Source organism: Astyanax mexicanus, chromosome 12, assembly GCF_023375975.1.
Source record: "Astyanax mexicanus isolate ESR-SI-001 chromosome 12, AstMex3_surface, whole genome shotgun sequence".
In the NCBI taxonomy this organism is placed as follows: Eukaryota; Metazoa; Chordata; class Actinopteri; order Characiformes; family Acestrorhamphidae; genus Astyanax; species Astyanax mexicanus.
In genome coordinates this window covers 26233257-26477049 of record NC_064419.1, presented here as the reverse complement: position 1 = coordinate 26477049, position 243793 = coordinate 26233257, and the positions used below count along the sequence as shown (strand labels likewise).

The following is a 243793-nucleotide window of genomic DNA, read 5'->3' as shown; positions in this document are numbered from 1 at the left end:
ATGTGTGGGCCTGAAATCCACAGAGTTGGCCAAAACCAAACCCTTTTTCTTCTTCTTCTTCTTTAACAGCAGCAGCAGCAGCAGCAACGCTGACCTCAGGGCAGCCTGTCTGCTGCTTTCTGAACTCGACTAGAGGAGACAGGAATGCGGCGCTGCAGTGGTTTTTAAGTGAGAGGTGGATTATGTAAGAGTAGTTTTTAAAAGAGTAGTGGCCACAGCGTGCATGGAATCAGTAGTCATTCGCAGTGAGTGTTTGTGTATCTGTGTGCAACTACTCACCTCTTACATCATTAATGCATGCTAAAAAGCATTAAATATACCAACTCAGACTTCTGCATAAATACATGTTGTGGTCTGGTAGTTTCCGTATTTTTTTATTATTGTCCCTTGAGGCCTAATAATATTTTAGAACCCTATTACTCACTTGCAGAGGAAGTGATGAAAGCACAGGCTAAGTTTTGCCAGTGTGCCTTAAATACATGGGAGGAAAACAAGAATCCAACTATACAAATACACGACTTTCATAACACTAAAATACATTTTAGTCATACTAGGCATTATTAGAATATTATTAGACAGGTTAAATGTTAATCAAACAGCCAATATAAACTAAAAGTACTGTAGAACGGAAATGTAAATATAAAAACGTGTAAGTATACTATGTATCATTTAAAATTATAATTTGAATGAGTCTTCCTATATTGTGTAGCAAACGAAAAAAAAACAAAGAGTACAATATTGGAACAGGTATAACAGTGGTCAGAGGTGAAAAAGAAAAGCCAGTGAGAGTTCATCTAATCCTTATGGTTTTGGGTAAGGAACTGTAGGGAAGCCACAGGACCATCACATCCAAACTTCTGCACAAAAGCTTGTGGGTCCCAGTTCCCTAAAAAGACAAAAAAAAATAGTAAAAACTTTTTACACTAGAAATATCTGTATACACATAAAACATATATGCTTCCACAATTTTCACATCAATTTATGTTTATATTATATAAATTACATTTATAGGGTTTACAATTTTTATTTACCTCAGATGTTCATTCTATTTAAATGCATTTTGATGTGTGCAGAGAAAACTATTTGTAACATTCAAATGAATGTTAAAACTAGCCTCCTGATCTGTTGCAAGTAGCCCAACCTATCTAACATTTACATTCATTCCGATAGTAGCTTAGAAGGAATTTACATTTTATTTGTAGCAGAAATGCATTGGTTACCTGTGGATAAAAACAGTGTATTAATAAATAAATAAATAAATATATAAAAAAATACTTATATAAATATAACTAAGTTGGAAAGTAACTGAACTCTAAGACTTCACACTCAACACCTACATAAATGTTTTACAGGTTCTTTTATATTAATTCTTTTTTTTTTTAAAGATAGTAATCTACATTTACCATTATTTTACTGATTTAACCCTTTGTCAAATTTAACTTGGAATTAATTAAAAAGTTTTACTTCAGTTATTACTGACAACTGAAGATAACAAAAATGGCATGTAATATTTTTCAGACATTTTCTTTTATCAGGGTGATAGCATGTAAAATAAGTACTTGCTTCACCACTGCACATTTATGCATGACTTCTGAAAGTACCATGTGCGTCTGTGAAACCACTGTGGTGTCTATCAGATCAGACTATCAGAGAAAAATCCTTAAGATAGCAATAATTTATTTGATAAATCAATGACCAGGCCTTTGTAAAGACGTTTCTTTTTTTTTTCTTCGGAAAATTGTGTCCTAACCTGAGTTGAAGAATGCAGCATTCTCAATCTAGTGTACACAACTAGTGTATATCAAGGTCAGTATCCACATTATATATGAAGAGTGTATACTGTAGAGTGATAATGCCTGCTTTGCAATGGGGCACTCTTTGACTGCCCATCTTGATAAGTAAGGCCGTTCAAATGTTCACTTTTCACAAGTGGGAGTGTGAAAAAACTTAATCTCTTTGGTTGCAGCTGACCTAGCTTCACAAACAATACGTGTGAATTCACTTTGCATCTCTAGAATCAAAAATAAAATGCCTAATTACATTTTTTTAAATACCAAATACAATATGACCTGATATGAAGCTTGAATACATGTTTCTTGATATGAGCACGCTTATAAGGCAATGCAACATTTTGGGCCCTATTTTAGTGATCTATGGCCTACCAGTCAATTGCAGATAGATTTAGGGCGAGTCAGCCATTTTGCTCTACAGTTCACTGCTCACTTCTTCTGCTAATCAGTAAATGTTGGACGTTGGGTTTCCTGATAATAGTGTTTGTGAAAATGACAGAGAGCTGTTTCATTTGCAGTGTATTGTTGAGCTTCTCTGGGCTGCAAAACACTGTGAGGACATTGTGTCTAAATAAAACACACAGGCTGTTGCAGTGCTGGAGGTGGCAACAGGAGAACGAGGGCTTTTTGGCAAGGCAAGCGGGTAAATACCAGTCACAGCTCCGGCTGCTATGACAATATCTGATTCCCATCACCCCGCTCTACTGTGTCTAACTACATTAACACAGAAGTACACTTGGAACCCAACAGTGCACTGGCAGACCTTTGGAGATTTACAATTAAATATTTACAAATTCATTTGGAGGCAAAAGACCTTACAGCAGGGGATAACAAATACTGAAACTAACCTTATCATACAGCCAGTATGTGAAAATGAAGCATGAAAGAGTTACATCACTTCTGAGAACTGAGAACTGCCAAAATGGTGACTATAACTGATATGGACAAATAATAAACCATTAAACTAAAGCAGATTTAGGAACATGGGAACTTAATGGCATTGACTATATCATTTGTGCTTTTTTTTTTTTTTTTTAAGTTTTTAGAAAAAGGTTAGTTCACGAGTTGGCCATTTTTGCCACAGCAGTGGGCAGTTATCTAGGGTCATCCAAGCTAACAATTTTTGGTTAGTAGAACATTTTTTAAATAGTTGTTAACATTCTCAGGATGATCAATCTTTTTCTGGATGTTCCTAAAACATTTTAATATTATTTGTTTGTAGAATTTCCATGAAAAACTATATGTAGCTTGGTTTGGCTAACGCGCTTGAGCAGCTCACTGTTTTTTTATCCGTAAACAGACTCTGGGTTGAGTGTTACAAGAACTCTTATTTATATTTCAGCCACTGGTTGGTCTTCTCTTTGATAATGTCTCTGTTTTTATTTAATAACTGAAGCAGGAAAACCTTACTTGGGTGCCATACAGGTTGGTTTATGTGCTCAGAAATATAATCAAATATGCACATGAAATGTCCATTTAGCTGAACAAAACATCAGTGTAAGTAAGGCCAGTCTCAGCTTTCCAGAAAAAAATACATCACTTACTGTGTGTTACATTTTTAAGTGTCCCCAGAAATCATTTACAATTGTCACAATTTTGTAAAAATTGTTGTCAATAAAAACTAAATAAAAATTTTTGTGAACAAGAAAAGTAGTGGTTTAGAATGACTACTACTACTACTAATTCAATCTTTTACTGTCTTAAACACTCACACACACACACACACAGATTCTGAAAAGACACATTAGACGGAAATGCAGCAGTGGTGAAAAGGGAAACCCCGTCAGCATACACACAGCACAACACACCACATCCTGGAACGAACAAGGGTGTCTGTGTACGTGCGGTCATTTGTGTATGTTTGTAGGCAAATAGATGTGGGAGAGTGTGTGAATCTAAAAGAAGAAAGGTCACTGAAACTCTCCACTGTAGGCCAGCATTAACAGAGCAGTGATCAAATTTAGTGTTACTCTGTGACCAGTAATGTTATTGTCTTATAGACATCCTGCACAGAAGCACACAGACACCATACTTATATGGGGGTTATATTGGCTCAGTTTGTTTCTGAGTGGGTTTGTACATGTATTGTTCCTGGGACCCAATTAGGCTCCCAACATGGACCCCTTCATTACAGCCAACTTTGTTCTCACATGAGTCCAATCTAGGCCCCTTATGCAGTAAGTATATAACCCAGATAAGATTTGTGTTTAAACCCCTCTGGTCCCGTCCCTGACCCTGCTGGAGTCTATCACTGACATCCATATGAGGGCAGAGCCCACATAACCACAGAAAACAAATCTGGTTCTCAGTTTGGCTGAACTTACAGGCATTACATGGGCATGATATTTGTAGAGGAGCTTTTAAAAGTTGAACCATCTTTAAATGACACTAACCTGAGTATATCATGGATCTTTGATCCTCATCTGTAATGTATGGTCGTAGTATGAAAAGACAGGTTGAGGGAGGTGTGGAAACTTGCTAACCCAATACGCCACTGATGCACAGGGAATTATTTTTCTTCCACACTTTAGTTATTTAATAAAACTCACAGCAAATGTGTTTTGATTACACAATACAGACTGTTTAATTTATATAATGGTGAAAAAAAAGCTAAAAATGATTCAGTGCATCAATTATGAAAAGAATTATGTACAACAATAACAAAATTGATCACAATATGAAAAAAAATATTGTGTTGCCCAGCTGTCATTTTAAGCTGTATATACCTTATAGTATTAGTGTACAATTGGGACACAGCCTATATATTAACAAATAGCTGAATAAATATGGGCCCATTACAAATATATACAAATATTGTCCTTATGTTCCTTTTTTAATAGTTTATTTCTGAAACATTGAAATTGATCTAAAAAACTGTGGTTTTTAATTTTACACTACTGTTTTTGTTATTTTGTTTTATTGATCCATATTTTATTTCAGAAGTTTCTTCAAATATCATGTAAGGTCTTTTGGGTAAGGTAAGTGTATGCGATGAGTGTGTGTGCAGGTCTTCTGTGATTAAGTGTGTGAGATTGAGTAAAGGGATCTGGCATTATGAGGTCAAGTGACCTTCAGGCCTCCGGGTCAGAAGAAAGAAGGAGATAATGTCCCGCCTCTGCACATCCCTATCTGCACCTGACCCTACTTGAGTTGGGGCTCACACACACACACACACACACACCTTCCATGGCTCCACCATACATTCACCAGTGGGGAACACAGACCCCAGAAAGAGGCTTGTATTTGTCTCTAAATTCATTAGATTCAGGTTTTAGTAATCAGTTAATAGAAGAACAAGATTCTGCTGAAGTTTCCAGCTGCAGTGCTGAATCACAATCAATGTGTCAGGACTAAGCTATGCCTGGGTTTAGACTCTGTGACGTCAGCTAAATACAGAGCTAACACTGAGGGGATGAGAGCGTGGGGAGTCTGGAAAGGCTTTCATGCTGTTCATTAGCCAGACATGAACCTATTCTTAACTGTACAGTTGTAGAACAGAGAATAATATTCACACAATAATACCAAATGTACAGTGGTGTGAAAAAGTGTTTGCCTCCTTCATAAATTCATACTTTTTTTGCATGTTGGTCGCTCTTAAATGTTTTGAGTCATCAAACTTTGAATATTAGTAAGAAACAACACAAAGTAAGTACAAAGTAAGCACAAAATGCAGTGTTTATATGAAGGTTTTTATTATTAAGGGAGAAAAAATCCAAACCTACATGGCCTTGTGTTAAAAAGTGTCGGAATTACAATTACAACAGTTCTGCAAAGATGAGTGGAGCCAAAAATCCTCCACAGTGCTGTGAAAGACTAACAGCATTGTTCCTGCTGGTGGAACAACCAGTTATTAGGTTTAGGCGTCAAACACCTTTTTACACAGGGCCATGTAGGTTTGGACTTTTTTCTCCCTTAATCATAAAAAAATATTATTTAAAAACTGCATTTTGTGTTTAATTGTGTTGTATTTGACTAATATTTAAATTAGTTTGATGATCTGAAACATTTAATAGTGACTCTTTTTCACACCACTGTATCTGAACAGACAAGATACACACAGCATGGTTAGTTAACTTTACCTGAGAACCACAAAAGGTGCTTAGGTAGTGATGTGGGATGAAGCCTGGTAATCAGCATGGCAATGCGTTGAAGGTCGGGCATGTTAAAGCTGTGTAATGTATTAACTGCGCTATACGTCCAAATGTTTATGGACACCCCTTCCAATGAAGGCCTTTATCTACTTTAAGTTGCACCCATTGCTGATACACACAGCTTGTCTTCTCCCTGTAGGGAGGTACTGCCATTCTAATAAAAACGACTCTCTGGAGAAGTTAAAATAAACTTATTGGCACCATGCATAATGCCAGATGTGAGCTACAGGAGCATAAAGCTGCCAGATTTGAGCTGTAGAGCAGTGGAACTGTGAAACAATGTTATCTGGAATAATGGTTTTTATTCCAGCACTTCTGGGAGAGTTGGGAAAGAGGTGGGGTGTTGATCATTCAACATCCTGACCTTACAAAAGCTCTTGCTTTATCGCTGAATCGAAATCCTCTTAACAATGCTCCACAATCTAGTAGAAAGTCTTTTCTGGACAATAGAGACAGTTCTAAATTCTGTTTAAAATGCCAGACGAATGGTTTTATATTAAAAAAATGAGTGAGCGGATTACTTTTGAGAATATTTTTGTCCATATAGTGTATATTAATTCACCCGCACAGACAACAACCAACAGACCTAAAAAAAACAACCAATAGACTTCAAATTGATGTTGACACACATTCAAGACACACGAGGCAATAAGTAATATTATCAATTTTAAGCGCAAATTGCCTTTCATTTTGTAGTTTTTTTTTACTTTTTGACATTATTTTAGTCACAAAATCTGCCAGATGTTCTTTACATTTTCTCAGGGCCAATGGAAATGGTCCAAAATGACCTGCCATGAAATCTTTTTACATTGATTTTTAAAGATACAAGATTTTTGTGTTAATATGTATAAATAAATAACAATACAGTTAATGTCCACTGTTTAGGGCCAGTACCTCTTTATTTAAAATCCTGTGGAGGGAAAGCCCCAGAGGTTTAATATGGAAATCATTCACTAGATTAACCTTTATTCTCATGAATGATTTGTAGCCGGCTGGTGACACTCACTTGTCACTGACCACAATAACGATGTCATCATGGAGTCCGAGGGGTGGAGTGGCAGCTAACACCCAGATTTACACACGACTCTAAAAATAGTGTCGGTAGTTTGTGTTTGGGCTAATTTCAGCACAGACAGACACACACTTTCCACTTCCCCGATCTGTCGAGTCATGGAACAGAGCGAGATAGGAAGTGGCTAGTGATGTAGCGCTTTCTTCCTCTCTTCTTCACCGCTAAACCCTCCCTCCCTCTCTCTCTCTTTCTTGCTTCTCAATGCAGGAAGTGACATGCTTGCCTAGATGACAATATGACTTACAAGGTAAAACAGGGTTGAGTGAGGTCACAGGTCTTAGAATGTGTGTACTTAAGCAGGGAATGAGCTTTTATGGTATGAAATCACTATTTGATGCAGATCCTGTTTTTTTTTTGACAATGTATAGACAACTTTAGTCATATGACACATTTTGATGTAAATGTACAGTGTTGTGAAGAAAGCCTGGACATGTAAATATATTACATAAAAGTATTTATCTCAGCAGTAAGAGAGTTTTAGTGTGAAATAAACACAGATACTGGTAAACATAAATAAATAAATACAGTAAATAGTTTTCCTCACTTTGAAAAAAGTATTATTTTGATATTGTAGATATTGTGAACTAGTTTAAAGAACAAAGCTTGGTCTGGATTTCCCCTGAATATCCCCATAGCCAGCATGTGTGTGTTCAATTCTACCACCAGCTCACCACCACCAACGATTTAACATTATTAAGCACTGATTTACCAAACTAGAAATAAACTATGTTGATAACTATAAATAATACTCAGAACTTTGAAACTGTTTTGGAACTGACATATTTTAATGAACACAGCGGTGTAAGATTACTAGTTTATGTATGAATATTTGCTTTCGAATATTATTGTTTTACTAAGTAAGCAAAACCTTAAGACCTGTTTCAAACTTTTCCACAAAATTAACATATTAAATTCACCAGGGGTATCAAATTATATTTGAATTGTGTTGTATGTATGAAATACATAAAACACAATAGTATAATAATAATTATTATTATAAGAAATTAAGAGTTAAATACAATCTAAAAACTTTTAGGAAACATGTAAAGTTCAGCAGAGCCCTAGGCAGTATTTTCTTACTAGAACTGTGTGGTATATCATGGAAATTTTTGTGGGTGTGGCCACTGACTCCACCACCACAAACAAAGCAATGCCCAAAGAAGGAATAAAACCGGGGGTAAATATGGAAGTGAGTTCAACAGTTGGAGAAGACTCAAAGTGACTACAAGACAGACACTGAGCTGCTATTTTTTTTCTGAACAGGTAGATAAGCCAGGTCATTTATCACAATCATTATGTTTGCTTACTAGGGACAGGAATTTTAATTCATTCAAAATTTCAGTGTTCGTATATATTTAACTTCACTTGTATCTGTAAAGTAGAAATTCCAACTCCAGTGCATTTTCGGAGCAGTGGGCTTTTTTTTTTAGTATAACAGACTTGCTTTAGGCTAATGTAGTGAACCGTGCATAAGGCTAACTAGCGAACTGCGGATAAAGTTATATAAAACCTACATGAGCTGGTTCATAACACTGCTTGTCCTGGTAAAAATAATTTAACTCATCTTGCATTCATTCGTGTAGGTTCTCCATTTTTTATTTGACTGCTGTAGCCCTCTTACACATTTGTTCTCATTTCCTACTGATTGCTCTTTTTTTTTTATAATTTTATTTAACATTTTTCTCCATTTTCTCCCAATTTAGCACAGCCAATTACACAAGCCACTCATTTGGACTTCCCCTATCGCTAGTGATGCCCCAACACACCAGGAGGGTGAAGAATAACACATTATTCCTCCGATACATGTGAAATCAGCCACCGCTTCTTTTCTAGGCAGCGCATTTGGAGGAAAGCGCAGCGGCTCGGTTACGATACATCAGCTCACAGACACCCTGTGCTGTGGACATCACCCTATGAGTGATGTGGGGAGAGAGCGCCATCTACCCACCTGGAGGGGGCAGGGCCAATTTTGCTCCCTCTGAACACTGGAAGCTTGATGGCAAAGCTGCATGAGAGGGGGTTCAAACCTGCGACCTCCTGCTTATAGTGGCAACGTTTTAGACCGCTGGACCACTCTACGTCACCGATTGCTCTAATAATAATACCATAATTATTATAAAAAATAATACCACAGGTGATTAAAACTCTTGATTGGAAGTGTAAACAGGGCTGGAAAAATCCATTGATGGAATAACCTGGTCTATATTCAGTATATTCAAGTAGTCAGCTGACCTCATTCTTTCAGCACATACTGTTGCTGAACCTAAACCTGACCAACAGTTAGTGCTTCAGCAGCCGTTCTGTTGGATCAGACCAGACAAGCTAGCCAGCGATACCAACTTGCATCAGGAAACCTTGGGTGCTCAAGAACACCCAAGAAAAACATGATCTGCCTCATGTTTTCTGACCTTATTTGTCTGGTATTAACATTCTGGTTCTTGTCAAAGTGTCTCAGATCTTTATATGACCATTTTTCCTGCTCTCAATACATCAACTTCAAGAACTAAGTGCTCTCTTGCTGCCTAATATGTAGATCCCACGTCAGAGAGGGATATCTCACAGTGAATATTATTCACTTCACCTCATAGTAGGTTTAATGTTCTGGATGATAGGTCTACATACTGGACTCTAGTGTGTGGATATTTCCATGGTAAATGTGTACATATGTTCTATAAGTGGGTGTGGGTTTATGTGCCAGATCACCTGTTGAAATCCTGAAGCACTGCTCTCTCATCCTTCTTGTGTGAAGATGACCTAGTTTGCACCCTGTATGGTAAAGTAACCTTTGTGGGAGGTGTGTATGTGTGTGAGAGAGAAAGCATTCAGGGGTTTTTCAGATGCTAATATAGACCCAGTATGACTCATCAAAACATGGCGGACCACAGTGGCACGCTGCTTTTGCTGCCTACACACTGCTTCCATTCACTTCAGTGAACAGCTTCAACACAAGAGCACAGCTGCTCTTTCAACAATGCCATTAATACTGCAGACGTAGCCTGTATGTCTATCATATGGACTCGTTTAGCAATGGTGTGGAAAAGACACTTGGGTTTAGGACTCAGAAAAAAAGAAAAAAGAATAGCCATAAGAATGCATATTACAGAAAATGAGCATGGCAGAAAATGACATATTCTATTCTTTATTACACTTAGACTTGTGTACTACATTTTAAAAGTTTATAGTATAGTTTAAAGCCTTATATTAGCAGCAGCTGAGGTATGCTACACATTTTGGCTGCTATGTCACTAAAGGATCCTTCATATACAACCAACATTTGTAGAGATTTCAAGGACACAAAACTAATGCAAATGAAAACCAGAAAACATCACCACAAAAACAGAGCGAAAATGGCACAAAGTTTCTGCAACAGAGTTTGTTAAAATGTTAGTTTTATGATAACGATGTGTTAATGTGCAGAAATATGTGATGTTCACTTTTGGCATCACCACAAAGCCTCCTTAGACTGTTCCAAATATGTGACCTATTATTACCATCCACCATTCTGTCCACTGTGGGTAGTAATGCCCTTTTTTGATGTGTTCCCAGGACACACGTGACACTGTGAATCAAGGAATGTGAAATGCCCAATACTAATAATAATAACCATGCCTATAAAAAATGTATATGCTGCTATCCCATGACTTTTGTCACCAAATTCTTGTTTTTGTTCTTTTAAAGATTCAATATTGTACAGCAATTCAGCTTTATAAAAAAAGTTGGTGCCATGACATTCATGCTTGTGTACGATATTGGCCAAAACTGACATTGCAATACTTTGTCTTTTTGCAATATATATTGCATCATCAAAAAATAATTAATTATTAGAAAAAAAAAAGAAATTAAATTGAGTAGGAATGCAAAAAATGTAACATTTTTGTCTGAAATGGACCAAAATTAAACATTTGTTAAAAGGATGGATATGTTATTGTTTGTCTTTCTTTTCATTTGGTTTTAATATATTTACTATTATATTTTGGCCCATCCCTAATTAATGCATACGATCTTCTCTGTTAGTAAAATTTGAACAGTTTTGTTTTGTATTGAGCAGCAAAAAAGTTTTTTTTTACAGTAGGTTAAAAATGATGTCCTAATCCCAGTTATATCAGAGGCATAAAACAAAATTTTAAAGGACAATAGTATTGTTTATTGAAATTATTTCCGAAACAATATATTGTCCAAACAAAAACAGTTATCGTGGCATGCCCACCTGTCAGACAATAGTTATTTGAAACCACGATAGTGCAAGTATGAGGATTGGATAAGTGGGCGCGTTTGCGGCAGTGGGCTGTGCCATTTTCTTGGCATGATGCTACAGAGAGCAACATATCACAGAGCAAATTCTTAGATGGTAGACACAATAACAAGTTATTTAAGTTTTTGAATCCTTTACATTTTTAACTCCTGAATTTACTTACAGAATGTGAGTCAACTGAATGCAAATGTTACTTTAAAAACAAACTGGAACTTCATTGGTACTGTGAGATTAAACATCTTGCCATGTCCAGACGACAACTCAGCCTCAACAGCTGCTTTAACTATGACAGAAATTTCAACCAGACAGGACCCTCCCTTTCCCCAACATAAGGCAATTAGTCAACGAGACCACAGAAGCAGCAAAGGCACAGAGTACATGAGCTCCGGGTGGAGTATTGGGATGAGGCCGCTGGGCTGTGTGATAGAGCCAGGTTTGGCCCTGGCTGCAGTGCTTTTGATTAATGGCTGAATCAGTGGGTGGGAGGGAGTCTCCGATCTGCCCATTACCACACTGCACTGCTGCTAATAGCTTCAATTACAGCATAGTCCCTGCTGCTGAGCTCGCAGGACCAGTGTGCTGTGGATGTGGAGTAGGAAAGGAGTACAGATGTCTGAGGCTCAGAGTGAAACTACTGGAACTTGAATGAACTGGTGGCACATAAAATACTTTGGGCCAATTAAGGCTTCTGAAAAATATCATATGAGTGCGAGAATATGACGATTGTATTTTTTTTTTTTGCCAATGATCTCAGGAATTTTTGAATACATTTAGAGTTTACATGACAAATTTCCATGACATTAACAAGTGCCATTTATCTCTTGTACACAAATCAGTAGACTCTTTGTTGAGTATTCTTAATCATTTAATATGTGCACAGCTGAAATATCTTACCATGCATTTAGTTCTCACTGAGAAATGACTCATTCTGAACAGACTACAGCTCCTGAACTAATGACGTCTCTGGGATTCTCTGCTCCTAAAGTGGAAAAGTGCTGACTTTGAGATGTGCAAGTCTGATTATGGGCTAAACGCCTCCTTTTGAAGTGCTTACACTTCAAAGACCCGCATTATTTCAACATTTGACTCTGACAACATCTAACAGCGGCTCAGCTGCAAGCTCAGAGCTGCAGTGCAAATGCTGTGGGTTCATCAAGGCAATGTACAGGCTGTGTTCGTTTCACCTACAGACTGAAAACAGTTTCACTTGCTTAAAAACTGAAACAAATATTATTCAGCTCTGGAAAAAAATTAAAGATCACTTAAAAATGACAAGTTTCTTTGATTTTTCTTATTAAAAACCTCTGGAATATAATCAAGAGGAAGATGGATGATCACAAGCCATCAAACTAAGCTGAACTGCTTTCATTTTTGCACCAGGAGTGGCATAAAGTTATTCAAAAGCAGTGTGTAAGACTGGTGGAGGAAAACAGGCCAAGATGCAGGAAAACTGTGAGTAAAAACCAGGGTTAATCCACCAAATATTGATTTCTGAACTAAAAAACTTTATGAATATGAACTTGTTTTCTTTGCATTATTTGAGGTCTGAAAGCTCTGCGTCTTTTTTGTTATTTCAACCATTTCTTATTTTCTGCAAATAAATGCTCTAAATTACAATATTTTTATTTAGAATTTGGGAGAAATGTTGTCCATAGTTTATAAAATAAAACAAAAATGTTAATTTTACTCAAATATATACCTATAAATAGCAAAATCAGAGAAACTGATTTAGAAACTGAAATGGTCTCCTTTTTTCAGAGCTATATAAGAAGAATAAACACGGTAAAATGTTATGGCAAACTTTTAATTAAAAATGTATTACATGCTGATCCAGACAGTTTATAAAAATTACTGAGTATATTCTTCTCATGGTAAAAATGTTCCGAGGTTGTGAATAGATTAAGCTTACTACGCATATACAGAGTCACATCAGAATATTATGACCTCCTATTTCTACACCCCCTGTCCATCTCATCATCTCCACGGATTATAGAAACACCCTGTAGTACTAAAACTACAGACATTACACTCACCACCTATTTTAATAACCACATTAAAAAATAATTATAAAATAATTTAAAAACATTATAAAATAAAGTAATTGATGGCAAAAGATGACATTGTAGTTCTACAACTGCAGGCAGTAGTCCTTCTGTTTCTCAGCACACTTTACTCTTCATATAGCTTATTTTACTGTTCTTCCATTCTGTTCTTTAGTGTTCAGACACCCAAAGAGCAGGTATTATTTAGGAAGTGGGTCATTTTTAGCACAGCAGTGACTTAAATTCGTTAAGTCACTAGTCGTTAGTTAAATTCTTGAAAAAAGTTTGTGAAATGACTACATGACAACATTGAAACAAATGAGACATTGCTAGCAAAATGTTGTTGCCAAAAGATCAGCAATTAACAAATTCTCTGGTGAATAAACCATTTCCTCAAGCTGTGCAAGTATGTGTGTGTGTTTTAGCTGAGGAATTTAATTTGGGGTCATATCCTGCACTTGTTTATTTGGAGCTATTAACAGTAGAACAGTAGAGAGAATTTTTGGCCATTGGTCCTTCCTAAATCAAAGGTATTAAAAAGTCTTTATCCTACTATTTAACCTTTAAGAAAGACTTTCTTCTAGATTTTGGATCATTGCCGTAAAGATTTGATTGCATTCATGTAATTGTCAGGATTTTTAATGATCTTCACAGCACCTGTGAATACCATCTGCCCAATTCTTCCCAAAAGTAATGAATGCATCTTGATAAAAATAATTCCACTGCTTTACAACTTAGTGTTGGAGGTCATTATAAGAGTAGGATCATTAGTTTATTAGGATTATTAGAGTAGGGTGAGGGCACATGCAACATTAATCTTTCCAGGCAAACTTAGCAATGCATCATCATGCAGTGCTTCTGTATGTGCCGTGCCTTCTCTCACGATGAAATGCACTTTTCTTTTGCTTCCATTTGTGCTTTCCGACAGCTGCTGCTGTACATTTGGCTGTGGTTAAATATGTTCAGCACTGTTTACTGTTATAAATGGTTACAGACGTTTGTTAGCTCTGCTGTGTTGCTGTGCTAAAAGCTACTCACTATAAATCTTTGGCTGAAAGATGCACTTTCAAGGGGGGGGGGGGGGGGGATATCTGGTTAGTCTCATACATTCTACAAATACATAGAGCTTAAACCAAACCTAGCTTGTGCACACAATGAAGGGAACAACACTGGCTGCAGCCATGGACCAGCTCTGTAGTTATATCTATCGGTTAATCAAGGAACTGTAGCTTCACCTTGTCCAAGAAGTAGCTACAGTAAGCCTTACACAAAGCTGCTGTAATCCATAACTTTTAAAAAGTTTTGACTGCCTCTCAAAATTATCTCCATCGATTTGCATATTTTGTATGAAATACATATAAATAGCCAATTGATCTTTTTTATTCGGCGCTTGGCTTTGAGCATGGTGTCAATAGGTTCATATCAGAATTATTTGCACCAGAGAGTCTTATTCTATTAGCAATACTTCTATACAAGAACAAGACAAGATGTGCATGTGTATTTGCACATCTGTGTCAGAAATGTGTCAGAATGCATTTTAGAATGGGTGTCCAAAAAGATTTGGACACAGTGTACATAGAGAGAACGAGAAAAACAGAGAGAGACAGAGACACAGAAAGAGAGAGAGAGAGAGATGGGCTGTAAGACACAGTTCCAGCTGGCTTCAAAGAGGACACGGGCCTTCGTGTTCTTTTTGCCACCTCCGCCCGCCCATGCCCACGGCCTGTGGAACCCCTGGCACTGAGACAGACGCTAACGCACTCGCGATAGAGGCACTGTGGAGGAGTGGAGGGATTCCCCACCAACACGTCCTCTCGTGTCTACTGAACACGGCCCGCCTCCGTGCCCCCCACTGGCACTTACGTAACCACCAGCTGTCACTGTCCATCCACTGACCCACATTTCACTTCCTACGTCCACATGCACACTCACAGACACTGCCCTGTAGTCTGGGCGCCAGGCCTGTACTTCACCTCTCGGCGTCTGTGTGGACGGCAGATCAAAGCTAGGAGCGCGTCAGTGCTGGAGCTGAAATTGAGTTGAGGGGAAATGGAAATTGACCATTATGTCCGAAACAGACATTAAATACACACACAGTGACCGGGACAGAGACAGAGTGTGTGTTGAAGTCAGCATTGGGGAAGTGGAACATGATCATTAGAAGACTCCACACCCACAGCTGAAGGCTCCAAACGCTCCAATCAGATCAATTAAACAATTAATGTCAAAGCAACATAAAAGATGTGTGGTCACTGACCACACGCAGATGACAAGCACTAATCTCCATATATACTCATTACATGACAGGACTTCCACAACTGCGTATGTCTTAGTTACGGCCTGGAGAAGATAAACCAATTGTGTTTGATCCAAGAGTCGGAAGACAAGCCACAATGATGACACTCACCTGAGCAGCTGCAAAGAAAAAGGCTTATTTTGTTGGACATTTATATTTCAGTATGTAAGATTACTCCAATGACAATAATGGTTCAACTTGAAGCTTTGAGAAATCTGAGGTTTATCACATTTCCTGAAAAGTCCTGCTGATCGCTGACATTCAAATAATATGTTTTGGCCACAATTAGTAAATGAATGTTTGAAGAAATGAGAAGGCAGAATTTACTCTCTACACCTGTTCATGCTTTAGGGTTTTGTTGCAGTCGGTGGTGTTGGCAACATTTTAATGGTGGAGGATTTTTTTTTATTTATTTAAATACCAGCAAATTCTGAAAGCAAATATCACATTTCATACAACAAAGCAGAATATAGAAGGAAAATTGTGTCTCTACAGGCAGAATAAAATCAAGATGGTTTCACCATGGCCCTTATTTAACCCAAATATCATTGAAAGTTTGTGGATAGACAATTGTTTGAAGTATAGCTAATAGTTAAAGTGAAACACGACCACTACCATGTGCACAGAACAAAGAAAAAACTCACTTATTGCTAATATAAAAGAGATTAATTCTCCATCCATGTTGCAAAGTACTTAGTGGCCTCACAGGCCCCTAGCATTTAAACTGATGCCTCTTTTATTTCTTAAATTTTTTTTGTAATAATACTGTATTGTCATTAGCGGTGGAGTAACAAGGCCAGGTCCCCAGCACTGTCCTGAGCAGACGCCTGGGCAGCAAGAGCTACCAGGCACAATGTCCATCCAGTGTGGTGTTTGTCCATGTCACACCAACTTATAGTCCTTTATTTATTTTGTAGGGTTTTTTTTGTCTTAGTGTTAGTAAAGGTGGACCACACTCCTAAGATTATTTTTAAATACTGTCAGATACTAACTAATGTTCTAATATCCCCAATGGAGAACCCTAGGACCTTCAAAGGTTTTCAGAGAAGGCCCAATATTCTCTCACTTTATTATGTTTTGAATAAAAAGAAAATTATTACAATTAGGGCTGTAAAATTGTTTCTTTGTCTTAGTTATTTCAGTTCGTTTTTGTTTTGTAATGGCTACAAATAAAAAGACTGCCTTGCATTTGCATCCTGCCTCTGAATTGTTAGAAATGCATTAATTTTTAGACTGATGTTTTTTTTTACATTACATTTGGCAGACACTTTTGTCCAAAGCGATTTACAATAGTCAAGTACAAAAGTAATAGAAGTTAAACATAGTAAAACATCTTTAGATAGGGCTTAAAGGAGGTCGAATGGAAATAGTGGGATAGAGGAGTGAAGGAGGGGAAGAAGGAGATGAGGTTAGAAGTAGTTAGTGTGTTAGAGGTGTTAGGAGAGTAAATGCTCTTTGAAGGGCTCTGTCTTCAGGAGTTTATTAAAGATAGCGAGAGATTCTCCTGATCTGGTAGTGGAAGGTAGTTTGTTCCACCATTGGGGAACTCTGTATGAGAACAGTCTGGATTGCTTTGTGTGGATTGTGTTTGGTAAAGCGAGGCGATGTTCATTGGAGGAGCGCAGCGGCCGGGAGGTAGTGTAAGCCTTCAGGAGCGAGTGCAGGTAGGAAGGAGCCTGTACTGTCATCACCTTGTAGGCGATTGTAAGAGTTTTGAATTTGATGCGAGCATCAACTGGTAGCCAATGGAGCTCAATAAGCAGTGAACAGACGTGCTGCTGCATTCTGATGTACACATCTTACACTTGAAACTGTTTTAAGTTGATTCGCGAGTACTGTAGAAATATTTCTGGAGCAACAAGAATGTGTCTACATGTGTTTTGGGAATGTCCTGCTATGAATAACTCGTCAAATGTAGCAAGTGCAGTATCTGATGCCATGGGCATTTTTCTCAATGCATGCTACATCCTGCTGCCTTAAAATGAGGACTTTCTGCTTAGTAGAACATCATGCTTTTCATGTCTGAGGAAACAAAGATCAAAGTGTGTGTGTGTTTCAACTTATCAATGTATTCAATGTCAATGATTACAGATTTGTATAACATGAGTCAATGCGCTGCAAAGATGGCCTCATCCACTGAGAACAGGGGGTGTGTACCAAACCACACAGTTCTGCACTAAACAGGGTGTTTAAAAAGATTAACACCAAAAGAAGTGAGAAGTGCATTCAATAATATAGTAATTAAAGTGTAAATATGTGTAATTTGGGATTCAGGTGAGGATTTCTGCATAGAGCAAGTTGAAATAAGAGATAGATTAATCAGTAAAAAATAACTGGTAGGTGCAACCCTAATCGATAATATTTGTTCAGCAACATTTTGTAACTTCTATGAACACGGCCCAATGTTAGGGAAAATGCAAATAAATATTAATAGTTAAAATATATCATGACAAAAATGATCCTAACGTCTTTGCATCCTGGAAATAACATATATCTTGTATGTTTATTTCATTATTAGCACACATTTTTTTAATAACAGTTTAATTATTTAAACTACGATTTAAATGAAAACTACAAATAGGTGTACACTTTTATTTCTAAAGTAAGTTCGTAGTTGGAATTTATTTTTTTCAGGCATACACATTATTTTCTTTCTTCTTACTTTGCATTAAAAGAAAATCCCAAAATAAACTTTGTACAGTATACATGTACACTTTCCCTTATTTTTTCCACTTATTTTTGGATGTCTTTGGGGCTATCAAGGACATCAGATCATTTCCTTCTTTTCTTCAATTGACAAAAATGATCAAATTAACAGTGACTATCTCAGTGGATTAAAAAAAAACTTTAATTTAATTTCCTGACAAGTGAGCGAGAGAGGAAGAGGAAGAGTTTGGCAAAACGTCTGGGTGTTCACCATAAAGCCAAAGGTCACTGGAGGGTGGAGGAGTATTATGAGTGCTAATCAAACTTTTTCTATAGATATAAAAGAAACAACAATAAAACGAAGTCCAGGGGTAAACCTACATTTTTAGAAATGGAACAGATGTTGATATATGTTGTGGGTTTATGTATTTTTGCAATAGTATTTCCCAAGCTTTGGACAGGAAAAGGAGTACAGTTTACATTAGAAGCTGGAAAAAGAAAACAATTACGAAATTAGAATAGATTACAGCTGACAATGTACCCCAATGTGTGCATATGCACTAGCACAGATAGTGACCAGACATGGACATTTCTGTTCAATTCAAATTTGTTAAAGTGGAGCACAGTGGATAAAACTTCAATCACACTTACAGAAGACCAGGACTCACAAACAGGATTTCTTCCTTGGGCAGTTTAGTTAAGTTCAAGCTTTTTATAATTCCCACAATTTCCACAATTCCCATCCACTAGGTACAATTCTTCCTATCATTTAATGCCTTATCTGGAGAGTCAATGTTAGTATATGTTTACTTCTGGTCACATAGCCACATGTTTCAACTTCCACTAAAGCAACATCATTGAACATCTCAACATGCTTGGAGGAGAGCACTAATTACCACCCAGCCATCATTCCCATGTGAGGCATTGTTAGGTGGTTTTAAGGTGGGCATTGGCTCTGATTGGGCTTCCCAAATGGGCTCCATAATTACAGCCCACCTTAAATCTTACATAACTCAATAGGCTACCCATATAGGCTACCCATACAGCACCCAGGAGGCATACCTAAGCACCTAGAACATCCTAAAGAGACAAAAATATTATACATGGTAATTTATTTATTGAGGAAAATTATCCAATATTACATATTTGTAAGGGGCAAAAGTGTGTGAACCTCTAGCATTAGCAGTTAGTTTGAAGGTAAAATTAGAATAATTAGATAAAGCACAAACATCATCATGTACAAACAAAGGAGAGTTCTGAGAAGTTCAGAAAAAGAGCAGTGGAAGCACATCAGGCTTAAAAAGTTAACAAAACCATCTTTAAAGAGTTTGGACTCCACCAACCCACACTCAGACAGATTGTGTACAAATGAAGGAAATTTAAGACCATTGTCAAAAAAAGTTCACTCCAGGAGCATGGCGTGTAATAGGCAGCAAGGTCACAAAGGACCCCAGACTAACTTCTAAACAACTGAAGGCCTCTCTCACTTCGGCTAATGTTCATGAGTCCTGTTATTTATGCAGAAATAGACATTTCTAAAAGTTCTTAAACTTTCAAGCAGTGTAGTGTCACTACAGTGTTATTACCCAGTCTGGAAAGGGCCAACAGCAGTAGTCCACTAGCGAAATATTCAGATTAATGACAAAAAAAACTAATTTCCAAAAGGTTTATTGCAATAAAAATGTAAGCAAACAAACAAACAAAAAAAAAAAACGTGTCAAAGCACATTCTGCTTCCACACTTCTATCCTACATCAAACAGCCTTCACATTAATAGAGCAGGATTGTCTGCTGACAAGGCTGTCAGAACTTCATACAGAGTGTGGGGTGTGTCTGACAGTGGGCCTCCACTGGTGAATTAAGGACTCACTCAGATATCTGAAACAGTCAGTGGCAGCAGTGCTGAGTGGAACAGACAGGAGCATACACCCCTACTTCAGACTGGGCCACAGACCTCACACCGGGGGGGGGGGGGGGGGGGAGCATAAGGAGAGTGAGTGGAACAGGAAGTGAGAAAACAATCACACTTCAGTGGGATCTGGGAAGCTTTCATGTCGGAGCCTTGAGAGTATACTTTACTTTTTTTGATTAATACAACTCAACTCATCTCAAAAAGTATTAGATTGTCCTTCAGGCAACAAGCGTCCTGTGAGCACTGATGTAGCTGATGGATATAGCAAGTGGATGAGCAGCACTAACTGTGCAGCAGCAGATTCAGATTCATTCTGTCTTTGACTTTACTTTATCTACAAGATGGAACAGCTAGATAGCAGTTTCTAATAGAGTGGACAGTGAGTGAACACAGTGTTTAAAAACTCCAGCAGGTGGTCCTGTGGGGTCCTGACGATTGAAAAAGAGGATAATAAAGAAGGAAACAGAATGACTACAACCTGTAAGTTTAGAGCTGCAAAGTTCTCCTATATGGTAAGCAGAGATGAAAATGGACAATGAGTACAGAAACAAGGATATAATATTATTAATAATAATATTTTGACTTAACTATTATTATTGTGTAAGAGGAGGACTAGTAAAATATTCAACTTAAAATAGCTGATTTTATTCATTAGACGGAATGTCCACAAACATTTGGACACATAGCAATGTGTGTATGCAAGACACACCGCCGCTGTGCTAAAATCTCAGGTGCTCACTCTTCCTTTCTCTCTCATTCACTCGGTCTCTGTCTGTCCCTTTCTCTTACTCGCTCTGTCTGTCCCTCTCTCTCACTCTCTCTTTCTCTCTCATTCGCTCAGTCTCTGTCTGTCCCTCTCTCTCACTCACTCTGTATCTCACTCTCTCTTTTTCTCTCTCACTCACTCTGTATCTCACTCTCTCCCTTTCTCTCTCATTTGCTCGGTCTCTGTCTGTCCCTCTCTCTCACTCTCTCTTTCTCTCTCATTCGCTCAGTCTCTGTCTGTCCCTCTCTCTCACTCACTCTGTATCTCACTCTCTCTTTTTCTCTCTCACTCACTCTGTATCTCACTCTCTCCCTTTCTCTCTCATTTGCTCGGTCTCTGTCTGTCCCTCTCTCTCACTCTCTCTTTCTCTCTCATTCGCTCAGTCTCTGTCTGTCCCCTTCTCTCTCTCTCGCTCTGTCTGTATTATAATACAGTGAAAAGTATCTAGTCTACTTGACCTAACCCACACTACACCTTTCCACCTTTTCACCTCTCCACCCTTCAATAATACAGGAAACAAGCAGCATAATACATTTTAAGTGATTAACACTACTTATATAATTTACTTTAATTTTGTCAATGTAATGCTGACATTTTTCAAAAAGAACTCTTAAAACTGAAATGCATAAAGCAATATGCGTATTATATATAAATATTTGTATGTTTTGGTTACAATTTGGAAAAAAGGTATTGAAAAAAGAGAAAGAAATACAGAGATTTCTTATTGTTGGCAAAACCCAAAAACAAGCATACCTTTTTACTGTGTAGACAGGAATAGAATCAAATGGAAGATTGACTGATTGATTAATTACAGTTTATGTTCTCATTAAACATGTAGTCTTTGACTGTAAGTCAGTAATGGTGATTAGGTAATCAATTTAAAATAGTACACCACACACGATAAGTCACCTTTACAGCATATAATACTGTATGACACTGATATCATTTTCTGTCATCAGTTTCTTTGTATTATTTCTGACTTTATAATGGCTGATTAAATACTTGGTGAGTGTTTGCACATACAGTATAACGCACAGTACAGACTATCGCTGGATACTTTTGTTAGACTTTCAACTCTGTGTTTATTTCAATGTGATCAATCAATCAGGTATAAATGCTAAATTATAGTGTAATTATTTATAATAAGTGCGTGGTGGAAATGGCAGTGTCTAGCTCGGTGGTAGTTGGCATTGCATGTTGTACAGCTAATTACATGTTATGTTGAAAGGTAAGATGGAGATATTTTCAGGTCAATTTCAAACAGGTGGCTGTGTGTGTGTGTGTGTAAGAGAGAGAGAGAGAAAGCATTGTACAAAACTGTGTGAGTGTTTCGTGTTGTGAGCCACTCTATGTATATGGGCAACGCCATGAACACTAATATGGTCCTGAATTTTGACTTAATTTTTTGAAACTGAAACATATAAGAGATTAAAACTTATATATTATTATTATTTTTTTATATATATTATTTATATTTTATTTATAATTTAGTCATATTTAAATTGTGACAAAGCAGAGTTTCAGTGCTACACTCAATATTGGCTCCAAAGATTGAGATTTTTATGACACTTTAAATCAATAATGTTAATGTTTGCACAACTTAATAGCAGAAATGGAATGTCTGGTACATCTGGTAATCACTATCAGGTAGGGGTGCGCCATATTGTATTGTACGCAATAATATCGCCAACATTATTAAAGATCGTGAACGATATTGTACCTTAAAATATTGGGCCATATCACCCACCCTTCATTATCACATCAGGGTACAACTTTTTTGCTGTTTTTTAGAAAAAGAAATATTCCCACTGTTCTCATTTCCCATTATATATCTACTAGAGACAGACTTTATCTGTCCAGTATCATTTATTTTCCTTTAATCCTGGATATATGGAGATCTACAGAGTGCATTTTTAGTATGACATTCTGGATCACTGACTTCTGTTACAAATTTGATAAAATTCTTGTATTTTTTAATATCTCAGTTAGGTGTGTGCCATATATCGTATGCAATAAATTGTAATTTTCATTTTTTTTGCAGTAGTGTATTCTTGAAATCATTTTTTTAATTTAGTGTTTTGTAATATCGGCAAGAATATAGTTATCTCTAAAATACCATGAAATATTGTGATGTTTTTTAGGGCTATATCGCCCACCCCTACTATCAGGCCTCGCTCAAACTTTGATAATTCAAGTCGACTTGCCATGAGCACCCTGGTGAGTGTTAAACTGCACTTACAAGACATATACTAATGCATGTGTGAGCGTTCCCAGTCTATTCCTAGGGGGGTTACACTTCATGACCGATGTACATACTGCTATCCCATTTGGCATGTCACTGTATGTGTACCTTAGCCAGATTTTAAAATAAAAAAATCTTGTTGCAATCATTTTTTGCAATGTATTTTTATATAACACATATTTTTTTTACTACTCAAATCTATTGTGACTTCTGACCATACAATTTACCTGTGAGAGAGTTTGTCTTGGCCTTTTTACTTACCAAGTGACTTCTTCTCTTGCTCACTGAGAGTAAGGACCTGATCTGTGGGTTGTTCGTAGAGGAGGAACTGGTAGCGGTGGAACCCAGTGTGTTGGGGTGGTGTGGGACGAGTGTAATCTACAAACAGAAGAGAAAAAGTCCCAGACCTGCGTCACATGACATTAACCAGTAGGGGTGTAAATATCTGCCCTCACAAAGATTATAAATAAATGCCTTGGAAAATCAAGCATTTTTTAAATGTAGTTCAGCTTAATTTACCACATTCAGATTAAATATTTTATTTTAGGCTATGTTGACACAACAGGTGAAAGTAGCCCAAATTAAATTTGTAAAAACATTTTGCACTGTACACATGATGCTTCACGTGAAGATTCGGTTTCATTCTAGCCAGAATCACAGGCGCTACACAGAGTTCTAGGTTACTTTAAAAAGGGGATATATGTCACTCATGGACACTACTTTGATACATTTTAAGTTTTCGTTTTCCTCTGATTCTGTATCTGATTCTTAATTTCATTAAAAACACTAAGCAGTTGTTACAGGAGTATATCAATTTTACTGGAACAGAAACAATACCCCAAATAAACCCTTAATTACCACTGGTGTCCAATTTTTCTTCTCATCACAGCCTTCTTTTCCTTGCCATTGATGTAAAAGTCACATTAATTCTGATCTTCCTGTTAAGACAGAGTACATGCTGTAAACTGCATATGTAGCATATTGTTGTACATTGTAGAAATGGCACAAATCGTAATTTACACATTTACAACAAATCTGTGTCGGATTTGGGCCACTTTTACCTGCTGTGTGAATGTAGCTTTAGATGCACCTTTATGTATTTATGTTTTAACTCTAATTTTAACTAAGTGAGTCATTAAAAACTTATTCTCATTTACAATGGTGGTCAGGCAGCTCCAGAGGAAATTTTTTAAGAAAAGTGAGACATTTTTTATTTATTTTTTTTATTTATTATTAAATTAAATAATGTTATTAGATTAAAAAATAAAGCAAATCAAATAAAAAACGGCCCTATTAACCAGCCAGCATTGTTTTACAGACGTTTACTCTTAAGTCACTGTGAGTCCCATTTAACAACCTTATTCCCAGTGAATAGATTACAGGCTCAGTGTTAGATTCCAGCATCACTCACCAGACAGTACACTGCCTTTAACGTCTCCTGCCCTCAGCCCTTTGCCCTACAGATGCAGAGAGAGAGAGAGAGAGAGAATATATTAAGATAACCGTTCCACACAGCACATAATGCACAGAAGGTCTCATGTTCTACCACACTGAATTATAACAATGAGGGCCAGGGGAGCCATTGAAGCTCGCTCTCTCTCATTTGTCACCCAAGGGGCTCAAAAGCTCGGCTCACAGGAGCTCAGCCCCGGGCTCAAATTCAGCCGCCGTTTTCGCTTCTCAACCAAGCCAGGCTTAAACGTGTCAGCCCTGGCCCCGGCTGGGATCTGCAATATTTAATATCCTGAGACAAAGCCAATTCCCAGGCAAATTAAGCCAGTGATTGGATTTCAGAATGGCAAATTCCCATATTATTAATTGTATATTAACTTCCTGTTGCCTAGAAACAAGGATTCATGCAGCGCTCGCTAAGAGTTGAACAGTTTTTTACAGCCTCTTCCCCAAAGGGCACTCCTATATTTGTCATGGTTAAAACCCATATTCTTTGCAGCTCCCGCTCACCAGTGCCTCCCTGTAAATAGCCCAGTGGATGTTTGCTTAATGAGGCTGATTTCTCAGAGTAGGAGGTTCAAACCTGGAAGAAAAATGCTGCTGGACGGTTGCACTCAAAACCCAGTTAAAGTGGAGCCCGAACCCCAGGAACAGTGGGAAGTCCCCTGTGTTAAATACCATTCACATGGTTTTAGAGGGAGTTTCAGCACTCCGCTACGTTGATCACGCTGAGCCGAGTGGGACACCTTTGAGCTGTCCTAAACTCAGCACTTAGCACTGCCTCCTACAGGCTGCAACTAGTACTGCAGAGTAGGGGACAAAATAAATACTGGTCGTTCTAATACAGTTAAAGTCTGAAAATAATCACAGTATTTTTCCTCTGTGTTGTAAAGTAAGCTTGCTACAGCCAATCATAATGTGTGTAAATGTGACATATTCTTAAATGTTTGTTTAATGTTTTTTCAATACGTTACACCTTTCCTGATTTGTCTTACCTTTACACTGTAAATTAGTGCTCAAAAGTCTGGTACTGACATTCATTAATGTATTTATTCAAATAGTCATTAATTAATTTATGTATTCACCTACCTATCTATCTGTACAGTTTCTCTCCAATTTAGATTTACCAATTAACCATACCACTCACTCACTAGGACCTACCACCCCCTATCACACTAAGAAGCTGAGAACAAGATCATGCCTCTTCGGATACATGTGAAGTCAGCCACCACCTCTTTTCAAACTGCCGCCAATGTCGCATCACTAGACAGTGAACTCAATTAGAGGAAATCACCAGATCCCCAAGCTCCAATAAAGCAGCTATCAGACACCTGTGCCAGCCAGCATCACAGTGGGAGTGATGAGTGATGAGAGTGCCATTTTTTCACCCAGAGAGAAAATACCCACCAACTGTGCTCTCTTGTTTTGGTATACCCCCCCCCCCATATCAGGTCCTGGCGATTCATAGTTATATATATATGTCTCTAGTTTATAGAATAAAACAACAATGTAGTCAAACATATACCTATAAATAGCAGAATCAGAAAAAAGGATTCAGAAACTGAAGCTCTCTCTTAATTTTAACCAGAGCTGTATATGAACAGTATTTTAGTCAGTCATGCAATGATCAGTGCTTCAGTAACTGTCACTCTATAAACACAGAAAAAAATGTCTGTTTTATATGTGCAAATCTATATTTAATTTATATTTTGTTGACTTTAAAAGGGTATAATTGAATTGATTTAATTATTTTTGAGTACATTTAAAAGCATATAAAATTACAATATTTACAGTTTATCATAACATTTTCTGAAACAACATATTGTCCACAAAAAAATCTTATTGTGACAGGCCTAGTTAAATAATTTGCTGCACTAAAATGCCAGAGACAGAGACACACACACAGTGTACAACAAAGTGGACGGCGCAGTGGGTGGTAATAATAGTGACTGGAGCATCTGGCTTGAATATAATATGGTCCATATTAATAGATCACATAAACATTTAATTAACCCTTGTGTTCATATTTTTGTTACTTGTTATTGTTATTTTGTTTACTTTGTTACAAGCAAAATTAAGCAATTTTACATTTAAATGCTTTACACATGCTTGCTTCACCTAAATTGCAAGCAATATAAACAGCTTACATGGTTAATATTTGCCCTTTACCTTTCTTATGTTACATTTCTTTCAAAAAGTGCTACTCTTTTTTTTATTAGTTTTTTAATAAAATGTAAAAGAAAATGAATTAAACTCAAGATATGAGTAGAAAATTTGTTTAGTTTCAAATGTACAAATGAAGCAATGTTTATTAGCCCTTGGCCAAACATACTGTATGTAATATAAATGGTTGGTGGGGGGAGGGGGGGTGTACAGTGTGTGTTTATCGAAAATGTGTTTTGATATGTTTTTCACAAAAATTTAGCCAATGCCAATGGGTTTGAGTTAGAAAAAAACTTTTTTTGGTATCATTTGATGAAAAATGAAAACGGGTCCCACAGACCCGAACACCACACAAGGGTTAAAAAGGTCCTACATGCATATTCTGCAGGTCAATGCAGTGTTTCGTGAGACATGGAAAATTTCAGGGTACTACACCAGGGTTCTACTTTTTTACTGTTCAGCAAAAGAAAAAATCACACTGTTCTTATTTCCCATTATATATCTACTAGGGACAGATTATATCTGTGCAGCGTTATTCATTTTATTTTAATCCTGGATGTATGGAGATATATGAAGTGCATTATTAGTATAATGACATTCTGGATCATTTGACTTATGTTACAAATCTGATAAAATTCTTGTATTTTTTTATATCTCAGTTAGGGTTGTGCAATTTGTATGCAATAATAAAATGTAATTTTCATTTTGTTGCAAGAGTGTATTGTTATCGCAAAAATACCATGAAGTACCATGATATTAATTTAGGGCCATTTCGCCCACCCCTATGTGAGATAAGATAAAATAAAATAAAATAAAAATATACATAATAGTAAAACAGATAACAAGATAAATACACATAGTATGTGTACACATAATAGGTGTCAGTGCTGTTTTAAATATGAAAATGTCTTTATAAATTGACAGTGCAGTATGGTAGTGGCTAGGTGGAGTTTAAGAGTCTTACAGCTTCTGGAATGAAGCAGTTTCTCAGTCTCGTTGTTTTGCATTTGATGCTCCGCAGCCTCCTGCCTGAGGGGAGGGGAACAAAAAGTGAGTGTGCTGGGTGGGTGGGATCCTTCCTGATGCATGTGGTTCTTTTCCTGCACCTGGAGGTGTAGACGTCCGTCGTGCTGGGGAGGCTGACCCCAAGAATCATTTGTGCAGCCCATGCAGAGTAAATCGACATAACCATTCTGATCAAAATCAATCACTTTTAGATTGTTTGTAAAAAAAAATTAATGTAATGCATCAAAGAGATTTGTAAAGCAACGTGAACACAACTCAATAGATTATGAAACTGAAAATGGCAACGTTAGGAGAAAACAACAAATGTCTGCACAAAAAAAAAAAAAAACCCGGACAAGCCGAGACAAAAGAACAGTGTGCATAAAAGGAAATTTAAGCGTAACAGCTGGTGAGCGTATAAATATGTATAGATGCCGCTGTCTGTCAATGACTTTATTACTTTGCAGGAGTCAGATGTACGATAAAGTGGCCTTGAGGCAGACAGCCACAGTGCACAGCCTCTGTCAAAGTTGACGAGCGGCGAAGCATCCGCACTGCTTCATTTGCAACAATTACTCTCGAAAGTACGAGGAAGCTTTATTTAGAAAAGCCGAAGAGTTGCATAGCCTGCGGATTCCGGAGCTGCGTTGCCATGACAACAGGTAGTCAACAGTATTTGGAGAGCCGAGCGCGCTCTCCGCTTTCCCACTTGGTCTAGTTGCGTTATTCTTACTCACCCCCTTTCACAGAACGTTCCTCGCCCTTTTGCACTTGTGTATTTTAACATCGCGCAGCGCAGCAGCGAAAGGGCAGAGCCAAAAGGGTTTGGACAGAACAGCGCTGTTAGAGAATCACACAGTGTAAGGTCACGGAGCGGTACAGGTCAGAACGATGGTAATGTGGCTGTGAATACGGGAAGGCTGCAAAAGATGGCGCGTGGCTCTGTTGCTGCGTTTTTGCACACTTTAAAAGCATGGTGAAGACAGTAGAAGCACTCTGAAGCTTACTTTTTCATCAGTTTTGAACTGATGCTATGGAGATATTATAGCTAAAAAAAAGGAATGAAGTCTTGCTTATGTGGCTTCTGACACTGAAATACTGTTATCATGAGCAAAAACCAGGCTTTAAGATTACCTCTATGGTTTTTATTTTGTGGAATCTTTTTTTTTGATCAAATTAATTTTTATTTGGCTTGGACTTCTGGTTACAATACAGAAAGTTAAGGTAGGCTATCGTCATTAGTAATAAATAGAAGAAAAAAAGAAACCAGTGTTGTGCAAAAGCATGAAACACGGTTATATGGGCACAACATATTATTATTATTAAGGATGCTTGTATCTACTGTAACTGTAAATGAATGCTTGTTTATAAACATAAATTAAAGGAAGTTGGCAAGGAGGCAGCATTCTCCACAACACCTGAAAAGGCATCATACTGAACAAACCAATCAGTTTCAAGTATAGGAAGACACAACCAATGTAGATTATGATGAAAGCATTTAATGAAGTTTTTTGTGCGTGTTAAACCAAAATTCACCAAACCACAAATTTGGGCAAACCACAATTTGTGATTTCTGACTCAAGGCCTGAACACGGTAACTCCATCCTGGCTGGGCTCCCTATGCATCCTATCAGATACTTGCAACTGGTCTAGAAAGTGGTGGCAAGATTTGTCAATTGTCAATCATTAATAAATTCAGCCATATAAATACTCTGCTGCAGTTTCTTCACTGGCTTCCTGTAGCTGCCACCTATCAAATTCAGAATCCTGATACTGACCTACACACCTAAAAATGGCCCGGCATCTCCGTACATAAGGGGAATAGTTAAGCCTAAATCTGCACCATTACCAAAAAGCCCATCAAGCTTCAAATATGGCTCAGCTTCACCCATCATCTCTTAAGATGTATGGAAAGCAAGCAAATAACTTTTCATTCTCTGGAACAAATTACCCCTAGATGTCAGAAATAAGTGTCACATGCTGAATTCATCCTTAAATCAGCACTTCTTTCTTCTTACTCAAGAATTGCTTTTATTTTTTTTGACATTCAGGAGCAGTGTAGTGTTTGTATCTAGCTGTTAAGTATTGTCCATCTTTTGTATCTAGGCATCAGTACTGACTTCTGCATTTGGCCATATAAACCTGAGATTAATTTGGACTCCAGCCTATTTACACTAGCTATGAATATCTTCTGAGTAAAAAAAAAGATACTTTGGTAAGTCGACCTGGAAAAGCCTTATATCTGCCAAAAATGTATGTATAAACATAACTGAGTGAGTGTGCTGCACTGTTAAAATAGTGTTCACCAAGAGCATTACAAAGCAATGCTACACTTTCCTCAGAGGTAGAAAATAAATTTTGAGGCCTATAGTTCGACTGACTTTCTAAATTTAGAGGAAAACTTTGCCTTATTCTCTCTCTGGCACCAATTAGGAACTGGGTGGGCAACGGACATTCAGCCAAGAAGATCCCAGGGTGGGTCCCAGTGGTGAAAGTCACACCTATTTTCCACGACATTTACACCTGAAGGACTGGCATGCCTCAGGAGAAGGGGACATGTGGGTGTCACACAAATTGAGTTGCTCAAAAGGACGTGGATCGTTTCTCTAAGGGATTCATATCAACTACTCTGTCAACTGTTATTTAAACTCCAACAGTTCAGACCTGTCAACAGATGGGCACTGCTGAATTGAGTCAGGAAAGTGAACACAACTGTGTCTCTCAAGAGATACTGGAAGTAGAATACAGAGTGTAAAATGATTCATTTGGCAAAAGATATGTTTGTCAGAGAAGGGTAACACCTGTTATATTATATATGAACAGGGTAATAGTTTGGTAGCACAAAAAGAAGTTAAATATTTAACTGGACAGATGGTCAAGTTTGGAGTTAGATGTTGGCTGAGGCTGTAGCTGAAGTACGGCTCAAATTCTTGATCAATTATCGATCAAATATCAGTGTGGCTGTCTTGTCCCCATACATATCCGTAAGAAAATGTAAACCACTTCCAATATCTCAGCAGCATACTGTCATCAAAACCTGTCATTGACAGACCTGCTGTGCCAGTAGGGTTTTCTTAAGGCTAAGGGAGAAAGTCTTTGAGAACCAAGACCTCCAAGCAAAGTGCAAAATCCTGGCCTATAAAGCAGTGGTGCCTCCCACCCTTCTGTAGAAGCCTGACCACATACAGTAGGCATTTAAAAGCATCAAAGATGCCTCTTCAAATGCTGAAGATTTGCTGGGAGGACCAACGCACCAACAACAGCATCCTGGAGGAGGCAACAGCATTTCTACCATCAATGCCACCATTGCCCCAAACCAACTCAGGATTGGATTGGTCATGTTATTCGCATGCCTGTTTCTCGCCTTCCTATATAAGTACTTTACTTCCAGTTAGTGGAATAGAAATGTGCTCCTAATGGGCGCCGAGTGGTCCAGCGGTCTAAGGCGCTGCCACTATGAGCAGGAGGTCGCAGGTTCGAACCCCAGCTCATGCAGCTTTGCCATCAAGCTGCTGGCGTCAGAGGGAGCAAAATTGGCCCTGCTCCCTCTGGGTGGGTGGATGGCGCTCTCTCCCCACATCACTCCTAGGGTAATGTCTTCAGCACAGGGCGTCTGTGAGCTGATGTACCGGAGCCGAACCGCTGTGCTTTCCTCCAAGCGCGCTGGCTGCTCGGTAATGATGCATCAGCAGCAGCTCGAAAAGAGGCGGTGGCTGGCTTCACATGTATCGGAGGAAGCATGTGCTAGTCTTCACCCTCCTGGTGTGTTGGGGCATTACTAGTGATAGGGGGCGTCCTAATGAGTGGGTTGGGTAATTGGCTGTGTAAATTGGGGAGAAAATGGGAAAAAATTTGAAAAAAAAAAAAAAAAAAAAAAAAGAAATGTGCTCCTGGAGACCATAAGAAGATATTTAAGGATCATCAACATCAAAACAAACTTTAAAAAGTGTCACATAAAACCTTGTCCGAGAGATGTTGCACGGTATAACGATGATCTCTGCCAGGCTGCACAAGACAAGCACAGACTCAAAAAATAAGCAATGTCCAAACAGGTTAAAACCAAATCCACCACTCCCCTGTCCATACTGCGCAAAAATAATCAGGTCCAGACTCAGCCTCAACACCCATATAAAGACCCACAAGGACCGAGTCTACCAAGGGCTTACAACTACCGTTTTTTTGTGTTACAATATACTCGATAAAATCTGCTAACTTTACTAATTTAGGAAGCCATTCACATTATGGTCCTCACACAATGATTGAGCAGCTGAATAACAGAACAGCTTTCAGAGTTTATTCAGTCTGTTGAGGGTTATTCTCATAAGCCACGTGCTTCTGTTTCAAGAGCTCTTAAAATACTCCTCCTCAATAAAGTGCTCACCGATGCAACACAAACCAATAAACATCTAGAGAAACACACACCTGCCCCCACATAAACACACACATGCACAAACACACAGAGTGAGCAGATTTCTTGCGCTATTTCTTCCAGTTAAAAGTCCTAACCTTTTAACATCCATGAAGAGCTCGCCCCTGTGGATTAACAATAACACAAGTACGATCACACTGTGTGCACATCATGAGAGCGCACGGAATTCAAAAGCAGAGCCCTGAACTTGACACCAGCTCATTCGAAAGCTTCTGTTAGCGCTGGTGAAGTCCAAATTCCGACAGCAGAGCATGTACTCACTTCACGTGGGCCTTTGATTGTGTTGTGTAAGAGACGTGGTTAATCAGAACCCCCTCACTCTTTCTCTATATGCTAATAGACCGTTGCTGTGAGGCTGTGTGAGGAACCGGAATCCTCCACCAGACCTGAAAAAGGTGGGCGGACTGGGCTGTGGGAGGCCATCAGGGATGCCGGCGATGCCCACCCACCCCCAGTCCTCTTTCTCCCTTCTCTTCTCGTGTGGGAGAGCGAGAGCATCCCTCTCTTAGCCTGACTTACTCATTCATGCCTCCCTCTTTCATCCTTCTGTTTTTGGACCTCGTTTCTGCTGTTCTTGCTTGAGTTTCTCTTCCTGTGCCTCTTCCTTCATGCATGTAGCTCTCAGATAACTGTCAAACGTTACTTGTTTAGTAAAAGAACACTCCAAAATTAATGTATGAGCCTTGGAAAAAAAAACTTAAACTGACATATAATGTTCCCCTCCTCTACTCCTCTATCCCATTACTCCCTTTGACCTCCTTTAGGCCCTACCTAAAGATATTTTTTTTAACCTTTAACTTCTATTACCTTTGTACTTCACTATTGTGAGTCACTTTGGACAAAAGTGTCTGCCAAATGTAATGTGTAGATTTTGTGCTTATATTAACCCTTTAACCATATATGTACTATAGTTCCAACTGTATTCAGGTTCTCTGTCTCATTATAACCACTACTAACTATGTACATTAAAAGTTTCATAGGTCCTAAAAGATTTGATAGTAAGGTTAATACTTGAATAATTAACATACAGTTTAAGGCTTTAAAATCATAAAGTTTTATTTATAAGCATGTTTTAAAACCTGAACAGAATTGACAAAATGATAAAATGACTACCACCTGCTGTAAAAAAGATATGCAATACCAGTCAATACCAGTCTTTATTTTGTATTTAATTTGTATGTTTCTATATTGTAGATTAATATTAAAGACATCAAAACATTTAAGAGACACATATGGAATTATGTAGTAAACAAAGTGTAAAGAAGTGTTTGACCTCCACAATCCTCTGACCTAAACCTAACTGAGATGGTGATTTGAGGTGATTTGGGATGAGCTGGAGCTTCACAGCGTGAAGGAAAAGCAGCAGCTATTGTTCAGCACCTCCAGAAACTCCATTAAGATGCTGAAATATCTATTCCAGGTGATTCTACCTCATGAAGCCAATGAGAATAAAATACCAAGAGTGTGTAAATCTGTCATCAAAGCTAAATGTGGCAACTTACAAGAATCGAAAAATTATTGTTTGTTCTTTAATATTAAATTTACAATGTAAAAAAAACATAAAAAGAAAACAAAATGGAATGAGAAGAAGTGTGTCTAAACTTTTGACTGGTACCGTATGAGGTTTTTGAGAGAAAACAATAAATATACACAACTGTGTGGTTGCCATGTATTATGAATAAGTCTAGAGCTGACAGGTTTTCTGTGCTTATCCAATTATACATACTTTATTAGTTAATCACAATTAGTTGCAAAGTACTGAAGTATTTTTTTTTATAGAATTCATTCCTTCCACCCTGTTGCCATGTTCCTCACTCTCTTTGGCACTTTCTCTCTGTCCTTCATCCCTTGGTACAACACTGCCTTTGCTCCTCTCCTCACTGAGGCTGCTGTGTCTTCTCTTCGTTCCTCCAGCAGAGGGAAGAGAGGGGTCCCGCTTGAGCGACACCACAACAGACGGGCAGAAAGAGAGGAAGAGCGAGAACGGGAAACAGAGAATGGAAGAGAGAGAGAGAGGGAGAGGGGTAGGCAGAAAACAAGAACGACAGATGGTGTTCACAGCTCTATTTCTGAGGCTGGACCTCCACCATGAGCCTGGTCTCCCCCTCCCCCCTTCTCTCTTACACTTGCTCGCTCCTTCTAACCAAACCCTTCCTCTTTCTAAATGAACTGTTAACTGCTTCCACTCGTGCCCTTTCTCTATCTCGCTTCACATCTCCACACTCAGTCGCTGCTCCAAAATCCTTTAAACTGTACCACACTAACTCATTCAAAACCCACAGAGCGCTGCTCTTTCCAACTCTCACACGGCTCTCTCTCTAAACGACCCGTTCCAGCGAGCTGTCTGCTCCTCGTTCATCTCGCGATTTGCCACGCCGCTCGCTCGCCCGCTCGTCTGTGCGACAAAGTTTGTCATGTGATTAAATTACATAACCCAAAGCACATGCCAATTAGAATACCATCACTGGCAAGTCTTTGATTCTCATCTTAATGAGATTAGAAGCAACATGGCACAGTGTTAGCATGCCATCTTCTTACATTTCTTCTGTGATCTTTAATGGGTTTATTGGAGGATTAGCTAGCTGGTAGTGCAAGACAACATTCGCAAACTGACGCATTTCCAAAACGCATCAACGCACTCTAGCAAATCAAATTATTTCAAATACTGTCCTCACATTTCATTCCAGTAAATTCTACCTGCGCTGAAATCCGACAGGATTATGCGACCTCTCATAACCTGACTTCTGACAAGATTAGGAGCGTACCAGTGTGTGTATTTCGAACCATCATGGTATGCGGATCACAGTTTGAGGGTCAAGGTTTGGTGCAGGCAGCTGCATACATGGTACAAATTATTACGGTAAATATGGTAATTTCACAAGTGCTTGTGCCATCCATCAACCTTAAGCTGTAACCCATTATGTTCATATGGTTCATATAGTTCTGTGGGAACTATAGTGGTTTAGGAGTATTGAGCAGTGAGAGTATTGGAAACTGTAGCCTTGTTTGTCACCCCTCTTTTAGTATCTGTCTTTTTTCTTATCTATTACAAGATTAAACATGATTTAAAAAAATGGTACATAGATGTTTTGGTTTAACCTCTTATTTTAACTCATAAATCTCAAGAAAACATGTTGGATGGGACATGGATGATGTGTTGGCGTCTATTTTGTCGTCTACAGGCTGCAAATCAAGCTTAGCTATACAACACCAAATAGAACAAACTGTATCTTACACAATTATATGTTCAAAGTAAATGAGAAAAAAACCCTTAGTTTTATTTTTCCCCTGATGTACCGTAATAAGATCCAAAACCTTATACACCAACCAATTTATGCTTGGTGTCTGAAATTTGCTTCTTTAGTATGGCTAATTTGGCCAATCAAATGAAGAACAAATAATGGAAGTTAATACTCTTTATTCTCACAATTATTGTCTACATAAGAGTTTTTTTTTTTTTTTTGAAAAAATCATATAATATAATTAAAATTGATTTCTTAAGTACTCTCAAGTGGCTCTCAAGTGTTAAATAGCTGTCTGTACTTTTGTCCACATTTGTAGTAACAACATGACACTAAACAGTGACAAAACATTATTTCTTTATTTAATTAAAACTGTATTTCACATTATGAAACACCTTAATCAGCTTTAAGGCAGTTCTGCGATGCCTAAAAAGATGTTCAGATAATGATTTTTTTGATTGGTGTAATTTTGTACATTCAAATGACATTTGGCATGTAGGTAAACACGAAACCAACAAGACCAAAAAGCCATTAAACATTTCAGAAATGGCATATTCTGTACAAGCAGCAAAATGTGACTGTTAGACTTAGATCTTCAGTTTATGCTATAATTGTCATCCATCAATCAAGAAAGAGTAAGAATATTTCTATTTGCACTTTTTACAATAAGCATAATAAACACAGTATACAAAACATCTAAAATCCTTTCCATGTTTAATGTAAGTTTGTAACACACATTTTCCTTGAATTGTCTATGTTTTTTTTTCAGTAAAGAACCCTAATACGAAGCTGTCTGTGTTGTTGTTTCCTTAAAACTGTCTAGAGCAGGGGTCACCAACATGGTGCCCGCGGGCACCAGGTAGCCCGCAAGGACCTTATGAGTAGCCCGCAGGCCTGGTCTAAAAATAGCATTTTTGTTGCTATTCTTTTTTTTAAAAATCACAGTTGCATTGATGTAATTTTAGATTATATTACATTAATATTAGCTTAGAGATAGCCTATAGTTTATATATTATTATACAATATAATGTAATATAATATGTAATATTATATTAAAATATAATATAAAATGTAAACACTTGCAGAGATTTATAATAATAGTGTTGCCTATTGATATCTGTGTCTTCACATAGATGAATGTCATTAATTATTAATAATAACATATAATTAAAGGTAAATTGAGAAAATTTGTAATTTCACGAGTGTGTATCAAACTGGTAGCCCTTCGCATTAATTGGTACCCAAGAAGTAGCTCTCAGGTTCAAAAAGGTTGGTGACCCCTGGTCTAGAGCCTGGTTAGGTGTCAACTAGTATTCACAGTCAGTGACGTCACTAAAACTTCAATAATGTCTAAAGAAAAACAATTCAGCACAGAACACTTACAAAGTAGGCTGGGCCCAGTATTCTCAGCATAATTAGCTGATCGTACATGGGGGCCCACAAACCATTAGGTAGGAGGGATTGCTGTTAACTGTTGTGGAAGCTAACAGTTCTCCATTTTACATTATTTTATTTAGTGTGCTCTGTTTCACAATTTAGCATTCTACCTTGGCTAGGAATTAGGGCAGGAATGACAGACCGGACACATACAAGAATAGTAACTCAAAATTAACATGATCTCAAAAGTATGTTAAGGCAATGTGGTCCTGATTTAGCAAAACAGTAAAAAAATGGAAAAAGAAATGTTACCAGTCTAACTGGTCAGCATCAGCATGAAATGGTACAGCACAACCTTAGAAACCATTTGGCCATACAGTGGAAAAACAGACATTAATGAACTTACTGGACCTTTTTTGTTTTAACATTTAACAAATGTAATAATTTTTGTTGCCAAACGAATCTAACAAGACATGCATATTCATTGGTGTAAAGAACAGCTCTTCTGAGTTAAATGAGTGACTAAATAAAACACTTCACTTTAATAGTTAAGCTGTTTCTGATGTGTTGTTTTTGCGTTTTCTCTTCCCAAAAACGTTGATCGTTTTATCTGAAATGGGCAGTTAAAAAATGCTAATGTGCACGTTATCCTGGTCTTGCAGCTCAAAGTAAACTTCAGAAACCAAATATGTCTTGGCTGAACGCCTACATTTGTGCTACAGGGTAAACTGTAAATTTGATTTATCGCCAAACTATTGCTTTAAGTGCATAGCGTGACCCTTCACTCTGATACAGCTGTGATCCTCTAAATAACTCACCCAGCGAGACAAGCAACCGACTATTAACCTGACCATGCAACCTCAAGAACTGACATTCGGATACCGCACCAGTTGCCATGACGATATTCATTTCCACAATTACCTTATTACTCATATCAGTGGCCTTAGAAAATTACTCTAAAATCCTGACTCTGTGTACTGAGAGAGAAGTCTGAGGAGCGTATTAATCTGAACTGTTTTACTCAGACAGCATGCGGGGGACAGCGGGGGTGTCCACTTTTTGCTCCACTGACTTTTCACCTAAATGAACTCACCTAACGAGTACTCCAGTAGGCTAATCATTTGGCTGGAGGAAGGCAATTATCTCAGGTAATAGTTAGAGTTTGGTAGTACAAACAGTTCAGATCACAGAACAAAGTGGCAAGAATACAATTTAATCTGGCCCACACATCACCCTGGAAGCCCACACACACATACATACATACACACACCATGATCACCACCACCATCATCATCATCATCATCACAGGCTTGGGTGAGTCTTGTTATTAACTGTCGGGATACTTTATTACTCACACCACTGATTGAAGAAATTAGCCCCCTGTACACATTAGGCCAGTATTCAGTTTAACGTAAATGGTAAAGAATTAACTAGGTAAAGAAAGTGGACAGTGGATCAGCTTACAGTCCTCACTCTCTGGGCCTTTTACAGCATGGGTCTGAGACTGGCTGTATGAGGAGGCTAATTGGGGTGGGGGAGGGGCTGCCAGTGCAAAAATTCAATAAATGGTAATTAGGCCCTTGTGTTCCCTAAATTCAGCAGTAGGCTCTTAATTCTCTCACTGTTTGTCTCTTTGCTATCATATTCTTACATATTTAGACACATACATCCAAAAAACATCACTGAATTTATATTGAGATTTTTATTGGCTTAAATAGCATGTAGATGGAAGGAAAGTTTAGAGCAAAAAAACACAAAGACTGTAGACAATTATCTGGTAACAATTTATTTAAATTTAAGATGATGGTGAGTTCTAGAAATGGCAGTTGTATGTGACAATTACTTTTCTTGTGTCTACTTTTACTTACTTTAAGACTTTGAGGCTACATTTCAACTAAATGGATTGTAAAAATGTCTCTCTTTGTTTTGTCCTGATGGAGAATAACCACAACAAGTTTGTGGGTGGAGGCACATCAATAGTTTGTTGTTAGGTGTCATATATCCAGGTGTCACAGTGTGGGCTGCATTGTGCTTCTCACACAATTACATAAATAAGATCCTGCAAACAGTGGCTTTACCTTTTCTGAACGCACACTCTGGTTCGCAGTTCCAATAAGGAGATGCTCGTCCACACACTGCTACCATCTCAAGAGCTTGTTTTGAAGACACAGATGCTAGCCCTTTGCCAATCACATCACAAGAGAAATCCTCAATTGAAAATGTGTGGGAAGCTATTTGATATATATACACAGCTTTGAAAAAGAAAATAAGAGACAACTAAAAAAATATGAGTTTATTTGATTTTACCAAATTAAAAACCTCTGGAATATAATCAAGATGGAGGATCACAAGTCATCAAACAAAGCTGAACTGCTTGAATTTTTGCACCAGGAGTGGCATAAAGTTATTCAAAATTAGTGTGTAAGACTGGTGGAGAAGAACATGCCAAGATGCATGAAAACTGTGATTAAAAACCAGGGTTATTCCACCAAATATTGATTTCTGAACTATTAAAACTTTATGAATATGAACTTGTTTTCTTTGCATTATTTAAGGTCTAAAAGCTCTGCATCTTTTTTGTTATTTTAGCCATTTCTCATTTTCTGCAAATAAATGCCCTAAATGACAATATTTTTATTTGGAAGAAATGTTCTCTGTAGTTCATAGAATAAAACAATGCTCATTTTAGTAAAAAATATATCTATAAATAGCAAAATCAGAAAATCAATCTCTTAAATTGTTCCAGAGCTGCATCATACATTTTCGTGAAAAACTTTAATGACACAAAAGCACAAGAACAATAGATTCATTATGCTCAAAATTATACATTTTATACATTTATACATTTTATATAAAACAAATTTTATAAACAAACCACCAGAAATGTTGTGATTTCATTTTTTCTTCTATCACAATAAAAATGACAAAGGCCATGAACCTTAACTCGGCTCTTGAACCTATCTTTGAAATAGCTTTTAAAATAGTATTACTTTCTGTTCTCTTTTAATAATCACTCTTTAATAACTGTCTCCATTATCTCTTCATCAGCTCACTCTCCCATGTCAGTGTGTGAACAGGAGCCCAGTATGTGTGAGTGTAAAAGCTAAGGGAAGCCCCCCATTCTGAGTAACCTAGGTAACCCTGGAGAGAGTGGGCTGGAGAAGGGGGCCGACTGCTTGCCTGCCTGAGTCATTTGGAGGGAATCCTGAAACACGACTACTGCCCACTCCAAAACACCCCTGGCTTCATCAGCAAATAAACACACACATACACACACACACTGAACTGTACAGAGAATCAAACACTCAGGCTTAATCCACACACAGCAGCAGAACACTCTCCTACTCAAACATACATTGGCTTTTCATCCCCTAGGTAGCAGCAGGGGAAGCCCTGTTGTGTAAGAGTGTGTATCTGTGTGTTTTTGTGTTTATGTGTGTGTCTGAGTCATACCTGCACAGCTGATGACAGAGATTGAGTGAAACTGAGAGTGCAGAGGAGTGGCACTGATAAGCTTTGGCTGAGTAACAGCCAACATGAGCTGCAGATGGCTTTTCAGTGTATGATGACTTGACTGCTTTATGAAGCTCCAACAAACGTGGGATTTTATTTGAATGGGTAATAAACAGATTAATATGGATGGTCATCCATCCACTGGCCTGAAAACGAATGCTTTACACATTGATACTTACTCTTGCTGCAATTACATTCGCATTAGGTGATATATAATCCGTATTTTCTAAGTCTATTAATCTTTAAATGCCTAAAGTATATAATTACGTCTAATTAATCATAATGCTATTGGTTATAAATGCCAACCAAAAAGGGACAAGGATAGCCACTTTGATGAAGCGCATAATACTCTCATTTACAATTCCAACTCAGCTCTGGAGGAGGAAGATTAAGGCATAAGCAAAAAACTTACAACAGCACAAATATGCCAAGCACTATTAAAAGTCCATCAATGATTTGTTACAGAAGAAGTCCTGGAAGATTCTGGAGTGGCCATAACAGTCGACTAGGTGGGATCTGAAGAGCACAGTTGCAGCGTGTAAATACACAATAGTATACTAATGAACTGAAGGACACTGCTAAGATTGATGGTAACTGGTTTTGCATCATGTATGTAGCAGTAAATGGGTGCTCTGCTAAGTACCAAAAATACCGCAAACAGTTGGGCAAGTAAATATTGTGCTAGGAAATGTGATTGCCATGATGGTTAAAGAATGAAAATTGCCTTGAACATTAACTTCAGTTTTGGCTCTCAAACCTTCCTTCACTCCTAAGTGTTTTTGGTTATCTCTTCAGCAAGGCTATTAGTTAATTAATTATTAATACCACCCAAAAAAGTAGAAAGAATTGCCACTTCATTTGAGCACTTAACTCTGTTATTTATACATCCAAGTCAGCTAATCTAAGCAAGTGCATTCAACACACTGTCTGACTTGCTTCCTCTGAACTGATGGCTCTTTTTTGTGGGGGAGGATGAAGTTGCGTTTAAGAGAAGTTCATTTGGAGGCCCAGTCCAGCCAATTAAAATGAACAGCAATTAAAAGACCATTATGAGGACTCAACAGGCATGTAATGAACCTTAATTAGTTCAAGGTCAATCAACTTCTTAAGGAGTGGGAAAGGGCAGAAGGGGCAAACTTGACGAAGAAGGTCTTGGGGGTAGATGTAGACTAATGCCTGTTATTGCCATGGCAATAACCTCTGGGCACAGCTTGTGATATATAAGCACATAGTAAGTGAGTGACCAACAAGAAATGAGTGAATCTGGGAAGAAAAGACTTCAATAATATTTTACCTGATCTAATAATGTTGTATAGTGTTCGTAGTGTAACTGTAGCAGACAATATTATATTCTAAAGTGAATATACCACCATTACTACGGTATAATACTGTGTATCTGTTAGATCTCTCCAATTGCTTGTTTTGATTCCACTCTCATTCATTTTAGATTATACTACACAGCGTTTTTTGTAGTGGATGGAAATGTGACGTGCTTCACATTTTTGCACTTTATAATTCTTTTTAATCCCATTCCTGTCAGTAATCTGATCAATGTGTTAACATGAACTTGGGTAATCAGATATATCACAATATCGATATGAACAGTTTGAAAGCCAGCGCCTGTGGTGTATGTACTCATGCTCTGAGCAATCTGGGCAAAATCGTAAAAATATTTTATCACAAAATTGTAAGTTATTTTCACGATACACAATGTATCACAATATTTTGAAATTCTTACAAAATGCGTCAGTAGTGGCAGATTCTTAAAAACTGCTATTCCATCACTTTTTCATGCATAGCACAGTGATTTTTATTCAACTTTTGCTGCACATCATTCAATTAAATAGGATTAATTATGCTCTTTGTAAGGAAATGTACAGTTGGGTTAGTGTTCCTTAGGTGTTGATGATATCCTCAGTATGTACGTATATTAAAGCATATTGCCGATAGGATTAAAAAAAAAAACACAATAAAATGTACATATGTGATATGACAAAATATCTATATATTGTCCAGATCTAGTTAATGCTGTGTTAAACACTGATCCCTTATTTCCGTTACCATAGAGAGCTAAAATACAGCTCTCTTTACAGGATTTCATAATCATATTTTTAGACTTTACTTAAATCTAAGATATCCAGTTACATAACTACTTAAATAATCAGACATTGCAGTATTCTGTTTATAATTGGATTATGAAGTGTATGTAAACACAGTAATAAGACTCGAATCTTCGCTACTATCCAAATCCTTGCACAGAACTTCCTGTATGTTTCACTACGTCAGCAAAGTTACATTTATCCATTACAGCAGGCTAAAGTGTCAGTGCGACTATTTAATCATGCTTTCACAAAGCATCAGCTACATGACTGCTCATTTGAAACACAAAACATTGCAATATAGTATGCACTAAACTGTACTGCGGAGCGAGTTTTACTCAGTGTCTCTCTAGCTGAAGAGGCACGGAGAGGCACTACTGCCACGCTGCTACTGTCACTGTTTAATTCTTCTATTATAATTGAGATGGAAGCGGCTCAGAGGTTATAGAAACTGTTGGGGAACCGGGCCCACTTCACAGAAAGGTTAACGAACCCCACGGCCCTCTGGGAGATGGAGTATGCTATTAATTTGACGAACGTGGGAAATGAATGCTTTTATGCTTTTATTGACGGTGACCAGAAAACGGCCTTTGCAGGAATGAAAGGTTTTTAGTCTTGCCGGCTTTCTGCTCGCCACGGCAAAACAATGACGCCGAATGCATTTGTTGGAAGAAAACTAAGTACATAATTGTTTGAACGGTAATTACGGGGCCAAAATGTTTCTTCATTAATTCCCCTTTTTTCATGGAAATCACACAATGAAAACACACGTACACACATGTACATACACACACAAGCATGAGTGGCATAGGCAGGGTGTTAGATGTCCATGTTTTATGCAGTGAATGGGATGTTTTTAACTTTGATTCTTGTGTGATATGGCTGATAGTGCCACAAATGTAAATCTAGATAGGGTTATCATGGGTCAACATATTTCAGTCCTGCAGGGGCGAAAGGGTGGTATGGATTCTGGAGGCCTGAGGCAGCATCGTCTATTTGTGTTGTGCTAGCAGAAAGTGCAACTTCACTGATACTCCACTGAAAGTAGTATGATTAAAACTTTGTGCATATTTTAAAGAGTTTATTAAATGAATGCCCTTCTGTGCTCCAGGGGCAAAGGTGTGTTTATCTGGTGACAAATTCTGAATTTAAAAGCACAATTATACATTTGCAATGTTGTGAAAACTGACAGGTAGTTATGGTAGGCGTAGAGTTATGGTCACATCATTTTAACCCTCTGGGGTCTAATGGCTTTCTTTTTGGCACATTTCTAGATGTTTGCATATGTTCTTAAATTTCTGTTTTTATAACATCTACTATATGAAAATGTTTTGAACAATCTCTTTTCTGTCAGTAATGAAACCTGTCGTTACTCACATGGGCAAATTGTTTTGGTGTTTAAAATGGGTTTATGCGACTTAGCTTCACAACAGTAGCAGACCATGCACATAAAATAAAACTGTAAACACACTTGCCCATCTTCAAATTGGTCATTTAGTTAGATTTTTTTCTTCATTATATGATCCAGAGCCCACAGATACTTTAGACACTGTATATGTGTATGGCTTACAGTACAGTTATTGTGTAGGTCATTTCTAATAGTATTTGAGCTCAAAGTATCTAGAAGTTTAGCCGTATTGATATTAGCCTGAATGTGCAGACCTACTACAAAGTCACAAAAAAAGCACAAACACACACACACATATATATATATATATATATGTGTGTACAGCTCTGGACAAAAATAAAAGATCACTTAAATGATGAGTTTCTTTGATTTTACCAAATTGAAAACCTCTGGAATATTATCAAGAGAAAGATGGATGATCCCAAGCCATCAAACCAAGCTGAACTGCTTGAATATTTGCACCAGGTGTGGCATTGTGCCACAGCAGTGTGTAAGACTGGTGGAGGAGGACATGCCAAGATGCATGAAAAATGTGATTAAAAATGACAAAAATGTAGATGATACCTTGGCAATATGACACATATCACATACTGTGGTTACAACTCAATATATACATTAGTGCAAAGTTAGTTTAAATCAAATATTGTCAATAAGATTCAATAAAAAGTTTAATAACACAACCATATTTAAAAAATTGCATATATAAAACCCGTGACTGCCACCAATTTTTGTAAACTAATGAAAAGTAATATTTTTTTCTGTTTTAAAAACACATATTCAGACACAGTATTGCAAAAAATAACTCCATGATATGATACCAATATTTACTTACACCCCTAACATTTACAAGTCATAACCTTGAATATGAAAATAAAACATTCACTTAACCATGTTATTTTAGTAACTTATAAACTAATAAACCCGTCTGATCTAGTTTCTTGTCACAACTGTCTCAGACTTCTTCATCCCTAGAGGATGTAAACTATATGCTAAGCTATTTTGCACATGACGACTGTTAAACACTGTTTTCATGTCACATGTCATTACGCTTGAGGTTTCATACTGCAAATTTTGATGCCCTGGCAACAATCTCACAATGATGCTTCCTTTGTTTCCATTTAGTATTGTGAGAATGTTTTGGTTGTTGTTTCTCTTTTTTCTAAACTGTGGATCAATGCTGTACCCTAAGATCCGTCTTCAGCTTCACACAGCTGCTTTAACCTTTGTCTCTGTGTGCTATTCTTACCTGAGCGTTATCCTGTGGCTCAAGCTAACAAGTAATGTTTTTATAAATGAGTTACATCCTCCTTGCTTAGCCTTGAAAGCTGGTTGGTGTTTTTCAACTGTATGGGTTAGGGGGGGTAGCGATGAGGGAATGAGAGAGGGAGGTGTTTGTGTGTGTGTCTGTATGTGAGTGAGAGAGAGAGAGAGAGAGGGGTGTTTGAGAAAGAGGGAAGTGATTTAATCCCCCCCAAAGGAACTCCCCTCTGAACCCCGTATCGTGAACTCGCAGGCAAAACTCGTCGCCGTAGGCAACACCACACACAATGCGCTGTCTTTTTAATTTCATCAGCTGTGAGAAATCTATACAGAACCCCAGAATTCTAGCATAGCTGCACTCAGGCAATAGAGAGACAGAGAGAGAGAGAGACAGAGAGAGAGAAGGGAGGCTGAAGAGACAGAAATAAACTCAGGGTGAGAGAATAAGAAGGTAATCTCTTAGCTGTGGCGGTGATAGTCCAGATCACAGTACTGAAGCTGCGCTACATATATCTTTAACTGCAAATCATGCACTCAAATATTTGCTAACGTGTTGTGTGCTATAATTTGTTAAACATACAATCACATACAATTTTTGTACACTAGAGGCATAACGTACATAAAAGTCAGTGGTTCAGTTTGCACTGTGGTTTGGACCTCAGGTTTTTATTTTAATTTAATTTAAACAGACAATTGGGGAGTTTACTGCAAGTTTAGGTTTGTTTCATCTATTTGTGTAATTCTATCAAAATTGTTCTCCACAAAGTATTCAATGCAGCCTGTAGTATACCAATTGGATAGTACAGTGTAGGACCGCAAGGTATTGGAAAATATAGTAAACCTTACTTAATTCATTTTGCTGAATGAAAAAACAATGTATTACATGCCATCCATGTGTTGAGACAGTGTAATATGTGTGTTTTAACTAAAAATATGTAAATTTCAGGTATTTTAATATATTATGTAACATAATTTATTTGAGTAATATTGTATTAATTAAGTTATTGTAATTAGGTAATATTGTATGCAGCAATTAAGTAAAGGTTACTAAAAGAAAGGGCCGAATCTCTTAATAAATATACATGTCAGCTTAAAAAAATAAAGAAGTAAAGTAAATCTCCCATCAGCCCATGACAACGATACATAAGCTACCATTTTTAAACATACATTAAGAACAATAGGACATTTTTTGCAGGTTCAGGTTAAAGCACTCTTGCTCCTAGTAGTGTACCAAAGAGTACCAAAAGATGCCAAAAAGCATGTTTCCACTGTTGCCTGTTCAAAAGCCTTGATGTATTGTGTTTAAATCAGATGCACAGATGTGAACACACATAAGCGGTGCATTTCCTTCATGTCAGTATTCATGTATTGATTCATTTTTCACATTTTCACTTGCGTACATAGAAAAGCATTGCTGTCTGAGTGTAACCATTTACATATCAAGGGTGAAATGGCACCATTAGTGTTTGTTCATGATGCCACAGTGCACAAACAACTTAAGACTCGGATCACCTGTGGGGTTATATTAACATGTCAGACTACAGTTTTGTTTCATGAGCTGTGAGCCACCAGAAGTGCCTGCAGTTACACGCTGCCTGTCAAAAAGCCGACTACCTTTTCAAACTGTTCCTAATAAATGAGCAAATTCAGTTGTTTGTGAAAACTTTTTTTTCTGCAAAAGCAGCTAAATGAAGGTAAAAAACTGAAAATCAATCATTTCATGCACATTTCATGCTCTTATGATGTCAGCAGTCAAACTTCAGCATTTAAACCACCTTTGGGTCCACAGAATTTCAGCATATCCTTTAAGTATAATTTGGAATTACTGGAGATTTTGGAAATGATTTTTATTATCATTATCATTTCTGCATTGTGCTGAAATGTTTTGAAGACAGTGATGTTTGCCTATGGACAGAGTATTGTTACCTTTATTGTTTAAAACTGATACTTTTAGAAGAAGGCCCCAAAATATGTCATATATTGTCAAAAATTTGAAAATAGAACAGATTATAACCATTTTGAAAACTAAAACTGGTTAAGAGGTGTTGATGTTTGTGTTAAACAGACTAATAAAACTCAGCCCTTTTCCCCTACAGTTTGTTTATGTTTGCTTGACCCATCATGTGTACACTAAAAATATCCACTCTGAAGCTACAGCATGAATATTGGAAAACCTGCATATTCACTGTTTCAATCAAAATCCAGGTCATTAAAAAAAGCTTCTCTTTCCTTATTTGCAATAACTGATCCCAAAAGAATTGGATAGAGCACCATCATTCAAGGGAACACAGTTCCACTGCTTCCCTGCTTAGTGCTGGGAGCTTTTTATTCCTTTAGGCTACGCCTTGGTTTAGGCATGGTGCCAACTGTTTCATGCTTATCTGCTAAAGAGAGTCCTATTCTATGGGCAATACCTCTCTAGAGGGTAGACAAGCGGTGTGTGAGCATTTGTACATATGTGTGAACAGATGCAACCTGAAGTAGCTGAATGCATTCATTAGAAGAGGTGTCCATAAACACAGCAGCACATGTGTACCAGGAATATGTCATAAAAGGCATTACCGCACACAGTGGACAGCGCAGTGGCCAATGTTGTTGCCATTTAATCTGTTCCAACCTTACCATACCTGAGAAGCTGAGATGGAAAGCTTGATCGCCAAACTATGTGATTGCAGATTTCTGAGTTTCAGTCAGTTTCTGATTCTAACTTATATACTTGTAAGGAAAGACAATAAAACATTTGAACACCACTAACTGTGTACCACTCTGAAGAGAGCATCTTTTTATTAGCACATTTACACAAACAGAGCTAACAAACACCACTACAGTCCACTTTGCGTGCTGAAGTGCGTCTCTAAACGGAAATTTAAATGTGGTTGCTTCTAAAAAGTAATGTACATTTCGTATTAAATGATAGTGGTGTATGATATGGACAGGAAATGTGATGCGTGATAAAGCTGTTGGATATACCAAAAGCTTTGTGAAATGCAATAAATAAAAATTAGTGTTATCTTTTCCAAGGGTTCTCACCACTTGAATTGACTGCACTGATTTTTTTCAAGGCTAAGAAGTAGTTTGATGTGTGTGTTCAATGTGGATGTCCACCTCGCTTTGCCTCCAGTCTAGTTATGTCACATGATAATAGTCATCGATTTACAATCATACAATAAATGTGCATGACCTGAATAATATTTGAAAATCATCTATTGTGTTTATTTGTATGTTTTTAATATATATAAAAGTGTACAGTATTTTAGCCAGTCATGCAATGACCAATGCTTTGAAGACTGCGACTCCATACACACAGTTTCTTATTACATGTTTCTCATTAAAATAAAAATCAAGTTGTCTTTAAAAGGGTATACTTGCTTTGTTACACTATTCTATTATCACTATATTAGTGGCATTTATTTATCGCAATAATTCTTTCGGTCTTCCACAAAAATGTTTTATTATGACAGGCCTTGTCTCCAGCATGAAAAACTCCCTCTGTTGCAGCCAAGATGTAATACAGTTTAAGTTTGCTGTTATTCACAATGTTATCACAGCTTTTTCGGTGTGTGTAATTGAAAAAACAATATTGTACAGCCTTAGTGAAGGTGCATAGATCATTACAGAATTTGTGCATAAAAATGCATTACCAAGCTTACCTGGAAAAGTTAATGTGGCATCTAACCTTGCCCTAGATCAGTCATTTAAGCTGAAAGACATTCGGTAATCAGAACCAATCGCTGTTTGGTCCATGTCTAGCTAAAAAGCAGCCATACACTTTGTGTGGCTTCAAAAATTTGAGCATAATTTTTCGCCACACTGCTCACCCCAAGGGGCAGTGCCCCCCATGTTAGCAGGCCTGTCTGTAGCTGTTAGGTGAGAAGAGCAAGTGCACTGACTAATTTGCGAACAGACAGCCTGTAAGTGTGTGTGTGTGTGTGTTTGTGAGCTCTTTTAGCGACTAAAATCTACAGTACAAGCAGGCCAACCTGCTGCGAGTTCTGCTACACCTCTGACTCACAAGGCCATGTGATGTAAGCCCAGCATATCACTACTGAACAGATCCTGCAGTGTCTTAAGAACACACCGACATGTCTTTTGACTGAACTGAAGTGTAACTCAAACTAACAGGGATGCACACAGGCCGTGTACCAATTTGATGGCTGCCTGGTTTAAACGTTCGGTTCAATGACAGCCACGAAACGTAAATCAGTTAGCGCTGTCCTCCCCCTCTATTCTTCTGTGTAACTAGAGTTCCTCTGCTCCCCCTCAGTGGATGGTATTCCTCGACGGCCCTCGCACCTCTCTCTCTTTCTCTCTCCTCCACACACACCACATCCCTCCCTCTCTCTCTCTCTCTCTCTCCCTCCCTCCTCCAAAGTCAGCAGTCTGTTCATCCCTGCCAGGAATGACCAGCTTATGCAAGAGCAGGTAGGCAGCACCAGCCCACACTAGGCTCCTACTGAGAATCTCTCACTTTTGCTCCCCCTCTCTCCTCTCCTCTATTGCTTTCTCTTTTTCTTCTTTCTTTTATATCTTGCAGTTTATCACACTCTGACTCCCCGATATTTCCCACGCTGTCCACCATCTCTCTCTCTCTCTTTTTCTCTCTCTATCTGGCTCTCTGGTCTTGTGCTCTAATTCACGAGCATCTGATAAGTTCCTTCTTCCTCTTTCCCCTCTTTTTATCCCAGCATTCTCTGCACAATCTTCCTTATGTACAGAGATCATCCAGCTTTAGGGATGTGTGTGTGTTTGAGGAAGAGAGAGAGTAAGAGCGAGAGAAAGACAGAGAGAAAGAGAGAGAGGAAACAGAGAGACAAAAAAGACAGCTTGTGAGGGGGTTACATTGTCTGTGGCAACGTCTCAGAAAAATCTACTTGGGGCAGAACGGGATTTGGAGCACAATGGACTGTGGGGGTACAGAAAGAGGGCACGTTTTAGAGACGGGTCTTAACACATAAAGCTGAGGCACAAATGTGGACAGGCTCCAGTTAGCAGCTCTGATAGAACTGTCTGGGCTCCCAAAGAGGTTTTCATGATCCCTTTAGTCTTCCAAGAGAGGAGGTATATGGAGGATAATGACTGTTGTAATGGATGATACTTATGTTAAAATACCACAGGGATCATGCGCATTAGGAATTTCAGGCAAGTTTAGTCGTTTACTCCAATAATCTTGTTATGGTTGGCTTTAAACGTAACAAGTATTAAAACAGATGCTGAAAAGTAAAAAAGACTAGATATATAACTGAAAAACAAAACGATTAAGGTTACTAAACTTTTCTACAAAATCTAGAACCAGTGTTCCACTCCATTTGTCAAAGTAGCAAGATATCCTATTTAGATTTATACGTAGATTGTTATTCTAAGTAACATCACGTTTTATCTTCCCTTATCTTCAACTATACTCTTAAAAAAAAAAAAAAAACGAGTTTACATTTTGTGGTAAAACAAAAACACAAAGCACAGAACCAAAATAAATGTATGTTTAAAAACTCCAGCAGCACTGCTATGTCTAAAACACTTGTACCAGCCCAACACACAATACCACACCACCACCATGCCAGTGTCACTGTAGTGCTCAGAATGACCCACCACACAACCAAAATGTGCTATGTGGTGGTCCTGTGAGGTAAAAGAAGGATACTAATGTATGCAGAAACAGATATAGGAATTATAGGTAATTATAAAACTATAAAGTGCTCCCATATGATCAGTGGAGCTGAAATATTCACAGGCGTAGGAACAAGGAGGTAGTCATAATGTTTTGCTTGATCAGTATATATTGCAGAAATACTAAATAACGCAAGGTGTTTTTTCTTCAGTATCATGCAGACCTAAGGGAGTGATTTACAGAAATACAAAGGCATATTGAAAGACTAAGTGACCTCTAGCTATTTTTTATGCTAACATTCATGGCAACAATAAGGTTAATATCTTCTTTTATCTTTAAGATATTATGACTCAAAATTAATTGAGTTCTGTGTTTCCCAGAGGGCTTCCTATTCTCTAAAATTATAATCAAGTTTTAACTCTGCATTTGCACCTGCTTTGAAAAGACACTGACAGCCAAAAACTGAACCAGAAGGTGCACATATATTTTCTTATCATTAAGCAGGTATTTACGACAAAAGCTAATAAAAAATAAGTATTCAAAATACTGGTATACGTAACAAATTTAACACTGGGAGCTTTATGACTGCTGAATATCGAGCTTAAAAACACAGGCACACAATTAACATTTCTTGCGTCAGTCCAGAATCATGGCAATGCAAGACATACTCAAATGCAACTAAAGTACATAGAAACTGAACTCAGCAGGGCAATATGTAGCCATTTCATTGAAATGAACAAATAAATACATTTAAAATATATACATTACAAAAATGTATTATATATTTTTATCATTGTGTAATTAATGATTAATAAAGTAATTATTGAATCACGACTGGAACAGAATGCTCAATACAGGCCTCAATGTTCAAAGGTCTCATTCCCCTCCAGAGCACATCTTGCATTAGCATGGTGCCAATAGGTTCACGTTTATTTCCTCCAGAAAGTCAGTCCTACTCTACTGACAGTACATTTCTACTGGAACTAGACAAGCTGTGTGTGTGCTTCTGCAAATCTCTGTCAACATGTAATGTAACATTTGTTGAACGTATTAAACAGAAGGTGCTTCCACAAACATTTGGACAGTATATATACACAGAGAATATGCAGAAAATGTAAATCAAAAAATAAATCTACACAAAGTGATTACAAAGTTGAATAAAAAATAAAAATCACACCGAAAAAAACCCCACTAATTTCACATCCAAAAGCCAGTAAGTGTGAGATCTGCACACGCAGAATTACAGCACTGTGACGCTCTCTCTATCTCTGAAGTTGCTTTGGGTGGGGGTGGGTGAGGTGGGGAGGTGAGGGGGAAGCCAGACGAGCCTAATAGAACCTTCTCCCGTTACCTCGCTGTGACAACAGAATCCGAGCTCACTGCGAGAGAAGCAGTTGTTATAGTGATGGCACGGGGTTGGTAGGCTAAGTGAGGCGAGAGGATGGTGAATGCGTGGATGGAAGATACGGAGGAGGATTATTATATAAGAGAGAGTGAGAGAGAGAGAGAGAGAGAGAGAGAGATAAAGAGAGAGAGAAATAACACAGTAACTAAAACAGCCCACATTACAAAGAGAGAATCAGGGACAAGGGCAAGCTACACGTGGCAACTATCACAAGATTGTTGCCTTACTGTAAACTGAACATACACATGCAGAACACACACACAAACACGTACGCCCACAGAGACAAAGCTGCACCCACGAATATATATTAATAAATGTGTATTTAAAGAATTGTTTGGCCAAAAATTACATTACACAACACACAATTTGCTTCTGCAGATTTGCAGTGGTGCTACAATGCTAATTCATTAGCATCATGCTAACTTTACTGCTTCACATTACTAATACATGTTTGCACAGTACAGCAAATGCATGAAATTGCATAATCAGGTAATGCAAAAGCTATGACTTTTAATAAAGGTATTTCTGCTTTGCAACCAGACAATTAAACACAGAATAAGACATGAAATAATATAAATGTAAAACTTCATGCCACACATTTTTTGGTGCATGTGCAGGCAGAGGTGCTATAAATGATACAAACTGTTACTACTCTCATACCAAAAGTCATGGGGCATCAGTATGTAAACTAGGGCTGGACAATATTTCGATATCGGTATTTATCGCGATAAGAAATGTTTCAATAACGCTGATATCATTTTTGTATTATATATATGTATTATTCACAGACAGGCGTTTTTTAGCGGCGTCAGTTCACTGCAGCGCTGAATACAATCAGCCTCCGTAGCCGGTCTACGTCAGTGCGTGATGACGCAATCATACAGGCACGTAGCCAGATAAGCAGGCTAGGCTAGGCTAGACCTGGGTCGGCTCTGCTCCGGTCCGCACCTAAAATCTCCCGCGATAAAGCGAAACCAACCCTAACCGAGCGAATCTCAGCTCCGCTCCGCTCCTCTCCTGTCCGCACCTAAAATCCATCCGTGATGTAGCAAAACTCACCCTAACCGAGCGGATCTCGGCTGCGCTCCGCTCCGTACCTACAATCCACCCGCGATGAAGCGAAACCGACCCTAGCCCTAGCAGAATGCACCTGACGCTTCCACAAGTGATTAAACAGAATAAACAGTTGAGTTGCAGGTCTAATTCAGTGGTTCGGCGTTCAAAGGTCTGATAAACTTCAGGCTTTAGCTTGCTCCAAATTGTTCCGGAGAGCGGAGCCGACTAGCAACGGTAATACATCTGTTCCTCCACCTCAAGCAGTTTCACTACACACAATATCTTCCTTATTCTGGCTGAAACACGTTTGTAGTTTATGTTGTATCTAATCTAGTTACTTATAGTTGATAAAGCCTATAGGTTTGCTTATTATTAAGAAGCTCTGCCTCTGTTGTAATGTAAAGTTATTTATATTGGTAATATGTATATAGGTTATAGGTTTATGTTTGACAGGGATGTCATGTTTTTATTTTGCTACATGCAGCATTGATTTATTCTGACCATTTTTTATTTCTAAAGCTTTTGTGAGAGGAGGCTTTAAAGACTTAAATTAAAATTTCAGACAGTAGTGTACAGATTTCCATTGCAGGGATTCTTAGCAGTTTTTCTGAGGCCTTCAAAGTATTTATATCGATATCGAAATTATATCGTATCGACCGAAATTAAGGAATATATCGTGATATAAATTTTGGCCATATCGTCCAGCACTAATGTAAACTGATCATGAAGTATGACCTCATGGAGAGGCTTGGGGATGCTCTAACCTGCATAAGTTGTAAGGTGTTATATTTTAAGTGAAGTTGATCATGTGCCAGTGTGCTCATGGCAAGCCCACATGAACTATCAGAGTGAGTGCCAGATGGATGGCACATTCAAATTTTTGAATTTGTGCAGCTAATTAACATTCCTTGATCCACAGTGTTGTGTGTATGTGTGCACCAGGACTAAATCATAGAAGACACAGGAGCCACAGTGGACAAAACAATGGGTTGAATTGATCGTGACTGGATGCATCTGGCTAGAATTGTCTGTGTGAACAGAAATTATATTCAAATTCAATGCAGGAGGCCTCCGTTGTGACTGATCATGTTGTAGGGTGAAGGCACTCTGTGCCATGATAACGATATATATCATGATATATCACATTTAAGTATGTTTTCAGTTATTCTTCGAAAAATATGACAAATAATATAATTGCTTTTTTTCCCAAATTTATTTAAAAGTGACATTAAACCAAACTTCCACAAATGAGAATTACCACCGTTTAGTGCAGCAATATATATGTATCAAACGAAATCAGATGAGGTAGATGCAGTAGCTAATTTTTTCAAAAGAACAATGCGTCTCCATTGTTCAGCTCTAATGAGTTTAATAATAACGTAAAGCATGTCACAAACCGGCGTGTCCGTCAAATAACGTAAAGCAGCGCCATGTCGCAAAACCACATTATGAAGCTTTTTTTTGCGAAGATTACTTTATTATCACTTATATAAACCGAGTTTATGCAAAGTGATCATTCCAATACATTTCATCTAAGCCTACTTTATATATGTGCATAAATAATTGATGAAATGACTGTAAAAACGATAGGGATGATAGAAGGTAAGTAGCACGATAGACATTTTTCTATCGTCCCCACAATATTTATCGTCATATCACACAGCACTCTAGTATTGAATTTTTTTAGAAAGATGTCGGGCATGCAGCATGCTGTGTTTGCCTGCTATTGTGTTCCATACTTGGCAACCCGGTGGTGGAAATAGGACTGGGAAAACGGGCAGTGGGCAGGATCAGGGGCTACAAAACAAAAATCCTGCTCTGTAATAGACAGTTTGTTGAACATACTGGCTAAAACACTGCTGTCAGGAGTTAGCATGTTTTCGTAGTATCTAAAGACACTTGATGATCCTGGATTATATATTAGTACAGAAAATGAAATACATTTTGGTCCCTAAACAATGACATAATGACATAAACAATGTCAAGCATACACATACGTTTTACAAGAGTTTACAATAGAGATACACATGGGAAGACAGACAGACAGACAGACACACATCCACACACACACACACACACACACACATGTGCATCTTCAGATCGGCTGAAATCATTTCTCCGTATTCTTCTTGTCGGTCAGGACCTGTGCACATTTGACCCTCGTTTGCTGGTGTATGTGTGTGTGCGTGCACATGCATGTGAGTAGGCGTGCATATGGAAGGAGTGGCGGGTCAGTGAACTGTATATAGCAGCACCTCACGCTGCAGCGGGCCCAGCTGAGTTAGACTGAGAGAAACCCCCCTCAGACTGCTCAACAGCTCCAGATGGCCTTCCATGTTAAAGGCCCATTGTCAGCCGTGCTGGGCCAGCCATCAGGGATGAGCCTAAATAGAGACAGAACAGAGAACGAGCATAAGGGTGTGTGAGTGTGCGTGTGTGTGTGAGTTTAAGTAGTCCCCCTCCTCATCTAGCTCCACTTACACAAACAAGCAAAAATGTTCAGCTCCAGGTTAAACTCATTCACAAACAAAGGAGTGGCCTCCAGTTCTTCTGAATGAGAATACCACATACTTTCCACTGCTGCTATACATGTAGCGTGCACACAAGCACACAAACACACACACACACACCAGGGGTTTATTAGTACACAGAAGTCAATTCATTTTCAATCACAGTTTGGACTAGGGTTGAACAATACTGAAAAATGTGATGTGATCATTAATTTATATTTGATGTATTTCCATACACATGCTCAAAAAACTGTCCAACAACGTTGACAAAACTGACAACAAATTTCAAAGATTTACAAATACTTTGACTCCTCAAACACTGCCCCAAAAATCAGGACCCAATGGGCTCCTCTATGCAGCTGTCTCACACTCTGAATATAAAAAAGAACTGATGCCTATAAAGAAGAAAAATGCTATCTCTTTCTTCAGTTTGTAATGTAATAAAGACATTCCAGTTAACAGGAATAGTGCAGCTCAAAGTGAAGGTCTGGAAGACTAAGAGACCTGCTCTCAGAATTGCTTTTATTGATGGAAGGATTGATTGGCAGCGATCTGACCGTGTGCTATTGCAATTAATTGATCATTTTCCAGCTGATCCATACTGTGCAAGTGGCTGCAGCACTTTTTTAGGTCACATGACCCTGCAGTTCCCAATTACACTGATAGATGACAGTTCTAAACTTAAAAAAAATTAAAAGCCAGTGTAAAAATGTGCTCCTAGTGCTTATTTGCTTTTACAGTATCTGATTAAATTGTTCTGACATAAAACTATGACTGGACTACACCTTGTCCCTCCATGTTAATGTCAACTACAGGGGGGCTTTTCATGGAGTCTTTTCCAGCTCTGTCTGGTCCTTACTAGCAAACTCACAAATTTATATAATGTATAAACTACCATAAAGACTTCTAAGATATCCCTACTGGATACCCCTTTAGAAAAAACATCACTCAGCCCAGTACAGTGAGTATGATAATTGAGTAGAGTTAACAACAAAACTCCGAGCACCACAATCCAGTTTAGCAAGGGAATTCACATTCTCACCTAGTATTCAAATGTGATTGATTTCAAAAAGCATATATATATATAAGTATATTTCATCTCGAGAGGCAGCACTCAGAACGTCCTGTCCTTGATAGATATCAGTGATTGGTATCAGCCCAAAAAGGATGATCCACCTCCAATTTTAATAAAGGCAAAGTAAAACCCTTCACTGCAAAAGACTTAAAAGACTATCCAAGTACAATCCACTGTGAGGTGATGGATCTATAAGGACTATCAGCATTGAATGTTTTATTAGGGGAGGGTTATATTCTGCAATGATGATTTTTTTGTTGAATTGACAAAAAGGTTATTAAAAATTATGATAAGGTTTAATTAGCATAAATATAACATTCATAGAACAAAAAATCTACTTTAAAAACAGTAAAAGTAACAACAGTTCCAAAACTCTGTAATGTAGCAAACGTAATAAAAAAGTAAAATACCACCCAGTGCAGAATATTGAAACATATGAAATATAAAAAAAATACACAAGTTTTCGCAATAAATAGCAAAACAAATACAAAATAGACTACTTTCAATGCTGCTATTATCATGATATGGATTATTGTGTGTGTATGATACAGTACACCCTTAGCTCTCACACACATTAAAACTACAATTCTAAAATCTAATCTTTTCCTATAAGTACTTAGGCTGAGTGGTATGGAAGTAAAACAGTGTCACCAGATTTTGAATTTTAAAAGCACTTGAATATTTAGCACTGAATTATTTTACATTGAATTATTGCATGTGATTTTTTGCCTCTGAATTAAACACTTTAATTTTTCAGTATATCATTTTCACTTATTTTATTTGAATGTAAAAAAATTCAAAAGCAAAAATTCAAGTTTTAAAAATTCAATTAAAATAAATTCAGGTTGCTCAAATTCGACCTGTCAAATTCGACTGCTAAAATACAACGCTCAAAATTCGCTGTAAACATCCGGGACACACAGGATGAGCAATCGATTCAGTCTTCAATCGAGCCAACAACCAGCCAATCACATCACGCTCCGAAGATCACGTGACAGGTAGCGCCTCAGTACAGCAGAGCCGCTCAACGCGGCTCACAGCCCCCTCCGCTGCTGCTCTCGAGAAGGTGAGTGTAAAACAGCTGAAAACAGGGCATTTACCTCATCACTGTGGCCATGTAATATCACTTAAACGGTGTAGAAATCATCACTTTAACCAGGGTTTGCTCTGTGGTTTGTAAACATATTAAATTAAGATAGATATCCAGATATACCTTGTTAAACTAAATAAATAAATAAATAAAGCTCCTCTGTTCATTTCAGAAAGCACTTCAAACACGAACACTAGATCAATTATTTATAAATACAGCCAGACTGTGTGGAAGATAATTACTACTGTAGAATCTGAGATAGTAACTTAGTTTGCTAAATTATAGCTACCTATCTTGCTAGTTAGCTGTGGGACTGTGCGATTATAGACAAGATACTACCTAGTTAGCGGTTTGTTTAGCAATACCTTATTTACACTTTGCTGCAAAGTATGTTGCTTAGTGTACTGGCCACTGTCTAACTGGCCACCTCTCAGGCCGGTCCTCTCATTAAATAAAGGAGATTTATTAGAATTGCTTTTTGTCTCTTTACTAACTAATTTAACAGAGATAATTTAAGATATGACCAGTATTTATTTTATGATATTGATTTTAATGTTTATATTTAATATATATTTTATAAATTTGTTAACAATTCAACTCAGGCTTTAACTGAGGATATCAACAGTAAATAATAGTCCTAAAATGCTTGTGTAATTAAGATACAGCATGATTAGTCCTGTTTACTAGTGCATCTCAATAGTGAAAAATATATATGTGTTTAATATCGTTCAGTAAACGGTCACATTTAACTTTTTTTTATTTTAAGTTTAAACTACATATTCTAGTAAACTGGGTTAAGGTTAGGACAGTAATTCTGGTTTAATGAACTTTTAGCCAGGTAAAAATGATTTGGAATATGTCACTTTACATGTAGTGTAATGTATAATTTCTGTTAAATTATGATATTCTCATGATCTTCAGATTTTCTGAGATGCATTAGTAATTGGTTTGTGCCAAAACCAATGCAATAATAATTGCAAAAATGTTTTATATAAATGAAGTAAATACTGAATCCAAACAACACCAAGTTTAACACAGTCATACTTCTTGTCTTCATTTTCTTAAACAGGATATTTTCTCCCAGAAAAAGAAAGGATAATAAAAGGTAGGTAATGTTCTTAAAATGTTTAATTATATTCATGTATCAAATGCAGTAATTTTTCAAGTTTCTTTTGTATTCCACAGGTTTCCTTTCTCCAAACTTTTAAAGAACAAATAAAGAAATCCAATTTCATGCAGTCTGTGCTGTGTTTATTTGATTTATTTACATGTGCCATGTTCTGTTTTTCTTTAGTTGTTTACATGTGTTCTGTATTTTTTTTTGTATGTTTTAGGCAGCCTCCCTATATTCTGGCACATCATATCATGTTCATCTTGTTTGTATAAATAATAAAAGCTGTTGCAAATAATGTGGTTCCTATTCATAATCCAAATAATTCTGCATAAAATCTTCAAGTGGTGACTTCAGAATATGGACAGATCTTTGTATTCTTTGACTTCGTTCTTTTCGTGGTGAACTCTCCATAGCTGCAAGCTGAAACTTCTTCATCTTCTTTTCAACCTTAAATAAAAACAACAGATTCACTTTTAGCGACAGCATTTACAAAATGTGATAATTATTATTAACATAAAACATTTAATAAATATTACTAATTATACTCTCTCATGGGTTGCAATATTTGATTCTCATTTATTAACATGACCTAAATATAAATAAAAATGTATAAAAGACATCACTAATAAATATTGCACTGATTACAAATTAGATAATGCCCACACATACATCTAGACCTAGTTACCAGCCTGAGAGGTATATAGTAACTGTAATAAATCTCCTTTATTTAATGAGAGGACAGGCCTGAGAGGGGTATAGTAAGTGTAATATAGCTCAATATATTTATTTAGACAGTGGCCAGTACACTAAGCAACATACTTTGCAGCAAAGTGTAAATAAGGTATTGCTAAACAAACCGCTAACTAGGTAGTATCTTGTCTATAATCGCACAGTCCCACAGCTAACTAGCAAGATAGGTAGCTATAATTTAGCAAACTAAGTTACTATCTCAGATTCTACAGTAGTAATTATCTTCCACACAGTCTGGCTGTATTTATAAATAATTGATCTAGTGTTCGTGTTTGAAGTGCTTTCTGAAATGAACAGAGGAGCTTTATTTATTTATTTATTTATTTAGTTTAACAAGGTATATCTGGATATCTATCTTAATTTAATATGTTTACAAACCACAGAGCAAACCGTGGTTAAAGTGATGATTTCTACACCGTTTAAGTGATATTACATGGCCACAGTGATGAGGTAAATGCCCTGTTTTCAGCTGTTTTACACTCACCTTCTCGAGAGCAGCAGCGGAGGGGGCTGTGAGCCGCGTTGAGCAGCTCTGCTGTACTGAGGCGCTACCTGTCACGTGATCTTCGGAGCGTGATGTGATTGGCTGGTTGTTGGCTCGATTGAAGACTGAATCGATTGCTCATCCTGTGTGTCCCGGATGTTTACAGCGAATTTTGAGCGTTGTATTTTAGCAGTCGAATTTGACAGGTCGAATTTGAGCAACCTGAATTTATTTTAATTGAATTTTTAAAACTTGAATTTTTGCTTTTGAATTTTTTTACATTCAAATAAAATAAGTGAAAATGATATACTGAAAAATTAAAGTGTTTAATTCAGAGGCAAAAAATCACATGCAATAATTCAATGTAAAATAATTCAGTGCTAAATATTCAAGTGCTTTTAAAATTCAAAATCTGGTGACACTGTTTTACTTCCATAGAGTGGCATTCACGCATATACACACACACAAACAGCCACACAAATACATGTCACTCAACCTCGCGTTCCGTCTTTGTATTTAAAGTTTTTGCTTCATTTGATCAGTGTTATTACTGCCCCTGAGCTGTGTGTAGTGTATAATTTCCTTCAGCACAGCTCTTTTCCTCCTGCTTGATGGACACTCTCCCCTCAGGAAGGCCGTACTTACCTCCATATTTACTCTCTACAGGTCTTACTGCTTCAGGTAGGGAGAAAAAAAAAGTAGTTTCAGACTTGTTCCTGGATCGCACACTTCGACAACTGTTCTTTTTGTTTCCTTTGTCGTGCATGTGGTACAATCCCCCCTCGCAGTTGCACACACGCACACCTCAGCAGAGGAACATCTGTGTGTGTGTGTGTTGAGCTGCGGGTGCATATGGGCTGGAGGTAGAGGAGTGCGCTTTCAGGCCCGTTAATGATGAGCGCTGCTGCCCTCTCTGTTTCTCTGCCGCCACCCTTTCCGTTCACTTTTTCCCCGCTAACGTGCTAACGCCCAGCCTGACAGATTTACCGACATATGCAAAGATGTTGTTGTTATTGTTTAGGAAGAAAAAAAAATTCCAGCGGAACACGGCTAACCTCGAGAGCCACCTGTATCTTCAGCGAGAGAGGGTGGGCGCCGCACGCAAGCACAGCGAAGTCTGCTTCCCTTCATTTCTCATCTAATGCCGATTCAATTCCATTTTTAGGGGATCTGCAGACGTGTGTGAGGTCACGGTGTGTTTGCGAGGTTTTTTCACTCTCGCTTTGAAAGCAAAGTGTTTGTCGTGTGTCTAGATCCATCAACCCCTCCCCACACACACTCACTCTTAGCGGCGATGTCTTAATTGGGGAATTCATAGTTAGCTCAGTCCCATTCAGGATCTTTATAATGAAAATAATATTTATCTGATTAATGCCTCCTCCAGGGTTGAGCAGCTACCTGCAAAAAGTGCTTGAGTCAAGAACATTTACAATTATAAGTCTCTGTTTTATCACTTACAGTTTAATTCATCCATTCAATTTTAGCACTGCTGCAGTTTTAATGTGTGTATTTGTTGACATTACTGTATTTGTGAGGACTTTTGCTGAGTAAAAGGCCTATGATAATTATTTTTGTTTAGACAATATACTGAAGAATGATTGCTATAAATAATATTGATGTCATTTTAAGACTATTTTATGCCACTGATATAATGTTCAAACATTAGAATTAAAATATAAAAAATTTTAAGTAAATAAATAAAACATAACTAAAGAAAAACACTGTTTTAAATAGGAAAGCACAATCAACTGTTTTTTTAGACACATCTGATTTAGCCAATATTGCATATTGTAAAAACTTTTAAGTTTATACAGGGGTCTTTCTGTAAACTATAATTGTGTATATTGGTATCGATATTGGTAACAGTCAGATTTGCCATGTTAACATTAATACTCATTTGAGCTTAATTAAACATAGAAATGAATATAAAAATAAACACGTATATGTTTCCAAAGTAATTTCATTTTTGCCACTTGAATTTTCTCCTAAAGAAATTGTCTCTTAGAAAGGGCAGCCAAATGTTTTGACATGTACAACATCTTACTGCCTTCTCATCACCATGTGGATCTGCTATCATTGTGAACACAAAAAGCTAAACACACACATCCACAATTTTCAATGACCTACTATGCCAGCAAACACAATCACTGTAAACAGCACCTTGATGTTTTTATAATAAGCAACAGTACCAGTATCCAGCAAGACTTGGCATAACAAACTCCTACAGATTCTGTCCCTGTCAGTGACCTTACCGAGTAGGCCAAGTGTCACTTACAAAACTTAATAGCTTCTTCAGCAAACACACAGACAAACAAGCACACAGAAGAAAAGCACTGTGTTTGACATGCCGTTTTCCAGAGAAGCACAACCCTCAGAGAAAGAAAAACATAATCCAATCAGCAGTCAAAGGACAAGCAGCAGAGCTGCAACGGGTATCCCTGTAGGCACTCTTCAGAGTGTACTCAGAGACACAACGCGGCAGAGAGAAATAAACTGAACAACAAAAAAAAGAACAAACAAACAAACAAAATATAACAATAAACACACATATACACACAAACACAGGGCCCAACCAATATATCACTTCATAGTGAAGCACAGACAAAGTTCTGATAGCTGTGACATAGGGTACTTTAAATCACAACCAATCATTGCGTTGCATGGCCATAAGCTCCTTAATCAGTGAACTGATTGAAAGTTGATACTGTTAGCGTTTACAGTTTAAGTAAAGTTGCTTTCTCTAAAAAACTTAAGTGGAGTACATTTGTTAAGTATTATACTGAGTGTAGTTGTTTTATAAACTATATTGTAGTTGCTCTACACTGTAAAATCATATTTGTTTACTAATTAGTTTCTTTGTTTAGCGCGTTTTAGTTAATTTACCCAACCAAGGTCAAACTTAAGAACTGGAAACTGGATTCAAGGCCCATATTTGAAGACCTGTGAAAAATAATGCATTACACTTAAGCCAACTTAGCCAATTTAGTTCACTCAATCAATACACTGCCATGCCAAAAATCAAGGTTCATGGGAGCAGAATCGTGTCCCTTGACTTTTGCCATGTCCCACGTTAGCTAAAGGACACTGCACTTGTCTTGTTGAATATGTGTGTGGGGTGGATGTGATTTCTGCCAGAGCTGCTTGTCTATTTGCATGGACAATTCTAGCCAGATGCCACCGGTCACAATCCTTACCACCCACTGCGTTGTCTGCTTGGGGTGATAATGTCTTCTACGACACATTCCTGGAACATATGGATGCTGTGGATCAAAGAATGTTAAAGATCCACACAACTTATGAAACGGAACGTCTCATCCCTCTGGCACCCACTATCAGGCCTCACCTTAACTCATAAAATTTAAGTTGTCTTGCCAAGAGCAAGATAACACCACAGAGAAGTGGGCATTTCTAAGCCGTCCTCTGAGATTTCACATCGTAATCGGTTTACGTACTTACGTATCCCATGACTTTTGGCATGGCAGTGTATTTTAGTACCTATTATATCTCATGTGTATTACACACTCACAGCTGCTCCAGCACCAGACACAATACTTCCTCTGTGTGTTACTGAGTGTCCTGCAGATTGCACTGTCCTGTGAGCCAAGGCGGATGGACACTCTCCCTGAGGTGTGTGTGAATGTGTGTGTGAGTGTGTGGAATATGCTCAGGCACGGATGCATATGCACACAGACAATTTCACACACACCCTCCTTCCTCAAGAGTGTCGTAGTCTTCTGTCTGTTAGTGATTAGTGATTAACCCGCTGACAAAAAACTCCATCGTGACCCAAAGAGAGGAAGCGAAGAATGGCCGTACACTCACACACCCACCTGTCAATGAGCGATCTGTGAGGAGATGACTTGGTATGTTTGCCTGTGTATGAGGGTGGTGTGTACGTGGAGAGGGGGTTTGGGGGATGAGAGAGACAGAAGAGATATAGTATATGTCTTTAAAACTAGGTGTGGATGTCTGGAGCAACAAAGGTCAGGATACAGACAGGATTAATTATGTGTGTGAAATAAAATAGTTAATGGATATAATCAGTTAACCCTAGGGAAGAAATATAACAATTGCAAAATACCAACTCTAAAGAACTGTTCATCAGAAAATGTGTGTTTTTTGCTAACATCTGAAATCGTTTTTTTTTTTTTTTTGCACAAATTTGACAAGAAAAACTTTAATTTTTTATAATTAAAATCAGTTTGGTTAGTTTAAAGCAGGCCATCAACTTATGACTATGTGGGAATAGAAAGCTGACACCTAACTGGAACATCACTTCACTGCTCATAAAGCTGGTTACTGGTTTCTGCTTGCATTAAATTCAAAGCTCTTACAATCGCCTACAAGGTGATGACAGAACAGCTCCTTCCTACCTGCACCTGCTCCTAAAGGCTTACTCTACCTCCCGGCTGCTGCGCTCCTCCAGTGAACGTTGCCTAGCTTTACCAAACATTCACACTCAGCAATTCAGACTGTTTTGTATCTAGTTCCCTAATAATGGAACAAACTACCTTCTACTACCTGAACAGGAGCGTCCCTCACTACCTTTAAGAAACTCCTGAACACAGAGCTCTATAAAGAGCACTTACTCTGATCATCCTTATTTGTAAGTCGCTTTGTATAAAAGCGTCTGCCAAATGTAATGTAATGTAATGTGAATAGGCAGAATAGTAGCCATCAGTTTTTGTTGAAAAGATAGCTACTTCACACCAGAAGGCAGCAAAATGGTTAATTAAATTCCAATATCCATTAGCGCTCAAACTTAAGGTAAAAAATTACTGTAAGGACTGAAGTGATCAAAGAGCAGGAGAAGTCATTATAATCAGTTTAACAACTTTACCCACCACCGAACTTTTCAGGTTTCACATACTGTACAATTTCTGTGCAAGATTACTGTAAATGATTATTTAATTTAGGCCATTCTGCTGCTGAATGATTCAATATTGTGATCTGTGGGTGGACCATTAGGGTGAAAAAGTAAATAAGGATTTTTCACCTAGCGGTTTATTTACATAAGTATACTCCTCTCCATTGCTAATGACTGTTCCTCTTCATTACTGTCAACATGGAAAACAAGAACATCTGCATTCAGAGAGCGAGAGAGAGAAAGAGAGAGAGAGAGGTAACGCAGCAAGATGGAGAACAAGAGAGCGCAAGACAAAAAGAGAGACAGAGACAGGAGCACAGGGAGGAAGGGGGGAGGAGGAAGACAATCTGGAGGGAAAGTTAGTTAGAGGCAGAACAAGCTGTTTGGGGAGCGTTTTTGGTAATGGTCCATGATTGAAGTGAGAGAGCGTGAGAGCAAGAGGGAATTCTGAGCCTGAGCAGGTCAGGCACGCCGGGCGTTAAACTAGGAGGGCATTGCAGCTCCTAAAGCCTCCTCTTTTCATCACCATCTGCTCCACTGGAATTAATAACTTCATTATCAATTCCTGTTTCACTAAATAAAGAATCAACACGCAGGAGTTGTGCAAACATTGTGGACACTGAAGAAGAGATTTTTCAACCTAACTGAAGGGTTGGAAGGAAAAAAATATCTGGCTAGAGTTATGTGCTTTTGCTGCTTTCTTTTAAATAAATATATATATATATATTTTTATTCAAAGTGACATAAAATGCATTAAATTAATAAGAATAACTTGCAGTCCATGTTAAGAAGCAGAAAAGGAAGGAGAAAATGCTGAAAATGCTCCAAATACATACTCTAGACATTAATTAGAATTAATATTAAATAGAATATCTTGAATCAGGAGAAGGGAAAACAGTGCCAAAAACCCTCTCTGGGACTAAATAAAGAATTAACACACAGAGGGGACACAGGAAAAAAAACTCATTCAAGAGTCTGTGAAAGAAAGTGACAAGGTTTTACACATTTTTATGTATAATACTCAATGAACTGTCAAGAAATATATGGAAATATTCAAGTAGTTACAAGGCAAAAGCATTTGTTAATTCACATGTTAATTCAAAATATGTGAAGTGTAGTACCAGAACACCTTTCCTTACTTAGGAGTTTTGTAAAAATGCAGCATTTTATGAAAGTGCAATACATACCATTCAAACTACACAATTTGCTATTATCACTGTGCAACGAATTCCTTGTGTCATGGGCCTAAAAAGAGTATCTGTGAGCTAAATGCCGGTAAGTGAAAGAAAAAAAAAATTGTTCACATGATGGAGAAAAGAACGGCTGCGACCTCAGAGTTTTCTGAGCAGGTAAAAGCTCAAGCACCTGATCTATCAGTGGTTGCATGGTAACTGTAGTAGACGTACAATGCACAAAGAGCTGAAGAGCACGGCTTGATCGGCTAGTGAGGAAAAACACGCCACGAACAATGACACAGGAAATGTTTGGAGTGGGTTTTCTGACTGGTGATGAGTGCCAGAATTCTTGAGTGGTAGCTTGGGCTGGGAGCTGACTGTGAGTGGCGAGTTGGCAGGAGAGTGAGAGAAGGGTCCATCTGCACAAGAGCTGCCAAGCAGAGGAAATTGTTGAATATAGTATAAATACAGAGATGAAATCACCTCAGATAAGAGAAAAGGTCAATAATGATATAAAGAAACACTGAATAGAGTTTCTGAGGCAGCGATTGTAGAGTGAATAAATAAATGAATGAATAAATGAATGAATGAATGAATGAATGAATTAGAGGTGTCATAGGAACCAATACTTAGGTGCCAGTTCAAAGTCAAAACATGGTGAAACTTGTTTTATATGGTATCAAATGGAAACAAAACTATTGCAGCCATTAAAGATTTGCAAACTGTAAGACTATATTCAGATTCTCAATTCAGATTTGTTGAGATGATTGTCAGGACTGTAATTAGATTTGATCAGATTTGCCTGTGTGGACATCAAAACTCTGCATAGGTTGCATGGGAATCCCCGCACTTGTGTGACTCTTGTCACAGGCATCAGCAAACCAAATTGGTTTGTTGGGTGGTCAAAAAACTGCTAAGGAAACTGTTACTATTTATTGGTGCTATATTTGTATTTGCCCAGTGTTGGACTTTTTTATTAAGTGGCCTTCTTCCAATCAACAAGTTTATTTATGTGTCCAGTCTGGGATTAAATAGAATTTCTACATCATCATAGAGCTGATTTGGGCACAATGCTTTTTTTTTAAATGACAGATTTTTTTATTATTTGAAGAGAAGATAACACTCCACCTCACTCTTGCTGCTAGAATAAAAAACATAATTTTTAAAAATAAGAGTTGAATAAATATGTTTATTTAATTGGTTTACTGATGTTGTGGTACAGAGTTTTGTGTTGAGAGTAGTAACATTTTAATCATTTTTGTACTGACTACGAACTTCTGGGTGGTGTTGTGTCTTCACTAGTTCCTTAAAACTTTCCAACAGATCACATGTTAAAATACAGACGCATCAACAGAAAAAAACATTATGAGAGCAGAATGCCCGAGTCTACGTTTACTATATCCAATTAGAGTTCCAACCAGAATTGCTAACAGCTGCACAGCCACCCTATAACTTAACCCATAGCTTTCTCACAAAGAGGTTACTGCAGATGGAAAAAACAGCCAAGTTACTCATGTCATCAACAAATATAGTATCCCCAGCAGCAACAAAGTAAACACCTACGCATGCATTGTTTCTTGCCATTAATTACTTACAAGCAAGTGGTTGTCCTTTACTGAAAGACCACAATCAAAGAGAAAAGAAACAGACCAAATGTTACAGTGAATAAATACTGTCTTGGTAAGCATGACTTATCTACAGATACTGCTGCACTGCTTTTACAGCGTTTGTGTTCCAAGGCCTCTTTTGCTGCTGAGCCAAAACCAGCCTACTTGTTGCAACAATTCTTGATCAGGGATGTCAGCTGTGAGTTCACTTAAGAAAAAATATATTTATTCAGTGTCATTGTACATTTGCACTGCAATTAAAAATTCATAGAAAGTGCCAAAAAATAACAGAAGTAATTTTTTATTAAAAATGTATTCTGTAAAATTTACTTATTAGAACATAAACTTACATGTTTTAAGCTGACAAAAATGTGTTGGTCATTTCAATATCATTGCTTGGCAGAATTTAATACTGTTTTAATGTTTAAAAAATATATATTTTTAATTTTTAAATGAAATACCACTGAGTTCTATAAACTTAAAATCATTTTTTTTCATTTTTAAATGAAATATCGCTGAGCTCCATGAACATAAAATCTGTTTTTTTTTTCCATTTTTAAATGAAATATCGCTGAGCTCCATCAACATAAAATCAGTTAAATATGATAGTAAAAAAGAAAAGTATGTTGATGTAATAAATCAATGTGTCCTATCACCCCTTTCTGGAAAAAACAATGTAACCGCCTTAAGTAGCTTGTTGTTTTTTTGACACAACAGATCACATAGAAAAAAAACATTCATCCTTAATGAATGCCTGAATTAATGTCATGACATGTACCCTTATTATAAAGTGTTACCATTTATTCTAACTACTTTTAACCTTACATATTGACAGAAAAGTAGAGGTAATCCCGTTAATAAAGAATGTAAATATACTACAAATTAAATGAATGAGTTCATAAAAATGCCAGTCAGCCCTTTAGTATTACTATATTGAACCCATACCTACACCATTAATATACAGTAGGAGAAAATTAGTGTATAGAGGAAAAATTAGAGGCTTATTTAGAGTAAAACACAAATTATTATATCTTTAGAAATAAATAGACATATGTCAAAAGTTTGCAACAGATTATTATCAGCACAAACTGGGTAAACAGACACTTGCAGTTTGTCTAAAAGTGTTAATGGAAGCCTAATATAAATTGTACAGACTGGCAGCAGGTTATCTTTAGTGATGAGCCTGCTTTGGTCCAGTGAGTGGAGGCACTGGGGTCGGCACAGAGATAAAGGGATTGTTGTCACGTGTCACACATCCAGAAGACCTGGTGTCATGGCGTGGTGTTGCAGTTTTGCACAATATCAGATCTGAATTGTTCTCCATTACAGGCCCTTTGACAGCCCAACAATACAGTAATGACCTTCTCTGAATGCACACTCATATTTACATGATTTAAACATGGCCATCTGCAATGTAAGATATATATCAACACTCTACCCCCTACCACAAAATGAATATTTAAACTGCACTGGAAGGATTATCACAGAACACTGTTAGGAACCTCTACAACTCCATGCCGAGACATCTGGCATGTTTTATTCTACTTCTGTATGTGTAGCTCAAAAAAATGACCAAGAGCTGCCCACATGAATCTAATTTTTCAATCATTTATTGTTTCTTGTAACCTTTTCTTTTTCTTTTTTTTCTGAATAGCTTTGCAATCTAACACTTCCTTCAGTGAACAACTATTTTTGTAACCATTTGCCTCATCACAGATTCAAATGAAATATATAACTTCACCTGATAAATAAATACAATTCCAAGGGCAACTCAAACAGGAAAAAAACTCATAGAATTCAATGGATTTGACTCACACAGCATGTTTTGTAATTTCTCAGAGATCTACTATATAAGCACTTACTGTATCATAATAACTCTAAATGGTTCCTATAGTTAGTAATAGATTTTAAAGGTTAGACACACGTTAGTAAAAGGTCACTGACAGCATTTGCCAGTTCCACTTGTTCAGCCTCACAAAAGAAAGGCTGCATCTTAAAAATAGCGAGAAAAAAAATAGTGACCCAACCCAAGATCTTCATGTAAAGGGTTTTTTTTGGCAGTTCTAAATCTAGCAGCTCTAAATCAGAAAAGAAAGATTACATCATACAAAAATATATAAGCGAGCGATGACACCTAGTCACCACCTAAGCTTCTTTTAGCACTCAACATTTTTGCTCATAAGAAAGCCATATTTAAAAGCTAAAAATGATCAAAAGATGCATATACCAACACCTAACATAATCAGTCATTTAAAAACATCCAATATAATCATGGGCGTGGTAGTGGGGGGAAAAGTGGACCTGACTACCCAGGGGTAGTTTAGGGAGAGGGGCCCATGAAAATCCTGATTTGTTTTTTTTTTTGCTTACGTTTCTTATTTACTGGCATGGATAGGGACCCACTGACATGGAGAATGTACAGGGCCCAGAATTTGATGCTACGCCCCTGAATATAACTCCAGCACAAGAAAAAAGATATACTTTAACATGAAAACAATATGGTATCTTCTGGTACTAAATGTTTTTAATAGGTAAATGATTGAAACTGAACTTGACCTGCAGTATTCCATTAGGAAAAACATACTCTTCAAAATATTTGTTTCAGCAATTACTTAAAATATAACTTGGTTGTGCCACCCTTGGCGGGAAACAACTGCAATCAAGCATTTGCAATAACTGGCAATGAGTCTTTCGCATTTCTGTGGAGAAATTGTCAGACTCTTTTTTTTACAGAATTGTTTTAATTCACCCACAGTAGAGAGTTTTCAAACATGAACAGCCTGTTTTAGATCATGACACAGCATCTCAATCAGAAGTCCACCTTCTTTTTGTTTTTTTTTCAAGCCATACAGAGGTGGCTCTATATTGTTCTTGAGGATTTTCTGGTAGAGAGCAGAATTCAGTGTTTAATCAATTACAGCAAGTTGCCCAGGCCAATGAAGCAGTAAAAGCAGCCCCAGAACATCACACTACCACCACCATGTTTTATGTTCAGTATGATGTTCTTTTTCACAGGATTGTACGTCCATTCCTGCATCTCAGTCCTGCATATATATAAAAAGCTGTGCTGAGAACAATTTTGAGCTATCAATGTTTGTACAAAAAAGGAGCTAAAAAAAAAATTAAATGAAAAAAATTATAATAAATCTTCAAAGAATGACTGAAAAGGTTGTGCATAATACTCAGTCAATTGTTACACACAAACTGTACCTTACACTTTGTTGAAATGTCTTGATCAATAGACCCATAAGAATTCACCAAAATGACCTAAAATAAACTCCTTTTACATTGACTTTCATTGAAAGTTAAAAAGGTTTTATCTCTCCTGTAACGTTGTTGTTTTGGAGATAAATGTTGTTCACTGAACAGTGACAATATACTTGTATATCTTGTAATTGACAAATAAAAAGACTCAGACATCGCAAACAAAAGATGTTTTCAATATTTTCTAGCAGCCATACATTTAAGCAGATTATATTATCTTAACGAACAAACAGGAACATACGCCTGGCCTTGCTCCCTCAGTCTGCAGCTGGCGAAAGGCTCAACTGATTTACTGAAGATTAGCAAACTATATGATTTTGGCTTGAAACACAGTGTAGTTTATAATTTCACACAAAACCCATTTATTGCATACAATATGTGAGTGTTTTTGGTTCACGAGTCAAAAGTAAACCCAAATAAACTGCGTGATAAAGATAAAGTATATCGTGTTGTTAACGCAGTTCTTTCACACAATGCTCAGTGTAATATGTAAAAGCACAAGTTCATTACTATGGAACCAGAAAAAGTAAACATTAAAAACAATAAGTTTCGCTCTCCACATGCAATACACGGCAGACATTACATTTTCTTGTATGGGGGCGTAACAAGTCAAATCATAGTTGTAATTTAATTTCTAAAAAAAGGAATTACAGGGTAGATTTCTAAATAAGGTGTATGAGTGAGAGGGGAAGCGTTCATTTGTGTGGCACCTGAAGCCCAAGAGTATTCCAGGACAGCTAATTCCACACATTCACACGGGACGTTATTATAACTTCAGCGAGGTCAGAGGAAGTCACCGTAGCAATTACTCACCTCCCACCAGCCTCATTAAACCTATGACCAACCGTGGCCACTCATCACACACACAGCATAACCCGCCGGCCAATCAGGGAGCCGACAGGCGGCATGCTGCCGCCCACACAGTGACAGGGTATTGAGAAGTTGTCTGTCTGAGCACCTGAAATACATTTGTTTATTCACAATGTGTCGCCTGGCCAGACGGGGAGGAGACTGGTCTGTGTGTGAGGGAGAGAGAGAGAGAGAGAGAGTTTGTGTGTGTGAGAGAGAGAGCGCAGTGTGAGAATATCAGGCCACCGTGAAGAAGTAGTATCAGACACTGCATTTAGACTGGCTATTAGTATTTTACAGTACTTACAAAGAACCGAATGTGAACAACTGTCCACATATTTTTTACTCTCATACGAAAACCTTGTAACCTTGTACACCTGTACTGTTTTAAGGCAAAATTCACTGTATGTTGTGTTAACAACATATTGTAGGAAATAAATATTATTGGTTTAATCTAATGACTAATGTACTGACTGATCTAAGGTATGTGCACTATTCTTGACACACTTTTTGGTGTGATAGTGTGCAATGTGGTATATGTTGTTAGTGCGTGCGGTCATTTTTGTGACATGTCAACACATCTAATACAAATTCACAAATATTTTAGTAGTCAAGTGATCAGTAAAATCGGTACAGTAACTAATGTGTTATGCCTGCCCTAACACAATAATACAGAAAGTTTAAATGAAATACTGTATAATCTGTATATTTTTTGCTTGTTTAGGAAAATACTAAACCAGTTATTGATGGTTTTTGTGGTTTGTTTTTTAAACTAGAGTCTTTGAAGTCCACTACCAAATATTTGTGATAACACATAGTAAAATTTAGAACAAGTAATGATAATAAAACACATGTTGTATAAAGTACGTAATTTCATTAATCAAACTCTCTATTTACCTCAAATTATTATTTACTAAAAATTATATACTTCTTGTCAAAAATTCCACGAAAAAACAATTCACATATGTAGAGATTTATGGATGAGAACTGAAAAGATATACTACTGAAAAACAAAGACCTGGATTTTATGTCTGACAATTGATAGAGAAGGAGGAATGAATTGTGTTAAAATTTTTCATTAATATCATATAGTGATTCAAATGTGCTATACCAAATGATTGTGCAGAAGTTACACAGTTAAAAATTCATTTTTATATATGTTTTATAAGAAACAAAAGATTTAGGTAATTATACAACATGTAATGATCTATACAGTGCATTTATCAGAGTTAATTCAACCCTTTAGTTTAAAATGAACACTGAGTGCTAAAGGGCAACAAACTGTTTATTTACTAATTTAAGGCTGACAGAAGCTTTTAGATTTCCAGTCTTTTTATTATTTGGTAACTGTACGAAAAACTATGCAAACAAGAGTGAGGAAAAAAAAAGTCTGGATCTATTTCTGTTCATTTATCGTGTGAATTCAATAAATTCCAGTTGTCTATTCTGTTAATCAATTATTTGTTTCAACTGTCAGCAAAACAAATGGAAGAAACAAGTCATATGAGGCCACATAGGCCTCACACACATCCTTTCTTCTGCTTTGCTGTCTCGCTCACGCGCTCCACTCTTCCCCAGTGCTCGGTTCCCGAGAGCCGACGTGCAATTGTTGCTGTCATGAAGTAGAAACGTTCGCCCACTCATTTGTCACGAATGCTTATCATGAAAAATACTCAAGTATTACAAGAGGGGAAACGTTCCTCAGACTTCATTTTCTTCCACTTTTTGAAAGTGATAAGCGTTGGTTTGGGGACATTTTTTAATCTCTAGGCAAAGACATGAGGGAAGACACTGGGTTGTTCAGTGAATAAGGGATGCCTTAGAGGACCCCACAAAGAGAAGCAAGGGAGTAAGAGAGAGAGAGAGAGAGAGAGAGAGGGAAAACGAGAGTATACTGACTGAATGAGTATTTTAAAAGTGTCTTCCTGGGCAGCTTGAACAGTAGCATCCCAAATGCACACAGCCTGCCTGAATCTGACTCTACATACCAGCACAGCGAAGCGCTGATGACTAACGTGATATTTTTATTCAATCATTATGTAACGCATCGGAAACGCAGCGCAAGTGTGAAGCACATGGAAGGTGCAGATACAGTCCGCACGATCCAGGAATTGTTTGCCCACCAAAGTGTTTTTGACACCTTTTCCTTTGCACATTATGTCCAGGACTATACGTGCCAAGACATGCTTTAAACTGAATCTTTGTCTTTCGGTATGTAGGATTATTTATTTTTTCGTTGTTCATTATAAGTGCGATGACTGCCACTGAGCCCTGAAGGAACATTCAGTACTATTTTATTCTTATCTCATAGATAAGGGTGAACCTTCTGGGGTTGAAAGACAATACCAAAGACAAAGGTGTGTTTTTAAGGTAATGAAGCGTGCACGATACAATTGTAAACTTGGCAATAAAAGCATGCAAAAAACCTTTAATCATCTTAACAGAAGTAAGACCAGACATACAACATTCTAACATCATTTTAATAAAGTCAATAAAAAAAATAGTTAAACAAAAACAGCTGCCAAAATTAATTTATGACAAAATACTAAAAAAGGCCAGTATAGAGATCAGTGGTAATTGTGGTTTTAGTATGGTGGATTTGATATGGTTTTAGGCTTAACCCTCCTATTATGTTTATTTGTCAGAACCAGCAGTGGTGTTTCCGGGTCATATTGACCTGTCGTATGTTTAATTATCCAAAAGATATCTGAAAAAAAATTAAATAAATAAATAACAAGTGTGAATTGATAATTATTATTATTATAATTAATATTTAGTGCAATTGTGTTCCTTACCTCTAAAAGGTAAAGGTAATTCACTGGATTGTCATTAAAAAATCATGTTCAACCTTTTTTAATGTTTCTTTACTTTTGAAAGACCAATATATAAAACAGTAGTTTTACATAACATTGAAACATGACACTGCAATGTTGTTTTAGTTTAGTTTTTGCAGGGTTTGGTTGCAAATATGTGAGATGAACCATTTTCAAATTATATGTTGATTACACTAATTAAGACAAGCAGAAGATGTTTCATACTGCAAAAATACTTTTGACCATTTTTTTATCTTCAAATTTCAAGACTGGTCAATTTGACCCGTAACATAACAGAAAGGTTAAGGTCCTTTACACCAAATAGTTTTTTTTCGGACAAAACTGATGTGTTTTTTAACACAGTGGGAACATCACACCAAGTATGACAGAGGTTCTGCATTCTGTGCTCAAACACAGGGCTGGAAATCCATAGACTTTTGAATTTCCATTGTTTTTCTCTACACCTTTATCAATTTTGTACTTTTTTCTTAACCTAACTTCTTTTTTGATCTGCAACCATGAAACAAGTTTTTTTTTCCATTAAAATGGTTTATGAAAGGACCACTAGCTTTTAGAATAATGAAAATGTTTGTTTTAGTACATTTTATAGCTTAGTAATTGTTAGTTTTAGTTTAGCAATTCTTGTTATATAAATTAAATCCAATTTACTGAGCGAAATGGAAAGATCAAGCACTTTAACAAAAATAATGACAACAGTATATTCTTTGTTTAACCACGACTTAGAAAACCTAACTTTACAGATTTTAGGGTGTTCTTTGTAAAAAGAATACAGTATTGTTCCACTGTATTAAACTGATTAAAACTTGTATTGCATTTCCAGTCTTTCACACATTCATTGTGTGAAAAAAGTGTGTATATTTTACTCATTTTTATTAATGTTATGTGAACATTAAAGAGATAAATACGTAAAAATAAATGTTTTGCATGATAGTGACAATATGGAGATTCTACTAAATTTGAAGTAGTATCAAAACTAAGATGAAAGACTGGGGCTGGAATCTGCTCATTTATTTTTTTTACTGTATTTTTTAAGGATGAACCCTTGTTTGAGGATTCATTACTAGATTTAGTTTATTTAATTATTATTGACTCACTACTACAGATTACACTGTTAGAACTATGAACGTAATTAGTGTGGGCCCACAGGAGCTTTAAAAAATCAACAGTTTGAGTTTTGATAGATGCTAGCAAAATATAACCATCAAAAATAAATAAATAAATAATTAACCTACCTCAATGTCAACCACCACCCAGTGCCTCCAGTATGATCTAGTGGGGTTAGTTCGGCTTGGGGCATCAGGATCCACCATTATCAATGTGTATTTCTTCTTCTGTGAAGAGGGAGAATTTTTTAAGTACAAATAAAGAACTGAAATATTCAGCATGAGTAAATAAATAAGAGGCACAATAAGTGCTCTTAGACAATTGTTCATTCACATGTTTTCATTACATGGTACTAGTTAAACCTGTTTTACATCACCAGAAAACCCATCCACTTCTCTTTCCTTTGTTCCAAAGACAGTAATTTGCTTTGACCACCTGTTACGGAACTTGCGCTAGTTACATTTGCATCTTGGCCTCTTACGGGTCAGGTTTTAATCTTCTGCTTATTAAAACGAGAGGAGGAAAGAATAAGAAAAGCAAAAAGCACATGCAATTCAGCTTTTTGTAGAGAGCGAATAGGTTCACTGAGTTTTATTTTAACTAAAATCACATCAGCCAAGCCCCATCGCAGTGACAGATCAATGGCTCAAGTACAGCTTCCAGTGTCCTCGAGAAACTCATCTAAAATGTGTGATGTACGGTGGAAAAAATGCCTTAATTAGCTGCTGATATTTTCAGACCATCTTCCACTCCTCTCACATTCACTACATCTCAATCTGTCTGCAAGTTTTGTTTTTTCCTCTTCCTCTCCTTCTTTCTGTCTTTTTACAACAACACTTTCCCGTAAACAACCTGGCAGACATTTTGGGCGCTATACCACAACAACGACTGACCAGCTTAATTGCTCCAACTACTCAGCTTTTGCATGTCCCCTTAAAGTTGGAGAATTGTGGGAGCAGATTGAATTATTGCGTGAGCACATTTGTCATCCCTGGTGCTGAGCCCAAAATCTGCCAGACCATATGATGGCGTTATTATTATACGCCTCTCTCAGGCAAACAGGCCTGTCAATCATGCTCGTTACCATGCAACAGGAGCCCCTCCCCACAGTAAAGAAGAGACGAACATGACAATCATGAGCACAGCACACTGTAGTGGAAAAGGTTTAGTGAAGTAGGAGCTGAGAAAACTGAAAGTAGACTGTTTATATATATTTAACTGTTACATTTGGAGGTAAGCCCCATAAAAGCCAAATAAACGGCTATAATAAACCCAAAGAACAGCTTTCAGCTTAGCCTAGCCTTCAAATAGACCACGATAGTTTATTTCCCGAGCAAGAGATAAAGACAGTCACAGGAAATAATGCTTTTCCTAAGGAGGAACCTTGGCAAACCTTTTTTTTTTGTTAGCCTACTCTATCTTACACTGCCGAAATAACCCAGAGACTGCTTACGATGAATCATAATCTTGCAAATTAAAGCCACTAAAACATGAAAATAAAAAATCCCTTATTTCCCCTCGTCTCCAGAGCCCAAATCCGCTGCTCACCTGACACAAAGCAATAAACCGAAACAACCCTAAGCCTAATAATCGGATGATGTTTTAAGTTTTAGTGATAGTGCCTGCAGGTAATACCCAAACACACCACAACAATGGAGCCTCCTCCACAGCCTGTCACTGGAAGCCTTGACTGGAGCGTGCTGAGCTGCCACCCCCCATGGGCAGATTAAACACTGTTCTCAGACCTGTTGCCTTAGAGACAGCCAGAGCTCACCAGACTGAGCGGCAAATTGACTACAGTATGTTACACTTATAATTATAGGTGCATTAATTGCATGCAGTGGATCAGTGGACAATGCTTTCTACCTGAGTGCAGACAGTTTGAGTTTGTGATGCAAAGAGAATTTTACTATGGGAATAAGTTTGTTATTGAACGCGCTACAATCTCAGATGTAGTCAAGTGTCATTTGCATTTCATCTGTGACTTAAATGAAAATAAGCTAAATAGCAGTATGCATGTGTTTGTCCCTAGAATGCAACATGTATGTCTGTCTATGTGTGTGTGTGTGTGTGTGTATAATTAATGTGCATTTAGACAGATGGAGGAAGCAAATGTAAGAGAGGAAGAGTAGGGGAGGGGGTGCGAAGCCTACAGTCTCTCTTTCTCTCTCTCCCTCTGACACCAGCTGGACCAGTAACCACTTTAGGTACATTTCACAAAGGTGCATACAGGAATAACTACGCTTGACTCTGGCTTCAGTCATTAAAACTTATAATGAGGGTTTTATATAGAGCAAAGCCGAGAATGAGCAAAGTACAGTGAAGATACTCATTTCAGCCCTGTTTTGGTCAGTTTGTCTAAAAGCAAAAAGAAATCTCAATAATAAGCTTAAAAGCAACAAAAAATAAGCCTAAAAAATAAGTTAGATCAAAAAAATCCGGTGCAAATTGACACCTGTAAGGATGTAAGGAGGGCTATAGTTTCACAGCGCATGGCAAAGATACCTTAGGTTGTTCAAGTCCATAACAAACCTCAGATGTAATATGACTTTCAACACTCAATCCACACAAGGCACAATGCTTCTTGCAGCTTTGGCAATTTTGTGCATCATAGCCTGTATTCTATATATTTATAATGCACATGTAGCTGCTAATTTTCAAATGAAAATGTAATTATAACTATAAGCAGGTTATCATTACATGTTTTTAGAGGTAATGGCAGTATGCAAGTAGACACTCTTTTTTTAGTCGTTTACATTGAGATTTCTTATCTCGTGTCAGTTGGTTTTAAATTTTCCTGAAGTTGTGATTAAAAAATGATATTACTTCACCTCCCTAAGTAAAACTTATCCCAACCGAATAGGACTTGTTTTTGCTCATGTTAGAGACGTGTATTTAGTATGATATTAACAAGCAGAGACAAACCAATCTCACTGAGTTCTCTCGATATTCTGACAAAAGAGGTGGAGCCTTAACACAGGACAGTTTTACGGTCATAAGTCATACTCTCTCCATCAAACGAACCTACAGAACAGTGATGCGCCTCTGTATCTGCACATGCATGCTTTAGAGTCTGGGGTTGACTATTCTGAGATACAGATTTTGGCATTCCACCAGGGCACATCTTAAAATCTACATCAGGGGGTTTGATTGTGGCCTCAGGGCATCTTGGAAACTCCAACATGAGAGAATTATGTTTGGAGAGTGTGTGCCAGAAGCTCAGCTGTATGATTTAGCAACATACCAGGGTCTTTGTAGAATAAAGGCGTGTCAGTTCCAAGTATTAAAACATGGGAAGTTAAGTCTTATCCCTCTGTGACCTATAGCCACAGATATGCACAATGACAGAGATGTTACATTAGAGTTAAGTATAGTTCACATATTCAATGAGGGTGCCAATATTTTGTTCTGACATGCCAATGTGTATTGGCCCCATGGTGTAAATTCCACGTTACAAAAAAAAATCATGAAAAAATAAGATTTATGCAACGTTGAAAATAATATGTATATTACAGCATCGCAATGATTACCAAAAGACAGGAAATGTAATATAAAATTAAGAAGTGCACCTAACAAAAAATAAAAGAATACAAAAAAAATAATTATGAAAGAATGACAGAAAAAGAAATTAACAAGAGCACGATTATTTGTAGAAGTAAAACACAATAAAGAGAAGGGAGAAAAAGGAGGAGTGACATACAGAAGCAGAGAACATACAGATTTTAATAATAATAGATAAGAAAAAAATACAGATATAAGAGGCATAAAAGTAAAGAAATTAAGAAATAGAAAAAAGGAGGAAGGATAGGATGGCTATTCACAGAAGAAAGTGAAAATACAATAGAAAAAGGACATGTGAGGCAGAATGGAAAAAATACAGGATTGAGATGAAGAAGAATGAAATTCTATCCGAAAGAAAAAAAAGAGATGTAGAAGACATGCAGAGAGAATGAGAGAGAAAGAGAGAGAGAGAGAGAGAGAGAGAGAGAGAGAGAGAGAGAAGAGGTGGAGGGAAAGTAGAGAGGGAACGAGGCCCCTATGTGAGTTTATAAGTTCATGGTTTATCCCTGACCCGATACCAAATCGTGTCGTCCGTTCAAAAGCCTATAAATATCTCTCCTGCTTTATCCTTTTCTCTTCTTCTTGGTTCACACACACACACACACACACACACACACTCACAAAATCTGGTGGTAATGGTACGCAATCAATCCCAAATCCCTCTTTAAGCAGTGAAAACACTTGAACTGGTTGGGTAATTAACAGGTATCTATGTTGTGATTAAGATACAGAGTCGGCTTAAGAGCCATCGACTGTAGCTTAGCGCAAGGTTAGCTGATCGATGAGTAAATACTGAGGAAATCTCCCAGTTAAAAACACTGCAGTGCTGAGACGAATACTGATTTATTTCATGATGCAGAGGGATGGATTTGTCTCCAAAATTTAAACATCTAAAAAAGCTAAAATAACTCGCACAACAACCACTATAACCTAATGACAGCTAAAAGTATCATGTTAATTACGTATGTGGAGGCACACTTTAGTTGATTTATTTTATTACTAACATTAGTGTATAATAATATAGTACTTAATGAACAGTTCATAGTAATACTAGGTCTCAGGCTTAATAACTGAATAATAAAATGGGTTCAAGGGGCTAGCAGTGTAATGTATTTAAAAAAAAATGGGATTATAGGGGGAAAAACAGAAGATTAGCTATATCATTTGCAACCAAACGCAAATCTGATGACACACGCATAGGAGCACAAAAAAAAAACATTCTAGGGGTGAAAGAGAGGAGAAAATGGAGGAGGTGGAAGAAGGGAGAAAGTGTGGAGAAAAATAATTGCCATACAGTTAATACCCCCTTGAACATTATTACTGTTTTTAATCTTTACATTCCTTGTTCAAAAGTTTATTTTTTTGGAAGTAAGTCTTTTTAACGTTAATGTAAATCCATAACTGCATGTTAATTACATTGTGTTTTATGCATTTACATTTTTAAATGAAACAGTAATGTTTATTGATATGTTTATTGACAGGTTTTATACACAAGCTCCATTCATGCTGTTTATTCTGTATTTTTTCACTGGGGCTCTGAATCAAATTTAAGGAATTATTACTGTAAAAAATTAACAGCAGCAGTAAAACCCTTATGGATAAAAATGTTTAATTAAATCCATAAATCATATGTGTTCTAAACAGTTTCAAGTTAGCACAAGAAATTTGCCTGATCGCCAAAAAATCAACTATTAAAGGAGTTGTCATTTACATTTACAAAATTGTTAACAACATTTCTGGCCCAAACACTTTAATTTAAATTTAAGATGAACACAGATTAATGGAAAAAGAACAAGAAAAAAGAGGGAAAAAGTCAAAATGGTGAGAATAGCTGAAGACAGTTCGGGATGGTTGCTATCAGAGGGCATACGATGGGGTCAGTCCTGTAGGTCAGTGGGGTTAGAGGTCAAAGCAGGGGCAGTAATTGAATCCTGACTGAAGAGGAAAAAAGAAGAGTGCCGAAACAGAGATTAGAGAGACATATATCTCTCTCTCTCACTCGCACACACACATTCACTATTTCCTACTCTATTTCCCATAAACACATCACCATACACACTACATCACCAGGTCAGTGCTTTAGAAGAGGTGGAAGAAAGGGAAGTTTTTAGGGTTAGGAGAGGTGTTCTTTACTGTCTTTGCCATTATCATTAGTTCTACCTCTTGAAATGATGTCTCTCTCTCACACAAAAAACACGGCTAAATCTACCTACCTACCCAAATAAGTCTCAAGAAGTCTCAAACAGCTCTTAATAAAGAAAACTCTTTATTTAATAAATGTAGTTTCAGTACACACTTCATGACTACCTGTGTTTTAAATAGAGGTTTCACACTACACAACTGATCAATGAGGCAAGATCATAAATCGTTCTTCATTTGAATAATTTGAGTTATGTAAACCCAAGATCAATCCCTAGAATTAGCCCATTTTCCCCGTATATGTGTATAGTTTTAACGTCTCACGTTTTATCTCGTGAGACCATCCTTTTTTCGAGCACCGCCCTCTAACTGGAGGCTGGAGGCAGCATTTTGCAATTGGCCACCTTAAATACCTTTTCTCATGATTGGATACACATGGCTATGAAGTTCAAAGCTCAATGAGGTTACCAAACCAACTTTGTGCTTCAGTAAGTAAAATTTAGTTAGGAGTATTCAAATCAATAAAATGATAAGGGTGCCCATACTTTTGCACCAGTCAAATTTTGGTTTAATGCATATTGCACATTTTCTGTTAGTACAATAAACCTCATTTCAATCCTGAAATATTACTGTGTCCATCAGTTATTAGATATATCAAACTGAAATGGCTGTTGCAAACACCCAAATATTTAGAACTAAAAATGATTAAGATTAATAGGGGTGCCCAAATGTTTTCATATGACTGTATTTGTTCTCTAACAAACACTTTCTTTCACAAAAACATGCAAAAACTTGTGCAATGTTTGGCCTGACACATTCTGTTTTTGTGTATGTCCAAAAAAAAACAAAGTTGTCAAAAAAAAAAAACAGACGAAAAAAAAAAGAGAATATGGATGAGAAATAACTCCACACTTATTGGCTTTAGTTAGTCACTGCACGTCCCAGTCACAACACTTTTCACATTTTGCCGGCAGGTCCGGATATCTGCTAGATGTTTAGTGAGGGTTTGCAAGGCATCATTGAGCTCTCAAAGTGCTTCTTTCAGCAGCTCAAAAGTATTGACCAAGCCAGCAACCGAGCCAAAAACTGAGCCAGCAAATTTACGATGATATTCAAATGATTGTCTTTTGGCTTTCTGTGGTGTGCCACATTCATAAATGTTTTTTTTAGCAGTTAGAGTTCAGAAATCAGAACGTTTAGTTGTGACAAGCCTTAAATAAAATAAATGGCAATTTAGGTATGTGCAATTTGGTTTAGGTGATAAAAGCTATATGAGATTTCTGTAGTCTGCACTTTAGATTCAGAAAAACACATTTAATATACAGCATTTCCATGCACTAAGAGAGAGATATGTTTTATTAGAGAGAAATACAGTGAGGGAAAGAGAGTGAGAGAGAGAGAGAGCAGTGTGTGCCAATGTGTGTACAGCAGTAGTGTGTGGGAATACACATAACCATACCCTCATGACTGGAGTTCCCACAGCGCAGCTTCCCACTGTTATAACCTGAACTTAATCTCATCTCATAACGGCTGTACTTCAGCCCATAGAGAGGTGATTACAGTTATTATGGGATGGCTGGCGCTGGCACTCGTGCTGTTCGCTAACGTTCAGTGTCGCTGTGAGTGGCGTACCTCGAGTCATACTCCCGCTGGTAACGGACATGTTCCCTGCTACTCGTCTCTCACTAATACCAGCGCCTTGGTGCTTAAGGATTAAGAAACTAAATTCATTACAGTCATTACCAGAGAAAGTTAAAGCCACAAAGCCATGAAGGGTTTTTCAGTAGGGAGAGAGTAAATAGACTGTTTTTAATCCTTTAAATGCTCAGAACCCATCAATATGACCATATTCCCTTTCCTCACTCTTAGAGATATATAACTTATAAGCATGTTTCAGAATAAACAATGAATCTGTACTATATAATAAGCATTATGATTATAAACAGAATAATACGCTTGCCGTTTAAGCATTTCAAACATACCAAATTGAACAGAAGACACTATGGCAATTGTTAAAACAGTTCTGCAGAAAACAGACACCATCTGGACCAAAAATAATGTATTCAAAATAATAGAAAATACAGACCTTTTTATTACATAAGTGCATTAGTAAACCTAAATGCTATGTGCATGGTTATGAGATGGGCATGAACTAAAATCAGTCAATTATTTGTAAAAGAACCACAGATACAAAAACATGGAACACACAATTCACATTATACAGACAGTTTATAGTATATACAAACAGCAATGTGTAAATGTGCTCTCTGTCCAGACAAACTCTAGTAATGTGAAATTTAATTCACAAAGATTTTAGTTCAATAAGAAATGTGTTTTTGAACATTTACCAGAGAGGAATCTTCATGTTTTCTTTTGGGTATGAAGTATTGGGCGAATCCCTTTCCAGAAATAAGGTGAGCATGTCAAAAGTAGGAGGTCACAGTAATGCTACTAAATCAAAATTCTGCTTGCATTTGTAACATTTAATGGCACTGTAGAGCTCTGACATGTTGATTATTTGTGTACCACCTTTTTTATTATTTCCGTTTGCTCTCAAGCACAACAATACTTTATGGGTATCGTTTATTACCAGGCTTTTAAAGGGTTTATGAATAGTTTATAAAGGAGTTCATTAATGGTTATTAATTAGGTTTTAAATACTTAAAAACTTTAATACTAAGTTATAACACACAAATAGAGTTGCTGGGTACTTATCTCACTTTTCCATCAGTCAGCATTATCATATCTGATAAAATAATGCACAAAGTCAGTTTAGTCATTGAATATGTTAGTATACACCACATTGTCTATTTACAGAAAAGACAAAAGAGTTTTGATAAATGTAGAAATTTATGTGTAATTACTAATTGAGAAACGACAGGTCACTTTTGACCTTTCTATGTATATAATGAAACTGCATATTAATGTTTTTTTTTAAACAATCTAATTAATAACTAGTAATAAACTGTTATAAACTATGTATAAACTCTTTAGAAAGGTCCCTTATTTTAAGTACCACTTTATGACTTCCCCTTAATGTAGAGATTTGTGCAAGCGAAGTAGCCATAGCATGTGCATGAGTTTTTTTTTTTTTTATATATATTTTTAAAATGGTAATCTGACCTTTATTTTCTAGTATTTTTGTTTCTCTTAACATATACGAGGATTAGTGAACTTTTAATTGTTAGGGATATTTGAACATTGAAATTGAAACACTGAGGTCAGCAAAAATGATTGAGATCAAGTCCATATACATGTACAATAAGTCGATATTATAAATATCATGACAGGCCTATAACCAAGTATCATATCAACACATGGAAAACTATTATATCTCCAAAAATATATGTTTTATTAAAATAAAAAACGGTTGTTGTTTAAAGACCATGGAAGAATGTCAGAAAAGCAAACAAGCAAGCACCCAGTTAATGTGGCTATGATTTGCTTCAGATAGAACCACTTGAATAGTATGATGGGATAAATCTGGCATTCTAAAGTGTGTTACAAAAAGGCGCATGGCACAGATGGAGTGCTTTTCAGTGGTAGATTGAGATGCGACAACTTGGATAAACTGAATGATCGGCACAGGCAGATAATATATGTAAGAGAACAGAGACTCCCTGATAAGCATGCTAATCCGCAACACTGCCAAACACTCAGTGCCTGGACACTGCCAAGTATCTGTGATGAAGCACTACACACACACACACGCACACACACACACAGAAAACACTTCTGCACAAAAATGCACTTACAGGCAACCACACACTAACAGGAAAACACACACATACCACAGCTACAGAAAGAAACATTAAAGCAGCCCATTTTTCCATCACTTTCCAAAAGTCACAAAATTTGAAAAAAAAACAAAAAAAAATTCAAAGAGCCCCCCCCCCAAAAAAAAACAAAAAAACAATTAAAGCAGGTCTATCTGATATGCAGCCCCTTTTGAGAGAGATATTCTAAATATAAACACATATTGGAAACGGGATTTTGTTTGACTTCAGGCAGCTATATGTGTTTCCATGGCAACACTTTTTTGTTTTTGATAATCAGGGGGGCATATGGGATAAAAAAAAAACAATCAAACGGTAAATTCCCATTTACTAAGCCTGTACTGCAATATACACAATGTTGTCCTCACATCTTTACCTATCAAAGAATGCACTTTTTGCACATCTTATCTCTCTTTATCTGCTTGTTCTTTATAGTTTTGTCACCGCATTGTATTAATTGTTGGGTCTTAAAAAGGCACTACACCCTAAACCATATATTTTTTGCTAATAGCTGAAATGTGTTTTCTTAACCTTGTATTGCAGTCATTTCCACCTCTGTAGCTGTGAACTGACTGTACTATATTAGTGGTGTAGCAGACAATTATGTTCTTTTCTGAAAGCAGTTGTATTCCTGAGTTAAGAGGGGACAGAATTTCATTTAAATAATGTTGTCAATGTCCTGGAATGGTCAACCCTTTAATATATAATATTTATATTTTAAAACATGGTTTAAAATGTGGTTGGCTTGCTGGATGTAATTGCTCTATACATTTTGACAGCATTTAATAAATAAAGCTTCTCTCTAGGCATACTGAAGACCCAGGTCACTTTAACCAGGTTAACCTTTAGGTAGCTTAAAAACAAACCATAGCGTGTGTGGACGGTGGATAGCAGTGCAGTGGTTAGTAATGGTTATGGCCTAAAACACTTAGCTAGAATTGTCAGTGTGAGTAGACATGCGTCTCACATACATTAATGATTCTGATGTTCATCTGATTTCAAGGCTGATTTCTTCAACAGATGTTCTTTTTTTGGGGTCTTGCTAATCCTTTATTAGCTGTTAATAAAAAAAAACAGCGGGGGAAGACAAACTGTAATATTATATTGATATTGAGCTTTCTTTTCTTTTATTCAACTCACTTCACAAGAGCTAAGTCTCACATTTTCACAAATAACCAAATGGTAATTTAAGTCTTTTTTCTGTTAACATAGTTTAAAGCAACTTGCTGGTTCAAATTAAGTAAAATGAGGGTTAAGGCAGTAAACAACATTTAGCATATATTTCTATGTCTATTTCTATATGTTCTGAAAGTGGTACAAAGAAAAAGTTTACAAACTCTGGAATTGCACTGGACCACGCAGAGAATGAGCCTTATACATATGCAAGATGTTTATTCTGTATTAACAACAATGGCAGATGCAGAAACATAAAACCATTCCCTAGCTAATCATCTTCCACATGGTTGCTGTAATACCCTTTAATACCATTTACTGTTTTAATTCCAGCTGAAGCTCCTCTGTACTAATACTTGACAGCTTTCCTCCATAAGGAACTCTTGTTAGTGTTTAAGTAAATAATTAGGCACTTCATGCAAATCGTTCAGTCAAATGTCACATTAGTCCTTAAAATGTATGTATTTTTGTACTAAATTGAAGCATGTAAGTGTCACTCTCATTATATGGTAATTATGTCTTTGCTGCAGCTGTCTGTGCTAAAGTGTATATCCATTACAGAAAATAACCTGTTTTCCTTCAATTCTGCAGTCATATTATCCATATCTAGTTTCACAAATTTTACTATGGTTAAAGCACAGCTCACCAGATGTGTCCCATATGCTCCAAGCGCTGACCGTGTCAACTGCCCAGCTGTTTAAGTGAGAAAGTCGCAATGAGAGCGCTGTTAATGTCTCATTATTATGAACTAGGGCTGTGTATAGGCATTGTTTTTTGTTTTTTTTTATTCAAGTTTTTTACTATGCACTTCCATAATACAACATACACCAGACACAGGGCAAATCAACAGGTACAGGGCAGATGAATATTTGTCAATATATCCATGCAGTCTGGTGTGACAAGGAATTAAAAGATAATAAGAACAATAGCAAAACATAATAAGAAGAACAAAATAAATGAAAACAAGAAAAGTCTGTGCATAAAAAGGGATGTTTGTTTGTGTTACACTTGCAGCTTTTATTTTTATTTGCTGCCATAACTTTTGCCAGGCCATATTTCTAGTTGTGCCTTGTCCAACATTCTAGCTAACATGTTTCCATAAGACACAGTCTCTTACTGAATCTAAGACCTAATAAGCATAACTGGGGGCAGACTGGTAGCGTTTTTACCATCCAGTAATCCTGCACTTGCAAAATCCCCTTCCACAACGATGCTGTAACAAAGCACATTTCCACATGTAAACTTTCACTTAAAAATCAAAAGAAACAATACAGTATTGCCATAGTATCATGATACTTCAATATTTCAATATTTTATACAACCCTATTATGACTTGCATAGAGCCCACGTTTTTAAGCATTTAAGGGTGGACAACATTAATTAATCCATACACTCTCTGGTGTACCAACCTAGTATCACACATAAACGTCCATATATCAAAAGGTTACACAGTTCTTACAGTAGGAAAGCAGTTTCTTTGTGAAGGGGTAGTAAACACAGTAAACTTGTAATACGTGTGATAACTAACACTGAAGTCATTTTTTTGTTTTTAATTAATGCATGTAGAATTTGAACCTTCCGTTTATTATCTTTCTCTGCTGGCATTTTATATAGCAGCACTAGGATATGCAGGGCTACACTAATCATGTTCATCTGCCTGGTGGGGGTGTGGCGGTCTGGGAAGTGTGGGCCTGATGCTGCTGCTGCTTAAAAAAATCACACACACCTAGACGAAATACTGTAATTTAGTGACTGAATAAAGAACTGTATTTTAACAGTACAACAAAATGAACAGGATTGACTTAACCTGTAGACTATTATTTTATTGTAGATGTTCTTGTTTTATAACATTATTGTTATGCTGCATTATTATTAATAATAATAATGTTTTGGTTAATAATGACTCTTGGTTAATTATTTTTTACAAAATAAACAAACGTTTACAGTACCTGCTTTTTACAGTAGTTGTTTTTGCAGTAGTATATTAAAAAAAATTATTATACATTTCACAGTTTTTTTATAGCCCCAATTAAATCTTTATTGCAAAAAATGCCCTGAATTATTATATGAATCATTATATCATTGTAGGGTCAAATCTATCATATCTAATCTCTGTAAAATAATATTATTTGTTGCATTATAAAACAATAGTCACATAAGGTATCTAATTATAAAGGGCCCAAACATTCTTCAGTAATGTGCTCAGTCAACTGTATTTAACATCCCCAAATTAGACATTCATGCATACAGGAAGCACCTTAAATTTCCACATGAACTTCATTAAACTATTAGAAGCACCAAGCGCCATGTCTTGACCTGTTATTACCACAGCAAAAAACAATACCATCAGTCTTATTACATCGAGCCCTATAATCACATCTGGTCAAAGAAAGAGATACAAAACATGAAACATATCCAATAGCATGTGTTGAGCACACAGATTGTGGAGCGGAGAGAAAGTCTCCCAAACTGATTCTGACACCTCTCCTGCTAGCCCATCAGAGCCGCTAAAGCTAACGCTAGAATTCACAGGCACTGCATGTATCAGCGCGGAGCACATAGCTTCCACTCACTCCTCTCCAGCACGATTAATTATGGCTACTGACGGATGGTGTGTGAGAGAGCGAGTGTCATAAAAAAGAATTTGTCACTCATGGTTATGTCCTCTTTGCGCTCCTCTCTGTGTGGGAAGATGACATTGACGCCATGCGTGGACACAAAACAAAAATGCCCTGTCACTGACACGTTGGCCGGATCAAATCTTACTGAAAGGTCCAGCAGTGAAAAGTGATGGACAAACAGTGTTCGGTTTACCACACATTTAAAGTGAAGTAGGTTTAAAAGAATAATGGTGACACATTCTTAAAATAAAGGTGCAACAAAGCAGGGCTGAAAGATAAATCATATTTTTATCATAACCCTGATATGATTTTGTGAGGCAGAGTGAGTTGGCGTGAGATTTAGCAAGGTAGAGTGATGAGGCAGAGTGAGGTAGAGCAAAGTAAAGTAAGGTAGAATGAGACAGAGGGAGGTACGGTGTGGAACAGTGAGGCCAAAGAAGGCAGAGGGAGGTTGAGTGAGGTAGAGCAAGATGGAGTAAGAGTGGAGTGATGTAAAGTAAGTTAAAGTAAGATGGAGTTCAGTAGAGTGAGGTGAAGTGAGGACAGATATTGGGATACTTTAACAGTATTTTAGCACATACACCTCTAATACAAATAACCAATTTTGCTTCTATAAACCTAGTTTTTTTTTTATTATTTTACATTAAGTTAATTCTTGCAGTGAACAGAACACTGTTCACTTTTAATTGTTAACCTTCCAGAAATAAAATTTTTTTTCCAAAATGTACATTACAAGCCATGATTTTTTTGTCCATGCATATTGTGTCAATTTTTTCTTTCCCACACAAAGAGTTGCTAACTAAATAATTAGCAGTATCGTACATATCTCAATAAGATGTATGCATTTTTGTACTCTATACAAACCCACATAATTGTCACTTTGATATGATAGCCATGTCTTTATTGCAGTTGTACTTAAAAGTATATTAAATCGAGAAAACAACCTGTTTTCTGCCAATTATGTTAAAATTATATCATAATTTCTGGGATATAAGCCGCTACTTTTTTCACACGCTTTAAACACTGCAGCTTATATAATGGTGCGGCTAATATATGTTGTTATTTTTTAAGTGCTTTACTCACTCAAATACACTGTTTTGAATACATGTGTAGTATAATCCAGGGCTCGTCAGGACAACAAAGTGTTTGCAGCTACCTGAATCGTGCATTTAAGGTGGCGCCCCGAGCTGAGTTGAAGGCTTGGATGAAAAGCAGCGAGAAATAATTTACCAAAACTAAGAACAACTCTGTACAATAACTTTACGGCAACTGTGTAACTGAAGTGCATAAAATACTTTTAAATGAGAAAATACCAGAAATTAAGCACAGTACTGTTCAAAGGTTAGGGCACACCTTCTCATCTCACTGTTTTTATTGTTACAATGAATACTGAAGCCATCCAAGCTGGAATATATTAGGAGTCATTTATAAACTTAAAACCAAAACCAAAATACATTGTGATGCATTTAGGTGGGCCCTTATCCCAGGTGCTTTTGACTTGCGGTTTCTGAGGCTGGTAACTCTAATTACTGAGCTTATCTTGTGCAACAGAGGTAACTATTGCTCTTCCTTTAGTGGCAGTCCTGATAAGAGCCAGTTTCATACTAATACTAATTCAAAACTAATATACAATCTTAAAATATCTCGCCCCTTTACAAAGCACTTCCAATTTTAGTGGTTTAAATTAAACAAAGCATGACATTGTGACTGGAGCAATAAAAAACAGATAATACATCCAATTAAGTGTCTATATAATCCACAACAGACGTACCGTGACAAAACCACAACTCCCTGGAACGTCATTGAGACTAAGATAGCGTTAATGTTATTTCTTTTAACTGTAAACGTGGTACGATTCTTCCGTACCCCTGGGTAGCAGTTCACAATGTGCCTGGTCCAACTGTGTGTGGCAGAGGTTCCGCGGAGGCTTTTCGGCAGGCTCACTTTGACGTATCTGCAGAGCAGATGAGTGCCGTCTGTGTGCCGCTCGCACCAGCCCACCCGTCTGACAAACGGCACCTTACTGATCAGCGAGAGCTAGCGTCAGGGAGCCCTCGCGTCTCACCGAGAGCCGGCCTGAGTCAAGACGTCAGAAACACCAGCACCGGCACCATCATTCACAGTTTAGCTGAGCCAAGACCGAGGGGGGAACAGATGGAGGCTCACAGAACATATAATGCATACATTTATACCAGCCTGTGAAACATGTCTTACTGAGAGCATGAAAGGAAAGCACACTATTTAGAGGAACATGGTGTCCACTGTGTTGCATTTTAATTTAATGTGCTATTACTGCATTATGCCAGTCATAAAATCAGTGTGTTGTAGTACACATTAAGTGTACGTTATAGGCAAAATACTAATATGGCCATTTTCTTGCTTCATATTATGACTATGTAATTTATTGCGATAGATTTCAAAGATATTGGTGGATCACAAATGTGCTAGGTTGATTGGTCCACATTAACATAAATAATCTACATTTATTAAATTAACAACATTTTTTGTTTACTCATCACCCAGAAAAATGATGCATATAATGGATTATTGCAGAACACAATTCTATGATGAGGTTCCTAATAGTCCCAAATAGATTCTAAATCTTGTTCCTTTTAACCTTTAACTACGTTACAATCTGATACTTTCTTCTGAGTGTCACTATGTTTTGATCATTAGTGTATATTGAACTTTAAAAGCCAGAGTCAGTGTGACTTGAAGAGCCATGCTACAGCAACCTGGAATAGAGGGTTATAGGTCTTTATCAAAAGCTCAGATATATACGTATCCAACTCACAACCATGTTATCCACAATGCAGTGCTTTAACCCGAGAGGCAATCATGAACATCTTGTTTTTACAAAACATTCACTCAAACTCATTGCAACTTTAGGGAAGATGCCCTTAGCACACCCCTAGAACACAATAAACAATGAAGCTTATTTTTTGGAGCACTCATCTACTAATTGCACAGCTAGTAAGTAAGGCTATGTATGTGACAAATAAAATATAATTGTATTTGTATTGGAAGTAATATCAGCAGAATGATTAAAAAATATATATATTGTGCAACTTGGGTATAAACAATAAAAGCTGTATAAGAAGATTCATACCTAAGACACAAATGTGAGAAAGAGAGAAACAGATTGATAAAAATAGGACAAAGACAGAAAACACAGCAAGGTGAAGAAAGAAGAAAAAGTGTGAGCAGCAAAAGAAGTGGGTAGAAAGATATATGCTATATACAGTACCTGGCAAAAGTTTGGACGCTCCTCATTTCTTTCTTTTTAAGATTTTCTACATCATAAATGTAATATTAATACATAAAAGTAACACATGCTATATTATTTTGAAAACAAAACGTGTTAAAGTGTTAAATAAACCAGAATATGTTTTATACTTTTGATTCTGCTAAGTACCACATTTATCTTTGATGACAGATTTGCACTCTTGGTATTTTTATCTTTTATTTTAGTGTCTTTATGAGATGTACCATGAGTACCATGGAATAATTTTCTCAGCATGCTGTGCATCAGCTTATCGCAAATCACCATCTCAGTTGGGTTTAGGTCAAGATATTGTGTCAAACTCTCTCTTTGGATCATCGGTCAACTCATTGGTACCATGTTGCTTTCTTACCCTCTTATAGTTTTGCAATAAATTATATAACTTTAAATACTTTGTATTGCTTTGCATGTAATGCATTAACAGTAATCCATCTGTTAACTCTGGCCTCCTACCAAACAAATACTAAGGAATGTAATCAGTCCCATCACTGGTGTAGTACTTTGTAAAGCATTACCAACCATTCTGTTGTACATTACGTATGTTATATCTAATGTTTTTTCAGCTTGTTATCGATTTCTGCCTGTTTACCGTTTCTCCTCATTGTTTTCGCCCTATTTGGTTTAACTACTACTCTGGATTTGTTTATATATGTAGGCCTTTTTATCTGCTACATGTATTTTTAGGAGGAAGGAGTAAACCAGAAACCTGGAGTTACTCCACACAGACATGGGAAGACAGTTTTATTATTAAGGGAGAAAAAAATCTACATTGCCTTGTGTAAAAAAATGGGGATGTTTTGCTGCTTCAGGTCCTGAAAGACTTGCAGTGATAAATGCAACCATGAATTCGGGTGTCTACCAAAAAATCCTAAAGTAGAATGTCCAGCCATCTGTTTGTGACCTCAAGCTGAAACGAACTTGGGTTCTGAAGCAGGACAATGATCCAAAACACACCAGCAAGTCCACCTCAGAATGGCTGAAGACTTTGAAATGGCCTAGTCAAAGTTCTGACTTGAATCGTATTGAGATGCTGTGGTATTAACTTAAAAAAACTGTTTATGCTCGAAAAACCCTCCAATGTGGCGGAATTACAGGACAAGTGAATAAAATTTTCTCCACAGCGTTGTGAAAGGATGGCCCAACTAGTTATTAGATTTAGGGGCAAACACTCTTACACAGGGCCATGTGGGTATAAAAATAAAAATAGTAATAAAAACCTTCATTTAAAAACTGCATTTTTGTTTACTTCTGTTGTCTTCTGTTGACTAATATTTATATTTGTTTGATAATCTTCATTTAAACATGCAAAAAAAATCATGAAGGGGCAAACACTTTTTCCACACCATTGTATATCCATGGATTTTTCCCCCAGTGACACTGTAAGGTTAAGACATTTTTATGCACATATTTGTTAAGCATACCAACAATTTATGTACAACTATTAATTTATTGCTCAACTTTTTCTTAAGGTAAAAAAAAGAAGATCCAAGAAGCATTTTTGCTTAAAACTTTTTTTTGCTTACATACAGACAATAACAGTCTATTCAAATATGTTTACAAGATATGCCATATAATGGCATATTCCGGAGTCCAAATGGAATTTTGGACTCCGGAATTAAAATGACAAGAGGCAAAATAAACATGACATATGTTATGTCCCCTCTGGCATGACCCTCATCCATTATCCAACGCCACAACTCGACACACTCAGATTATTTTGCCTGTGGGGACCCTAAAGCTACAGGCAGATAACAGCTTAAGCAGGATTTACATAGACAAAAAAGGTCCATTAATCAAAATGACGGGTCTAGGGGAGGCCATACCTGTTGACAATACATTACTAAGGCTCAAGTCTCAATAGCTGTTTGTGTTTTAATGCAGTCCTATTAATTCATTAATATGGTTCTAAAACATATGAACCAGATTCAGTTCAATTAAATGATACATTAACTTAGACAACATTTCAAATTACAGGTGTCTGTTTCAACAGAGCCACCCTTTTTCACCCAATCGCATGGATTTCTTGTATCTCTCTCATGTCTCACTTTCCTTCTGAAGGTCTCAACAAATGCCTGAGGTCCCTAAACTCACCGCATTCTGTGGAACATCTGGGATCTGCTTCTCTGTCAAGGCAAGTTACGGGACAATAACCCTAGCCGGTTTTCTCAGGGTAAGAAAAAAAATGTGTTTTTAAAGGCAGAGATTGAATATGTTTCACACAAAAACAGCAGAGAGCCTGGGATCAGCCTAGCGGCAAACACAAGCACTCCGCGTCTCGTACTGTGAAAGGGTTACATCCGCATCTCGGGCTGAAAGAAAAAACGCTCAACATACACATGGAGAAGCACAAATCCTGTTGAGCTGAGCTGAGCTGAGATACCCTACATACTAGCAGCCCTTCAAGGCACAATTAGGATTTTACGGAAGAAATCCACATTCCTGCACACACAGAAAGTCTTCTTTTTATTCTTCCCCACCACCACTGTCAGCTCGCACTCTCTCTCTTCCTCTCAAGGAGGGACCTGAAGCAGCTCTAGATATGGCTTTGGACAAAGAAGCAAAAACAAAGCCAAAAAATTATAAATCAAACTGAGCTCCTGTTTTTGGCAGCAAAAGGATGACTGAGGGTTAAGGGGGGGAAAGGAAAGGTATTGCTCGTACGTTCAGCAGCAATCAGTTTATTCAATTTAAAGTGGTGTGAAAACGTAGCATCAGCGTTGGGTGATGGAGTTTGTTTTGAGTGCGTCAAGCAATGAAACAGTGAGTGAGATTAAGAAACACAACCGTAGTTAAGATGTTCTTGGCTGAGAGCTCTCTTCTACTGCTTTAGCTGAAAATGTGTGCCATTCCATCATAAGACCTTGTGAAAGCTTCAGGGATAAGAAATACCATTTACCAATAAGCTTCTGCCATCACATTTAGAGCAAACTTTCAACATGTTCCAAAATGTACGAAAACTTTACTGAAAAGAACTGTATCAAAAAAGTTGCAAAATGTGAAATGTGTTTGCAAAGTTTGCAAACTTAAAAAAAAGCAAACAAAAAACTGTTCATAAGGCACATAATTATAATTTAATATGAGTGTTCACCTAAGGCAGATATTGTGAGCTTTACAGAGTACAGAGTAACGGGTCACAATTATTGTAAGATGTGGGGAACAAGCTCGAACAAACTACACAATTCCAATGTGATTAAAGTATTTAAGCAAGAAGAATTAAGGGTGATTAGAATAGTTAGAACCAGTATAACATATTTCATATAAAACTTCATGCAATTTACAATTCAAACAGATAAATCTAAGAAGCAATTCTGGAGCTGTCATAAGGAACAAAAATCATATTAAAAGGATTAGCAATAAATATGTGACCACTATATTAAAATAACCCAGGACTGACAGCACCTTTCTATGTTTAATATTTAATACAGTAATTAACTCTAGACTAAGACCAATGTCCAAACAACATTATAATACACTTACTTTCTGTTTTGAGAAAGAACAACTGTTTTTTATGTGAAAGAATGTCCACAGGTTTACTGAGCAGGTGGTAAAACCATATGAGCAAACTCACTTAAATTCAGATATAAGATGAGTGCTGTAATTGTCTGTGTAACTTTGTTTCAGCATAAATTAAAAAAGGAAAATTACAGAACTGAAGAACTAAAGTAAAGAAGCATGCTGCAATTATTGAATTCACTGCATTCACTACTTTTAAACATTTATAAAAACAGACACATACACACGGAAGATAGCACTAAAATGACAAAAGATGAAACTTTGATAAAACATTGCAACTTCAGACAACAAGCTGAAATAACTTACAGTAGACAGTTTGAGCAGCTTCTATGTTTGACAATGCCATTTCAGCATCTGCATGGCATGCCCGCAGGACCTCTACAGCATATTTCTCCTGTCTCTGTACATTTTATGACTAGGCTTTTCTTTGTTTAACAGAAAAGGTTAAAACCATCCATGTCAAGTGAAATTGGTGCATAGTGTAAAGAACAGACAGTTAATTTAACAGAATTTAACAAAAATGTATTCTGCTAAAACAAATTTACAGACAATTAGAACAGAATCAGGCTTTGAGGAATGACTTTGTGCAAGCGCTGCCTGAGATATGGCTTCTTCAACTCAGAACATTATTAATAAATTACGATTAAGAATAGGACTGACCTAGACAATTAATAAAAAAAAACTGTTAATACTTTCTTTATCATTTGTGATTATGTATTATCCTCTTAAAAACAGTATACTGCATGTTATTAATACATTGTTACACTATATTCAGTCTGCAGCTTTAAAGCAATGGCAAAGGAGCAGAAATACAGGACTAAGCAACTGAACAACCTGTACCAAAGAAATATGCTGTCCTTCACTTATTAAAATAATCATGTTGAGGAAATATCACCCAGCACAAGATTATAATGCATTGTTAGTTAACAGATTCTGGATGAGCCAACATGTTTGAACTTTATTGTCACATCAAATCACTTTGATATTTATACTCAAAATTTCTGCTACATTTATATATAAAGAATTAGTACACACATCCTTACCTGCAATGAAAGACATGAAAAGACTGTGAATTATTGGGAATATGTCAATATGTTCGTATCCCTAATTCATTCAAAAATAAAATAAAATGACTATAAACATACTAAAATATAACACCTCTTCAATTTAAATGAGCCTTCATTCCTAGAAACGTTTTGGGATGCTTTTGCAAAGCAACCTTAAAGACAGACTATCGTGGAGAAAGCAATGAAGCAACAGTTGGAGTGCCACGTCAAAGACAATGCAGGAAAAGAAAGAAGAGAAAGAAAGAAAAGAAAATGCTCAGCAGGGTATGGCAAAATCTGTGCATGGGAAAGTGAGCTGACTTCTGCCCACTTGTCTTCTTTTCGCAGACACAAAATGTCCACATGGTGTTCCAAGTCCTTGTGTATTGTGGGGGAAGAGAAACAGTAAAGCACCTCAGTCACTTCAGGGTAATGCAAATGACTTTAATATGTTAAGAAGATTAAAGTGGATAAATGTCTAGATACATTTTTTTGAAAAGCCACATAAACCTCTAGTGTTTTTATTTTGGCGAGGGGAGGGGTGGATATACGTGAGTCAGTTTAGGATGATCAACACAAAACCCACTGAGACGCTATGCGATTGGCTGAGAGAAATTGGGCTTATTCGAGATTTTGCATTTTAAGCTTCTTGGATGTAAGACCATCCCACTTCTTTCTTCTTATTTTTTTTAACACCAACCCTTAGGACAACAAAAAAGCTACCGGCAGACATAGGTCACAATCTGCTATCTCCACACTTCCTTTCTGAATTAGCTATGGTTGTCTTCCTTAAAGTAGTCTTAAAGATGATAAGCTCAGGAATACTTTTGCCATTCTTTTTCCAAAGTGGAAAAAGCACTAGCAAGTGTGTGACCTGAAATCTTCAAATGGGTTATACCTGTTAGTTCACTGTAACTTTCTAGTCTTTAAGTATGATTACTTAAGTATGATTAATATCTACTACATTATCTTGCTTTACACACAGTTCTCTCAGTTGACTCAGTCTTAATTAAAGATACATTCAGCAAAGACTTGTTTGAAAGGGGTAGAACTCTCTGGAAATATGTGTGGCAATGGTGGAACATTGCTCAAAGATCTGCAGATGCTATGGCGGAAATCTGCAAGTGTGAAAAATGGAGAAGAGGAATGGAACAAAATAACGTAAAGGGATTAACAAATGATTTGCATAACATTTCCAATGCTTCCAAAGCACAGGATCAGAGGAATGACAAGGACACGATGACTGCTCAGTCTTATCATGAACCACATTCTCTTTGAGGAACAAAGCCAGTCGAGATCAATCACATTTAGTTGCAAAAACGACACATCGCCATGTGCATATCTTAACCATATAAAAAGAAAACTGATGAGTTTTGCAGTACCTCTCCATCCAAACATCTAAGTAACTTGTTGATGACGAATAAGCTACAGATTGTAAACAACCTGTTAGATAATTTGCCAACATGTTTTAAAAATGAATATGGAGAAAAACATAACATAAAAAAAAAAACATATATACAAACAAGCAACACTGAATTCATTACAAAATATATATAGAATTCAAAAGATGTGCTTTAAAAAACAGAGGACGGTTTATCAGATTAAAATCCATCCTAACTGGATGTAGATAAATCATGTGGTCTAGCAGTTTCATTACAAATTAAAACACATTGGGCTGTTAAAAAAATAGCAATAGGAAAGATAGAACCACTGGTTTCAGGACATAAAAAAAAATCATACATCCATTTTCTGTCTGCTGAAAGATTTCAATGTCAGGAATCATATGCTTCTTTATCCCATTTGGATGGCTCCTTTATTGTGACATCAAAATAAGGAAACCTGCACAACAAGGAGGCTCTGGCTCCACCCCTTACCCGTCAACATCCACCAGAGCCCCAACCACTATATCAATTGAAGATCTGCCATTTTGTATGAAGAACTTCATGACCATGTTTTGTATAGCCCTGACCTATTCTAACTTGTGTAAAAAGAGGTATAGTATGTGTCCCCATTAACATAAAATCGGACTATCAAAGTGAATTAATTTCCAGCAATAATGGTCAGTTATGGCACACTTCTCCAAGAACAACAAATTTAAGTGTAAAACTGCTTTATGAAAAAGATCATTCCCACAAACGCCCATGGATGACAATACACTGGCTTCTCTATGTGATTCCTTGAACAAATGGAAGACGGAGGAAATTCACCAAGTCTTTTCTGCATATGTGCTTTGACATTGTAGCAGATGTCAAAAACTCAAATGGAACTGCATGGTTAATCAGCAATAACTTGACTGTAGTGGTGGCAAATTATAAAATCAATATAAAAGCAAAAGATAGTTGGTTAAATGGTTCTTAAAAGATTCTTTAGTTAAGTCAGTGGTTCTCTGTTAAATTATAAGCTACAATTTTAAGGATTCATTAATGGTTATCTGCCTCATTAAGTGGTTCATTATATACAATTATAACCTTTGTAAGTGGTCCCTTATAAAATCCAAAAAGTGTTAATAAAGAGATTGTTGTCAAATAACTCTTCTTCAGTATGATAAAACTTTTTTTTATGTATCTGTTTGCCTAGGATGTAGTTACTACTGCTCTGTTTATATTTTTGTTTTCACTGTAAAACAATGTGTTTTTAAAGCTAAAAATTTCCCCAAGCTTTGCGCCTGGAACATGCAAAGCATCAAAGTGTCACAGAATGAAATGTCAGTCTCCAGATAACAGAGGCATCCACTCCGACAAAAAATTGGAACATCATCGCACTCCATTATCAGCACCCAAAGCACGTTAGAGACAGCAGCATGTTTAAGACACCCTTGCCTATACAGACAAGAAAACTCTTTGAAACTGGATTGGGCAGATCCCCCTAAACAGCTTGAAGCCGAGTGACATTTTGTCCTCATTTCAGCAACAGTTCTGCCAGATATGATCCATCATCTCCAGTTAACGCAAGTGTTAATTACTTAGGCTGCTTGAGCCTGGCTCCCGATGCTCTGTGCTGAAGCAATTCTCCAGCAAATGCTCGACAGTTTCCAGGCTTCATATAAATAGAAATTTAATTTCTGTATGTTTATCCTCACATCCACCGTAGCAAAGGCATATTCCTGTGCGAGTTGATTGCCTTTCTGAACTTCAAAATATTCCCCACTCTCAATGTACACGAAGACACGAAGTAGAATTTCTACTTTGATGAGGTTTATGCTGTTGTTGATAAAGATTATCAAAGATTATTGAGCCTAAGGATAGGTAATTCAGTATTTTCTCATTCTTACACTCTCATTTTTCTCATGTGTGCACTACATGCCTGAAAGTGCTTCCTAAGGAACTCCGGAAATTATTGTATTAATACCAGAAAAACAAGAGGAGTATTAGATATTATAAATACAGGCTAGGTTTAATTTGGATTTATTAATTGGTTATTTTAGAATACGTCACAGCCAACTTATAAATTAAATCTGAAAATAACATTCAGTTGTCATGTTATGCCAATGAAAGTGCACTTTCACAGTAAATTACATTTTATGATAGCTTGTGTTTCTCTGTATATTGTTATACTTCTTATGTGAGGTTTCCATCAGGCTTGCAATCAAAAATAAAATCGAAATTAATTTGTTTAATTCAAATTAACAGTTCAATGTTATTTTCAAAATGGGACAATTAAGTACATATTCACATATAGAACCTGCCAGGGCTTGTGCTTGTCAAAAAACTGTAAAGAATTATTAGCTGCATTGATTTTCAGATTTTGCCTTTTTCCTTAACTGAAATATACTAATGCTATTGTTGTGCCTTGTTCAATATTAAATCTGCTTGCTAACTAAACTGTTTTTATATTGGTTTTATACAAGTTTCATTGTGCTTACATGGTTTTGACTCACCTTAAAAAAACATATAAAAGAAACAATGGTTTGAGTATGTGATAGATCTACATAGCGCTGTTTGTTACTATTTTGGCTCATCAACAAATAAAAAAATGTGAAATAACTGTCTTTTCCAGTTACGTGAGAACGAGAATCACTCTTATATTTGAAGAATATTATTTTTTTTTTACTGAGGTCAGCCCTTCTTTGAGGCACACAAGATTGCAGTATACTGTAAAAAATGCTGTGAAATCCACAGTAGTATACTGTGTTCCTGCACAATTAATTACTGTAAATACTTTTACAGCATTTTACTCTGAATGCAGCCAACACCACAGTAATTCATTTGAAAATTGTAATAATCCTACTACTGTATAAAATCACAGTAATAAATCCACTACTGTGGAAAATCACAGCAAATAATCCCACTACTGTAGAAAATCACAGTAACACACTGTAATAATCCACTAAAGGACAATCAAAAGAGGGCAGTATTCATTTGGATTCATTTTGGATTCAATCGACCTACAACCTGTATCTTGGTTAACTTTATAAAAACTTTGACTTGCCCTGAGAGCCTCTTATTAACATGATGTGCTTAATAAACCAGTGATTCTGTATATTATCTTTCATTTTCATTTCTGTTTGGTTTCTTGTCAGAATGAATCCTGAATCCAGCAAGTGCAGTGAAAAGTTCAAGACAAGCCGGAAAACTGGAAGAACTGTAAAGTGGAAAACATCAGATATAAACCCATGCGTCATTTCTTTCACAAGGGACTTCAGAGTTTGACTGGCAAAATAATTATATTGAACTGTTGTTCTTCACTTACTGAAGAAAAAAATATTATTGTTTGCTGTGTCTCTGCAGTTTTTGTTAATAACATAAAAAATGTCATGCAGTACATGGCATTAAAGAAATGCTTATGTTTAACAGTGATGTAATACTGACTGCAAAATAAAGCAGTAAAGTATCATTCTTTTGTGAAAACACTAATGTAACTTAAAACACAATAAAAAAAATTTTTGTAAAGTCTGATAAATAAAACTATACACAAAATTACAGTAAGCATGAATCATTTTTACAGGCTAATTTACTATTTAGCTGCTGCCAGTTTTTTTTTTTTTACAGAGATTTTTGTTTTTACAGTAACTTACTGTTAAGTTTCTGCCAGTTAGTTACAGTGATTTGCTTTTGCTTCACAGTAAATTACCGTTTAACTACTGCCAGGTAATTACTGTGATTTTATTTCACAGTAAGTTAATTGTCAATTACTGCCAGTTACTTAATGTAAATTTCACAACACATTTTTTACAGTGTACATATTAATAAAATACAGCTAGCCTAAACAACAAACATAATCACTTTACTTTTTCCTTTTTATTTGCATTTTCAATAAGCTACACTTGTGCTGTAGCTTAACCATGTAACCAACCCTTTCCAAATTATTCAACAGGTCTACCTCCCACATATCCATGCACTTGAAGAATTTAATTAGTCCACATAAGGCTATAATGAGCTTTAGCTTTGACTGGGAGATGTCATTCTGAAAGCACACACAATAATGCTGACGTTGTTAAGACACACTTGAAAACTTAACACAAACATGTTACACAGGAAAGCAAAAAAACTAAAAAAAAAAAAAAAAAAAAATAGAGAATCCAAATGACTGTTATTGGATTGACAACATTGTCATGTCAGTCAGACAGCATGTTTCAAGCAGCTTGTATATAAGGAAAACCCAGAAGAAAAATAAAATGCAAGCAGCTTGTTGCATTACCTAGCTATGTTGTTGTGTAGGCCTTTTTCCCACTTCACTAATGACCTCCTGTCTTTTATAAAAATAGCAGTGCAATTCCAGTGTGGTATTTTTAGGCATGGTACTTCAATATACAAAACATACAAACAGTTCCTTCAATTCCTGGTAAGGCGCACACACACACAATTGCAGTCCACTGGACCTGTCACTTCAGCCTGATGCAAGAGGCTTTTTGTAAAGTATGTATTATAATGGGGTGTTTTTGAAAAAAATCAGTAAGCAACCATTTAGCACAATTACCTAAATGCTCAGACAAGATCAACAGATAAATCAATTTACAGCAACATCAGTTGGTGATCAGAGAAATGTTATGCGGAAATACAACTCCCTTTAACATGCATGTGCATCATACAGCAGTATGACTGCAACAATGGGTGAAGTTATGCTTGTGATTCTAAACAGAAATTAAAAAAATCTGTTACACTCTTTCTGCTGTGTAAAAACCAAACACTTAAAGGGCAGACAAAGGGCAGGTAGGCACATGGAACAACAACATGCCAAACGGACAACATGCCACCCTCTGACACGTCCCGTCTACAATCCAATGTTAAGTTTAGGAAGATATAGCTCTAAAAGGTGCTAACAACAGAATGTAGCAAAGTACTTTTGTCCACTCACTAATCTGCAATGTGAAACCAAAATTAACTGGAACAAATGTACACAATGTAACAAACACATGAACCTTGGTTTAGACTTTAGTCCTGTATATACTGCTGCTTAGTACCTTCCTGGAAAAAATAGAAACCTTAAAAAAACCCTAAGTGTATCACCAAAGTGAGTACATCCCTCATATTTCTGCAAATATTTAAGTAAATCTTTTCATGGGGCAGCTTTGACACAATGAAAAGTAGTCTGTGTGCAGCTTATATAACAGTGTAAATTTATTCTTCCCCCAAAATAGCTCAATATACAGCCATTAAAGTCCAAACAACCGGCAACAAAAGTGAGTCCCCTCGTTAGTGAAAGTTCCTCAAGTGTCAATATTTTGTGTGGATACCATTATTTTCCAGAACTGCCTTACTCTACTGGGCATGGAGTTTACCAGAGCTTCACAGGTTGCCATTGGAATGCTTTTCTACTTTTCCATGTCTTCAGCAAACTGTTTGCGGGCTTTCTTGTGTACAGACTTCAGAAGAGGCTGCTTTCTGGGGTCACAGCCATGCAGACCAATTTGATGTAGTGTGTGGCGACTGGTCTGAGCACTGACAGGCTGACCCCCCACCTCTTCAATCTCTGCAGCGATGCTGACAGCACTCCTATGCCTATCTTTCAAAGACAGCATTTGGATGTGATGCTGTGCACGTGCAATCAGCTTCTTTGGACGATCAACGCAAGGTCTGTTCTGAGTGGACCATGCTCTTTTAAAATGCTGGATGATCTTGGCCACTGTACTGCACCTCCGTTTCAGAGTGTTAGCAATCTTCTTGTAGCCTTGGCCATCTTCATGTAGTACAACAATTTGTCTTTTAAAATCTTCAGAGAGTTCTTTGCCATGAGGTGCCATGTTGGAACTTTCAGTGACCAGTATGAGAGTGCGTGAGAGCTGTACTACAAAACTGAACACACCTGCTCCCTATGCACACCTGATAACAAGTAACACTAACGAGTCACATGACATTTTGGAGGGAAAATGACAAGCAGTCCTCAATTTGGACATTTAGGGGTGTAGTCTCTTAGGGGTGTACTTACTTTTTTGCCAGTGATTTAGACATTAATGGCTGTATATTGAGTTATTTTGAGGGAAGAATAAATTTACACTGTTATATAAGCTGCACACAGACTACTTTTCATTGTGTCAAAATGTCATTTTGTCAGTGTGTCCCATGAAAAGGTATACTCAAATATCTGCAGAAATGTGAGGGGTGTCCTTACTTTTGTGACACACTATAAATATACAATACAATGTTTGTGTTTCTTACAGTAAGTTTAAATGCACTTTTCTACTGTTCATAACTTTATCAAGAATGCAAAATTTTCTCTCAATTTCTTTTTCTCAAGGAATAGACTTTTATTAAGAAGCCCCTATACAGCAGGTGTTTTTCAGAGCAAGCATTAAGAATATGCATGTTAATATTTGTGAAGCACATAAATATTAGCAGGAAATGTCTCAATTCCTCAAGGACAGAAGCTCTGAGACACAGCAAAAAAACTGAGGAACATAACGACGGGCATAAGGAAAAAGGGCAGGAGCCAAATGTGTCTGGCAAAAACGAGCACATGGAAGAGGTCAGAGCTACAGGGAATGCGAGATGGAAAAAGGGAATCCATGATAGGGGTCAAAGTTCAAATGTTGCGAGCACAAGGAACATGAGTGTGGTTCACTCTTCCCTGCTGACCGCACTTGAGGGGTTCATTTAACCGTGGACAAACTTGAGCAGAACCTTCAGCATTCGTGCCTGAGATGCTCCAGCATTTCAAAAGCTGGGCAGTGCTGAGACCTTACACAACATGTAAATCATTTGTGTGTGTGGAACTCAGGATTATGTGGCTTATTGCCTGTTTCCATTCAAGCAAATATGCATAATCAATCGAGTGCCTCCAGCAAGTGCTAAAGCAAGTCTTGGCAGTTCCAAATCCATGCTGTGATTCATAGATGGTGTCGAGAGGGGGTTGGGACAATGATGGCTGTATAAATGGGGTCAGGGGTCAGCATTATATAGTTATTATGACAAACGAGAACATTAGTGGGAGAAGGATAAAGCCTCTCAATCTCTCCTAAACGGGGTACTGTAATCCTGCATGCAAGAAACACCCACCTGCCGACAGCCAATTTACTATCAGTCAGACAGAACATGACATTCATCCATAAGCCTCAGTTTATATGTAAAAACTCAAGCACATTATTGTGAAAATTAGGGATGTACTTAATGATGACATTATTATTCATAAGAATAATCTGATGACTATAAAGGGGAGTTTGTGTGTGCACTTGTATATTAATATTTTTACCATCATAATGAAAATAAGTAGTTAAATATTTTATGTACTTCTACATATCCTTTATCAGTAATTTTTGTTTTTATTATGTATTATTTTCCTAGTAGAATTTGAGCATGTTCAATAAATATGACCAACCAGTGCTGAATATTAATACTCTGGGTTCCATTTTTTTTTTTTTATGTTTAATCAGGTTTTTAAAAAATGATCAAGCAGGTGAACATTCGGAGCAATTATAAGAAGTTGAAATGAGGCAGCTTCTCATCATTAAACAACAAAATAATAGAAGTGTTATGCCAAAATACAACTCTTTTTGTATGGGTGTAATTGTGCTTACGATTCTGGTATCTACTGTATTTGTAACCATTGTTTATAAAAAGAAATAAAAAGAATCTAAAGGTAATCTGTTACACTCATTCTGCTGTGTAAAAAAACACTCAAAGGGCAGAAAAAAGGCAGAGAAGCCACTGTCTAACTTGAACCTCAGACATTTATTGTGTTTTGCTTTTGTTTGTTGAAGTCATGGCAAGAGCTAATGCACTCACTCAGACCTTTATAGAGAAAGTTGTACATGCAGATGACTCTCACTTGGCCCAGCAAGTTCATCTTAGGAGCAGACTGCAAGATGCAGGTCAACAATCCTAAATTGTCTTAATGGGACTGGAAAAGGAACAGCTCTTTCTATGGTTGATGTGAAAGTTCAGCATTTATCATCAGAAAGAAGAAAAAAAAAACACAAGAGCCACATTTAAGACTCATCAGAAGAGCACACTGTTTCAGAAGTCCTTGTCTAGGTATTCTCTAATACACTTTAGACAAGGTTTTTTTGCAACCTGAAGGTCCAATGATATCTGCATGGGGTGTTCTAATCAAACAAAAAAGGAAGTTATGAGGTTTCAATAACAAAAACCATATATATTTTCCTGTATCTTACTTTTAAAATCACTCATCATGTCTACCTCTATAATCCCTCCTATAACCACCACAGATAAATCGAGGACAGTTGCCCACAATGAAATAAATAAAGAACATTAAAAAAGAAAAAAGAGCAACCTTAAATCCCCCACTCTTTCTTCCTCTGTTGTTTAAGAGGAGGCCTAACAGTAAAAGACCCTTCAGGAATCCTGCATGGGTGGACGTGTGGGTTTTCCCTGGGAAAGACATGCAGGGTCTTCCGGAAAGGAACCCCACCCTCGGATGGCAGATAGCACGGCGCTACGCCGGTGCCAAGGCTAGCGTGGGTGAGTGGGCAGCGCGGCACAGAGACGACTAGCAGCCGTGGGCACTGCCAGGCTTAGCGATGAAGATGCCGCCCCTGTCGTCATCACAGGCAGCGCAGAAAAAATGAAATACAGAGATTCACCAAAACGGAAAAGAAGATGGGGGGGGGTTGAGGGGGGGCTCACATTCAAATCCTCTCTCCCTACGCCCCCACACAGGTTTAAGCAGAGCGTACAAAATCATTCGCAGGGAGAGTGAGACTGAGAGAGAGAGAGAGAAAGAGAGACATAGAGGAATAGGAATCAGAGCTTGAGAGAGAAAAGATAGTAAGGGAGCAGTTATTACCATTGCACTAAGCTTGCTCAGGAGATCACATCCAGGCACTTCTAATCACTGTAATGGTTTAAAAACCTCATGCTCATCTCTCCTAAGCACCAAATAAGACAACAGCAAGTCCCTGCATGAACTACAGAGGTTTTTTGGAAGTGTCAGAAGCCAAAATAACTCTTTCTACAGCCCCTGAGGGACCAGCAAACAGAACTTAACATGATTTTACTTAAAGGCAACGTCATGTTCTAAAATACAACCCAACTTGGGGAAGAATGAGAGATCAGGGGAAAAACAGGTCAGAACTCTAAAAAGACTTGTACAGTTATTCTCAAGTTCAAACTTCACCAAAACTTGCTTGAAATACAGACCTACTTGAATACTTGAATAACTTACAGTGAAGTCTGTGACTATGAGGTTATGATGCACATATCCATCCAACATCCAGCAGCATTAAAATGACTCCATACTCACTGTCAAAACAACTGGTTTGTCAAGTCCTTACAGATCAAGTCAGTCACTTAACCTGAGCCCCAATGAGTAGCAGCCTTTTTTCACTGATGCTAAACCAAAGTCAAAAAAAGGACTAATGAAGAACCATGGAATAACTTCAGGGTTAGCTGAAGTGGCACCTTATTAATGAGGAGACAGGCCATTGGCCACTGCATTTCTTGTAATGCTAATCATTAACCTCGCTGTGGAGATGCGTGCAGGTCCAGTAGCCATAACAATCCAAAAGTATTTAGTGCATTGTCGAATCAAAGGCTTAAGATTGTTCAAGATTTTTTTTTTAATCAAAATTTATAAGTGATTTAAAATAAAAAATCACTGTTTCTGAAATGGTAATCTAACATTTGGTCTCTCCCTATTCAAACAAATGGAAGGCTGGTTTTGCATGACCTGAATAACTTGCCTATACGGACTTTGGTGGCATTTGTGATCAAGAGCTAGTATTGTTCAAGGCAATAATGAAATTCACTTAATGGTCAGTCCTCATTTTTACCCTCACCTATTAGCGAATTTAAACTACACTGTAAACCCATACGTTGTTTGAACTCAAATTATTTAAGTCTATTTTACTTAAAATTGGAGATTTCTAAACAATACTCAACTATTTTGAGTTAGTTGAACATTTGTGGGCACATATACATTCAAACTGAGATCTTTGAGTTGGACCAACATATAATAACTGAGTTTAGTCTGTTGTCATTAGCAGCTTCTTTTCCATTGGCTACTGTCACAATATATTTGCATACTGGTTGTGTCCAACAGTTTCTGACACACACAGTCAGTGTGTAGTGATTACCCCCTGGGCTACCTTAGAAATAAATCAACTTCCCCTTTAGGTGTAATAACTTGATGTTTTAATTTATACTAACTTTTCATTCCCCATTACTTAAAAAAGTAAACTCAACTTGTCCGGACTTACAGTATAACAAAAGTAAAAAAGTTAAATCAACTTCCCCTTTAGTTGTAATAACTTGTTGTTCTAAGTTATGTTAACTTAAGTTTTCATTCCCCATTACTTAACTTTTTTAAGGCAACCGCTTTCCTCAACTATTTAAAGTAAATTCCACTTATCCGGGATTAGAGTGTAGCTTACTATGAAGAAAAGGGCCAAAACGCATTAAAACTGCACTTGGCTATCCTAGTGATTATCGTCATCTTGCAAGTGATGTATCATAACCCTCTGCTTGGAGTGTGTTTCTGATAAATTTTGGAAGGCCATGTAGTCCCAACATTTCACCCCAACCCTGTATAACAACAAGAACTGGGACACAACCCTAGGCATGGATATGCAAAACAGAAGCTAAATGGTGGGGCAAGGGGGAAAAGTGATGTTTTTATGTGATTATGCAAACTTTGTTCATCATAACTTATTTCAGTACACTATATCCAGAATAACTCTACTTGTTATCGGTTTGAGTTTGAACATATAAAATCCCATTTTAAATCGTGGTCATTCCTGTGAGCCTTTACTGGCATGCCAAATGTCATGGGATATCAGTATGTTAATTGTTTAATAAGTGTTACCTCAGGAAATGGGAATGGGAACTAAAACCATTATCTTGTGAGTGATTGTGCAGGAACATTTAATTTCCAAAGTTGTGCAGACATTTTACATTCTTCTATCCACAGTATCACGTCCATGACCATGGAAACAGACAATCAACTTTGTCAGGAAACAGGTAGAAACTGACATGTTGATGCATTGTACTGAAAAGAGAAGAAGTATCAGAAATGGTCCTCCTTTGTGTCCTTCTCACTTCATAACACCACTTAAGGTAATTATGGAGCTTTGGCAAAAAAAAATAAATATAACAGAGAACAAAAAGGGAATTGAACATATCATACAGAAGGTTGTTACACAGCGAATTTGCCAGTGTTAAAGCAAACTGAGAAGTTTTGGCATACAGTAATATATGGACATGGACATACTACGGTTTTCATGGTATTTTACATTTAAACTTAAAAAATGTGTTAATGCTAACTAATTTGTATTGTTACTGTAACTCTGAAATTCTATCTATTTTTTAGAAATAGATAACTAAGTATATATATATATATATTTCTATATTTTCAAGCAGTAAATAAGTATTCAATAATTGCTGGTAATTAAAACAAGGTCTTAAAAGACAAATTATTTTTTCCATCTGAGATTTCCTAAACATTTGTACATCACACTAAAAATTTGTTTGAAGTACAGTACAGTAACTGTGCATCAGCAGTAAAATGAAGTGTTTTACAGTATGTTTAATCATCTACAGAAGCTGTATTTAACACTTCTCAAGTAAAAAGGCTGCCCCAAATTCTAATATGTAAATTTGTTCTAAGACAAAAATATCTGAACTCACTTACTGTGGGCTGCATATGCCACTTAGCTTAAACAGAAAACATAGGGGGAGGTATATGCTTCCTACACTTTCATTGGCCATGTCAGAATTTCTAATGTGTCGTGAAAAATGCCAACTGACAAAAGTCATTTTTATTATCTTCATGCGTCAAAGATATTTGAGGATCTGAAAGATGGCACAAGCGGAACACCACAAGTGTTGGTACACAGTATGCTGCCAATTATCTGTTCTCCAAACTGAGAACATGTGGTATCATTGCAAGAGACAAACCAAGAGATTTTAACAAGGATTGAATGCATTACCCGGGCTGTTCAGAATCCCACACTCTTAATTTACTATTGTTTTTCTGGCATATGAGAGAATAGCCTGCAATAGCTCAGCCTACCCAATGGAGGAGATTTACAAATCAGTTTAGCAATGCTTTTCAGACGTAAGGGATCAGAGGCTAGATTCTGAGAAAGCAGAGAAGGCAATGAAATGCCAAATGGAGATTATCAGAAAAACAATCAATGTAATCAATATATTAAGAATATAGAAATAGATATTTCTTTCTGAGATACTTTGCACAACTGCTTAAAACGGCATGGTCAAACTGTTCAATATATTAATACATATACAGAATTTTAAAACTAGTCTAAACAAAATTACAGGCGTAGACTACAAATAAAATCTGTAAAAAAAAAAATCTGGCAGGAGGTGTGGATTTTCACATTACTGTAAATACAGTACTGTTGCACTGACATTGTGGGACACCTTTTTATTTTTTAATAAAAAGTACTATTTTTTTTTGTATAAATAGTGATAATGATAATAAGCAGAGACTAAATTAGTCTAATGAGGCCCAAAAGCCTGAGACTGTAAGGTTACCCAGCAATCAATGAATGATAAGTAAACATAAATTAAGCATAAACTATTAATTTGTGTGTAGCATCAACAAGATAATTAAATACAAAGCTGTATATAGTCACAGAAATATCAAACTCTAATCACCTTTGGATACTAATATTTATCTTTTACTGTATCATTAGCTGTAAACTGACCCTGTTAAGTCAACAGCCACCAGCTAAACGTAACATCTAAAATCTACATCAATGCTTTCAATATGTGTATCAATTAGGGGTGTCACGATTCTCTAAATCCTCGATTCGATTTTATTTCCGATTTTAGGGTCACGATTCTATTCGATTCTCGATTTCCTTTTTTCTTTTTTTTTTTTACATCGGAGAAGCATATGCCAGCTTTAGATTAGTCTATGGTCAGTCATTGGTTTGATTCATCTTGATATAAGTGATGCAACGTGATACAAGTGATCTGTAATACACCACATTAGTCACTAATGGTCAAATTTAAATAATTTAAATAAGATATATATGTAATGCCATCTAGTGGCTTTTTTTTGTAGCAGCAGTGTGCACTATTAAAACAGCAACATAAATTAAAAATAAAAAAATACAGGAACATGTACAAAATGTACATGTGTACAAACATGTACATATGTACAAAATAATAGAACAATCAGAGCCTTAAAAAACTGAACTCTATCCTACTATAACAGTTAAACATGAAAAATAAGACTTGGGATTGCGCAATATTATAGCTTACTACCAAAAACGGATCTGTCAACAGGCACATTTGTATTTCATTTATCAGAAGTGTGAGAGTCAGTCAGCTATTTGCTGTCGAGGTGAGAACTCATTTACTACAGTTAATCGCATGACACACAGCACAACCTGTTGATTTTCTAAAAGGCTTGTTTCTAAATTTGTTTATTGCGACTGTACTCTTATTGTTGTAAAGACAACAATAAGATTAGAATATAGAATATATATTAGAATATATATAGAATATTCTTTGTTGGTTTTAGCTGCTTCTTTTATGGTGCTTTGTACTGATTATATTACAGTGCCGCCACATCTCTAATGCTGCAATAACAGTTACGAAGTAACAGAAATTCTCTGACTGCAGTAATTATTTCAAAGAGCTAAAAACTAGAACAAAATAGGCAGTCCCTTAATTCCCTTAAAATGCCTTACTAAAAATATATAGACAATAATACATACAATTGCTATTTCCTTTTTTACAGATAATACCAATAATTTTGGCCACTGTAATTGTGATGTTAAATTTCCATACCATTTCTCTATACATTTATACAACACTATACCGGCTTAGCTCAACTAAGCAATGCAGAGAAAATGAAAAGCCACAGTGCCTTATGTAGTGGACATTAATGCAGTAATGGGCAGATGTATGCAATGACTAAGAAGGCAGATATTAGCACGTGTGGGCTTGTAAAGCTTGTAAAGACATCAGCGAAATTAATGCAATTTCCTCCTGTTAGCATCATAAAATATCATACAAATTAGAGTGGATACACAGTAATGGGGAAGGATATAAAATGTACAGTGAAACTCATTACTTTGATGGCGCTATTATGATTTCCGAATGCTCTGTGACAGCATATGAGCGCTCCGAGAGGAAAAGTAGAAAACCAAGTTCATGTCATGCGGAGGGTTCAGTCATTACTTCAAGGGCTGAGAGAGAAATCTGTTGTTTAGCATGGCCCTTTGCTTTTGTTTTGGGTAATGAAAGCCCATTGAGAGGCGGACAAGCTGGACCACTGCCCATTCTGCTCCGTTTCAATTACCCAGCATGATTTCAGCAGGGTAATGAGGTGGGTGTCACTGCAGGGGCAAAGCGACAGCCAGTGACCGCTGCACTGCCACTTGGCCTCTCGTTTCCGTAGTGATCAAGTGCCAATTGGAAGGGTCGAGAGGGCGGAGGAGTGAAAAAGACAAGAAACATCAGGGGCAAAAAAAAAAAAGAAAAAAGGGAAGAGACCTACCGCAGACAGAGGACTGGCACATTTACACTATGAAGCTCACTCGAATTCTCACAGCAGACCTCCAGCTACCGTATGTTTTCATAAGAGTCAGACACACAGAAGCAGGAAAAGGGGGGAATTACGTTTCAAAGCCCAGTAAATAAAGTTGGTATTGATTTAATCTCATGTGTAATCCGTTTTGCTGTCTGACACCAAGTCCAGCAATAAAAGAGAATCATGTAGGACAGCATAACAGATAATACGACCATACATCAATTGGGGTTTGGGAGACATTAGGGCGATAGATCACCTTCAAGCCAGACTGCTTAGCCAAGGAATTTATAAACTAGCTCCTAAAGCTGAAGTAGCTTTCAATTTTAGTTTTCAATTTATAGATACTGTATGGGATTTTGCTGCTATGCTACTCTACAGTTGATTCTATTTTATTTTTAGTTTACTACAGTGATTCTACCACAACAGCACCATACAGCTGAGCACCATCTTAAACTGAACTGGACTAAGCTAACAGGGGCAGGAGAAGCAACAATCATTAGTAATTCAGTGCATGAATGAAGTCTGTTGAAGTGGCAAGTTGGTGACTGGTACAGTGACTGACTAATGTTTGACGGATGCTGGTTTGACCTACAAAGGTTTGTTGTTTAATGGTTCTAAATGTTTCACTGCCAATTGCTTATTTCAGAAATCAAACAAGTACAATCGAAAAGCAAAAAACTGTCAAACAGCATATGATCTTACAATTAATTACTTTACGAATAAATTTGGTTCCACACTCCTAAGCTGCAACTGACTAAGGCACACGATACCCTACAGATATACAAACCTATAACACACTTAAGCTCTCTAAGCACACATTGGAAAAATTAGTATTCATCATCTCTCTGTCTGTTTGAATTAATTTTTTTTCTTGGCATTGTGCTTTGTGGTATAGAAGCTAATTAGATCACTAGGTGGTGTTATTCCAGCTTCACAAGTACATGGTGGCACAGCACAGCAATTTCAAGAAAAAAATATTTATTTTACTGCACTGCCTTTCATTAATACACCTTTACTTTCAAACCCTGACTCAAGTAAGTGCTTCAAGTTTGTGCATAACTGTAGTCTCATCTGCTGACCCCGAACGATCAATAGCCAAAGAAACAAAAGCACATAACCTCTTAAAATTCTATAAAATGAAAACACTAAGGTGAACTTTACGACCCAAAGTACTACAAGTGTACAACTCGGCAGTTCAGCTAAAAGAGCATTGTGGATCAAGAAAACGGAAAACCAATCATTTGAGCTCGAAGCTTTGCTAAAATGATTGTCCTTTCAAAATGTACCGGTAACCAAATATACTTGCAGGGTCAACTGAAATCAGTTCCAGAGGAGATCACAGATTACTTCTCATTAGGCTTGCATGACATTGGAGAAGACTGACACTGCAGTATTATGTGCTTCTGCAATTTATAATGCAATAAAAAAACTACAGGAAACTACTATCAGATTTCTCCTGAAGTCAATCACCTTACATGCACATAATAACCATAAAAATTGTAGTATTAATGTAAATTGTGTATTAAAGATAAGAATAAAATATGTGATAATGGGCAGCATGTCCTGCAATATGATAATTAAGCATTCCCACATTGCAATGACGACGCTAAAGAAATATAATCTGCAGTCCTATTTTTCTCCACATTTTTTTACCATTAATAAGAGTTTTCTGTAGAAGATTTAGAAAGCCATATTGTTTAGGAACACAACTCACAACTCTCAACAAAAAACATGACTAATACTAAAGTACAAAAATTTTAAGTAAATTTTAACAAATATGAAAGTGCACACTTACAAAGTTTTTCACACTACTTGTTCTGTGACATTAACAGTACAGAAATTTAAACAGTAAAGTTTCAGCTAGAGATATCTAGTCTCTTTATGTGCAGAGTTCATTACCCCAAGAGTAGTGGAGTTTTTGTGCCACCTTCTGGACACATTCTGGTATAACAGCTTTGGTCAGGATAATAGATATAGGTAATTCTGACTTGACAATGGCAAGTGGGTTGTGAAAAAAAAAAGGTTGTGAAAGTAAATTATTCAAGCAAATAATTAATGTATATATTTATGTGATTTATATTGTATTTGTACATTGTTTTGTAGTAAAGGCAACAACAAGAGAATCTAAACAATGAAAACATGGAACAATGGCATGTAGATATGTCAGGTTTAAAGAAGTTTTAAATGAATAGTAGTTAAATAATAGTTAACATGTTGCTAACACTGAATGAAAATGCATAACCACCAATTTACATTACGTTTATGGCAACGTTCCATAAACAACCCTATTTTCACTCTTAGCAAAATTAGCATTTTGGCATGAGCCAATCCTTTTAAGAGGATGTGCCACGTCAGAACGTTCCACTTTATTATATTAATTATTTTATTTCAGGCACTACATTCTTACGTTTTTAATTCATTTTTGATGCCAAACTGAAGATTAATCAGACACATACAATCCACATTACTGGGAGAATCTTTAGCTTGCTATTCTTACCTCATCAGCAGTGGCCAGCTGCACCTTTGGAGGTCCCCACTCCCTGCTGATCTTCTCTCTGGCCTCTTGAGGAATGAACATGCAGGTGTTTATGTCCAGATCTGGGTAACTTAAAGCTAAACCTCCTCTAAACAATAAAAAAATACACAAAAGGATTGTCGTATTAGAATCGCAATACTTATCACCTGTCTTTGAGCTTCTGGCAAAGATTCTACACCTCTGACTAGACTGAGTCTGGTGCCACACAATTGAAAGCACTTGGTGACTGTCATTTTTATACTACTTAGGAAAGGCTATAATAACCAAACATGTATGCCAGGCAGAGCAGAGGACTGTCTGGCAGTTTCTGCGTTTTGGAAAGTTAAGCTACTAAGCTTTGGAGATGGTCAGTGTGTTGAGTGGGTTTTTTGAGTGGGAAATGCCAGTTAAGCTGCTTTGCATCGATGACTCAGTTGTTGAAGGGAATCCTACACATTCAACAAGCAGAAGAGGTGGATCTTGCAGCCTACGAGCTAACGTCGCCCCCTTGCTGGCAGCTTTGTGTGGGTATATGACAGATCTGTGAAAGTTTTCAGTCATCCAAGTCACTAAATTCTCTGGTATATCTAGTAATACCACAGAAATAGTCGATGTTGAAGATTATAACAGAGGTCCAATGGCTGAGATTTAACTCATTTATATATTTATAACAGAACTGTATAAGCTGCAGAGCTTAAACACCACAGAGCTTGTTCTGGGCTCAGTTTCACAAAAGCATCTTAGCACAAAGACGATTCTTAAATGGTTAAGCGAGCATGACACTAAACACTCTCTCTGCCTCTCTGGGTGCAATCTTCATGGTGGGCACAGTTGAAACCAACACAGAAATAATAATGAAAAATACTACTAGTTTTGGAAAGTAATTATAACATTATGCTATACTGTTTTTTTGTTACTTTACTTTTTTGATAACTGTATCTAAAATGTTTTAATTGGTTTGTTAAAACTTTTAATTATTTTTCTCAGGTATAGGCAGATAAAATATACAATCAGGCATCCACTTTATATCTCATTCTTGGCTTGTTAAAATGCTAACTTTAAAAAGTCTTTACATTGCGTTTATTACATAATATAAGATAAATGGTCCGACTGAAATGCTCCAAGCTGACCTGAGTATTTTTTTTCAATTTTCAATTTTCAGTTGAAAAGACTATAAAACCATTCTTACCAGTTATTTTACCTGTAACCTGTTATAATTAGTACTTAATAAATAGATTTGATAGGATTTTTTTCTTGTAGTAACAAATATCTACACATTAATTCTGGTTAGTAAAAAATATAGGTATGCATATCTATGAACAAATACTAATTCAATGTTATTTTTTTTTATATATAACGTAGTTTTAGAGTCCAAAATAAATCAACATATGACTAGTCAGAATTATATTACATATATGTTATATGGGTAAAATGAAGAGTGAATAAAAATGTAAAGAAAAATTAAGAGTTTCTTTGATTTTCCCAAAATGAAAACCTCTGGAATATAATCAAGAGGAAGATGGATGATCACAAGCCACCAAACCAAGCTGAACTGGCTTAAATTTTTGCACAAGGAGTGGCATAAAGTTATCCAAAAGCAGTGTGTAAGACTGGTAAGAACATGCCAAGCTGCATGAAAACTGGGATTGAAAACCAGGGTTATTCCACCAAATATTGATTTCTAAAATATAAATGTTGTCCGTAGTTTATAGAATAAAACAACAATGTTAATTTTATTCAAACATATACCTATAAATAGCAAAATCAGTGAAACTGATTCAGAAACTGAAGTGGTCCCTTTTTTTCCCAGAGCTGTATATAATTGGACTTTAACTTGTAATAATGTAGCTTAATTAATTAGCCAAGTATAGAGAAATAAAACCAGTGTAAACCATAGAAAACATAAGCTATCTATAATTTGAACCATACAAGCTAGAATCCTGGCAATATTCATCCGTAAATCTGATATTATTAGTTTTCATAGTGATATTTTGTTTTTTTAATGGGTGGTGTGAGTGTGTGTTTGTGAGTGTGTGTTTGTGTGTGTGTGTCTATTTTGCAGTATGAACCTTAAGGCAGCCTGTGCCTTTCCCACCTGACAATAACAATCAGGCTAGCATAAGCTGACTAGACTGAATGTCCAGTTGAGCTCTTGATCAGCATAGGCTACAGGCCCATACAAGCTAGAATCCTGGCAATATTCATCCGTAAATCTGATATTATTAGTTTTCATAGTGATATTTTAAATTAAAGTCCACTTAGGGGAAAAAATGCTATATTTTAGTCTTTGATTTAATAAATGGAGAGACAGCTTGTCTCACTGGTAATATTTGAGGTTACAGCGTTTCAAAATCAAAATTAGCGTCCAGGCTAATTTGACTGACATTTCATTATCTATGTGTCCCTCCTCAGATTTATTATTAAATACAAATGAGTGAATCCCAGTTCAGTTTAGTTAACCCAGGACATGGTTTCAGGGTTTTAAAGATTAATTAAGGGGAGTAGTGACACATTTTATAATTTTTTGACTGTTTATTTTACATTTAATTAGCTCGTTAACTTAGTTAGCTAGCTTTACCTGCAAAACGCTGCGTCCTCTCCGCTCAGTCCTTCAGAGTGAGTCGTTAGTCCGGGGCTGAGGCTCGCGACCACGCAGAGGAAAAAGCCCGCGAAAATCATCTCAGCGTTTTTATCTACAGGGAGCAATAAATATCCACACAGTACAGTGATTTGTGTGATGTGTTGTAGTTTTTATATCACTGAATACAGTGTTTATAACTATATTCACCCACAAATTATTAGTCTCTAACCTATACAGCTAGCTAGGATAAAACCTGTCACCTTTTAAATCTCTTTCTGACTGTAAAAGTTAAACTAAACCAACTAGGTTCACTAGTTTAGCTAACCTAGTTACATTTCTGCAGGGAAAAGAAGCTCACCCCCCGGACAGCTCCACACACATCTACTAGCTCACTGTGAAGACCCAAAATCTCACATTTACCTCAGAATTGTCCAGAAGGTTCGGACTTCATAGACTTTATAGCTTAGTAACAAGCTGCTCTGTCCCGTCGCCTGACAGGTGCTCCCATCCAGCTCAGATGTCACGGTTAATTTGGGAAAGTAGGCCCTGCATTAGGACCGCCCATCCTACAGTTTCATTGGTTAGTCCAGTTGTAAGTCTCATCTGATTGGCTGTAGTCAGTGTCGATCATCGGGTAGGGCAGCAGCTCCTGCGTTTGTGTACTGATGACATGGCACGGTGATTTGGATAGTGTACTGACTGTACTTCCCCTTTCAGAGTCTAGGCCCGGTTCACTGGGCAACCCTCAAGGTGTTTTTTTAATGGGTGGTGTGAGTGTGTGTTTGTGAGTGTGTGTTTGTGTGTGTGTCTATTTTGCAGTATGAACCTTAAGGCAGCCTGTGCCTTTCCCACCTGACAATAACAATCAGGCTAGCATAAGCTGACTAGACTGAATGTCCAGTTGAGCTCTTGATCAGCATAGGCTACAGGCCCATAAATATTTGGACAGTGACAACAAATGAGATGTCATTGAAGTTTAGACTTTCAGGTTTATTTCAAAGGGATGAACAAAAATATCCCTTGAAGTGTTTAGGAATTACAATCATTTTTATTCAAAGCCTCCTCATTTCAGGGGCTCAAAAATAATTGAACAAATAAACTTTACCATAAATAAAATGTTCATTTTTAATACTTTGTTGAGAATCGTTTGCAGGCAGTAACTGCCTGAAGTCCGAAACCCATGGACATTGGGTTTTATTATTTATGATGATTTGTCAAGCGTTTACTGCAGCTGTCTTTAGTTGTTTTTGTTGTTGGGTTTTTCTGACTTTAGTTTTGTCTTAAGCAAGTGATTTAATGCTACTTGATCAGGTTTAGATCTGGTGATTGACTCGTCCACTTCAGAATATTCCACTTCTTTACCTTAAAAAACTTGATTTCGCAGTATGTTGGGTAATTGTCCACCTGTACTCTTTAGGGCTGTCTGATCAACCTTTGCTGCACATCTTCAATAAACTCTAGTGACCCAGTGCCACTGGAAGCCATGCATGCCTATGCCTCAAGTATGTTTTAGAGTATGTGGTGAGCTTTGTGTCAAGCCATTCGGGGTCAAGCTAGTCAACCAGAATGATTAGTATGGTCATGCTAGTCGACAAGCTTGGTTAACATGCTTTAGCAAACTAATCAACCTGTATGATCACCATGAGGACCAGCCTGGTCAAGTTGGCTTTCTAGCTAAACCAGCTATTCTATCAAACTTAAACAAAAGCATTCAATATAATGGGCAAGAGCTTATCAAGGCCAACCAGCTTGACATAATAGGGTATGTTTTTCATCTGGATGATCACATTTGACCAAAGATCAGCTTATAAAACAATTACCAGCCAGAGCAGGCTTGAAATTTCCACCAGGGTTTTTATTAGCAGGATTACATGTAAAATGACTAGCAAAATACTAGCACATCATCAATGGCTATAATACATTTAACTTTCAACTATCTTACCTACATTTTAATGGGTAGAGAAGACTAAGAATGTTTGCAACAAGGAACATTATGCATCATGGTTCATTCCACCAATGAGGGCTTCTGGAACTGTACGGATACTCTGACCATGCATGCATGACTTTTAAGAAAAAGAGAACTCATCATTTGAAAACTAGAAGGAGCAATATTAACTTGCAAGATGTTTCCTGTTGTTGGGGAATTATTGTGTAACACTACTATTAATGCTTGAGGAAAACCCGGATTGCTTTTGCATTGCACGCTCTCTCACACAAATTTTCCCAGCTGTGGTGCTGTGTGAAGATCTCCCATCCGTGCAGAAAACCAGGTTCTAAACTCTATGAAGAAGCAAAATGGAAAGGGAGACAGGGCTACAGGCCAATGCTCAAACTTAAGCTCTCCTGATTTAGCTTTAGTTCTTCTGAATAACTTTAGATTTAACTTTTGTTCACCGGGTTGGAGAGAGAGTGTGGACCCACGTTTAGGCCAGTATTCTTCACATTGGGAGGAAAGTGATGCTGGTGAAATATAGCATCCCTGAGGCGCCAGGATAATATAGTTACAAAATTACAAAAAATAAATATATAAATACATTTATGTTCCCAGGGCCTTCAGTTAAACAAAAAGAATCCTGGCCCACCATCTTCAGCAACACTACACTATTTAAAAAGACCTGACCTGCTGACCAAAGCTGTATGTAGGATTTTTATTTGAGGTTTTTCATTAAAAAAAAAATATTTTTCTTGGACAATTACCTCAACATATTGAGAAAACAACATGCATTATGGTTGCTCCTTACCTCCACTATGTACTGCAGATGGCAGCAACACACCAGCATATCTCCCTCCCTATTCCCCACATCAATATCCAGGGGTCACTGTAGGGCCTTTAAATATGACTCTACCTCTATGATAAAGGGGCTAAAGACACTGTAGCATGAGTAACCCTGTGCTGTAACCCCAGCTTTCTAGGCAGGTTTATGGGATTAAGTTATAAGTTTTGTACTGTATAAATATAAATGACAACCAGTGTGAGTGCAGCTCAGAAGTGTTTCTGTGATACAGGTATTGCTATAAGGTAGTTGTTGATAAGATAGTGCTATGGTATAGATGTTAGTAAGGTGTTGCTATGGTACAGCTGTTGATTTCTAAGGTGCTGATATGGTATAGGTGTTAGTTACTAAGGTGTTGCTATGGTACAGCTGTTGATTTCTAAGGGTGGTTGATAAGTGGTTGGTACCTTACTCATACCTTACTATAGTATAGATGTTGGTTAGTATCTAGTAAGATTACTATGCTAAGATGTTGCTATGGTCCAAAAACAAATGTGTTTGGCTAATAGAGCAATAACTGTTAAAGAAACTTAAGAAACACATGGCCGTCTGCTAATTCAGATTTATTAAATAAACACTATTTACACGTTGCAAGAACACATGCTACAATTTCAGATTTCCAGTTCCTGATGGTACAAACCTTGTATTTTCTCTGTTTTCCCCCCCACACCAAGAACAAATACTTCCTGATGATGAGAAAAATGTCAACATCAGGCTTGTAGTACTGAAAAACATTCAAGTTTTGGATTTAACCATTGGATTTCAAGGACTCCTTGATATATAGACTGACTGTAGTGTGGTTGTGATTGTGCAGCAAAAGTACATCACTTGGCGGTGCCAATTCTCCCTTTGGTTTTGTGCTTCTTTGCAGCGGTGGTACTTTAGCACCGGAAACGTGTGAAGGTTCTCCAAAGGTTTTCTGAGTGGTCAGCCCATGTTTTACTGTTTAGTTCATTCCTTGTATTTTTTTTCTTAAACACTTTATTGTTTTAATGTAAGTATAGTTCTAATGTAATAGAAAAGATAGAGCGTGCTGTAGAGGTTTCAACTGCATTGAAGTGCATGGGTTGCTTTGGAGGGCCCAGTACACAGTAGCCTGCCTAAATATATATATATATATATATATATATATATATATATATATATATATATATATATATATATATATATATATATATATATAAAATGCTGCATAGTGCTTAATTGTCTGCTTGACTCTATTTATATACATTTACTATATATATCTATATTTAAAAAAATAAACACTAAAGCAGCATCAGATGCTGTATCTGAAATCAACCCAGAACATGACCAAAATTAGTCTACAACATGCATCTAACTGAATGTCCCCGTTACTTATCTGCCTCCATTTACAGCATCTATAGAGGGTTAAATAGTTTTGCACTGAAAGGGAGTCAATAATTATAATAACCATAACAAAACACAACTTGGAAGTGGAATTCCCTGCATCAATCTGATGGGCTGTAGGCTGCCATGGGTGTAAATAAAGTAACAAAAATGCTAAATTCTAGGGTTTGAAAGGCAACCAATCAGTAATGGTACATTCAAATGACATGGACACAGTACATTTTACTTATTCTAAACTGCTATTTAACAAAGCCAACTAAAAACATAAAAAAGGCAAACAACTCTTTAAATGACAAACATTCAAAATGACACACACATACACTACGTCACACATGTACAGCATGAATAATTCCAGTATATAATATATCTATATACATACACAGTGTACAACATGTTTGGTACTTACAAAGTTTTCCCAATATTTCAGTACAAACACATACAGTACAGAGTGACAAGAGAACCCTTTACTGTCACATATAGATACTTTACATTAAGGCATGGGGTGTCTCCTCTGCAGCAGCAGGGTTCAGTTAATTTAGCTGAGAAATCCCTAATGCATGTCCAAAGATAATGTCATTTTTTGTCAGTTGGTTTGTCAGATTTGGTTTCGTTTGTACATAAATCAATCCCTATGTTTTCTACACATTTTGCAATATCAAAACATCTCAAAACCTGATATTTGGGTCAAACTAACTTTTTTTCTGTTAGTGGTTTAGGTTATAAAATGCAATGTTTCCAATTTCCACAGAATAAACTGATGCAGATTAACAGTTTCTTGTTAAACCTCTGTTATAACGTGGCATTAATGACCATTTGTAAATGTGCACAGTTTCAGTCTATATCTGAATTCAGTCAACATCTGAAACACTAGCAGTAAAGGTCAGTACAATCCTGTAGTGATGAAATACTTTAGAAATAAGACAATTTCGTTTTTACAGAAAGTTGCCCCTCAAAGTCGAGTTTATTTTAGTAGTTTACTGGCTGGCTTTCACAGAACCTCACCTCAAAGACTTGAATTTAGGCATATCACATGACTCTCTACCAAAAATGCATGTTTTGTGGGGTCAATTTCATTTCATTTGTTAATATACATCCATTCCTGTATTTCAGGCCAGCAACACATTCCAGAAAAAAAGTTTTTACGGGGCAATTTAGAGCTTCAGACAATGCTTTGGCAAACCATAAATGCCACCTAAAACGTTACTGTGTAAAAGTGATGGCCTGCATTTTTTTCTGCAGAACAATGCATAAGCACATGCTGCACACATTACAAAGGCATGAATGCGGAAGAAGAGGGTACAGATACTGGAATGACCTGCTTGCAGTCCTTTACTCTCCTCAACAGAGAATGTGTGAGAATTAAGAAAATATGACAAAGACCCCATACTGTTTGCTGGAAGAATAAAACAAAGGCTACATTTATATTACCAGGCTGCAGTGACTTAAATCTGATGTTTTGCTCAAATGTGATCAGATCAGATTTTTTATGACTGTGTGAACTTGCAAAATCGGATTTTTACAAATCAGATTAGAGTCACTTCCATATGTGGTCCTAAATCAGATACGTATTCGATCCATGGACATGTGACATGAATGTGAACAGTCAAATCCGAATTCATGGGTCTTTTTGTTTTTACGCATGCGCTACATGCTTCTCTCTCATATTCACACGTCTCTTGGTGCAGCTGTGCAGCTATAGCTGCAAAAAAACAGCAAAAGCAAACCGCCTGACCTTTTTTCACCTCCTCGACCTGAGCATGAACTTCAGACCAGCTGTTTACTGTTTCTCCACTCCAGCAAAAGATGCTCCATATATGAGCTGCTAACTCATCCATTTCAACTTTATAAAGCTATGAGTCGTCTCTCTATTATATAATGTTTTCTGTTGTTGGTGAAGAAGGCAACGTTTATACACGTATCAATGTGCACATGTGAGGTGTTTTAGAGACAAGCCAAACTTGATCTGAGCAAAAAATCTGATTAGAGCAATGTGGCTTTTAATTTGAAAGTAGCCAAAATATCACTTGATATCTGCGGTAGCACAAATGTCTTTTTAAGCATTGTAAGAATGAATGATAATGTCACAAAGTGGTAAATGCATTATCGTATGTGTTTCAGAAAAAAAAACACTTGTATTATATAGAAATTACAGTATGTACTTTTTTAAAGACACAATTGTTTTTTTTTTTGAGTGATACCATAGATGAGACACTTTTGGTTTCTGAAGAACAGTGTATAGAAGAAATTCATAAATAACATGGTTATGTTTTATATGTGTTGTTAATTGATTATCTCTTGTGTGAAACAAAGTGTAACCAATATTACTGTTTATATTACAGGTCTAATAAATAAGAAGAACATACGCCACACGCATTTGGGATTGTTGGTGCTTCGTACTGTGTCAAACTCACCTAACCGCGACTTCTATTTACCGTTAAACCCCTAGTGTCACAGATACTGGACAGGTTGCACCATTACTGTACACACACACAGATATGCCTGAATGTCTTGAAGTGAGCCACTGAGGGGTTATCTCAGCAGCTCCAGACTGTACACATCTTACAGGAAGAGAGCGCTGACTATTTATGCTTTTACGGTTGACACTAACCTCCCACTGAGGTTCACTTTGATCTCCTGCATGCAGGCTTTCTCTGATTATTATTAATACCAGTAGAGCAAACTGACATTCTCGGTATTAAATGAGATAATCATCTGAAAAGTCACGGTGAAATGTTTGTGTAAATGTCACCTGGCTGCACGCAGGAGAAGAAGGATTTGTTCTCTGCAGCAGCAAAGAGGATGAGAGCCGCTTTATGAATATTGCTGAATGGAAGGCATACAGGGCATGCTCCACTCTAATGTGCAACGAAAAAGAATGAATTGTTGCTTTACAAATACTTCACAACAATCACTCTTATAAATCAGTATTTAATAAATACAAAAAAACATAAAGCTGTTGCACCAGCTGAACATAAGTTGGATGTAGTTATTAAATTAAGAGGTGAAGTTGCTTACATTGTTTTTGTTTTTCCGTTATTACAGAGTTTTTCCATGTCCCAAGGTCCGTCTATCGAATTAGTCATGTTTCAGTAATATTAAAGCAGCTGTCCGTAAGATTTTTTTCTTTTAATTCTTTTAAATTGATGCATTTTTTCTTGCATCAATGTGTTTCTGCGACCATCCTTGCAAAATCAAATACAGCTCTGGAAAAAAAATATATTTTTTTTATTTTACCAAATTGAAAACCTCTGGAATGTAATCAAGAGGAAGATGGATGATCACAAGCCATCAAACCAAGCTGTACTGCTTGAATTTTTGCACCACGAATTGGCATAAAGTTATTCAAAAGCAGTGTGTAAGGCTGGTGGAGGAGAACATGCCAAGATGCCTGAAAACTGTGATTAAAAACCAGGGTTAATTCACCAAATCTTGATTTCTGAGCTCTTAAAACTTTATGAATATGAACTTGTTTTCTTTGCATTATCTGAGGTCTGAAAGCTCTGCATTTTTTTTGTTATTCCAGCTATTTCTCATTTTCTGCAAATAAATGCTCTAAATGACAATATTTTCATTTGGAATTTGGGAGAAATGTTCGTATGTCTGTAGTGTATAGAATATGACAACAATGTTCATTTTACTCGAACAAATACCTGTAAATAGCAAAATCAGAGAAACCGATTCAGAAACTGAAGTGGCCACTTATTTTTTTCCAGAGCTGTATATTATTTCTAAAGTACATGTGTCATCATTAACATGTGTCATCTCTGTAAGGAGAATAAACCTCAATGCATGTTTTAAAGTACTTGCCGGCATACTTCAAAATTCGTCTCTAGTTCCCAAAACTTACAGATTGTCACTTTTTGTATTCTTTGCAAATTATTCAAAAATTTCGTGGGTGAGTTCAAACTTTTGGGATTTGGGTCTTTCATTGTCAGTTTAACGAGGAGGTATGTAAGATGGTACATCACTCGGTATAAACATGTGTTTTGATCAGACGAATCAGCATTCCAGCATGCAAAAAATAGATATTCTGAAAATTCACACTGTGATCAGCTAAACCTGGGTTCTGTCATGGTACAGGGGAGTAAAAAAGTACTGAGGTCTTAGAATAACATATGCTGCCTTCAAGACAACACATTTTCCAGGTATGTCTATACATTTTTCAAAGAGACAATGCGAATGCTGCACACATAACAAAAGCAAGGGTACTGAACTGACTCGCCTGCAGCCCTGACCTTTCTATGAAAGAAAATGTGTGGAGATTTATGAAACAAAAAACAATGAGCCTTCACTGTTGCAAATCACCAAAGTGCTTTGAGAAGGAATGGCAATATTACAGAGTGGTAAATGCTTTACCATCTCAACCTTTTTTTTTTTGTTTGGAATGTGTTACCTGTCTAAAATGTTGGAATGGACGTACCGAATTGAACTGTACTATAATGAAATTTTACAGCATTAAACACAATTAGCGTAAAATTAGCAGAATCTTAACTAGTACTGTATGAAGTGCAGTTGGTCAAAACATTGTCACATAGACATAGACTTTAGAATATAATTTAAATTCTTGGCAGCCATTTAGAAATGTTTTGCAGCTAAACAGAGAAGTGAATTGCATTGTTATTTTCTTTTCTGTGTCAATAATTTATTTCATTTAAAATTTGTTCATCACATTAGTCATGATTCAGTGATATGAAGTGACTGAAATTCAGAGAAAGTTCAAACCAGGTCTCTCATGTACAAATAAATGGTCATTTATTAACTGATAATATAAAAAACTTAGCTAGTTTTCGCTAAAATATTCAACATTGTAATTGCTGAAAAATCAGCAGTTTAATTCTTTCTTGGTGGTTATTTAATCCTTGCTATCATTCTGATTGTCCAATCAGTATTTTATTCTTGGTTAATTGATTTTCCTCCATTTGGTCATTTGTTATCCATTATATTACTTGTTTGTGTTTTTTACATTATCCTACTTTTATGTGTTTTACTCCTGATCTCTTATGTGAATGTATATGTTTTATAATGAGGCTGTGTAAGGCCTAGTCTGGCCTTTTCAGCCTAGAAACAGATAAGTGCCATCCAATGATCCACTGATTCAGCATTTTTTATCTGAATGTTCAGTACATCATGTGTCGTATAATTAAACCATGTATCTTTGTCTTAGTCCTGGTACATGCAAGTTTTCAATTCCTGTTTTTAGGCGCAATACTGTATGTGTCAGGGCAAAACGAGGGTGTTTAAGCTCTTAAATCATTCCCATTTTCGGTAAAATCTTGCACGAACAGACAGATAAAGACATTAAGATTACTGCATGTATAAGCGATGCCTCACCCTTTTAAAGCTATATAAGTGTCCAATTGAGAGGAGGTGAGAGCGTGCTCACTCTTTTTCTGATTCTTAATTTAATTTCTTGCTTATACTTTTTCTCTTGATACTTTGTACAAATAAAGTACTTTTCTTTTAGCATCCTGGACTTGGTCGTTTGTCAATTTCCACAACACTACCTATTACTCCTAGTTAATTCCTAGTTTGTCCCTCTCAGTTTATATGTAGTGTTACAGAACTGAAGTCAAATGTATGAAAGAAATGATATTTATTTTCTTTCATTATGCTGTAAATCTGAGGCTATGAGGTCTGTGATATTTTCAGCTATAACTGATAAAAATTGCAGCATAATTAGTTAGTTGTTTAATTGATTAAAAGTGTGAACCTGTTGCAGGGAACTCTTTGCTGACACAAAGCAAGGTGGCATTTAGTTGTCCTGCAAGTTTTCTAATTGATCAAAATGACCATTCATCTCTATAATTTTCTACGAATTACATTTAAAGCTTAGAGATGTAAATTTTAGTTAAATAATTTAAAGCCGTTATAAATTAAATGCAACCCATAAAATATTTGCAGCTCGTAAACTCAAATGTGGGAGTATATGTTCAAACGAGGCTATGATCAGACGTATGCTCCGCTGGGACAACTGTCTACAGGTGTACAGTGGTCTATCAGCTGAACTAGACAGAGCACAAATGTGGAATAAAAACTCTTGCAGTGCAGTTCGGTTCTATACTACAGAATAAGTACCATGCTGGCAATATAACCCACCTCTCAGGGGTTCAGATTAAGCAGTGTAAACGCATTCAGTTCCAAAGCATGTTAAATAGTGGCATTTTATACTAGAATTCCTACATTATCTTCAGTTTCATCTCTGTATAGTTCTACTTCATTTGATGTGCAATAATAATAATAGTAATAATAGTAATAAAAATGATTAGTCTTCTTTGATTACATTGCATTCTACATTCTACAGTTTCTTCAGCACTCTGAAACTCTGAAACTAAGTTTGTCTTTTTATTAGCTATGCTTAAGCATTGCTTGCTCTCTATATAGACAGAAATACTGTTTGCCAAGTCCAGCAAACAGCAAATCTAGATAAGTTGAACTAGATAAACTAGTCACAGGCCTGCCTGTGAGCCTACATATGCATTTCCAACATTACAATTTAGAGGGAGACATGCAGCTTTCACCAAGTAAAACAATGGTGCCCAACTTTGCTCTGAGATCAACAGCCATGTTGACGTACTTTAGATCCTGAATTTACTATATTAGGCCAGAAACATACTCGACACAAGTGTGCAAATGCAAATTTAAAGACACACATTGGGCCCTATGTGTTTCTCTTGCTTAATCATGGGAGTGCTTTGGGCGTAATGTGAAATACACTGTGCCACTCTGACTTTGGTGGATTGGGATTTTAATGCCACAGTGCCTTTGTCCTTTCAGCAGAAGCGAGCAGGTCATTTACGAGAACAGCCTTGCTAAGACAGCTATGAACGTCTGACTGTTGACTGTTAGGGTTCTAATTAGTCAGTGGCGCACCTGTATTTTCATTGCCAACATAGAAATATGGCAAACATTGATCGTAATCAGCTTCGCTGTTAAAACAGCGCAAGGCATGAAAATAGACTGTTCATTGGGTGTAAAATAGCAATAAGCATTGCGACGTGCAACTAGGCCAATTTTCAATTCTGCGTCAAGTCAATACAGAATCTACAGTGTAGCCTGGCCAAATTAAGAAAGAAACAGCTGACGGAAGTCACCGAAAACTCGTCACTGTACAGCCTTTGGAAGTAGTGCCCCTAGTGGCAGAGCTTAGAATGCAGCTGGCAATGAATAATTCCTTTTTTTTTACGCAACAATTCACAAAATCTAGCATTGATAGCCCAAAAAATACAATGTGAGAGCAGTTATAATTTTGGGTCGGTGTGTTTTTTTTGTGTTTGTGTCCCTCTGCAATATTACTAATAAAACAGAAGGCAGGAATGTTCATTGGAACAATAAGAGCTGTTGTGCTCTGCATCTCTACAACACATAGTTATTTTTTTGGGAAAGTTCCTGTCAGGCTATGCTGTAGGCGGCCGCAATAGGTACGCAGCTACAGCATACAGTTGAAGTATGAAGGGCACTGATTCAGCATCTTTATCTGATTGTTCAGTACATCATGTGTCTTATAATTTACACCATGTATCTTTGTCCTGGTACACGCACGTTTTCAATTCCTGTTTTTAAGGGCAAATGTGTCAGGGCAAAAGAGGGGGAATTCTGTAGGCTGCAGCAATGGGTACGTAGCTACGTGTGAGGGAACACAGGCTACAGCATACATTTGATGTATGAAGGGTACGTGCTGATGGCTAAGTTGGCCTGTACGTTACTGAGACTGTTAAAATACTCAGTACTCAAGGAGCCAACAGAGGAAAAGTCATAGCGTCAAGACAGCTGACTGAAAAAAAAAGCACTCTCTAAAGGTACAAGACAACTCAGCTGTTTGCCTTGTGGCAAAGCTGAGAATACACCATAAGTTTCTGTTGTGTTAAAAAAAATCATCTTGACACATTTTTAAAACACACTGCAACAACATAGGAAACCTAGTCTGTGTACCTCGAAGTGTCTGCGTTTGCATCACTGTGTTAATCACGTTTCTGCCCTCAAAAGCCTTTAAAAACATTTAGAGATTCTACATTCTGGTCACGTCTGCCTGCTTTCAAATGTACTTGCATATGCAAAGAAAACATTTTAAATTTTAAGTAAGCAGAACCCACCCAAAAACCATCATACTATTAAAAGAGCAGAGTTGGGCACCCTTAAAACGAAGCAATCAAGAATTTACTTTGGTCCGGACTGCAGTGTCTGACCACATCCTGGCTACACAGAATCTCTGGGCATTGAGCCATGCCATTTAAAGACTCAGAAAAAAAAAAAGTGATACCGTTAACTTGGGGCCGATTTTGCAGTGATTAGAGCTGTTTGTTTTCAATATGGTGAGTAGGTTGAGTGTTGAGGAGTGCTGGCATGCACTTGACTATTGCTGCTGAATAATGTCAAACAACGGTTTGTGTGCAATTCCATTATCCTCTCGACGTCCAATTTACACTTGTCCAGTGAACATGTGAGAGAGGGTCCAATTATAATGAGAAAACGAGAGCCCTTTTCTTTTAAAAGGTCAGCAGAAAACAAAAAACACACAAAAATAACCCAGGCCACAGTGAGCAGGAGAATCAAATTTGTTTCAAACTCACTGCCAGGGTCAGCCGGGCACATTTAACATTCAGCATTATGTTTCCACAATATCAGGAAGAACGAGAAAGGAAAAAAAACAAAACAAAAAAAAAAACATAATTTGATTCCAGATAATTCATTTGTGTCACCCGATAGTTTGGACCAAGTTTGCCTAATGTAACATTCTGCTGCAGCTAATATCTGCATGCTCCTCCCTACATGCAGTGCCTGACCATTATCATATCTGATGGCAGAGCAAACAAAAAAGAAGGAAAAAATGCTCTTCTATCCATGTAGACTCAAAACTGAGGTTTTGTGTAGAACATCTTGCTTAATAGTTCTTAGCTGTCGTGTTTTGTCATAGCTGAAAAGCTCTTTGTAAGCAGTTTATTAATTGTCTTTTAGCACTTTTCATCTGCTGAGTCTGTTCCACAAGCACAGCTCCGCAGCTTTGAGGAGCTCTTTGCACTTTAAACTGGAGAGGAATCAAAGCTTCAAGTGTGAACTGTACCTGTAGGGTGTAAGCGCAAATCATAAAAAGCCTCTCTGGTTCCTCGGTTTCCTGTCCAGCGATTCCTGCTCAGTGTACGTCCGGACGATGGACAGAAGGGAGTGTCTATTAGAGCCGAATTGGCCGCCACTGCTGAGGTGTGCACTTACATTCCATCTCAGACCAGCGCCACAAAGCTTCAGCTGTCAATCACATGATGGCCGAGGAGCCAGGAGAGGAAGGGGAGTTGGAAGAAGGTGAAGATGGAAGGTTCCAGAAGAGCCACTTGCGCTTACACTGCCGTTTCTGGTACAGGTAGTCCTCCTTCTCCCTCTCCTTGCGGGCTCGCTGGTAGTGATCGTCTTCTTTCAGGTACCACACCGGAGGCCAGCGATGCTTTTCAAAGTATTCCTGGTTTTCTGGAAGATGTGAGAATATAGAGAGTTATATCTGAGCCTATAAAGATGTAAGTATACAGAAATGTGCAAATGTGGAATTTTGCTAAATGCTAAACTGTCTATCCATTGCACAAGTATTTAATCGCAACCAGGGGGATGACATATCATGAATATAATCACCTGTGCTCTCAAATCCCACAGAAACACACAGTGACAACTGTGGTTTAGGAGAGGGATCTGCAGTTAAATATCCCACTAAACTGAAACAGGATTTTGGGATAATATTTTTTCTTCATTAAAGAACAACTGTGAACTGCAGCTCCACCCATTTTCGTTGCAAATTTATTTTCACGGCCTTAACAGTGGCAAAAAAGATCTTGCTTAATCTTGCTTTCTCATTATGGGATGCCTTTGTGTCTTTGAGTGAAATGCATCGAAACTGAATGAGCTTGCATTGAAAGCGAAACAACTGTTGCGTTTTTGAGCGGTATGACATTTCCGTTTGGACAAGGATATTTTTAAAAATGCTGCTCGTGTGCACAAAGATATTTTTTAAAAAGGGAGACGAAAACCTTTTTAAAATATCCAAATTTAGGGTCTGTCATGTTAAGTTCAAACTCAATTATTCAAGAATTAAAGAACAAAAATATTTTTAGTTACCTAGTCAGTTTTTTTTTTAAAGATTTATTTCAAAATGTTCTAAAAATCCCCAACCCCCAATTTAGCTAGGCTAGTTGTCCTACTCAGCTCACAGATGCCTTGTGCTACCTGACATTACCCTAGGAGTGTTAAGGGAAAAGAGCACCATCTAGCCACCCAGAGAGAACAAGGCCAATTGTGTCCTCTCAGGGATCCGGCAGCTGGTGGCAAGCTGCATGACTGGGATTTGTACCAGAAATCTATCAATCTTAGTGGCAGCGCTTAGCCCGTTGGACCCTTCTGCGCCCTCCAGTGAAGTTCTTAAATACTGAGTTAAAATGAGTGACAGAATGAGGGTAACTATGCCACTCTATTGTGATATTTGAAGCCTACTGTATTTGCTGTATTAACATTTTAGGATTATAGTGAAACAAAAATAGAATTTCTCTTTTCAAATAAGCCTCAAGATTTAGTACAAATGTACAAATTTCTTAACCTAGATTAAACGTTGGATGTGATGGATTGTAGCTTCAGGTCTTCACTCAAATAATACCTTAGGGCTGGATGAACTCAGAATTTACATAAACTATTAAGAAAAGCAAATACTCATACACTGTGGTTAGATAGTACTGTTTATTTAAGGCATGTTTGTATTAAGTACCTGTGGACTTGGCTTTCATGTCACGTGGGAACTTGCGGCAGACGCTATTGTAATTGGTGCAGATGTGGTGGAGGCACCATCCAGCCAGCTGATGGGCGCCATGAAACTGAGAAAAAGACAATCACACAGCAGGTAAAATGAAAACAAAATTAGTTTATAAGGTTTGGATGGCAACTTATATTCTAAGGTTATCTATGCAAAACAGATGAGCACACGCAGCAATGTGTTTTTACATGACTGGATTTGGTGATTTACCTGAGCCATTTCCAGATACACCAGTACATCTCCATCTATATCAGCTCCCATCATAGCAGCCTCCATAAGCACGGTCACAGTGTACAGCTCTGAAACACCAACACAGTTCAGTTAACAGAACGCAATGCAAGTCATTTACATTTACATTTATTCACATTATTAACGCTTTTTTTCTTTGTTGTATGATTAACATGTGTGGTTTTCTAGGGCTATGTTCAGACTGCAGGCAAATTAGATTTCTTTCTTAATTCTGATCTGGTGAGGTGTGCGAAATGGCCTTAAAAATATGCGAATATTTCAGGGTATTTTTATGCTAACTATATTTTTGGTGTTTTTGGCAACATATTTGACTAATTTTAAGGATATCCTACTGCAAAAAAAGGAATGTATAAACGTACCATAAACGTTCATAAATACTCATAAATATTTGCCAGTCTTTAGATCTTCATCTTCCTCAATTTCTCTCTTGTAGAGGTCAATTTTCAATAAGATATAGTGGTACAAAATTGTGGAATGGGTTTAACCATTTGGCAAAAAAATGTTTATCTGTAAAACATTATAAACGATGTTTAAAAGATCATTTGATTAATCTTTTGTGATCACAATTTGTGTTATATATTTGTAACGTGATATTCTTCTGTTACACTCATTATAATAGATTTATATATATATATATATATATATATATATATATATATATATATATATATATATATATATATATATATATATATATATTATTAAGGTAGAGGCTTTAATTAAGCCCATGTTAGGTTTTTGCCTTTACCTGCACTGTATTTTATAGCCATTTGCAGTATAAGTATGTTTTTGTTTTTTTGCATCATCTTGCTGCAGATGGTGTCACTGTGCATCGGTCAACAATACAGCGCACTTTGCATTGTCTGTGGATTGTCCTTGACTGTTCTCACCATTCTTCTTCTCTGCCTTTCTGATATTTTTCTTGGCCTGCCACTTCTGGGCTTAACAAGAACTGTCCCTGTGGTCTTCCATTTCCTTACTATGTTCCTCACAGTGGAAACTGACAGGTTAAATCTCTGAGACAACTTTTTGTATCCTTCCCCTGAACAACTATGTTGAACAATCTTTGTTTTTAGATCATTTGAGAGTTGTTTTGATGAGCCCATGATGCCACTCTTCAGAGGAGATTCAAATAGGAGAACAACTTCCAATTGGCCACCTTAAATACCTTTTCTCATGATTGGATACACCTGGCTATGAAGTTCAAAGCTCAATGAGGTTACCAAACCAATGTTGTGCTTCAGTAAGTCAGTAAAAATTAGTTAGGAATATTCAAATCAATAAAATGATAAGGGTGCCCATACTTTTGCAAATTTTGGTTTAATGCATATTGCACATTTTCTGTTAGTACAATAAACCTCATTTCAATCCTGAAATATTACTGTGTCCATCAGTTATTACATATATCAAACTGAAATGGCTGTTGCAAACACCCAAATATTTAGAACTAAAAATGATTAAGATTAATAGGGGTGCCCAAACTTTTTAATATGACTGTATATAAGGCAGAAAAATGTTATTAATATTATTATTATTATTATTATTACTACACAAACAGAACAGATCATGTAACTTTAATTACCAAGCTTCACATCTGAAACAAAAATCATATAAACAATAACGTATTGCTTTATTTTGCAAGCATGAAAGCATCAGCAGTCACATCAGTGCCCTCTACTCACTGACATCCACCTTCCTGTACCTAAAATATCCCGTCTATTAGCCATTACTGTCTTATCCTCTTCCTCCTCTGCTGTGATGGGCGAGGAGTCTAAATTTACTGAGCACAGATTTGAGCGGCTGCAGCTGATAAGACTCGGACTCCTAAGTGCATTACTGGCTCAGTAAAGCTCACAGCAGCTAAGTCGCTTAGCAGAGACTGCAAGCGAGTGTGTGTGCGTGTGTACCTGTCAGAGCGACGAGGTGAGGCAGACAGAGACGGTTAGCGAGGACAATGAGCTCCATAGCATCCAGGTCCGGACGAGAACAGAAGCGACCTGTGTAGAGATACTCCAGCACTGCACGCATACAGCTACGCGTGGTGTTCGGAAACAATACCTGCCAGACAAAACATCAAAACTCTGCTCAAGCCAGCATTCAGGGTTTAGTTTCAACTAGTTACCTAGCTAGTTACAGTTCACTTACTTATGCACACTTATACACAGCTAAATATTCTCCAGAAATGGTCACTATTAGCACTCAAATATCTTTATCACACAATATTGAAAGAGAGGAAACAGTAGAGTCATTCTTTGTGTCCGCAACGTTTGATGAGATTCATTAAGCACAAGAAATGTGCCAAAGCGTGTTTGCAAAGCTTAAAGCATTAACTCCAGCACTCTTGTTAAAATAATATATGAGAGAAAAAATCTTAAACAGTGAAATTTGCTTCTAAAACAATTTAATTTTGTGTAATAAATGTGATATAATATTTTTCCACAATGGTGATATCATTTTAAAACATATTTCCATATGTAATATAGTTTGGGGGAAGTAATTTTTTTTTTACTAGTTTGAATAAATTTCTGTTCTTTCAGAAACTTCATATTCTCTCTATTTTTTTTTTGTATACATAATATTTCAAATATGTTTTTATTTTTAAAATGTATTCTAATTATGGAAATATCCCAGAGCACTTCATACATTACTTTATTACAAACTTGTCAGTCTTTAGATTTTCATCTTCCTATATTTCTCTCTTGTAGAGATCCATTTTCAATAAGATTTAGGGGACAAAACTGGCAAAAAATATTTATCTATATAACATTATATATAGGCATTATAAAAACATTATATTATATAAAAGATTATTTGATTAATTTATCGTAATAGTTATTCTTGTATACACATTAACTGTTTATGATTTTGTGGTATATTAATATGGTTAAATATTCTTTGGTTGAAGATATATTTGTTTATATATTGTTTATATTTTAGTATTATTAAGGTAGAGGCTTTATATAAGTTCATATCAGATTTTTTTCCTCTGCACACACTATCTGTTATGCTATTAAGTTATTGTGAGGTTTTTTTTGTGCAAAAATAAAACCTAAATTCAACTGTTACCACCACCTGGAGTAATGAAGCAGTAACCTTACTAAGTAGTCTCAGGGAGTTTCGAATGCCTATGTTTAAAAAAAAAAAAATAAACATTGGACGCCACGTATTGATAAAGTTGCAAATGAAAACAAAATGATATATTGCAATATTTGTATTTTGTCCCACCCTAACTCATATCAGTATTTAATGCTGGATTCAATATTGTAGGAGGAAAAAGTCAAGGAAAAATCTAATTCAGATCAGATTTGTCCTAATGTTGTCTGAAATGCCCATGACTTGTAATGCCCAAATCTAGCCTGAAATAGTTCCATATAATGACAATAACTGTAACTATTGCAAATGTAATCCATTCACTTGCTCAGAGTAATTTACTGTATTTAGACTGCAGCGATTACCACAGGTCAAAAAGCACCAGGGCTTGTATGGGGAAGTGGAGCTTTACATCAATACCACTTTATTGTGTTCTTTAATGAATTTAATTCATGTTTTGAATATGGTTTAGTTCCTTTTTCATGTTTCAGGACCTTCTGTTACATGATGCTACCATCATGTTAGAAAGTCAAAAGGTTGCATTCACTTCCTATGGAGCAGGATACAGTTAACCACATCTGACCCACAAGCTGATGAGTGTGATTTTATGTCAAAAAAAGTTACTCCAGGCCCCTGGGAACGAAGTCGATTGCTGTACCCACAGGATTGTGACACTTTCATTTTCTCAGACACATGGCACATGACATGAAACAAATTCATTGACAAAAATTTTACTGAGGCATCACAAATGATCATTCACACTCCTAGGCCTGCCACACCTTTAAATGCATCTTGAAAAAAAGCAACTTTTCTGTAAAATGTAACTCCAAATAGCAGCTTCAGAATCATAGTGATACTATATCAATTCTAAAAGATCTGATATTCCTGTGATTTCCTAGGCTGGAACGCTGCTGCTACTGCACTGTGAAACTTTGGTGGAGCTGCACAGAACCTCTCACCAGAACTGCGTAACTCAAGTCATATTTATGTAAAATCTAGTTGTGTCACTCAAATAAAATATTTAATCTGATTAATCACAACAATATTCGGTGATTAACTGTGATTAATCACACTTGTTCTTCGCAAGATGCGAGTTTTTCGATCGAGAAATGCACATGTTGGGTGAGAGTGGGGCAGATTACAGCAGAAGTTGGGGTAAAAAAAAAAAAATTAACGCATTACTGATTACAAATGTATTGCATGTGTTAACGCTTTAATGTTGACAGCCCTAATAAAATCCTGTAACTTTACTCCACTGCCTCAGTCCACACCATTCTTTCACTTCAGATAACAGTTCTGTAGATTAGAGCTTAGATTCTCTGCCCGAACCCGACCTGACCCAAGGTTCGGGCCGAGATTTACCACCACATTCCTCTGGTGGACTGAAAGTGAAAAAACTAATTTATTTTTAAGCGCTGTTTTCACTCCCATAGTTCTACAGCGGGGGGGTGTTTAGCAGGGAGTCGGATTCGGCACAACAGCGGCCGCGCGGCAGCACCTTGCGGTCCGCGGTGTTAGTTGTAAGTGCTCGCGCTAGCAGCAAAATACGACAGAAAACACTGAGGGAGCTGCAGAATTATGTATGGGACTAGAATATGAGCACGAGGAGATAAAAAAAAACAGAAGATACAGTATGTGAGAACCTTTACCTGTGAGTAGCTCATACACACAAATCTCTCTCTCTCTGTCTCTCTCTCTCACTCTCACTCACTCACTCTCTCTCTCTCTCTCTCTCTCTCTCTCTCTCTCTCTCTCTCTCTCGCACGTGAACTCCTCCGCATTTGACCTGCAGCACTGTGTGTAGCTGTTCTTAAAAATCATTTTAATTAAATAATAGTTCTATGCTTCTATGTTACAGTGTTAATTAACATAACTCTGATCATATTTCCATCATTCAAACAGCCCGAAAACAGCCAGTTTATGGGGCGGGGCGGGTCGGGCTCAGGCTCATAATGATTGTTTATGTTTCGGGTTGGGTCGGGCTCGGACAGAACGTGCACGGCCTGGGTCAGGTCGGATTTTTTGGGCCCGATCTAACCTCTACTGTAGATCTCAGCTATGTGCATTAAGAGGAGCTTAAAGTATGATGTGCATTTATGACAGTGGTGTAAAAGTGAATTACACCCCTGAACTATAGCAAAAAAAATCCAAGCAATTCTAACACAATGGTCTTTCAAAAAACAAAAAGTAGTTACAAAGTAACTACAATAACATGCCAAAAGTCATGGGATTTCAGTATGTAAATTGGTCATGATGTTTTTCCTCAGTAGGAGTGAGACTGAATAATGAACAGCAAGGTGGTGCAAATTATCGAGAGGGTTTAAGTTAGGTCCGATAGTGGGTGCCACATGAACGGAAAACTACATTTTTGAAGGTGTGCAGACACTTAGTATTCCTCGATCCACAGTTTCACATGTCCACTGGGAATATGTCAAAAAAGATGTTACCACCCACAGTGGACAGTGTAATATGTGGTAATGATTGTAACCGGCAGTGTCTGGCTTGAATTGTCCATGTGATCATACTTTAATTCAAAGCTTGAGGTCCCACATGTTCATCTCACAGGTCAGCGCAGCACACTAATGGAATATGGCAAAAGTCATGGGACTTTAAGTTCCTGTCTGTGTATATACTGTTCGAATGTAATTCATTATTTGTAACTATGTACTGTAAACTGAACAAACATCACACCACAATAAAAACACAAAAAAGAACCTTTAAGTACCTCTTTAGTACAACTCTCTACAAAGGGTCCTCCAAACATGGCTGCCATCCAGTCGCAGCTTGAGATGAGCAGAGGCTTATGGGCCATTATTGTTCCATCATCCAGCTTGAACACCACATCTGCCGCACATGGAATAAGAATCAAACCATGACAGTAAAAAAACAAACAAACATCCATTAATGACGTAAAAGAGTGACGCATGCATCCCTAAGCAGCTGGCCTATATGTGACAAAGATAATAAACATATGCGTTTAACTTATGAAGTTTGACAAGAGACAGAGATGAGGGCAGCGTTTCTTATTGTACGGCAGTGTCGTTCACTGCATCACTGCTGTTATCCTGATAACGCTGTTATCCTGGCAGTCTACAAATGCCTCTGTCAATATTCCATTCTCCTAAAAGCCGATGGAGGAGCTAAGCGAAGAATAAATAAATACGAAAGCTCTGTGCTTATGCAAGAACCACAAGAAAGCTAAGTCAGCAGCGGAGGAGCAGCTTGATACCCAACCCCCCCCCAACCCTCACCCCACCTCCCCAACAAATACCAAACGAGCTAAAAAACATCCCTGGCTGCCCCGAAAAGACTGCTCATTAAATAAGCTTAAAAAGCCAGCTGGCAAAATACGGAGGCCGGTCCGTCTCTGTGGGGGTAGATGACCGAGTTGCTCAATTTCATGATGAGGTAGAGGGCAAAAAGAGCTTGATATGGGAACATTGAGTTTGCTTGTGTCTCAAACCATGTTGACTTTTGCTGAAGGATATGGATTTAAAAAAAAATGACATTTTCTGCAGTTTCGACTGAAAATATACTGTGCAGACATTTCAGAAGTGCAGTGTATACACATTTAAGTGTTATGAAACCGGCAAACATTGCAGAAAGGAGAATACAGTAAAGGGAAAGGAAAGTTCCATTATATGGAAGTACAAACAGCATGTAATACAGAGTACGGCCTAAAAGTTCAGAAGGTAAGAAAAAATAGAGATGAAAAGCTAAGAAAACAAATGGTCTGAAAATGGCAAAAAGCCTGTTCTGTTTTTGGCTGAATACAGGAAAGACTAAATTGTGCAGTGTTTCTTCTAACATTAAGATTTCTTTTCACATTGGGGGCACTTGATAGCACTGGATTCCAAGACACTAAATGAAGCCAAAAGGTCAGTTTTCATAAAATTATCAACAGTTATCAACAATCACAGGATGGACGTTAAGACTCACACAGTGACCTCAGTCAGTCATCATCTCAGTGAGTAATCCAGCTCTGAAAAACAGTTTTGGAAAAAAAAATGTAATAGGGATTTCATTTCTGTAATAGGATTTTAGCTGTTATTCTGAGCTGAAATATTTGCTACGAGTTGTTGACAGGCCAAGAGCACCATGCTCAGACAGATTAGATGTTTAGATAAAGTAGGTCTTGCTGTTTGCTATGATGTGTTTATAGTGTGTATTGTTTTTTGGTATGTTATTCTAAATCTGCGTTATGAAGCCTAGAATTGAAGCCGGGTTTAAGCCACAAAACTAACAGTAGGCCTCCAGTAGGCCTGGTTAAGTAGCAGTGGTTAACTGGTTAGTCACAATGCAAACAGTTTTTCCAGGTTGGATTACTCACTGACAGTTCTGACAGTCTCAATGAACCTTGCACCTTGAACCTTGTATTTACTGTGTCCAAAGTAATCATATGGTGCTGATTTTTGGTAGATTTTTTTAGCAGCATTAAAATGGGTAAAATCAGTTAATCTCCACTGTGTCTGTCTTTATAAGCCAACATCTGTGACAGTAGTTTACCATTAGTATATATCTCACCAGAGAAGGTTCCTTTGGCCAAGCACTCCTTGACCCGGTTGGTGCGTCTCACATGGAAGGCCTTGGTGATCTCCTGGTTCATGAAGGCCTCATCGTTCAGAATGTTGGCCACCATCATGCGCAGATCAAACACCTCCAGCAGCTCCGCAATGTGAGCCACCTGCATCAGCTCCTTCTCCCGCTCGTCCAGCTTCCCCGTGTACAAGTACCGCAGCACGGCCCTGAACGGCCCCGGCTGCATTGAGGGGTCCATGTGGATCACAGTCATCTGCCTGGAGCTAAAGGTGACCGGGTCATCTACCATTTCCTCCTGGATACTAACGAAGGCCCGGCTAAAGGCGGGGAGCAGTCGGCCTCCTCCTTCACCTCCTTTAAGGGTTCCGTCGCTAGTGCAAGCCCGAAGGTTCGCCCGGTCTCTTTCATCTATGCTCTCGCAAACGTCAAAGCTGGCAGCCCGCATCAGCAGCTCCCGTCCAGAAAGCGGAGGCCGTGGACGCTCTTTTTCTTTCTTAGTGTCTTCAGGAGCGCGTCGCTCGGCCAGGAAAAGGTCGTAAAACTTGGAGGAAGCCGTGGCCAGGTAGATGCGGTGGGCGAAAATACGATGCTGCTCCTGCAGGACGAGGATAACATCAGCGCACAGTGGATCCTCCAGCAGCCGACCAGGATGCTCCTCGATGCTGCTGGGAGGTGCAGGTACTGTAATGATAGGAGGAGGCGGTTTAGGAGGGAGGAAAGGGGCCTGGAGGAGAGGCCTCTGCACATTCCGCAAGTGGGACTTCCAGAACTGCAGGTGGCGCCGGGAAATGAGGGCAGCGCGAATGGCGTTGTCAAAAACGTCTTTGACTCCGAACTGAGCAACCACGCTGGTCTCATAATACGGGACACCAAGCTCTTTGGCCACTTCACGACCCTTCTCTGGAGGCAGGATCTCGTTGGATTTTATAGGTCTGAAATACAGAGGCATAAAATAGCTTGAAAAAAGATTCAGGAACAATCTACAAATGAACACAGTCTTAAAAAGTTTTTGGCTTTATATAAAAGGCAAAAAGATAATATCAATATTACTTTTATTGTTGAGAGTAACCTTAAGTGAAGCCTTTGCTGGCTAGTTGCAGTACGATGTGTAGCTCCGCCCATTTCCCTATGTTTAAATTAATTCTCTTTGGTCTCCGCAACACAGTCATGTGCTAATATTGGCACAATATTTTCCCTCAAAAATGTTTGTAAACTTTATTTTATTGTATCATAAGAAGGTGTTATTACAATTAGGAAGGAAGTGACTGACAGCCTTGGCTGGAACATGGAGTAGTTAAATTGTAGTCAAGCTGTCAGACAACTAGCTAGATAATCATGCTATTAATCATGATACATTTGGTATTGTGCTGTTGATTTTATTAACAGACACTCTACATGAAGGTATTTATTTTCTTAGTATAGTTAGATGTGCTATTTTTGTATCATTTGTACAACATGATACTTGTGTCATGTGTCATGTTTTATTCAGGCTTTATTCTTATTTTATTTTTATTTTCAATTCCTTGTTGTTCTTTTACATGTTTTTAATTTTACTTCTCTTTGTTTTAATTATGTTTGAATCAATCATGCGTTATTCTTATTTTAGTTTTTATTTCTATTTTTACTGTTATGCTTTTACATGTTTTTTAATTTGACTTCTCTGTGTATTTACTATACAATTTTTAATTTGTAAAGCACTTTGAATGACTGTTGTATATGCCTTGCCTATACTCTCGCCTACTAAATAGTATCTGGACCAGGTCCAAATACTATTTGATTTACCTTTTAATCTTTACTGGTGTGTGCTTGGGGGTTAAACTGCACCATGTTTAACTGCCTCGGATGATCTCAGAAAAAAGCGCTGACACAGAGCTGGTACTGTAATTTGATGGAAATGTACATTGGTAATAAAATACATTTACTGTTTAAACATAACAGTTATTGGTTGGGCTGAACGATTAATCACTTTTCAAATGAAATCACGATTTGAAAGGACGCTACCTTTTGCATTTTTTATTTTAGCTGTTCCTTGAAATTTAAAAATAAAACTGACAACTGCATTTAAAGGGATAGTTCTGTATTTTTGACATGAGTCTGTATGGCATCATCATAACCAGTGTCGTGCATCCACACTGACCATATCAATGCGCGCAGCGCTGCAACCTGACAGCTAGCCTACGTGTTTGGGTCGCTTTGTTTACTTCTCGCTTGTTGGCGCGTGCGCAGCTCGCTGTCAGAATGACGCGCACTGATACGAAATGAGAGAAAGTAGGACCCAAGTGATTTACGAGGCGTGACTTTTGCAGGGTTAGTTTTTTGTGATGTAAATAAATCACTCTTTTGAACACGTACTGCTTTGGGAAGAAAAAGGAGTTATTTTTCTGACCCCAGCAAACATGCCGGACTACTTTCGCTTTGACCTAAACTGGACAAGAACTCGGCTCACAGGACGCTGTGGGGGGTAAGTCAGTGTGGATGCACGACACTGGTTATGATGATGCCATACAGACTCATGTCAAAAATACCGAACTATCCCTTTAATCAAAGAACCCTGGGAATATTTTATGTGGAAAAAAAGTTTATAATTATATTTAATAGAAATTTAAACGAATTGTAAACCAGCAATATTCTGTGGAAAAATCACAATTCTATATTTTGCCCAAATCGTGCAGCCCTACTTATTGGGCACCCAATGGAAATTTTGCTCTGCATCTGTTTTTTTAGGCTACACTGTTACCTTATGAAGATCCTTTGAGATTCTATGTCTGGATAAAAGAGGCATGTCTGTCAAACGAGTAGGTGAGTTTGCATCGACCCTGTCTATACTGCACTGGGTGCAAATTCAACAACATAGAAAACATTTTGGCTTCATTTCTATACAACAGGAGATAATGGAACCACAGCTTCTATGTTTTCCATAGTCACTGGGAGGACCAGTTTTTAACTATCCTCAATTAAGTGATAAAGAATAATTCAGTAAACAAGTAATTAGACATTATCTTCCCACAAATGTTGTCTTAAAGTGTCCAAATGTATAACTACAAGATCAAGTAATAAAATCTTTTATTGATTTATTTACCATTTGAGAAAGTATGTCAGAGGAGTAAAAGTAATACTGCTAGCCATCTTTAAGATTAAGAGTTGAAAGAAAAAATTGTAAAATCAGATTTTTGCTGAGCTATGTTAATAGTATAGCCTTTACTATGAGGGAATAAGTACAGCAAAAGCTTATTTGACTACTTTTAGTAGTAAACACAGATGCACTGAAGCTGTCAGCATGAGTACCTGCACCAGAAAATAACAATGTAAAAGGAGATGGTCTCACCTGGCCAGCGGGCGACGGGCCCTGTTGACCGCCTCAAGATCAGCATATCTAAGATCCAGCTGGCAGCCCACCAGGATGACTGGGGCTCTGGGGCAGAAGTGCTTAATTTCAGGGTACCACATGGTCCGCACATGATGCAGAGAGTTTGGGTTTGCGATGGAGAAGCAGAGCACCACTACATCAGACCTGCAAAACAAAAAAAAGAAATGAAAAAATGTAAAATTATTCACTTATTGTTAAAGAAATCATTGCAAAAATAGTTGTTGGGTTGAAAGATAAAGGTTAACAACTGGGAAGTTATTTTCTTCATATTTATTGAATTACACATATGCATGCCAAAAATTTTGGAGTAGAATTCAAGAGGCTCCTAGAGGTGTCCTCTGATAATTCATCCCATACAGCTTTAATATTTCCACATTTTCTGTAGCTTTAGCAGTTGAGGTGGAGGAATTGATTGCTCATCCAATAGCATTACACACATTTCATTTGAGGATAGATGTGTTGATGCAGCTGCCCATGGCAAAGTGTCAGTGTTTTCAATGCAATCTCTTAAAACAGCAGCAGTGTGTGGATGAGCATCATACTGTTGGAATAGTGTATCAGGGTGTACATTCAGAAATGCTGCAATTTGCAGTCACTCCGAGACATGACTACCCCTTAAGTTTTATTCCTGTCAGTTGATTTCTTCTGGACTCTTTTTTTTTGATGAGTGTAGATGTAGCTCAAAGCATATCCACTCCACAAGTTCCAAAAACATCTTGTTAACATTTTATCATTCATTGATTAATGTGACAGTGTTGCAATCTAATTATGTGCTTTTTTAATAATAGCTAGAAATCATTTGGTAACTCCTATGAAAGCACAGTATTTTGTAAAGTTTAAGTAGCACTGACCTGCCGTAAGCAAAGCGTCGGTCCTTGTGATGGTCTCCGAAAGTGTCCCAGAGTCGTAAAGACACACTGACGTCATCCACCACATCCCGAGAACGCTCTAGAACCTGGTTGGAGAAACACACCTATCACATGCATGGAGATTTACCCGAGTAACTGTACGCAACAGCTTCACAACACATCCATGATTAACAACGAGACCAGGTAAACGCTGTGTGGCTTAATGTCTATATTCCATGCATTATGGTACGCTGAAAGAAGTTCCTCACCTCTTGGCACACTCTGTACTGGTCTATGGCCCAGACCGTGGGCACATGTGTGGCCAATAGCTGATACTGGGTTAGGGTGGCATTGCAGGCCCGGGCACAGATGAGCCGGGTCTTCCCCACTGCGTTGTCTCCGACAACCACACACTTGATGGTCTCGACATTTGGCCTCTCATAGTCCATATCAGAATCCATAAAATGGGAACTGGAAAGACAAAAAATAATAAATTAAAGATGCATAACATGCATCTGCATTACCCAGGGCCACTATGCCCAAAATCAAGTGTTGGCAAAAGGTGTGTAAATCCCCCAGTACTGAGCTGTAGAGCACTGAAAGATTGAACTAAGAGATTGAACTCATTCCAGTACCTTTAGTAAAAGTTAAAAGTGATGTTCCTGATGATGAGATGTATTTAAATTCTACTCACAAGATAACACCTTACAACATATACAGATGTTGGCAGTTCAAGTAAGGCTTGAACAGCATTGTGACACCAGGAGGCATCGAGACAGATAACAGGTAGAAACTTTTTAAAATAAAGACATTTCTACACTAATACCAGTCTTTCTAATGTCATATGTTACTTTACAACATGTGTAATGCCCTGCTAAGTGCAGTTCAGCCACTGATCTAGTCTTAGAGTCTCTGTGAAACACCAAATCCACCGGAGATCCTATGTAAACACCGAGGTGGGTAGTCCACGTCCAGTAAAAATGCAGATTGGATTTTTTTACTTCTAACCAGTGTAAACAGAACTGTTCTAAACATACACCTACCTATCTCAAATGTACTTTGCAGTTGGTGTTCCATAGACAAATTCTAACATATATTCTAGTGTTCCTTAGCTCTAAATTACTGAGAAAAGCATATAACACTGATGTGTTATTTGCACAATATATTTCTGAATATTTTCTTTTACTAGCTACTGCAGACAATGGATTCTGGGAAACAGTTTAATGTGCAGCATGCATATACAACTCAGAGAGACCTATTGTATTTCATAAAGAACATGAAAAAGTGGATGTTAGTAGAAGGACAATTACTTAATTAATTGCAATTTACCAATGTCAGTTTTATTTCTTGGGACAATGGGATCCATCATTATAAAAGCAGAACTGGGAACATTTCTGTGTTTTAAAAACAGCACAAAGATGAGGCAGAATGTTATGTATGACCTTCCTCAAGAACAAATTTCCTACGACCAGAAAAAACTGGGGATGATCTTGATAAATGAGGCCAAAAGTCAGATAAAGTCTATTTTGGACCTGATCAAAAGGCGAGCTGGCCATCCTCACCTTCTCACTGCCCTCCAGGACCCCCACTATAATCGTTCTCGATAATAAGCTGGAGCTGACCCCTTTAACCAGTGCAGCTTGTGGAGAAACAGCGGTATAGAGATCAATTATAATTACCCTCTGCTCCCCCCTGCATTCCACAGACTCTGCAGTAAAATCACCGTCAGCTCATATAGCCTTAAGAATCTTAAAAGGAGATCTGAACATGGGTGTGTGATTGTGTAAGTGTGCCGATTTGTTTATAGTGTTCTAGTGAAAACATTTTGCTCCCTGAAGGAGAGGATGAGCTCCCAGCACACTATTCAAAGTGGAAAAAAAGTAAAAAAAAAAAAAAAAAAAAAAAAAAAAAAAAAAAACTTTTTTTTCTGAAAACAATATGCTTGGTTATCTACAGTCAGTATTTTCACACTATAAGGCACACTGGATTATAAGGCACACTATCAATGAAAGTCTATTTTATGGTCTATTTTCATACAAAAGGTGTGCTGAATGGACTTAGCATTAGAATTAGCAGCTAACTGCTGGAGCTAGCTGTGGTTAGTGCTTGTAAACACCACCTGACCACAACAGTAAATGCGCAGACTGCAGTCTGTTATACTCACCTTTTAACGGGGAAAGAGCTAGCTCTTAGAGACTAATACTGCTTTAGCAATGCTAGCCTAGGTTAGCAGTAGGCTACAGGGCGATGACACTTATCTCTAAATGGCGAAAGAGCTAGCGCTTAGCACAGTTAGCGGCTAATGGTAATACTGCTCCAGCAGTGCTTGTCGGGGTTAGCAGCAGACTACAGACCGATAATATTCACCACTGAATGACGAAAGAGCTAGTGGTTAGCGGCTAATGCTAGCGCAGCTCCAGCAGTGCTGGCCGGGGCTAGTAGTAGGCTACAGGCCGATCATATTCACCTCCGAACGGTGAAAGAGCTAACGATTAGCGGCTAATTCTAACAATGCTCCAGGCTCGAGTCTCGGTGCTGGAGAACTAAACAGTAACTCCTGCACTTTAGTGAAGTGGCATTACTGGTACAATTCATACATAAGGTGCAATTCATACATAATTTTAGAACATTTCTATTGGATTATTCAACACTAAGTTGTTTAAATAGTGTACAGGGCAGCTACATGGTTCAAATGATGGGGGAAACTAAAAACAGAAAAAGGGGAGATACATTGCTTTTATTAGACATAAACAGTATATGGCACTATGGTGTTTTTTTTTTTTTTATTCTGACAGCTTTCCTAAAATTGCTTACAGTATCACAATATATAGAATTGCTACCCCTATATCCTAATACCTAATATCCTAATAATTATTATCATATTGCCCTTATCATATATATATTTTTTTACAATACTTCCTGATATCACAGAATAATTCTTTACAGGCCGAACAAATTCAATACTACCTTACTCACAATCGTTATCTCAACACAAGTAACTTTTTTAATGCACACATTTTGTCCTAAAAGACATTTTACTTTTCACTCATAAGTATAAGGGACAAAAGAACAGTTTTCTCTTTAGACTAAAGTCATCTCAGTTACGGAGGTCATGCTTTCTGCAATAACGACAGATACAGTTTCAGAGCTACATCGATTCAGATTGATCTTGTGTATAATACTCGGATGTCTGTATGATCGAGCTGCACTTCAGAGCCTCAACACTGTGTTTTAAGTTTCTCCTGAGTGGTTATGTGATTCTTTAAAACTTCCGTTAAAATGAGCTCTCTCTCTCTCTCTCTCTCTCTCGTCCGGTGCAGCGCTGCAGGCAGACCGGTAGATGATATCAGATAAAAACCACAAAGCAGGGTCTGAATTTAGAACAGGTTTAGGAGTAATCTGTTTCCTCACTCACTGAAGTTTCAAAAGTGTTTAATACAAAGTAAAATGTACAAATAGGCTAATCATGATTACAATAAATTTTTTAGAAGTTTAAGACCATTTATGATGTATACAGCTTGAATCATTATATATACTAGTGCAGTTACTCCATCTTAAAATATAATGAACTTTAATAAATAACAGTTAAAGAGATGCAAACATTAACCTTCACCTATGACAGTCTACCATACGAAGTCAGCAAAAACAATTCAAGCTGATGTCCGTAAGATTTGGGATGAAGGGTACTCCCTGGTGAGAATGGGTAATTGCACAGAGCATGCGGAAGAATCATTTTAAACTGGGCGGGTGTGATGCGATCTCCTTTTAGAGCAGATGAATCCGATTCCAGGTTATGTTCAGTCAGAGAGAGAGAGAGCATGCTCAGTCAGAAACTTCACTCCTTTGTTTCTTTGGTTTCACTATGTGTGAATTAACTAATGAAGTCTGAATTTCCCCTTCTAAAGTCTCCATAGCTTCACCTGCCACCTATGTTCAGTAAAACTAAGCCGGATCCTCTTTTAGAGGCTGTACATGTGACGAAAGTATGTAAAGATGTGTAACATGGCCAGAAGAATTCCTGCAAAAAGCGAGCCGAGACCCCAGTTTCTATAATTATTATATTAGGCTTAGCAGGGATGGTCGTTCAGCAAACTGGTACTATTAAACACAATATTTTATTCCTTCTCCACTCAGAAATGCTTCTGCTTTAATACGGATTTCCACTTTAAGCTCATGTCCATTTAATATTTAATCAGTTGTACAAAAGGAGACAAAGAATATTTGTTTCCCAGTTTGAGTGTGTTGTTATTTTGACAGTTATTTAAGTTCATTGAGGCAAATGTATTCCTAACAGCTTAATTTAACAGAGGGAAAAGGATGGTATCTGATAGTTGTTCCACTTAAATCTTATCTACCAGCTGGTCTGTCCATTGTGTCCAAATCTCATGATGAACTGGACCAATAGAAACGTACAAAATGTAATTTTACAATGACATCCAATGAAAGATTTTTTTTTTTTTTGGAGAACCAATTTAGATACAAATAACAATCGTAGCTACAAATTCAAAGCAATGTGCAAAAGTGAAAGCACGAAAGAACAATAAACAATGCATTAACTCTGACCCCTCAGTCATTATGCATAGTAGGAAATGCACTTCAATCTTAGAGGAAAAAAAAGCATTACATTAAACATCTTCAGCAGAAAAGCTCATCAGATCATAAGCTACATCCCATTCATTATTTATACAGTTCATTCAGATGACTCAAAAAGTAAACAGCAGAAAAAAAAACCTCTGTCTAGTGACTCAATCCCATTGACCCGAATATCATCTTATCAGCTCACGTTTACCCAACTAAAATACAGCTTTCATGTGTCAGAGTGCTTCTTTAATGTGACAATTCTAATAAATACTTTTCATGAGAAATCAGGTCAAATTAGAATCAGACAGAAAAATTAAAGCTTCTCAAAGTGGATCATTAAAAAAGAGATAATTTGGAATTACAGCAATTAAGCAGGTAATTGCCACAAGCAGCAAGCACAATTGGTTCAAAGTTCATGCGGGCTTTAATTACAGGTGTATAACATTTACTGTGTTCAAAATGTGCCTCTGATCTTCGTATCTCCTGATCAATACCCTAGTTTATTCTACACAGCTATCCCAGAATTCAAGAGCAACTTTCCTAAATGCTGTAACATCCAAGACAGCAGTAAATGAAAGCAGAAGATGCATAAACTGTTCGGAAGATGGAACACATGGAACCTTACTAAATAATATAACTGATACATAAATAATGTCATCAAGCATGTCAAGCTACAACATATCTACCCAAGGTACATTTTATCTGATCAATGTATTTTATTTTACGGGTCTTAAGGGTATTATTCATATTATGGATCATTAAATCTGGTACAAATTGCCACAAACAAATATTTATTTTTTCAATTTTCGTTTACTCAAGATTTAATCGATTGAAGCTGTCCTTCACACTGTGTCAAACATTTAATGATGAATGGATCAAGTGAATTTCTACTAAACGATTAGGAATAAAAACATTTTTACATTGACTTACAGTGAGTTAAACCACTGCACCAGAACCAGAACTGTACAGAAGTTACAGAAACTTAGGCAGTTCATTAAAGCCTAATGTACGAAGTATATTTACAACTCAAACACAGTAAAAAACTATATAATAAATACAATATTAACACACATGACTTGATAATCAGAGATGTGTGTGGGTACAGACACCCCAAAAAAATACATTACTGACTTACCGAATTGTATACAGACTTAACCTCATTAATTTTAGCTAACTTCAATACTGCCTATTGTGTTTATTTAGTAAGAAGAGCCCATAAACATGAAAAAGAGCCAGTATGTTGACTTTTTTTTTTTAGTTTGTTGTTTTATTTTATTTATATGGGTTATTTAAAAAAAATTCCAATGTCTGAATGTTTTTAATTATTAAAAAGTATATAATTGAAACAATGTTAAATGATGTGTAAATATGTGGCATAAGATACTTTTAAATTTACAAAAAAATAATTTATTGCAATTATTTATGAAAATAAAATCACTGAAAAAGTGACTTTTTTTACTTTTTATGTTTTAACAGTACTTACGAAAAACTTTCACAGTTATTTATTCATTGAAACTAGTTAAGACATTATTAATCATTATAAAAATGAATTTAATGAATAAAAAAAATGAAGCATTAAAATTTGGTACTGTTTAATAATGTCTTAACTATATTAATAATGTATTTAAGTTAATCAATTAATAAATAGCTGAGACCTTTCTTAACTATTCAACAATGCTTCTTCATTTTACAGATTTTGATTTTTTTATATTTTATTTTATTAATTTTTATTTATTTTATTTGACCACAGACATCCTTCACTATGAGTGACACATTTATAATGAATGAAGCAATCAATACATACAATCTTTTTACACTGATTACATTAAAAATTTTACTTTTTTTCTTAATTGTCTTAATTAAGCTTGTGAACCTTTAGTGGAGGTCAATGTAAAAATATTTATTGATCAATTTATCAATAAAATCTGTCATGTCAGCTTCACATTCTGAAAAATGGCAAGAATGGATATACAATTTTCTATGCAAAGATAACAATATATATTAATACTACACTAGTAACACTACAGTATTTTTAAATAACAGTATTTTATTACACCATGATCTATTATAATGAATAATAAAATGATGTATTCTAAACTAATATACATATTTTTTTATTATATATTATAATATGTAATGTAAAGATCATTTAATTCTACAGTAATACAGAACAGTATAAAGCAACACTGTCTAAAGTTCACATGCACATTATAAGTAAATATTCACCGCTGTTTTTATTCCAGCATCTTTACCTTCATGTGTCTAATCCTGGTGATTCCTCCCTGTAGCTGAAATCTGTGGACGGCGTGTAGAATCCGTCTCTTACCTCGTGCCTTATGAAAATGGAGGCTGCTGGTGTTGCAGCCCAGTCTCTGGTTTCCAAGGAGACGGATGGATTTTACTCCTGTCTACTACCAGCAGCTACTCTACTGCATCCAATCAGAAACCCTAAACTCCTCTGATTTGGGTATTTACAGCAACCCCCCTCCCCTATCAAAGACCGCAGCTCTGAATCAACTGCCTCCTGCCTGTATCTTCACCTGACTGAATATGAGCTGGGCAGTATGGGGTGGGAACTCTGACACCAGCCTGCCGAGTACACAACCAGAAAACAACGTGGACATCAGTTCAGCTCTGCCTCCCTCCCATTACAATCACTACAAACAACAACAAAAAAGAATGCCCTTTTCAGAAAGAAAACAGAGGGGTGGGCGATATATCCCTAAAATAACTTTACGATATTTCATCGTATTTTTACGATAACAATATTTCTTCCGAAATGACTAAATGCTGTCATCATTCTCATCACAGGCACCTTGACAGACCAAAGTTACAGTGGCATGAAAAACTATTTGCCCCTGTACAGATTTATTTTGTTTTTGCATTTTTGTCATACTTACATTTTTCAGATTATTAAACAAACTTAAATATCAGACAAATATGACCTGAGTAAATATAAAACTGCACTTTTTAAATGATGATTTCATTTATTAAGGGGAAAAAAACTATCCAAACCAATCTAGGCCTTTGTAAAAAAAAAAAAAAAAAAGTGTTTGCCCACCCCCCATTAAATTAACTATGATTAATCACACTTTTTGGAAAGCAGAGTTGAATTTCACTACTAAACACAACCAGTCCTGATTACTGCGAGACCTGTAGAATCAAGAAATCACTTAAATCGAACCTGTCTGACAACTTTAAGCAGCTAAAAGATCTCAAAAAGCAGCACATTAATTCCCAATCTAAAGAAACTCAAAATCAGATGAGAACCAAGGTTATTGACATCTATCTGTCTGAAAAACGTTACAAAGTCCTTTCTAAGGCTTTGGGACTCTGACAGACCACAGTGAGAGGTATTATTCACAAATGGAGAAAAGATGAAACACTGGCGAACCTTTTCAGGAGTGACCGGCTGACCGAAATTACTTCAAATGGGAAAAGAAAAAGAACATAATACTGAACATGTAGTATGGTGTTAGTAGTATAATGGTCTGGGGCTGCTTTGCTGCTTCAGGGCCTGGAAAACTTAGTGTAATAAATGGAAGCAGGAATTCTGCTTTTTACCAGGCAATCCTGAAGGAGAATTTTTGGTCATCTGTTTGTGACCTCAAGCTCAGCTGTACTTGGGTTCTGCGGCAGGACAATGATCCAAAGCAGACAAACAAGACCACCTCTGAATGGCTTAAAAAACAAAATGAAGGTTTTGGAGTGGCCTAGTCAAATGCTAAATGAGATGCTAAAGACTGAGTGCAGTTATCAGTAAAGCTTGTTTGCAGTTGTTGCCGCCAATGGTGGCAAAACCAAGTTATTAGGTTTAGGGGGCAAATACTTTTTCATTTTTTCATTTAATAAATAAAATTATTATTTAAAAAGTGTTTTTTTACATTTACATTTATTCAGATTATCCTTGTCTCATATTCAAGGTTGTTTGATAATCTGAAAAATATCAGTATGACAAAAAAAGCAAAAACAATGGGGCCCTGCAGCCAGTGTCCATATACCTTTCCAGCGTACACACTCTGATGTGCTATTCCAACAGGACACTGCTCATCCACATACCGCTCCAATGATTTAATAAAGTCTCTCTCTGGTTTTGAACCTTTGGCTGTATTACAGCTACTCAATCTGCTTTTGTCCGTTATATTAAGGACTCCTTTGTACTCCTATGAAGTTTCTTTTAGCTTTAGCTATTGACTAGTAGATTAGAACAAATTACTAGTCATGCAAACCTTAGTAAACACAACATTAAAGAGCACTCTAATCCTCTTTTGTTAAAGAACTAAGGCTTATGAATGTCTGCTCCAACCCATTCACAACACTTCCCAGCACACACACACACACACACTCTGTTCTGTTTCTGCTTTGTTCTTTCAGCGGATGCGGCTGTGAGTGCGGATGCAATGCAACATCAGAAAGCTAAACAGTCTGCTAACTCATCAGAGGCACTGAAGGTGACACAGGCCGGCGGAGAGCAACAGGTTGTGAGAGCTGCCCATGCGGACAGTGTCACGTTGCCTCTGTGTGTTATTTTTGGTGAGTGTGGTACTAAAAGGTGCATCTATTATTAGAGCATCGCTCTGCTTGCCGGAGCATACTTTACAGAGGATGAAAAGGTGCAGCTTTCTCAAAGCTCATGTTCAGACCTCCTCTTTTCTGGACAATCTGCAACTAAAACAACAACAGTCTCTGTTACAAGTACCTAAGTGAGATGTATAGAGTATAGTGAAGACACATTGCTGATAAGAGCTACTCTTATGTGAGATTAACCTATTTCTACTAACACTGTGGTCTAAACTGACTGGATTCCAATTTGTACATCAATTATACTAGGGGTGATTGATAATATCCTAAAATAATCCCAGCATTTCAGGGTATTTTTCATACAATTATATTCTTTGCAATATGACAAATCAACAAGGGACGGAATAAAGTTTAAAGTCCTGGACAACAAAAATGCCTGTCTGGGAAACTGACCCTAATGACAATAGGGTACTTAATGGGTGCCATTGCCCTGCTGAGTTAAATTCATAATAAGAACAGCACTGCTGAGGTAAACTTATTATTAGAATTGCATAACTGAGGTTAAGGTTTGATTACAATAGCACTTCTAACGCAAATGTATTGATAAAATTGTGAACAACTGCTGAGGTAAATTCATAATCAGAATAGCACTGCTGCGAAACACTTAAAATTAGAATAAACTCTGAGCATGTAACACAGAAGCAAGTTGTATAGCGGCTTAAACACCAAAACACATTTCAGTGATTTTCTCTACACACAAACGCTAAACTAGGAAAACTGCCGTACTCTGCAAGGATTTAGCCCCAATTTAGCAGCGAGAGCTCCATTGCAAATCTGTTATTTAGATATTTGGGTATGACTTAAACACGCTATTAAAATACAAAACCTAGGCAGGAAATAAACTGGCCGGCATAAATTGAAGCGAAAACACACCACAGCCTCTAGTAAGCTATTGCAGGACTGAAATTAATGTTTGATTAGTACAGGACTACTGAGGCAAATTTATGAATAAAATTGCACTGCTAAGATAAAGTCAAAATTAGAATAGATGCTGAGGTAAAAGTATAATGTTGGTCTACTGGGTTATTAAAATGTTTAGTGTTATTGGCTACCGGAGCCCTGAGAGCACAACTGGCCTTGCTCTCTCTGGGTGGGTAGATGGGGCTCTCTCCCTACATCATTTCAATGGTTAAGTTGATGTATCAGAATCAAGTCTCTGCGCTTTCCTCCGAATGCGCTTTGATGCTACTCGGCAATGCTGCATCAGCAGCAGTTCGCAAAGAGGCAGTAGCTGACTTCACATGTAGCAAAGGAGGCATATGCTAGTCTTCACCCTCCTGTGTTGGGACATCACTAGTGATATGGCCGTGTAAATTGGGGAGAAATAAAGTTATATAAAAAATGTTCAGTATTCAACACATATCTTTAAATTGTAGTTTTAATACATATTTTAATTTATTTTCCTTACAACTATAAACGGCCATTTTTAACCTGAGGTTGGGGCAGAAAGAATTTGCACAGCATTTAAAAAGGCCACTCAAATCAAATCATCTGTCTAACGCAGATATATGTGTCTTTTTTAAACTCTTATGTTATATGTTTCAAGAACAGCTCGCCTCCATGTTTGTTAAAAGCAGCGAAAAGCCCAGAGTCAAGCCATTTTTCTTTCTACAGTGTGTCATCTGGAGTTACATAAATAGGCTACTGCTCCTTCAACACTGTGCTTTTTTCACTGTATGCTTCAGCGCTCCAAGGACTGAAAAGCTCTACGTTCAGCAAAAACTGCTGTCATTGATCAGCAGGGTCTGACGCAAGCACTCTCGCACTCATCCGTCTAGATCAAATCCATTCCAGTTAAAGCAACCTGCACTAATGTAACCCTGTATGCCCCCCTCTGCTTTCTCCACTCAGGGGTTTTGTCTGTCTTTTTTCCAATAACAACATATGCAGAGTCAGAGTAACATTAACCAGAAGCTACACTTAAATAGGACTTAAATAAGAACACTCTCCCTGCAAACACAGTTACATTGTTACAACTTTCTGGCAACCTATTGTTCTGGTGTTCACGGCACTATCTGTTAGGTGCTCAGATGCTGTTGGGGCAGGGGTTGCTCAGTGGTTAAAGAACTGGGAGAAAAATAAGACTAACCCCTAACCCTTGATCTGTACTGAGGACCAGCACTTTGAAAACCTCTTTTTCTAATGGGGAGACGAAAATTGTGTCCCACTTAATTTTAGTATTAAGTGTCTCTAATAAATGTGTATATATACATTTACAATCCACATAACAAACATAGCGACTATTGGTGATTATCTCACAACGATTCTTCAATGAGGTTGTGAGGATGTTGGGAGGACACTGAAAAAAAAAATGTAATCTGGACCCAAACTGGGAATTATGTTGTTTATGAAACTTCATTACATTTTATTCCATCTCCAATAGATATAATAATACTTTAGGCAATGTTAATTGAACAATGACTCTGAAACAAAGTTGTGACAATCTTTTTGAGACAACATGAAACAGCACCACTCTTTGAAATCATATAGGAATGTTGCAAGTAGAAAAAATGGTCACTTTTTAACAGCTATTTAACATTGTCACAACTTTCAGACTAAATCAGTACGTTTTAAAGTTCTGACAACACAGAGAGCACCAAGCAAACAAAAAACATTTTAAGCAGATGAATAATGATATGTGCAACAAAGAAATAAGTGACAACATTGTCGCAACCTCATAAAATATAGCCAGAAAGATATACAATGTTGTCACAGCGTTAATTAATTTTAATGTTATGGCAACACAGAGGGAACCAAGCAGATGCCTATAACTTTGTGGAGACCAAAGCAATTTGCTGTCACAGCATTGACACAAGCTTATAAAATGTTTCCATAAAGCTATACAACGTTGTCACAATGTTCTTGGGAATTTTAATTCATGTTAACGTTATGACCACATAGAGAGAACCAAGCAGACGCCAATGACCAATGCTGTCACAGCGTTGTCACAATGTTCTGGGGACATTTTATTCATTTTAACGTTATGACAACATAGACAGAACCAAGCAGACAAATAACGATGTGGGCAACAAAGAAACAGGCTGTCACAACGTTGTCACAACCTCATAAAATGTTGCCATAAAGCTATACAACGTTGCCACAACGTTCTGGGGAATTTTATTTCATGTTAACGTTATGACAACACACACAGATCCAAGCAGACACCTTTAACTTTGTGGAGACGAAAGCAATATGCTGTCACAACGTTTTGACAACGTTACCGTGCTTGCTGGGTAATTATTTACAGTTACTTCACTATTGCAGCACCACTGCGTTAAAGCTGCTCATTCACAGCCAGAACGTTACAGTAATGATACTGTATGCAGTTACGTAACGCCCGAGTCTGTCCGGGGGAACAAACAGTGAAACGTCGAGTGAACGTTGAGGCTCAGAGTCAGCAGCCCCAGCCACAACTTATCAGCGTGTACTAATACCCCACTCTGATCCCGGCGGCTCCGCTTACCGCATCGAGGGGAAGTGGTGCATCGGCTGGGCTGATGTCTGAAAGCGAAAGGAGGAAGCGATATCCATGGGCTGAGCTCGCGCGCCGCTGGGCAGAAGAACCGCGGATCAACTTCATTTTCACCTGAAAACCAGCAGAGCTACAGCGGGAGGACCGGAGCGCCGCGGCCCGAGAGGACGGACGGCTTCTCTCCGCTTCAGGAGCCGGTTTACACTGACAGTGCCGGAGTCAGACGCATGGCTGTTTTAGAACAGCGAGGCCGGACCCTCTCGCAGCTCAGCCTCGCTGCTAATGCTAACCACAGTTAGCCACAGAGACACAGACCCACACAGCCCTGCTCCTGCTCATTCATTAGAAAGCAGCTCCGCTAGGGTTCATTCCGCACCCGTATTCAGACAAGCCCCGCCCCCTCTGCGCTGGGATTGGCCAGTGGAGAGTGTTCGAAAGCAAAGCGTCTTTTTCGCACGTGACACTTTAAAAAAACATAATTTCCAATTTTATCAGTATTAAGCCCTATCCGAGTGGGATTAGTTTCTCCGGGGGACCTGGGGTAATTTTCTCTTTTATAGGGGGTCCTCTGAGTTTTTATTCCTTTCCGGAACGACCATGTATGTGTTTTTCTTAGACGACCTCTGAGAAAAGCAGGCTAAATTCATTTTATCACAAACTGGACCCGGACCGGATCCGAAACGCCTGCTGTCTTGGTACCTGCTGTTTTATGCTAAACTCCGTGGTCCTCCTGAAATTTTAGTGGTGTCCAGATCTACATCTCTGAGTTTCTCTCTAGCTATTTGTCCACTGCCCCGCACTGTAATCACTTGGGGTGAGTGTTTCTACAGAGATTTACGTAAATAAAACAGTGGAAATGGAGGCGCTAGGTCCTGACCAAGAAAGCCAAAAAACTCACTGGTCCTCCTGTTTTTCAATTTCAGTCCAGATGAAAGAGTTTTATCACTGAGTAGAAGTGTGAAGTTTTTTCACAGCCCTCCCCCTGAGAAACTAATCTCAGCCGGATAGGGCTAAAGATACATTTATATTTACGAATGTAATTTAAATTACCATAATATTTTAAACTATATATATTGTAACACAGTGTTTCTAAAGCCCTATCCGGACAGCATTAGTTTCTCAGGGGGTCCTGGGGTAATTCTCTCTTTTATGGGGGGTCCTTTGTGAATTTATTGTTGTCCAGAACGACCATGTATGTGTTTTTTCTCAGACGTCCTCTGAGGAAATTACAGGCTGAATTATCTACTGTTTTTCACTGAACTCCGTGTTCATCTGGTAATTTTAGTCCCGTCACTTTTACTAAATTAGCTGTTTGTCCACTGCAACACACCTTAATTGCACTTTGGGTGCGTGCTTCTATGGAGATCCAAGTAAAGACAACATGGAGTGAAAATGAAGGAGCTACTTAACCCGATGTCATGGGACCAAGAAGCCAAAAAACTCACTGGTCCTCCTGTATTTTTTTTCAATTGCAGTCAATTGAACTCAAATCCATTAATTGTTTATTTGTTTATTTTATATGTTTTTACTAAATATTTGTTCTATTTATTTTGGTCACACATTGCTTGGTCTTGATGAATATAATTTTGTCTTTATGCATTTTAATCTTTTATTTAAAAAAAAGAGCGTCTGGTTGCTGTTAGCCAATTATAGTACTGGACCAGGAATGCCACCCTATAATAACCAATTACAGCCATAGCGTTTCTTAAAGGTTACCCAGTTAAACTAGGGGGCGTGTCCTGAGTGGCGTATCGCACTTGCTCTAAGGTTATCAGTCAGTATAAGCAGGGGCGTAGCAGCAAATTTTGGGCCCTGTACACTCTCAATGTCAGTGGGCCCCTATCCATGGCAGTACACAAGGAACATGATTTTCATGGGCCCCTCCCCCTACTTGGGCCCTGGGTAGTCAGGTACACTTTTCCCCCCACTACCACACCCGTGAGTATAAGATCTGGTCACAGCACAGGAGGCCAAAAAAAACTAAGCGCACGCGCTGGGGGTGGGGCACTTCTGTCCTGTCGTAGCTAAGTGGGCGTGACTTGTCTGCACAGTGGTGGGACAGAGAGCTCGCGCCCTCCCCCGAAAGCCAGCTTGTTCCAGTATCATTCCTTTAACGTAGTAAAGTTATTAGAAAATAGTAAAAAGAGTGCTTTTATTACTCAGAGCTATGCGCTGTGTTGGGTAAATGTTATGGTTTAAGGAACTTGTCACGTTTTCAGGACACTGGCTAGAACTGAAACATTATTTAATCATTCACAGCAGCTAATTTAAGCATTCTGAAACTTTCCTTAGTGAAGACGTACAGGTACGTGCTGTACGTGTTGGAGAATACTGTGGTGGTGTTGCAGCACATTAACCTTTGAATAGGTTCAGTAATGTTTCAGGCTACCCGAGGAATGATGATGAGAGATGCAAACAGAATATTTTAAAGTGTAAATAAGTTACACAAGACATCAGATCAGCCATAACATTAAAACGTCAAGTCAAATCAAGTCAAGTGGTTTTATTGTCAATACTGCATACCTATAGGAAATACAAGAGAAGTGAAATTATGTTACTTTCTTTCCCAAAAGTTACACTCTAAAAAGTGATGTTGTGTTTTAGTCAGAAGAACTAATATTATCAAGTTGAGTGAATTTACTGGCCAGTGCAACTCAATAAAATGAGTTCAGAGAACTTCAACCTGAAAACCTTTATTGTATTACACATGTCAATGCTCTTTCTACACTGTTGGTACACTGTAAAATGTGATAAGTTGATCTTACTTAAAAAAGTAGAAAACCGGTTGCCTTGAAAAAGTTAAGCAATTATAACTGTTATTTTCAAGTTAAGTTCACTTCATGCTTGCTATTTAAGTGTACTCAAATCATACTTAAATCTTCACAGTTTACTTGAGTTGTTGTTTCCTAGTCTGTGAGGAATCACTACACACTGATGGTGAGTGCCAGAAATTGGGGGACACACCCAGTATGCAAATTGATTGTGACAGAAGCCAATGGAAAAGAGGCTGCCAATGGCAACAGACTATTATCAGTTATTATAAGTTGGTTAAACTCAAAGATCTCAGTTTGAATGTGTATGTGCCCATGAATGTTCAACTAACTCAACATTGTTGAGTATTGTTTAGAAATCTCCAATTTTATGTAAAAGAGACTTAATTTATTTGAGTTAAAACAACTTCTGGGTTTACAGTGTACATACAGTTTTCCCATAAGGCTTCTGGCACCATATATTTGCAGATTGGTTGTGGCCTCTACTTTACTTACCATCCTTGTGTTGTCTGTTGCCCAAAGCTACCTTATCCTTGGTATATATTTCTCAGGTGTCAGTGTTTGTTGGCTGTAAGAGCAAATCATCTTTATTCTGTATTCTAGGTAGTTACAGTATGTTGGCTTGGAGCTGCAATGTTTGTTTTAGTCAAATTTAAAAAAAAAAATTGGGGGGCTTGCAATAATGATGATGAGTCTGACTGCTCTGGAATCTGTGGTGAACAATCCATGTGTGAAAATAATGATTTCATGCTCCCTGAATCATTCTTTCACAATATCAGCCCCATGAATCCTGACATTGTCATTTTGGAATATGGTCGTGTCATCAGGGAGGAATAAAATCCATTGATGGAATAATCTGGTCTATGTTCAGTATATTCAGGTAGTCAGCTGACCTCATTCATTTAGCACATACTGTTGCTGAACCTAGACCTGACCAACTGCAACAACCCCACATAATTTACTTACTCAAATCCGGTGAAGACGTTCTTTTTTTTACCAGGCAGTGTATATTTAATAAAAATTGGGATTAACTAGATTCTATATGTTATATATGCTACATTTACAGTCTATATTTGAATAATATATAGAAAGCTTTTGAACATGTATGAGTTTTTGTCTGGTGTGTAATCTCACAACAAAGCACTACATTCTTGGAAACTTCTTTAATAATATTTTTGATCGTTATAGTTCAATATACAGGTGGTAGCTGTATTTAAAGAGAATTCCTAAATGCATTGTGTTCAACAGCAGTGAACAGTCAATTCTTAAAGATGATGTGTTGAAAGCAGAAAAAAGTAGAAGCATAAGAATCTGAATCACACTGAAAGGAACCCCTCAGTAAAGTCCAGGCGACTGGGTTTTTTTTTTTCGTGATATGTGGTGGTCAGTACTTGTACACTGTAAAAGTTTCTTGTAAATCTTACAGCAAATTAAGAGCAAAAAGGTATGTAATTTACAGCCAATAAAGCAATGTTACTTACGGTAATTCATGCTGGAGAAAGATTACAGCATAATATTGTATAATAAGAACAGTAATTTACTGTAAATAAATAATGAATAACATTGTTTTGGCATAAATAAAAAGTACATAATAATACTTATAAATATACAATACATAAAAATATACAATAACTTTATGTATTTTAATTGTTTGTGGTCTTTAGTTGAAAATTCATTTTCCCTCTTAATTAACAGTAAAATACTGCAAAGTTACTTTATTACAATTTTCATCCAGCATAAAATCACACTTTGTAGTAAAGCAAATGTTAACTTGCTCAACTTATACAAATACAATATAATGCAATACATATTTCCACTTTACATCACGTCACACTTTAAAACCACTTTAAGACATTTGTGTGTAAAAGAAGTTTAAAAACAACACACAAGTTTTATGTTGATTTTCTGTGTATAAACGTCCATTCGTGTTTTATGTATGTTGTTTCTGTGTGTAAAAGTCTGTTTGTGCTTTGTTATGTTTTTGTGTGTAAAAGATCAATTTCGATTAAAGTGTACACTTATTTTAAAAAATTTGCATACATATTTTGCATAAAAACATAATTTTATAAATGACAATATAAGGGCAAAACCAAAAGCACACTTCAAAATTGATAATTTAACAGCTTCTGCACAAGACTGGGTTTTATCATTAAAAACTACATCCTGTCCTAAAGGCGATTTGCTCCTATGGACTTTATTACTGTAGCCAAGCAATTCATTAATTTAAAACTCCAAACTGAAAACCCAAGGGTGGATGGACACTCCCACTATGCAAATTAAATATGACAGGGGCCAATAGGAAATGTTAGATTTTAGTGTATCTGAAGTATTTAATTTTAGTAATATTTACTCAGAACATGGGGTGAACTCTATTCTGTAGATTCTATGTGTTACTTTTTTGTATTTTGTACATAATATACGTTACTTTATGCTATAGAAATTATTGGGAACTTCTTTAATAACCTTCTTGATTGTTACAGTTAAATACAGTTTTCAAGGGAACATCATTAAAGGGGAGTTCACCTACCTATCGGAATAGGTGTGTGCTTCATGTTTTCACCTTCACATTGCTAGTGACAGGGGGAGTTCATATTAACATGGATTGACCTTTCCAACTGGGTAGAAAATGTTAAAAATAATCTTAATTCAAAACTAATAAATAGTTTCTCCACAATGTGGGTCTCTGGGTCCAGTACAGTGGTAACAAACCAACAAAAAGGCTAAAACTTGCTGTACTGCCACATATGTCAAAATATACTGGTGGCATCAATGTGCCCTTTCAGTTCCCATGTGAAATGATTTGATAAGCTAAAATCAGTGCTGAAACAGAAACAGACAAACCACTACACCAAGAATCCCATGTGAAAGTTGGAACAGCTGGTAAAAAAGGAAAATGAGCAAGCATTTTAGGTTCTTTTATTACCTCGTATTTCTTTCAAGTCCTCAAAATAATATTTTTATGTCTACTTCTAGAGGAAATGTTTACTGAATAAATCAAATGGTACAGAGATTTTTTATCTATTAAAGATGTAATGTTGGAAAAGTGATTGTTGACATTCTTCAGTGTTTGTAAGCTGAACATGTAATATTCTTAATATTATGTCAGAGAGAAAGAGAGAGAGAGTATGCTTGCTGAACTGTTTAGCAATGAGTTTTTTTTGTGCTAAATTGCTTTTTGGGAAACTTAGCCCAGTTTAAGCCATTATAATTCACTCAAATCACATGACTTAATACATTGTTGTTATTTTCAAGATATTGTATACCAATTTTTCAGTTTTTTAGCAATGTTAGCACCTCTTGGTTAGATGTCAGTTTTGCACATCTTGGCTGGATTTTCTCAGTCAGCTTTATGAGGTAGAGTCACCTGGAATGACTTTAGGTTAAAAGCTGTGTTGAACTTATGAAGAGTTAATTCCTCAAATTTATTGTCTTCTTAATGTGTTTGAAAGCATCAGATGTGTTGTGAAGAGGTAGAGTTACAGGTATACAAGGAATAGATTAGTTATGATAAAACCTCTTTCACACACACTCTAAAAAGTAATTCTGATGGCCTTTAGCCAATACTTAAATAAGTAACCTGTTAAAACACATGTGTCAAACACAAGGCCCGCGGGCCAAATGTGGCCCGCCACGTCCTTTTATGTGGCCCGCGAGAGCTTGTAAGATCTTAGTGTCTATAATAAATGGGTCAGAAGCGTGCTTTGACCAAAAACTACATTTCCCACAATGCTTGTCGATTGTGTTACCCGCGAAGTTACGGCTTACTGCCACTACACGGCAGTGTAGTCATTGATGTGGAAACCCTGCCGGAGGGAAGGCGTAACTTCGTGGGTGGACTTGAGACATACAAATGTTTATCCCATAATGTCCAGAAAAAGAAAAGTTGATGCAGACGGACGGCTGTGCTTCAAGGCGAGAGACCGGTATGCCTTTTGTGTTACGAAGAGTGTTACTGAGCAAAATAAACGCTTTTTAGGAAAGATATAAGTTATGTGTAAATATTTATAAGACAATAGCTGACAAAATCTGTTTTAATGAGGTTAATAAACATCACTGTGACAGCGCTAGTCACAGTTTCACCGCAGCAAAGGACGAGGAGGTGAATCACTTATCTAACCAGCCAGTACTGATTTCTGCCCCCAATAACCCTTTCAGTAACCTCCAATAGCCTTTATTTGTCTTCAGGAGCCTTCAACAGTCTAACCTTGCAGCCGTGGTGTGTTTATAATGTAATCCCAGCAGTGACTTTAAAGAACTTTAAAAACTGTAAAAACGCTCCAGACTGGCTCAGCTGAGCCCTGTAGCCCGTGGCTGGGCTGTAGCTCTGACTCAGTAAAGACTCCGGGCTTGTGCTGCTGCTGCTGCTGCAGCTCCGACTAGTGGTTGGATGAGGAACTGCTAAATCTGAGGAAATGCTAAATCTGTCACATGCTCTTAACAGCTAACAATTTTTAATTTTATATTTATTAAGCCTCTTTTCAGTATCAAACGTTTTGATCAAAGTTAATATAACTTGTATTTGATGTCATTTCTATTCACTTGAATAGTTTGGTTCTTGATTGATGGAGTTTTTGGATTTCATAAAATGACAAATTAAAAGGATTTATGTTAATAAAGCAACAAGCAAACATATTTTCCATTGAGAGTTATTTAACATTAAGGAGTAATTACATTCATTTTATATTACATTTGATTACATTTATAAGTTACATCTGGCCCTCAGAGGACAGCCAATATCCCATGTGGCCCTCGGCCAAAATGAGTTTGACACCCCTGTGTTAAAAGATAAAAATAATAAGTTATATGAATTTGGTAGGATTTTTATTTTCATTTATTGTTTATTTTTATTATTGAGTTGTAGTGACATAAAAAATGGAAAGTGCTGATTCAACACACTTTCCTGACTAACCTAGACTAAATATATTCCATTAAAAACGAAAATACAAAAGTCATTTTCTGAAAACATTTTCTAAACAATACTCAACTATTTAGAGTTAGTTAAATACTTGTGGGCACAAATACATTCAAACTGAGATCTTTGAGTTGAACTTTGAGTATAACTTATAATAACTGAGTTTAGTCTGTTTCTATTAACATCTTCTTTACCATTGGCTTCTGTCAAAATCTTTTTTGCATACTGGGTGTGTCCAACAGTTTCTGACTAACACTCACCATCAGTGTGTAGTGATTCAGCCTGGGCTACCTTACAAATAAACCAAGTTCACCTTCAGTTGTAATAACTTAATGATTTAATTCAACTAAAAGGCTTGAGCAAACCAGCTGCTTTTAAAAAGTTAAGTAAACTCAATTTATCTCATCTTATCTTACAGTATAACAAACATAACAAACACCTTTTTAGTTGTAATAACTTGATGTTCTAAGTTACGCTAACTTAAGTTTTCATTACCCGTTACTTAACTGTTTTCCTCACATTTAAATCTGAAATGTCGTGAGAGTTAAAATATTTATCCCCTCTAAAGTAAAATACAGCTCTCAGCTGAAGTTAATTTTACCATAAACTCCTTCACAGTGTTATCAATCAAATATTATTAAAAAAAACATTATAATAGTTAAAAAATCCTAGTACATTTAAGAGCAAAAAGGACAACAAAAAGCATCACTACTGATCACAACAAAAACTGCATACTTAACAAGCATAACAAGTGCATTTTCCCATTGCATTGCCAGCACTTTGCCACACTTCACAGTGGAAAAGACAATAATTTACTCGTACAGCCGACAACACATCAACTAAGCAAACAACCACCAAACAAATCATAACTAAACACGGAGCCCTGGTGGACAAGACTTCACACTGATGGTAAGCTGGGACTGGGGGAAACACCCATTAGAGAGTTCAGTCACGCTCCTCAACACCTTGGAATAAACTCTGAAATACTTCACTGCCAAAGAGTTCCCCTCAACTCAACTTGTAGTTTAAGTTGGAGAATAAAATCACACAGTTTAACACCTTTTCACATTTTTGTTTAACTCCAGAAATTTGCTGTGAACTCACTTGATCCAGACTCAAATTTTGTATTGTTTCTGTCACTAATAATTTTTTCGACCACAATTATCAAAAAATGTAGTGTTATGCTCATTATGTGAGTTTGATTTATGTATTTTTATTTTTTTTACAGTTAATGTAAATTCTGATAGTGACGGTTATTAAGTTCATTCTATTTATAAATGCTTTCTACTATAACTGAGAAACTAACTCACCGTACTTAAAATACTTTTTTGGATCTACAAAGCAAATTTCTGGAGTTCAAAAACCTGGAGTTAAACAAAAATGTGTGAAAGTGTTAAACTGTGTGAGTTTATTCTCCAACTTAAACTACAAGTTGAGTCGAGTGGAACTCTTTGGTGGTGCAGTATTTCAGAGTTTACTCCAACACTGCAAAACCCGATTAGTTTTAAGTACAACAAACTTAACAAACACATATATATTTAAATTTTTCCTAAACTTGTATTTAGTCTTCTTTCTGGTTTGATTCAACTATTATTTTAAATACTCATAGAAAAGTAGATATAAGAAAACAGTAAAAAATTAAAAGTACTGAGAGCACAGATCAGTAAACTACAGCCTACAACACAGCGACCAAGAATTTAACCACACTGTGTGATCTACAAGTTTACCTAAGGTAGCCCCGGGTGAATCACTACACACTGATGGTGAGTGTTAGTCAGAAACTGTTGGACACACCCAGTATGCAAATATATTGTGACAGAAGCCAATGGAAAATAAGCTGTTAATGGAAACAGACTAAACTCAGTTATTATAAGTTGATTCAACTCAAAGATCTCAGTTTGAATGTATATATGCCCACGAATGTTCAACTAACTCAAACTAGTTGAGTATTGTTTAGAAATCTCCAATTTTATGTAAAACAGACTTAATTTATTTGAGTTCAAACAACTTCTTGTTTTATATTGAAGGTGTTGAGGCTCGAGACTGAACTCTCTAATGGACGTGTCCCCCAATCCCAGCTTACCATCAGTGTAAAGTCTTGCCCACCAGGACTACATTCCATGGCGTGTTTCATGATGTTTTGTTAAGTGGTTGTTTGCCTACCCAATGTGTTGTTGGTTGTAAGGGCAAGTTTCTATTTTCTGTGCTATTACGTGTAATAAAGTGTTCATAATGCACTAAGAATGGTTATGTTTTCAAATATTATTATTTTTAAATAATATTAATTTAACAAAAGTTTATTTGCATGAGTTGTTAATACTGTGAAGGAGTTTATGGTAAAGTTAATTTCAGCTGAGAGTAGAGCTTATAGATTCTCTGCCCGAACCCGACCTGACCCGAGGCCCGTCCCGAAATTGGGTCGGTTCGGGCCGAGATTTCCCACCACATTCCTCGGGCCGAGTCGGGTCGGGCTCCAGAAAATATTCTTAGATGTAGGCGTCTGTTTTTTAATTATATATTTATTTTTAAATAAAACAACGAAAACTGAAAGTGAAACTAAACTAATTTATTTATTAGCGCTGTTTTCACTCCCATAGTTCTACAGCGGGGGGTGTTGTGCCGATTCTGTCCGCGAAGCGGGAGTCGGATTCAGCAGCGGATTCGGCACAAGCGCAGCGGCACCTCGCGGTCCGCGGTGTTAGTTGTAAGCGCTCGCGCTAGCCGCAAAATACGACAGAAAACACTGAGAAACTGCAGAATTATGTATGGGACTACAATATGAGCACGAGGAGAGAACCTTTACCTGTGAGTAGCTCACATCAGAACACTCAAATCTCTCTTTCTCTTTCTCTCTCTCTCTCTCTGTGTCTCTCTCTCTCTTTCTCTCTCTCATTAATCAATCTCAACAAACAACAAACAAACTAACAAACAAACAAACGAAAAGATTTGCTAATAGCACACAAAAAAAGAATAAGCACCAGTGTTATAAGCACTAAAAAGATTCTATAAAATAAAGCAATCAATACAGAAGTATAAGAAATGTTGCATAGCTATAAGTCAATCGAGTTTAAATACTCTGCTGCCTTGTCCCACATTCCATAGTATAGTTTATATTTTGGGTTAAAAGAATAGGACACCCGTTCCATCAAAATGTTTTCCATTAAAAAGTTTTTCCATATAGTTAAAGAAGGTGGCTGTGTCTCTTTCCATGAAAGTAAAATAGTTTTTTTGCCTATTAATGCAGAAGATAAAATCATTTTAGCTACTACTTTGCTAAGTTTACATACAGAGGTGTCACCTAATATCATTAGTCTTGGAGAAAGTGATATTTTAACATTTGTGATTTTAGATAAATGTTCAACAATACTTTTCCAAAAAGGTAATACACATGGGCAAGACCAGAACATATGGATAAGTGACTCTTCTTCTCTTTTACATCTCCAGCACAGATTTGAAACATGAAGTCTGTAATCATGTAATTTTTGTGGAGTGTAATGTATTCTATGTAATATTTTCATTTGAATAGATCTTAGCTTCATACTAGGAGTTGAACATTTTATGTTGCTCCATACTAAATTCCAGGAATTATCATCCAAGACTTCATTAATGTCAGTATTCCATACATTTCTAAGTTTGCTATGTGATGTTTTAAAGATTGGGCAATGATAATCTCTAATTTTCATATATAATTTGGATACAATTTTATTACGATTTTCAAAATCAAACAAAGCAGTTTCAAGTGAGGAAGGTTTAAAAGTAGTATTTGTATAAATTTGATCAATTGTTTTCTTTAGATGTAAAAATATATATGAATCAGAGGTGCCTATTTTAAATTTTTCTTTTAAACTGCGTAAATTTAGTAATTTGCCATTTTCAAAGAGGTCTTTCACCATGTTTATACCTTTGGAGCTCCAATCGACACTATGTAATGGTTTCTTATTTAATGTAAATAAAGGATTATACCATAGACCTGAGCTTGAAAAAAGTTTGTTTCGTATTTCAAAAATATTGCATAAAGCTTTAAAAATTCGGTTGGCATTTGAAAAAAAGATGTTTTGTTTTAAAGAAGGTGCAGGGCCATGAAGAAAAATCTCCTTCAATGAAAAAGGTTGGGCCAATTCCTCCTCTAACTTAAGTAAAGTCGAGGGGTTTGTAATGTCTGGACTTCCTGAAAATGTCTAAACTGATATGCTAAATAGTACCAGTAAGGGTTTGGCAAGTTGAAACCTCCATCTAGGTGATGTTTAAAAAGTTTATCTATTTTGATTCTTGGTTGTTTAGATGCCCATATAAAAGTACTAAACATTTTATTAATTCGTTTAAAATATTGAAGTGGAATAATGGGGGGTAGCATTGACAAATAATATGATAGTTTGGGCATAATTGACATTTTAATAGTTTCTATTCGACCTAAAAAGGAAAGTGGAATATTATTCCATAACTCAAATTTCTTTTTAATGTGCTCAAGCAGTGGATCCATATTTAATTGGATAAATTTTTCGGCAAATCTCGGGATATAAATGCCTAGATATTTCATACCATTGGATGGCCATTTAAAGGGATAATTTTCATATGTTTTGGGAAATGTGTTTTTTGAAAGGGGTAAAGCCTCAGACTTTTCCCAATTCACACTATAACCTGAAATGTCCCCAAAGTCTTTAATTATTTTAAATATACCTGGCAAGGATCGATCTGGTTTACTTATTGTCAACAAAATATCATCCACATACAAAGAAATTTTTGCTTTGTTTTTCCCTCCAACTCCAACAACTTCATTAGACTCTCTGATCTTTGTTGCCAGTGGTTCAATTGCAATGTTAAAAAGCATGGGGGAAAGGTTACAACCTTGCCTCAATCCTCTAAATATTTTGAAATATTGAGAAATACATACACCTGTGTGTATGCATGCTGAAGGACTGGAGTATAGGATTTTAATCCAATCTATGAACTTTTCCCCAAAGCCCATTTTCCTCATAGTATAATATAAAAAATGCCATTCAATTTGATCAAAGGCTTTTTCTGCATCTAATGTGATGGCCATTGAAGGGTCAGATGAGTCTCTGTTATTATACATATTATGAATTAATTGTCTTACATTTTCTGCAGAATATCTTCCTTTTAGAAAGCCTTTTTGATCTGAATGAATAAGTCCTCCAATTACATGGCTTAATCTTAGAGCAAGAATTTTACTAAGAATTTTACAGTCGGTTTGAATTAGAGAAATTGGCCGAAAGTTTTTGCATTCTGTATGATCTTTATTTGGTTTTGGAATTAGGGTAATTAATACCTCTTGCATATTTAAGGGTAACTTTTTATCTTTGAATGATTGGTCAAAAACCTCTTTTAGAATAGGGGCAATTAAGTTAATGTTTAACTTATAAAATTCTGATGAAAATCCATCGGGTCCAGGTGTTTTGTTTTTTGGAAGGTCTAATATAGCGCTTTTAATTTCATCAATTAATATGGGAGCATCAAGCATTATTTTATCTTCATTATCTAATTTATTCCTTATCTAATTTATTTATTTATGCCTTGAAAAAAAGATTCATATGAAGTCATTGTGAATTTATTTGATGTGGAATATAATTTTTCATAAAAACCTTTAAAAATGTTATTAATTTCCATTGGGTTATTAGTTATTGCTCCAGTTTTGGATTTAATTGTGGTGATTATCTTATTTTGCTCAAGTTGACGTAATTTATAAGCTAAATATTTTCCACTACGTTCTCCCTGTTCGTGGTATATTCTTTTGACACGAGATATAATAAAGGATTCTCTCTCTGTAAGCAAATTGTTTAATTGAAATTTTACCTTTATCAAGTTTCTATAATTGGCAGCAGATGGGTCTTGCCTCAGTAATTCTTCTAGACCTTTTATTTGCTCTGTTAACTCTTCAATTTTAGCATTCTGTTTCTTTTTCTTTTGTGAGGAATAACAAATACATCTTCCTCTTAAATATGCTTTCATAGATTCCCATAGAAGTTTTGGCGATATATCTGGCTGTTTATTAAAAGAGAGGAATTCATGAATCTCTTTTGAAATAAATTCCTGAAAAGCTTTATCATTCACAAGTGAATTGTTAAATTTCCAGAACTTCTGAGTTCTAAAAGCGGTTGATAGGGATATTCCAATAGCTATAGAAGCATGGTCAGAAATATGTATAGTGTCAATTTTAGCCCAGGAGATATCCTTTATCAAGGATTTTGAAGTAAAGAACATATCAATTCGTGAAAAGGTTTTATGCAAGGGCGAAAAATATGTATAATCTCGTTCAGTGGGATGAAACATACGCCATGTATCTGATAGACCAAATTCATCAACAATATTGTGTAAGGCATTGTGGGTACGGGGGTATTTTCTCTTATTATGAAATGATCTGTCAATATATTCATCCATTACAGTATTAAAATCTCCTCCAAGAATTAAAGGTATATTACCCCATTGAGACAATTTGTTGGCAATATCATTGAAAAATTGATCTTGATTTATATTGGGGGCATACAAACTAGCAACTGCTATTTTTTGACCCCCAAAACTTAGTTTAATGGCCACAAATCTACCTATTTCATCTTTTATAATATTTTCTAAATGGAAAACCAAATTCTTATTAATTAGTATAAGTACACCTCTTGACTTTGAATTAAATGAAGATGAATAAACATGACCAACCCATTTTTTCTTCAATTTGAGCACTTCTTCTTCAATTAAGTGACTTTCCTGAATTAATGCAATGTCACATTTTTGTTTTGAAAGGTTGGATAAAATTTTGGAGCGTTTAATAGGATTTTGAAAGCCTCTAACATTCCATGAGATTATGTTAATGGTTTTGTTCACATTACCCTCATTCATTATATCTAATACTTCTGAATTGTTTCAAACTATAATTCATGTTTCTAATGCGTAAGTGCATAGGAGTGTGCAGTAGATCAAGAACTCGAATAGATTTAATCTGAAAAGGCTATTTAACTTCAGTGTGCTATACATCTAAGACAGCAAAAAAAAAAAAACGGCTGTCAAACCTAACTAGTAGCAAGGAAAATACGAGGGAAAAAATAAATAAATAAGAATTAACCTCCTACTAATAACCTGTGTTTCACTAGAGCGTGATGGAACCTGTCTGTGAACATGAAAAGCTTTGACTGCATTACCACTTTACATCTATCCTAACTTCAAATGAAATTCATTAATATTAATAATACTCCACATAAACTGAACACTAGGTATCCAGACCCATGTAAAACGCTACGTATTTAGTCCATTAGAGCGCTGGTAAATTAAACACTCTGGCCAGTACAGTAATTTATCCAATCTGGCGTATCTTAAATCAGTCAGTTAAGTTAAATGCCAGTTTCGTCCATTCTTTACTGCATGCTTTCCTCAGTTGCTGAACTGGTGCTTCACGAATGCCTCTGCTTCCTCCACTCTCTTGAAGAGGTACGTGTGATTTTGGAAGGTTATTTTGAGAGTGGCCGGGTACAGAAGTCCGTAGCGAACGTCGGTTCTTCCTTTCAGCAGCCGGCGAATTGGGGTGAAAAGGGCGCGCTTTCTCTGTTCTTCAGGCGAGAAATCCGGGAAGATACTGATAGGGTTTTCGAGGTACCGCTTCCTCGTTGTTGTTCTAGACAGTTCAAGTATGTTTTGCCTGTCTGAATACCTCAGAAATCGCACAATGATAGGTCGATTTTGACGCTGTCCTTTCTGACCGATCCTGTGCGCTCGTTCTATTTCCAGCGGCTGGTGAGCTTCGACTTTTTCTCCGCCGAAAAGTTGTAACAACAGGTTTCTGGAAAATTCCTCACACCGTCTTCCATCTGCCCCTTCTGGAACTCCTGTAATTCTGACATTTTGTCGTCTGGAGTAGTTTTCAAGGTACTCTACCTTATCATTTGTGAGTTGCCATTTTTGTCAGTTCATTCAATGCTTCTGTGTTTTTATGCTCTCTGTCCTCAATGTCCGAAATCCTCTGCTCCGCAGTCAAAATGCGTTTATCCATAGCATTTACAGTATCACTGAACATTTGTTGGGACTCCAACAGAATTTTCAGTGTGTCCTTAATTTCACGAAGCTCGTTGAGGATAGCGGGAGAGTCGTTTGTGTCAGCGCCGTCGTCGCTAGCATTAGCCGAGCTAGTTTTCGGTCTTTTAACACCGCCTGACTTCATTGTTTTTACCTCAGAATTTCCTTTGACTGGGCTCAGAGATATTTTAGACATTGTCTTGCGTTGAATTTCAGTCAAGGTAAAAGCCTTTTTAAGAATATTACACGAATTTCATGAAACACTGACAGGAGCTAACAAACTCACGTCTTGTCAGCAGCTCGCATCACGTGACTCCTTTCTCTCTCTGTGTCTCTCTCTCTCTCTCTCTCTCTCTCTCTGTGTCTCTCTCTGTCTCTCTCTCTCGCACGTGAACTCCTCCGCGTTTGACTTGCAGAACTGTGTTTAGCTGTTGTTAAAAATCTTTTTAATTAAAAAATGGTTTTATGCTGTGTTACAGTGTTAATTAACATAATTCTGATCATATTTCGCTCATTCAAGTAGCCCGGAAACAGCCAGTTTATGGGGCGGGTCGGGCTCGGGCACATGATGACAGTTTATGGTTCCGGCTCGGGCAGAACGTGCACGGGCTCGGGCTGGGTCGGGTCGGAATTTTTGGGCCCGATCTAACCTCTAGCTGAGAGCTGTATTTTACTTTAGATGGGACAAATATTTTAACTCCCAGAACAGTTCAGATTTAACTTTTGAACAGAGTTAAAAGGCAAAACTCCCAAAAAAGAGTTACTTTAACTCTGTCATAGAGTGCATTCGATGCTCATGCATATACAGTACACTTAAAATTAGTTGATATTAATTCTCAGGGAGTTTATTCCAAAAAAACAGAATTTGGAGTACAAAAAGTCGACACAAGTTTATTGCAAACTGGGTACAACTTTAAAATAAGACTACCTCTATAAAGGGTTTTTAAATGGTTTAATAAATTAGTTTATTAACGGTTACTAATTACGTTGTAAATGCCTTAAAAATCATTAATAATCAGTTATAACACATACGTTGTTTGCCAGATAGTGAACCCACAGCCTTCTATATTGTTGTTATTTCTACGTATGTGTTATAACTGATTATTAATGATTTTTAAGGCTTTTACAATCTAATTAGTAACCATTAATAAACTAATTGTAAACCATTTATAAACCCTTTATAAAGGTACTCTTATTTTAAAGTGGTACCGCAAACTGTTGCATTTTTTATTTGTTGACCCAAGGCTTTATTTTTTAGAGTGCAGGATAAGAAAAAATACAAAAATACTAAAATTGAATGAGAAGGTGTGCCCAAACTGGGACTCACAAGTAAGGCCTTAGATCTACACATGCATAATTTATTTTTGTAATGGTCTCTACCAAACATGAAAATCTCAAGTTAAAATGAAACAATACGTGTGTGTATCAGGTCTTGATGACTCCTTCACATGACTATGATATAATATTTGTTATTACATTAACTGCTTCCCCCACATTTTTCACTGCTGTCCTCTCTCCTCCTACAGTGGCTGGGTTTTTCTTCTGCATACATTTCTCAACATAGTCCCACAAATGTTCAAAACATTTAAACCTCATGACTGTGTGACATCACCACAGGTTCCTCCTTTCTCTGTGCACTTTATCACTTGATGAACAAACAAAAAAATCCATATCTCTCTGTTATTATTGATGTTCCTGATCTGCTGGAGGATTTATCACTGTATGACTAAGATAAAACTAGGAACTACTGTATATGGGAAGTCCTACTACTAATGTGTGACTTTCAAAATCTCAAAAAGTAAAAAGATCATCAGTTTTTTAAATTTGTTTTAAAGATATTAAAATTTACCTGATAAATTGTTTTATTATATTACACACACATTATATTACACACACATAAAAAGAACCCTAAATACAGCTCTGGACCACTTCAGTTTCTGAATCAGTTTCTCTGATTTTGCTATTTAAAGGTATATGTTTGATTAAAATGAACATTGTTGTTTTATTCTATAACTACGGTCATTCTATAAACATTTCTCCCACATTCCGAATATTAATGTTATAATTTAGAGTATTTATTTGCAGAAAATGAGAAATGGCTGAAATAACATAAAAGAAGCAGAGCTTTCAGACCTCAAATAATTCAAAGAAAACAAGTTTATATTCATAAAGTTTTAAGAAAATCAATATTTGGTGGAATAATCCTGTTTTTTAATCACAGTTTTGCATCTTGGCATGTTCTCCTCCACCAGTCTTACACACTGCTTTTGGATAACTTTATGCCACTCCTGGTGCAAAAAATGAAGCAGTTCAGATTGGTTTAATGACTTTTGATCATCCATCTTCCTCTTGATTATATTAGAATATTATATTATAGTAGAAGTGTAAAATAGTTTTCACAGACCCCTCCGGATAGGGCTTAAAATGACTTTCATTCATTACCTAAACCTGTGTTGTTTCAGAACTGCCTAGTTCACTCATAAGGCCTCGGCATACTTCCAGCGAAACAAATTTTGTGAGCATTGCACGAAGTCAAGCGCGCTTTCGCGAGCTTTCGAGCTGGCATACTTTCTGCGGCTTCACTTTGCCTGTCTCGCATGCTCCACAACTGCAGGTGGTGCTGTTTCGTTAGTAATGCTTAGTTTCATGACTACTGGAAAACCATCGCGTCCATCTTTGTTTTCTTGGCACGCCTCTTTTTTAACGACCAATCACAGCCTTTGTCGCGTTGTGTCTTCGGCCGTGGAGTTCGCCCAGCTTCCATGTGCACGACACGGTGAACGAAGCCCCTGTGCGAAGTCCGCGCCTGTTCGTTTTCTCCGCAATTATGTCACATTGTTCGCTAGAGCCACGCGAACGTTGTCTCCGCATGAAGTATGCCGAGGCCTTTATGCTGCCAGGGTATTGTCAGTTCTGCAAAAAAAAGCTCTATGTAGAAAATGGATTTGTATATATTCCTGTATACACCCATGTATTTATATAAAAAACTCAAGCTAATTAAACTGTTGCTGCATGAACAAAGCTCCGTTAAGTTCAATACACTTAACCGATTCAAGTTATCATGTAGCTTTGACTAAGTTAAGTTAAATAAACTAAATATTACTTTATTTATATTTACAACTATATATTTACAACTTAACTGAGTCAAAGCAAAATTATTTTTTTTCACTGTATTATGCTAAAAGTTAATTGAAATCCCATTTTTTTATTGGCTTAATAAGCATTTTTAAGTTTTCAGGTTGAAGTTCTCTGAACTCATTTTATTGAGTTGTTCTGGCCGGTAAGTTAAATCAACTTGATAATATTATTTCTTCTGACTAAAACACCACCGTATATTTGCACATTGGGTGTGGCATCTCCCTTACTTACCATCTTTGTGTTGTCTGGTGCCCAAAGCTACTTTATCCTTTATCCACACCCAATATGCAAATATATGCTTCCAGGAGCCTTATGGGAAAGCTGTATGAACCAACACTGTAGAAAGAGCATTGACACGTGTAATAAACTAACAGTTGGCTAAAATCAATTTTACTGCACTTCATGCTTCTCTCTGCTGACAACTTTTATGGAGATGTGGATTTCATTTTCCAGCAGGGTTTGGCAAACTGCCCACACTGTCAAATGTACTCATTGGTTTTATATAATATTTAAATATTCAGAGACACTGATTTTTGAGTTTTCTTTGGCTGTAAGCCATAATCATCAACCATAAATGAAAAAACACCTAAAATAGAACACTTTTTGCGTAACATATTTATATAATATATGAGTTTCACACTTTGAACGAAATTCCTAAAATGAGGTAACTTTTTAATGATACTCAAACTGAGATATACTAGTATATGAATACCCAGGAGAAATAGCCCTGGTAGGCAAATGTCCACACAAATGGTAAGTAAGGTTTGAGGGGACACACCAATTATGCAGTGCACAGTGTTGTTTAAATTAAAAAAAAAAATTAAGTAGATTTAATATGTTACTTTTTACTATCTATTATTAGATGAAACATAGGAAACTTCTGTGGCAGATTTTTGTGTATGTGCCTGATGATTAGTGTCGTGGAAATTGACAAACGACTAGGTCCAGGATAATGAAGAAAAGTACTTTATTTGTACAAAGTATCAAAAGCTCTCACCTTCTCTTAACGGGCCACTTATATACCTTAAAAATAGTGCGGCAACACTTTTACATGCAGCCTGTTCATGCCAGCTTTTACCGAAAGTGCGAATGAGTTGAGTTTCCCCATTGGAGTTCAGAGCTTGAACACCCCCTTTTGCCCTGACACATACTTTATTGCCCCTGAAAACAGGAATTGAAAACTTGCATGTACCAGGACAAAGACAAAGATACATGGTGTAAATTATAAGACACATGATGTACTGAACAATCAGATAAAGATGCTGAATCAGTGGATCATTGGATGGCTCTTATCTGTTTCTAGGCAGAAAAAAATGTTTCCAGACTAGGCCTTAAAACATACATTCACATTAGAGATTAGGAGTAAAACATATAAAAGAAATAAAATGAATAACAAATAATCAAACGGAGAAAAATCAATTACCCGAACTAAAATAATGACAATCAGAATGATAACAAGGATTTAATAATCACCAAGAAAGATTTTGCTTACATGTCTGGGAAACATCTTAAATATAACCACCTGTTTTTTTCCCTCAAATGTTGCTGTTTATTTCTGGGTGGAACCTGAAGAAGCCAGAGAAAATCTGAACCCAAAACTCCACACAGCAACACCAGAGTCAGGATCAACCCCACAACCCCACACCATGAAACTGTCTGGACCAAATTGAATTCAACATAACTAAGGTTGACACCATAGCTTGGGAATCGACAGTGAAGCTGTAACACACTTTAACTATTGTACTGTACCGAAAATTCCTATTTTAACTTGCTACTTAAAGGAGAACTCCAGTGTGAAGTTGACTTTGAATGTAGTAAACATGGGCGTGGTAGTGGGGGGAAAAGTGGACCTGACTACCCAGGGCCCGAGTAGGGAGAGGGGCCCATGAAAATCCTGATTTTTTTTTCGCTCACTTTCCTTTGTTTACTGGCATGGATAGGGGCCCATTAACATAGAGGGTGTACAGGGCCCAGAATTTGCTGCTACGCCCCTGGTAGTAAAACATGATAAAGAGTACTTACTTTTGTTGAATAGCCCAGCTTCGCTCTCCCATAGCTTTCTGAAATCCAGTAATTGTATTCTGTTTGTCTGTCTGCTTTCGAATGAATGATATGGGGCATATTTTTCCACTGCAGATTAATAACTTTTTACATTGTAATCCAGGCTCAAAGTAACTGCACACCTCATAGATAGAATCTGGAGAGCCCAGACATTTAATATGAGGCAATAATCACTTTAAAAGTGCAATAGTTAAAGAAGCAGCCATCTTAAGGCAAAGTCATGATCAGTAGAGTGATGGTGGCACCCCCAGAGATGCAAGTTATGTAACAAGTTGTAAACAGTAGTTTCTAATAAGCTTCTTGTGCACGTTGAAAGTTATTAATGCCGTAATGATGTTTTAACAGGGCTTTCCGGATTCTATTAATGACGTGTGGAACTACTTTGAGCCTGGATAATGGTGTAAAAAGCAATTTATCTGCAGGGGCAAAATATGACCCATTTCATTAATTCTAAAGCATGTTTGGGCAAACAGAATAAAATTACTGGATTTTAGAAAGCTGCTGGAGAGTGGGGGTGGGCTATTTAACAAAGGTTAGTACTCTTTATCATGTTTTACTACATTCAAAGTCAATTTTACACCAGAGTTCTCCTTTAATAATGCAAAACTCAGGTCAGGACTACCTGTCACATGATGTCCCCTGTTGGGAGAGTTGGTTGGTCAGTGCTCTCTTCTCTCTAATTTATGACCATGAAGGGATGTGGAATTGACAGGACTTTTCTGCATTCGATTTTTTATTATTCCAGAGTGGTGCAACAGTCTAATTGCATGATAATCACAAGACAGGAGATCATCAGTTCACATCCCACCAGCTCCACAAGTTTCTATATTCATCATGCTGGAAGAAGGATGTATCTGTAATGCGTGCTTATTTTGACTCTTTAGTTAAATGGGGTCTACCGTGCAGTTCTGCAGGGGTTTTAATGTTGGTCAATATTTTAATATTGGTTAATATTGGGATTGGCATATTGGGTGTGTCTGCCCACCTCTCACTCAACATCAGTGTGTAATCGTTCTCCACAGGCTGCTTCCTTCTCTTGGAATTTGTATATGTATGTGTTATATAATAGTTTACTGTCAGGCCCCAAAATTATAGTCAGCAGAGCTTACAACCATACACATTCTTATAGGGCCCTATTTTAGCGCTCTATTGTGCACTGGTCAGTTGCAGATTACACAGCTGAATTTAGGGTGTGTCAGTGTGTCTTTGGTATCATGAGGACGCAAAAAATATGTCTCTAAACGAGCAAAAGACATGAACTAATTCTTTTAATTAATCATGGGTGTGTTTTGGGCGTAATGTAAAATAAACCGATTTGTTTGCCAGTTGTCATTCTCTTTAAGAGCCAGGTGCGCTCTGACTTTGCGCGTTTGGGATCTTAACAGTGCAGTATTTTGTGTGTCTCAGCAGAGAAAACTGACCTGTACTTCACACTGTAAAGGTACACCAGAGGCTTGTTTAAGGGAACAGCGATGTTATTTTATTCTTTATTCTGCATGTCCGTGTGTGTATGTGTGTGTGTGTGTTTAACAAGCGGGGGTGTACACGCGCAAGTTTGTCAAGGTTAATTTCAGTCAGTGGTGCACCTGTGCTTTCCATTGCCGAAACAGCAACACACCAGACATTGACCTGAACACACGTCAGTTCTAGACCACCACGTTCATCAGTTTAGATTTATTCCTAAACTCTCCTAGACGCTATTTGATGGTGTGGATACAAGGCGTGAAAATAGACTGTAGATGGTGTTAGGTAGCAAATAGCATTGTGAGGTGCCCTTTGACTTAATATTTGAAAAAAAAAAAAAAATTAAGTAAAAAACTATTTTATTTATACAGTATGGGGGGGGGGGGATTCAAGCATGCTACACAGACTTAGATTAGATATTACACACTTAGATTCTACTCATTACAAAAGTTTTCATTAAGAGCTATCTCTATAGCTCTCCTCATAAATAATATAATTTTAGTCATCATCCAGCAGTATTTGGAAAATCGATGCTTAATAATGTTAAATCAATTTGGTGAGCGACTGATGGAATTAAACATATCTACCTTCTGGTTGCACGGGGGCATCCAGGAGAAATCTGGAACCCTGAAGCAAGCATTGTTCTTTACATTATAGCTCACTAGACCTCAAAATGTTTCTTCACAATGAGAAACTCTTGATACTTTTCTTTTACTGTATTTATCTAATATGATTTGGAGATTTTCCAAGCACTAACTGTCTTATTGCTGAGATATAATATACAGTAATATGCTAAGGTGCCTAATACTATATAGTCTATACTGACTTGAAAAGTGTCAATAAAATTCCAGAATAATCAACCAATCAATCAATCTTTGTTTTGACTCGAAAGTACATTGAGGGCAACCCTCATTTGCAATGTAGCCGAGCATTTACAGAAACAGGGATCGACATGACAAAGAAAATAATCGCTAAATTAAATTATTTTAAAATAACATTAAATAAAATATAAAACAGAATAAAATAATAATAATAATAATAATAATAATAATAATAATAATAATAATAATAAAACTTGGTTTAATCAATACAAAATTAAGATCAAAAGAAGATAAGATTAATACAACAAAAATTTGTTAAAATTAGCTAAAACTAACTTTTACATAATACAATAAAAATACAAATAAATAAATGAACTAAAAAATATAAAAGCAATAATAATAATACAAATAATAATAGTAATAATAAAAGAAAATCTAAATAAGTTAAAAAGCAATAATACAAAACTATTAAAAAGAAAGTACTTTACTGTATTTTACTGTATTAAATGTGTCAACCAGTGCAGATTTTGTTAATAATTGCATTGAAAAGAGTCAGAAAAGGGTCGATGACTGGTGAAAGGTCTGCTTCCAAGGTCAGTTAAGAGGGAGAAGTGGTTGAGCAACATCGTCAGCTTTTTAGGTGAATAGAAAGTGAGAGGAGGAGAAAAGCACGTAAGAGGAAAACACAGAGTAATAAATAGAGGGACACTTGTTTAATCAGACCATTTCTGGTTTGGTGCTCTAGACTCTCAGGTGCTTCCAGCTGCTCAACATCAGCATGGGAACGAAAGCTGCGGACTCAGAGAGACGCCTGTCTCTGAAGAAATACTACATATCTGAAGAATATGGGTTTGCACTGCCTGAACCTTTGGTAGGTACATGCTTTTGATGCTTTTTTAATTATACTAAGCCTATAATAAGTCTTAAACTGTAATTAAAAACTTGAGGTGTTATGTTGTTGATCTCAGACACACTTTTTGTGATTTATGTGGTTTCAGGCAGTATGACACGCTATATAAAGGTTTCAATTACATTGCATAGATAAAAAAAACTGTTTCTGTTCACGTGTGTTTTGTCTATTTAAAATGATTATAGTATGTCATACAGTGACACTTTTTATACAATTTAAAATTAATGGCTTTTTTAAACCCAAATTCTAAAATAGTCCAGGACTGCAGGACTGTACAGTATTCACTGCTTAATACTGGATGAAACTCTGATGATCTATAAGAACTATAAATTACAGTAGACAAACACTCTCAGACTGGAACTGATCAATAGTGGCCTCTGTAAAAAGGCTTAATGTTTTAGTCACATGCCGCTATAGTCAGATAGGGAAGCAGAGTTTAAAGGGAAATAACAGTGGAGTTTCCCATGAATGTTCTTTAAATCACAACAATGCAGGACATCAGAGCGTTCCTTATGTTTATGTTATTGCAGCAACAATAAGCAGCATTCACAATGGTTCTCAACATGAAATATCTCCAAAATTCTAAGAATGTACATTGCATACAGACAATACAATCCTTACTAATGTTTTCTCATTGAGAATTATTCCATTTACAAGGACCCCTTAAATCTGATACAAGTGCTTTTTTTGGTTGAAGTGTATTGACATTTCTGCAATTCAATTACTGGTTTAACCCCAAAACCACTTACCACTTATTTGAATCATATTAAACAAGTGACAAATGAGAAATGTACAAATAAAAACAGGTTGTGCCACACGTCCTGCCCAAGAACTGGTGTAGCGAAATGTTACGGCCAAGTCTGTTTATTTAACCCTCGTCTGACCTGGGGAAGGCATCCCATTCAGATGTCTGAAGTACAGTTTTTCAGCTCTGTCAGCATAAATGAGGCACAACACAAAGCAGCCAATCAGAATAGGGTTCAGTTTTAAAGGCACAGCAAGTACAGAAACATTCTGTTCAGTTCTAAGGGGTAAACACAGGTGTTAAAATGTTATGTAAAATAGAATTATACAGTTTTTATTCACACACAATAAAAAAAAAGTCCTGACCTGTCCCCAACAGATATTATGTGGATGATTTTAAAACAAAAATCAACAGTGATTTAATACTGTTGCACAACTTAGTTATGGAAATAATTTATGGAATGTGAAGAAAGTGTTGGAACAGATATGTATTTATGAATGGAATGAAAATCTCAAGTTACAAACTGGATATACTCTTTTTTTCCAGCAGGACTTGCCACACTGCCCACACTGCCATTATATGTCTTATATAATGTTATAATTGTCTGGGTTTTCATTGGCTGTAAACCACAATTATCAACAGTAAAAGATATAAATGATTAAAATATATCACTCTGTGTGTAATACATCTATATAATAAATGAGTTTTACATTTTGAACTGAATTACTGAAATAAAGTAACTTTTCAATGATATGACTTTTACATTTTTTGAGATGCACCTGTACTGCATTTTTCATATCTGGCCTCTTACAGAGGGAGCTGCCGCCATACTTCCAGCCATGGATGGACATTGCTGGTCGTGTCAGTGAGCTCATCTCTGAACATTCTCTTCGATCTTCTGTTCATGAGGTAGAGTTCAGTACACCCTAACGTCCAGCTCAAACCTGTAATCCTCCTAAATCATGAGGTGAAAGCCATTCTCTGAAGCCTGTCTTCTGTATGAATGCGGCTACTAAGAAATGATTAACTCTGCTGTTAGCGCAGTGACGAATGATGCCATTTAAAGCCAATCTTCCATCCCCAGCTGCCTCTGCTGGAGACCGACTCTCTGCAGAGCCATCGTGAGCTACGACTGGCTCACCTGGCTCTGAGCATCATTACCATGGGCTACGTGTGGCAGGAGGGCGAGGCTGATCTTGTGAAGGTACTGTATCTGAAAAAGACGGACAATTGTTATACAATATATATATATATATATATATATATATATATATATATATATATATATATATATTTTTTTTTTTTTTTTCACGATACCAGAATTAGAAAAGTACTGAACTGTTTTAAACTACAATTTTTATGCAATCTTCCAATTAAATAATCTCTTCAAAAGGTTCAAATGAATCCTCATACAAAAGTTTGAAATGAATGTTTTCCAATAAATGCAAATTTAGATAAAAATAGATTAGCATTAAGGTTTGGTTAGTTTAGAGTTAGTGTTAGTTAGTTAGTTAGTTAGTTAGTTAGTTAGTTAGTTACTCTCCAAAGTGAAATAATCAAGCCAAAACTGCCGAATGCTATCAGAAAGATAGCACTTAAAATAAATAAAGTCAGTCATGAACTGTGGTACAACAAAATTGTGTTTTTTTTCAATTTAAAAATGTCTTTATGGGACTATTTGTAACAAAAACACAACAAAATTTGGCCAATTCATCTTAAAGTTACCTAAATGTTCACTTAAACCAATTAAATTACTTCAAAGTTGTACATACTGTCTTATACTATTATACAGAATCAGAAAAATTCAGTGTTTTTTCATTATTTCTATATTTATCTTATTGTAGATTAATACTAAAGTCATCTAGACTATGAAGAAAACATATGGAAATATTTATTAAGCAAAAGAATATGTTTTCTATTTTTTAAAGTAGGCATATCTAGCTTAGATGACAACTTTGCACAAATTGGCTAGAGTTTCTCAGAGGCAGAGCCACCTGGAATGACTTTCAGTTAACAGCTGTGCTGAACTCGTCAAGAGTTGATTACTTGAATTTCTTGCTTCTTAATGTGTTTCAGAGCATTAATTGTGAAGTTGTGAAGAGGTAGAATTACAGGTATACAGTGAATAGCCCTATTTGAATTTGTATTTTTCGCACTATGAGGTGCACTTAAAATCCTTAATCCCAAAAATCGTCAGTGTGCCTTTCAATCCGATGCGCCTTATGTTTAAATTTACCGGTCAGGTTGTAAGGAGTAGTAAAGCCACTTTGCTGAAGTGAAGCGTTACACAGGAGTTTCTGTTTAGTTCTTCAGCACCGGACCTGGAGCAGTATTAGCATTATCTGCTAAGTGCTAGCCATTCGGTTGTTCAGAGGTGAGTATATAAGTATATCAGATTGTAGTCTGCTGCTAACCCTGGCTAGTACTGTTGGAGCAGCATTAGCATTACCTGCTAACTGTGCAAGCCATTTTGCTGTTTAGATGTGAGTGTATTGGACTGTAGCCTGCGTGTTTACTGTGTTAAAACAAGCTACGAACCGCTAGCTAATATCACCCTGGCTTACTGTTTCCTCAGTGTAGCGGTTCCTTAGTCTAGCGGTTCCTTACTGAAGCGGTTCCTTAGTGTAGCGCTGAAGAACATTTTAAGACTTTGCAAGTATCCTCAAGTGCAGTCACTGCAAAGAACATTAAAAACATGATGATAAAACTGGCTCTCATCAGAACCGCCCAGGAAAGTTAGAGCAAGAAACTGCAAGTTAACAACACTCCAGATAAGAGCACCTAAATGCTTTGTTTTGGTATTGTTGTAAAAAAGAAAATGAAAGATGGGTTCACACCCACCCCTCATCCGGGGTACAACTCCCCTACGTGTTCGTTTGATAGAGTCGCAGACAGGTGGAGTGAAGTTGGAAGCAAACCAAGTATTTATTACTGAATTCAGGAGAACCAATACATACAAGACAGTTAACAGCCGTCCCAGCATAAGTTCTGACCCCCCTCTGATCTGACTCCATGTTTTATACCCCAAATGACGTGAAACCTGCTGATGAGGCGTTGCTAACGATTAGCTCATGTTAATATGCATAATTTCACGTGTTAGTACGTTTCACAGGTCTGACCGGACCACTAGTGTTTGGCCTTGACTGAGTTCTTCCAGAATGGAACATCGTGGCACTATCTGTGTGTGTGCGTCACCCCCCGCTTTGAAGCAGCGGTTTTAGGGAGGCACTCACACAGAGAAGGAAGCTTTGATCTAAGAGCCTCCTCTGTAGCAATTTAGCCCCGTACCGAGTGTACCAGTCGAAATCACACAGAGTGTACCAGCTGATGATTGATGGCCGTTAGTTAGGGTCATGCAGTGAACGAAATGCTTCAAGCATGAGCTACGCTAGTCACACAATAGATTTCATATGTTATATGCTAATGTGTTAATAACGCGTGGTTAGTACGCCATACAATAGATCCTATGTGTTAGTAAATGCCTTATGTATCATGTGGGTTAATTTGTCATATAATATTGTGTTAGTCACATGCCTGATCAAACAATGTTTTACTATATGTGTAAAGAATATATATTGTGGTTATTGGTTAATCTTCTATATAAATGTATATAAAGTACAATGTGAGTAATATAAATGCGTATCAAATACAATGTGAGTATTTGTTAATGCATATAAAATACAAGGTTTCACACCTTTATGTAATTATAGATACTAAGTTAAGTAATCATAATTGGAAGATATCTGTAAGGTTTCACACAATGATTATGTCATTACAGATGCTAAAGTTAAGTAATCATAATTGAAAGATATTTGTCAATACACCCAAGGTATAATAAACAGTTACTCTTCAGTATTTTGTTTTGTTTAACACTTTTAAGTTTATTACATGATTCCTACTGTGTTTCTTCATAGTCTGGATAAGTTGGATAACTGGATAATATCTTCTTAAATGATGATGGCATAATCCTGTAGGAGTTTAGTTTTTACTGATTGTAAAATCATTAAAGCATAAAATGTTACATAATTAAATAAAATAAGTCTACTAGTTTTTGTGTGTGTTTGTGTGCTTCTCTGTGTTAGGTTCTCCCTCAAAACCTGGCAATCCCATTTTGGGAGGTCTCACAAAAGCTGGGTTTGCCCCCTATTCTCACTCATGCTGATGGTGTTTTAGCCAACTGGAGGAAAACAGACCCGGATGGGTATGTAATTGATTACATTAAAACAATAATTAATGGATTAAAAAATTAAAACATGACTCCAAGTCTATAAACAGCCCTGCTATTAGAAACATTTCAAATAAAATGAGCAGTAAGTGTATGTTAAATAGTGATGAGATTTTTTTTTGTATTTTTAATTAGTACAACAAACATTAACATTTTTTTTGTTTGTTTTATGCACGGACTCCTGGTGTTTCCAGATCAATGGATATTGAGTAAGTTTTAACTTTAATTATAATAGGGAAAAATAATTATGGGCTATAATGCAAAGTGACCAGTAGATGGAGCCATCTTATTACCGTAACACCACCATGAGACCCTTATCATTACAATACACTTTCCAGAATGCAGCATCATGTCCTGTCTGTACAGCCATCTGAAAAAATTGGGAACTCCTGATCTTATTGTGCAATACCAGTCAAAAATTTTGGACACAATTTTATCTCTTTATTCAATCTATTTTCTACATTGTAGATTAATATTAAAGACATTTCAATAATAAAGTAGTAAACTGTAAACAAAAAAGTGTATATCCTCCACTATCCCCTGGCCTAACACTGATCTGATCAACTAAAATGGGTGATTTGGGATGATCTGGAGCTTCATAGCTTGAAGGAAAAACAGGAACTATTGTTCAGCACCTCCAGAAACTCCTTCAAGACGCTGGGAAAACTATTCAATATGAAGACAGTGAGATTAAAATACCAATAAGTGTGCAGATCTGTCCTCAAAGCTAAATGTAAATAAGAAATATAAACATATTCTGCTTTGTTTAGCATGCCTTCAATATTTACAATGTGAAAAATTATAAAAAAAGAAACAAGAAGAGGTGTGTCCAAACTTTTCACTGGTACAGTATATGTTTTTGATTTCCTAAGTAGGAATGTTTGCCCACAACATTTGCATGGTTAATAATTTTGAGTTCAGAACTTCGTTAGCAGCCTACATACAGTAACACATAACACACACTATACGTACTGTACATTAAGGTTCATTACTTCTGGTACCTGCAGGTCAAGTCCATTATACTCTAGTGACTCGTCCCTCTTTAAGCACATGATTCTTAACTAACACAGCTTAGTTAAAAGTCATTAACAGTGTTTGTGTGTTGTGTCCTGTCAGGAATTTGGAGCTGCTGTTTTCACTGCCTGGTGGAAAAAGTGTGAGAGGCTTTTTCCTGGTCACTCTCCTGGTGGAACTTGCCGCTGTTCCGGGATTGAAGGTCCAGCACCTTAAAAACACCTGTAGAATTATGTTAGCTACCTCTAGAATGGGAAAGAAACACAAGTTTGTTAATCTTTAGTCTGATATAGATATCCCACCAGGGGTGGACTCTTATCAATTAAAAATGCACCCACTGCACAACATGAAGTTCTACCAGCATGCAAAAAGCTTGGCTGTGCCATTTATTATGAATTAGTCTTCATTTTTGTTTAAAATTACTAATACTAATAATTATGTTGTTAGCCTAATGTACTATTTACAGCTACAAAGAAAGCTTGTTGTATTACCTCCTCACACACTTCATCACAGCATCAGGGTTACAGCTCAGGCTGCATTAAACACCCGACCATCTAAACATTCTAAAGGAGGTGTGGCTAAAACTGAAAACTTTTGTTTAACACCTGGAACAAAATATGTTTTTTAATTAACCAGTTACTTTATCGTTTTACAATCCAATCCAGTTGATTCTATCATTAGGGCACCTGTAGGCCAACATATCACATTGGATGACAGGTGTATATTGCCAATTAGCAAGCGTGCTTGGAGGAAAGTTCAGCGACTTGGTTCTGATACATCAGATCACAGATGTCTTGTGAAAAAGCAAGGCCATTGGGCTCTCCCAGAGCTCTGGCAGCTGATGGCAAGCTGCATACCAAGGATTCGAACCGCGGATCTCCCGATCTTAGTGTCAGCGCTTTAGATCGCTTTAGAACTACTCAGTGACCCAGAATACTTTTAAATAATAAAAAAGCACTGAATTCAAGGTGTGTCCAAACTTTTGACTAGTACTGTATATGTATTGGAAGATGATCTACATTTGAGATAAGTGGAAAGTGATTATTAGTTCAATGTTTAAGCAAACTATTGCTTTAAGCTTACTAAACTCACGCACTGAAGAAGGTGTTTTTATATTTAAGGCTATCCCTGAAGCAATCGGCGGTGTCTATGATGGTGATGTCTCTGTGGTGAACAAAGCTTTGGATGTGATCAGTCAAGCCCTAGACAGCATGAAGGAGGCTCTGAAACTAATGCATGGTAAAGCAGTGCTCATTGATAGGATGCTACGTGTGCAACAAATTTAGTCGTGCAATTTCCTTATTCTGAATATTCCACAGACAAATGTCAGTGATATTATAACAAAGTGTAAGCGACTGAAGTGTAAGCTTTACTTACTTTACATTTCATTACATACTGAACATGGAATCTGTAGAGAAAACTTTCTGGTTCTGAGTTGGGTAACTGATACAGGCACCGCATGTGCATGTTATCTAGGTAGCTGAAAAAGGCTGTGCCCTGAAACGAGTGCTAAAATTTCTCATTTTATACACTGTGTTCATATTTTTAAAAGCATTTGATGCATTTTAAGGTAAAAACGACTTAATACTTCTCAACTTCTCTATTGCAGATTATGTTGATCCATCTATATTCTATGGTGTTATGAGGATATTTCTATCAGGGTATGTATGCTCTTATTTCACCTTGATTTGAATGCATTTTAGGGTCATAACTAAAAGATAACTGCTGTTTGGTTGCTAGCTTAGCCTTATTCTCTGATTATGCCTGGTCCAGGCTATAGAAATTGAAACTGACATTGAAAATGTAAGACACCCCATGCATAATAACATTTAGTTAGTACATTCCTTTCGTATGTTTCGAAACAAGCAAGGTGTACTTATCCCATCAGTTCGAAAGCAAAGACATGCTGACACGCCCTAAAAAAGGGCCTTTTCTGTTACTAAGGGAAACTTACCTTATAGACCATGGAAGAGTAATCGTGAGGGCTTTTGAAGATAGAGGCATCTGACTGTGGGCGGGGCTAATGACAACTTTGATAAAGTACAGTAAAAAGTTACTGGTGCGTCAACATATGCTAATACTGTATATTGAGTAAAGCATTGTTATTCATAGAATTAACATTATTTAACAAAAAACTGTTTGAATTACAGTGCGAACTGTGAACTTTAAGAACTTAGCGCACTCATTTACTTACCAGCCTTAAGCTATATACCATATTTGCACTATTGTTATACGGGTTCTATTTATACTGTCATTCCATCTCAATCACCATCAATATTGCACTATTGTCTTTCGTCTTACGTATGTTTATTGTGTTCTTGTTGTATTGTACATATAGTGTCTCCCACTCTTTTAGATTGTATATCTTATTTCTTTTTATTTATATTTATATATTTTATTTCACCCCCACCACTACTGCACCTTGTTTCTGTCTTATGTATGTATATTTGTGTCCCTGCTTTATTGTACACATAGTGTCTCCCATTATCTCTTTTATTATATCTATTGTCTGTACTTGCTGTATAATTTGGGAAGGAGAGTAACGTAATTTCCTTTCTGTATGTCCTGTACATATGCAGTATTGACAATAAAACGACTTGACTTGACTTGTTTGTTTCAGGTGGAAGGACAATCCGTCAATGCCAGATGGACTGGTGTATGAGGGGGTTCAGGCCGAGCCAATGGAGTTTTCTGGTGGCAGTGCAGCTCAGAGTAGCCTGTTACACTGCCTCGATGAGTTACTGGGGATCAAACATGAGGAAAAGAGTGGTAAGAGAGGGTCTACTATTGTGCTACTATCTGTAATAATGTGTACTACTTTTCTACTTTTCATCTCTTTCATCAGATGTTTTATAGATTTCGAGGTCTTGATTTTGATTTATTGTTGAGCATGGAGGCATACAGGTTCTGTCTGTCTCACACATACACATACAGCTGGGCCTATAGATTCAGATTCATTCTTGTAGGCTGGCAAAACTGGCATCCTGACCAAATCTGGTGAATAGAGAGACCAATGAAGTGTCGTGGTAGAGACATTTCTAAGAAACCCTTGCTGTATGTGGATGACCATTATCCTGCTGAAAATGCCATGAGTGGCTGCAGAATGGTCTCCACATAACGCTGAGCTGTTATTGTACCTCACATCAGTACTAGGAATGAATACCTGTGGTATGGAATTGCTCCCCAGATCATCAAAACAGCAGTCGGGGCAGTGTATCAATTCATAAACATAATTCCTCTATCTAACTAACTAACTAAACCTAACTGTTGGCGATTTCCAAAGAGATCCTGGGTAGACGTAGACATGTGCAGGTACTTAACATAAAGTTTATAAGCAAATTGGTAAAATTTGCAAGAGTTACGTGGGACAGACATGGTAAATAGGGCAGCAAGATACAACATAGCAGAGAAAACTGGCTAAGAGGTCATAAACAGGAAAAAAAGGGAGACAGGAAATGGCAATCTTCACGTCACATGAGCCGGAGCACTGAAGCGTCACGTGATCCGGTATGTCCAGGAGGTTAGTCACAGGTGCATTCTGGGAAATAGGGTCTTTTGAACGAAAACTAGAGTCCGTGGCAGGCAGGCAGTCAGCGACAAGGCTGACACATACTGTATATAGTCTGAAAGTGCAGGTGCATCTCAAAAAATTTGAATATCATTAAAAAGTTACTTTATTTCAGTAATTTAGTTGAACATGTGAAACTTATACTATATAGATGTATTACATATTAAGACCAATTAGTACTTTCTGCAGTGTGTGCAGTGTGCTAAGTCCTGCTGGATGAAAATGAAATCCGCATTCCCATAAAAGTTGTCAGCAGAGGGAAGCAAAAAAGTGCTGTAAAATTTTCTGGTAAAACACTGCACTGAATTTGGACTTGATAAAACACAGAGGATCAACACCAGCAGCACTTCATGCTTCCCTCTGCTGGCAACTTGGAGACAAAGATGCAGATTTCATTTTCCCGCAGGACTTGGCACACTGCCCACACTTCCAAACGTACCAATTATTCATATATAATATTTAAATTTTCTGACACATTTTGATTTTTGGGTTTTTATTGTTTGTAAGCCATAACCATCAACGATAAAAGAAATACGTTTTAAATTTTGAACTGAATTATTGAAGTAAAGTAACTTTTCAATGATATTCTAATTATTTAGATGCATCTGTACCTCAGCAAATCAGGTTTCATTTCCTGTTCATGACATCACTTGACACAAAGATGACGATGGATGGCCCATGGCAAAAATTTCATTAAATTCTCTATACTGTATAAAGTCCAGAGGTGGAAAAAGTACTGAAAAATTGTAATTGAGTAAAAGTACCTTTACTTTGCTAAAATTCTACTCAAGTAAAAATAAAAGTATCCATCTAAAAATCTACTCGAGTAAAAGAAAAAAAGTACTCAATTTAAAATGTACTTTGAGTAAAAGTTACATAGTTATAAGTTTTTAATGAACTATTATTCCACATTATAATTTGGACCTTTCAGGCAGTATATGGCATAGGTTTGTATGATCCATTTTTTTCTTTACTATTAAAAGGTTTTGGTAATATAGGTGACTATAAATGGTAAATTTATAATTATTATTATTTTTTAACTTGCCATTTAACTGCTATTTACATGTTTTTTAACATTTAAGGAGATTGTTTAATGATAAAAGTACTAACACATGCTTTCACAGGTTTGATTTGGAAGTTTTGAAAGCTGACAGCTCTGTCCGGCGGGGCACATTTTGTATTGCATGAGGACGTTATTGCCTCGTTATTCCACGAGCGAGCATCCGTGCCAATTTTTTTTTAATTCAGACAATTTGTTTTTTTCCCCCAGCATTTTATTTTTTACTCAGTAATTGGGAGTACTTGAGTAAAAGTAAAATTACCTATTTTAAAAACTACTTTAAAAATTACAAATTACTCATAAAATCTACTCAATTACAATAACTGTACAATAAATGTAATTAATTACTTTCCACCTCTGATAAAGTCTTAACGTATATGGCCTCGTTGGTTGACCCAGAACAGCTGACTGCTCTGTTAGAAGCACAAAAGAATGGTAAAAGAATTTCATATTGATGAATGTGTAACTCTAAATAACACATCAAGCTCACAAAAAGCTGTGTCAGTGTGCTCAACATGTGTCTTACAGATGCAGAACTGCCAAACAAGAACTTAAAACCATCAAATGAGACACCCGCCGTAATTACAGTGTCATAACACTTTTTATTTACCGTCTCATTTTGTCATATGAGAGTGAAAAGTGGATGTGAATGTGTTTACTACAATAAGTCGGATAAGGCACATCCTTTTCAACAAGCTATAAAAGCAAGGGAAAGTATGTGAACTGTGTATGGAATTTAGATAGAACTGTGTTAAATATATCTGTGTATATAGCACAAAATTACGCATATAATTATAGTTGGGTAGCTGTTTAAATGCTTTCATGCCGAAAAAAAAAACACTCTGGTTCAAGTTGCTTCCTTAAATCCAAGTATTGCTAACAATATCACAGCAAATGCAGAACTCGTACCTACCCTGTAAGATTTAATACCTAGATGCAGTGAGTGATTGAGTGAGTGAGTGGGAATGATTTCCAAGCCAGGTGACATGATTTGCAGTGGTTGAATATGATAAAATGTGTTACATCAAAACAGTTCTTGGCATTAAAAGCAAAAAGATATCAAAAGATATCAAAATATTTCAAGTGCTAATGTAACATACAGTTCTTTCCACTCTAAGGAATTGGAACAGCAAGACCGACCAATTCTTTTTTCTTTGCTAAGAAACTGAAGACATTTGGATTTACGATCAAAAGATGGATATGAGACAATAGATCAAAATGTTGGCTTTTGTTTACAATATTAAGCAACACAGAGGATGATACTCATGGGTTTCAAGGGTTTCACTCTTTGTCATCAGTCTTTTAAGTTAGCAAAAGTTTATTAAAAAACTTTTTTTAAAGAACAGTTTTTCCAGTAATCTCAGTTACCTTCAGTTAATAAATGTATCAAGTTATCATTGTTAGCAGTTTCCCAGGTTACCATTGCTAGCTATGACCCGGTACTTTGCACATTCAAACATCATGGAAATGTGTCCCTAGACAGAAGTTGAGCAGTACTGTGTGTACGATTTAATTCGATGATTTAATGAGACAAACCTACAATAGATAGAAGTGCTAATAAACTATGCAAAACTCCTTCTTTTACTACTGTTCCTGTGAAGTGCAGCCATATTGGATTCTGAACTGGGTTGACGAGACTTTCTCCATGTTTTGAATATGAAATCCAACCTGTAGGAGCATTTCAGTTAAAAGTTCCAACTTGGAACTTGGAAGTCCAGAACCAGACTAGATACATTACCGGTCAAACGTTTTAGAACACCCCATTTTTTCCCCTTTATTTTTGCCATTTAATCTCTTAAGTCTAGTCAATAACAAGTAATGTTACAAATTGCAGTAAAATTGTAAAAAAAAATGCAGTAAACTTTATGCAGTAAAATGTCTGAACTAAAAACTGGAAAAAGTAATTTTAGTATTGTTAAAAATTGGTATACTGTAAAAGCCGAAGTGCAATATAGGCTATGCTACTGTTAGCAAATTGACTCTCGCGACTTTTCCTGGTATACTGTAAAACCAGCCATGTCACACTATTTACAGTACATAATGCTATTTGTGTATTTGAAGTTTCCATCTAACATCTTTCTGTGTAAATATATAATGTTATATAACGTATAGAACAACTGTGGCTTATTGTCAGGTATGGCCTGTATATGTAAAAAAAAAAAAACTTTTTAAAATTAGTGGGTGTGGCTCACATTCAGGTGTGCTCAATAGCCCGGAAATTACTGTAACGAAAATAAAAAAATAAACTCAGCTTTGGAAATGGATACAAAAAAAAAAGTCAATTTACAAAATCCTTGTCTGTAGTAATGCAGTGCTGCACTCTTTAAAGCACTCTCTACTGCATCATTTACATTCATCATAATAACTAGAAAAAGACACAGAAACACAGAGAACTCTGTAACTATTACAAGTATTAGTTTTTTTTTTCAGAGAAACTACAGATGAAGCCAGAGGGCACTGAGTACTGTTTCATACAACTTTAAATGGCTCCTGGAAACTGGAGATAACTGGTACAGGAAGAGTCAGGTCTGGCTGACCCACATGGCAACATCGCCTTTAGCTCAGCTTAACACGGAACTAAGTCTCAGTTTCAGCAGTGAAAAGAATAATTAGAGGTCTGACAGGTGAAATGCAGTAATCCCCCTGATAAGAAATAAACAGCTTGCCTGGATCCTACAGCATTCCTACTAAAAATAGGGGTGTTCTAAACTTTTAAGAGTTCAGAAATCAATATTTGGTGGAATAACCCTGGTTTTTAATCACAGTTTTATGCATCTTGGCATGTTCTCCTCCACCAGTCTTACACACTGCTTTTGGATAACTTTATTTCATTTCTGGTGCAAAAATTCAAGCAGTTCAGTTTGGTTTGATGGCTTGTGATCATCCATTTTCCCCTTGATTATATACCAGAGGTTTTCAAATTGGTGAACTAATTTTTTTAATACGTATTCTCTATGTTCTCTATGTGTCCAGGTGCTTTCCTGACTCGAATGCGAGGCTACATGCCTCCTTTTCACAAACGCTTCATTGAACACATCTCCCGCTCGCCTTCCCTGCGAGACTTTGTGCTGAAACAAGGGGACGAGTCTCTAACAGAAGCATTTGAGGGTTGTGTGGATCGTCTGGTGGCGTTCAGGAACTTCCATATTAACGTCGTCTCGCGCTTCATCACCATCCCGGCGGCCCGTGCCAGACAGCTCCGAGCCAACGGACCAGAATCTGGAAAAGAACCCGACCTGGTGGGTAAAGCACCGACCGCACTGGAGGAGCGAGGAACCGGCGGCTCGGGAATCATGAGCTTCCTGAAGGAAGTACGGAACCAAACCAAGAACGTTTTAAAAACACCAAGTACTACAAAGAACGGTAATGACCATTGAGGACACAGTCTGAAGGGTCATCCAGCATCACTGCTATTCACTAACAAAACCTAAGAGACGTTACTATATTATTATAGGGATATGATGCAATATATCTTCAAGCAGATGTGCAATTATTTTCATTTTATTGTATAACTGTACGAAGACAAGTATTCATTTAATGATGAAGCTAGTGTTGACAGAATTTTAGATATTACGATAAAAAAATATATAGTAATTATTTGTCCTTTATCTGTGGGAAACACACTGATTGCACTGACAATGAAATGGCACTTTTAATTTACATGATTCAAATATTACAAGTGATTACAAATAAATAATATATATAACACCAACACAGTTGCTTTTTTTAAGTTCTAATACATTTCTGACCTGCTTTCAGGCCTTTCCTCTCTCCTTGCTGTTTCTAGAGACTCCCAGAATGCACCTCTCTCTGACACTTTTGTCATTGGCATTTAGCAATTGTTTTAAACTGTTCTGTAGAGTCGTCCAACTTCAATTTAGACGGAATATGGACGTAATTTGGACTAACGCGTGTGCGTCTATATTTTGGACGCAGCGCGTTCACTCAGTGGATGCAGTGTTTTCTGATAAATTTGGACGTACTTTAGTGGATATTTAGACGCAATCGCAGTGGGACAGGGCCTTTATATACATGCTGAGGGTAAGAAACATCTGGGACTGGTAACAAGGGGGTGGGGTAACAAAAAAGACAAGTGGAAACTCTAATGTGGCTAGGGCAGAGACAGGACAATAACACAACAGGACCATGTGCTAGTGGAGCACATGGAGAGGAAAACAAGACAGGAACAGAGGACAGGAGCAGAAGGGACCAAAAAAAATAAAAAAAACACAAGACAAATGGATAAGGTGTGATGTTCGGCACCTGATCGTAAAATTTTAAATAGTTCTCTTTTAGCAATAAAAGTGTTACTGCTTGTGAAATCTCAAGATCACATTAAAATAAAGCCAAATTAGACAAAATATTGTAAGAAGTAACATTTTTTTTACTTTTAAGCAGTGAAAGTGCATATGTAGCTTGTAGCTCCAGTGCAAACATAAAGGCACCATATCCTCATATTCTGTCTATTTGCCTGTATTTGAGGTAAGCGGGAACATAGTGTATATCTGAACCATTACTTTAAAGTAAATTTCTCACGACCCAATTTACCCAAAATCACTCTGTAAATTCCTCCGATTTGGTCACGCATTACTGATTCACATCAACTGCATGTATTAAAAAAAAAGAAAACTTTGTGTTAAGTGTTATAGACATGTTTTGAGCTTAAATTGCCATGATTTCAGTCCAAACCATAATCTGAACCATCAAGATTAGTTTCCATTACCCGTAACCACTGATCTTTTCATGTGAACGACATGCGAATGCAAAATATGCCACCATAACTCACTGTGGCCAATTTTATTTCAACCACAGGCCTCAAATCCTCGATGGCATTTGGCCACATTGGGACAGATCTGATGTTAGAAAGCTAATGTGAAAACAGCATTAAATACAGCTTATTCCACCTTTCAGTTACAAGCAGACAAAAATAAAGATGCAGCTACAGTGTGTTGGATATACCCGTTTTTCACATATACAGGTCTGTAAAAAATTAATAGACCACTTCAGTTTCTAAATCAGTTTCTCTGATTTTGCTATTTATAGGTATAAGTTTGAGTAAAATTAACATTTTATTCTATAAACTACGAACAACATTTCTCCCAAATTCCAAAAATATTGTAATTTAGAGCATTTATTTGCAGAAAATGAGAAATGGCTGAAATAACAAAAAAGATACAGAACTCAATATTTGGTGGAATAACCCTGTTTTTTTTATCACAATTTTAATCACAGTTTTCATGCAAGGAGCATGTTCTCCTCCACCAGTCTTACACACTGCTTTTGGATAACTTTATGCCTTTACTCCTGGTGCAAAGAAATCAAGCAGTTCAGCTTGGTTTGATGGCTTGTGATCATCTTTCTCTTGATTATATTCCAGAGTTTTACAATTTGGTAAAATCAAAGAAAAATTTATAATTTTAAAGTGGTCTTTTATATTTTTTTTACAGAGCTGTATATAAGATTGGATTAAATAATTTTCTGGACATTCCTAGTCCTTCTTAGGGGCTCCTACATAGGGGCTTCCTAACACATTCATAAGCAGTGAATAAAGTACTTTTAAAGCATAATTTTAATATTTATTAACACATATTGCAACTAGCTGCTTCACCATATAGATGGTCACAGGACGCTGCCTACAGGACAGTGATGGCTGGATATTTCTGGACTATTCTCAGTCCAGCAGTGACATGAAGGTGTTTAATAACTCCAGCAGCAATGCTGTGTCTGATCCACTCATACCAGAAATACACACACACAAACACAGCACCACCCTGTCAGTGTCACTGTGCAGAAAACATTTATGAAAATAGCTAAATGTTTAACAAACAATATACTTAAACTATCAAAGAAAATTATATAACTATTTATAATTTAACAGAAATCATGATATTTAACTACTTGAAAGAATGGCAAATAACCATTTTCAAATGAAACTGTATGAAATGTACTTTACAGTGAATGTTAATATTCCTCACAATTTGCATATAACAATATGGTCAGCCAGAGTATATATAGAAATACATATTGTTACACAATTTTTGTATGAAGCTATGCTGCAAATGTTGTACCCCTGCCAATGGGAAAGAATAAAGAGAGACTGAATTGTGATGTTTTCTCTTGTGCTGCATTGCAGAGAATGAGAAAACACATCAGAGCGCCCCCTTAAGTTCCTCTTAGAAATAACCTCCCCACTGAAAGGACTGACAAGAGCTCCCCCTACTGTCCACTTATACACAAACCATGTTTTTTTATAGTAGCTAAATCCCTTAGGACTCTGATAACAATAAAATTACCATTTCTCACTCAAATAACTTTTATATAAACTTTTATAAATCTCTGCTGTATAAACTAATTAGAGTCTTCTATTCTTCCTGTGCAATGCATGACGTTTTAGCCTTTTTAATATAGTTAACATGAATAAACTAAACAAGTAAACAACATTAACTTAATTAACCTAATTTAATCTTTTTAAACCACACTATCTTTGTATATTTTAACTCTTTTTAACCATTTTTACCCACACCGTGTCTTTTTATATTATTTACCTCTTTTAACTCATGAATGTTATTATATATACCACACAAACACAAAGAAAAGCATGTTATATGGATACTGATCCCAATCTAAGAACAGCCCATATTCATTAAATAAATCTAAGTCTTATCTTCACCCTATTAATTCTAATTATACCCTCTGAAACAACTATCTCTACACTTACAAACTCTAAGAACCTTTACCACAGGTACCACAAGGCCTCTGTGCAGTACCATATAGCTCCACTAGGGGGTGCTAAAGCTTGCTTTATGCATATAGCATTCTCCAGATAGAAGGAAGAACAGAAACAAGCAGTGGTGATGCTCTTTAATCCCTTATAATTCCCTAATTGTGTAACTGCATTACACACAATGCTTTCTGCCTTCAATACTGTAGGGAGGTTTCCTGACAGCTGGAGAGAAGAACTGAACAGCGATGTTTTGAAGAAAATGATTTGTAATAAAAGAGAAGAAAAGAGAAGTATTGAGGTGCATACCCTTAGGGTTTAGGGTTTTCGGGGCTTAAGCTCAATAAAAGCGTTGTAAGGACATAATCAGCGCTGAAGGCACTGACCCCATTCCAAATCCGTAGTCATTACACCAATACTATGCTTGGCAGGGGCTGATCCTGGCTCAGCAGACAGCGTGGTGATGTATTACAGGCAGGGATGTCCGGCGCTGAGTCCTGAGTGCCGTCATTACGTGTCATCGGCGGAGTTCCACTCGAGGCCCTCACGGCCAATTTGGCCCGGCGTTTATAATTCACTTGTTGTTTGACAGGCCGTGCTGCAGAATGCGATATAATATTGATAAATGGTAAGTCGAGGGTGTTGGCTTCCATCAGTGAGTGAGTTACAGTTTCCTACAATGCGCTGCCTCGAAGATGGATTAGAAGCAACACAAAGGAGGAGCCGGTTACGCCCTTTTGGACAACACTCATCAATTCCATAGCCATCCCTGGACAAGGAATAAAGCGCAATCAGTGTTCAGAAAAATGACATGATCGTGCTGCGTCATGTTGAAGTCGGCTCCCACAAGCCACATAGAGATTCAGTGATGTTTACAAGAAAAAGGTAGGGCCTTTCAGATCAGATATTCATGGAACATCATCCTGCACTCCTAAAAAGACAATTCCACCATTAGATATTGCTCTTACAACATACACATACATATAGTCCAATCAGAATATTAGGTTACCACCTTTTTGTTTCTACACTCCCTGTCTACCTTAAAGCTTCACTGCACCTATAGGAGATCTGTAGTGCATACTTCCATACATCCTCCTTTTTCTCTGTTCCTCAGTGGTCAGGACCCCACAGGACCACCACCAAGCTGCTTTTATTTGGATGGTGGTTCATTCTGAAGTTTTGAAATACTGTACCCCCACAGGGTTTTGAGTGGTCCAGCAGTTTAAGGTGCTGTTACTATGATCGGGAGATCGCAGGTTCAAATCTCGTTCATGTAGCTTGCCATCAGCTGCCAAAGCCCAGAGAGAGCAAAATCGGTCTTGCTCTCTCCAGGTTGGTAGATGGTGCTCTGTTCCCTCATCACTCCAGAGGGTGATGTCGATCAGCACAATGCGTCTGTGAGCTGATGTATCAGAACCGAGTAGCTGTGCTTTCCTCCGAGTGCGCTTTGATGCTACTCGGCAAAAAAAATAAAATAATTAAGTCTAGTCTTCATCTTCCTGGTCTTGGGGGATCACTAGTGATAGGTAGAGTCCTAATGAGTGGGTTGTGTAATTGGCCATGTAAAATTGGGGAGAAAATGAGATAAAAAAAGAAAAGAAAAAAAAAACACTTTATCCTCTTGCTGTTCCCTGTAATAGACTCTCTTACATTATTGGTCAATTCCACAAACATATCTGGACAAGGAATATAGTGCAGTCAGTGTTGAAAAAAACGTCACAAGGCCGCACCGCAGCACAACAGTAGCAATATTATACGTTATAGCACAAACCTTGAGTTCTATATATTATTTATTGCTTAAATATTGCTTAATAAATACATTATTCAATGCTTATGAAAGTGTTATGCAATTTGTTGTAGCACAAAATCTTTGTGCAAAAGCGACTACGTTTTTTTTATATGTGGCCTATAAAAAGAAGCATGTTTTGAGTTGTAACATTTTTAGACATGACAGCGACACCATGTTCACGTAACCGCTGGTTGATGAGCTGATGAGAAGCATGTGTCTAATTTGCGGCCGCTGAAATGTGAACGTACATAACCCCTAGCATCAACATGCGCATTCTTTACCAAAGGAAATCTATCGCATGCTTATGGCCATAGACTGCAGTGAAATAATGCAACATCCTGCTTTAGATATAAGGGCTGTGTGGAGGAAAAGGAAAGGGAATTGCCCTGAGGGAGCTGTTTCACCACAGCGCTTATCTGGAATCAGAATAGCCCTGTGCTGAACCCACACACACTCTTATCCATAGCACGCACCACTGGCCCCGGGCCCTTAGACACTACAGAACCTACACATGAGAGCGGAGGACATGGAGAACGATTATGGGATTTACAGCAATTATGAACAAAATGATACCATATATCTTGTCAATGCCAATTCACATACAGTATTTCACCCAGTTATTGTTAAGAGCTAATGGCGTATCTTCCTCTGTTTCCGGACATATGAAAGGCATATAGTGTAGATGTAGATATTTTAGGGTCCTACACCTAATTAGGCAGATAAACAGACAAACACACACTGACACACACTTGACACTTCGTAGGGTTTTTCCATTGACACACACCGTGTAATACTAATGCTACTAATGCTAATGCTAATGCTCCCTCTCTCTGCCTACCGTCAACCAAAGGAATATTTTCGGACTCTAGGGAAAATGGAAAAGACTTTCCACATTAAGACCAGTCAAAAAAAAAAACACACACACACACACACACACACACACACCCCACATACTCTCTGCTGGAGGTTTTGGGCAATAACAGCTATCAGATAAGATTGAGCATGTGTGCCGATGTGCTATGGAAATTCCTTTCCACAAATCTTCCAACCCCCTCACACTCTGCATATTGATAGGACATGCAAAGGCCCAGAGTTCAGAACATGGACTATGCCATTCGGAGACGATCCCATTCATCCACAATCAGGTTTTCTCGCCAGTGGAATGTGAAAACTATACACAAACTGTTCCTACACTGCTGCTTAAAAGCCATGAGTCCTTAATGATTGTTTTTAATGAAGTAAATCCAGTTCCAGAGCAGATAAAGTATGTGTTGACATTCTAATGCAAGGCTCGAACTATAAGCTTTATAGGTCAGAATTATTTTGTAGGAAACTAAATCTACTCATTGTCAAAAAAAAAAAAGAATATAAAGGTTACCAGGAACAATTAAAAAAGAATATAATGTGCAGACTGATGTGGGCAAAATGTATTAAGCATGAAGTTGTAAAGGTTTCTAAAGGTGACCTGCAGTAATTCATTGTGACGCCAGGTAGAGAGGAGTGACGCGAGCCAAGTTAAAAATACAGACAGGTTTATTAGCAGGAAGGCTAACAGGTTCTGCTAACAGAATAAACAGGTAAACAATGATCTCAACGATAACCAAAGACGTAGTCAAAAATACAGTCCGAGTTCGAAAACGAGAAACAGTCCAACCATACAACAAATCCAATAAGGGCAAAACAAAAGACATAAATCGATAATCCGAAAACAGGGTCGTAACGAGAAGGCAAAAACAGTAATCAGGAAAACGCTTAGTATGCAACATAAGTCGGCAATACCTCGCGGTGTTTGTTTACAAATGGATGCCTTAAATACAGGATCTAGATAAGAATGAACCGGAAGTAATTTAGAACACAGGTGAATCAGAGCGTCGGAGTGTAACGTGATTGGGTAAAGGTGAAGGGTTATTATTGATGTCATAATCAGGGGAATTCTGGGAAATAGAGTCCGGTAGTGTGGAAGGAGAACCAGGCTGCGTAACATTCATTCAATGCAGCTTGAATATTCCCATCCATTTCCAGCACATTTTCAATCAGAAATACAAGTGCATCTCCAAAAATGTAATATAATTGAAAAGTTACTTTATTTTAGTAATTCATTTCAAAATGTGTAATTCATATATTGTACAGATGTATTAAACAAACAGTGATCTGTTTTCAGAGTTTATTTCTTTTCTTGTTAATGATTTTGGCTTACAGCCAATGAAAAAAATCCAAAAATCAGTTTCTCAGAAAATTTTTATACTATATAAGATCAATTGGTACTTTTGGCAGTGTGGGCAGTGTGCCAAGTCCTGCTGGCAAATGAAATCCCCATTTCATCATAAAAATTGTCAGCAGAGGGAAGCATGAGGTGCTGTAAGATTTTCCAGGAAACCCTGAACTGTGTATTTAGATTTTGGACATAATATAACACATATACAACACATATAACACACCAGCAGATGACATGTCTTTCCAAACCATCACTGACCGTGGAAACTTCTCACTAGACCTTAAGCAGTTTGGACTGTGTGCCTCTCCACTCTTCATTCAGACTCTGTTCCCTTGATTTCCAAATGAAATGTAAAATTTACTGATGATCAGTGATGGTTTGAAGAGTCATGTCATCTGCTGGTGTTGGTTCACCAATATTCAAATTTTCTTACACTCATACAATAAAAGAAATAAACGCTTAAAATATATCACTCTGTGTGTAATACATTTATATAACATAGTTTCACATTTTGAACTGAATTACTAAAATAAAGTAACTTTTCAATGATATTCTAATATTTTATGATGCACTAGTATGTGTGGTGACATCATTATATTTTGCGGGACATTATTAATATACCTGTATAATGTTGGATTGTTTGGCAATGGCTGTGAAAAAATTTGGCAAATTTTAATGGGCACAACCAACATACTCAGCTCTGCTGCCCATCCCACAAATGCATGTTCCAAAAAAAAATTAACATGCTTTCCAGTGGTATAAAATGTATCGGCAATAAGCATTGTTACAACAAATAAATAATATACCAAACACAAATGCCCTTATTTTTTGTGGCATGTTTAAAATGCTGTATAATAGTGATGGGTAGTACTGTGCCGACGCTTCGGAGCGTGTGTACAGAAATCCAGGAAGTGCTTAATGAAGCGCGTATCGAGGCTTCTGTTTTTGAGGGGGGATGACATCAGTGATGACGTCTGAAGCCTCGCTGGAGTATTGGATCAATTTATAAGCGTATACAAGCTTGCTGTGTGTTACTTGTGCGCCCCTGCTTCTTCAGTACAGTGGGAATGAGTGTTCTCCAAAGCTAGAGATGTTTTTTTGAAAAAGAGTAATAGAGTCCAAGCACAGTGGAAAAACATTTTTTCATCACAATCACCTCCTGTATTTATTGTTAGACTATCTTTACTGACAAGTTTTAATGTATTGATAGATCTTCATTACCCACACATCACAGATTAGTTGAACGAATGAACAATACAAACTCAAATAAAGTGTTTTTTTTATTTATTTTCTTGGCAGTGATTATTTATATCCACCACAAAGAGTTGAAATAACAATAAAAGTGTGCACATGAAGCCTCGAGAAATGGACCTTTATCGAAAAAAGCTGCAAAGCTTCATAAGCCATCATGGGTGAGACTACACACTAATGGTGAGTTAGAGGTGGAGGAAATGCCCATTATGCAAATAAAGTACCCCCCCCCTCCCGTGGCCAATGGGAAAGATGTAACTTTTGTTTAACATGCTAACGCATCCTATTCGTTTCAGTATAGAGAGAGCCACCACATGCCGTGGTGCATGCTGGGTTGTGTTGGGCTGATTTTAGCAAATAAGTTTAGCAAAGCTCAACTTTATTCAAATAAATCCAGCTGCCACACTGCGTGCAGCCAATCAGGGAACAGTAGGCTGCGACTTTACACATATACAAGCCTCATGCTGTATTTATTTTTATTCAATTCAATTGAATTTTATTTATATAGTGCTTTTTACAGTAGAAGTTGTCACACAGCAGCTTTACGGAGAAAAACAGGTCCACGCCTCTTATGAGCAGCACCACAGAGATGCCAAATATTGTGCCAACTGTCGTGACAACAGTGGCAAGGAAACACCCTTACATTAAGGGGAAGAAAACTTAGGAGGAACCAAGACTCAGTCAGAAGAACTCAGATCTCACTCGGGTCGTCCCGCTCAGTACAAACAAATAACAGAAGAAAACAACAGTACAGAGATAATGTGAGCTATAGCTATATATGTAACAGGTACTAATTTATGACATAGTGGGCGGTGGAGAGCCAGGCTGGGAGACATCAGGAACAGGGCATCTCCATACATGTAGAAGAGAAAGGCACAGAGATGGAATTAGATTTGACTAGATGTATGTTAAAGCTCCACTAGGTAGGATTGAGATGTTGTGGTCATGGGCTCCCCCTACAGTTGCAGAGTGTAATAAATGTTTCAGGCGGATCAGTTTCTCTTTCTTGTTTTCTGGCTTTCACAGACATATTCGGTCTCTTTCCAGCTTCTGCCAGAGTGTCTATATGTTAGTTTGTAAAGAATGAACTAGAAGTCCTTGTAGAACTGTTAGAACTAAAGGTCGGAAAGCAGGTCGCAGTTATCGTGAGCGTTGGTCGCGGCTGCCTTGGAAAACTTACAGAGTCTGGTTTGAGTTTAGAGGAGCTCCGGCACAGACACAAGAGCACTGCTATTCCTCCTATTACACCTCAATGCAGCGCTGCAGTGAGTTTCAAACTGTAATTTCACTTCTTTAAAAAGATAAAAAATCAAGGAAATCCTACCTAGTGCTACTTTAAACAAAGAATATAACACATTATCAGAGTGTGGCTAAGCCTAACACAGCCTACCTAAAGGGAGAGAGACAGAAAGTAACACAGACACGGAGGCACCCTCGAATATACAGGTGGCAGCTGTTTTTATACGGCATACCAAGGTGCATTGCAGTAAAAAAATATTTACTGTACAATTGGTTTCAGGGGGTGTTTATGTGTACAGCATTTCATGTGTGGGATATAACTGAATTAAATGGTATAATAATTAATATGACAACAGTGATATTCAAAGCTGTGGATTGGCAGCGTTTTTACTCACATACACCTGCAAATACACTTGAGATGAATAAGAGTTTTATGTGGCTGGGGGAGGGGTGGAGAAAGCTGAGAGAGAAACAGAGAAACGGGTGGGGGTTTAGTGACAGTGAGGTGGTTCTAAGGACAAGCGCTACGCTCACATGTTTCATTTATCTAATTACCGACTTCCTCTCGGGCCAAAGCAAATAAAGGCCTTTCCTTATTACCTCAGCCCGGCCACACTGCCTTAACAACCCATCCCAAACAGCAGCATCTCTAAGGATGTGCTCATTGTGTGGCGGGAGGCCTGCGAGTGTGCAAGAGAACACAAGACTGAAACAAGAATCCAGAGCCAACATATGTGAACATGCACGTAGACATGCGTCCGAACACGTACAGCGCGGTACGCTACGTTCACACACTCGCTCGGGGCCGGACGGCACAGTAACCCTGTCTGCGCTTTGGGAAACCCGTCGATAACACATGACTCTAGCGCACAATACAGCAGCCCCAGCTGCACTACGCTGATTACATGTTCCTTATGTGCTCTCAAGTGGCGGAACGTCATATCCCATTTCCTAGTCCCTTCCAGTAACAGCATGACATCTAGGCTTCTACCAACTTCACGTCAAACGTGACTCACAAACCACAACTAAACACAAAGTAAACTCCTTTTAACGAGGTAAAATCACTGAACGTCACAGTTTACGTAAGTATCTGGAGTTACGAAACTGATGCTTCAGGTTCTATTATCTGGTTTGCTGATCACCACTGAAAGCTTGCATAAAATACTTAAAACAGCCGAGCTAATCAAAGGATAATCTCATTCAAAGAAACTTACACACCTGTATCCATTGTGAGGTGTTATCTTGTGAGTAAGGTTCAATTAAACACTAGCCAGCATGCTTGTGGCAAGGCAATCCACCATTATCTAAAATACTGTATAACTGTATACTATATATAAGCATCGTCATTGCGATGTGTGCATGCGCAATAGTCACATCGCAGGACATGCAATGTCACCTAAGGCAATAAATACAAACACGTCAATGTTTTGATTCTCGACACGAAAAATAGATACACAGTGTTCTGAGTGAGCAGTGCCATCTCTGTCTGCTGCTGATTAGGGCAGGAGGAGGGCGCGAGGTGGAGGGGGAGCGTATGTAAACTCAAGGCACAGTTTTTAAACGGGCATTTAAATGCCTGATTATTATTCTTTTGCTGTTTTCCTCGGGTTTTGAGTGCTTGGCTGACTCTACAGCGCTGACTCTCGGTCGATTCTTGGTCTGGATCTCTGACGCGAGACAGCGCACTGTAGGGGTGGGGCTGGTGTTGTCACGGGTCCTGCATTGTGTAATAATGCAATATTTATTGTCAAAAACAATGCGATGTCAATTTTTTTTCAATATCGTCCGGCCCTACTGCATACCCAAGCGAAAAGATTCCACCGTGATGGTAAGCTATGGACATGCCCAGTATGCAAATAAAGGATGTTGGGGGCCAATGGGAAAGATGTACATTTTGTGTAATATTAAGAAATGGTAAATGGTGTAGTTTATGAGGCAGGAGCAGAATCAACCCCCGGGCTGCCGGCAGGACCAAACTAGAGTCAGTGAGGAGGAAGGAGGAGAAACGAAACAGCACCTGCAAGCAGAGAAAGGCGTGTAAGGGGAGGTCTTATAAAGACAGGTGGAAGCTAGTGATTGGTTAAGATGCAAGTGAGTGACAAGCATGCGAGTTTCTTGCTAGAACTAGCGCTAAGCTTATATCTCTGAATGGGTTTATATATGTTTTGTTACTGGGACCCAGTTGGGCTTTACCAATGAGCCTCATCATTACAGCTCACCTTAATCTCACATGGGTTTGTTCTAGGCCATGGGTTCCATCATTACAGTTCACCAATGATTTTCGAGAATCTAGACCTTGAATTTTGATGAGCCCTAAAGATACCAGCATATGTTCTTTCCCACACTAGTGTCCATTACACTCATTTTACTCAGTGATTTTCCAGTATGGCTGTTGCGCACTTGCTGACGTTTGTGAAAAGGAGATGCTTGCTGAGAGGTTTCCCAGGGAGATGCTCTCAGTGTCTCAGTGCTGAGGGATATGAGTCCTCTCTGATGAAGTGTTGAAGAATAGCAGCATTAGAGCAGCTCTTCCTCTCTCTACACAGCAGGAGATGCTGCATCGTCAGGAGCTATTGTTGATAAAGGTTAACGGGCCTTGAGACATTGGGCAGCGGAACACAGAGGCTCATACACTCACACTGACATCAGAAATGAGTCAGTTTTAGTGAGAGACAGTACACACACACACTCTCACAGATGCAGCATTGTAGAACTCTAACTTTAATCGTATGCATTTTGAACCAATGACTGGACCACATGGGCAACATACTTCCATTGAAGAGGATCGGACAGCACTCATATAATATCCAATGTATTTATTAGACTCACAGATGAAACACGAATGTTTCAGCCCTCAGGCCTCCCAAAACACCAGACCCGCTACTAAATGGATCAACCCCGCCCCACTTAGCTACGTCATAACAAAATCCACAGTATAACGGAATTTTTTAAAATATAATAAATATACAAGCATCAATGATGTGCAAAAATGGGAAAAGAAAATAACAAAAACAATTATATAAATTATTGAAAAAACAAAATACTACAAAAAAGCAACAATAATGATCACAATCTCATGAAAAAATAATTATCACAATCTTATGAAAATACATAATGTTTTGTTTTTGATGTGCATGTGGATTTTTAAGATACTGTAATTTTCTAATAATTTTGTTGAATTGACTTTGAGTAGGACATATTTTCATTTGTATTTTCATATTTGTTTTATCTGTGAGTCTAATAAATACATTGGATATTATACAAGTGCTGTCCCATCCTCTTCAATTTTTGATTATCTACTGCAGATTCAGTACCTGAGAAGTATTTGGGAGCGCAGCCTGTATTTTTGACTTCTTTTCAACATACTTCTATTCCCTTCTGTTCCTTAGAAAAAAAGCCAATTTGTTACTCATGTGGTAGACCTGCCCCCTTCTCCTGGGCCAGGTGTCTCAGACTGCCTTCATTGACTTTTATAGCACAGCCTGCAGGACCAAAGCAATTTCTCCCTGGAGACACAGATTGCCTAGAAAGTGTAATGATTCAGCAGTAAAAAACGTGTGAATTCTATTACTAACTGAAGCTTCTACATGATGATTCTAAACTAACTCTTGCTAGCTGGCTAACAACTAAACAACTATTTAGTTTACTTTACCAAGTACAACTCAGCTAGTCCATGTAATACTTGTGGTCTCTTCCAGCCAAGGCTGTCAACCACTTAATTTCCACTGTAATTCCATGTAATCCTGACTTCTTACAATGTAGCAGATTTACATTGAAAAATGTATTTCTGATAGAAAATAAAAAAATCCAATATAAGCATAGAAAAACCTGAACATGAAAACAGTTGGAGATAAAGACTGGAGATAAAGAAATGTATATATGGAGTTAAGAGAATAAAAAAGGGAAAAAAACAGAATATAAGCTGTTATGCCACTGGAACATATTGGGATGGGTGGAGCTACACATCACACTGCAACCAACCAGCAGAGGTGTTGGACAGATGTTGCTGATTTTATCTTTGAAAGATTGAGTGCTCTCTATAGATGTCACAGAGTGCAAGAAACAAAGGGACAGACAAGAAACACCCGGTAAAGATAACTAAAGGGGTGGGTAACAAATTAAACACAGGTTGGAACACTATTCAATAGGTGAGGTTGGGGTGGAGACAAAATAAAAACAGAAACAGCTATGAGAATCACAGATGGGACAAAACAGCATGGAATCGTGACAATACCAGTGTTCCAAAGCCTAGGTATGATGCATTTATTGGGCCACTACATCCCATAGTCCCACTGAGCAAACTTTTATTAGAGCAGTAAAGAGCTTGGACGACTGTCAACAAGCAATTGTACTCTCATCAAATATTGGGGTTGAGGCACTTATCTACCATCCACCCCAACACCAGAGTTTAAATAATGCTCCGGCAGGAGAACCACCACAACTAAACGAAGCCCACAAATATAACACACAAAATCAGACACAAATAACTCCCCACAAACACAACATAACATACAGTTGCAAGAAAAAGTATGTGAACCCTTTAGGAGTATTGGGATTTCTGCATGAATTGGTCATTAAATGTGTTCTGATCGTCATCTAAGTCACAACAATAGCCAAACACAGTCTGCTTAAACTAATACCACACCAAAAATATATATATATATATTTGCAAGGTTTTATTAAACACAACATACTAACATTCACAGTGATGGGGGAAAAATTATGTGAACCCCTAGGCTTAAGACTTTACTAAGAGCTAATTGCAGCCAGGATGTGATGAGATTGGATGTGTTATATACAAATATATGTACTATAAAAAAACACACCAGTTTTGAGTTTGATGTTCTTAAGAAGCATTGCTTGATGTGAATCATGCCTCACACAAGAGCTCTCAGAAGACCTATGTTCAAGAATCGTTGACTTGCATTAAGCTGGAATAGGTTACAAAAGTATCTCTAAAAGCCTAGATGTTCATATGTCCACAGTAAGACAGATGGTCTACAAATGGAGAAAGTTCAACACTGTTGCTACTCTCCCTAGGCATGGTAAAGTCCTGTAAAGATGACTGCAAGAGCACAGCGCAGAATGATCAATGAGGTGAGGAAGAATCCTAGCGTGTCAAATAAAGACTTACAAAAATCTCTGGCACATACTGTACTAACATTTGTGTTGACAAATCTACAATATGGAAAACATAAATCAAGAATGGAGTTCATGGGAATCCCAAGAATATTGTTTAACTGAAACTGTTTTGTGAAGAGAATGGTCAGAAAGTTCCTCCTGACCGTTGTGCAGGTCTGATCTGCAACTATAGGAAACTTTTGTTTGATGTTATTGCTGCCAAAGGAGGGTCAACTAGTTATTAAATCCAAAGATTCACATACTTTTTCCCACCCTGCACTGTGAATTTTAACATGCAGTGTTCAATAAAACCATGCAAACATATAATTTTTGTGTGGTATTTGTTTAAGCAGACTGTGTTTGCCTAATGTTGTGACCTAGATGAAGATCAGAACATATTAATGCAGAAATCCATGTAATACCAAAGGATTCACAAACTTTTTCTTGCAACTTTAAACCCCCTATAATAATCCCAAACTTAATCTGAAAGTCTTTAGCTTTTTTCCACTTCCATTCTTTCTTTGTTTCTTTCTGTACTTTGTGTTTCCTTTTCCTGTAAAAGGCAGCGCATAATGTCAAATGACCCAGTAGCACCCACACTGCCTCATATCTACAACTTCGCATCTGGGAGTTTACACACACACACACACACACACACACACACACACACACAGAAAGACAGAGAGTGAGAGACCAATGAATAACGAAGGAAGTATATGTCAGGTAAATGGCAGATTACACAGCAGGTAATCGAAGATAAAAAACCCAATTGGCCATCTATCTGTGTGGGCTTGCTTATTTGCAAACACTCATTTCCACCTGATACGGAGCAGGAAGCCACTGTTAGCCTCTGCATCATTCACATCCAGTAAATGTCCCTCTTCTGGGTGTGCTGGCGTAGTTTGACTGACAAGCGCTTAGAAGTACTTCCTGTTAAGACGAGCCCTTGCTAGCATCTTTTACGATGCATTGTAGAATAAACTATTCAGCCCTTATCAGTGATCTAACGCCACATTATTCCAACATTGCAAAACGTTTACACAGAAGCAGAAGGTCTTTAAAAAAGCAATCTGCGTACATGGGACGTCCATGGTGACAAATAAAAGCAAACATGAGCGGATACACTCGTAAAGGCACAATGAGGCATTAAAGTGTTGCAATAGATACACTGAGAGTGATTTCCCCTTTGACACAATTAAGGGCCAGGCCAGGGAAATGGAGCATGTCACCGTTTCATGGTTTCTGTGGGAACTTTGCATTCACGAATAATGTGGGGATCAAGAAAAAGGTTACAAATACTTAGATATGTTCACAAGTTGGGTTTTAAACGTCAGTTTTATTGTGGTTAGCTTAGCTTAGCTACAGATCAAAGCATGGCCAGCTCAGGTCAGTCTAGCTGGTTAAGCTGGTTGACCAGTATAGGGTATGTTTTTGTATGTTTTAGTTTGATTGTTTAGCTGGTCTACAAGCGTGATTAACCTGACCAAACCAGTATGACCATGCTGGTTGACCAGCAAGGCAGCATCATGACCAAAATTAAATCCTGGTGTCATGCTGTGAGACTGCCGCTCTGTCCCCACTGAAACCCTATTTCCCTTAACCCACCTCTCTGACTTTTACATTTAGCTTACCTGTTTCACTCAACTTACTCTGTGTATAAATCCCCCTTTTGTTTTACCATGTATGTTTGCGAAGTATTGCCAACTCACAATTGCCATTCTGTGTGCAATTCTTGTTTGCTTCTAATTAATGCTCTTTGTCTTTGGTTCCCTGGCTCTTAGTATTTCTCTGTTTTCTTATACTTTGCTTCTGTAAAATTATTTGGCCTTGATTTACAGTTTTCTCCTTTTTTCAATTGCCTGGTTGTTTTTTCAGTAAACTCTGTTCACTCTATTTAAACTTTACATCTGTGAGCACCTGGTCATTTTGTCAGATCTGACAGCTGGTTAAGAGCTGGGTAACCAGTTCTTTTTTGAGAATATTTGTCATTTTTGAGGTTCTTTAATTTGAAACTGTGGAGGAATCCTTTAAGGTGCTTTTAGGAACCTTCAAGAAAGCTTAAGTTGCTTAAATGAACATTCTTCTATTCTTGATTTTTTTTCACACGGTTTTCACAGTTCCAAAGTACAGAACCACTTTAATGTACTTTTAACCCCTGATTTAGTAAATCAGCCAAGACATGATATTTGATGTGTGCTTCTATACTTTACAATGGAAGATGCTAAGCTAACATTGCTTACAAACACTGGAATTGGAACAGACTATGACTGCTTATGTGTCAGAGGAGAAAACTACTGCGGAGCAAAGGTGCTCTCTAAAGGTGCTTTGTAACCTTAAAGAAAATATTCTAAAGATTCTTTAACACACCTTAATGGGTTCCTCCACAGGACCAATTTAAAAACTCCTAAAAGTTCATTAAGAAACGTATACTTTTACAGCGCCAGCAAAATTTGCTAAATTAACTCAATGTCCTCCTCAAATCTCCCCTCAGCACGGTTTTAATCACATTCTGGGACAGATGTCAACCTGCCCTTTCTGACATTAGATTAAATCTAACAGTCCCAAAAAGTCATTAATATTCTGTCTATGGGTACATTATGTGCTTCTCACCATCTCACTGGCTAAAGCTTTATTAGCTCAGACTGATGTAAGCTCGAGCTCCTCGTGTGTTTAGAGTATCGCTCCAGAGCTACGGAAGGCATGAAATTCCTGTTGGGTTCCTCTAATCCCGTACTTCCCTGGGAAAACATTCCAACTGCTCCCATGAGAACCCGGCCCTTGCTCTGAGCATCAGCATTAAGCACTGTGTCAAATTAGCAGCATGCTAAATGAAACAAATGACATTTCAGTCTTAATAGTCTACAAAAAGATGCATTAGTTATTGTTGCTTTATTAAAAGCTACAGTTTCCCAACAAAATAACAAACATAATAAAATAAAATTGTATAATGTGAAACTTGCAGCTGTTTAGTACATAAGAAACGGACCAAGTTAAATTCTTTAAAAACACAAAAAAACATTTTACACTGACATCGACTAAAGGTTTTTGTTAGTGGTGTCAATCGATTAAAAATGTTTAATCATATTAATCACATCAATCATCTGTGATTCTTGTTGTTCTTGATACTTGTTCCTTTTAAGACACATTTTCATATTTATAGTGGATATTTAAATGTAAATTAAGATTGAATATAAGAAATGTAAAATGCAATTATATTTATATTAGTGGTGTCAATTAAAATACTAGTATATACTTGTATGTTTGAGATAAAAGAAAGATAGAGATAAAACCAATGTGGCGCTGGAATAAAGAATGTATAATGAACTGGATAGAGGAAGCTTTTTTTTATCAGCTTGGTTGTATGAATTTCTGAATTAGAATTTACATTGCTGAGAATAAAAGGGTGTTTTCACACCTGCAGTTGGTTTCTATGGTCTGGATCATTTGATAAGTTTGTTTACTTGGAGCATGTTCTCTCTCTGTTTGGTTTGGTTTCACACAGGCACAAACCTAAATGCACCTAAATGTGCACCATATACCACACGAGCACAATGTCTCCTCTGATTGGTCAGAGCTGTCTGGAACGGGAGCAAGGAAATAAATATAACAAGAAGATTCTGTGTTTCAGCATGTAAATCTGTGCAGTGTGAAGCTGCTTTAACATAGAAATGCTGAAAATTTGCAGCTGCGCTTTTAAACACAGTGTTTTCAAAGGGACGTGCAGCGCAGTTGTCCGTGTAGTAAATAAAGTTGCACGATTGCGAGCAGTGAACGCTGCACATACCGCACTCTTAGCGTGCAAACAGCATGGAGCAGCAGAGACAGCATTCGTTCATAGCAGTATATTATTTGGCAAATATATACTAGATTAACTGTGCTTTATCAGCAGTTTAGCTCAATTAAAAAGAAGTATATTAGATAGCTGGGTGGGATCGAGACCAGATCATGCTCTCGCCACATGTCGGAAGTTGGGGTCAAACTTGATACCGGAATTAATTTGCGTAAAAAAACAAATAATACCACATTACTGATTTCATATTAATTGCATGCAACTATGCCATGGCCCACCTCATCACCAGACCTTTATCTGAGTTAAAATGTGTGGAATAATATTAAATGCACTATCAACACTGCATCCCTACATCAAAAAAAAAAACATACCACTCATTGAAAGTCTGCATACAAGGGTTATATTTTAGATGCTACATTTAAAGCTGGCATTTCAAGCTATTCTTTCTATTTGCTGTGGGAGTGCTTACCATGCTTCCAAATCTGCAGCTTTTTTTATTATTTGGCATATATCCAAATTGGAATTATGTGCAATTTCCATAAAATAAAGCCCAATAATTTGAAAAACCCAGCATATTGGCAGTAAACGATTTATTAGACAATGACATTGTTCTATTCTATCAGAGCTCTGAATAATCAGTGAAAATCCTACCCTCCACTAAAAAAAACGTCTTTAATTAGGAGCGACAGATGAAAGAGTCATTTTAATACAATGAGCCTCACAGCAATGAGAGTATGGAAGACTTTCTTTAGAACAGCGGTGGGCTATGATCCAGCGCTGATTTATGATGAGTCATGTCTTCTAAGCTGTTGTTCAAATACACATTTGCTGGCTGGAGCCAGAGAAGGATGCCTGAGTGTGGATGAGAGAAATTCTCACAGCGCTTTAGACATTTCAACACCGCTCACAATTATTAGCTTATTGAAAACTGAAATATTTACTTTACTTTACTGCTTAGTTTTAACTATAATCAGGAGCATGTGCACATTCATCATCCAGTTACAAAAATAGCTGCACCCAGATTACAGATTATACATTCTATTTGGTAGAAGGAAGATAAAGGTTAAAAGGAACAAAAAAGGATTAGAATATAGACTGATATGGAAAACTTATATTGGGTCATATATATATATATATTGAGCTACAAGAACAAGAAGTAGTGTATAAGTTTTATGTAACACATGTGTGACGCAACATGCCAGTTGTAGAGGTTCCTAATGGTGTCGTGTGATATTCCAACCCATGTAGCTTGAATATTCTCACATGAATTCTGGCCATCGAAAAACAGTAGTATCAGTGTCTTCAATGCAAGTTCTTGAGACAGCAGCAGCTGCAGTATGTGGACAAGCATTGTCCTGCTGAAATAGAGCACTGAAATCTGAACCATGGCACCAGGCCTTTTGTATGTGACTCCACAAATCGATTCATTGGTTGTCTCCAACAGGACATAAGCAGGACTCTGGCATATCTAACCAATAACCATCAGGATGTGAGTGATATATAGATTTTTTTTTTGCTTTATTTTAAGAGTCAATGTTTAATTATTTAGTCAATGTTTAACTGAGTATAAAGAGGTTAGGAAATGGTTTATGATCTGTCCAGCACGATGGGGGGTACTGTTGTAGCACAGACTTATACTGAATCGGGATAATGTGTTTATTGATAATGTATAGCCTCACATCAATATCAAAAGTCGGGGTGCAAAAACACCAGGTGAAAAAAATTAACCTGCAAGGCTACTCGTAGTAGGTGGTCACTCATAAAACCTGGAGATATCAGTCAACAGCATTCGCTGACGGAGATGACCCTGACCACGCCCCCAAACTGTCAAACCCCCCCCTCTCTACACTTAAAAAACACTTAAGAAGTGTAAAAGTAATATTTTGTTCAGCGCGCACACAATTTGTTTTATTGTGCTCACAAGTTTTACAGTTGCGCTTACCAGAAATAAATATACACATGCAAAATGTTAAAGCAGCTTAATTTTTTTCACATGGTGTTTTTGCACTCTTAACTTTTGACATTTTAACTTAAACGTGACTGCTATTAGAAGCAGCAGGGTGAATTTTGAAGCATGATCTTGTATTATTAGTATATTAGTCACATAATCTGATTTAGAATCAACTGAAACGTTCATTTTTAAACAAAAAGGGGGTTATCTACAGTATCGCTTTAAATGAATCTATTCGTAAACGTCTAATTTAGTTGGTTTTAAAGGGACCATTGCTCTCATCTTACAATGAAAAATAAAATATGGGTTGCATTCAAATTTTCTGAATGTCATTTAAGGCCCAGACCTCAGGCCCGCAGTGCACCAGCACCGCTGGTAGCTCATAATCATTTCTCTTTGGTTCTTTCATCAGCTCTGAAATGGAAAACTCGGCTTATTACTCTTTCGACCGCCTGCGTTCTGCCTGAAACGCTTTGGTGTGTCTGTTTGCTGAGCACATGCTGTAATACCGACCCCGTACAGTCCTGTTGCGCTGCGCACACATCGCATTAAACACATTTTTATAGCGCCATCTGCCAAAAATAATTCCCTCCAATAATACTCCTCTGTCCAGCTCCATCAAGACACAGTGTCTGGCCAGAGCTCGCACAATGGATTCCAGCAGCCTGCACTACAGCTAGACAACAATCTACCATTTCTTGCCTCTTTGTACCCAGCAGGACACTGTGTGTTGCCTCTTCAAGCCTGGAGTCATTTGCTCTCTCCAGCTTTTCCTCTTTATTGCTAGCAATTATGCACACGCCAGGCACTGCGAGCTTCATAACTTCTTTAAAGGGCCGTGCGTGGTCTGTCCTTCCTCGCTTTCTGGCCTTCACATGTCCTCTCCAACATTTGCGCAGGAGAAAACGACTAAACGATCAGGGGGACTTCGGTCTGCGTAGCTGAGCTCCAGCTTGCAGGTCTATAAAAGCTAATTGGCCTGAACAGAATCTTGTAACATCATGGTGCCCTGAGACCTGCGTGGAAATATAACAGTTTTTGTTACTTAGAAGAAAAAAAGTCTCTGCCTTCCTGCATTCCTGCTCTCGCAAGAATTCCATTACTCTGCTCTTCTCTCTCTCAGGCCGTCTCTCCAACGAAAAATTCTTCTCCAGGAATATCATGTTAATGATGGTCAGAGAAAGAGGAGAATGGCAGCGAAAAGGGCAAGGTTATGGTAAAAGTTGAAGCTTTTTATAGCACATGCCAATCCCTGAGCATGTGCTGACCTTTCCTGTAATGATTATTTTAGCAGAGGATGTGCTGGTCTGCTGTAAGTGATGTTTCCAATCAGAAAGCCATGAACTAGGAAAAAAAAAATGAGGTACTGAACAGTCTTTAGTTTAATGGCAATCATCCTACACAAGCTAATATCAGCTTGAGGTGGCCATTATTTCATTTGCAAAATTGTTCTCATTTATTGCTCGTTAAAATCTGTTTATTCTGGTTTTGAGAAAGGTACACTACCTCCACCCAAGCCTTCATTTCTTTTAGCACAGATCTCTATGTTGGAAAGCAGACTTTGGAAGGTGGTTGAACTCATGACAATGAGTGAACAAGAAAAGAATCAATTTAAAATAGAATCGCCCAATAAGAGCTTAGATCCGAGTCTGTTCGCGCCTGTCCAAGTCTGACCTTTTTTTATTCCCACTTTAGTTATTCCAATTATCCCACTCACTCGGCTTCGGCTGTACTCCTCCTGTTACTAACAATGCCCACAACACTAGGAGGGTGAAGACTAGAACATGTCTCCTCCAATACATGTGAAGGCACCCACCACCTCTTTTTCAAACTGCTGCTGATGTAACATTATATGTAGCCAGCACACTCGGAGGAAAGCGCAGCGACTCGGCTCTGACGCATCAGCTAACAGAAGCCTGCGCTGACCGTCATTACTGACATGACCCATATCTGCTCAGAATGATGTTAATGAACAGTGCAACATGGAAGAAGCATAAACCTATTATTTAAGAAAACCTTTGCACAAAGGATGTGATTATGCTCACTAGCGGCGAGTACCTAAGGGTGTACACACACTAGGCAATCCGAGTTGTACCCGGGCACGGTTACCTCACCAAGCACGGCTCGATTGACCAGTGCAGGCGTCCAAAGTCTCCCAGAAGCTGCGGGAGTTTACAGCATAACAATAACGGCTCATTGATGCCCGCAAGTCAGATAAAATCTCCTGGAATCTAGAACGAGTGGCATAAGAGTGCACACAAACGTGCAAGCAGACGACACAGACTCTTTTCTCCAATTGCAAAGAGGGTTCTGATTGGCCTGTTCCTTACAAAGAGACTGTAAGTCAGCCAATCAATGTTTTTTTAGTGTGTATTTTCCCCTCCGGGACGGGATGCGTTCAGTGCATCATGGCTCCCATCAAAACTCATTTCCCCTCTGACTACTCTAAAGTATATCCATGTCTGGTAAAATTAAAAAACATTAAAGTGTTGGCCGCTGTACAGTTTATAATTTTAGCATTGCCCACAGAAGACTTAATGATTGCAAAAGGCATGTTGAGGTGAATTAATGTGACTATATATGTATACCAGCCAAAAGATAAAGTTCTGTTATACTGTGGTATCCTTTGGTGTGGGCATGAGTTTTTTTTTTTTCTTTTAACAGGGGATCCATAGGTATCTCCCTAAGATTATTTATTTAACTTGGGATGTCCGCTAGTGTGATCACTCTGAACCGGTTTACGTGGACACAAAACCAGATCACATTCTCACTACAAGTGAACCGCTCCAGACTTCGTTTGGGACCGGATTGAGACCACCTCCTCTAGCAGGTCTCAGTGTGGTTGATTTGATGCGATTACTGTTTTCACACCTGCTCAATCAAACCGCACTGAGGGTACAAACGAACCAGGTGACGTTTTAACCAGACTAAATAGTGCTGGTGTGAATACACTCATAGAGTCTCGGGCTCTCTGGGGAATCAAAATTCATGTTCAAAAATAGCTGGGAACAGTCTGAGCGTAAAATGGCAGCATCTCTGGCTAACTAACTGTTTTTACAGGCATCCTGACAAAACCTGGCAACTGTACTGTGTACTTTATAGTCAATTTAAAACGATTTCAACCTGATTTTGAATTAAAGTGGCAAAATAAACAAAGTCTGTAAAAGCTGAAACAGGACCACCCCACACACTGTCCTTGATTTTTCTGCAACACTGCAAATATGGTTAACCAGATTTTTCTGGAGAAGACAGGCGGAAGAATGTGTACTCTTTCCACCTTACCAAGACAGATCATTCCGGATCATTCTGGCCTGATTTAATCCCTGGTGCCGCCTAGCTTTTTACTAAAGCTCGGGGAATGCAGGTAAATCCATATAAACCTAAAAAAGGAACAGAGCATTAAATAACAGATCTGTGTGAAATTTCTCTATAAAGGGCAAACTAAATTACCTCTATGTAATGAGAAATTATATATGTATAATCATACAAGTGGATATGCACTCGCTACATAAAATGAGGCATGTACAAGTCTTATACTTGTTACATATATTTGTTTACACCATATCGTCACTGTCCACAGAAAAGCATATTTAAAAATCAACTTTACATGAGAGGACAAAAACCTTCTTAAAATATTTTATTCCACTAATGCTTTTTTGGTCCATTCACCATACAATGTGGAGACAATAAGAAGGACAACTGTTATGTTTGAAGGATGTTTTAAACTACAAATTGACAAAAATGAATATACAGCCCTGGAAAAAAAATAAGAGACCACTCCAGTTTCTGTATCAGTTTATCTGATTTTGTTATTTATAGGTATAAGTCTGAGTAAAATTAACAGTGTTGTTTTATACTTTAAACAAAAGACAACATTTCTTCCAAATCCCAAATAAAGAAAATGAGAAATGGCTGAAATGACAAAAAAATGCAGAGCTTTCAGACCTCAAATAATGCAAAGAAAACAAGTTCATATTCATAAAGATTTAAGAGCTCAGAAATCAATATTTGGTGGAATAACCCTGGTTTTCATGCATCTTGACATGTTGTCCTCCACCAGTTTTACACACTGCTTTTGGATAACTTTATTCCACTCCTGGTGCAAAAGTTCAAGCAGTTCAGCTTGGTTTGATGGCTTGTGATCATCCATCTTCCTCTTGATTATATTCCAGAGGTTTTTAATTTGGTAAAATCAAAGAAACTCATCTTTTTTAAGTGGTTAAGTTATTTTTTCCAGAGCTGTACAAGTTTTACTGTGGACATTGACAATATGTAAAATTTAGTAAACATTTAGAAGTCATAATAGTAGAAGCTCCGTGTGATCCAGCAGACTAAGGAACTGCCTCTATGATGAGGAGACAGCTGGTTTGAATCCTGGTCATGCTGCTTTCCATCACCTGCTGGAGCCCTGCTCTCTCTGGGTGGGTAGATGGTGCTCTCTTCCCACATCACTCCAAAGGGTGATGTCAGTCAGCACAAGGTCATCATAAGGTTACCACAAGGTGTCTTACAAGGAGTTAATGTATTAGAATCGAGTCGCTGCGCTTTCCTCCAAACATGCTGGCCTTGTCTACAGCTATGCTACATTAGCAGCAGTTTTAAAATGAGGTGCTGCTCTGATGTTCACATGATGCTTCAAAGTGACAAGGAAACAAGGCTTAGTGTCAACTTTTATGCAATCCAGAAATTCCAGTGTGAAAAGTCATGGTTTCATTCTTGGGAAAGTTTCTTTCACTTGACTCAAAATGATATTCTACCTGCACTCCACCCGCCTGTCATTCTTCACACACCTCCGACACACCTATATTGTTTAAGAAATGATGTGTTTGATTCCCTGTATGAATAATTCCCATCCAATCTAAGCTGAAAATCTATGGTTTAATCAGTGACTCATATAATTCCCAAGTAATGAAACATACACAAAAAATGCACTTATTAAAAACGAATTAACAAAAGGAGTCATAACGAGTCATCAGATCATCAAGGAGTCATCAAATGCCATGTTTTGATTGGCTTCTAGTCCTTATTCCTTATTCACAGTGCAACCAGCTAGGGGTGGGCAATATGGCCCTAAAATAGTATCACAATATTTCATGGTGTTTTTGCGATAATGATACTCTTGGTGATATGACAAAACACTGAATAAAAAAAATCAAGAATACACTACTACAACAAAATGAAAATTTTATTTTATTATTCCATATGATATGATATGATATGGTACAACTCTAACTGAGGTATTTAAAAAATACAAGAATTTGATCAGATTTGTAACAGAAGTAAATAATCCAGAATGTCATGATACTAATAAAAATAATGCACCCCAAATATATCCATATATCCAGGATTAAAGTAAAATAAATGACACTGGACAGATATAATCTCTAGTCTCTAGTAGATATATAATAGGAAATGAGAACATTGTGAATTTTTCTTTTGCTAAAAACAGTAAAATAGTCGTACCCTGATGTGATAATTAGTGCTGGGTGATATGGCCCAATATTTCAGGGTATAATATCGTTCACAATATTAAAAAATGATGGTGATATTATTGTGTACGAGGTAATATGGCACACCCCTACTTTCAGCCATGTCCAACATTGCCGCTGCAGCATAAGCACACCAGCTACAGGCTCATTCAACATGGCTACTGCATGGATACTGTTAGCATGCTGAAGACTAGGCTTCTACCACCATTAGTTATGTGGCGTTAGCAAACTTTGGTTACAAACTTTGTGCCACATTTTCAGCCAATAGGAATATTCCTTAGCCTTTAAGCTCTCTCACTGAACATTTATGTGGCCCTAAATATGGTTAACTAACCAACTGAGAAAACCAAGCCAAGTAAGGTTTGTAAGTGTTTGGTGCCAAACCTTGTCTGTGTTGAGAAGCCACCAGAATGGTTACCTTTGGTGCTCAGAACTGTGTGGTCCTGAAATACAAATGTACCCACTGGATGCACTTCAATATTCTAAGAAGGAAAAGATTTTAGGCCAGACTTCAAATAATAAAGGCATGTCATTTCACTGCATGTCAGCCCATATAGTCCTGGTTGTACTTCCATTCCTCTGTTGCTGTCCGAGGTGCTTAGAAATCCAAGCAAAGTTAATTGTCTTGACTGCAGGTTGTAAGGGAAATGATGCATTTGAAAAAGTTAAAGTCATCTTTTCATTTCCTGAAGCATTGATCAGCAAACATAATTTTTCTGGGTCTCAGCCTCGCAAAGAAACCTAATGATCTTAGGAAATATCCAAGTCATATTAATGATATGTCACTTTCATTATGTCAAAAGACAAATGTGGAGCTTCGACGTCCACAGATGCCAGACTTCAAACCCCTCAGCTGCAACTTCATCAGAGTTTGCCAAGTCATGCTTGTTCCAAGGTTTGAAAGCTCTGAAGAAGCCCCAGGCCCATAAAAACTCTGGCCCCTATCTTACACCCTGTGCAAGGTGCATCGCAATACCCTTTGCTATTTTACACCCTGCCAACAGTCAATTTTCACACCTTGCCTCTGAAACATTTAAATAGCAACAGTGTCTGTGAATACATCTATGCCAATCTGTGTCATGGTCTCGATTTGAGGTATGTTCATTTGAATTTCTGGCGTATTGCTATCTTGCCAATGAAAAACACAGGAGCACCACTGCAAATAAACCTAGACACACATCAACAGTCAGATGTTCATTGCTATCTTGGTAGTAAATTTTCATCAGACGCATTCCCAATGCACGTACACCCCTACTTGGTGTACACAGAATTCTCTCCTGAAAACTGTTTATTTGGGGGAATCAAGCCCTTCTGAATATTTACAGTAAGCTTAGATTTCCAGATTTTCACTAAAGCTGGAGCATTAGCATTAGCCGCACCGACAGAGCTACACTGCGGAACCCTGAGTGTTCCGTTAACCCAGGGCGATATTAGCTGATTCCACATAGCCTGTTTGAACATGGTGAAGACCGGTGAGACCGGGTGAGAACTGCAGTAAGCAGCTAAAACTAATACTGCTTGAGAACTAAACTCAAACTCCTGTATAAAGCTGTACTTCAGCGGAGTGGCTTTACTGCTTCTTATAACCTGAATGGTAAAATTCATTCATAAGGCACACCGGATTATAAGGCACACTGACAATTAAAGTGAGCCTTATAGTGAGAAAAATATGTATATTTTTTCCATTGTTTTTAATGATCGAACAGTCATCAGAGCATTTCACTACTAGCTATACTGTGTATATCTGTGTATGTGACCAATAAATTATTTTTTAAGCATTAGTTTAGTTATCTATGGAATGTGTAGAGTAGTAATAGTAGAGAATACTCCAGAAAACAGATTTTCAATTGATAGCAGTCATCATTGAGAGAACAGAAGGTGGATAAACTCTTCATTTGCAGGTAAACTCACTGACATCTGTACTATTTTATTAAACTACACTTTCAGATGGTGTATTAATGGTTTTAAACCTTTAACAGCAGACATTTAGAAATATATTTACACAATGATTTATTGTTAAGCCTCATTATGGTAAATCCTTGCATGAACTTAGAAGTGTGATACAACAGAACTACAATCAGTCAAAAACATGTATCTTAATTTTTGTAAAGGTTTTGGTTTATTTCATCATGTGAAAACAACGGCTGTCCTTCACAATTTTGCAAAATGAATTAACAAAAAAAGGAATGGACAAATAGAAGTACTCCAAAATTATTTAAATAAAATCTTTTTACAGTGATTCCAGCGGAAATTTGGGAGACATTTTTATTTCTCCTTTGGAGATACAAGTTTTTCTTTGGACAGCAATGATTTACATGAAAAATAAATAATAAACTGACACTACAGCCACCTACCTATGTAGAGAGCTGTAACTATAGCTTTTTTAATGTGAAGTGTTCTTTAACAAAACTCAACTTGGATGGATGTGGCAGAAATGATTTATATTACTAGTTTATACAGTACCAATGAAAAAGTTTAATTTAAATCTTAAATTCTTAAATAGTTTTTCATTATTTTAAAACGTTCTGCATTGTATATTAACACTAAAGTCATTTAAACTATGAAGAAAAACCTCTTGCTTAGATGACTGGATTTTCTCAGTCAGCTTTATGAGGTAGAGCCTCCTAATAAATGTATACAGCACTGTCGTAAAACCTCCCCTCTCCGTCTCCCGGCACTTTTTATCTACAATACCAACATAACATTGTTGATTATGTGTTTACAAAGTTATGATCCTTGTGAATGACAATGCGTTATATAAAGACCTGTTTATAAGCGTATAGGATACATATTTTTAATTTACACCTGTATAGTGACACTGGACCGTCTTATCATATGTGTACAAAGTTATGATCATTGTAAATGGAGATACGCTAGACAAAGACCTGTTTATAAGCGTATTCATATATATATTTTTTACATGTATACTGTAGACTCGTATTACTACTAAAATGTACTACATAAATAGTGAAAAATCCTCCTGAATATAAGCTATTTTTCCCATCAGAAAGCAAAAAGCACATGACAACAATTACAACCAATCTGAACCACATCATCAATGTGTCTCTTTTAGCATGAAATGTTTACTTTATTGTAAAAACGACTGAAACAAGACATTTCTTCTGTGTGTACAACTAATAAAACAGTGTGTTTACAGAGTAGCACTGTTAGCACTCACCACCAAACAAGCACAACATGAAATTATAGTAAAACAAAAACACAGTATCAGTAAAAGCTTTTACAAGCCCAGACTAAAATGTATATTTCAGTTTGGAGCAATATACTGCAATATACTAGTTACTAGTGTTTACACTAGTAATATACACAGGATATATTTATACATTTAAACCCGATCGCTAATGCTAATCGCAAATGCTAATCGCTGCTAGCCTCCGACTGTTAGCCTACAGCTTTAGCAGTTAAAACAAACACTTTAACTCAACTTATACCTCACATATTTACAATCTGGTTGTTTTAATAACCTTTTAACTCTCTTATTAACATTTTATGCTCCTTACAAAACAGAAATATCCACTGATTTACTTATAATCTGTCTTTATCTGGTACTATCTGAACTCACCGGCGCTTCTCCTCACAGTAGAACAGCACAGGCGAACAGCACAAAAGATTTGTTCGAATGAACAAATATAATGAACAAATCTTTTTAGTGAACGGATTCTAATGATTCAGTTCATCTAAAAGAGCTGCTGTGCCCATTATTGTTAGTAAGTATCTGTAAAGAGCAAACCAACTCCAATGGCAGGTGTTTGTAGTCCTTGTAGAACTGCAGAACTTGTAGAACTACATACAGGTTGGAAAGCAGGTCGCAGTTCTCAAAAGAGTCCCAGTTCTTGCGAGTGTTGGCCGCGACCTCCTAGGAAAACTTACAGAGTCTGGTTTGAGCTCAGAGGAGCCCGATACAGACATGAGAGCACCACTATTCCTCCTAATACACCTCAATGGAGCGCTGCAGTGAGTTTCAAGCTGGAATTTTACTTCTGTGTGGTGTTCATATTTTTGTTACTCATTTACTTTGTTACTTGAATTTAATTCAGCAAAATTAAGCAATTTTACATTAAAATGCTTTACACATGCTTGCTTCACCTAAATTGCAAGCAATATAAAAAGCTTACATGGTTAATATTTGCCCTTTACCTTTCTTATGTTACATTTCTTTCAAAAAGTGCTACTCTTTTTTTTATTAGTTTTTTAATAAAATGTAAAAGAAAAGGAATTTAACTCAAGATATGAGTAGAACATTTGTTTAGTTTCAAATTTACAAATGAAGCAATGTTTATTACCCCTTGGCCAAACATACTGTATGTAATATAAATGGTTGGGGGGGGGGGGGGGGGTTGTACAGTGTGTGTTTTTCGAAAATGTGTTTTGATATATGTTTTTCACAAAAAATGAGCCAATGCCAATGAGTTTGAGTTAGAAAAAATATTTTTTTAGTATCATTTGATAAAAAATGAACACCACACAAGGGTTAAAAAGTTCAATAATTAAGGGAATCCTACCTAGTGTGCCTTTAAGTAGTGTTCTAATCCATATTATTGTAAGAACTACTCAACTAAGTAAAGAAATCAAGATCAGTCAATCCGAAAAAAAAATCAAAAACTTTGAAAGTGTCAAGTGCAGTCACCTCAAAGACCATCAACATTTTTAAGATGAAACTGGCTCTCATCAGGAACTTTCCAGGCTCAGAAACTGCAAGTTACCCCAAGAACCATCTAAATCCTTCACAGAGTGTTTTGGTTTATTTAACACTTTTAAGTTTATCACATGATGCCATATGTGTTCCTTCAAAGTCTGGATAACCTTAGTAATATTTATTTACAATGTAGGAATATTCGAAAAACACTGAATGAGAAGCTGCATCTAAACCTTTGACTGGTACTGTAAGTCACACATCAGCCCAGACACTGAGGCCTACTTCTAATGCCAGAGTCAGTTTTTTTCTTTACACACCTTAATTTAGCCCTATCTTAGGTCAGGGTTTCCAATCTCATTGGAAAGACATTTAGTCTGCGTATGTGTCTGGTTAGGGGTGGGCCGAGAGAGGGGGCATTATTGCATGCAAACGGCATGACTGTAGACTATAAGAGACGGAGGCCGAGCAGACTGGCTACAGCTGCGTTCTCTCTGATCGAGACTGGACTGATCAGGCATTTTCCAAAACAGCTCTGTCCAACAATTTTACAAGTTCATTTTTTTAGAGCACACATAAAATAAACCAGAGTTCTTTTTTTCCTCTGATTAAGCAACAGGTCTGGTCAGATGGGCCACCTTTGTCCTTTATGTTGCTTTACAAATAATATTTTAGGTGTTATTTAGCTGGAGGAAAAAGCAGTTGTAGTGGTGTGAGCTGTTCTTCACCTAAATGTTTTATACCAGTGTCAGATTTTGTCAATGCACTAATTTAGCATCTGTAATAATAATAATAATATTAATAATAAACTTTATTTATATAACAACTTTTTATACATAAAAGTGCAGCTCAAAATGCTTTACATAGGAAGAAAGAGAGTAAGAAATAGCAAACAAGCAATCAAGACATAAAAAAGTACATTAAAATGAACATTAATAAAATATAATTATGTAAATCTAAACTATATTATATAAAATTATGACAGAATAAAAAAATAGACATATAAAATAAGATCTTATTAACAGCTAGAAAAATAAAAATGAGATAATAAAAGGGTAAAAATAAAATCAGAACCAAATAATAAAACAGTTATAATACATACATAATAAGAAGGGTCTAAATAAATGCTAGAAAAATAAGAATAAGGTTTAATTCAAAGCTATTGTAAAAATATACGTTTTTAGCTTCTCTTAAATATGGTAACAGAGGTTGCTTGATGAATATTTATCGGTAGTGTGTTCCAGATTTTTGGCGCATAAAACAGAAAGCCACTTTTCTCTTTTGGAGTTTCATGTGGGGAATCTGGATGAGTCTGTGATCAGTTGATGATCTTAAGACACCATTTGGAACATATATTTAATCAGCATTTCAGAGATGTATGAAGGTGCTAAACCACAAATTGATTTATAGACTAGTAATAAATAATAAAATATTAAATTTGAATCTAAAATAAACAGGTAGACAGTGGAGGGAAGCTAAAATTGGTTTGTTAAATATGGTTGTTTTTTTTTAGTACATGTCAACATTGTCACTGCTGAATTTTGCACCAGTTTATTTATTGTAGCTTTACTCTCCTGCAGTTCATGGACATTATGTTACAGGGTCTTTGAAAGGTAGACCTGCTCTTCCCAGGACACGTGACAGCTCATCTTGCAGATCTAGTGGTTAATACAGGCCTATAAAAGCAATTTTAGAGGAATATAAAGCTAAGTAAGGGAGTGTGGCAGTACAGCAATAAGGGGGAGAATTTTAATGAGGAACTATGGTTATTTTAATCTAGAAAAGCAACAGGAAAATGATCCTCTTTGTGTGTGAACACACACATAAACACATCAACCCACTCCTTTTTTTTGGAAATTTTCTATTATGACATCAAATTACAAGATATTCACCCAGTGGAATTATTTTCTCATCTTTGCACTATAAAGTGCATTTAAAATTCTTATAAGTACAGCTTATTTAAGAGTTTTAGTGAGAACACTCAGGTTTCCTCAGTGCAGCACTGTCGGGCAGCATTAGCCCCTAACCACTAGCGCTCCAGCCTTAATGCTGGAGAAATTTAGCAATCTAAAATGACTGTAAATAAACAGAAGTGCTTTACTCACCCAAATAAACAGTTTTTAGGAAAGAAATCTGTGTAGATTAACATCCAGCACTTGTTTGACTTTGAAAGAAAGTGTTTTGTAAAGAATTACAGTTTTGTTTATTTAGCTTAGCTTTACTTAACTTAGTTAACCTACCCCAGCACCCCCACCCAGCAACTAGACCTGCTGAACTACAAGGAAAACATGGCGGCACCAGTGTTCCTTATTATTGTCGCATAAAGTGCTTTATATATTAAAATAGACCAGGAAATAGATGTTCATTCATCGCCTTATATTGCAAAATATGGCATTACAAACTCGGTTCTATGGGGGAATGAAGTCAAACAGTCTAGAGCAATAATAGTTTCAATGTTTTTTATTATGTATTCTGTTTATTTTATTTGACTTTGTTCTTGTTTTTTTATCAGGCTTTTGGCTTTACTATTAAATACATAAATGTATTTTTTAGGTACAACATAGCCAAACATATAGGTGTAATGGGTTTTAAAGGTACAAAAACATTCTCAGCCCCATGGTTTATATTTTTCATTTTTCATCATATCACAAGTATTTTGGAACCTATATATTTTAAACCATTTGTCTCAGCCTTAAGAGCCTAAATCAGACTTATGAGTGTTTTTGCCTGTAAAAATTCCATCAGCTCACCTGATTTACCATCATTAAGTGCTGATTTGCCAACCCAGGTGTTGATACTCCCATAAAGGAAGCTTTAGAGATGTTTCTAATAAACCCAGTAATGTAAATCTACTACCTTTTGTTGGAATGTGTGGCACGTGAGTTACTGATCAGACAATCGTAAATAATACAATTTGTGAAAGATATAATGTAAGAGCATGAGAGCTCATAACAAAGCCAGTCTTCAAATAAAGCAACAACCTGATAACTAACAGGACAGACATGGGCCAGACAAAGGAATGAAAAGAGATCAGAAACAGGTTTGAATGTAAAACAACAATGCAAACCTGGCAACCAAAGCAAGAGGGCAAACGACAAAGTAATGGTAAACAGGCAGAAATTGATAACAGACTAAACATAAGTAGAAGAGTTCTAGCTCTGCAACTGTGGTATAGTTGGCAATACTTCGCAAAGTGAAATACAAACTAAAGGGGTATTTAAACAGGTTTAGTATTCAGGTCATACAAAATATAAATATAATAAATATAAGCGTTTACATGAATTATCAAGGAGTAGATCTTAAAACAATGTGTTACCTATTTTCTTCCCTAACTAAAGGTTACACACATCCTGTACAGTAGCACAATAGTGCTCCCACACAAACACACATCCTGTACCCTGACACAAAACACAAACACACACACACATATATTTACTCTATACACATCCTGGCACTACAGTGTATGCACATACATGTTCACATTTTCAAATTTTCCTTCGGGATAAATAAAGTATCTATCTATCTATCTATCTATCTATCTATCTATCTATCTATCTATCTATCTATCTATCTATCTATCTATCTATCTATCTATCTATCTATCTATCTATCTATCTATCTATCTATCTATCTATCTATCTATCTATCTATCTATCTATCTATCTATCATACACAAACATTCGCCTTTTCCGACAGTGGTAGCTTTTGAGGTTCTGTTTTCCTGTCTTTTCCTCACAGTCTGTCCTTCATTAGTAGACTAATGGCAACATTGTAAATGAAGTAGATTGAGAGAAAATCAACCCCTCCCTTAAGCTCTGCATTGATCTGGATTGATCTGTACTAGTTGAACAAAGTAGTGGATTACACTACTGCCTTGAACACGGGCTAAACTTCTTCTGATTTGATTATTTATCCATCTAGAAACATCACTGCTGGACTATGCTATGACTATGAACAGAAAATTCAATTATTTCTGATTGTGTTGCCAAAGTTGGGGTTTTCTTCTCAACTTCTGGGACAATGTTGCCTTCCTCCACCCTCTCTTTTGGTCAAACAATTGAACAATGTAGAAAATGTAGCAAGATTGATTTATTTTTTATAATTTATTTCTATTTTATCCCATTTTCTCCCTAATTGGGAAGGCCAACCATCCAACCCACTCATTAGGACTGCCTCTATCACTAATATTGCCCACAACATTAGGAGGGTGTAGACTAGCACATGCCTCCTCCGACACATATAAAGTCAGACTACGAGTGACGTAAAACGAAAGTGCTATCTACATTATCTACCCACTCACAGAGAGCATGGCCAATTGTGTTGTCTCATATTCTGGCTGCTGATGGCAAGCAGCATAACCGGGATTCAAATTGGCAATCCTTGCATCATAGTGGAGGAAGTGCATTACTTCGCTGGACAGTTAAATGTTGCAAGATTTTTGATGCTTTCTGAACGTGGTCTCTGGATAACAAGCCTATAATAACTTTATAATATAAAACTGAACTGAATCCAAAATGGTGGCATTTAGCCAAAAGAAGAATTTGAGCTGGATTTGGATTAATTTTAACTCTGCAGAGGCAGGTAAAAGCTGGGTTGGTTTCCTAAAGTGGTAAATATATTTTTTTCTCAGCAGTGAAAGGTACGTGGTTTAGCCTCATTTGGGTGGCATTTCCATGTTTTCCCCTTGTTTTCCTGTAATTTGTGATTTGGGTACACTAAATTGTCTGTGTTCTCAGCGGGAGCGTCTACACTCTTAAAGTAAAGGTGCTTCAGATGGCTTCTTAAGTGATGCCATAAGACCTTTTTTCTTGCATAGAGAAGCATGTTTTTGAAGTGGACATATTATGCAAAACTCACATTTTGCATGTTTTTGTATTTCCACTTGGATCTTGACTGCACCTATAAACAAGCTCCAAGCATTTTTAGGTGAAATTATTATTAGGTGAAAGAGTTTGTTGTCAGGAATCATAGGCTTCTATTAACCATTGGGATAGCTTCCTTATTGTGACGTAAAAATAAGGAAACGTCCATATAACCACCCTGGCACCAACCCCTCAGAGAGTAAACAACAGAATTAGCCAACAGACTTCTTCTGAAGGAGGGATCTGTGTCGAGTCAGCAGCTAAGGGTGATGTACTGTATGTACTTTTAAAAAATGATTTTTGTGCTTCTATCATAGCTAAGCATGAACTAGCTTCTTCATGTTTTGCCATTTAGCACAAGCTAAAACAGGCATGTGGCAAGTGCTCATCTTAAACATGAGATGTGTGGAGCGTGGCCAGCATAAAAAACAAATACAGCTTACTTGTACAAAAGTAACAGAGCCTTTAAACGGCTCATTCTGAAAGGAAAGAGATTGTGCAAAGAACTTCATGAACATGTGTAGCTCATAGACTTATTCTAATTTGTGTAAAAATAAATATATATCCCTTAAACTGGTAAAGAATCATTAGATCAAGTGAAGGTTTTTTTTTTTTTGCATTCACACATCGCAACAAGTCACACAGCCAATCAGAATGCAAGATTTAACTACTGAATCAGTGTTCATTCAAGCACGTCTTTATTGAAATAGCAGAATTAGAGAGCATTAGCCTACTAATACCAAGAAAATGAGCTTACTTCTTACTGGTTCCTGCATACACACTGGAACAACAACCACTTGGGAAAAACAAAACAATGGCGGAGATTGCAGACTCCCGTTTGTGTTGCTTTGCTATTTTTAGCTCTTGAATTCATTAAATTTAGCTCAGAGGTAAACTGACATTCCTGAGTCCATGCCAAGGGTTGGGAAACACAGATAGGAAAACAAGTGAATGTACAGTACAGCAAACAACACACAGAGAGCACACAAAGCCATGCTCTGTTTCCCAAGTGGCTGTTGTCCCAGAGACCAGCGTCCAGTCCAGTCTATTGATTTTAACTCTTTATAGCCAAGGATAGTTTATTAATAAAGATATATTTTGTATTTGATACATTTGTCTTTACACATTGTCTCCTGCAATGTCGGTGTAATAATTAAAAAAATAATTGATTTATTTCTTTAAATAATATCTGAATAATAAAAATTTAAAATGTGTAACCCAACAAGCCAGATATCACGGCACATGGTTGTAGAGGTTTCTTTTCTAATTATTTCTTGAGAGTGGTGATGGTGTGTTGGTCTTGAAGTAAGGTGTGTTCAGGTACATTTTTGCCATGAAAGCGCAGGTCCATTTCCTCTGCTCAGAAGTGTTGCATAAGTCCAGATAGCTGCACCGCGGAAATAGCAATCCACCAAAGAACAAAGAAACGTAAGTCAAAAACTTGAAACTTTAAACTAGAGAAGACTAAAATAGGGTACTCAGAATCTCAGAATATAATGGTTTTATATTTTTTGTGTTTTATTTGTTTAGGTTTGCAAAAAAAAAATAAAAACCGATAAAACAATTAATTCTTGATGTTGCAGTTTTAGCCATGCAAGTAAAGCATTAATTAAACTATATTTTAAATAATAAATGGTGAGGACAAATAAACAGAAAAGGACAAATAAACAGAATTAGAATTTTTTTGAAATTTTGGGAATGGTTCAGGCTTTAAAGTGTTGAGAAGCGAATCTGCCCATTTATTCTTCCATCCATTCATTCATTTATTCATTCATTTATCCATCCATCCCCCTGCCCATGCTGCTCTCAGGGCAAATATGATCTTTTCCCACACTGGGAAAAAACTCAGTTCCTTGCGCAACTCTGTGTTCCATCCCTCCCTGAAGTTCCGCACACCTACGCTCGCCCTGCTTCCCTTCCATGTGACATGTGGGAAGTCAGACATCCCTGTTGCTTTCCAACCACATCCACCTTCCTGCCACAACAGGGATGCTGGTGCCTCCGTGTTGTTGGACGAGATGAAAGGAGCGCAGAGAGAAACACTGGCTTCTTTCCCATTCACAAATTACTTCTGTCGGAAGCCATGTTTTGCCAAGATAAAGAAAGGCTCGATCCTTTCCTGTTCTTACCCAGGAGGCCAACACGAGAGAGTGTGAATAAGTGAGAGAGAGAGTTGTTTGAGGTACTAAATGCTAATGCTTTTATAATACACTGCCGAGCTCAACTGAGGAAAAGAGCAACAAAGGCAGTCTATTGTGTTGTGAGGAATTCTGACCTGTCGTTGGACCACACCTTGACGAGGGTGTCACAGGAGATCCGTGATGATCTCATTCACAGCTCCTCTTCCTCATCCAACACAACAGACTTTACTTCTTCTTTCGAAAGAACAGGAGAACCACATAGTGTTATTTAAATACTCAATACACACTTTTACTAAGCTAAACTACAATTGCTTCATTTGTTTTAAACCAGTAAAGTGCCTGCTGAAACTTTGTTAAGAATACAATTGAGGTTATAAAACTCAGGGGTCAGGTTCGGGTTAAGGTCATTATCAGAGCAGGTGTTAATTTAGGGAGCTTTCACATCTACCTTATTTGGTTCAGACTTTCAGGGCTCTATTTTAGCGATCTGTAATTAATTGCACATCAGGCAGCAAGATTTAGGCTGCACTCTAAGAAAAGTAAGTACAGATTTGTACTAAAAAGAGTATAAAACTTGTCGCTGGGGCTGTACCTTATATTGAGGTACAAAAAAACACTTTTCAGTAAAAATCCTTTTTTGTATCCATGTTTTTTGTTCCAGTAAAGATTAAAAATATTATAAACATTATCATCATCAATATGGCTCAAAAACTTGATGATCCAAAATTGTCTGGCTTTCAAATAAAAAATGTGCGATTTAAATATACATTGTTTATTAGTACAGTGATACAGAATACTGAATGTACCCTTTGGCTGGTTAAATGGTACAAATTTGTACTTCCTGCTGTTATGAATGACTTTGCACTTCAGAGGGAACAAATCTGACCCTGTAAAGACCAATACTGTACCTTTGAGGGTACAATTATGAAAAGTGTACTCTTGAGTACAAAAAAGTACTCATATCGTACCTCTGTTTTTTGGAGTGTGTGCTGGTGTGTCTTTGGTATTGTAAGAGTGCAAAAAATATGCCTTGCGCACCTCAAAACGCGCAAAAGGCATGAACTAATTCTCTTAATTAATCATGGGTGTGTTTTGGGCATAGTGTGAAATAAACCACTCACTGTGCCAGTTGTCATTTCCTTTAAGAGCCAGGTGTGCTCTGACTTTGGCGCGTTCGGATCTTAACAGTGCTGTGCTTTGTGCGTCTCAGCAGAGGATACTGACCTGCGTAGTCACACTGTGAAGGTACGCCAGCAGCTCATATAAGGGAACAGCAATGATATTTTATTTTTAATTCTGTTTATTATTGATGTAAAAGCTGGACTCTGCAACCTGCACGGCGGTCCTGCATGGCTAAGATGGGAACATGTAATCATGCGGTTTACAAAATTTAGAATTAGAACCAGATTTAAGGCTAGGTTTAGGTTTTGGATTCTCTTTAGGGTTAGAGTAGGAAATAAAGCTTTAAAGAAAGGGCTGTGCAATATTGTAAAAAAAAAATCATATATTGAATCTTTAAATATATGAGCGAATCTCGATTTAGATTTTTAGTTCTTACATAGCAACCTCAGTTTTTTATTTAAAGATAAGTTGAATGTAAAGATAATTTAGCAACATACCATTTACAAAAGGTAATTTAAGTATCTTTACATTTCTTTAAAACTTGTGTGTTTCAATTACAAAGTGTTTTTTGTTGTTTTTGATGAAGCATTACCCTAGTGAAAAAAGTAGATTAAAATATACTAAGAATAATTATGCTATAGTGCACTAGTTCTTGTAGCCACATTATTAATTAGTATATTTAAAGAGTGCTAAAATGAATCAACTTTTGTACTTATTATACTTCAATTGTATAAAAATAGTAGAAAATGCTTACTTAAATTGTGCTAAGTGTACTCAACTGTACTAAAATGGAGCTATTTCAAATATATTTAAGTAACATTTAAACATATTACTTTATGCATGTAACCCCATATTTTAAACATGTTTACAGACAAATTTCAATACATTTAATGAGTATTACAACTGTATCACTATTACACACCAAATATATTAGGAATGTACTAGGAATTGATGTTAAATATATTTACATTAGAGTACAAATATGCTTCTTGTTCCTGTCTTTTTTAAGTAGCACATTTCTAGTGTACTTCGTTGGGTATAAAAATATATTTTAAATATTTTTTATTTGACATTTAAATGTGTTATTTAACACTGTATCCTATAGATTCTTATATTTATATTTTCCTAATTATAATTACAGAACATTAAAATACATTTTGACTGTTATATCTATGTAATACCTAAATATATATTTAAAACATTTTACCAATGTATCAATTTCATTCACTTTCTAAAAAGTTGCATGATACATTGTACAGTAAGTGAACTACTGTAACAGTTTTTAACATTTGACTTTGCTAAAAATGTACAAAAGTAACTTTGGAAATAAAGATTTTAGAAGTATATTGAATTACATAAAACTAAAAGTGTCCTATATAGTAGTATAATATTTTCTTAAGTACACTGTATTGTACTTTTTTAAAAGTATGATCAAAGTTTACTTTCAAACATTTGATGAAAGCATAGTATTAATGTAATTTTGTATATTTTAGGTAAGTACATAAATCTCAATATGTTTTAAATTACAATTATTATTTTTTTCACCAGGGTAATTAAATGGGAAGTTACTTAAGTGCTTTAGGGATCTTAAGGTGGTTCTTCTCTTGCATTGCAGCATATTGAATGTAAATTTAAAACAAGATGAGAACCTACAAAGTATCCACAAGTATCCAGTCTAATCTAAAGTGTTGCATTTATATGTCTACAGTGGGTGTTACTCAACACTGGGGATTTTATTCTGCTGATGTATTTATGAGTATTTTTAGACCAGGGATGTGTACAGTTGGGGTCCCCCATTGTTATCCATGAGCGAACACCACTGTTCGCTCCTGACAATGGGGTGATTAATGTCATTGTACCAAATGGTGGTTTCACCTTTCAAATGTCAAGCAATGTGTGCTTTCCTGGTTCAGATGTTTGCTTTGTTCTGGTTACGAGTTTTAGGAAAATGAGAGGCCCAATTATGATGTCATATTGGAGTGTCACCATGATGAATGTAGCATAAAGGACTGGTCTGTCCATTTATTTATCCGATTTCAGCGTGAAATGACATTCAAAACGTTCCCCGTGGGTGAGCACTTCTGTTGCTCACATAGCTAATTAGGATGGCGTAATGGGACGATGTGTTTAATGCTGAATAGGAAATTGTTCACCATTTATTTATACAGTTTTTCGCGGAAAATCGTAATTGAAAAGTCATCCGTCAACATTGCTATTGGTCATCGACCCTCAGGTGGTAATGACATACTGAGGTAATGAGACACTCTTTCTTTCTTTCTTTTTTTACATCTTTATATAACGGCCTTAGCGTATACACATACACACACACTTCAATTTACCGCACACTCCAAGGGAATCCCTACAACCTGTGAAGCTTAGCAGGAATTACAGTATGTCAACACTCTCTCCACCGCACACGAGCATCCTTTTCAGCGCCCAGTAAACAGGAGGGCTAAATATACTGATTGCATTTCCAGCGGGGAAGGGCCAGCTGCAGCCTGCGCTCAGGCAAAAGCGGAGATGCTAAAAAGCTCCTAAATGGGATTCAATATGAGTAGGTGAGAAGAGAGCACAGCTTTCAGTACAGAGGACCTCATCTGAGGAAGCACAAACAAGAACAGCGCGAAAAAACAGGCAGAAGAGAGGTGCTGGGAGGGAGGCCGCATTCTAAAAAAAGGGACTGAGAGTTCAGTGACTTAATTAGCAGCACTCAACAAGAGGAAAGAAAGCTACTGAGGCCTTTAGATGTAGCATAATGATTAGCTAACAAGCATTTGTTTACATACACTTACTTACAACCTACTTTATGTCTATTTACGGTCGTTCCCATCCAATGCTAATGGCTAAATGTTAATAAACACATGCCACATAGCAAAGAACTTTGAATAAATATTAAATTATAGTTGCATTACATATTTTCATGTTGTTTATGGAAATATAATAAATGAATGAATGAATGAATGAATGAATGAGTAAATTAATAAATGAATTAATAATATAATAATAGCGCCTTTTTTAGAAACCCAGTGATGCTGTACAATTTACACTCATTACACACAACCATTTATACTCAGCACTCATCCACACCGGTTAAAACAACCTTTATTTAACAGTACATTATAGGCATCGGTTCATTTTAAAATTCTGACTGTTACATCTTTGCCCTGTTCCCTGTCTGTTCTCATATCTCTGTGTGTGACCCCCACGTGACCCGTGCTCCTCTGTGTTGTTCCCCAGTAATTTTCCATTCACCTGTGTGATATTTGTAGCTCCGCCCCCTAGCCCGAGGTGTTTCTACTTCCCGTGTGTGTTTCCTGTCTATTTATAGCCCTGTGTTTCAGTCTGTATTTGTCGGTCTTTGCACCTTCCCCTGTTGTTTTGTCTTTCCGCATCTACCTTGTTTCTTGTTCTCTCGTTTATAGCCTCTGTTTATCTTTGTTTATCTCTTGTTTGTCCTTTGTTATTTCTAGTTCCTTGTTCTGTTTTGTTTTCTTAGTTTTAGTTATTAGTTTGTTTCCTTTTGTTAGACTCTCTGTTTGTTTGTTATTATTATCTCTGGTTTGTTTTGGGTTATTTCTTTGTTCCTTGTTTCTTTGTTTATTTGTTATTTATTTTAATACAATTTCGTCATACCTGCTTTTACGTCCGCCTCCTCGTCTTCCTGCCTGGCAACCTCTGACACTGACATTGAATTAATGTTCATTTGCCAGAACACAACAATATACCAAAAAAATAGACATATTTAATGTACGTTTATCTATCAAACAAAAAAGAAAAAATATATATGTTGTATTTTTGCTGAATTGACCTAAAATCGATGTGCATTAATTCTGTACATAAATAGCTAGTTCAACAAACTTTTTCTATTTGAAATTAATTGCTTTCTCATTAGTTGAAAATGTTCTGCATTGTAGAAAACTGAAATGGCTTTCAGTTAACAGATGTGTCTTATCAATTATTAATTACTTGAATTTCTTGCTCTCTTAATGTGTTAGAGAGCATCAGTTTTGTTGTGAAGAGGTGTTGATTATCCCTATTTAAGTAATGTTTTAATCCATATTATGGCAATAACTACTCAACTAAGTAAAGAAAAAAAATACTTTAAGAAATAAAGGACAGTCTGAACTTTTAAAGTTTTCTACTGTGCAGCTGGTAAGAACATCAAAAACGTTCAGATGAATGAGATGAGATGAGATGGCTCTCATCAGGACCGTCACACCTACATGCTTCACAGAGTATTTTGTTTTATTTAATACTTTTACATTTCTACATGATTCCTTATGTGTTCCTTCCTTGTCTGGATGACAACTTAGGAAATAAATAAAAATAATAAATTAGTCTGTGTGTCCAAACTTGTGACTTGTAATGAAAAGTAACAAGGCTTGATATATTGTTTATTGCTACAATCACTAATTTAAAATGATAATATTTTGTAGTAGAATTTTCATTTATTCATATCATATGGTCGCTGTCCATATGCATCAAAACAAGCATCATTTTCTACATAGTTTGAACACACAAACTGTCCCTTATATTGTGACAGAATTTCTTGAATTGAACTCTTTTTAAACTGACTAACACTGGATGTTATAAAGGTTTTATCTCTACTGCAAAGCTGATGTTTTGGTTCTTATTTTTCATTAGGCAGCAACAATATGATCAATTTAATGCGAGGGAGGATGGTTGTCAGAATGGTTCATTTTAGCTTATCCACAAATCCCCTGAATCATGAACATATATTTGGTGTCTTTTCCATCTGAGAAAAATGTAAAAGAAATAAGGTACATGGAAAAAGGCTTTAGGAACATGACCGTACTTTGGTTCAGCAGACTAACGTGCTGCCTCTATGATCAGGAGATTGCTGGTTCCAATCCTGGTCATGCAGTTTGCCATCAGCTGCCGCAGCGTCTGTTATCTGATGTATCAGCGGGCCGGCTACTGGATAATGCTGCATCGGCACATGTATCAGAGGAGGCATGTGCTAGTCTTCATCCTCCTTGTGGTTTTGGGGCATTTGGTAGTGATGGCGGGATATAGCCCCAGAGGAACAGAGTGGGTGGGATAATCAGCATAGGAAAAATGGGAAGAATAGCAGAATAAAAAAATACCATTAACAGGAATCTACAAATTTACTGATCAACTTTCATGTTCAACTTTTCAGGTTTTGAGTTAAATTTAGTGTTAGTTTTTAATATTTAAGGCTGAGGTTATGAACAGCTTAATAGGTTTAGACCAGAGTAGTGTTTTTCAAACCTGGTCCTGGAGGCACCCTGTCCTGCACATTTTAATCATTTCCTGTTTCAACACACCCACTACAACTCTGACAGTACTTACTATGTTTATGTCGCGTCTCTAGACTCTCTAAACTCCATTTCCCAAAAACCCACTGGCGATGACGTCACCGTCAGCCGCTCACCTTCACCCAATTGCGTTACTCTCCCCTGTTCTGAGTCACCTGTGTTCTAAGTTGTTCTGGTTCATAGTAATTCTAGGTTTTGTATATATAGGGTTCTGTTAGCATATGTACTTTGAGAGGTATTGTCGACTCATGTTGCGTACTGAGCGTTTTTCCCAACCTTTCTCAACCAAGTCTGCATATTTGTTTTGACCCTTTTTCCTGTATTACGGATTTTGCCTTTTGTCTTTGCCCTTATCGTTGTATTATCGGACTGTCTTTCTGGCTTTGGATCTTGGACAGTTTTCACTACTACGTCTCCTGCTTCCAGTGTGAGTGTTGTTCAACCTGTTCTCTGGCTGTGTTATTCTGTTTACTACTCTGTAAATAAACCAGTCTTTACCTTTTACTCGGCAAGCGTCTATCCTATCTGTCCGGCGTAACAGTTTATAGGATTTTCTAATAATTTTTCATCATGAGAACCAGATTTAGCATTTAGCAGAGATTTAGAGGATTATGGTTTTGATGAAGGTTAAGTCTAAAAAGAGTGCAAACTTTAGAGTTAAATTTAACATTTAAGTAAGGTCATTTTTTTTTATCTATCGTAAATGTACAATACTAACTAGGTAGGGTTAGCATAATGTAGAAAGATACCTTTGACTAATTTATTGCTAAAACTAGTAGCCAAAACCTCTTAATTAAGAAATAATCCCGTCTTCCACCTTGCTGATGAGAAATTGTCACATGTTGCTAGAGTAGATAAAGAAATGCTTAAATAATTAAACTTCTGTTGAATTAAGGTTTTAGGATAAAGTTTTGGTTAGCTGTTATGTTTTGGTTAGAATAAAGGTTAGACTTAGCTTGAACGCTAGCTTTAAGGTTGAGGCTAGTCTTTGTGTAAGCTTGTTTTCGTCCATAAGCTAATAAAAAAACACTATAAACAAAAAAAATCCCGTTCCACTGGGGCTAAACACACCACAGCTTGCAATTTTCAACTACAAGCTAATCCAGCTAGGCTAATACAAGTGCTCATGAAATGAAAGTAAGTCGTGCCCTGTCAACACAGCTAATCAGTAGGTTATGCTTTGAGCTTGAACCTTTTGAAGGGTGAATAAATATGCGTGTGAACGGGGAGTAAGCACACGGAGGAAGAGACGGGAGGAAAACAATGCGGCTACAACAACCTGAAGAGGAAATGAGGTCAAGTTGAGTAGGAAGTTCACAAGCTTCCTGAGAAAGCTTTGGATGATTAGCTCTGATGACTAGTCTGCTAACACACACACACACAAAACTAACAGTGTACACTATTAGTTCACACTGCCTAGAGCAGGTGTTCACTTAGCCATTTCCTCTCAATTAGCTTCACTAGCTAAATATTAGCTGCTTTGATTTTATCATACAAATCTTGAAAAGCCGTTCAATAAATCTATGAACAGCAAACTACACTAAAGTTCTGGTACACTAAAGTAAGGCTAAATCCCATTTATCATATCGTCACTGTCCTATAAAAAAACACTTATCTCCATTTTTGTCGATTTTTAGTTTACTACATAATTTGAACAGACAAACTGTCCCTTATACTGTGCCAAAATTTCTTGATAAACGGACCAATAGAAACTCTTTAAAATGACCTAAAATAAATCTTTTTACATTGACTTCCATTAAAAGTTTACAAGTTTTTTTTCTCTCTCCTGTAAAATTGCTGTTTTGGAGATAAGTGTTTTTCATTAGACAGTGACGATATGTACCCTACATCTTGTTTTCAGCTGTTAACCTATCCTCCCCTTGGAGAGGAGTTATGAAATAGTTATAATTGAATTATAACAAGTACTTACAATTGTCCATCATACTTCTTCTGTGAAAGTGGCAAAGTTTTATATTTGTTTTCTCGTTCCACCTTAACTTCAGCAGCCTCAGGTAACTGCTGTTCCATTTAAGGGGAATTTAGCTAACTAGAAATCTAAAAAATGAAATTTACTACTAGCAATTTTGTATGCAGTAATATTTCTCCACAGTGAATTACTGTAATTTATCAGTACTTTTTTTGGCAATTAACTGTGATGCTGTGACGATGGAGCAGAACGGAGGCGGATGTAAAAGCGAATTTATTAAATAACAGGTAAACAAACAAACAAATATGAAGAAAACGAGGAAACTATACATACATAAACAAACAGGAAAATAACAAAGAGCTAAACTAGACAGATAATAACTAAACAGGACTGGAGATATATACAAGGATAAATATGAGGAAAAACTAGGTACAGAAATAAACAAGAAATAAACAGAACGTAAAGAAAACCGTGGATATAACAAGACAGACAACAGAGGAAGGTGCAAAGACCGACAGCAAACATAGACTAAAGGGTACTATATATATTAACAGGTAACAATGAACACCTGGGGAGACAGGTAACGAGGGGCGGAGCTACAAATTACAGACACAGAAAATAACTGGGGAGGCACACTGGGAAAGCAGAAACCACAGGGAAACAGAGTTGGGCGTGACAGATGCCTGATGCTGATTTTTTTTTTTTTTTTCATTTTTAAATATTTACTGCTAGGGACAAGGTAGAAAGTAAGCTCTTGTGCATCTGAATTACTTTGCAAATATTTAAAATTTTCTCTTTAATGTGTAGCCTAAGAAGCATTAAATGTGGAGGTATCTTTTAGAGACTGTGTTTAGCTGTAGTTTAAAATAAGATTTACCATATTTGTTGATGTTGTCTGTCAGCATTAAATAGCTCTAATAAAAGCAAGCTCAAAAAGGCAACCTTTCTCTTTTGATTTGATTTCTTTTTGCTCCGGCATTTGCTATTTAGGTTCTGATTTCCTGAAGTGAAATACTTAAAAAAAAACTAAATATTACTAGTTATGCATCCCCTGATCTCTTGTCAGTGTTGATGACACCAATAGAACATTATAAAGGTCATTATTTACAATTATTCAGCATATACAGCTGTTTCTCTCCATTCTTCATCCAACATATAAAGAAAATAAATACATTTGTATTAAAAACATTTTCCAGAGCAAAAGAAAAAAAACAAAAAAACAGCTGCATGTGAAGTCTTGTAAGTCAGGATGTTGTTTTAAGCAATAAAGTAGATAGGATGAGAAAAGGACAGGGATAATGATTTCCATGGGCATTTTAGAGGAGGGCAAGACTGTCTGTACTTTTTAACGGAGGCGGTGATATTGCCAAGCCTTGGGTCAAACCATTGTGCCATGTCATTTTAAATTGGAGGCTGTTCTGAACTTTTACAGTTCTTTTCACAACCCGTTCCCTGAGTTCTCAAAGAAAACTGTTCCAGACAGTGCAAATAAAGTTGAAGAGGCTGTAGTTTATATTAACAGACTGCCTTGATTTTACTGTCTTAAAAAAGGTATTTTTGGAGTTTTGGATGAACTTTGGGTTATGTAACTTTGGTGAAGTTGTCTGTGGCACGGTGGGAAACAAGAAATGAAGAACAGATTCTGATGCCATTCTCCTTTAAATAGTTCTAACAATAAATGGCATTGTTATCAGAAAATGAACTTTCATTGCTTAATTTTGAATAAAAGGTCTCAGATTCCAAAAACAATTCTGAGGCCTTTGCAACCAATAACACAGTTTGAACAGTTAAAACATTCTTTTTTTATTGGTTCTTCCATCAGAAACCAAGTGTGTGGGAGGAGAAAAAATACAGGAAAATTTG

The 243793-nt window shown here is 37.0% G+C and overlaps 3 protein-coding genes and 2 long non-coding RNA genes across 6 annotated transcripts; 2 read left to right on the top strand and 3 right to left on the bottom strand.

Annotated features, from left to right (window-relative positions):
- Nucleotides 1-355: 355 nt before the first annotated feature.
- LOC103035165 (phosphatidylethanolamine-binding protein 4) lies at nucleotides 356-118570 on the bottom strand. The gene is made up of 7 exons (XM_007235480.3): nucleotides 118428-118570; nucleotides 118005-118119; nucleotides 115409-115535; nucleotides 76034-76132; nucleotides 24580-24625; nucleotides 23430-23546; nucleotides 356-886 (listed from the first exon to the last, which is right to left on the bottom strand). Exons 2-7 carry the CDS (start codon nucleotides 118103-118105, stop codon nucleotides 795-797), a joined length of 582 nt encoding a protein of 193 aa, XP_007235542.3. The 5' UTR covers nucleotides 118106-118119; nucleotides 118428-118570; the 3' UTR covers nucleotides 356-794.
- On the top strand, nucleotides 57536-59095 carry LOC125806133 (uncharacterized). Of its 2 annotated transcripts, XR_007441431.1 has the most exons (3): nucleotides 57536-57833; nucleotides 58927-58962; nucleotides 59043-59095. It is a non-coding gene; the product is annotated as an uncharacterized LOC125806133 (long non-coding RNA). The 2 variants fall into 2 exon arrangements; XR_007441432.1 differs by having other exon boundaries at nucleotides 58927-59095.
- Nucleotides 58968-60257, bottom strand: LOC125806132 (uncharacterized). The gene is made up of 2 exons (XR_007441430.1): nucleotides 60206-60257; nucleotides 58968-59418 (listed from the first exon to the last, which is right to left on the bottom strand). It is a non-coding gene; the product is annotated as an uncharacterized LOC125806132 (long non-coding RNA).
- Nucleotides 118571-122283: 3713 nt separating the features above from the next.
- On the bottom strand, nucleotides 122284-158016 carry LOC103034624 (rho-related BTB domain-containing protein 2). The gene is made up of 10 exons (XM_007235479.4): nucleotides 157648-158016; nucleotides 145292-145493; nucleotides 145026-145129; nucleotides 144133-144318; nucleotides 140793-141739; nucleotides 138994-139112; nucleotides 135086-135236; nucleotides 133140-133228; nucleotides 132885-132990; nucleotides 122284-131605 (listed from the first exon to the last, which is right to left on the bottom strand). Exons 1-10 carry the CDS (start codon nucleotides 157713-157715, stop codon nucleotides 131397-131399), a joined length of 2181 nt encoding a protein of 726 aa, XP_007235541.1. The 5' UTR covers nucleotides 157716-158016; the 3' UTR covers nucleotides 122284-131396.
- Nucleotides 158017-181493: 23477 nt separating this feature from the next.
- Nucleotides 181494-195929, top strand: ido1 (indoleamine 2,3-dioxygenase 1). The gene is made up of 10 exons (XM_007235224.4): nucleotides 181494-181710; nucleotides 183308-183403; nucleotides 183579-183698; nucleotides 186577-186695; nucleotides 186914-186928; nucleotides 187836-187935; nucleotides 188855-188972; nucleotides 189343-189394; nucleotides 190354-190502; nucleotides 195335-195929. Exons 1-10 carry the CDS (start codon nucleotides 181618-181620, stop codon nucleotides 195736-195738), a joined length of 1266 nt encoding a protein of 421 aa, XP_007235286.3. The 5' UTR covers nucleotides 181494-181617; the 3' UTR covers nucleotides 195739-195929.
- Nucleotides 195930-243793: the final 47864 nt, after the last annotated feature.

Bases quoted from the DNA above. Each gene is read 5' to 3' on its own strand.
- LOC103035165 (XM_007235480.3), bottom strand. From the start codon at position 118,105: ATGATTTTCGCGGGCTTTTTCCTCTGCGTGGTCGCGAGCCTCAGCCCC. The intron at 24,626-76,033 runs GTAGGTTAATTA...CTGCATCTGTAG, and splicing joins GGGTGGTGGTTGACATTGAG to GGCAAAGGGCTGAGGGCAGG. The intron at 23,547-24,579 runs GTGAGTGATGCT...TTCTGTTTGTAG, and splicing joins TAAAGGCAGTGTACTGTCTG to ATTACACTCGTCCCACACCA.
- LOC103034624 (XM_007235479.4), bottom strand. From the start codon at position 157,715: ATGGATATCGCTTCCTCCTTTCGCTTTCAGACATCAGCCCAGCCGATG. The intron at 139,113-140,792 runs GTGAGATATATA...CATGTGCGGCAG, and splicing joins GGCCAAAGGAACCTTCTCTG to ATGTGGTGTTCAAGCTGGAT. The intron at 131,606-132,884 runs GTACTTAATACA...CACATCTTCCAG, and splicing joins CATGAAAGCCAAGTCCACAG to AAAACCAGGAATACTTTGAA.
- ido1 (XM_007235224.4), top strand. From the start codon at position 181,618: ATGGGAACGAAAGCTGCGGACTCAGAGAGACGCCTGTCTCTGAAGAAA. The intron at 181,711-183,307 runs GTAGGTACATGC...GGCCTCTTACAG, and splicing joins TTGCACTGCCTGAACCTTTG to AGGGAGCTGCCGCCATACTT. The intron at 189,395-190,353 runs GTATGTATGCTC...TGTTTGTTTCAG, and splicing joins ATGAGGATATTTCTATCAGG to GTGGAAGGACAATCCGTCAA.